The sequence below is a fragment of the Protopterus annectens genome, chromosome 3.part1 (genome assembly GCF_019279795.1).
Source record: "Protopterus annectens isolate FY-2018-M chromosome 3.part1, PAN1.0, whole genome shotgun sequence".
In the NCBI taxonomy this organism is placed as follows: Eukaryota; Metazoa; Chordata; order Ceratodontiformes; family Protopteridae; genus Protopterus; species Protopterus annectens.
This window is the reverse complement of record NC_056732.1, coordinates 1,847,992,687-1,848,228,978: the sequence shown is the minus strand read 5'-3', so window position 1 is coordinate 1,848,228,978 and position 236,292 is coordinate 1,847,992,687. Positions and strand designations below refer to the sequence as shown.

The 236,292-nt window shown below is 40.4% G+C and overlaps 1 protein-coding gene across 1 annotated transcript; it reads right to left on the bottom strand.

The window, feature by feature from the left end:
- Nucleotides 1–94,918: 94,918 nt before the first annotated feature.
- Nucleotides 94,919–219,495, bottom strand: LOC122798756 (zinc finger protein 260-like). Its single transcript, XM_044067860.1, has 4 exons — nt 219,380–219,495; nt 139,694–139,820; nt 117,775–117,897; nt 94,919–97,195 (listed from the first exon to the last, which is right to left on the bottom strand). Exons 1-4 carry the CDS (start codon nt 219,389–219,391, stop codon nt 95,343–95,345), a joined length of 2,115 nt encoding a protein of 704 aa, XP_043923795.1. The 5' UTR covers nt 219,392–219,495; the 3' UTR covers nt 94,919–95,342.
- Between the last annotated feature and the right edge of the window lie 16,797 nt (nt 219,496–236,292).

The following is a 236,292-nucleotide window of genomic DNA, read 5'->3' as shown; positions in this document are numbered from 1 at the left end:
ACACCCCATTCCTCCCAGCAGCAACTAGATTAAAAAACTTCTCCAAAGCAGATTATAACCTCTTACGGAGGGTATAAATAGTTGCACTGCACCTACCCCCTCAGATGGAACTGACAAATATGCCGAGTCCTACACCAATGCTTTATACAAACACCTGTATAATTGCATTGATTCAGCTGTACCTGATATGACCAAAATAAGCTCTTCAAGGACAGGCAAACCTGCCTGATGTACAACTGGACAACAAAGGCTTTACAATAAGAGGAACAAATTGTTGTCTAAGAGTAAGGGGGAGTAAGACTTAAACTGGAAAAAATCCATCCTCAGTTTAAACAAGCAAATAAGATGTCTTCCAAAGCAAACTACGCATCCAAATTAGCTTCCTCAACTAAAGACAACCATAAGGTGTTCTTTAGTTACATCCGTAACCCAAAAGGAAAGGCCGAGATTTGTGTCAAACTGCTAGTTAATGATACCACATATAGTGAGCCTGTGGACATAGCTGACCAGTTAGCTGACAGATTCTGTGAAAACATCACTTCCCTGTTCCTGACACATGTACCCCAAGACATCCCTACCCCCTACCTTGAATCTCTAAAGAGCTAGTCATAAATGCCCTCTCTTAAGGCCAAAAACGCAGCATCTGTGGGACCTGATTACATCACAGGCTGCATCCTATATGGGGTCCAACAAGAATTAGCAACAACATTAAGTCTAAGCACCGGCTTCATTCCAGCTGAATAAAAAACAACCACCATTATCCCCTTACACAAAGGTGGTGCTTTCACTGACTCCAGGAAGTACAGACCTATTAGCCTGACTAGCCTTATCTGCAAATCCATGGAGCAAATCATCATGGACCTTATCAACAAAGATATAGGTGATCTCCGAACACTTAACCCTACTCAGTTTGGATTTGCCAAAAGGAGATCATGCCTGTTAAAACTGGTGGACTTCTTTGAGACAGTCAGAACAGCCCTGGACGAGGGGAAATCTCTGCATAGAGCCTGCCTAGACTTAGCCAAAGCTTTTGACACTATCCCCACTCAAGCATCATTGACACACTCACCCAGCTAGGTATAGTGAGGGAAAGGAAGGGGAGAAATCGAATACAATCATGGAAGTATCAAATAGAGAAAACTATAAAGCAATTAAGATGAGTAGTGTCACTGTTAGAAGAGTATAAAAGAGGGAACAGATCAACAGAAATAGTTAGAAAGATAGACGTGATGAGAGTAATGTACAGTATTACAACAGATCAGGATCTATTGTGCACTTTCACAAATAAACTAAAAATCTCAGCATAATACTAATTTCATGAATTTTAATTGTACTTTGACTTAGGAATGGGGTCCATTCCTGTCATGGTATTAGAAACCCAAATGATTTGGAGAAATTAAACAGAACTAGGTATCAACCCTGATATCATTAGGTGGGTCGCTAAATGGCTTACTGATAGAACCCATATAGTCAAAATAGGGGAATCCACCTCCAACAGCAGACCCATAACCAGTGGTGTTCCACAGGGATCAGTCCTGGGACCTCTAGTGTTTGGAATCTATTTCTCTGAAGTACAAGCAAAAACTAAAGGTCTGTGACTGACAAAGTTTGCTGATGACTGCAAACTGGGAGTGATCCTAGAATCACCAAATTATGTCAACATCCTACAAAACTGTTGCCAAAGTCATAAACTCATTGCAAAAAATGTATTATTATCCCTTTTGGTAAGGGCGATGTTCCTGCTAACTACCACATCAATAGCAACACCGTAAGTATACACTCAGTGGTGCGAGACCTGGGCAAACAGGTTGACAGCAACCTTACCTTTGATCACTATGTATCCACAGTGGTAAGAAGGGCATTCTATATTGCTCATCTCATCAGTAAGGGCACTGCCTCCCAAAAAAAAAAAAAAAAAGCTATAACCTCCCTGTACTTTTTCCTCATCAGGCTACAATGCCCCTTTTGGTATGCACCTTTCCAAGCACCTGCAGCAACTGGAGAGATCACAAAGATTCCTCAATATGAAAATTCAAGGTCTTCAGCATCTGTCCTATGTGGATAATCAGAAATTACTGTCACTTTATTCATTTACAAAAAAAAAAAAAAAAATGTTTTCTCTCATGATTGCCATGTTGCTATGTAAACAGCTGTATTGTCTGAAAAGTGTACTGTATCTGTAGTTGCAACTATCTGTTTTTAAGTGGAGCTTTTCTCCCCGGGCCTCTACAGAAAATGGACATATATCCAGTTAGACTAGCTCAGTCAACAAATGTAAAATAAAATAAATAAATTTCATACAAACTATTCAGAGGCAATCTCTGCCTTGCATGTAAGGCAATCTCTGACCTTACTTTATTGGAAATGCTGTATATCCACAAGTCAAATGGCACACAGGTTACTCATTCTAAAGACCTTAACCTCGTGTTTGACATTAATACAACCTGTTGGATGGACAGATTTGCCTCCCAGAGGTTACCATACCTGTGGAACAGACTCCCACTTCATGTCAAACAGAGCACCTCATTGGCCCTCTTTAAATGCAATCTGGACGATTAGATGGGCAAACGTAAATTCACCCCAAGGGTTCCACCTGTGTCCTTGGAGAGCAGCAATAGGTGCCAATCATGGAAACAAGGTTAGAACCTGGCTAGGCTTATAAGGGCCCTAGGTCATTAGCCTAGTAACTCTCTACGATCCTATGAGTGGAAAACCTGAAAAAAACTGTGAAACTTGAGAGTCTGCAGATAAAATGTCATTAAATGGTCTGCACTGAGTCTTACAAAGGTTCTTCTACTGATCTGTTACACATTTTCTGAAAGAAGCTTGCAAAGTATTAACAAATTATGGAGATAAAAAGCCTTTTTACAATGAGGACTTTTGTAAGTTTCAGTTGCTTTACAAATTACTCCCCCCATCTCCCCTCCTTCAATGGCCAGAGTTTCATATTTACATTTTACAGGGTTTGATTTAGCCTTCTGTGCCACTGAAACTGCTCCCTCATATGGCTCTTTACTCTTGGCTTTTCTGTAGCCCTTTCCCAGGAATTAGCTGTAAAAAACTTCATGTGTCAGTCCAGAGTTTAGGCAAACTAACCAATTCTTAATGTGCACAGTAAAATATACAATGCAAAATGCATTCTGGCAGCTCAGTGGTTATCTTTGTGTAGAAATAAGCCTTGAAATTTGGTTTCTATATTCTGGAGCTGAAATTGCTTCCCTGCCTGTACCGATTATAAAGGTAGTTACTGAGAAGGGTGGTTTAATACATGAGGCTGGCAAATTCTTTTTCAGCTGCTAGTTCTGGGATTACTGCAGATGTTTTCATTAATGCGAGATGTCAGTAACACTAGTTTAGGTGTTCCTTGTGTATACTGAGAGTGTTCATTTGAATTTTGAGTAACTATTTTGTCTTTCCATTTAATAAGTATGCATTAATGTTAAAAGGACCACTATATTCAAAAGATGAAAAACATATTTTTTGTCTTTTCATGAATTACTACACTTCAAGTATGCATTTCTAATTTTATCTTTGTATCCCTGAATGTCCTCATGGGGTCATACAGCGTAATGAGATTTTTTTTCCTTTGGAAAGCTAAACTACACTTCCATTCACTTAGAAGCAACTATCCCACCTGACACCCCCATTCCTCCCAGCAGCAACTAGATTAAAACACTTCTCCAAAGCAGATTATAACCTGTTACGGAAGGTATAAATAGCTGCAATGCACCCCCCCCCCCCTCAGATGGAAGTGACAAATATGCTGAGTTCTACACCAATGCTTCATACAAACACCTGTATAATTGCATTGATTCAGCTGTACCTGATAGGACCAAAATAAGCTCTTCAAGGACAGGCAATCCTGCCTGATGTACAACTGGACAACAAAGGCTTTACAATAAGAGGAACAAATTGTTGTCCAAGAGAAAGGGGAGTAAGCCTTAAACTGGAAACAATCCATCCTCAGTTTAAACAAGCAAATAAGATGTCTTCCAAAGCAAACTATGCATCCAAATTAGCTTCCTCAACTAAAGACAACCATAAGGCATTCTTTAGTTACTTCCGTAACCCAAAAGGAAAGGCCGAGTTTTGTGTCAAACTGCTAGTTAATGATGCCACATATAGTGAGCCTGTGGACATAGCTAACCAGTTAGCTGACAGGTTCTGTGAAAACATCACTTCCCTGTTCCTGACACATGTACCCCAAGACATCCCTACCCCCTACCTTGAATCTCTAAAGAGCTGGTCATAAATGCCCTCTCTTAAGGCCAAAAACGCAGCATCTATGGGACCTGATTACATCACAGGCTGCATCCTATATGGGGTCCAACAAGAATTAGCAACAACATTAAGTCTAAGCACCGGCTTCATTCCAGCTGAATAAAAAACAACCACCATTATCCCCTTACACAAAGGTGGTGCTTCCACTGACTCCAGGAAGTACAGACCTATTAGCCTGACTAGCCTTATCTGCAAATCCATGGAGCAAATCATCATGGACCTTATCAACAAAGATATAGGTGATCTCCGAACACATAACCCTACTCAGTTTGGATTTGTCAAAAGGAGATCATGCCTGTTAAAACTGGTGGACTTCTTTGAGACAGTCAGAACAGCCCTGGACGAGGGGAAATCTGTGCATAGAGCCTATCTAGACTTAGCCAAGGCTTTTGACACTATCCCCACTCAAGCATCATTGACACACTCACCCAGCTAGGTATAGTGAGGGAAAGGAAGGGGAGAAATCGAATACAATCATGGAAGTATCAAATAGAGAAAACTATAAAGCAATTAAGATGAGAAGTGTCACTGTTAGAAGAGTATAAAAGAGGGAACAGATCAACAAAAATAGTTAGAAAGATAGACGTGATAAGAGTAATGCTCAGTATTACAACAGATCAGGATCTATTGTGCACTTTCACAAATAAACTAAAAATCTCAGCACAATACTAATTTCATGAATTTTAATTGTACTTTGACTTAGGAATGGGGTCCATTCCTGTCATGGTATTAGAAACCCAAATGATTTGGAGAAATTAAACAGAACTAGGTATCAACCCTGATATCATTAGGTGGGTCGCTAAATGGCTTACTGATAGAACCCATATAGTCAAAATAGGGGAATCCACTTCCAACAGCAGACCCATAACCAGTGGTGTTCCACAGGGATCAGTCCTGGGACCTCTAGTGTTTGGAATCTATTTCTCTGAAGTACAAGCAAAAACTAAAGGTCTGTGACTGACAAAGTTTGCTGATGACTGCAAACTGGGAGTGATCCTAGAATCTACAAATGATGTCAACATCCTACAAAACAGTGTTAAACAAATGACTGTTGCCAAAGTCATGGCCATAAACACATTGCAAAAAATGTATTATTATCCCTTTTGGTAAGGGCGATGTTCCTGCTAACTACCACATCAGTAGCAACACCGTAAGTATACACTCAGTGGTGAGAGACCTGGGCAAACAGGTTGACAGCAACCTTACCTTTGATCACTATGTATCCACAGTGGTAAGAAGGGCATTCTATATTGCTCATCTCATCAGTAAGGGCACTGCCTCCCAAAAAAAAAAAAAAAGCTATAACCTCCCTGTACTTTTTCCTCATCAGGCTACAATGCCCCTTTTGGTATGCACCTTTCCAAGCACCTGCAGCAACTGCAGAGATCACAAAGATTCCTCACAAGGAAAATTCAAGGTCTTCAGCATCTGTCCTATGTGGATCATCAGAAATCACTGTCACTTTATTCATTTACAAAAAAAAAAAATGTTTTCTCTCATGATTGCCATGTTGCTATGTAAACAGCTGTATTGTCTGAAAAGTGTACTGTATCTGTAGTTGCAGCTATCTGCTTTTAAGTGGAGCTTTTCTCCCCGGGCCTCTACTGAAAATTGACATATATCCAGTTAGACTAGCTCAGTCAACAAATGTAAAATAAAATAAATACATTTCATACAAACTATTCAGAGGCAATCTCTGCCTTGCATGTAAGACAATCTCTGACCTTACTTTATTGGAAATGCTGTATATCCACAAGTCAAACGGCACACAAGTTACTCACTCTAAAGACCTTAACCTCGTGTTTGACATTAATACAACCTGTTGGATGGACAGATTTGCCTCCCAGAGGTTACCATACCTGTGGAACAGACTCCCACTTCATGTCAAACAGAGCACCTCATTGGCCCTCTTTAAATGCAATCTGGACGATTAGATGGGCAATCGTAAGTTCACCTCAAGGGTTCCACCTGTGTCCTTGGAGAGCAGCAATAGGTGCCAATCATGGAAACAAGGTTAGAACCTGGCTAGGCTTATAAGGGACCTAGGCCACTAGCCTAGTAACTCTGTACGATCCTATGAGTGGAAAACCTGAAAAAAAACTGTGAAACCTGAGAGTCTGCAGATAAAATGTCATTAAATGGTCTGCACTGAGTCTTACAAAGGTTCTTCTACTGATATTTTACACATTTTCTGAAAGAAGCTTGCAAAGTATTAACAAATTATGGAGATAAAAAGCCTTTTTACAATGAGGACTTTTGTAAGTTTCAGTTGCTTTCCAAATTACTCCTCCCATCTCCCCTCCTTCAATGGCCAGAGTTTCATATTTACAGCTTTGATTTAGCCTTTTGTGCCACTGAAACTGCTCCCTCATATGGCTCTTTACTCTTGGCTTTTCTGTAGCCCTTTCCCAGGAATTAGCTGTAAAAAAACTCCATGTGTCAGTCCAGAGTTTAGGCAAACTAACCAATTCTTAATGTGCACAGTAAAATATACAATGCAAAATGCATTCTGGCAGCTCAGTTGGTTATCTTTGTGTAGAAATCCTGCTATAGCATGACTCGAGCTATGTTATTTTATGCAGAGCTTTACATAACAACGGAATGGTTCTTTGTGTTTCTTTTTAACAGTGTCCTCTCAACTATCTGATGGGACCCACAACTTTCCGTTATTATTACTTTATGTTGCTCATTTTAATTGCTGTTACTAACACAAATGCCCCGGGCTAGATAGTGCACACACCCACAAGAGGTTCAGACATTCTGGACCTGATACTCACCAATATGGGAGAGTGCGACCTTCCAACATAACAAAAGCTACTCAGGACAAGCTAAAGGTGTTACTGCTCAACACTAGGGCCTCAACAAGAAACTGCACCTCCCGGCAAGCTCTCCTTACCCTGGAAAATGCTGACATTTGTGCAGTTACTAAAAACATGGTTCAAAGCCATAAAAAGCACTCCAGCAGTGCATGGCTATAATGCCTTTCATACATTTTATTTTATTTATTTTTATTTTATTTTATTTTACATTTGTTGACCGGGCTAGTCCAACTGGATGCATGTCCATTTTCAGTGGAGGCCCGGGGAGAAAAGCTCCAAGGTCATAGTTAGATTAACAAAAACATTGTTATTGTTACACAAGATAATATACTGATTAATACATTTACAATAATAAGCCTATGACAAGTGAGTACAAATAAATACACTGATGCTTACATTCTGACCATTTACTGAACATGAAAGAGCTAAAGGTCGCAATGCATCTATCTACATAAAGGATTAGCACACCTCAAGGCTGGTTAAACAATATGACATGCTTGAGCTACTCCACATCCAACTAACCATGAGAAAAATCCATTTCCATATTCTTGGCAGCTACAGGTCCCCCACTATGAACCAGAAAACCCATACATCATACCTGAAGTTACTAGAATCAATCATCATCCAGTCCAATACTGTATTCATGGGTGATTTTAACTACCCCTCCATTAATTGGGAGGCATACACAACCACTAACATGCAAGTCCAAAGATTTCTTGACTTTGTAAATTCAAATGCCCTGGAGTAGCTAGTCTGCACTCTCACTAAGGAAGCAAATAACCTAGATCTGGTACTCAGAAATATGTCAGAGTGCTGCACCCCCACTAGTAAGATCAGATCACAAAGCAGTCTCCCTTGAAATAAAGGTAAACCTAGTCCCCAACTAACCCCTGAAACTTTAAGAACTTCTCAAAGGTAAATTACATTCTATTAAGGGATGGTATAGCTAGTTTCCAAGCTCCACGAAATCCAGAAAACACAGAAACCTATGCAGAGGCAGGCCCTGTATAACCATGTAAACAACTGCATAAAAACAGCAGTACCAGGTTGAAATAAACCTAGATCAAACTGCAAAAACAAGCCACCCTGGTGGACCCCTAATATTAATAGGCTGTACAACAGAAGAAAGAAAATCCTGTCGAGAAGTAAGAAGAAATGTGCACAAAAGAGAAATAAGTACCTCATTAGCCTAAACAAGTGAATCAGGGTACTAGTCACATCTCTGAAACCAGATTTTGAGGTAAAAATAGCCTCCAAAGCTAAGGATAACCATAAGGCATTTTTCAGTTATGTCCACAATCTTAAGGGCAACACCCAACAATGTGCAGAAGTAGTTGTATAAGGCATTACCTATACTCAGCCAGAAGACTTAGCAAATCTGCTTTCTGACAAATTCATCTCAAATTTCACCTCCCCATCACCCCCAGTTCTCCTGCCAAAAAAACCCTCCACCACTCCACTGCAATTATTACCAAAGAACAGGTTGCCACTGTGCTCTCTAAAGCTAAAAACATGGCTTCAATGTGGCCTGACAGTATACCCGGTTGTTCTTAAACAGCTTAAATCAGGACTTATCAGGCCCATTAGGAGTTTAACCATAACCACTGGACTGGCTTTGTCCCGATAGAGTGGAGAACAGCAACAATCATCCCTCTTCATAAAGGGGGGACCAGCTACTGACCTGGGAAATTACTGACCCATAAGTTTGACTAGTCTTACATGTAAGGCCATGGAAAGAATAATCATGGACCTGATAAACAGTGACACAGGAGACCTCCAAACACTAGATTTAACCAAATTCAGCTTTGTCAAGGGCAGGTCATGCCTACTGAATCTGGTGGATTATTTTGAGAAAGTCACTAAGGCCATGGATGAGAGAAAACAGTACATAACACCTACCTCGACATAGCCAAGGCATTTGACACATTTCCTCACTCAGGTATTATAAATAAACTCACAAAACTGGGTATAAATCCCTATCTTACTAGATGGATAGCCAAGTGACGCAGACAGGACACTTGGTTAAAGTGGGTGAATCCAGATTCAGCAAGAGGCCATTTACTAGTGGTTTGCCACAGGGCTCGGTACTGGACCACTCCTCTTCACAATATATTTTTCTGAGGTCAAAAGCAAATGTGAATGGTCTCTGGGTGACAAAGTTTGTCGATGACTGCAAGCTGGGGCAGTCATTGAATCCTGCAATAATGCAGATATCCATCCGGAGAGTCTAGATCAGGCAAATGATTGGTGTCAGAACCATAGCTTAAAACTAAATGCAAAAAAAATATATATACATTATTATACTCTTTGGGAAGTCAAATACCCCAGCAAATGACAACAACAATAGCACACCCCTTTGAGTGAATTCAGATGTGAGAGATCTTGGTACACAAATAGTAGCCTGAACTTTGACACCATGTGTCCAGAATGGTGAGGAAATCCTTTTATTTGGCACAACTTATAAGTAAAGGTATGGTATCCAATTCCAAGGAAATTATGGTCCCACTGTACTCAGCCTTCATTATAACAATAATTAAGTACAGAGTGCAATTTGACACGCACTCGACAAGGCACTTACAGCAGCTGAAGTTACCTCAGAGGTTTCTCACAAAGAAAATACTGGGTGTAAACAACATGAGCTATGTGGATGGACTAAAATCCCCATCCCTTTACTGTGTCTCCTACTGACTATTAAAGGGTGACCTATGTCTGACCTACAAGGCACTAACAAATGCAGCCCTGATGGAGCTGCTACATATCCACAAGTCAAACAGCAAGAGAGTCACCAGATCTAGGGATCTAAACCTAATCATCATCTCAAACAAAACATGCTGGAGACATATGTGCGTCTCAGAGAATGCCCCTTCTTTGGAACAGGTTTCCTATTCACATTAAGCAGAGGCCTTCCCTGGCCCTCTTCAAACACAGTTTGGATCAATGGATGGGGAATCACAAATTTTCATCTGGGGTAGTGCCTATGTCCCTTATGGGCAGGGGCAATCTGTAAGATACTAAATGCACAGGCACAAATCCATGCCATCCTCCCCCATAGGGGGCATATATTGGGTAAAATAAGGTTATATTGCCTAGGCTTGTAAGGTCCCTTAAGTCATTAGCCTAGCAATCTTCTATGAACCTATGAACTGTTCCAAAGCAAACTACATCCTATTAAGTGATAGTTTATCAAAATTCAATGCCTCTCCCAACCCTGAGTTCACAACAACCTATGTAGATTGTTCGCAGAAACCCTGCACAACCATGTAAATGGCTGTATAGAAGTTGATGTACCTACTAGAAGAAATCTGAAAACAAACTCTAAAAAAATGGTGAAATCCTAACTGTAATGGGGTATTTTAGCCAAGAAAAAAAATCATAGCTTAAACTAGGAAGAGCAGCTCCCATAATGATAGGATATATTCCATAATGATTAAACTAAACAAGAAACTAAAACAACTAATTAAGTACAACAAGGGCCAATCATGATGTCTGGATAGCCTCACAGGCTAAAGAAAACCATAAGGCCTTCTACAGCTATGCCCGAAATCTCAAACGCAGCACACATCAGTGTGCCAAACTGCTGGTCAGTGGTGCCACCTTCACTGAGCAGAAGAAAATTTGCTGACTGACAAATTCAGGTCAAACTTCACCCCCCCCCCACCTCCTTTATGAAATACCTACTAGCACAACCCCCAACTATTAACAGGGAGCAGGTCTTGGTGGTGCTCTTTAAGGTAAAAAACACAGCCACAGTGGGCCCTGACAATATCCTGGGATGCTTTCTAAATAGCTGGAAGATTGTCCTATCAGGACCACAAGAGTCATTTTTCAACTATAGCCACAAACAGGCTTTGTAGCATGAGACTGGATGGCTGCAATGGTTATCCCACTTTACAATGGTAGACCATCAACTGACACCAGAAACTACAGACCTATTAGTCTGACTAGTCTAATATGCAAAGCCATGGAACCAAATTGTCATGGAAATGATCAACAAAGACATAAGTAACCTTCAGACACTATACCCAACTTAACTGGATTTGTCAAGGGAATATCATACCTACTAGCCCAGTGGACTTCATTGACAAGGTAATCAAGGCAATGGATGAGGGGAAAATGGTGCATACCACCTACCTGGACCTGGATGAAGTGTTCAATACAATACTCCAGTCAGGTATAGTTGACAAATTCACCAAACTGGGCATAAACCTGTATGTAACTTGCAGGATTGCCAGCTGACTCGTGGACAGGACCCAGGAAGTGAGGACCGGTGATACCACCTTCACTATGAGACTGGTTACTAGTGGTGTAACTCCGTGCTGGGATTGCTCCTATTTGGCATCTACTTCTCAGAGGTAAAGGCTAATGTAAAGGACCTTTGGCTGACCAAGTTTGCAGATAACTGCAAATTGGGAGCTATCATGGTTTCCCCCATGACACTAACATCTCACAAAAGGGTCTAACACAGACAAATGACCAGTGCCAAAGTCAAAGACTAAAACTCAATGCCAAGAAATACATTATATTATCTTTTGGGAAAACTGCCACCCAAGCTAATTACTTTATCAATAAGACACCCACTAAGAGATGACCCATTAGTCTGGGATCTGGGAACATATGTAGACAGTAATCTGGCCTTTGACTAACATGTGGCTGAAGTAGTAAAAAAGTCATTGTATGTCACCCAACTTATAAGTAAGGGTATGGTATCCATGTCCATGGAAGTGATAGCATCACTTTATTTGGTCCTTATTAGACCCATCGCTGAGTATAATGCCCCGTTTGACATGTACCTGACCAAACCTATGCAACAGTTGGAATGTCCACAAAGGTTCCGTACCAGGAGAATGCAGGGTATGAACACATTGTTCTTTACAGATTGTCTTAAAGCCCTGTCTCTATACTCTGCCTCCTACAGGGTACTGACAGGCAATCTATGCCGGGCATAGAAGGCATCCTCAGATCCAGCTCTGGTGGACCTTGAGGCATCCTCAGATCCAGCTCTGCTGGACCTTGTGCACATCCACAAATGAATAACATCAAAACCGCTAGATCCAAGGATTTAAACTTTGCTTGTGACATAAATAATATATGTGGTGAGACAGATACATGTCTCAGAGGATCCCCATACTCTGGAACAGGATCCCCATCCCTATCCCTATTTAAGCGTAACCTTGACCAATGGATGGCAAATCAGAAATTCACCCGGGTCTATTCCCCCTGTTTCTGATAGAAAGATGCAAACAGTAATGCCCACGTTAGCATACCCCCAACCCATATAACCTCTAGAAACTTCCTAACAACCCCCTAACTAATAAACACACATGACACATAAGGACAACTGGATTTGACTGCACAGCTAGGCTTAAAAGGCCCTGGTGGTCATTAGCCTTGTATATGTCTCTGATCCTGTGAACCTACGAGAAAAGTTTCAAATCAAACATTTTTCAAACAGCAATACTACTGATTTCGCAAGCTTAAAATAAGACTATTTTTATTTATTTTATTTTACATTTGTTTACAGGATAAATTCTGAGTGGGCCACTGGCCCATTTTCAGCAGAGGCCAAGGGAGAAAAGCTCCATTACAAAAAGATTTTTTTAACAAAATTATACATTTTATTATACATACTTACAAGCATAGATGAGGTGATACATAATAGTTATTATAGACATAAATGGTTCACATATAAAAGTAATAGTGGGAAACAGAAATATTAATGAAACAACTGATGACATGAACAACTAGTAATAGTGGAAGAACCACCAGAAGAAATAACCTTAGAGTCTTAAAACTAGAGCAGACAAGCAGAGTCAGAGTGTCAAACAGTCACAGCCCTTAAGGCCAAATAAAATGCCAGACACACTTGTCATTGGTGATTCCATAGTCAGACACACTGACATCCCGCTCACCAGACTGAGTAAGGAGAAGGTCACAGTAAGCTGCCTGACGGGCGCTAGAATCCGCCACATAACGCAAGCACTCAGGTCTCTCAACAGCAGGTACAAGTACGACTCAGTCATTGTCCATGCTGGTGTCAACGACCTGAGATGTACCTCCTTGGACTACATGAAAAGGGACATCGAGGAGCTCTCTGATTATGTAGCCCAGGCAGGTATGACCCTGACCTTGAGCAGTATCCTACCTTCACCTAGAATGATGCCACAATACAGAGAAGATGATCAGCTTTAATAATTGGCTTAAATTCTGGTGTCATTCAAAGGGGATCAATGTCTGTCTGCCTGGGATGACATGCTGGACAAGCCACGCTGCTTAAGAGGCGGCTTGCACCTGTCACCCTGGGCTTCCGGATATTGGCAAAGGCTCTTGCCACCCCATAGTGCCTTTTTAGGCAAGGCTCAAATTCTAAACCTACCACCCTAGAACACAAAAAGGAAAAAAACTAAGGGTAATGCTGCTCAATGCCAGAAGTCTCAACCTCAAGATGCACTTTTCGAGGTCCTTCTCAGTATGGAGAACATCGATGTCTGTGCTGTGACAGAAACCTGGTTCAAGCCTCCTGAGAGCACCCCAGCACTATCAGGTTTTACCTCATATCATGCGTTCGGCCCCAAAATCCGGACAACACCAAGAAAGGAGGGGGGGTGTCCATATTCATAAAGGACACCCACACCTCAAGGTTGGTGGCAACGCGATGCATCGGAGACCATCCAGGTGCAATTAACCATAGGCAAGACTGCTCTGCAATTTGTAGCACGTTACAGGCCACCCTCTCAAACTCAGGAACCTCACATGGCCTTCCTGAAAACATTGGAGGGGATAAATGTATCTCCAAACACCATCATACTAGGTGACTTCAACTACCCTAATATAGACTGGGAACACTACTCAAGCCGAACACTCTAACCCAAAGATTCCTGGAGTTCATAAACTCAAATGCCATGGAACAACTAGTCACCATCCCCACAAGAGGAGAAAACATACTTGATCTCATCATCACGAACATGGGATCAAAATGTTCAACACCGGAAGTATACCCCTCACTGGTGAGATCAGATCATAAACTAATCTCGCTGGAGGTCCTCATCCCGCCCCACCTGAAACAAAAAGACCACAGTGAAAAACTTCTCAAAAGCCAATTTCACACTTCTAAAAACTAGTGTGGTCTCCTTTAAGGCCCCTGAGCCAGTGGTAAACATTACTCAAACCGCTGAATCACTTACAAATGCCTATTACCAGCACCTACAGGACTGCATGGATCAGGCAATCCCAAACAAAACTAAGACTCTCTGTACCAAAGGCAAGTGTCCAGTCTGGTGGACCCCAGCCATAAACAAGCTCTACAACAAAAGGAGGAAGCTACTACAAGATAGAGCAAAATCCTTGAAAGGTAAGACACCTTTGATCATTATAAGTAAAAAACTAAGAGCTCTCATAAAATCATCCAAGGCAAATTTTGAGAGAAAAATCGCCAAGGACTCTAAAGACAATCATAAGGCCTTCTTTAGCTATGTTAGAAACCTAGCAGGAAACACCCAGATATGCTCAGAATTAGTTCAAAATTATGTGAAAATTACTGAACCTACACACATTGCCAACATACTGGCTGACAGGTTCAGTGCAAACTTCTCCCCCCCCCCAAAGGAGAGATATCTATTTCAGAGGATTGTAGCCCCACAAACATCTCCAACGCCCAGGTGAGAACTGCCCTTACCAAGGCAAAAAACACAGCATCCATGGGACAGGATGGTGTCCCTGGCTGTGTGCTTCACGAACTCAACGAGAAATTAAACCCACAGTTAGGACAGCTGTTTAATCTTAGCCTCACCTCAGGATACGTACCCATGGAGTGGTGCACGCGACTGTGGTCCCACTTCATAAGGGCGGTGCCTCCACAGACCCTGGAAATTACCGCCCCATTAGCTTGACAAGCCTTATCTGCAAAGCCATGGAGAGGATCATAATGGTACTCATAAATAAAGACATAGGGAACTTGCAGACTTTGGATCCAACCCAGTTTGGCTTTGTCAAAGGCAGATCCTGCCTCTTAAACTTGGTTGACTTTTTCGAGACAGTCACCAAGGCCATTGATGAGGAAAGGCAGTCCATACAGCCTACCTCGACCTGGCAAAGGCCTTGACACAATACCCCACTCAGGTATCATCGAAAAACTCATCAGCTTGAATGTAAACCCATACATCACAAGATGGGTTGCAAACTGGCTAAGTGACAGAACCCACAGGGTCAGAGTTGCTGGAGCCATGTCAGACTCAAAGCCTGTCACAAGTGGTGTCCCACAGGGCTCAGTCCTGGGTCCACTCTTGTTCGGCATCTACTTTTCTGAAGTACAAGCAAACACAGGAGGGTTATGGCTGACAAAGTTTGCAGATGACTGCAAACTGGGCGCCATAGTCGAAAACACATCTGACACAGATATCCTCCAGAAGGGCCTCACAGAAATGGATAACTGGTGCCAGAGCCATGGCCTGAAGTTAAACACCAAAAAATGCATAGTCATACCCTTTGGGAAAAACAAGGTTACCCCTAGCTACCATATAGGTGGCAATCCACTGATCACAGAAAAAGTCATCAGGGATCTGGGGACCCAGGTTGACAGTAGCCTTTCGTTTGACACTCATGTTGCTAAAGTAGTTAGGAAAACCTTCTATATCGCCCACTTGATCATGAAGGGATTCACATCTAGATCAAGGGAGGTCATCGTCCCCCTGTACTCATCACTCATTAGACCTATGATTGAGTACAATGCCCGTTCGAATGTATCTGACCAGACACCTGCTGCAGCTTGAAAGGCCCCAAAAGTTCCTCACCAAAAGGATAAAGGGTCTCAAAAATATGTCTTATGCTGCCCGACTGAAAGAACTCCAGCTCTATTCAGTCTCGTACCTCTTGCTCAGAGGTGACCTGTGCCTGACATATAAGGCCATGTCAAACCCAGATTTGATGAATATGCTTCACCTCAAAAAATCTAGATCCCTCAGAACCACAAGGGCGGGAGACTTAAACCTTGACACGGTTATAAATAGAACGTGCTGGAGGGACAGATTCATCACCCAGAGACTCCCTATGCTGTGGAACAAAATCCCGGTACATGTGAGGCAGAGCACCTCGGTGGCCTTGTTCAAGAGGAATCTTGACCAATGGATGGGAGATCGCAGAGATATACCCCAGGGATTACTTCAGTGTCACTGCTTGACAGAGGCACAGCAAAATAGTTTTTATTCAAACTAAAGGGGTGGCGAAAGCCACATAACTATGGGCTAGGCTTGTGAATGCCCTTGGGCAGATAGCCTAGTATGAACCTATGAACCTATGAACTACTGCAGTTCAGTATGATTAGACTTGACATCTCATTATAAGAGGTTATTTAAGCAAAAACAATGTCTTGTCATAGACTGGTTAAGAAGTCTTGAAGTTAAGGTGAGAATAGGAAGAAGGGGGGGGGGTAGAATGGATATGGTTTGATAGACTTGGAACAAGAAAGAGAGGCATAGTATGGAAGTGTGAGAGGTGAGCAGATGCTTGTTCAGCCAGGTTTAGTATGTGTGCAGAACCAGTTGTTTATCAAGTGTTCCTTTAGTACTAATTGAAATTTGGAAGTGTTGGTGGTTTTGAGTATTGTTTCGGGTATGGAATTCCAGGACTTCAGTATTTGGTTAGATAGCAGGGAATCTCCATAGCTGTTGTTGGATTTGGTTACTTTTAGTAAGACTTTGTTGGTAGATTTTAGGGATCTGCAGCTGGAGTAGGGCTGAACTAGGTCCTTGAGAGAAGGGAAGTTGTTTGGATGGTGATGTTATGAGTGAAAATTAACTGGTTCAAGGCTAGATGATTAGATAGTTCAAGCCATTTTTGTTGGTGCACTGCAGTGCAATGGTGTGATCTATAAGGCAGCTATGCAGAGAATCTAATTATTTTGTAATAACTGAACACAGATTTATTTAAATAAGTTTTTCTGAGATTTGTGAGTATTGGTGAGACATATAATATAATCCAACACCTTTTAAAAAACATTACGGATTGTCGCAAAAGTACGAGCCAAAATGAGGAGCACTTGAGAGGTGTGTTGATGTGCAATCTAACACTCTTACCCTTCTATTCTCCATTATGACTACCCCACATCAAACATACATGTGCATACTTCATGACACAGCACCTGTGGCAGCAAACACAACTGACAACCTGACAATATACTGGCAAACACAGGACAAACTATGTCTCAACCAAGCAGTGATGAAGTTGCTAGGAACCACAGTAAGCATACCTTTACCCTTAATCTCTCCATTTCACCATACATAACATTCACACCACACTTACAAATGCACACTTCTACTCCCCACACATTTCCATACCAGTGAACCTTGAAGTTTTCCCACCTCTTTGGAAAACAAATGGCTATAGCAGACCAACATTATTGATGGATATCAGCTCAGGACACACATGCACACACACACACACACACACACACACACACACACACACACACACACACACACACACACACACACACACACACACACACACACACACACACACATACACACACTGTATTGGATAAATGTGATGCAATGGCCAATTCTTCACAAAACAATGATGCAGGGTTAATGTGGGCAAAGCTGTTTGGTCAATGTCACTAAATTTGTCTGCAAACCAACTCTTACAACATCTGCCACCCATCTGTCAGTCCAAAACTTTAAAACTTGCTATCCATTAATCTTTGACCAATAGAAATATACAGACTGACACACACAAACATAGGCAGTGTGTGTGTGTGTGTGTGTGTGTGTGTGTGTGTGTGTGTGTGTGTGTGTAAGAATGAACAGTGCAGCTTGGCCCTGCCTCTGCAAAACAGTGCTGTATTGACACATGTTAACTCAGGACACTCCATACTTGTTGCAGTAAGCCCACTGTACTGACATCACTATCCACAATTAGAGTGGCAAGGTGTCAGTACAGCTCTGCTCCATAGTTCTGTTACTCCATATATGTGCCATATGTACACACACACACACACACACACACACACACACACACACACACACACACACACACACACACACACACACACACACACACACACACACACACACACACACACACACACCTACAATATGTGGGATGACCATAAGCCAGTTGCCAGTTCTTTACAATACAGTACTGCATGGCTAATATGGCCAGGGCAAGTGATCATTTCCTTATCCATGACTATAAAGCCACTATACTGACATGTCCATCTCTTGCCCAGCCATATGTCAATCCACATTTGCAAAATGGCTGTCAATTGCATTGTGACTAGACCCCTGCACACATACAGAAACATTTGCTGTTGTCTTCAACACTCAGGGCATCACACACATACAAAGTGGCTAACAAAAGTTTGTAGATGACTGCAAACTGGGAGCCATTACTGAATTCCCAAATGATGTGGATACTCTACAAAAGGGCCTTACAGAAACAGACGCTTGGTGCCAGAGCCATGGGCTCAAGCTCAATGCTAAGAAATGTATAGTTATCCCTTTTGGGAAAAAACATGTACCCATGAATTACAACATAGGTGGCAGTACACTAAACACCGAAAGTGTGATAAGAGACTTAGGGACACAGGTGGACATTGGTCTCACCTTCAATAACCACATCGCCACAACAGTCAGGAAATCCTTCTATGTGGTACACCTCATCACTAAGGGCTTTTCATCCAGAAAAAAGGAGGTCATTGTCCCACTGTACTCATCCCTCATTAGACCCATTATAGAATACAATGCCCTATTTGTTATGTACCTCTCAAGACATCTGCAACAACTGGAAAGGCCGCAGAAATACCTCACTAAAAGAATCACAGGCCTAAAGCAGATGCCCTATGCTGACAGCCTTAAAAACTCCAGCTATACTCTGTCGCATATCGTCTACTCTGAGGCGATCTCTGCTTAACATACAAGGCCATGTCAAACCCAGAGCTGTTGGACATGCTACACTTAAAGAAATCCCAATCCCTCAGAGCCACGCACTCCAGGGATCTAAACCTTGTCATCACAATAAACAAAACATGATGGAGGGATAGGCTGCTGACCCAGAGACTCCCCAGACTCTGGAATAGACTGCCCATACATGTCAAGCAGAGCACCTCTTTGGCCCTCTTCAAAAGGAACCTTGATGATTGGATGGGAGAAAGGAAATTCACCCCGGGAATCACGTCAGTCGCCCTGCTAGACAGGGGTCCAGGGAAGTAAATAGTGTGGGAAGAAATAGCCAGGGAATTGTTATGGCTAGGCTTGTATAGGCCCTAGGGTCGATAGCCTAGTACCAACCTATGAACACACACGCACACACACACACACACACACACACACACACACACACACACACACACACACACACACCAGTGGAGCAAGCTGCTTTACCCCCCTCTACACAAAACATTCCTGCAATGACAAGAGGGGATCAAAGCTACTGACACTTAGCTCAGAATACCCCTCTAGCAACTGCAGGAAGCCTGCTGCACTGACACAACTCTTATCACAGCAGGGCAGCAAGGAGCTGTCAAGCCAGCTTTGTTTCACAGATCTCCATTATATCATGTGTGTGCACACCCACACTCACACACACACACACACACACACACACACACACACACACACACACACACACACACACACACACACAAAAGGAAGCACACAAACAAAAAAGCTACTGACAATATCAAATTAGTATTCCCCTTCTACTGCAGGAAGTGAAATGCACAGACATAACTTTTTTTTTTTTGCTCAAGGAGCCATAATCGAAACTCCTAACGATGTGGACATCCTACAAAAGGGCTTCACTGAGACAGATGCCTTGTGTCAAAGCCATGGCCACAAGCTCAATTCCAAAAAGTGCATTGTCATCCCCTTTGGTAAAAACTCTGTACCCATGAACTACAACATAGGCGGTAGTATACTTAACACTGAAAGTGTGATAAGAGACCTTGGGACAAGGTGGACAGTAGTCTCTCCTTTGATAATCACATCGCCACAGTAGTCAGAAAATCCTTCTATGTGGCACACCTCATCACAAAAGGTTTCTCATCCAAAAAAAAGAGGTCATTGTTCCCCTCTACTCATCACTCATTAGACCCATTATAGAGTACAACGCCCCTTTTGGTATGTACCTCACAAGACATCTACAACAACTGGAAAGGCTGCAGAAATACCTCACAAAAAGGATTACTGGCCTCAAACAGATGCCCTACGCAGACCATATAAAAAAACTCCAGCTTTACTCTGTCACATATCGCCTACTCAGAGATGATCTCTGCCTAACATACAAAGCTGTGTCAAACCCAGAGCTGTTGGATATGCTCCACTTAAAGAAATCCCAATCCCTCCGAGCTACACGCTCTAGGGACCTAAACCTTGTCACCACAATAAAGAGAACATGCCGGAGGGATAGATTCCTGTCCCAGAGACTTCCCATACTCTGGAATAAACTACCTATCTATATCAAACAAAGCTCCTCATTAGCACTCTTCAAGAAAAATCCTGATGATTGGATGGGAAATAGGAAATTCACCCCGGAGATCACTTCTGTGGCTCTGCTCGACAGTGGCACAGGAAAATAATTTTCTTGGGTGGCAAAAGCCAGGGTATCTTTTTGGCTGGGCTTGTATAGGCCCTAGGGCCAATAGCCTAGTACCTACCTATGAACCTAAAAGTTTTTATTATTATTTTTTTTTCAAATGTAACAAATATCTTGATATAGATTTCAAGAGAAAATGAGAATATATATATATATATATATATATATATATATATATATATATATATATATATACACATTATTTACATTTGGTCTGAAATTAAAGCACAGACATAACTTTGACCCCAGGAGGTCAGCAAGCAGGTATTCCATCTTTGCACACCAGTTCTCCATTACACCATACATGAATGCACATGTACAAACACACATTCTGTACTGGATGACCACACAATAATAGCCATTTCTCTATAAACCAATGCTGTATGGCTACTGTAGTAAAAGTAACAGCTATTAGGTCAGTAGACCATCAGATACACAAGCACGCACACACACATAGATGCACACACACACACACACACACACACACACACACACACACACACACACACACACACACACACACACACACACACACACTCTGAATACTAGATAAACATGAGTTAATGACTACTTCTCTACTAAAGAATGCTGTATGGCTAATGTGGCCAGAGCAATTGATATCTGGTTATTATGTCCCTAGGCAGAGGCTACAAATAATACGAACCATCTCCTGCCCACCAGTCTTGTGTCAATTTGCAGTTGAAAAGTGATTGCCATACACATTAAATCAGTATTTTTTTCTTAGTACTCTTCCTTATCAGACCTCTTCTACAGTGTTAACAGACTCCACAGCACATACATTCCTTCTAATTCATATAAATTTTCCTCACACTTATCACCTTAAACACCCACACATCTCAAAATCACCTGTATGTCTTCAAACCAAATGCAATCTATTATTCTAAATTTCAAATTCCACTTTTCCTAAATAATCTCTCCCTACTTCCTATCTTAACTATATCCTCATACTCTATCCTTCAAAACCTTCTATTTCTTACTTTTCGGAAACACATTTCTCCTACTATTCCTCACATTAGTACCTCGTCTCCATTTTGCACTTTTGACATCCTCCAACATCCATTACTTTTGCAATCCCCCCAAAAAAGTTCTTATATTGTGTCTCCCAAGCAAAATACTTCTCAACCTCATCTCCCAATCACATCCTTTCTATATCAGCTCTCAGATATCCTCTGTTTAAGTACAATTATCCAAAGCAGCAGTTACTTACTTACAAATTTGGTATCAAATGTAAAATAAAGCAAAAATACCTCTACCTGTACCATCATACCTCCAGAACCTTAAACCTTAGTGGTGACACCCACCCAAACCCAGACCCAACTCAGCATACCCACTGACAAATTATCAACCAATATTTTTCTATTTTTGTTATATATCAGTCTAAACTGATACTCACATAATCTTTCAAAAATAGAAACTGAAGGGTTCACAGGTGGTAAATAAGTACTTTTCGTATGAAGCTCATTAAAAGTATATAACTGACATCATTTCTTTCCGCAAAATGCAATTTCAAATTACAATTCCTGCAAAATAATTTTAGTTGAATTAAAGCCGGCACTATGTCAAATTAAAAGGAATAAAAGAAAATACTTTAAAAAATAGACATATAATCCTTAGACCACTCAATGCTGGATAAGTTGAAAATTTTAAAAGTCTCTGCCTCATTAATGTCCATAAATAGACGACAACCACATTTACATAAAGTCAATGTCTGCCTTATCCTCTGCCCCTCCCTCACCAATTGTAAAAGGATCCTCTGCACTGGGGTTTCGGACAGGCTCATGAACCATGGATGTAACCCTGGGATCAATTGGCCAACCTCTGAGACTGCCTGACTGGTGGGATTCCAAAAAGAAATCTCTTCGTCACCACCTTCATCTATAAAATCACCAGCAGCTGAAAAGTCTCTAACAGAGTCAACATTTTCCTAAAGGAGACATTTCTACTTCCCCTGGTAGAGTGTTTAACAAAATAAGTTTTCCCATGTTCATAGTCATCCCAGTCCCTTTCTAATGTGTGTATTTTAAATTTCTTAGTATCAGAAATATTAGAGTCAATGTTAGAAAATATTCCAAAAAAATGTTGCTTAATGACCGAAAAAGATAAATCATTACAAATAGCTTTATTCGCAGCCATAAGCTCCACATTTAAAATAGTAATTTTATGCTCATTTTCCTTTATCAAAAGCTTTAAAAGGGCAATACCTGTATCATTGTAGAGTTTAACAATCTCAAGGAACAAATCCAAGTCTATGCCCACTCTGTTTAGACACTTCCAGATTCTCAGACCCTTAGGTTCAATATTTTCTTGAATACACTAAACAAAATAAGAGTTCTCTAATTGCAGACCCCGCACCTTTAGAAGCTTCTTTTCAAAATCTTTTAAACAACTCTGTATATCAGAAACAGCTTGATCGGACTGTTCCCAAAAAACTGGGTCAGATGAGTTTAACCACAAATCTAAATCAACTTCTGGGACAGCACAAACCAACTGTGGGTTGATAGGGCAACTGGAGGAATCTAAATCACTATTTGCCAGGGCCTGTACATTAGAACGAACAGTGGTAAAAATAAATACTGGCTTGAAATCCCATCATCAACTGCATTAAATTGTGGGGAAGTGCACATAGAAATATGTTGCATCAGCAAGGTAAGACCTCCAGGCAATGCCATAATGAAAACTCAGCCCAACAGTCCAAGCTGAACCGTGACCAAACCAGTAAACATAATACACATGAAATTACAAACTAAAAATAAAAAGTTGCTAAAGATCACGGACAAAAAGAGTGAAACACTGAATCACTGATTCCTGAACCAAGATGTGCTGAAACATAGGACTAATAAAGAACATATTAATTCCTACACCTCATTACTTTGTTCTTTGCTAGTCCTGTGTTTCAGCACATGTTGGTTTGGGAATCAGTGATTCAGTGTTACCATGGTAGTTAATCTATTGTTTTTATTGATTGGTACATTGTTATAGGCTGTATTTATATATTGCAGTTGTTTATGTTTTCAACACAAGAAGTCTTTATAATAAGATAAAAGCACTTAGGTTATTTTTGGAAATAAAGTCTTTTTGTCTGTGATCTTTGGCAATTTTTTTATTTTTGGTTTGCAATTTCATGTCTTTTATATTTACTGGTTTATAATTCTATGTATGTTTGCAGAGAATTAAGGAAATATATGCTGGCAAATGCTTATACCAAGCCAGCATTTGTGATGTGTCATCTACATAGTCATTTCATTTCTCAAATATGTCAATACCAAGAAGACAAGTTGCATGTAATGCTAAAGAAATGCAGGCATATAAAGAAAAAGAATTGATGCTCCTTTTATGTATAAGTGAAGACAATTTTACAGAACAGAATTCTTTCCCCCAGATTTAATAAAATTTGTGTAGGCATAGTGTGGACCTACATGGAAGGTACAGTGGCCACGTACGTGGTTCGCCCTCAGTAGCGCTCCATGTATATTAATGATGGTGCATTACTGAGGGAGAGCCGTGGGAGCATGGTCAGTGAATCAGTGTAGGAGTGTATTACTAACTGTGTCGCAGATGAGTAACACACTCCCTGCACTGTCAAAGTGCATTATATCAATGTAGTAAACTTTATTATTTTTTGAAGTTTGTGCGGCGCGCAGCAATTGACATGTGCCAGATGTCTAAAAATAGAAACAGGATGCATTTAATTATTAATGCAAAGGTCAAGTTTAAGTGGAGCTGAGTGGGTTTGTGCAGTGCGGTGTAGTGCTCAGCTGTGCTTAAACATAGATGAAAGGTACATCTAAAAGTGTAGCGGCATTTCACACAGCCATGTAGCCAAATGGTTAGAGTGAAAGCCTCATGTGCAGTAGGTACAGGGTTTGAATACACAGAAGGCTTATTAAGCATTTATTTTTCAAATATAAATTATGCCAATTATTTTTATATCTTGAAGTGCTGCACTCAGCTAAGCTCCATTAAGCCTTGCCAAGCCATGCCAAGCTCTGCTTAAACAAGATTAATTTTTAACACTGCTCAGCACTGCTTGGCTCCACGCAACTCTACTGAGCTGGTTTGCAATCTGCTAAGCAATGCAAAGCATTGCTAAGCATTTGCCAGTTTAAGCACTACTCAGCTCAGTTGGCTGGTTTGCACAGTGCCAAGTGATGTGCCACATTTTTAAAACTTGCCCAATGGCATGTAAGGGCAAGAAAACAGGGTATAATAAGCACAATAGGTGGGAATACTGCAGAATCCATTGGAGTTCAACCTGTGTGGATACTATGGCAGGTGTCAGAAAGGATACATGCTTTCAAACACAGAGGCGGGGCATTGAGGAGTCCGGGGCCATGGTCAGACTCATAGTGAAAAACCATGAAGAGTGCCTCATGCAGGGTGGGTAAATTCGCTCAGAGTGCAAAACAGAGGCCTGGTATTGGCTGCCAAGGGACCTCACCAGTGCAACTGGTATCCCCCGCACAGGTGAGCAGTGTCCTCACCACCATGATGACCTGAAAAGGTGAAAGGGGGCTCTCTTGTATACTTGGGTACAAGAATTCTGGGTAGGCAATGTTTCCTATGTTTCACCAATAGTTAACCTTGAATGTCTGCTAAACTGGTATGCATAATGGCATGCTTCTTTCCCAACAGCTGCAGAGGTGCGAGCTTGCAAACATTTAGTTGCATGCAGACCACCTGGCCAGGTTGCACCGTGAGTGTGGTGAGTACAGATCTATCTTCCAATCTATAGTCATATAAGCAAGAAAGAGTAAAGCATTAATGGCCATTAGGCATATACAGTTTTGATTGTATTGCAATGAATGTGGTTGTAGACCTGGACTGCAATAAGTGACTACTGCCAAATGTACTGCAATAAGCAGGAAAGAGTAAAGCATTAACCTTGATAAATTAAATGTAATAAAGGTTCTGCCACAATTACTGTGGAATTATAGCTATATTGCAACACCTGGCATTATAGTAACTGCTTTTCAATAAAAACTTGAAAGTATACTACTAAATGCATGAATGTATCTGTAATAAACTGCTGTGCAATACTTCTGGAATGAGAGCTAATATTTCAACCTAGTAACAATATATTGTGTATACCTGCATTTTGTTTAGTAATGTATAGGCTACCTAGTATCTCTGGCATGATTGCATTTCATACAGGTGTGTTCAACTGTCACTGCAGTGTATTATGACATTATAGTAGTAGTACCAGGTCATATATTGTTCCCAGGTGAGCTCTAGGAAGAAATCAGTCAGTCAGATATCAACAGTGACTCAGTAGCTCAGTTTGTTAAATGCAGTGTATGAAGTATATTTTGCTACACACAGACCAGAGTTAGAATCCAGTGCCATGTACTACTATATCAGATATGTTATGCTGACAGATATTCTTTCCACAGAGACAAAGATAAATGGCTGAGATAGCTCATAGTATGTGTAAATAATTGTTTGTTAAGATGTCACAGACTGTTAAAATCAGTATCACAAATGTGCTATTTATACAAACAATAAAGGAAATAGGTGCAATAATAAGAAAATATTATAAAAATGTGTAATCACAGATATCATTCTCTCCAGAGAGACACCGGTAAATTGGTGTGATAGTTCATATCAGTATTACAAATTCACTATTTATACAAACAATAAAGGAAACAGGTACAATAATAGCAAAATATAATAAAGTAAAATAAATAAAATGTGTAATCAAGGTATAGCTGTATTCCTGGAATGTCTTGTTAAGGTTGATGCACTCATTTACTACATACAATGCACAAGTCTCCTGCAGTCATTGCTATTTGGTACGATCTCCATGCCTGCCAAGCAAGTGATGATAGTTGTGTACTTTCTGTACTGTACACATGCATGTCTCTCAAGTGTCATGCTGTGATGGAATGTAATTACTGTTGCATAATCCCTCTGTCATAGATGTATCATCAGCATGATTATATGTCAATATCAAATTAACAGTGCATTAACCCACAGTACTCCTTGGTAGTCAAATTGGTCCAAATGATGTGCAATTGTTCTTTGCAGTTGTGTATCTGCAGGTATTACTGCTTGGCCCACAGTGTACCATGTGGATAGCTTGAGAGGTATGTATGTGCTACAGCAGCTATAGGGCACATTTCTACATAAAGAATGGACAGACCTGTAGAGTGGATAGCATATAGTCAACTATATATCCCATGATGGTATTTATGGGCTGTATTTCTCTCTTTTCCCACCCCTTATTTTCATATATTTATTATTGTTATACATTGGTTATGGTTTATTATTAACTTATGTTGTTTCATAAACTTTATTTTAGGCATGTGCATGTGTTTTTACTAATGTTATGTATTACTGTGGTTGCGTATTAACATATCTTGTTGAATTACCTATTCTGTTGGTCTTATGCTGTAACTGTTATTTGCATGCCATTAATATACTGACTGTTCTGTTATTTATGGTTGTGTTTCACATAATATGCATTTAACTGTAATGGGGCTATTTACACTGTTTCAGCATGCTATTACTAACAATGGTTTTGTTCAATACTCATCTATGTTTATTGATTTACCTCCATACCCACAGCATGTCTAGGTAGGCCAGTTCCTGGTAATCAGCTAACCCTACCTCAGCTGGCCGTGGCACCAGGTATCAGCTTCTCTTGGACCCAAGCCAGTGGTGCACCCTCTACTGGCCCTGCACCACCTTCGGATGGAACTGCTTCAGGGGATGGGGCAATCCCCCCGGGAGTGGGAGGGTTTGTCACCCAGGATCAACTACCATCCATGGTGCACAGGATTGTTCATAGGAGCTATGAACATCACCTGCATTGGAGTGAGGGCAGACTGGACAACCTGGTGGGGCCTGAGGACCCTGGCTCCCAGCCTCCAGCACAGCCACCTTCAGGACAGTGAAGGAGCACTGTTGACTGCCTATGGGTGGGGATCTCAGTCACACCAATGCCACCTGGAGGCACATGTTCCTCTGATTTCACAACACCCTCCCTATCTAATTTACCCCCCATGTGTTACACACCACCCCTGTATGCTGTCATGTCTGTCTTGTCTTTCTGCAAACGCCACCTCTCCTACCCAACTTACCCCCATACATGTACCTACATCCCTTCCCCAACATTCCACTCCCGCCTTAAAAAAATTGGGCACCTGTCCCACAAAAAAAAAAAAACATCACCCCATACATAGCTCTCCATTTTACACACATGTCCACTGGACACAACAAATTAGATCCGACTGGCTTGACAACACATATCTGTTGTCCTCACCCCTCTCTCTGGAGTTTGAGGGTCCAAATTCATGTACAAAATCTGTAAAAATGTATAGCTGTTGCTGTTCAAGAAATGGAGAGCTATGGTTCTCTCCTACACCCATCCTGCACATCCCTACCTGCCTTTCAGTATATTTTTCCCCCTGATTGCCCCCATTTCATCACTTTCTTATCACCCCATTTTGTTTTCTTTTTTATTTTTAGCAAAGGATTGCATGAAGCTAAGCAGCACGCTACACAAAACCATGCAAACCCACTTAAAACTGCTTAAAAGAGCCTTAATCATCTTTCTGTTTCTGACAGTGATAGGCACATCTGAAAAATAATCACACGTGCCACATCTCAAACCCAGGCCCCTGTCAACTACAACACAATGCATTAGCCCACTAGGCTACTCAGCTCTGAATTAAAACAAGTGTTTCCAGCAACATATACTGATTGCCACTGACACATTGTAAGTACATGAAATGGGAAAAATGACATTGTACTTGGGACTGTCATGCAGGCACTATACCAGTACAGAGTCAAATAAATAATAATGGATGTATGTGAGGTCTGGGATAGCAAGTATAGCTGTCAGCTGTATGGACTGTTGTAGAATGTCCACAGTTTTGCCCCCTAGTTTTGGCCCGATTTTCACAAAAACATATGTGTCTGGCAAAGTAGTGTCAAATCATCAAATATTGAGGTTAGAAATTCATGACAGACATTTGAATGTCATGTATCATACTCTTCAGAAAACACATGCTACTGCAAATCCTGTTATTCTATCAACATTCTACCTTTGTAAGAGCAATATGTTAAGACTGTCCCTAGTTTTGGGTCTGTGTCCACCTTGTATATATGGCTTTGTCCACAGTTTTTGCTTTAACAGATTGAGAGGTATGATAGTAGGGAACTGTCCCTTTCATCAGCAACATCTTTAAACACACCTACTAAGTCACCAATGGCAAAGTACATATTTGTACATCTGGGACCCTGCTGCACAACAACTGCCTTTGAAAGCCATACACATACTGATGGATGCAGAAAATGTGTCACATATATCTTCCAAATACACCTGTTGCAGCACTGACTCAGTAGCTCAGTCTGTTAAATGTCTTCCATGCAGTACTTTTGCCACCCACAATCCTGGGTGTATTGCACTTCAATTTCATTCTTGGGAATACAGCAAATAATGACCGAGTCATGCAATTTTAATCCATGCAGGTTGCTTCTACTGAATTAACTGCTACCCAGGTTTGCAAGTCAAAGGCCTGTAGGTAGGGAAACACTGCCCATATTTGTATAGCCTAACTATATGTCGCCTGCTACTCTATGACTGACACTGTTACATAACAGATGTACCTGAAGCACATGCCTCGAGTAGACTGTAAAGGGTACACTCACTCTGGCTCTGCTGTAATGACAGAGCTGTCACTGCTGCCTCAGTTACACATGCAGTTTCATGTCTTCCAAAGTGTTCACACTCCCCCTGTGTGTCCTAGGCTGCAGCAGTTGCTGCGGCCTCCAACATATGCAACTGTATGTTAAGCTACCTGCTACAGACCTACCAACTGCACAACCCCCTAGAACAAGGGATCCAGACAAAGCCCATACATAAAGGGAGGGTGCAAAGGTTTCACAGTTTGTCCCTACAAACATAGTGAGCTGATAAAATAGCAGCTATTGCAGCAGCATGCATATTCTGATGGGTATGATGTCTGACACCCACATGTCTCTTCCCCCTTACTGATCTCAGCCCACAATGTTTAACACTGAACTGCCAGATAATCAGAATGTCATTTGACAATGTCCAAACATAGCATGTAAAACTGTGGACATACCTCATAAATCTCATCAATGGACAGTATTTGTATCTATCCTTTGTGATGCTGTAGTCTCCACACCTCACTAATGTCCATCTCAAAGAGTAAGAAAGGGGCCAAGGCCTACATGAAGGCTTTAAATATTGCATTGTGGTGCCATGTCATTGGCTAATAAAAGTGCAACCCAGCTGTTTTGGATGCAGACACGGATTGGTGTGCAGGCAATTACCTGTTAAGAAGCATTACCTACAAAAGGCAATCAACTGCCTATGGGGAACAGGTCTGTAAGTTGCTTTACCAAGACAGACTACAATTTACTAAGCTTTTTTCTTGATGATTTGTTCACAAAAGGATCACATCACTCTACCAGGTATGTAATACAAGTCCCATATAATGGAGGATGGAGGTATGGGGATATGAATTACAACAGTAGACCTGTAGTACATCTATGGGAATGACATGTTGGTGATATTCTGGTGTCCAACAGCTACAGGCATGCCTCTCAACTGTGCCTGCTGTGACTGAATTCACAGCTGTGGCCCTTTACCTCCCACCTACAATGGTCAGCTCCTGTACTGGTCAGCTCCTGTATGAACGCTAGTAGATTATGAGTTAGACAAATGGACAGTAAGTGTGGACACAGCTGTAATATCAAATGATGTACTGCCATTCAGCTCCTTTCAGTGACTGAATGTCACACAGGAATAGTTCAGACATTGTAAAGGTGTCCCTGACCGTCCCTGATGTACTCCGGCCAGGTCACTGTTTTGTCAACATTCTTATAGGTTCATAGGTTGGAACTAGGCTATCAGCCCTAGGGCCTATACAAGCCTAGCCATAACAATTCCCTGGCTATTTCTTCCCACATTATTTACTTTCCTGGACCCCTGTCTAGCAGGGCGACTGACGTGATCCCTGGGGTGAATTATCTCATCACTTGAGAGCTATGGCTAACAAGAAAAATCTTGATGATTGGATGGGAAATGGGAAATTCACCCCGGGGATCATCTTTGTGGCCTCTGCTCGAGCAGGGCACAAGGGAAATAATTTTTCTTGGGTGGCGAAAGCCAGGGTATATTTTTTGGCTAGACTTGTATGGGCCCTAGGGCCGATAGCCTAGTACCTACCTATGAACCTATGAACCCTCTACAGCAGGAATTCAGGTCATAGCCATTATTAGTGGGGGGACACAAGCCCATACTCAGTGACAGAGTGTACATATTGGTCATACAAAGTAAGAGTATGAATAGACTAACAGATATTACTGTAGCATGTGTTTTCTGAGGGGTCTGGCATGTGATAGGCAGAGTCTCTATATTCTGACAACAACCATCAATTTTTGGCCAACGGTTTGCCAGACACCCACATGTTTGTGCCAAAAGGACCACATATATCAGGCACACATACACATTACACAATCATCTGTGTACTGGATAGGTGTGACACCTACAGGGAAGATATCCTACAGCAGGTTTGCATTGTTGTCTGTCATTGTGGCACTGCTGTGTGTCATTGTGGCACACTGGCATTGCTGGGCTGTCCCCATATACTTGTAATAACACACAGCTATTTGTCTGACAGTGGCTGTATGACACAGTAATGAGAATTTGCCCATAGGGGACACACCACAGTAGATGGCATTGATGGGTGTGGAGACATACAGCACATTCTGTCACGGCACACAAGGATATAACCGGTATTGCTAATATGTTTGTGATAGCCACATACATACTGTGTTGATAGACTATGGGGTATGACGTGGGCGGTAGCAGAGGACAGTGCATACCATTTAGGTTGTGCAGGATCTGACACATAGTGGATGTCCAAATATCTGGTCCTGTGATGCATTCCCCTCTTGTTGCCTTTCAGGAAGGATGCATTGAAGGAGGCACCCACCATTTTGAGACACTGAAAATAATATTATCCTAGATGGCCTCAGACTGTATCATAACATACTGCTGTCCAGAAGTCGCCAGCATTGTGAACAACGTGCAGCACTGTGGGCTGACCTCATCACAGCAGTCAGCCAAATAGGGCTACAGGACAGAACCTATGAGCAGGTCTGACACTGGGCAACAGATATGGTCAATGCTGCATGGCAAATGGCTGCTGCTGTAGCCAGGGACCATGCTGTCACCAGTGGAGGGCCTGCAGCAGAACAACCATCTCAGCCCCAGAAGAATTCCTGGCAAAACTGGGATTGGCTACCAGCTCCCAAGCATCCATCACCCCATACATCATGGAGGTGGGTGCCACAGCATCCACAGTAGAGGAGCATCCAGGTAAGCTTCCTGTGTTCATCACTGTAATACTGCATCAGTCATAGTGGAAGCCTTTGCATACCAGTACATGGGTGTCATGCCTATCTGCAGTGAGGGGTTTGGTTTTAACCCACAGTTGTGTACACAGTCAGAATGTCAGCAATGTAGACAGTATCACATTAGCCACTGTACATATTGATATACACACATAGAACCTTGTGACAATGCCACATTTGTTATTTCTGACAATACCTCTCCCTTACATTTCCATAGGTTTATCAGGTGTGGCCAGAGTCCAAGGTCCTGTACCTGGTAAGTGTGATACTGTAGTGTTATGGGTCATATATACCCTAAGAATGTTAAGGGCTGCCATTTTGCCCTAGGCACAACTGTTATGCTTAGCCAGAGTACAATACTTGTATGTTCGATTTTGAAGGGTTAACTGAAGTGCACTGAATGGGTAATCACAGTTGTGTATTTGTAGGAGCAGTAACACATTTGCACTTATTTTTGAGAAGGACTATGCAGCCTGCTATACAGGTGTCAATCACTCACATATGCCTGTTCACACACAAAATGGAGTTGGTACATATCTGAGGCAGTGATAGTTTAACTGGCATAGTATGTTCAAGACGGTTGCACTGTGTTGTAGGTGTAGGTCTATCAGATACACTGACATATTGCTTATCTCACAGGTGTAATGGCAACATTAACCAGACGTAGCTGCAGTGCATGTTATAAAGGGTCTGTCTTGTCTGTGTAAGTTGTGGTCTGTTTGTGTGTTGTGCATGGGACAGAAATAAGATGTGGTATGTGTAATGCAGTTGTGGCTCCTCACCTGTATGTGTGTGTGTGTGTGTGTGTGTGTGTGTGTGTGTGGATTACCATACATAATATTGCAGGTAGTAATGTACTCATTTTGTCTTCCTCCTAACAGGTGAATGTAGGGGTTGGAGTCTGTCCCCCTCACATCCTGATGTCAGTGTTTCATTGGACTCTGATGAAGATGGTGGCCATAGTGAGGCACAGGTGGGGTTGTTGGGGGCTGAATCTGTCCCATGGGTTGATATCCCACTTCTTCCCCATTGTCAATGCACATAGTCAGTATGCCCACACAAATCCATTCCCCTGAGGACACAGATATCGGACAGTCAGAGTGTTGCGACTTTGAACAGGGGAGTGTGGCAACTATGGCATCAGTGAGTGTAGATACTGGCCATAGCCACAGAGCTGGTGAGGTCCCACACAGGCAGACTGACAGGGGTGCTTGAAGGAGGATTGCTGCCCACCACCGTCTGTCACAGATGTCACATCATGGGTCACTCAACTCATGTTTTGGTCTGTCATGGAGGTACAGGCATGTTCAGAATGCAACACCAGATGGATGCTCAGGATAATGGATGCAGCACAGTCTGACATCCGTGACTCTCTCCACCATGTTGGTAATGCCATGTATCATTTCATTGATGTAGTGGACAGACGGTGGGGTGAGACATTGTCAGTCTTTGACCACATGTTTATGCTGGAACATCTGGCTGGAGTAGGGCATCGGACACCTAGACATAGGTCAGCAACACCATCTGCTGAGAGTCCACCTGGCCATGTACACTCACGCTCCCATAGTGGTAGTACCTCCAGCACTATAGAAGGGAGTGTGCTGTCCACACCATGACATGACAGGCCACGGACATGTGGTTATGGGTGGTCCTGTGGGAGACAGGGACCCAGCAGACACCAGTCACCATCAGCTACTAGCACTGCATCTGACCCTGGGCATGGTGGTGCCAGTGCCACTGCTGGCAGAGCCAGTTCCTATGTTTGTGGCCAGAGATGGTGAACTGTCCACTCTCCCATGTATGGTCCACAGCTGTCCAACATACACATGTGTAAGGCTAGCACTGGGCTTGACTGTGTATACACACAGACTCAGACATTACTGTCACATGCAGGTCACCAAAAGACACACACAGCACCTCTCCATGGCCCAGCTAACCAGCACCCCTTTCTCACTCAAACACATACTGTCAACTGTTTGGCACAGCCTAGGCCTCTGGCACCCCCACACCACACCCTGTGCATATGATGATACCTGTGCCATATCTCTGCCATCCATACCATCAATGCAGGGACATGCAAATATGTGTCTGATGCACAGGGTGACTAAATTACATTACATATAGTTTTGTAGTGTGGTAGTGTTATGCCATGACAGGTACTGTATGCTGGAATGTGTCATGAGTACACATCACAGTTTGTGTACCTTTGTCATATAATGTTAGATTGGTGGTAGTTGCAGAATGGCATGTGTCTCACAGAATTGTGTATGTTTCTGTTTCAGGGGTCTGAATGAGTAAGCTTTGGAGACTTGGTGGTAATACAGCAACACAGAATGGCATGGCAGCACAGCAGACCTATGACATCAGCAAGGTATGGCTGCATACATGCATGGTTACCTAGGTGCATATGTGTAGAACAGTGTGTCAGGGACAATGGGGGCAGTCAGTGTAATCATGCATGCATACCTTGTGATAAGGTCTGCTACCCTTGATACGTGTCACGTGAGTTTTCTGTACATAAAAAATGTAGGTGGTGGTGGATAACATTTATGCCTAGGTAGATGTGGGCTATTTGTAGCTAACAGCTAGTCACAGGCCAGTAAAACACATGACAATTGCACACCCATATGGCCATATATGTACTGCTGCATGAGAATATATTTGTACACACACACACACACACACACACACACACACACAGTTGCCTTTCTTGAGATTAGAACCCCTACCTGTCTATTAGTATACACTATAACACTACGTACTTTTTAATATTTTTTTTTTGCATAACAGCATGTTTGCACACTGCTGCATGATGCAAAAATGTAATATGGGATTTAAAAAATTATATTAAATTATTTTGAATTACTTTTTGGACACACAGGGCATAGTTTTGCACATATCTGTGCCTACTATGCAATTTCTGACCTTCTAAATGGACTTTTACAGCCTCTGTTCAATTTTTACTTTCTTGTACATGAAAATTTTGTGTGTACACTTTGGACACCAACATGGGGTCTGCAGGACTACCTATCTGCTTGCTGGATCACTCCAGCACCCTCATTTGTCCTGCTTATGAGGTGATTTGCATGCCACAGACACCTCCATGTTCGCATGCTCATGCACACCCATCTGCTCTGTTTACTGGATCACACACTGGTGCTTACTTCCGTGTAAGCTCTGTGCCACTATGCTTACATGGAAAATCACTCCATGTTGGCTTTATTGAATTCCCCCCTTTGTCTATCCCATGAACTTGTACCAGATAAATAATCTGCAGCTTCTTAGTTTCGTTACTAGGGGAATGCATGGTTACACATGGCAAGCAACTGCTGTTTTTGAGGTGCTGTTTTTGGTCAGACTTACTAATCTACTAAAATAGATGTAAATAATGAAGCTGTATAACTGGAAACACTCTATGAAGCAAAGTACTTATGAGATATGTTGATTGAAGAAGTGACTCACAAAGCTGTTCTATAGGAACAGAAAAGATAAGCATCTTATTCCACAGGGAACAAAAACTGGAATGGGATAGAAGCGTATGCATAATTTTCAAAGAAATTTTTGTTGTGGGTTGGATAGTTCCCAATGTTATGTCATGAGCGATGTCACAAAGAGGGATCTCGTTAACCATGTTGGAGGCAATGTTTAAACCTAAGTCCAAGAAATGCATTTTAAAACTCATATAGTGCCCCTTTAAGCTGTTTCCAGCCATCTTTTCCCCTGGTATTTTACGTTACATGAACAGTCAGCTGTTTTTGTCTTCAATTTCCCCTTCCAATGCACTTCTCAACCAGGAATGTACTGTGATTAATATTTGATAGGCTGGTACAGATTTCCTCTCACACAGCGGTACCAGGCTGCTGCAGGAAGACGATTTTAGTTAATGAATTTGCATATCATGTAGAGCAAACCCGGTTCCATATGTTTATGTTTCCCTTTAGCCTCTGAGAAACCTGCTGTGTTTGCCATTCCTAAAGACTGAATACACCACTCTGTGATTTTTAATAGCTCTGCAGTTACTTTTTAGTGGTCTGTCACATGACCTTATTTTACTGGGTAGCCCAAAAATATAAAGGAGATCCAGCTTAACTTATCACAGCCAAGCAACACCTCCAGGCACCTCTACAGTTATGTCCTACTAACATCTCTAGGCATCCAATAATGCTTATGTTTGCATCAATAACTGCAAAAAAGCATGCTACTTGCAAAGTATTAAAAAAAATTAATCTTAAAGTTAACACAATGGCAAACAAAGCTGTATTCATAGTTAACCTTTCTCTAGTGCAGGTAAAGAGATAGCAATTGTTGATATAATATTTACTTATATTGTTATAAATCTCATTTCTTTTGCAAAATTTCAAAATATCTCGCCATCCTCATATGAAAGATCTCAGTTCAGAGAACAAAATGCTGCTACTAGTGTATGTATAACTTCAATGGTTGCTGCCCTGTTTTGAGTTGTTTAAACTATATTGCAAACTCAATAGTTACTGTGTTTACTGTAACTTAAAAAATCCAGTTTAAGACCCAGAACCTAAAGAATACTACCAGTATGCAAATACTCTGTGCTGAAGTATTTGTCATTTCCACTTTATTACTAACCCCTATGGTTCCAGAGATATGAACATTTGTTTGAAATGTGAGGACATAATTTGATTCTATCAAAAAGCTCAGGCTCTGCCCATTGGAAGTTACAGTACAAACATCCAGAGCTTCACTGATGGGAATGAGTTAAAATGTATAATGTGTCCCAAATACTCTGTGCCCAGCTTGAAAAAAGCTAAAATACACTGATCTTTCTAATGGCTGAGGTTCACTCATATAGTAAGCTCCTCTGAGGAATACTATAACAAGTGCTGTACAATTATTTCTTCAGCCAATGCTGACCACAGGAACATTGTTTCTAATGAGAGATAAAGACTGACTGATTGATCTAGTCTGGTCAGTTCTACCTTCTGGGTTAGATGAATGTTCTATTTAATGAATGGCTTGTTTTTGTTCTTTAAACATGTTGAGTGTTTCCATCTCATACTCACCAATGAATGGAGCTGTGAGCAGCAGCACAGACTGTACATGGTGCGCTATTGGGGGAAGTGTTGTACAGACCAACCGCTTTGGGCATCTACGGTGGTGCACAGTATCCTCAAGATAGGAGAACACAGATCACAGACTGCGTGCCGTGGCAGGGATAGCCACTCGATGGTGTAAAATATGGCTCTAGGTGATTTGGTCATGTTGACTAATGTTGCCAGAAATAAGCATGGGTAGTTATCGGTGATAAGTGGGGTGAGGACCTGGCCTACTCTTACCCAAACCAGGGACCCTTGCTAATGGTAGGATGGATATATGTGCCCTACTGGCCAGTGTGTGCCTGCCATAAAGCCCAGCATCCCTGGGTCAATAAGCTACTGGCTGGCCGGTCTCGAGTTGCCCAACCTGGTTTACCAGGGATAGCTCTATTGAGTGAAAGCTGAATATAAAACCAACAAACCTGCCAAACATGAACTGAGAATTGCTATACTTAATATAGGTTCACTGACAGGATGCAGCTTGGAAGTGGAGGACATGATGGTGCAGAGAAGGCTGGACATCCTATGTATCCAAGAGACGAGATGGAAGGCAGTGCAGCAAAGGCACTTGGCTTGGGATCCAGACTCTATTACTCAGGTGAGGGGCAGGCTAGAAATGGTGTAGGAATTGTGGTGAGAGAGAGACGCTTCAAAATACAGTGAGGGATATCATCAGAATTAATGACAGACTCATGGCAATCAGACTCCAGTGTAATGATAGGGCAGTATTCATAATCTCAGACTATGCTCCACAGCAGGGTTGTGATAGTGAGGAAAAGAGTGCATTCAGACAGCAGTTGCAGGACCTACTAGATAAAGCAGGACAACATGAATTGGTGTTAATAATGGGTGATTTGAATGCACATATTGGGACAGACAGAACAGGATATGAGGACTGCCTGGGTCCACAGGGGTGGGGCAATAGAAATAATGAAGGAGAAGCCATTATAGACTTCTGTCTGGCAAATGGCTTGACAGTAGCCAACACATGGTTCAGAAAGTGAGACAATCACAAGATCACATACAAGAGTAGCCAACATGCAACTCTGGTAGACTTCCTCCTAGTAAGGAAAATGCACTGGGGTAGAATCCATGATTGCAAAGTCATCCCCAGTGAAACAGTTGGCCCACAGCATAAACCATTAGTTGGCACAGTCAGCTGCAAGCAGTGGTCAGAGAAGGCTCTAAGGTCAACAGAGACCAGGCTGAAGACCTGGACGTTGACTGGAGAGAAAGTACAATAATTCAAGGAATTACTCAGGGCTCTAGCACCCCAAGAAGAGGAGGAAATAGGTGGAGTTGAAAAAGAATGGCAGCGTTTAAAAACAGCATGTGCTAGGCCTACAGAAAAGATATGTGGCTGAACCAGGTATGGAAATAAGGTACATAAGGAAAGCTGGTGGTGGAATGCAGAAGTCTAGAAAGTCATCAAAAGAAAGAAGGAGTGCAGGAAGAAGTGGGAGACAGAAAAGACTGACCAGGCTACGAAGGACTACTGGTTGGCTAACAAAGAAGCTAAGAAAGAAGTTGCAATAGCAAAGAACAGGGCATTGGAGGCCCTGTACCAACCTTTGGAAAATGACTCAGTAAGGGGCACAAAGAAACTATACCAGGTTGCAAGGCAAAGACAGAAAGATAAAGAAGATAGTCAGACACCCTTCATAAGGGATGCCAGCAACAACCTGCTCACCAGTCCACAGGACATCAAAGGCAGATGGCAGGAGTATTTCCAGCAGTTTCTGAATGAAGAAAACCCCACAGAAGCTGTAGTGCCCCAGAAACAACCTATGATAAGAGAAGAAGAGGAGCCCACCCTAGAAGAAGTAAGAACAGCACTAAGGAAAATGAAGTCAGGGAAAGCAGCAGGTTCAGATGAGGCCACAGCAGATATGACAAAGATGCTGGGTGAGATAGTGGAGAAATGGCTCCTGAGAGTATTAATAGCAGTATGGAGAGAAAGGTGTATCCCAGATGACTGGAGAATAAGCATACTCATGCCAGTGTACAAGAACAAAGAGGACAGCCACAACTGTGGGCAGTATAGAGGCATCAAACTCCTATCACATTGCATGAAAGTTCTGGAGAGGGTGACTGATAAACGGATACCTGGAGTAGTAGAATGTAAGATGGGAGATGAGCAGTTTGGATTCAGATCAGGATGCAGCACAACTGACCCGATGTTTGCACTGAGACAGATACTTGAGAAGAAGCTAGAAATGCGAGACAGTCCAACTGGGCATTACTAGACTTGGAGAAAGCATATGGACAAGGTTCAAAAAAGCTGATCTTGCCAATACTGTGGTGGTTTGAAGTCCCAGAAACACTGGTAGAATTAGTGCAGGCTATGTACAAGGGCCCAATGATTCAAGTACAAACAGTGTTCAGCCTCACAGAGGGGTTCCCATTGGGAGTGGGTATATACCAGGGTTCAGCTCTGACCCCACTGCTGTTCATACTGGTGATGGACTACGTTAGCAAACAGGTTGGAGGGGACAGATAAACAAAGCTCCTGTATGCAGACGATGTGACAGTACAGGCAGACTCTGAGCCAGAACTTCAGCAAAGGATAGGCGAATGGAATGCAACTCATGGCACATGGGATGAAACTAAGCATGGATAAGATAGTGGTAATTGCAGTAAATTGGGGAAATCAGAAGAAGCTGAGAATAGAGATAGAAGGGAAGATAGTGGAACAGGTAAGCAACTTCAAGTATCTGGGAGGGGTAGTTGAGGAGAAGGACAGATTGAATGAAGAGGTCAAAGCTAGAATCAGAGGGGCTGCAGCCAACTGGCATAGAGTATCAGGTGTAGTCTATGACAGAAGAATGCCAAAGAAGCTGAAAAGTAAGTTGTACAAGACAGTGGTGCGAGCAGTACTAATGTATGGTACAGAAACCTGGGCAGTAAAGACAGAACGGTTGAAGAAGCTAGAGGTGATGGAAATGAAGTCCCTGAGTAGGGTGGTAGGATGCACACTGTGGGACAGACAAAGAAATGAGGACATAAGAGCAGAAGCCAAAGTAGCTCCAATTGCAGAAAAGATCAAAGAGAACAGATTACGGTGGTTTGGACACGTGTAGAAAAGCAGAAGACAATCTGGTGAGGAAGATTCGGGACAGACAGGAAGAAGGTAAGAGGAAGTGAGGACATCCAGCAAAGAGGTGGATGTATTGTGTGAAGGAAGATCTGCGACAGTCAGGCATGTGTGTTGAAGAAGGCAGGAGTGTAGCACTGAATTGAGAGAGCTGGTAACATTTAACACGATACCCCGACCCCATGTAGAAAAATGGGAAAAAGGGGGCTGATGAAGATGATGATTATTTTTGTTCTTTTTTACATAGCATAAGGATTGTCTTACCTTTATCCCCTGCATCTTTGAATTCTGCCATTGTTTTTCATGCTGCCACCTGTTTAGGATGGCTGTTCACATCATGCACCATGCTTTATGTAGAAAACATCACAGTATCTTTATTGACATTATCATTTTGTATATCTTTCTTGACATTATCATCTTATAGCTTCAAATCATGTACAACGTTTTACACAAATCACTTTCTTTAGCCAATGTACAGATTTTGAGAAAACAGAGTCGCATGTGGTTCTTAATTATTACTGTTGCAATGCTACTACCCATGACAGATACCACCTCATATTCACTTCAGTACTTTGCTTGACTTCCTTACACTTTCTCAGACTGTTTGCTTAGTATTACATCATGTGATATGAGCACCCCAATTCCTTTCTATCTCTGATACATCAGTTTCCTTTCCGGTTATAAAATCATTTCCAGTCTCACCAGTACCCTTTCCGTTTGTTTTATGCTCTCTCGTATAGCAACGCTGCTGCATATGTTTGTGTCATTAGCAAAAAGCTATACTTTTCCTTGAAGATCTACTTTTGTTGAAAAGAACGATTCCCAGTATGTCACCCCCCTGGTACCCCACTAGTAATCATCCCTTCATCTGAGTGAGATTTGTTTCCTCTTTCCTATGAACCTATGTGACCTTTTGTTTAACAATTTCCCCACCCATGTTACTACTCTATAGGGTGCACCACAATGCTGCCTAATATGTTCACAAACTGTTTTTATGCCAGTGGGCCAAATTTCTGCCTGCGCTCTATGGAGGCCACACTCACAGGATCATAGGAAGTTACTAGGCTAAAGCCCTAGGGCCCTTACAAGCCTAGGCAAGTTCTACCATTATTTCCACAATCAGCACCTATTGCCCCTGTCCAAGAGGGACCCAGGTGGAGCCACGGGAGTCAATTTATAGTTACCCATCCAATCATCCAGATTGCTTTTGAAGGGCCAATGAGGTGCTCTGTTTGAGATGAAGTGGGAGTCTGTTCCAAAGGTGTGATAACCTCTGTGAGACAAATCTGTCCCTCCAGCAGGTTCTATTAATGTCACATACCAGGGTAAGGTCTTTAGAGTGAGTAACCCGTGTACCATTTGATTGTGGATATGGAGCATTTCCCAAAATAGCATGGTCAGAGATTCTCTTTTATGCAAGGCAGAGATGTCCTATGAGTAGTCTGCATGAAACAGAATAAAGTGACAGTGATTTCAGATGAACCTCATAGGACAGATGCTGAAGACTCTGAATTGTCCTCGCGAGGAACCTTTGTGCTCTGTCCAGTTGATGCAGGTGCTTGGAAAGGCACATAACAAAAGGATCATTGTACTCCGTCAGTTATTGCCTTGATGAGGGAAGAATACAGAGTGGTTATTTTCTGGAGGCATGGCTCCTTTCTGTTTTACCTGTCCTGATTCATAACAAAAATACTTGAAGTAGTACTCAAAAGATTAGTCCATAATAGCACAAGGCTGGTACAAGGTAAAAAAAAAATAAAACACATATCAGAACTCTAGCAGTCCTCCAAACATGCAGTTACTCTTGGGAACATCTACAGTAATGGCAAAGGTATGCCGATGAATTCCCCTGACTTCCTTCTATGATTCGCAATCTCTAGAATGTTGTGTAAAGGCCATCTTCTGCTGTGCACATTTACAAACACACAAATTGCAAATTATCCACAGCAAAACTAGAATGTAAAGCCCCTATCATCATGGCAAGCCAATGTGCTGCACAGTATAACATGTCTGAACAATCTCTGCCTGCCAGTACGTCTGTCTGTCCAAACTGTGAGTGATACAGGATATTAAAACACTCGCGTTCTCCAGTGGCACTGTTGTGAAGATAAATATCATCATTAGTCATCATTATCCACCCACTTTTTTCACATTTTCTACATGGGGTCACAATGTCACATCAACTGTCACCATCACACTTGAATCAATGCCTCTGTATTACATTTTATGGACAGACATAAGAGGTCTTGGGCTGCCAGATCCCTAATGGCCTAAAAATCAAGGAGCAAATCATCCCTAAGGAGTCTAAAGAACACTAAATACAGGGACAAAGCCTCCAGCCTCTCCTGCTGGTTCAGGTCTTTTAAGCCCATGATTGTTATTAGGAACCGCCAGGGTATCTCCAACTACCTAATATGTCTAGTAAGATACATCCCAAAGGTATTTTATGACGGGCCTGACCAGTGTGGTATATAGAGGTGTAAGGACTGGATCTAGAGGAGATACCCTTTGCAATCAGCTGCAGCGTAGAAAAGAATTTTCTAACCACAGTTGCAAAATAGGTTCATAGATAGGTTCTAGGCTATTGGCCCTAGGGCCTATATAAGCCTAGTCAAAAAGGTACCTTGGCTTTTGCCTCCCAGGAAAATTATTTTCCTGTGCCCCTGTCGAGCAGAGCCCCAGAGGTGATCCCTCCGATTAATTTCCTATTTCCCATCCAATCATCAAGGTTTTTCTTGAAGAGTGCTAATGAAGAGCTTTGTTTGATGTAGATAGGTAGTTTGTTCCAGAGTATGGGAAGTCTCTGGGACAGGAATCTATCCCTCCAGTATGTTCTGTTTATTGTCGTGACAAGGTTTAGGTCCCTAGAGCATGTAGCTCAGAGGGACTGGGATTTCTTTAAGTGGAGCATGTCCAACAGCTCTGGGTTTGACATAGCTTTGTATGTTAGGCAGAGATAGCCTCTGCGTAGGCGATATGCGATGGAGTAAAGCTGGAGTTTTTTGAGACGGTCTACGTAGGGCATCTGTTTGAGGCCGGTAATCCTCTTTGAGAGGTACTTCTGTGGCCTTTCCAGTTGTTATATATGTCTTGTGAGGTACATACCAAAACAGGCGTTGTACTCTATAATGGATCTAATGAGTGATGAGTAGAGGGGAACAATTACCTCTTTTTTCCTGGATGAGAAACCTTTTGTGATGAGGTGTGCCACGTAGAAGGATTTCCTGACTATTGTGGCAATGTGATTATCAAAGGAGAGACTACTGTCCACCTGTGTCCCAAGGTCTCTTATCACACTTTTGGTGTTAAGTAGACTACCGCCTATGTGGTAGTTCATGGGTACAGAGTTTTTACCAAAGGGGATGAAAATGCAATTTTTGGATTGAGTCTGAGGCCATGGCTTTGACACCAGGCATCTGTCTCAGTGAGGCCCTTTTGTAGGATGTCCACATCGTTAGGAGTTTTGATTATGACTCCTAGCTTGCAGTCATCTGCGAACTTCGTTAGCCAAAGACCTTCTGTGTTAGCCTGTACTTCAGAAAAGTAGATACCAAACAGGAGAGGACCCAGGAATGAACCCTGTGGTACTCCACTTGTCACTGGTCTGAAGTCAGATTTGGAGTCTGCTACTTTTACAATGTGGGTTCTGTCAGTGAGCCAGTTGGCAACTTATCTTGTGACATATGGATTTATACCTAGTTTATTGAGTTTATCTATAATTCCAGAGTGGGGGATGGTGTCAAAAGCCTTAGCAAGATCTAGACAGGCTGTGTGAACCACCTTACCCTCGTCTATGGCTTTGGTGACTGCTTCAAAGAAGTCTATCAGGTTTAGGAGACATGATTTGCCTTTTACAAACCCGAACTGGGTGAGGTCCAGAGTTTGGAGATTACCAATGTCTTTGTTTATAAGTTGCATGATGATATGTTCTATGGCCTTGCAGACCAGGCTCGGTAGGCTAATGGGGTGGTAGTTCCCAGGGTCCATGGTGGCACCCCCTTTTTGGAGTGGGATAACCATCGCTGTGCACCATTCAGTGGGCACAAAGCCTGAGGTGAGGTTATGACTGAACATGGTGCTTAGGTGGGGTGCCAGTTCATTCTGTAGTTCATGTAGAATGCAGCCTGGGATGTTGTCAGGTCCCATGGATGCTGTATTTTTGGCTTTGGGGCATGTGTTTTTTACCTGTGCAGCCATGATTACAGGAACTTTGCATTCTTCCGGTATAGAGATGGGCCCTTTAGGGGGTGAGAGAGGGTAAAGTTAGCACTGAACCTATCTGCCAGGATGTTGGCAATATCAGCTGGTTCTGTATATTTAGTGCCATTGTACCATAACTCAGAGCAGATCTGAGTGTTGCCATTGAGATTCTTGACATAGTTATAGAATGCTTTGTGTTTGCCTTTAGAAGCAGTGGCGATTTTGTTTTCGTAACTAGCTTTGGAGGATTTTATGAGATGGAGTAAAGCTGGAGTTTTTTGAGACGGTCTACGTAGGGCATCTGTTTGAGGCCGGTAATCCTCTTTGAGAGGTACTTCTGTGGCCTTTCCAGTTGTTATACATGTCTTGTGAGGTACATACCAAAACAGGCGTTGTACTCTATAATGGATCTAATGAGTGATGAGTAGAGGGGAACAATTACCTCTTTTTTCCTGGATGAGAAACCTTTTGTGATGAGGTGTGCCACGTAGAAGGATTTCCTGACTATTGTGGCAATGTGATTATCAAAGGAGAGACTACTGTCCACCTGTGTCCCAAGGTCTCTTATCACACTTTTGGTGTTAAGTAGACTACCGCCTATGTGGTAGTTCATGGGTACAGAGTTTTTACCAAAGGGGATGAAAATGCAATTTTTGGATTGAGTCTGAGGCCATGGCTTTGACACCAGGCATCTGTCTCAGTGAGGCCCTTTTGTAGGATGTCCACATCGTTAGGAGTTTTGATTATGACTCCTAGCTTGCAGTCATCTGCGAACTTCGTTAGCCAAAGACCTTCTGTGTTAGCCTGTACTTCAGAAAAGTAGATACCAAACAGGAGAGGACCCAGGAATGAACCCTGTGGTACTCCACTTGTCACTGGTCTGAAGTCAGATTTGGAGTCTGCTACTTTTACAATGTGGGTTCTGTCAGTGAGCCAGTTGGCAACCTATCTTGTGACATATGGATTTATACCTAGTTTATTGAGTTTATCTATAATTCCAGAGTGGGGGATGGTGTCAAAAGCCTTAGCAAGATCTAGACAGGCTGTGTGAACCACCTTACCCTCGTCTATGGCTTTGGTGACTGCTTCAAAGAAGTCTATCAGGTTTAGGAGACATGATTTGCCTTTTACAAACCCGAACTGGGTGAGGTCCAGAGTTTGGAGATTACCAATGTCTTGTTTATACGTGGCATGATGATATGTTCTATGGCCTTGCAGACCAGGCTCGGTAGGCTAATGGGGTGGTAGTTCCCAGGGTCCATGGTGGCACCCCCTTTTTGGAGTGGGATAACCATCGCTGTGCACCATTCAGTGGGCACAAAGCCTGAGGTGAGGTTATGACTGAACATGGTGCTTAGGTGGGGTGCCAGTTCATTCTGTAGTTCATGTAGAATGCAGCCTGGGATGTTGTCAGGTCCCATGGATGCTGTATTTTTGGCTTTGGGGCGTGTGTTTTTTACCTGTGCAGCCATGATTACAGGAACTTTGCATTCTTCCGGTATAGAGATGGGCCCTTTAGGGGGTGAGAGAGGGGTAAAGTTAGCACTGAACCTATCTGCCAGGATGTTGGCAATATCAGCTGGTTCTGTATATTTAGTGCCATTGTACCATAACTCAGAGCAGATCTGAGTGTTGCCATTGAGATTCTTGACATAGTTATAGAATGCTTTGTGTTTGCCTTTAGAAGCAGTGGCGATTTTGTTTTCGTAACTAGCTTTGGAGGATTTTATGAGGGATCTCAGCTTCTTACTGAGGCTGACCAGGGAGTTCCTCCAATCATGGGATTTTACTCTTTTTTGCAACAGTTTCTTTTTTCTGTTTTAGAGTTTGTTGATGGCAGGGGACCACCAGATTGGCTTCCTTTTTTTGGAGGATAGCATCTTGGTTATGTTAGGGATAGCATGATCCATGCACTCATGTAAGTGCTTATAAAGTGCATTTGTGTAGGATTCAGCAGTCATACCTCTATTGTCCGTCTGCATGGGTGTCGTGAAGTTTGCCACTTCTGTTTTAAGAAGTGTGAAGTTGGCTTTGGAGAAATTTTTTACAGTGGTTTCCCTAATGGGGGGTAGGGGCAGGATGTGGATGTCTAGGGTGATTAGCTTGTGGTCAGATCTGACCGAGGAATTGACCACTGGTGTGGAACACCAGTCGCCCGTGTTGGTAATGACCAGGTCTAGGATATTGTTGCCCCTGGTGGGGGTGTAGATAAGTTGATCCAAGGCACTGGAATTTATGAATTCCAGAAAACATTGAGCAAAAGAGTTGGTCCATGAGTAGTTTTCTCAGTTAATGGTGGGGTAGTTCAAATCGCCCATCATGAGGGTGTTGGGGTTGTACCTAATATTTTCCAGTGTATCAAGAAATGAGGAGTGAAAATCCTGGGGCACGGTGGGGGATCTGTAGCAAGTTACAATTTGGATTGTGGTCTTGCCCAGAGTTAGTTGCACTTGGATAATCTCTGATGCATTATGCTGAGCAGCTAGCCTGGAGGTGTGGATATAGGTTCATAGGTTGGTACTGAGCTATCTGCCCGAAGTCATATATTAGCCCAGCCATGTTGTGCAGTATTCACCGCCCCTTTAGTAGTTCCCTAGACCCTTGTACTAGCAGCTAGTACCCTTGGCCCCTATCTAGTAGTGCTGTTGGTGTGATCCCCGGTGTGAACTTTCTGTTACCCATCCACTCATCAAGGTTCCTCTTGAAGAGTGACAGTGAGGGGCTCTGTCTTATGTAGATCGGGACCCTGTTCCATAGTAAGGGAAGTCTCTGCGAATGAAATAAATGAATATGGACATGCCTCTGCCTTTAATGTTTCGGTCCAGATTAGCTGGCTGAAGGGTGTGGTATGAATTATAGCCTGGTAATGCAGGGGTGCTCTCTGGAGCCTTGAACCAGGTCTCTGTCACTGCACAGATGTCGATGTTCTCCATTTTGAGGAGTGCCTTGAGTGAGTGCATTTTGAGGTTTAGACTTCTAGCATTGAGTAGCATTACCCTCAGATTTTGCTTGCTTGTACCTGTTATGGTGGTGACTTTGTCATTTGAACCTTGCCTAAAAAGGCACTATAGGGGTGGCAAGAGCTTTTGCCAGTATCCGGAATCCCAAGGGCGACAGGTGCAGACCATCTCTGGCAAAGCAGCGTGGTCTGTCGATCATGTCATCCTAGGCAGACAGATACTGGATCCCCTTAGAATGACACCAGAAGCTTAGCCAGTTGTTGAAGTCAATCATTTTGTCCTTATACTGAGGTATCATTCTTGGTGATGGCAGGATGCTACTCAGGGTTAGGGTCATGCCTGCCTGGGCTACAAGTTCGGACAGCTCCTTCATGTCTCTTTTCATGTAGTCCAGGGAGGTACATCCCAGGTCATTCACACCAACATGGACAATGACAGAGTCATATTTGTAATTGTTGTGGAGTAACCTGAGTGCATGCATTAGGTGGCGGATCCTGTAACCCAACAGGCACCTGACAGTAACTCTCTCCTTGTTTAGCCTGGTGAGTGGAACATCAGTGTGCCTGACTATAGAATCACCTATGAATAGAGTGTTGGGTACATTGTTATGCCTTATGGACTGTGGTTGAGTGGCACACTGAGTTTGTGGGCTATGTGTCATTTGGGTTGTGTTGGGGGTGGAGGTTGCTTGCTTTTCTGCTTTGGAGGTCTCTGTTGCTTGAGCAGATTTTTATTGAGAACCTCCACGAATGTAGGTGTGTGTTTTGTGTTTCTATGTGTCTGTTTTGGTGGTGTAGGTTTTGAGGGACTATGTGACCATGATGATCAAAAGAGTGAATTTTCTACCAATGTTCCAAGGTCTCTCACTCCATCTTTTTGTGTGGTATGTTGTCTATACTATGTGCTGGGTTGAGGGACTGTTTACCAAATGCAACAGTATTGCAAGTTTTATGCCTTAGTTTTAGTTAATTTTCTGTATGCCACATTAATATGTGTAAGTTCAAGTTGTAGCTTCTGCATGTCAGAAGGGGATTTGAAGATGACACTCAGTAAACAATCATCTACAGACTTGGTTAACCAGAGATCCTGTATTTTCATTTGAACATTAGAGAAGTATATGCTGAATAGTAGGGATCCTTGCACAGATCCACGAGGGACTCCACTGGTTACCTTCATGCTCCCTGAGGATGCACTTGCCACTCTCAATGTGTGGTTTCTGTCCCTCAATTTGCTATCCATCTAACTCAACAGGGATCAATCTGGTGCACATCTAATTTATTATGTCAGCATGTGGTATGGTATCAAATTGACTTGTGCGGTCAAGATATGACATCTGGACAGCATGACCACTGTACAGGGCTTGTTTTATCATCTCAGAGAATTTTGTCAGACTCATTAGACAGCATCTCCCCTTAACAAAGCCAAATGACTGGTGGTCAAGTCTTACAAGATTTGTAAAATTATATTTAGCAGGTCAGTTATGACCAGTGCCATGGCCTTGCAGATGAGGCTCATCAGACTCATGGGTCTGTAGTTTCCTAGGTGTGTGATGAGACAGTCCTTGCGAAGTGGCATCACAGATGATTTGTGGCATACCTCAAGGACAAAACCAGTGGCTGAGTTCATGCTGAATAGCTCAAGGAGCGAGTTCATCGGTGCATGTTTAGTTTTGTTCAACATTCTGTCAGATATGTTATCAAGTTCCACAGAGGATGTATTTATTCATTTTTTTATTATTTTGTTTTGCAAAAGTACCTTTAATAAGTGCTTTTTTGTAATGATAGAGGGTTTAAGATCCTTTGGAATACGTGGGTTTTCTATAGTTGTCTTGGGGTGAAATTTGTACACAATTTGTCAACTAATACATCTGCAATATCTACTAGCTCCAAGTAGGTGGTGCCATTTTGAATAAGTTCAGAGCAATGTTGGCAATTATTTCTTAATTTCTTGATAAAAGTTAAGTAGGATCTGTAATTACCTTTAGCTTCTGATGATAGTATATGTTGATGTGATGCCATCTTGGATAACCTTTTGATGCTGACCACAATTTGGGGGTCTCTAGTTTTTTTTTGCTGTTGTTTTATTCTCTTGTTTATTTGTGTATGTGGACCACCAGCCTGGTTTGTTCCTGAACCTCACATTTTGTATGGTTTTGTAGGGGCTATCAGATTAACACATTTATCTGGGTGAATGCAGAATTTCATTTCACTTTTCACATAATTCACAATTCTTATAATATAGATCATTGGCTACATTTTGACTAAGATTGCAGAGTTAATTACATACTAAAATCTGTAAAAATAAAGGCAGCTGTTTCACAAAACATTATACCATGTGGTGAGGAAGGCAATAGTAGGTCAGTGCTTAAGTGATTTACTATCAGCTTAGTTTTGTCATTCTTGGATATGTGTTAAGCGTTCATTAGTCACTTGAAGATTCTGTTAAAACAAAACTTTACAGTAAAAAATATGACTGAACAGTAGGTATGGAAGAAGGTGAAAACGTTGCCATTCATCTTGATGGAACAATGAGCATGTTACTTCTGTGTCTGAGATTTCTGTATCAGTGCTTTACCCTGAAATAATTTCAATTTCAGTGAATGAGACGGTTTTGTAGGAGTTGAAGCATATTTTCCATAGAACTCTCGGTTCATTTCAGGACTCACAGTCAGTCTGGGGAGTTTGAGAATAATCTGATGCAGTTTCGAGGAATTTCTTTTTTGTATACTTTTTGTAGATAGTGACAAAGTGTTTATAATTTAGTGTACATGGATTTTCTGAAAGGGGGACTTGTGATTTTAAGCCTTTGTCAGGGATGTGCTAGGCATAATGACCATGTTTGGTGCAGGGGTACTGAATATGTTTCTTATGAAGTTACTGGGTAGTTTTTTATTCCACACTTGTGCTGCAGAATCCTTTATAGTGAACATAGTTTGCACTATTTCCGACCGATCTGGAGGATAGGGCTGTTTTCAGTTTCATATTGTTTCCTACTGCCTGCTAAAATTGGGCGAAGTAGCTAATTTTGATGAACCTTGAAAACTGTGTGAGGAAATCTATCTATGCTTGCTGTGTGTGCAAGTGAACATCCACGTCCATTCGTATGTACAACTATACATACATACACACACACACACACCATATATATATATATATATATATACACACACACACACATATATATATATATATATATATATATATATATATATATATATAGGACCATAAAATAAGGTGGAGAGGCAACCAGAGCATATAAACATTAAATGCCTTTAAATAGTCAAATAATCCAAGTTTCAGGCGAAATAAAAGTAACCGGACTTTAATATGTGCACAAAACAGTAAGCGCTTTCACAAAAGCTTCATCAGACCGTTAGATTTCAAACACATCAATTAACTAGGTTTATATAGACTTGACGTAATACCATGTTAAATACATTCAAATTCTTAAAGGAATATATTCACTAAAACTGTTAAAAATGTATCATTGCTATTCAAACTGTTCCACCAGCTCGCTGTATCTATAGTATTAATGTCAATATATATATGTCTAAAACATTGCTTAAATCTTCCCTCTAATAATTATTCATATTAATTATATCAAATCACTCATACTAAAAATACATAGAACTTATAAAATGTTAGAATTCATGTGAATATAGGCTCTAAATACTATATGCGATTTTAATACATTAAAATAAACATTGTCTTTAAATAGACATTATGCAAAATTCATTAATTATTTCATGACTACAGCTAGTATCAAATATTAGATCTTCATATTTAAAAACGTTCAACTAGAAATTTCTAAGTTGTGCTTTTAAATAAATAAACGCATAGCTAACGTTAAAAATCATGTAAACTATGCTGTAGTGTCATTATTAAAAACTTATGTACAAAATAGATAAAAAACTTAACTGCTAACTATATGAACAATACAGATTAATACACAATATATAATTGATACCAATCACTAAATATTAAATTCAAAATGCACGCTATATGCTATTATAAAGATGCTTTTAAACAATTCCAGTCTTCGCTATTTAATGTTGCTCAACTAAATTTCTATGTTACTTACTTCCATAAAAGGTTCCCTATTTAAAAAAGATATTTTAAAAAATATATATTTTTAAGGGACTTTGGTAAATCTATGTTTCATTCACTCATGAGAGTATCTAACCTATACATTCGCTTACACAAATGAACTATTTATACAGCCACTGTTATAAAGGGAGCAAACTAATCATTGCTATGTTTCCTTACATATTACCAATAAATACATTAGGAATAAATAACCAATGCTATTTGCGTATCATAACGCTTAATGATAGATTCGCTGAATTAAAACGCATTATATATTGCAAATATTACTGCTTGTGTCAGGCTTGTAAGGATAAGAACCTGCACGTAATGAACATGCACGCGGAGCAAAGAAGAATAAACAACTAGAATGTATACATTATAAAAACAAATTAATGCAACCGCTATTTATATGTCATAATGCGTGTCTAATGAAGCATTCAACAATGCATATACTCCTATGAGTATTAAAAACCAAACTAATAATGCACCATACAATATATTAGGACTTTCATTGTTATCTAGTCAAGCAGTGCGCTGTATGCATATTGAAACAATGCAATAGGAGGATTTACCAGACATCAACAATATATATTCATACTGAATGTGTATTAATAGGATACAGAAAACGTGCCAACATATATTCATAGAGTGCATGTAGTCTAAAAATAATAACAGTGATAAACAGTCCCATAAAAGGCCCTAATTAGAGAAAATTTTTTTAAAATTAATGTTTTAAAGGGACATTAGTATATCCATGTTTAATTCATTCATGGAGATGTCAAATCAGTACATCCACTTACAAAATAAACTATTCATATAGCCACTGTTATAAGTGAAGCAGACTAATCATTGTTATACTTCCTTACATATTACCAATAAGTACACTAGGAATGGATAACCAATGTTATATGCATATCATAGCAACAATGACAAATTCACAAAATTTAAACGCGTTATGTAGTGCAAGTGTTACTGCTTATATCAGGCTTGTAGAGATAGAGACCACGCTTGATTCATATAGCCACTGTTATAAGTGAAGCAGACTAATCATTGTTATACTTCCTTACATATTACCAATAAGTACACTAGGAATAAATAACCAATGTTAAATGCGATCATAACGCTTAATGGCAAATTAAGCCAAATTTAAACACGTTATGTAGTGCAAATGTTACTGCTTGTGTCAGACTTGTAGAGATAGAGACCACGCTCAATAACCATCCACGCAAGGCAGAGAAGAGTGAACAAATTGAAATGTGTACATTATAGAGACAGGGTAATTCAACTACTGTATTATGTCATAATGCCTATCTAGTCAAGCATCTGACAAAACTTATAAACCTATAAAATTTAAAACTAACCAATAACACACCATACAATATATTAAAACATTCATCATTATCTAGTCAAGCAGTGCGTTATATGCAAATTCAAACAACACGATGGAAGGATTTACCATGCACCAAATATATATGCACAATATGTGTTGATGGGGTGCAAACAATGTACCAACATATATTCATAGAGTGTGTGTATTCTAGGGGTGACAGTGATAAACATTCTAAACATTGAAACACGTCCCTATAAAAATATGTACAATAAAAATAATAATATGATGGTAGGAGAATCAAATCCATCCATAATATACCATCCTATATTCTTAGAGTAGGTATACTCTAAGAATGACAATGAATGCATTCTAATCACTAAATGACATCCCTATTAAATTATATACTATGAAAATAATAATAATATGTTGATAAGAAAAATCAAATCCAACAAAAATTAGGTTCTAACTGTAAACGAGCTCTACTGCAACGATCTGGACAATATAATAAAATTATGATGCAGAGAAAGATTGCATAAAACGATGTATTCAAACCAAACAGTTTTTAATTAATATGTATCCTTCATTATTTAATATATTATGACTATCTTAGTCAATAAATATTACTTAGTTTGTAGCGTCTTGCTCTAAGTGTAGGTTTGATAGAAGCTCTATCATTTAGCCCCTTTCCCTTATCTGCCCGTAGGCGCAATATCCACTTCACCTCTCTACATTCGGTCCTATTACGTATATCTCCTTCACTAATCGTAGGACTGATGTGGTCTATCACCTTAAATTTAAAGGTATGGTGCAAGCCTTCTATGCCTACATGCTTAGCTAATGCATTCATAGTATAGCCAATTTTTATCGCATAAAGGTGTTCCCTAATCCTAGTACGAAGCATTCTGTTGGTCTTGCCAACATAGAATGCAGAAACAATCCTGACATACCGCTAAATATACTATGTTCTCTGTAAAACAAGTAGCTGATACATCAAACGGAAAACTTGTCCGGTATTAGGATGTATAAATATGTTATCAGGAGCTATATGAGCACAATAATTGCATTTCATGCATGGGATAGTACCTGTGTGAATCTGGTCTAACATATTATTATTCTGATAACATAATAGCTTTTTAAATTGGTCGATTTTTAAATTGAAATTTAGGATGTTCCCCCACTATTGTTTTAATTTCATCACTACTGGTAAGGATGTTCCAATATTTATTTATGATGTCCGTAAAAGACTTCCTATCAGTGGTGTAATATAATGGAATTCTCACAACGCCCATCTGACATGGTAAAATGGGGTTGACATGTTTATGAGCAGAGAAGTAGGATAAGCTCTATCTTTTCTAATAGTATCTATATCCATTAAACCTCTCTTGATTTCCTCTGCTGCATATCCACGTTTGATTAACCTATCCTGAAATTGTCCAATTTCTTTCACAAAACCTTGTTCAGAGGCATTAAGTCTAGAGATTCTCATACTCTGACCTTTAATAATATTCTCAAATACATATGGAGGGTGCATGCTAGATCTATGGAGTAAGGAATTTCTATAACAGGTCTTCCTGTACACACCTGTGTTCACTTGGTTACTCATCACTCTTTCAACATACACATCCAAATAATCAATCCTATCATAAGAATATGTATGGGTAAACTTGAGATATGACGTCATATTATTGATAGCAGAAATATATGCCTGCAATTGTTCTAAATGACCATCCCAAAGTAGAAAAACGTCATCGACAAAATGTCGATAAAACGGAACAAATTTGGAATGTAAAGTATGTTTAAAAAGGGTCTCCTCCTCCCATTCAGCGAGAAACATGTTGGCGTAGCTATTGGCACAGGGTGTGCCCATAGCCACGCCGTCTCGCTGAATGTAGATGTCATTATCATAGGTGAATACATTATGCTGTAAGATGGCTTCTGTAAATCTCACTATCAGATCCATTTTCTGTGTAGTATAATTACTATGTTTCATCAAATAACATTGGATAGCCTCTACCCCTATAGTATTAGGGATAACTGTAAATAAAGATTGCACATCTAATGTGACAAATAAAGAGTGGGGTGTAAGTGGATGATTCTCTAGATGTTTATATAAATCTATCAAAAATTGTTTGGTATCTTTCAAAATATGCCCATTGTCATTAATCACCGGTCTCAAACACTGCTCAACAAACACTGAAAATGGTTCAGTACTCCAACCTCCTCCAGAGACTATTGGTCTCATCGGTGGGTTAGTGCCATGTTTGTGTATTTTGGGTATGCCTTGAATACTAGGTACTAGGGGATATTCAACCTTAAGAAAATTGGCTAGTTGAGGATCAATACTATGTGTATATAATAATTCAGAGATCATATTTGTCATTCTCAGTTTGATATCTCTCAATTGTTGGTTAGATATCTTATCGTAAAATTATTATCATAACATACTCAGCATGGTAGTATGATAGTGAATCGCATCCATGATAACCAAAGGTCCCCCTTTATCAGCAGGTCTAAAAACGATGTTACGATCAGCTCTTAATGTATTCAATGCCACCCTCTCATTACGGGTTAAGTTATTATATAAATATTTGCGTGGTTTATCTCTGATAGTATAATGATGGTAAATATCATCCTCCACTAGTTTATAAAACGTCTCTAGTACTGGGTGGTTATGGGGCACATAGTCGCTTTTTTTCTTAACTTGTTGCCCATAAGAACGGCTATCTAGCCCATATTGATATCGCAACATAACATTCCTAACAAACACTTTAACATCAGTAAGTAAATCTGTAAGTTTGCTCCTTTCAGAGGGAATAAATGTAAGTCCTTTATTAAGGACGTTAAATTCAAAATTATCCAAACTTCTGTGAGATATATTCCAAATTAGGTTGTTCTCTTCTGATTCCACATTTTTTTGATAGTCTGATTGGTATATTTCTCTTCGGATAATTTCCTTTTCTGTCGTCCTTGACTGACTGATCGTTCCCTCTTGTCCCCCCTCACCATGGTTATGGGAAGGGGGAAATGTGGAAAAATCATATTCTGATGTGCGTCTGTATTGTTAACAGAAGTTCTATTGTTGGTTATAATCTTGGGTCGTACTACTTGAGAATCATCAATAGTAGTAGGCAGATGATTCATAATGAATTCTGCAGTGTTCATATTAACTGGATGGTTCATAATAGGTTCACCAGTGTTCATATTAGCTGCTTCAGCACTGCTATTGTCTGCTTCAGTATCCAACTGGTGGCCCTTATCAGAAATTATGGGGCCATTTATATTACTATTAGCTCTTTCACTATTCATTTGGCTAATGTGAGAATGCTGCATGGCTGGGGATGTCATGAAACGCTCAGATGAATGCGAAGATACCTGCTGTGCCATGGGCTGCTTTAAAGTAGGTTGTGAATGAATGTCCTCTGGATGGTTATGCAGTGGAGGTTTAGTACCATATTCAGTTCTAGGCCAAGCAAACACTTGAGAGAGCCTAAAATCTCGAATGTCCCTATCAATCTTATTTCTTTTCTGTTGTAATAAACGCCTTTCATATGCACACACCCCATCCAAGATGTTCGATAGGGCATTATTTATAGTAATTTCTGGGTACTTCATATATAATTCTTGTTGTTGTTTAGTAATGGATTCTATAAGTTCTTTTTCTATTGGCACAAAGAAAGTTAATAGAAGTTGTATATATTTATTGCTTAATTCCAGGTTTAATTTCTGCCATTGTGTTAACAGCTCTGGATATTGCTTCAGACTTCAGACAGACTTTCTGAAGCTAAAGCGTTTATCCACCCAACGGCAGCATTTTGAAGTTTGCCTTAAGAAGCATATAATACCGAGAGGTCTTAGAATTCTAAAGATGCCAACCTATGGTGAGCAATATCCAGAGCTGTTAACACAATGGCAGAAATTAAACCTGGAATTAAGCAATAAATATATACAACTTCTATTAACTTTCTTTGTGCCAATAGAAAAAGAACTTATAGAATCCATTACTAAACAACAACAAGAATTATATATGAAGTACCCAGAAATGACTATAAATAATGCCCTATCGAACATCTTGGATGGGGTGTGTGCATATGAAAGGCGTTTATTACAACAGAAAAGAAATAAGATTGATAGGGACATTCGAGATTTTAGGCTCTCTCAAGTGTTTGCTTGGCCTAGAAATGAATATGGTACTAAACCTCCACTGCATAACCATCCAGAGGACATTCATTCACAACCTACTTTAAAGCAGCCCATGGCACAGCAGGTATCTTTGCATTCATCTGAGCGTTTCATGACATCCCCAGCCATGCAGCATTCTCACATTAGCCAAATGAATAGTGAAAGAGCTAATAGTAATATAAATGGCCCCATAATTTCTGATAAGGGCCACCAGTTGGATACTGAAGCAGACAATAGCAGTGCTGAAGCAGCTAATATGAACACTGGTGAACCTATTATGAACCATCCAGTTAATATGAACACTGCAGAATTCATTATGAATCATCTGCCTACTACTATTGATGATTCTCAAGTAGTACGACCCAAGATTATAACCAACAATAGAACTTCTGTTAACAATATAGACGCACATCAGAATATGATTTTTCCACATTTCCCCCTTCCCATAACCATGGTGAGGGGGGACAAGAGGGAACGATCAGTCAGTCGAGGACGACAGAAAAGGAAATTATCCGAAGAGAAATATACCAATCAGACTATCAAAAAAATGTGGAATCAGAAGAGAACAACCTAATTTGGAATATATCTCACAGAAGTTTGGATAATTTTGAATTTAACGTCCTTAATAGAGGACTTACATTTATTCCCTCTGAAAGGAGCAAACTTACAGATTTACTTACTGATGTTAAAGTGTTTGTTAGGAATGTTATGTTGCGATATCAATATGGGCTAGATAGCCGTTCTTATGGGCAACAAGTTAAGAAAAAAAGCGACTATGTGCCCCATAACCACCCAGTACTAGAGACGTTTTATAAACTAGTGGAGGATGATATTTACCATCATTATACTATCAGAGATAAACCACGCAAATATTTATATAATAACTTAACCCGTAATGAGAGGGTGGCATTGAATACATTAAGAGCTGATCGTAACATCGTTTTTAGACCTGCTGATAAAGGGGGACCTTTGGTTATCATGGATGCGATTCACTATCATACTACCATGCTGAGTATGTTAAGTGATAATAATTTTTACGATAAGATATCTAACCAACAATTGGGAGATATCAAACTGAGAATGACAAATATGATCTCTGAATTATTATATACACATAGTATTGATCCTCAACTAGCCAATTTTCTTAAGGTTGAATATCCCCTAGTACCTAGTATTCAAGGCATACCCAAAATACACAAACATGGCACTAACCCACCGATGAGACCAATAGTCTCTGGAGGAGGTTGGAGTACTGAACCATTTTCAGTGTTTGTTGAGCAGTGTTTGAGACCGGTGATTAATGACAATGGGCATATTTTGAAAGATACCAAACAATTTTTGATAGATTTATATAAACATCTAGAGAATCATCCACTTACACCCCACTCTTTATTTGTCACATTAGATGTGCAATCTTTATTTACAGTTATCCCTAATACTATAGGGGTAGAGGCTATCCAAAGTTATTTGATGAAACATAGTAATTATACTACACAGAAAATGGATCTGATAGTGAGATTTACAGAAGCCATCTTACAGCATAATGTATTCACCTATGATAATGACATCTACATTCAGCGAGGCAGGCGTGGCTATGGGCACACCCTGTGCCAATAGCTACGCCAACATGTTTCTCGCTGAATGGGAGGAGGAGACCCTTTTTAAACATACTTTACATTCCAAATTTGTTCCGTTTTATCGACATTTTGTCGATGACGTTTTTCTACTTTGGGATGGTCATTTAGAACAATTGCAGGCATATATTTCTGCTATCAATAATATGACGTCATATCTCAAGTTTACCCATACATATTCTTATGATAGGATTGATTATTTGGATGTGTATGTTGAAAGAGTGATGAGTAACCAAGTGAACACAGGTGTGTACAGGAAGACCTGTTATAGAAATTCCTTACTCCATAGATCTAGCATGCACCCTCCATATGTATTTGAGAATATTATTAAAGGTCAGAGTATGAGAATCTCTAGACTTAATGCCTCTGAACAAGGTTTTGTGAAAGAAATTGGACAATTTCAGGATAGGTTAATCAAACGTGGATATGCAGCAGAGGAAATCAAGAGAGGTTTAATGGATATAGATACTATTAGAAAAGATAGAGCTTATCCCTACTTCTCTGCTCATAAACATGTCAACCCCATTTTACCATGTCAGATGGGCGTTGTGAGAATTCCATTATATTACACCACTGATAGGAAGTCTTTTACGGACATCATAAATAAATATTGGAACATCCTTACCAGTAGTGATGAAATTAAAACAATAGTGGGGGAACATCCTAAATTTCAATTTAAAAATCGACCCAATTTAAAAAAGCTATTATGTTATCAGAATAATAATATGTTAGACCAGATTCACACAGGTACTATCCCATGCATGAAATGCAATTATTGTGCTCATATAGCTCCTGATAACATATTTATACATCCTAATACCGGACAAGTTTTCCGGTTTGATGTATCAGCTACTTGTTTTACAGAGAACATAGTATATTTAGCGGTATGTCAGGATTGCTCTGCATTCTATGTTGGCAAGACCAACAGAATGCTTCGTACTAGGATTAGGGAACACCTTTATGCGATAAAAATTGGCTATACTATGAATGCATTAGCTAAGCATGTAGGCATAGAAGGCTTGCACCATACCTTTAAATTTAAGGTGATAGACCACATCAGTCCTACGATTAGTGAAGGAGATATACGTAATAGGACCGAATGTAGAGAGGTGAAGTGGATATTGCGCCTACGGGCAGATAAGGGAAAGGGGCTAAATGATAGAGCTTCTATCAAACCTACACTTAGAGCAAGACGTTTACAAACTAAGTAATATTTATTGACTAAGATAGTCATAATATATTAAATAATGAAGGATACATATTAATTAAAAAACTGTTTGGTTTGAATACATCGTTTTATGCAATCTTTCTCTGCATCATAATTTTATTATATTGTCCAGATCGTTGCAGTAGAGCTCGTTTACAGTTAGAACCTAATTTTTGTTGGATTTGATTTTTCTTATCAACATATTATTATTATTTTCATAGTATATAATTTAATAGGGATGTCATTTAGTGATTAGAATGCATTCATTGTCATTCTTAGAGTATACCTACTCTAAGAATATAGGATGGTATATTATGGATGGATTTGATTCTCCTACCATCATATTATTATTTTTATTGTACATATTTTTATAGGGACGTGTTTCAATGTTTAGAATGTTTATCACTGTCACCCCTAGAATACACACACTCTATGAATATATGTTGGTACATTGTTTGCACCCCATCAACACATATTGTGCATATATATTTGGTGCATGGTAAATCCTTCCATCGTGTTGTTTGAATTTGCATATAACGTACTGCTTGACTAGATAATGATGAATGTTTTAATATATTGTATGGTGTGTTATTGGTTAGTTTTTAAATTTTATAGGTTTATAAGCTTTGTCAGATGCTTGACTAGATAGGCATTATGACATAATACAGTAGTTGAATTACCCTGTCTCTATAATGTACACATTTCAATTTGTTCACTCTTCTCTGCCTTGCGTGGATGGTTATTGAGCGTAGGTCTCTATCTCTACAAGTCTGACACAAGCAGTAACATTTGCACTACATAACGTGTTTAAATTTGGCGAATTTGCCATTAAGCGTTATGATACGCATTTAACATTGGTTATTTATTCCTAGTGTACTTATTGGTAATATGTAAGGAAGTATAACAATGATTAGTCTGCTTCACTTATAACAGTGGCTATATGAATCAAGCGTAGGTCTCTATCTCTACAAGCCTGATATAAGCAGTAACACTTGCACTACATAACGCGTTTAAATTTTGTGAATTTGTCATTAAGCGTTATGATATGCATATAACATTGGTTATCCATTCCTAGTGTACTTATTGGTAATATGTAAGGAAGTATAACAATGATTAGTCTGCTTCACTTATAACAGTGGCTATATGAATAGTTTATTTTTGTAAGTGGATGTACTGATTTGACATCTCCATGAATGAATTAAACATGGATATACTAATGTCCCTTTAAAACATTAATTTTAAAAAAATTTTCTCTAATTAGGGGCCTTTTTATGGGACTGTTTATCACTGTTATTATTTTTAGACTACATGCACTCTATGAATATATGTTGGCACGTTTTCTGTATCCTATTAATACACATTCAGTATGAATATATATTGTTGATGTCTGGTAAATCCTCCTATTGCATTGTTTCAATATGCATACAGCGCACTGCTTGACTAGATAACAATGAAAGTCCTAATATATTGTATGGTGCATTATTAGTTTGGTTTTTAATACTCATAGGAGTATATGCATTGTTGAATGCTTCATTAGACACGCATTATGACATATAAATAGCGGTTGCATTAATTTGTTTTTATAATGTATACATTCTAGTTGTTTATTCTTCTTTGCTCCGCGTGCATGTTCATTACGTGCAGGTTCTTATCCTTACAAGCCTGACACAAGCAGTAATATTTGCAATATATAATGCGTTTTAATTCAGCTGAATCTATCATTAAGCGTTATGATACGCATAAATAGCATTGGTTATTTATTCCTAATGTATTTATTGGTAATATGTAAGGAAACATAGCAATGATTAGTTTGCTCCTTTATAACAGTGGCTGTATAAATAGTTCATTTGTGTGCGAATGTATAGGTTAGATACTCTCATGAGTGAATGAAACATAGATTTACCAAAGTCCCTTAAAAATATATATTTTTTAAAATATCTTTTAAATAGGAACCTTTTATGGAAGTAAGTAACATAGAAATTTAGTTGAGCAACATTAAATAGCGAAGACTGGAATTGTTTAAAAGCATCTTTATAATAGCATATAGCGTGCATTTTGAATTTAATATTTAGTGATTGGTATCAATTATATATTGTGTATTAATCTGTATTGTTCATATAGTTAGCAGTTAAGTTTTTTATCTATTTTGTACATAAGTTTTTAATAATGACACTACAGCATAGTTTACATGATTTTTAACGTTAGCTATGCGTTTATTTATTTAAAAGCACAACTTAGAAATTTCTAGCTGAACGTTTTTAAATATGAAGATCTAATATTTGATACTAGCTGTAGTCATGAAATAATTAATGAATTTTGCATAATGTCTATTTAAAGACAATTTTTATTTTAATGTATTAAAATCGCATATAGTATTTAGAGCCTATATTCACATGAATTCTAACATTTTATAAGTTCTATGTATTTTTAGTATGAGTGATTTCATATAATTAATATGAATAATTATTAGAGGGAAGATTTAAGCAATGTTTTAGACATATATATATTGACATTAATACTATAGATACAGCGAGCTGGTGGAACAGTTTGAATAGCAATGATACATTTTTAACAGTTTTAGTGAATATATTCCTTTAAGAATTTGAATGTATTTAACATGGTATTATGTCAAGTCTATATAAACCTAGTTAATTGATGTGTTTGAAATCTAACGGTCTGATGAAGCTTTTGTGAAAGCGCTTACTGTTTTGTGCACATATTAAAGTCCGGTTACTTTTATTTCGCTTGAAACTTGGATTATTTGACTATTTAAAGGCATTTAATGTTTATATGCTCTGGTTGCCTCTCCACCTTATTTTATGGTCCTATTTACTTGAATTTGGAGGTTTACGAGAGGTATTTGTATCGTTGGGATTCTGGATATTCTTGTCTATATATATATATATATATATATATATATATATATATATATATATATATATACACACACACACACACACACACACACACATAAATGGTATTTCCTTAAATGATCATTTGCCTGTATCCCATGGGTCTCCACTGCAGGAAGTTCTGTATTTTATAAAGTATGGCCATACAATGCACTTATGCTGATGTGAAGTGCTTAGAAAAATGGTGAAACATAGCATGTATGCAGCTATTGAGTTTGACTTTATTGAGCTGAATGTAGGAGTAATGACTTACAAAAGTCATGAACACTGAGAAGCCATGTAGCAGAAACAATGGCATGTCCTTAAAAGATCATTTGCATATATCCCATGAGCCTCCAGTGCAGGATGTTTAAAATATTACACAGTGAAGACTAACTTGACTAACAATCTACCTTGTAGATTTCACAGATTTTACTAAATGGTTTGTTTGTGTGACTTTCTTTTTGTTGTATATTCACACACAGACACATTTCCATACATATATATATATATATATATATATATATATATATATATATATATATATATATATATATATATATATATAAATATATTATGTATACACATATAAATACACACACACACATATAAATATATTATGTATACACATATAAATACACACACACACATATATATATATATATATATATATATAAATATATATATATATATATATATATATATATATATATATATATATATATATATATATATGAGTCCTTCATTTGTTTGAACTTTCAAATGTACGAAACTCATATGGCCGACACCATATGAGTGAACATTTGAAAGGTCGACAAATGATAGCGGTGATCCCGCTACTGTAATGTGATCTCAGAGTGAGAATATTTAAGTAGCAGGGGGTGTGGGGGGCGCAGGCCCCGCGTGGAGGGTGCAGGGGGGCTTGCCCCCTGCCTAACATAGTTTAATTTGTTTACAGGTAGGTAAATGGTGCTATTTCAGGATGTAAGTTTTTAGGAATGTCTATCATATGGTGTCAGCCATATGAAAGTCGGCATTGTGAATGGTCGATATTCTGAAGTAGACCCATACATATATATATATATATATATATATATATATATATATATATATATATATACATATATATATATATATATATATATATATATATATATATATATATATATATATATATATATATATATGTAGACATAGATACAGATATCTTCTGGTTCCTGGATTCATTCCCATGCAATGCAGCACACTGGGCAGTGAGCACCTTTTAGCACTTGTTGCTTCTATAGTGGTTACAGGTTTTACTGGCCTGGGTTGCTAACCAGAGGGCCAATCCTCTTTATAGGGGGCACCACATACTTGCACGCACACACTCACACCTAGGGCCAATTTAAAGCATCCAGTCCACCTACTGCATTTCTTTCAAATGTGGGAGGAAACAGGGCCACCCAGGTAAAACCCACGCAAATGCTGGGATGACATGAAGACTCCACAAAGAAGGCACTCCAACTGAGAATCGAACAGGAGAACCTCTTGCTGTGAGGAAACTGCTGCAAAATTTGTCATCAAAAATTTTCTCTAAGGATGAAATAGATTTATTAAATAAAGGCATAAAGGCTTGTGTTTTATTCCTTCTTTTTATGCCTCCCAATATTCCACTGTTATGGATTTAAAACAATTTTGTCGGAATTTGAATCTAAAAATTTTTTATACTCAAAAGCAGGATATGGGCAATATTATTAACACCTCATTCAGGTTTGAAAATGCCATCTTTCAACCACTGTATCATCCCGTTGTTAAAGTGTTCAAGCAACATGTGATTCAGGATTTGCATGTAAGTCAAAATATTATTTTTAAAAAATATAACTTATGTAGCAAATAGAAATCGCATTAAATATTCTAAAGAATAATGAAACAGTGTAGTTAAAGCAGGCAAAGGTGGATTATAACAAAGAGATAGGAAGACAGTTGAATGATGTGGTGTCATATTGTAAGTTGGCATATGATCCGGGTTCCGCATTTACATCTAAGGTTGACAGATTCTTAGTTGAGGCTAAAAATGAAGGCTTTGTTTCTGAGACATTGTTGCAACAGCTTTTAGTAGATGATCCCAAGCCACAGTGGTTTTACATTTTGCCCCAAATCCATAAATCAGTGACCAACCCACCTGGTAGACCAATAGTCTCTGGAAGGGGCTCCTTAACAGAACAATTGTCAGTTAATCTTGAAACCCAAATGAAACCTTTTTTGCAGTTTGCAAGAGCACGTATAAAAGATACTAAACAGTTTCTTAAACTCATGAATGATGTGCAAATCCCACTGAATTCTTATTTGTGTACACTTGATTTATGACCCTTGTACACTAGTATTCCGCATGAAAGAGGATTACATGCAGTTAAATATTGGTCGGTGTATTCACAAATGTATTCTGAAACCAAAGTGGAATTCTTGTTGAACTTACTTGGTTTGGTACTTGAACATAATGTATTTCGATATAAGGCTGATTGGTTCTTACAAATAAAGGGTACAGCAATGGGCACTACATTTGCTCCGATATTTGCAGATTTGTTCATGGGGTTTCTAGAGGTTAATCTGATTTATACTGAGGAAAATCCTTTCAAAAAATATCTGAATATGTGGTACCATTTTTTAGATGATTGCTGGTGTGTTTGGAATGGTCTCTTGGACATATGGGGAACATTTGTTGAATATCTTAATTTAAATGAATTTGGATTAGTTTTTGTTGGTAAAATGTATTTATTCATTGTGGATTTTTTGGATGTGAATGTGATGAAACTTACTGATAGGACCATGAGTACGAGTTTGTACTGCAAGCCATTTACTAAACATTCTTTGCTGCATAATTCTAGCTGCCATCCAAACCAAGTAACTGAAAATATATCCACAGCACAATTTTTGATGTTAAGGCATATATATATATATATATATATATATATATATATATATATATATATATATATATATATATATATATATAGCTCTAATGATACGTTTAAATCAGAGGCCTCAAAAATAGAAGCTAGATTTATAAAAAGAGATGGTTGATAAACATTGGCACCTCTTAAAGACAGATCCATTTTTTTGATCAAAGTTTGGATGCATATTTCCATTATGGGTACAAAAGAGGTAAAAAATATAGGCAAATATCTCTCAGGTTTTAACAGAGATATGGATGGATATAAAATCAAAAAGATTAAATTAAGTGTACATTCTGTGGCAATTGTATACATTGTAAGACTGTCTCTACAACTAGATCTTTTACTTTAGTAAATACCTCTAAATAATTTGCCATTAGACACGTAATTACATGTACCACAGAATGGGTAATATATATGGCAGTTTGCCAATGTGGAGCATCCTACATTGGTCAGATGTCAAGACCTTTGAAACAAAGAATAGTGGTACATCTGAGTGATATAAATTGTAAACATCCTAGAAGTACTTTATATATACACCAACGTGAACACATCACAGCACATTTTATCTCTGTAGGTATAGATATGATAAAGGTGATGGTCAATCTAGTGCAATTAAACATAAGATTTTGACCCAGAAAGAAAGATTGTGGATTATCAACTTAGGGCCATTATATAAACCTGGACTTAATGAATATTGTTGTAGTACTAGGTTTATTTGCATAGGAAAGATGGCATCTATGTGTCTACTCTCTTTTAGTATATAATGTGCTGAGATAGTTACTATTAGAACTCCTATGTGGTAAAGTTAGAAAAATACTGAAAAAGTTTAAAGAAAAAGTACTAAGAATATATGATCTGATATTTTATTAGTTATTGTTCATTTCTAGCTGAGTTTTTGTTCCTCTCTAGCTGGATTGTTAATAAAGAATTAGATTTGTACTTCTGTTTAGGTAAAGAATGAAAATGCTGACTGTGTCTTTAAATGGAAATGTTAAATGCTACTATGTTGTTACTTCCTGCTTTACACTGATGAAGTCAGTGGGTGAAACCGGTCTATTTGTTTTGGTCCACAAAAAGTCTGGTGAAATAAATCTTTCAACCTTGCTATTTAAGTGGTTTCTTCTAGAGGTGGTGGATTCGTTTTGTAGCAGCTAATTCACCTGCCGTGCTGTACTGAAAAAAATATATATAATATATAAACAGACACACACACACACACACACACACACACACACACACACACACACACACACACACACACACATACATATATATATGGGTACTGTAGATGTTCATATATACATACAGACAGTCTGAGAAAGTTAAAAGTAGATCCATAACCCATTAAATTAATGCATATGGGGAAGAATGGTTTTAAGTCTGTAACCAGTGCGTTCGTGTGTGTGTGTGTGTAGATATATATATCTAGTTCTATCTAGCTCTCTGTCTGCAACTATATGTATATGTATATATATATATATCTATATATCTATATATATCTCTATATATAGCTCTCTCTCTCTCTCTATATATATATATATATATATATATATATATATATATATATATATATGGATCTACCTGACAACACCGACACACTACAACACCGACAACGAAATCACCGACACCACATAACCGAAAGTTTACAAACACGAAACCTCACATGCCCGACATACCACAATCCCGACAATCAACAAACAAAACAAATCCCTGTCCAAAAGCACACACACAACACAAGCACACCAAAATCCTTACAAACCCACACTAAACCTTACATACACAACTATCTATAACTTTAACCCAAACCCTAACCCTAAGGTCCGTCACTATCGCACACTCACCTAACCCCCGCCCTAACCCTAACTCACTTAACCCGCCCTAACCCTAAAGACTGTCACTATCACACACTCACCTAACCCGCGCCCTAACCCAAACTCACTTAACCCGCCCCTAACCCTAAAGACTGTCACTATCGCACACTCACCTAACCCGCGCCCTAACCCTAACCCTAACTCACTTAACCCGCCCCTAAGCCTAAAGACTGTCACTATCGCACACTAACCCGCACCCTAACCCTAACTCACTTAACCCACCCCTATCCCTAGAGTCCATCAATATCGCACACTTAGCTTACTCGCACCCTAACCCTAACGTCCGTCACTACCGCATACTTACACAGCCTTTTCACATGTCAGTGTTCTCAGCGTCGGGGTTTTCATCCATCGGTCATCTCAGTTTTCGATCTTCTGGTGTCGGTGTTCTCATTATCGGCGTTGTCAGGTAGACCCATATATATATATATATATATATATATATATATATATATATATATATATATATATATATATATATATATATATATATATATATATATATATATATATATACACACACACACATAGATACATCTGTCTCTATTCTCTCTCTCTCTCTCTTATATATATATATATATATATATATATATATATATATATATATGTATATATATATACAGATTTGTTCATGGGGTTTCTAAAGGTTAATCTGATTTATACTGAGGAAAATCCTTTCAAAAAATATCTGAATATGTGGTACCATTTTTTAGATGATTGCTGGAGTGTTTGGAATGGTCTCTTGGACATATGGGGAAAATGTGATGAATATCTTCATTTAAATGAATTTGGACTAGTTTTTGTTGGTAAAATGCATTTATTCATTGTGGATTTTTTGGATTTGAATTTGATGAAACTTACTGATAGGACCATGGCTACGAGTTTGTACTGTAGGCCATTTACTAAAATTCTTTGCTGCATGATTCTAGCTGCCATCCAAACCAAGTAACTGAGAATATATCCACAGTGCAATTTTTGATGTTAAGGCATATATATAGCTCTAATGTTGTGTCTTTCGGCTTTTCCCGGTTAGGGGTCGCCACAGCGGAACTCCGGTCTGCTAATGATTGGCAGTAGATTTTTATGTGCCGAGTTGCCAGCTCTGATGCACAACCTTCAATGAAGGTATGCCCATTCACACGTCTCCACGCAGAAGACGCTATAGCTGAGAATCAAACCGGACATCGTCTTACTGTGAGGCGACAACGCTACCGCAGCACCACCACCGCATATATATAGCTCTAATGATATGTTTAAATCAGAGGCCTCAAAAATAGAAGCTAAATTTATAAAAAGAGGGTATAGGAAAGCATTAGTAAGGCAAGCATATATTTCGGCTGTTAATCAGTCAAGGGGAAAAAGTATTGGACTTTAGCAATAATAGTGTGGAAATGAATAAGGATCTATCTACACCTAGATTGATAACCACTTTCATGACAAATACTTTTAAAATAAAAGAGATGTTCGATAAACACTGGCACCTCTTAAAGACAGATCCATTTTTTGAGCAAAGTTTAGATGCATATTGCCATTATGGGTACCAAAGAGGTAAAAATATAGGCAAATATCTCTCAAGTTTTAAAAAAGATATGGATGGATATAAAATCAAAGAGAGTAAATTAAGTGTACATTCTGTGGTTAGTGTATATATTACAAGTTTGTCTGTACAACTAAATATTTTACTTCAGTAAATACCTCTAAAAAATTTGACATTAGACACTTAATTACATGTACCACAGCATGGGTAATATATATGGCAGTTTGCCAATGTGGAGCATCCTGCATTGGTCAGATGTCAAGAATTTTGAAACAAAGAATAGCGGTACATCTGAGTGATATAAATTGTAAACATCCTAGAAGTACTTTATATATAAACCAACACATCACAAGACGTTTTATCTTTGTAGGTATAGATATGGTAAAAGGTGATGGTCCGTCTAGTCCAATTAAACATAAGATTTTGACCCAGAAAGAAAGATTGTGGTTTATCAACTTAGGGCCTTTATATAAACCTGGACTTAATGAATATTGTTGGAGTACTAGGTTTATTTGGATAGGAAAGAAGCGGTCTATGTGTATATTCTCTTTTAGTACATAATGTGCTGAGATAGTTACTATTAGAACTGCTATGTGGTAAAGTTAGAAAAATATTGGAAAAGTTTAAAGAAAAAGTACTAAGAATATATGATCTGATATTTTATTAGTTATTGTTCATTTCTAGCTGAGTTTCTGTTCCTCTCTAGCTGGATTTTTAATGAAGAATTAGATTTGTACTTCTGTTTAGGTAAAAAATGAAAATGCTAACTGTGTCTTTAAATGGAAATGTTAAATGCTACTGAGTTGCTACTTCCTGTTTTACACTGATGAAGTCAGTGGGCGAAACCGGTCTATTTGTTTTGGTCCATAATAAGCCTGGTGAAATAAATCTTTAAACCTTGATATTAAAGTGGTTTCTTCTAGAAGTGGTGGATTGGTTTTGCAGCTGCTGTTCATTCACCTGCTGTGCTGTACTGAAAAAAATATATAATATCGATGGATAATGTAGATGTTCATATATACATACAGGCAGTCTGAGAAAGTTAAAAGTAGATTCATAACCCATTAAATTAAAGCATATGGGGAAGCATATGGACTTAAGTCTGTAACCAGTGTGTGTTTGTGTGTATAGATATATACATATATCTAGATCTATCTAGCTCTCTGTCTATAACTATATGTATATCTATATATATATATATATATATATATATATATATATATATATCCCTCTCTCTCTCTATATATATATATATATATATATATATATATATATATATATATATATATATATATATATATATCTCACTCCCTCTGTCTCTCTCTTTCTCTGTATATATATATATATATATATATATATATATATATATATATATATATATATATATATAGATACAGCTGTCGCTCTTTCTCTCTTTTATATATATATATATATATATACACACACACACACACAAATAAAACCATCAGGCTGCAAAATGAAGAAAGAACTTTACACTGGCAAAAAACTTCTACGGCTATAGGACAAAACAACAACACCAGAACCAGTAATTGAGCATGCTTTCGTTCTTTTAATATGTAAGAACTTCTTCAGAAATAAGAAGGTACAAAGAAAATCAGTAAACATACACTCCATGTCGTCATATGGCAATAAAGCAGTAAAATAGTAACAGCCAATGAAATAACCCTATCCTTCTTAAAATATGCACATATCATTATAAGTTAATGAAGTGACCTGAAAAACTATGTACAATATAAAGCAAGCTAGTGAAAAGGAAGCTGTCATAAAGAATAAAGGAACATTGTGGGGGCTATCAGAAGTTCTTACTCTTGATATACGCTAGCTAGGCATTCGTTGACTTGTACTAATTTTGAAAATTTTCTGTTTTTAGTATTAGAGCAACGAACTGTTTTTTGGTGACTATGCTACACTTCTGGAGGTTAGGGAACTCAGATGGCAGCTTTTGCTGTGAGCGGATTCAGCTCCTGGTTTGAATAACAATATTAATTTAAGATGTGCTTTGAAATAGTTTACATAAGTTCACATGACAGACTTGCTTTTCACTAGCTTGCTTTACAATGTACATGGTTTTTCAGGTCACTTCATTACCTTATAATGATATATGCATAGTTTATGAAGGATAGGGGTATTTAATTGGCTGTTAATATTTTACTGCTTTATTGCCAAAGGATGACATGGAGTGTATATTTACTGATTTTCTTTGTACCTTCTTATTTCTGAAGAAGTTCTTACATATTAAAAGAAAGAAAGTGTGCTCAATTACTGGTTCTGGTGTTGTTGGTATTTTCCTATAGCTGTAGAAGTTTTTTTGCCAATATATATATATATATATATATATATATATATATATATATATATATATATACACATATCAATTTATGGGTTCACTTCTTAATTTTAAAATTACAAAATCCGAAGTTCAATATATCGAACTTACAATCCTGAGATCTTATCTTGTAATCTTGAAATCAAGAAAAAAAATAAAAAATAAAGAAAAACACATCAAATACATGTTTTTGCAGGGGGACAACCCCTCTGCATCCCCCACAGCCCCTACAACTTAAATATACTAACTTCAAGATTGTTCTACAATGCAGAGAATGGTAATGCAGATCGCTATACAGTGCAGAACAGGAAGATTACCATTCTCTGCACTGTAGAGTGATCTCGGAATTAGTATATTTAAGTTGCGGGCGGGGTGCAGGGTTGCTTGCCTCCCTGCAAAAACTTGTTTTTGATGTGTTTCTACTTTATTTTTTTTTCTTAATTTCGAGATTACAAGATCTCGGGATTGTAAGTTCGATATATTGAACTTCGAGATTTTGTAATTTTGAAATTAAGAAGTGAACCTATATATATATATATATATATATATATATATATATATATATATATATATATATATATATATGTATATGTGTCTGTGTGTGCAAAAGTAATACACCTCTTCACTGTCCAGATTTTTGCAGAATGCCTAGATTTTTGCTGCATATTTTTTATCTGTTCCTATAATTTTTTTTTTGTTTTTCTGGCAAATCTTTAAAGATTGAAGTCAGAAAATTATGGCAGACATTTAACTTTCAGACTTAAGATGCTTTATAAAATTCATGCTCATGTAAAACCTGTTATTCTATCAAATTTTTAAGTTTCTAAGAGCAATATTATAAATTATCCCTACTCTTTGCCCTTTTCCCCCACTATTTATGGCTTTGTCAAGATTTCTTGCATGAAGAGGTTGAGGGGTATTGTGTGTATGTATACACACACACGCACACAGATATATGTGTACATATGCAGTGGATATAAAAAGTGTACACACCCCTGTTAAAGTGCCAGGATTTTGTGATATAAAAAAATGAGAGCACAATAAATCATTTCAAAACTTTTCCCACCTTTAATAGGACCTATAACCTGTACAATTCAACTGAAAAAAAAAAAATCGGTTAGGGGAAAAATATAAAAAGTAAAAAAACATACAATACGCTGGTTGCATAAGTGTGCACACCCTTAAAGAAATTTTATTTATTTATTTATTCCAGTTTGATGACCGGGGAGGTCTACTGGGCTTGGGGAGCCCATTTTCAGTGGAGGCCCAGGAAGAAAAGCTCCAACAATACACATTTACATGAATAATTACTAAGAAACTTTGCATTACTGACAAACAGGTAGCACTCATAAAGAAACAAACAATTACAATTTTGTTTAGGTGTAAGAGACAGGAAAATGGCCTTGAGGCTAGATTTTACAGTATAGTTATTTATACAATACAAATGAGCAAGGTTAGCTAGGTGAGAGGTTAGCCAGGAGTAAAAGTGGAGGAGACCTTGAGAGGTATAGGGTGAAGAGTACAGCTGCATTTCCTGTTTGAGTAAAGGTGACAATGAAGAAGAGTTTTAAAGTTTTCGAGGTTATCGCAGGTCCTAAGAGTGGAGGGAAGAGCATTCCATTTTTTGGATAAGGTGATGGAAAGCAGAAGTTGACCAGCTGGGTGCTTGGGTTTGTGGATGGTGATTAGGTTTTGGTGGGTAGATCTAAGTGTTCTATGGGGAGTATATGGTTGGAGGATACCGGAAAGTGCAGGGCACTTGGTAGGTTGGAATAGTAATCTATAGGCAGTCGTGATTTGGAGAAAGTCAAGTTGGTTATGGAGTTCAAGTCAGTTTAATGAGTGAAGGGAGGAACAGTGATGAGAGGAAGATTTGGCTTTGGTAGCAAATCTGGAGATTTTATTGTAACAAACTTCTAGTTTGGAGGATGGTGAGGAGGATAAATTAGTAAGCAGATGGGCGCCATACAGTAGAGAGGGAAGGAGATAAGTAGTGGTGAGAGTTAGTCTGGTAGCAGGAGAGAGGAAGTGGTTGTTTCTATAAAGTAGGCCGAGTTTTATGTGGGTTTTCTTTATGTTTAGCTGGACGTGAGTATTAAATTTTAGGTGTTCATCAATGGTTACACCAAGAAGTTTGGCGGAGGGAACGACCTCTAAAATGGAGTTGTTATGGCTGGTTATTTGGAATGAGTTTTTATCAATAGGGGAGGACTTAGAAGGAGAGAATAGAAGGATTTTAGTTTTGTTAGCATTTAATGAGAGGTGATTTTGGAGCATCCAGTTTTTGGTCGTTGAGAAGGCTGTTTGTGTCAGTAGTTGGAGATCTGTTAAGTTGGAGGTGCAGCAAATCAAAGTAGAATCGTCAGTATATTGAACAATTTTAGTATTGGGTACGGCCTTGTAAAAGTTGTTAATAAAGCAGTTGAATAGAACTGGGCCAAGTATGGATCATTGGGATACTCCAGTGGGGGTAGCATGGAAGGTGGAGGTGCCCTGGCCCCATTTGACAGCCTGGGACCTGTCAGAAAGATAACTGGAGAACCAGGAGAGAGTTTTGTGGGAGAGATTGAGATTAGACAGATGATTAAGAAGGTGGGTGTGGGAGATAGAATCAAAAGGTTTAGATAAGTCCAGCAGAACTGAGGATACTAAATTACCGGAGTCACGGGCTAAATTGACAGTATGTAAGAAGGAGAGAAGGGTGATGTTGGTACAATGTCCTGGGCGGAAGCCGTTTTGGGTAGGAGAGAGTAGCTGGTGTTTGGTAAGGAATGGAAAGAGCTGAAGGTGGATGCATTTTTCAAGGAGTTTAGAGAGAGGGGAAAGGATGGCTATGGGGCGGAAATTAGATACATTACAGTTTTTGCCACCCTTGTGAAGTGGAAGAATATATGCAGAGTGCCATAGTTTGGGTGCATTGGATTCAAGTAGGGATCTATTGATCAGGATGCTAATAGGGAGAGCAATACCATCGGAGGCTATTTTTAAAAAGGAGGAGGGAATCTTGTCGGGGGCATTGAAGCAAGGCTTTAGTTTAGAGTAGTTTCTTTGAAGCACCTTTTTGATTTAATTACAGCATTCAGTCTTCTTGGGTAGGAGTCTGTCAGCATGGCACATCTTGACTTCACAATATTTGCCCACTCTTCCTTGCTAAAGCACTCCAAATCTGTCAGATTGTGAGGGTATCTCTTGCGCACAGCCCTCTTTAGGCCATTCCACAGATTTTCTATTGGATTTAGATCTGGGCTCTGGCTGGGCCATTCCAAAACTTTAATTTTCTTCTGGTGAAGCCATTCTTTTGTTGATTTGGATGTATACTTGGGGTCACTGTTGTGTTGAAAGGTGAAATTCCTCTTCATCTTCAGCTTTCTAGCAGATGTCTGAAGGTTTTGGGCAAAAAGTAACTGGTATTTGGAACTGTTCATAATTCCCTCCACCTTGACTAAAGCCCCAGTTCCAGCTGAAGAAAAGAACCTCAAAGCATGATACTGCCACCACCATGCTTCACTATGGGGGTGGTGTTCTTTTGGTGATGCGAAGTGTTGTTTTTGAGCCAAACGTACCTTTTGAAATTGTGGCCAAAAAGTTCAACCTTGGTCTCATCAGACCATAACACATTTTCCCACATGCTTTTGGGAGACTTGATGTATTGTTTTGCAAATTTTAGCTGGGCTTGGATGTTTTTTTGTGTAAGAAAAGGCTTCTGTCTTGCAACCCTACCCCATAGTCCAGACATATGGAGACTACGGGAGACTGTTGTCACACCAGTGATTTCTCCTGTCTACCTGATGAATCTGAGCATCTTAGGGCAATGCAGCAATTGCCTCATGTACACAGACAACCCTCTCCTCCTACCACCCAACACTACAACCTGTGAGAGATCCACTTATATAGCCAAACTGGAAGCAAAGCTCTCTTCACCAAAGACACAGTTAAGAGGAGAAGGTAAACACTTGCACCACACCACACTCATCACATAGTCCCTCAAAACCTACACCACCAAAACACATACATAGAAACACAAAACACACACCTACATTCGTGGAGGCTCTCAATAAAAACCTGCCCAAGCATCAGGGACATCCAAAGCATAAACGCAAGCAAATTCCACCCCCCCAACACAACCCAAATGACACATAGCCCACAAACTCAGTGTGCCACTCAACCACAGCCCATAAGGCATAACAACGTACCCAACACTCTAGTCATAGGTGACTCTATAGTCAGGCACACTGATGTTCCACTCACTAGACTAAACAAGGAGAAAGTTACTGTCAGCTGCCTGTCAGGTGCCAGGATCCGCCACATAATGCATGCACTCAGGTCACTCCATAATAAGTACAAATATGACACTGTCATTGTCCATGTTGGTGTGAATGACCTGAGACGTACCTCCTGGACTACATGAAAAGAGACATGGAGGAGCTCTCCGATCTTGTATCCCAGGCAGGTATGACCCTAACCCTGAGTAGCATCCTGCCATCACCCAGAATGATATCACAGTACAAGGACAAAATGATTGACTTCAACAATTGGCTAAGCTTCTGGTGTCATTCTAAGTGGATCCAGTATTTGTCTGCCTGGGACGACATGACTGACAGTCCACGATGCTTTGCCAGAGATGGTCTGCACCTGTCGCCCTTAGGATTCCGGATACTGGCTAAGACTCTTGCAACCCCTATAGTGCCTTTTTTAGGCAAGGTTCAAATGACAAACTCACCACCGTAACAGGTACAAGCAAGCAAAATCTGAGGGTAATGCTACTCAATGCTAGAAGTCTAAACCTCAAAATGCACTCACTCGAGGCACTCCTTAAAATGGAGAACATTGACATCTGTGCAGTGACAGAGACCTGGTTCAAAGCTCCAGAGAGCACCCCTGCATTACCAGGCTATAATTCATACCACACCTTTCGGCCACCTAACCCAGAAAGCACTAAAGGCGGAGGCGTGTCCATATTCATTAAGGATATCCACACCGCCAGGCTAGTTGCACAGCATAATGCATCCGAGATTATCCAAGTGAACTAACTCTGGGCAAGACCACAATCCAAATTGTAGCTTGCTACAGACCCCCCCACCATGCCCCAGGATTCACACTCCTCATTTCTTGATACACTGGAAAGTATTAGGGTACAACCCAACACCCTAATAATGGGCAATTTCAACTACCCCACCATTAACTGGGAAAACTACTCATGTACCAACTCTTTTGCTCAACGTTTTCTAGAATTCATAAATTCCAACGCCTTGGATCAACTTATTCACACCCCACCAGGGCAGCAATATCCTAGACCTGGTCATTACCAACATGGGAAACCGGTGTTCCACACCAGAGGTCAATTCCTCGTTGGTCAGATCAGACCACAAGCTAATCAGCCTAGACATCCACATCCCACCCCAGCCCCAATTAGGGAAACCATCGTAAAAAACTTCTCAAAGCCAACTTCACACTTCTTAAGACAGAAGTGGCAAACTTCATGACACCCATGCAGACGGACAATAGAGGTATGACTGCGAATCCTACACAAATGCACTTTATAAGCACTTACACGAGTGTATGGATCATGCTATCCCTAATAGAACCAAGATGTTATCCTCCAAAAAAAGGAAGCCAATCTGGTGGACCTCTGCCATAAACAAACTCTACAACAGAAGAAAGAAACTGTTGCAAAAAAGAGTAAAATCCCATGACTGGAGGAACTCCCTGGACAACCTCAGTAAGAAGCTGAGATCCCTCATAAAATCCTCCAAAGCTAGTTATGAAAACAAAATTGCCACTGACTCTAAAGACAACCACAAAGCATTCTATAGCTATGTCAAGAATCTAAATGGGAACACTCAGATCTGCTCTGAGTTACAGCATAATGGCACTAAATATACAGAACCAGCTGATATTACCAACATCCTAGCAGATAGGTTCAGTGCTAACTTTACCCCCCTCTCACCCCCTAGAGGGCCCATCACTATACCTGAAGAATGTAAAGTTCCTATAATCATGGCTGCACAGGTTAAAAACACACTCTCCAAAGCCAAGAACACAGCATCCATGGGATCTGACAATATCCCAGGCTGCGTTCTACACGAACTACAGAATGAACTGGCACCCTACCTAAGTACCATGTTCAATCATAGCCTCACCTCAGGCTTTGTACCCACTGAATGGTGCACCGCGACAGTTATCCCACTCCATAAAGGGGGAGCCACGACAGACCCCGGGAACTACCGCCCAATTAGCCTGACGAGCCTGGTCTGCAAGGCCATGGAACGTATCATCATGGAACTCATAAACAAAGACATTGGTAATCTCCAAACTCTGGACCCTACTCAGTTTGGATTTGTAAAAGGCAGATCATGTCTCCTAAACCTGATTGACTTCTTTGAAGCAGTCACCAAAGCCTTAGATGAGGGTAAAATAGTTCACACAGCTTATCTAGATCTCGCCAAGGCTTTCGACACCATCCCCCACTCTAGAATTATATTTAAGCTCACTAAACTAGGTATAAATCCCTATGTCACAAGATGGGTTGCCAACTGGCTCATGGACAGAACCCACACTGTGAAAGTAGCGGATTCCAAATCCGACATCAGACCAGTGACAAGTGGAGTACCACAGGGTTCAGTCCTGGGTCCTCTCCTGTTTGGTATCTACTTCTCTGAAGTGCAGGCCAACACAGAAGGTCTTTGGCTAACAAAGTTTGCAGATGACTGCAAACTAGGAGTCATAATCGAAACTCCTAACGATGTGGACAAACTACAAAAGGGCCTCAATGAGACAGATACCTGGTGTCAAAGCCATGGCCTGAAGCTCAATGCCAAAAGTGTATTGTCATTCCCTTTGGTAAAAACTCTGTACCCATGAACTACCACATAGCTGGTAGTCTACTTAATGCCGAAAATGTGATAAGAGACCTTGGGACACAGGTGGACAGTAGTCTCTCCTTTGATAATCACATCACCACAGTGGTCAGGAAATCCTTCTACGTGGCTCATTTCATCACAAAAGGATTCTCATCCAGAAAAAAAGAGGTCATTGTTCCCCTCTACTCATCACTCATTAGACCCATTATAGAGTACAATGCCCCTTTTGGTATGTACCTCACAAGACATCTACAACAACTGGAAAGACCACAGAAATACCTCACAAAGAGGATTACTGGCCTCAAACATATGCCCTATGTAGACCGTCTCAAAAAACTACAGCTTTACTCCATCGCATATCGCCTACTCAGGGGAGATCTCTGCCTAACATACAAATCTATGTCAAACCCAGAGCTGTTGGACATGCTCCACTTAAAGAAATCCCAATCCCTCCGAGCTACACGCTCTAGGGACCTAATCCTTGTCACCACAATAAACAGAACATGCTGGAGGGATAGATTCCTGTCCCAGAGACTTCCCATACTCTGGAACAGACTACCTATCTATGTCAAACAGAGCTCCTCATTAGCACTCTTCAAGAAAAATCTTGATGATTGGATGGGAAATGGGAAATTCACCCCGGGGATCACTTCTGTGGCTCTGCTCGACAGGGGCACAGGAAAATAATTTTCTTGGGTGGCGAAAGCCAGGGTACATTTTTTGGCTAGGCTTGTATGAGCCCTAGGGCCGATAGCCTAGTACCTACCTATGAACCTATGAACCTATGTAGTACACAACCAGTACTTGCCAGAATTTCCTGCAGCTCCTTCAGTGTTGCTGTAGGTCTCTTGGCAGCCTCCCTGACTAGTTTTCATCTTGTCTTTTCATCAATTTTGGAGGGACGTCCAGTTCTTTGCAACATCACTGTTGTTCCATATTTTCTCCACATTTGATGACCGTCTTCACTGTATTCCATGGTATATCCAGTGCTGTTGAAATTTTTTTGTACCGTTCTCCTGACTGATAATTTTCAACAATGAGATCCCTATGATGCTTTGTAAGCTCTCTGCGAACAATGGCTTTTGCTGTAGCGGGCAATTGAGTAAATGTCAGGAAAATCCTACTAGGACAGGTGAACTTTATTTGGGGTTAATCAGAGTCTCTTTAATTGATGGCAGGTGTGTACCCAAGAAGACTGAATCCTCTAATTAAATCAAAAGATGCTTCAACAAAGTATTAGATTAATGGTGTGCACACATGCAACCAGCTTATTGTACATTTATTATAGGTTCATAGGTTCATACTAGGCTATCTGCCCTAGGGCATTTATAAGCCTAGCCAGAGTGTGTTTGGCTTTCGCCACCCATTTTAAATTAATTTTGCTATGCCTTTTTTTGAGGTTAGTATACTGTGCCTCTATCTAACAGTGACACAGAAGTGATAGCCGGGGTAAACCTACGATCTCCCATCCACTCATCAAGACTCCTCTTGAAGAGAGTCAATGTGGGACTCTGCCTAACCTGGACTGGGATTTTATTCCAGAGTGAAGGGAGCCTCTGGGTTATGAATCTGTCCCTCCAGCATCTCCTATTTATTTCAGTGCTGAGGTTCAAGTCTCTCGAGCGCGTAGCTCGATGGGATTTGGATTTTCTGAGGTGCAGCATGTCCATTAATTCCGGGTTGGACATGGCTTTATACATCAGGCACAGATCGCCTCTGAGCAGGCGGTATGCCACTGAGTAGAGCTGGAGTTTCTTTAACCGGCAGCATATGGCATCTGTTTGAGCCCTTTGATCCTCTTGGTGAGGTACTTTTGGGGTCTTTCCAGTTTCTGCAGGTGTCTGGTAAGGTACATCCCAAAAGGGGCATTGTACTCAATTATGGGCCTGATGAGGGATGAGTAAAGAGGCACGATGACCTCCTCTGATCTAGATGTGAATCCCTTCATGATTAGGTGGGCTATATAAAATGTTTTTCTAACCACTTTGGCCACGTGGTTGTCAAATGAGAGATTGCTATCAACTTGGGTCCCCAGGTCCCTAATGACTTCTTCTGTACTTAATGGATTGCCACCTATGTGGTAATTTGTGGGCACTTTGTTTTTGCCAAAGGGGATGACTATACACTTTTTTGGCATTTAGCTTGAGGCCATGGCTCTGGCACCAGTTGTCTGTTTCTATGAGGCCCTTTTGGAGGATGCTTGTGTCGGCTGGAGAGTCGATTATGGTGCCCAGTTTACAGTCATCTGCAAACTTGGTCAGCCACAGTCCTTCCGTGTTGCCCTGTACCGCCAAGAAATATATACCGAACAAGAGAGGTCCCAGGACTGAGCCTTGTGGGATGCCACTTGTAACTGGCTTGGAGTCTGACATGGCTCCAGCAATTCTAACCATGTGGGTTCTGTCCTTGAGCCAGTTTGCAACCCATCTAGTGACATAGGGGTTTATATTTAAGCTGGTGAGCTTATCTATAATGCCCGAGTGGGGTATTGTATCGAAGGCTTTTGCGAGGTCCAGGTAGGCTGTGTGGACCGCCTTCCCCTCGTCAATGGCCTTGGTGACTGTTTCAAAGAAATCGACCAGGTTTAAGAAGCAGGATCTGCCCTTAACAAAGCCAAACTGGGTAGGATCCAGTGTCTATAGGTCCCCAATATCTTTATTTATGAGGTCCATGATGATCCTTTCCATAGCTTTGCAGACCAACCTAGTCAGGCTTATGGGGCGATAGTTTCCAGGATCCGTTGACTCACCACCTTTGTGGAGAGGGACCACTGTTGCTGTACGCCACTCTTTGGGTACATATCCTGTAGTAAGGCTGAGATTGAACAGTAGTTTTATGTTTGGGTTTAGCTCTTCTTTGAGTTCATGTAGGACGCAGCTCAGGACACCATCTGGTCCCATTGATGCTGTGTTTTTTGATTTGGAGAGGGCGGCTCTTACCTGAGCATATGAGATGTCAGGGGGTCAGCACTCTGTTGGGATAGATATTTGCCCTTTTGGTGGGGAGGGGGGGAGAAGTTTGCACTGAACCTGTCAGCTAGGATGTTGGCAATGTCTGTGGGTTTGGTGTATTTTTGTTATTTTGGACTAATTCTGAGCATATCTGGGAATTCCCACCCAGGTTCCTAACATAACTAAAGAAAGCCTTGTGATTATCCTTAGTGTCCTGTGCAATTTTTCTCTCGAAGCTGGCCTTAGGTGATTTTATGAGTGCCCGTAGTTTTTTGCTAACACTGATCAGAGATGCCTTCCCTTTTTGGGATTTTGCTCTATCATGTAGTAGCTTCCTCCTTCTATTGTATAGTTTGTTTATGGCTGGGGTCCACCAGACAGGACGTCTGCCTTTGGAGGATTGGGTCTTGGTTTTATTTGGGATTGCATGATCCATGCATTCCTGAAGGTGTTCATAGAATGCGTTTATAAAGGATTCTGTGGTCTGGGCCGTATTTTCCACAGGCCTGGGGGCTTTGAAGGATTCCACCTCGGTTTTGAGGCATGTGAAATTTGCTTTAGAGAAGTTTTTCACTGTGGTTTTCTGGGCAGGGTGTGGGGTCAGGATGTGAATATCCAGTGAGATTAGTTTATGGTCTGATCTTACCAATGAGGGATACACTTCTGGTCTGAGCATAGTGTCCCCATGTTGGTGATGATCAGGTCCAGTATGTTTTCCCCTCTTGTGGGAGTGGTAACAAGTTGTTCCATAGCATTTGAGTTTATAAATTCTAGGAACCTTTGAGCTAGGGTGTTGGAGCTAGAGTAATGCTCCCAGTCTATGTTTGAAGGTATGTTAAAACCGCCCAAGATGTTAAAAACAGGTATTCAAACAGCAGCAATGGAGAGACCTTCATAGGTTTTCCAGTATTTTCATGAAGGCCGAGTGGGGTTCCTGTGTTTGGGAGGGTGGTCTGTAGCAGGCTATAAACTAGAAGGCAGTTTTACCCACTGTTAGTTGCACATGGATAGTCTCTGATGCTTCGTGCTGTGCCACCCACCTGGAGGTGTGGGTATCTTTGACGAATATTGATACTCCCCCTCCTTTTGTGGTTCAGTCCAAGTTTTGGGGCCAAAAGCATGGTATGAGGTATAACCTGGTAGTGCTGGGGTGCTCTCGGGAGCCTTGAACCAGGTTTCTGTTACTGCACAGATATCGATGTTCTCCATGCTAAGGAGAGTTTCGAGTGCGTGCATCATGAGGTTTAGACTTCTGGCGTTGAGTAGCATTACTCTTAGTTTCTTATCCCTTGTGATACCTATGGAGGTGGGTTTGTCTTTTGAGCCTTGCCTACAAAAGACACAATGGGCATAGCAAGAGTCTTTGCCAATATCTGAAAGCCCAGGGGAGACAGGTGCAAGCCGTCCCTAGCGAAGCATCGTGGCTTGTCGAGCATGTCATCCCAGGCTGACAGGCATTGGATCCCCTTTGAATGACACCAATACTTAAGCCAGTTGTTGAAATTGATCATCTTGTCTTCATATTGTGGCATCATTCTTGGTGAGGGTAAGATGCTACTCAAGATCAGGGTCATACCGGCCTGGGCTACATGCTCAGAGAGCTCCTCTATGTCTCTTTTCATGTAGTCCAGGGAGGTACGTCTCAGGTCATTCACACCAGCTTTTTACTTTTTAAATTTTTTCCCCTAACAGATTTATTTGTTTTTTCAATTGAATTGTACAGGTTATAGATCACATTAAAGGTGTTAAAAGTTTTGAAATTATTTATTGTGGTCTCATTTTATATATCACAAAAACCTGGCATTTTAAAAGGGGTGTGTATACTTTTTATATCCACTGTAGATATATGTAGAGATAAATAAATATATATGTGTATTTGTAGTCATATATAACTATACACACACACACACACACACACACACACACACACACACACACACACACACACACACACACACACACACCAATTGTTTTCATTACACTGCTCTGTGAGACATAATGTACACTGAAAATATCTAGGACTCATCACCGGTAATGAAGTTCTAATTATTAGCTTGAAACTTATTGTAGTGGGGACATTCAGTGTATGGCATATCCCATATTTAATTAGATGTTTGACAATCTGAACGGACTAGCTTTGACTCAATACTGTCAGGAATAAGTCAGTAGATACAGTGCAACATCAGGAGTGTTTTGTCTATCGGCTTTTCCCGGTAAGGGGTTGCCACAGCGGAACTCCGGTCCGCTAATGATTGGCAGTAGATTTTTACAAAACTCCGAGGTGCCAGTTCGACGCTCAACCTTCAGTGAAGGCACACCCATTTACGCACGCATGTCTTTCGAACGCTACCCAACCACGGGAAGGACATGCAGACTCCACACAGAAGGCACTCCTAAGCCCAGCCGAGAATCGAACTGGAGAACCTCTTGCTGTGAGGTAACAATGCTACCGCCGTACCACCGTGGCTCAAATGTGTGAATTTATAATATCTTCCAAGATGTTACATGTAGACATTTGAACAGCTTAAAAACATGTCTCGTGATGTACCTCATATATGTGATATAAGCATTACAGCAGTGGTAACCCCCTGATACAACAAAGGTCAGGAAAGGTTATGCCCCTGTTTTTGATATTACTGATTTGCAGCTGGATTCACAAATGATCTTGCAGTGGGTACTTTAAATAGCAAGATCAGCATGAGTCATACAAAGAATTTTATGGCTGGCAGCATCCACTTATTGCAAGCAGGGATACAGATTACTGCACTGAACTTTAGTTCAATATGCTGCTCATGTCAGCTGTACACCCAGTGTGACAACCAGGAAGCAGTAGTGGAAATGGGGTTTTAAGTGTCAACCAGTCAATGTACAGTGAACCCTGTAAATTTACAAGGTAACTATTTTTGGAATAACCAGAGGTAAGGAGACACAGCATGGTGGGAGACCATGCACCCTACTGTTGGAAAAGAATGTGGACCATATTATACCCCCTACTCATAGGTAACACAGTCTGGGTATATGAAAGGAACATGTGGTACATGCTATACACCCCACATTGATCAATTACATTACAGTGACCATGAAACAATGGCAAACCACTTTAAAGCTGAACCATGACAAAAGGAAAACTATTATCCCAGCGATAAAAATTCAAAGGGGGATAGTCCATGATGATTCATTGTCATCAGTGCTGTTTTATCTTGCCCTTAACCCACTAAGCTAGTGCTGTTTTATCTATTAACCCACTAAGCTGTTTACTTAACAAATTAGGAAGTGGTTACAATTTGGCTCACAGAAAACAATCTTGCTTAAAGACTTATCTAGTTTTTGTGGATGACTTAAAACTGTATAGCTTAACAGATGAAGAGTTGCAAACACAGTTACTAATGGTTAAAACTTTCTCAGATGATATATGACAGTTGGTCTTGATAAATGTGCAAAAGCAACATTTAAAACATGAAAGCTGAAACACCAAGAAAATATCAACCTAGGACAGGAATGTAATATAAAGGAGCAGATGAAAGATCAATACTAAAGCATGAACCAATATGAATAAGGCTCAGAAAGGAATATTTCAGATGACTAAAACTAATATCAACAACTGCTTTGATATCTAGGAATAAAGTCCAAACTATAAATCAATTTGCTATTCCTGTTGTAACTTACAGTTTTGGGGTGATAAAATGGCCCCCAAAATTGCTTGATTAACTGGACACATAAAGAAACATGTTTCATGCTGATCACGACACATAAAAATCAGTCTATACCAACATTATATATTCCTGGCACTGGAGGAGGTATGGGCCTTCTTGAAATTGGTTGCATGTACAGATGTGCAGTTGTGGGAAAGCGTAGAAAACTGCTGACCTCATAGTGGAATTTTTAAAACATGAGAAAATTAAGTCTAGGACAACATATTTGCTTAGTTTAGTAGAAGCATTTTGGTGTCAAACAGGAAATCAAACCAAGAACATGCCATACCCACTACATCAATCAATTACATTACAACGGCACAGTGCAATGTGCTAAAAACAAAAGAAAGAATATAAGGAGAAAAATGAGATGAGAAGAAAGAAATGTGGAAAGTGTATACAGTGGCAAGTACAACAATCTCCTGGAACGACCACATGTTGGCCAAAATTTGAAGAGGAGGTGGCAAGGATCGATCCTTTTGGTACACCTTTGGAAACTGGTTCTACACAAAATGAACTGGAAAGAGTTGCACCTCTTCTTGTTGGGTGTGATACAATCATGGCAGAGGGCCTGTATACTGAAACACATAATAACATGGCAAGACTGCTGCAGTGGAGATTCTGCAAACACTGCGATATAAAGGCAGCTGAGAAGCACTGGAAACATGAACCACAAAACATTACAGAGAATGTTTTATATCACATGGGATCACAAATTACTAACTGTTCAAAAACTAGATGCAAAAAACAGATAGAGTAGTTCAGGGAAAAAAAGAAAAAAGCAGTATAGATGATTGAAATTCCTACACTAGTGTCTTATGTACAGAGAGAGATACAAAGTCATAGAATACTAGTATCTGCATGCAGAAATGAGAGCAATATGGAAGAAATATACCCAGACAGTTCCAGTAGTACTAGGAGCAACAGGGCTAATAGAAAATAATTTATAGTCTTAATTAGATAAGCTACCAACTTATGTAACCCCATATGAATTACAGAAGGATGCAATTCTGGGCACATTGTTGGTGCTGAGAAGAGCACTTGTGGCCAATATCAAAGACTGAAACAATATGAACACTAATCATACCTTGAGTTATGAATGTGGTCCATTCCAACAATGGTATTGGAAATCGAAACAATTGGAGAAATTAAACCAATAGAAAGGAATGTAGTAATACTATGTCCCTCCTACTTGTTGTTGTGACTTTTGGCTTTTCCCGGTTAGGGGTCGCCACAGCAGAACTCTGGTCCGCTAATGATTGGCAGTTGATTTTTATGTACCGAGTTGCCAGCCCTGATGCACAACCTTCAATGAAGGTACGCCCATTCACGCATGTCTCCACGCAGAAGACGCTCTGAGAGTCGAACTGGACAGCGTCTTACTGTGAGGCGACAACGCTACCGCAGCACCAGTCCCCCCTACTGATGGGTAAAACAGTTTTGGTATAGGGAAAAAAATACAGTATATAATACACACCCTTCTGATGGAATGGAATGGAATGCAATATATACCATGCCCCCTACTGTGATGCCCCTACACTGGCCCAGAAATCAAGGAGCCTCAATCCTCACCACTGGCAACAGTGAGGAGCATACACAATGGGAGGATGAAAAGTACACAGACAGTAAAGCACAATTTCCCTTATGAGCACACAGAGATCACAGTCAATTTGGGGCTGGTTTCTCCCTCTCTCTCCAGATCCCCATGAAGACTCCCCACTTGCACAGCTATAAAGTTGAGCCCTTAGCCAGGGTTCCAAGCCAAGTCCTCCCAACAATCTCTCTGTCCAACCAGTGCTTCGTGTCCCTGCCAAAGTAGCTCACACACACACACACACACACACACACACACACACACACACACACACACACACACACACACTTTTTGAGATCTGATTTATACACAAACACCAACATGGGAAAGGCTGGCACAGGTTTACTAGCTATGTCCCCTTATGCCCAGACTATAAGGTAATTATCACTGCCACCAAAACCCCTTATCAGCTACTTTAAGGCCCTTACCAAAGGGTGACCAATCATACTGTGCAATGTTACTATTATGCAAATGGTAGTCTTTGACCAAGCACCAGGCTATTAGGAGTGGCCTGTATAGTGTCACCTAATACATATGCAAGTACGCTAAGAGCTTAAATATGTCTCACAAATATCAGCCATAAAGATAGGTTTAAATATATTTAGTAACAAATAATAAAAAACAAGACAATACTCAAACAACACAGTTACTACAGAGTTTAGAATCACAGGAAATATTTTAAAACAACATTGTAGGACAGTCTCAAATAAATACAGAAAATATCTAAATTAATCTTTACTATATTCCTATCTATATCTAAGAGAGATACTATGCCCCAAGTCTTACTTCCAGACAACACACAGGCAGAAGTGCTGAATGGAAGTTTCTAGGTCAAAGACAAGATACAAAATGCACACAGTCTCTCACTGAGAGAGTTATTAAATTACTATCAAACATTACTTCTGGGTCAGCTTGGATGACATCCCTCTTTGTCACCTGCCTAACAGTTCCCAGGCTAACAGAAACTTAACATAATTTAACATTTCTGTGTGAAAAATACATATCTCTCAGATGTTTGCTCAGAACTGGAAGTTGTAAAACAATTAAATACTTTTACATTTTAGACCTAGTAATTACTTCTCTCCAAGACAATAGAAAAACCTAGCTCTAGACATCGTGTCCACTTCACTAAAACTGAGAGATCACACAATCGTAAAACACTTTAATTTCAACTTATTTTCTCGAAATTTTATGTTAACTCTATATGTTCCAGCTTGTACTATTAAACCATACATTTGCACAGATATATAGTTTATACACATTTTTGTTCTCTTCCTGCACGGTACACTGTGGACACATCCTTGAAGCTCAGTACTGTCCAAACCCTGTTCAACACACACTTCTGCACCAGTAGTTTTATATACACGTAACATATAGTTCTCTTACATTTGTAAGACAAGCATATGAACCATACTAATATTCCCAAATTAATGTATTTTCCAGTTGGTACTTTACAAGACAGGTAGTTCCCTAAACGTAACACATTGCCACTATGTTGTCTTACAACTGAAAATAAAAATAGTCCACAAAAATAGATATTTGCCTTCTATGTATAAATCTGTCCTAATTTCCTGATTTTTTTTTCAGTGAGACATCCTCAAAGTTGCGTCTCTTGTTTCTAATCATTACCATAACTCAAAAATGCTATCTGTAGGACTACACTGTGTGAAGAGTCCTACCATCACAGATTCAACCTAATATATGTTATGGGGATGTTTTTATCAATTTTCATTGCATAAATCTGTGGTGGAAGTTGAGAAGATATATATGCAGTCAACCACTTGGCTATAATTGTTGGGTATAGGGGCTGTTTGTGGATGAAAATGACTTGTCCTGCTGAAGCAATCAACTTAAACATTCATTATCTGCCTAGACTACTGTGCAGCTGTGTTGCACTACTTACTGTAACCCTTTATCTTTAATCACCATCAGACATTTGAGATGTGCACTGTCAACAAAGTGGTTGCAGCTGATGTGCACAGAGGCCATTTGTGGATTAAAGTAACTTAACTTTACTGCTGTTTGATCACAAATAAATAGTCACTAATTTGGCTTTGAAAGAGCAGCATCACACAGCTCAGTAAAGGTTCAAACTGCATGTCATACAATTCATCTCTTAACCATGAGTGAACTTTTAATGCACATATATGACAGCAACTCTAATCTGCATCATCATCATCTTTTTTTGGCTGTTCCCATTAGGGGTTGCCACAGCGGATCATCTGTTTCCATTTTTTCCTGTCCTCTGCATCATGCTCTTTCACACCAACCGCCTGCATGTCCTCTCTCACCACATCCATAAACCTTATCTTACGCCTTCTTCTTTTCCTCTTACCTGGCAGCTCCATCCTTAGCATCCTTTTCCCAATATACCCAGCATCCCTCCTCAGCGCATGTCCAAACCAACGCAATCTCGCCTCTCTTGCTTTGTCTCCAAACTGTCCAACCTGGGCTCACCCTCTAATATACTGATTCCTAATCCTGTCCATCCTAGTTACAACCCAGTGCAAATCTTAACATCTTTAACTCTGCCACATCCAGCTCTGACTCCTGCCTTGCATACAGTAATGAAAAATACTCGGCATTTAGCACTGCTGACATCACTGTTTCATCAGTAAGCAATGAATAACACTCCATTTTAATCGGTTTATTCAGATCTTGCACATGAAAATAATCATAAATCTTTTGTTTACAGCAATAATCACAGACAGTTCTAAGGTACAGAGTGATAAAGTCCTGAATGTTACACAGACAATCTGGGTTTTATTACTGGCCTTGCCAAATGTGGGACTATAGTGAACAACAGTAGTGAGTTGTCATGTGGGGGGGGGGTCCTGATCTCTGCAGTGCAGTTACAGAATGTGAAGCTTGAAGTTCTTCTAACACCAGTAATGACAGCCTCTGTAGTGAATGTATAACAGTAGTAAACATTGTTTGAAGTGTTGCAAGCCTTCATAATGACACAAGTACACATCAGCTGAAAGTGTTAGAGTGAGGGACTATCAGAAATGTCCCATGGCTCTGCATGATTAATAATGTGGTGAGAGGGGGACATGACTATGTATCTAGTTTTCCACCCTAGGGACAGCTGCAGGTCTTAAATAAGATAAGAAAAGTGGTGGACCCTGATCTGGTGGTCATCCTGACCCTTCACCTTCTAAGAGGGCATGCCTTTCCCCTATGATCAGTTTAGAATGACAGGGACAGATGAGAGCACAAAAATACTACTTGGATAACAGCCTCCTCCCAATGGCTTTAACATCAGCCAGTGAATGGTCCTTGCTAAGTGAGAAATGAATAGGTTCAATACCCACTGTAAGGGAAGATGATGGTCATTAGACAAGATGCAGAAAAACATATAAAAAACAGTAACCATAATCATTTGTCCATTCTGTTAGCTGTAATGTCTTAAGAATGGCTAAGGTTTCCATTTGATTAAAATTCTTGCTTGGTTTTGCTGGTGACAGATACTTTTAAGTTTCTTTGAGGATCAATCACTGATGCAGCATCAGGATTTATTTGTACAATGATCTTCTGGCAAACATCTTAAATATCTTTTTTCATTGTTATGGCTTCTGTCTTTTTAATTTCTCCAAGAGTTTTGGGTTTCTAACACCATGATGGGAATGAACCCCATTTCTAAGTCAAAGTATGATTAAAGTTCATGAAATAAGTATTGTTTCAGTTTTTGAGGTTAGCCAAAAGTGCTCTTCACAGCATCTGCAATGAGCCCAGAACCGAGTCCTTCTTCAATTCATAAGGAGTTACATGCATCAGTAACAGTGCTACTTTTGTCTTCTTTGCCTGGACTACTATTATCAGGTTTACAGGTATCTCTTCTTTGAATTGTTGGTAATGGATGATCCTTTGAAATATAATCATCATTTTCTATATTGCTTTGAGATTTAATCAGTTTATTCAGATCTTGCATATGAAAATAATCATAAATCTTTTTGTTTACAGCAATAATCACAGACAGTTCTATGGTACAGAGTGATAAAGTCCTGAATGTTACACAGACAATCTGGGTTTTATTACAGGTCTTGCCAAATGTGGGAGGGAGGGTGGCGTAATGGTTAAGGTGTTTGCCTAACAAACACAAAGTGCAGGGTTTGAGTCTCACAAGGAATAATTGGCTAGGCTTAAAATGGCTCACAAGGGCAATTAGCCTAGTACTAATCTATGAACCTATTTATGTTTTCAGTGTTTTTTTCTGTAAAGTATTTGATATGTCTCGGTAACTGTGATAGTTGCAGGCTGTACCTGGGAGCACAATTCCTCTGTTTTCATAATGAAATTTTGTTTTATGTCTCCTAGCTTAAAGTAAGCCAGATGACACAAAATAAGCAAGTTAGCTTCTTTGGATGATAAGATGTTTTACTTCTTATCTTTGTATTCACAAGTCAGCAGCATTTGCCCTAGTAGATTTATTTGGTGGCCCAAATGTGTTAAAAGTGTGTGTACAACTTTCCTACACCTTTTAGCCCCAGAGTTTTAAAACTATCTTAAAGCAAAACATTAAAACCAGACTCTGTCTTATGTTCAAAATTTCTTTTGTTATTTATCAACATTTCTTGATAACGATCTGACTTAACTCTTGTCTTAATGCTTCTGATAAGGTTTAGATTCCAAAGCACCAGTTCATTTCAAACCATGCAAATTCTTCTAAACAGATTTGCTTTACCTTTTACACCTTTGAAATAAGATTACATCTGTAGACTAATGCAATATGCATTTGTTTCAACTTCTCTAATTCTTACCATCCGATGATCCCACTTAGCCATTCCTTCATTTTCAGTAATTCTTTGTGGTTTGTGTTAACCATGACTCTCTGCTACCTTTATATTGTAAGGCTTATTCAGTACCCAGTGTAGCAACCTTGACACATTGCTGTGTACTTCGGTATATATAAACCATCACCCATATGCTTATTACAACTGTACTGCAGGGCCTACATTTGTCTGCATTTCCAACATTTGCCACAGACTTTGTGAAACATTGGAGAGCTAATCCACTGTCTTAAGCTGCCATTATTAACCTCTCACCTTCTGGTTCAAATTCAGCTCATCTAGTCCATTTGTAAATTAACTCTTGATTAACATGTGGTTGTTCCAGATATTTTCTGTACTTAACAGTAAAAGTCTGAGATTTACATTTTTTTATCTTGCTTTTTTTTTGTACTCTCTTTTGCTACCTGCATCTTCTGTGTGGAAACATGCATGAATGGGCGTACCTTCGTTGAAGGTTGTGCATCAGGGCCAGCAACTCGGCACTAAAAATCTACTGCCAATCATTAGCGGACTGCAGTACCACTGTGGCGACCTCTAACCGGGAAAAGCTGAAAGACACAGCAACTTTCTTTTGCTACCTAGTTTGTGTCCACTTTGGACTGGATTTTTATGCCTGCTTTCTTCCTAAATGCTTTTGCTAACTTTAGCAAATATGTCATCTTAGACTTGCTTTCTTCATGGTTTAAAACTTTCACTCTGATAATGTTGAGTATGTATGTAACCCCAGATGTGTATTTACCCCCCCTTGTCTCAATTCTTTTAAATCACATTCTTCCCCCAAGTTTAGTATTTTTTGATACTTCAACTTTCCTGCTACAAATGCTGCATTTGCATTCCCATCAATGTTGACTGACATTCTTACATCACTTGAAAATGTTCTTACAAGTTGTATCTGCACTTTGAATTATTGCATGCCTTGTACAGTCTCAGAATGTCCACAAAAAGTAAATGAGATGTCGTTTGACAGGATTGTTTTCCTGAAGTCTAACTTTAGCCAAAGCTTAGACTGTACACGTAAACAATTTAATGGACTGAGGGCAAGTTAAAACAGTATTGATGGCAAAAAAAATCAGACATGAATATTTCATGATAGATTCATAACTATGGAGAGTAATTTGCCCTTTTTTGTGGTTCACCCATAAAGTAGTTTGTCACTTTTTCATGGTAACTGCAATATAATTTATCAATGTGTGGAAAATCATATATCTGTAAGTATTCTATAATGTAGGTGTGTCAAACAGAAAAAATAACCAGTAAAAACTAAAAGAAAAATCTAGCCAAGCTAGACTTTCCACTGTGTGATTCCTTGAAACCTCGTCCATTAGAGACAACATGGGATATATGTAAATGACCATAAAGTGTTTCAGCTATATGGCAGTTCTGAATGTCCATGACGTTTTTCTTTTTAAGTCTGTTATGGATAAAGCCAGGCCAATAAAGCCAAACCCCACTAACTGTGAGCATGCATGTTTCGGCTTTCCTTATGGCCTTTTCAGCACAGCATAAGTGGTATGTTTGGTTAACATTTGGAAACACAGGGGTTTTGTACCTAGCTGATGGCCATGTATTAGAATTTCTTATTTTTCTTTCACATCATATATCCATGTAGCTTTTTTTTGTATTTGACAGAGTCCTCAGAGATATTTCTCCAGGACTCATTAATTTCCTTTATTATTGTTGGTTTCTCAGTTGTTGCTGTTTTCATAGGTTCATAGATTAGTACTAAGCTAACTGCCCTTGTGAGCCATTTTAAGCCTAGCCAATTATCCCTTGAGAGACTCAAACCCTGCACCTTGTGTTTGTAAGGCAAACACCTTAACCATTAGGCCACCCTCCCAACAAATAAACAGTCTTGGTAGGTCTTGAACCCAGGACCCTATACACTATCAACACAGTAATTAACTACTAAGCCATCACAGCAGTAGTTTTCCTTCCCAGCTTCCTATAGAATGTTTTTGGGTCATCTATACATTCTTTCTTATAATTCTCTGTGTATCTCCTGAGTTTTGTGGCTTGTACAGAGATTGTTAATTCATTATTAGACATGGAGCAACTCAAATCTTGATCTGCTTTTATCCTATCATTATTTTAGCAAATACACCTGTTAAGAGTTTTTACAGGCAAATGTCTTTCTTTTTTATAGTTCTCCAATGAAATACTTACATAACTGTTTTACAGTTGCCTCCAATCAGCGCTTAAACTGGTAATGTTCTATTTATTCCTTTGTTTTCCTTTACTACCAAGTGTGCCTTGGTTTAATTTCTCCGACAGCTTAGCTTTTTACACATCTTGATGGGAATGGACCCCTTCCCAAGTCAGGGCATAAATAAAGTTCACAAAATCAGTTTTGTTTCACTTTTTGACATTTGATACAAGTGATCTTCTCAGCACCCGCATTATATCCAGAATTGCCTTTTTTTTGCGGTTTATAAGGGGTTACTGTTATTGGTAGCATATGTAGACATGTTTGAAGAATTTTTTTTGTTATTATTAGCTCAGCTATTCCTACTACAAATGGAACTATGTATCATTAATTCACTTTGATCTAGCTTCTGTCTGCATGTCCTAATATTTTACAAATTTGTGCCTTTCAGTTCGTAAGACACTGTCGTCACTGGGTGTAGCAATTTCAATAATCAAAGCTATATCTGTTTTTTCTCTTTTACTAGAATATCTGGTCTGTTTGCTTCTACTTTGTTTGCTGCTGGTATGGGATGATCCCATGTAATCATTACTTCAACACTGTCAACAATCTTTTGTGGTTCATGTTTCCAATGTCTATCAGCTGCCTCTATGTTGTAATGTTTAGAAAGACTCCAGTGCAGCAGCCTTGCCACATTGCTATGTCTTTCAATATACAATCCTTCAGCCATGAGTGTATCGCACCCTGCAACAAGATCTGTAACTGTTTCTTGTTCTGTACCTCAACACTTACATTTATCTATAGCTCCTGCCTTTGCTGTGAATTTTGCAAACCATCTGATACATAATCCACCATCTTGGGCTGCCAATATTAACCTTTTATCTTTTGGTTTAAATTCACCCCATCTAAGCCATCCACACAACTCTTGGTCCACGTGTGGCATTCCAGTAGAACTCTTGGTCCATGTGTGGTATTCCACCAGTAGATCTCCTTCTTGCTATAATTATGACCTTTCCATTTGACATTTCCTTTTTCCTGATACCAGTCTTTGTTGGCACCTGATTTTTCTAACCATACTTGGTTGAATTTTCATGCCTGCTTTTTTTCGTAAAGCCTTCTGCTAACCTAACAAAGAGGTCATCCTGGACTTATTTTCTTCTTGTTTAGAACTTTTAGTATAGTTAGATCTGATGATGCCAATAAATACTTGGGCAATCCCACAATCGCTGACCTATATGTATAGCCAATTTCTCAGAAGCATGTGCCTCCTTCAAACCAAAGGAGATACACACACACACACACACACACACACACACACACACACACACACACACACACACACACACACACACACACATACACATATATATATATATATATATATATATATATATATATATATATATATATATATATATATATATACATTGGCAAACATTGTTTCTTGCATATCATTTGATGGGCATAGAACAATTTTCTTGTTTTCCAGTCAAGCATATCCAACTCTTTTTTGTGATCAGTCAATCATCCCAAAACAGGAAGTTAAAACAGGAAGTGCAAGTTGATTTATAGCTTGAAGTTTACTTCTAGATGTCAAGGCTGTTTTCAGCATTAATTTGAGTCTTCTAAAACATTCCTTACTGAGCTTTGTTCTCATTTTTCAGCTTTTTTATCCCATGTTTTCTTTAGCACACCCATCTCTTGAAGTTTTTACAGAGCATTCTTTATAGTCCTCCAATAAAATACTTATTTTCTTAAATGTTTTGCAATTGCCTCTAATCAGTGTTTATACAGGTGATATTTTATTTATTCCTTTGTTTTTCCTTTACTACCAATGTGCCCAGTGTGGACACTTTGATGCTTTAACATGTGACTCTTATGTAAATGTCTTGTCACACATGGTGCATTTGTAAGGTCTCTGTCCAGTGTGAATTCGCTCATGAGTTATCATAGTGTATTTGTTTGTAAACCTCTTACCACATGTATCACATTTATATGGTTTCTGGCCAGTGTGGATACTCTGATGAGTTATCCTATTACTGTTATATCTAAAACTCTTATCACATATAGTACATTTGTATGGTTTCTGTCCAGTGTGGATATGCTGATGACATAACACAGCATTTCTGTGTTTAAATGTTTTATCACATATGGTACATTTATATGGTGTCTGCTCAGTGTGGATAGTCTGATGCCTTACCAAGTGAGCTTTCTGTGTAAAAGTCTTGTCACACATGGTGCATTTATAGGGTTTGTGTTCAGAGTGGATATACTGATGTTTTATCATAGTACCTTTTTGTCTAAAACTCTTGCCACACATGGTGCACTGATACGGTTTCTCCCCAGTGTGGATACTCTGATGGAATACCATTTGACTCTTCTCCATGAAACTCTTCTCACACATTGAGCATTTATAAGGTTTACATCCAGCGTGAATCTTTTGATGTTTTACCATACTGCTTTTACAGCTAAAGCTCTTCTCACATAGGATGCACTCATAGGGTCTCTGCCCTGTGTGGATATTCTGATGTCGTATCATAACACTTTCATATATAAAACTCTTGTCACACATGGTGCATTTGTAGGGTTTCTGACCACTGTGGATGTATTCATGTCTTATCATGTGACTCTTTTGTGCAAAACTCTTATCACACATGGAACAATTATATGGTTTCTGCCCAGAGTGGCTATTCTGGTGTTTTACAACACTGCTTTTCTGCCTAAAACTCTTGTCGCACATGGTGCATTTATATGGATTTTGCCCATTGTGGATATATTGATGTGTTACCATATTAATTTTGCATCTAAAACTCTTATCACACATAGTACACTTATAGGGTCGCACCCCAGTGTGGATACTATGATGTTTTACCACACTTCTTTTGTACCTAAAACTCTTGTCACATGTAGTACATCTATATGGCTTTTGCCCAGTGTGGATAATTTGATGTGTTACTACACTGCCTTTGTGTCTAAAACTCTTATGACACATGGTGCATTTATAGGGTTTCTGTCCATTGTGGACACTTTTATGTGTTACCAGGTGACTCCTCCTTTTAAAAATCTTGTCACACATTGTACATTTATAGGATTTTTGACTGGTATGGTTATGTTTATTATTTCTTGTTAAATGTTCATTTGTAAAACTCTTGTCACCTGTTGCATTCTTATACAGTTGCTGGTTAACAATTTTCATTGTTTTACTGTTAGTTACTATTAAATCATGTTGTTCAGTGTGGACTAACTGATGTTTTTCTACACCTGACTGCCTTGAGAAACTTTTGTCACAAATGGTACATTTAAAAAGTTTCAACCCAGTATGAATAACCATATGCACTGACAATCCTTTTTCATCTGCAAAAATCTTGCCGCATGTGGTACATTTGTATGGTTTTACTCTGCTGGTTATTTGCTGATGTTTTTCTAAGGTATTTTTTTGCCTTTTCTCACTATGGATTAACTGACCATTTTTGTTGTTACTGTCAAACCTTGAAATTGTGTTGTATTTACGCACTGTGCAGTGCCTTTCTCCTTCACAATTTGCCAGATGCATTTTAATAACCCCCTTGTTATTTTCCAGATATTTCAGGTGTGCAGTATCCAGCTGAATCAAGTCTTGACTCATGGCTGACATCTTATCTAGGAGAGCTGTGTCATGCTTTGAATCCAGGGGTATCCCAAATGATAATTGCGGACTCTGAAACTGGCTGAAGTCTGCATTCCTGTTGACTTAAGAGAAAAAATAAGAAGTTAAAACATAATAAGCTTCATTGAAAGTTTATTTTCTTACTTCAAAGTAATACAATGCATACATCATCACACAAACTTTTTTTGTATTTCTTATAACAGAAACCACTGAACTGCTGTTTAATAAAATTGCATTAATTAATCTATCATCCAAAAAACTACAGTGCCCTCATATTATTTACTGCTTCTTCTATCCACATTTATAAATGCTAACTATGTTATTTACTTGTTATCTTCATGAAATATTTCCAGCAATACATCTGTTTTACTTGCCATCACTATGGTCCCTGTAAGATGCAAGAATTCCTTATATCCATCTCCAGTTTCATGTTGTTGTGTCTTTCGGCTTTTCCTGGTTAGGGGGTTGCCACAGCGGAACTCTGGTCCGCTAATGATTGGCAGTAGATTTTTACGTGCCGAGTTGCCGGCCCTGATGCACAACCTTCAACGAAGGTACGTCCATTCACGCATGTCTCCACACAGAAGAGGCTCTAGCTGAGAATCGAACAGGACAACATCTTACTGTGAGGCGACAATGCTACCGCAACACCACCACCGCAGTTCATCTCCAGTTTCATGTAACAGCATGAATTGGTGTATTCAAAAAGTAAAGATAAACTCTTCCCACAACAAATAAGTCAGCCAATTCCAATCATAATAAGAGGATACATCATCAGGTGAAATTATAAAAATAATAATACTTAACTCTACTGTTTCTAACACTATGGCATTAAATATTTAACAGTCTCCACCAATTACAGGTAAAACATGCACAGTACAAAGTGTAAGTCAAACTAGCTTGCATATTTTACAATCAGTGAACATGACAAAACCGGAGTGCATGGTTTATTTTAAGTTAAGTAAAATCACTACAGATAAGCACTTCGTTCCTGATGTAATAACAAAGAATGGTTGCTTATTATTACTGCTATTAAGTATAAAAAAGAACTGAAGTAATGATTTTTGTGTTACATAATTATGTTCCGTGACATACTTGCATCTCATTAAAGAAAACTTTGGAATTAAATAAACTGCTAAAAAAAAATCTCACAATTTGCAAACAGACTGAAGGACTCAGAAAACTGCCAATTAAAGTTGAACTGTATCTGCTAAAGCAGGTCTTGATACAAAGTACAAACCACATAAATATGAGATAACTGTGGACTTCAGTTTATTTTTGGAATGTTCTAGACATTTTCAAATAGCTCACAATGTGATACAGTGCAATGTACATCTGTCAGTGCCTGCAACACAATTCATAAATATTCCTGATGATGACACAAATAGACACTCTTACAAAACAATACCATGTACCTCACTTTCTTAGTTCTTCTAACATGGTGCCCCTTGCACAATCTCCCCTGTAGACCACAGCTACCCTTTTATATGAAACTACAATACCTGGTAGTGTGTTAAACCCCTCACACCCATTTCTGTTATTTGAAAAGGTACTCTCTGCTGATATACTTGCCCTATCTCCAATATATTACCCTTATTGTCTCCGTTGTGTGCAACAAGTAATGCATGATGATCTGTTACACATCTCTTGGTCAACCACTGCCTTCATTAGGAAAGACAATTAATCACTGGCAACATCTGCTGACCCTCTCCGCTTATCACCCACTACTCTTAAGGTGTAAAACAAGTAATCACTGGTGATCTACTGTCCACACCCTCTTGATTACCTGCAATGGTTTACCAAGTGAAACAATTCATTTCTGATTATCTTATCTGGTGCTCACCCCCTTCTTATCATCCAGCATCATCACTGTGTAAAACAAGTAATCTCTGGTGATTTTCTAGCCCTCATCTTCTAGTTAACCCATCTACTTCTGTGCATTAAACAAGAAATCAATGATGACCCACTGTCCCCCTTCATATAACCCTGCTGCCTTCATTGTAGAAAGGAGGTAAGTTGTATATTTGCCCCTCCTAAGCATCCACATTGCCTTTGTTGTGTGAAAACAATGAATGCATGGCAATTGACTGCTTCTCTTTTCATGATCCAACCAAACAAATCAGGAACAACACCGTGGCAAAGCAGAGTTCTCATAACAAAGCAAGTATCAAAAAATGCTGTAAAGAATATATAATGACAGCTGCAAAGCTTTCTGATAAAACAATCTTTCTTCAGTCCTAAATTCATGTAAAATATAGGTATCAATTAAATAATGTTTACAAATAACGTAACATACAGCCCACCAATCAGAATATGCAATCAATCAACTTTAAATTTGAATTTCTAATGAAAAGTTTCAAATCTGTAAGGCCATTCACAACAGTATTGCACACAGATGGTATAAATTTATTACCCTTATTCAATAGGGAAATTTCATACGATGGCAACCCTAAATCAGATAAATTAATGACTGAACCACAGTTCAAAGTCGTTGATGTTTCGACTGACTTGTATACATTATTGAACTACATATAATGCACTTACTAAATTTGTAAAGGACATTATTATAAATATCTGGAGAATTTTAAAGGCACTACTGGAATGAAGATTAATTACTGGTGAACAGCCAAGCTTAACCTAGAAGAACTGTCCCAGTTTAAAGAACCATTTATACTATAAAGAAATGAGACTACCCATTCATAACATTAGTAATAGACACGGAACTTTTCCTTGTAATAACTGTTGCTGTGAGTTTATATGTAGACAGAATATTTTAAAACATCTACAGACAGGAAAAGAACTTTTATTTAAGCATTTTGTAACATGTAACACACTCAGTGTTGTCTATCTTGCAACTTGTAAAAAGTGTATAGCATTCTACATAGGTAAATCACGTACAAAACTAAAAGATCATATAACAGAACATAGATCTGATATGCAAAGATTTGTGCAGACTAATGCATTAGCAAAACATTATGTGGAAAATGGGAATTAGCATGCTTTTCTTTTTAGAGTTATAGAAATTATTGCTGGTAAATGTAATTCTAGACGGGGTGATCTTGACAATAAACTTGAAATGTCTGACTATAAGTGGATTGTTATGCTCCAAGCAGATAAGAAACCAGGAATTAGTGAGACCATTAGCCTAAAACCTATATTAAAGCATAGACAAATGTGTTTAAAATAGGGCTAGGTTTTACAATGTATTCTAATGTTACACTGCATGTTTAAAAAAGTTATTTGACTGCAAATTCTGATTTGTTGGCTCCAAGTCTCTTTTCATGATCCCACCGCTGTCTTTATTATAAGAAATAAGTAATACTTGGTGATCACCTTAATTGGTTTGCTGTATGATAATGTTTTGTGACCTACTCAGTACCTTCCTCTTAACATCCTTACTGCTTTTAAACCAAAGAAGGACCAGGAGTAGGCTGTAAATTCCAGTATAAAGGTTATTTATTGTAGAACAGACCACAGAATAAAAAACATAAGCGCTTTTGTAGGTGTGTACCCCACTTCATCAGATGTAAATATGCTGCATCTTAACCTTCATTATATGCTCTGAAAGCACTAGTCACATGCTATTAGATAATCACATGATGCAAATATTTAAAACCATACATACATATATACCTTATATACCTGTAAATAGCAGAAATATATTCAGAATAATTTCATACAAAAATACATATGTAAAACTTCATATAAAGAACACATATATAAAAAATACATATAAAAAAAACTGACTTTTCCAATAAGTGCAAGAAATACACCCATAAAATTAATCTAAAGAGAGGCATTTTCTTTAATATAGGCTTCAGGAGTACATAGTTATTCAGGCCATGTCCACTATCTGCCTTAAGCCTTACAATCCATTTGGCTTCTAAAGCCTCTGTCTTGTTGCAGACATCGCCACCCCTGATACTTTCATACACCCTCTGTATCAGTCTCACTAACATGTTTAGATAGTGCACTTACTCTGTCCTTTCTATTAATGTGGTACACGTTCCCTAATCTGATCTTTAAACATTCTGTCAGTTTTACCAACATAAAATTTCAAACATTTCAAACAATGGGCAAGATACACTACGTTTGGTGTTGCATGAAGCAGAAACATTAAAATTATACTGTCTTTTTTCATCTGGATGCATAAACTTGGTACTAATGTCCAAGTAACTACAAAAATTACAATGCCTACACATAGTCAAACCTCCATTTTCTAAGGCATTAGCTTTACTTCTTGGGAAACATAACTTTCTCTTAAGGGAGAACTTATTCCTGAACAAAAATCGAGGTTGTTGTTCTATAATGTTACTGACACCCTTGTCAGACGTCAGAATTCGCCAGTTTTTCCTAACTATGCCCATGTAGGTCTGTACATCAGCCGAATAATATAAGGGCATCCTGAGCATCCCTTTGTTACTACTGTTACTAGCTTTCCTAGTGACCTGCCTCTTAGAGTGGAACTACACAACAGTTAACTGAATTTATCAAGTATGTGGAGTGGAACTACGCAACAGTTAACTGAATTTATCAAATATGTTAATGAAAGCACTGCATTTGTAAGGTTCACATTTACATACTCTGACAAGGTCATACATTTTTTGGATGTGGCAGTTTTGGTAGATGGTTTTAAATATTTGGGTCATGTGATTAGCCCCTCACAAACACTCCAAGAGAAGCCTTGATGAGTGGATGGGTAACAGAAAATACACCCCTGGGATCACTTCATTGGCTCTGCTTGACAGAGGCTCAGTTAATTAATCAAAGGGGTGGCGAAAGCCGACACACTCTGGCTAGGCTTAAAAATGCCCTCGGGCCTAGTACCTACCTATAAACCTATGAGAGAGAGAGAGAAGAATCTGAGACCCTTACTTAATGAGGTACCACAGGTACTAAGAGATACTGAACATTTTTTAACCGATTTATTTGAACACATACAAGTATTGAGTGATGGGGATCGTTATATCTTGGTCACCATGGACGTAGTATCACTTTTCACCGTAATTCCGAATGATCTGGGCATAGATAGTATAGAGAGGTTTCTTGGGACATACTCTAGTTTTGAAGCCAGACAGATCAAACTCATCAAGGATTTGCTTGAGATAGTGTTATGTTGTAATGTATTTTTATTTGGGGAGGTGTTTTATTGGCAGAAAAATGGCATAGCTATGGGCACTTCGTGTGCCAATAGCTACACCAATGCTGTAATGGTGGTCTGGGAATCTGAATATATGTTAAGAGGTCCTTTCAGTAAATACATTTCTTTTTTCTGAAGGTTTGTAGATGACCTTTTTATTGTGTGGAGTGGAACTATGCAACAGTTAACTGAATTTATCAAGTATGTTAATGAAAACACTGCATTTTTAAGGTTCACATTTACATACTCTGACAAGGTCATACATTTTTTGGATGTGGCAGTTTTGGTAGATGAGAATGATAGACTGTATACGAACAATACAGGAAATCATGTCACGTCAATAGTTTACTATCATATGACAGTATAAACCCCCCATATATTTTTAAGAGTGTGGTAAGGAACCAGGCTTTTAGAGCCTCTAGACTCAATGGGAGGGAGTCTGACTTCTTGAGATGTACTGAGGGTATTACCAGTGAATTGATGGGGAGGGGCTATGATGGGCAGATGGTGAAGAATAATATAGAGGAGGTAACCAGACTCAGAGATTCAGTGGCACAACCATATTTCTCTAAGAGGCAGGTCACTAGGAAAGCTAGTAACAAAGGGATGCTTAGGATGCCCTTAATTATTCGTCTGATGTACAGACCTACATGGGCATAGTTAGGAAAAATTGGGAAATTCTGACATCTGACAAGGGTGTCAGTAACATTATAGAACAACAACCTCGGATTTTTTTCAGGAATGAGCTCTTCCTTAAAAGAAAGTTATGTTTCCCAAGGAGTAAGGCTAATGCATTAGAAAATGGAGGTTTGACTATGTGTAGGCATTGTAATTTTTGTAGTTACTTGGACATTAGTACCAAGTTTATGCATCCAGATGAAAAAAGACAGTATCATTTTAATGTTTCTGCTTCATGCAACACCAAACGTAGTGTATCTTGCCCATTGTTTGAAATGTTTGAAATTTTATGTTGGTAAAACTGACAAGAGTGTTTAAAGATCTGATTAGGGAACGTGTACCATATTAATAGAAAGGACAGAGTAAGTGAACTATCTAAACATGTTAGTGAGACTGACTATGAACATATTTTTAAGTTTCTTGTAATAGGGAGGGTATATGAAAGTATCAGGGGCGCGATGTCTGCAACAATCTGGGTTTGGGTGCATGTCATCTACAAGAATAATTAGTAGGACAGTTTGACACGTCTTAGTTAGATCATAATAGTTGTAGTGATGGAACCTGAGTTTTGGTGCTGGTCTTCTGCAGTAAAATTAGTAAGACAGTGGGACACTGCTTAGGTCATAACAATTCTAGTTATGGAACCTGGGTTTTGGTGCGTGTCTTCTGAAGTATAATTAGTAAGACAGAGGGATACTGCTTAGATAGGTCATAACAGTTGTAGTGATGGAACCTGGGTTTGGGTGGATGTCTTCTGTGTGTAGTTAGTAGGACAGAGGGACACTGCTTAGTTAGGTCATAACAATTGTAGTTAGTAGGACAGTGGGACACTGCTTAATTAGGTCATAACAGTTGTAGTGATGAAACCTGGGTTTTGGTGCAGGTCTTCTGCAGTACAATTAGTAGGACAGTGGGGCAATGCTTAATTAGGTCATAACAGCTGTAGTGATGGAACCTGGGTTGGGGTGCATGTCTTCTGCAGTGTAATTAGTAGGACAGTGGTACACTGCTTAGTTAGGTCATAAAAGTCGTAGTGATGGAACCTTGGTTTGGGTGCACATCTTCTACAAGTAAAATTAGTAGGACAGGGGGACACAGCTTAGGTAGGTCATAACAACTGTTGTGAGGTAACCAGGTTTTGTGTGCATGTCTTTTGCAGTGTAATTAGTAGGACAGCGGGACAATGCTTAGTTAGGTCATAACAGTTCTAGTGATGGAAGCTGGGTTTGGGTGCATGTCATCTGCAGTATAATTAGTAGGACAGTGGGACACTGCTTAGTTAGGACATAACAGTTGTAGTGATGGCACCTGAGTTTGGGTGCATTTCTTCTGCAGTGTAATTAGTAGGACAGAGGGACACTTAGTTTGGTCATAACAGCTGAAGTGATGGAACTTGGGTTTTGGAGCATGTCTTCTACAAGAATAATTAGTAGGACGGTGGGACACTGCTTAGTTAGGTCATAACAATTCTAGTGATGGAACCTGGGTTTAGGTGCAGGTCTTCTGCAGTACAATTAGTAGGACAGAAGGACACTGCTTAGTTATGACATAACAGTTGTAGTGATGGAACCTGGGTTTGGGTGCATGTCTTCTACAAGTATAATTAGAAGGACAGTGGGACACGTCTTAGGTCATAACAGTTCCCGTGATGGAACCTGGGTTTGGGTGGATGTCTTCTGTGTGTAGTTAGTAGGACAGTGGGACACTGCTTAGTTAGGTCATAACAGTTCTAGTGACGAGACCTTGGTTTTGTTGCATTTTTTCTGCAGCATAATTACTAGGACAATGGGACACTGCTTAGGTAAGTCATAACAGTTGTAGTGATGGAACCAGGGTTTGGGTGCACATCTTCTACAAGTATAATTAGTAGGACAGGGGACACTGTTTAGTTAGGTCATAACAGTTGTAGTGATGGGACCAGGGTTTTGGTGCATGTCTTCTGCAGTATAAATTGTAGGACAGTGGGACACAGCTTAGTTAGGTCATAACAGTTGTAGTGATGGAACCTGTGTTTTGGTGCAGGTCTTCTGTAGTACAATTAGTAGGACAGTGGGACAAGGCTTAATTAGGTCATAACAGTTCTAGTGATGGAACCTGGATTTTGGTCCACATCTTCTACAAGTATAATTAGTAGGACAGTGAGACACTGCTTAGTTAGGTCATAACAGTTGTAGTGATGGAACCTGGGTTTGGGTGCATGTCTTCTACATGTATAATTAGTAGGACAGTGGGACACTGCTTAGTTAGGTCATAACAGTTGTAGTGATGGAACCTGGGTTTGGGTGCATGTCTTCTACAAGAATAATTAGTAGGACAGTTAGAGACTTCTTAGTTAGGTCATAACAGTTGCAGTGATGGAACCTTGGTTTTGGTGCAGGTATTCTACAAGTATAATTAGTAGGACAGTGGGGCACTGCTTAGTTAGGTCATAACAGTTGTAGTGATTGAACCTGGGTTGGGGTACAGGTCTTCTGCAGTATAATTACTAGGACAGGGGGACACTACTTAGTTAGGTCATAACAGTTGTAGTGATGGATCCTGGGTTGGGGTGCATGTCTTCTGCAGTATAATTAGTAGGACAGTGGGACACTGCTTAGTTAGGTCATAAAAGTTGTAGTGATGGAAACTGGGTTTAGGTGCACATCTTCTAGAAGTATAATTAGTAGGACAGTGAGACACTGCTTAGTTAGGTCATAACAGTTGTAGTGATGGAACCTGGGTTTTGGTGCAGGTCTTCAGCAGTACAATTAGTGGGACAGTGGAACACTGCTTAGTTAGGACATAACAGTTGTAGTGATGGAACCTGGGTTTGGGTGGATGTCTTCTGGGTTGTAGTTAGTAGGACAGTGCGACACTGCTTAGTTAGGTTATAATAGTTGTAGTGATGGAACCTGGGTTTGCATGGATGTCTTCTGTAGTGTAGTTAGTAGGACAGTGGTACACTGCTTAGTTAGGTTATAACAGTTGTAGTGATGGAATCTGGGTTTGGGCGCATGTCTTCAACAAGTATAATTAGTAGGACAGTGGGACACTGCTTAGTTAGGTCATAGCTGTAGTGATGGAACCTGGATTTGGGTGCATGTCTTCTACAAGAATAATTAGTAGGACAGTGTGACAATGCTTAGTTAGGTCATAACAGTTATAGTGATGGAACCAGGGTTTTGGTGCTGGTCTTCTGCACTACAATTAATAGGACAGCGGGACAATGCTTAGTTAGGTCATAACAGTTCTAGTGATGGAACTTGGGTTTTGGTGCACATCTTCTACAAGTATAATTAGTAGGACAGAGGGATACAGCTTAGTTAGGTCATAACAGTTGTAGTGATGGAACCTGGGTTGTGGTGCATGTCTTCTGCAGTATAATTTGTAGGACAGTGGGACATTGCTTAGTTAGGTCATAACAGTTGTAGTGATGGAAGCTCGGTTTAGGTGCATATCTTCTACAAGTATAATTAGTTGGACAGTGGGACACTGCTTAGTTGGGTCATAACAGTTGTAGTGATGGAACTTGGGTTTTTTTGCATGTCTTCTACAAGAATAATTAGTAGGACAGTTTGATTCTTCTTAGTTAGGTTATAACAGTTGCAGTGATGCAACCTGGGTTTTGGTGCGGGTCTTCTGCAGTACAATTAGTAGGACAGTGGGACACTGCTTAGTTAAGTCATAACAGTTGTAGTGATGGAACCTGGATTTTGGTGCATGACTTCTGCAGTATAATTAGTAGGACAGTGGGACACTGCTTAGTTAGGTCATAACAGTTGTAGTGATGGAACCTGGGTTTGGGTGCCCGTCTTCTACAAGTATAATTAGTAGGACAGTGGGACATGTCTTAGGTCATAACAGTTCTAGTGATGGAACCTAGGTTTGGGTGGATGTCTTCTACAAGTATAATTAGAAGGACAGTGGGACACATCTTAGGTCATAACAGTTCTAGTGATGGAACCTAGGTTTGGGTGGATGTCTTCTGCGTGTAGTTAGTAGGAAAGTGGGACACTGCTTAGTTAGGTCATAACAGTTCTAGTGATGACACCTTGGTTTTGTTGCATTTTTTCTGCAGTATAATTACTAGGACAATGGGACACTGCTTAGGTAAGTCATAACAGTTATAGTGATGGAACCTGGGTTTGGGTGCACATCTTCTACAAGTATAATTACTAGGACAGTGGGACACTGCTAAGTTAGGTCATAACAGTTGTAGTGATGGAACCTGGGTTTTGGTGCATGTCTTCTGCAAGTATAATTAGTAGGACAGGGGGACACTGCTAATTTAGGTCATAACAGTTGCAGTGATGGAACCTGAGTTTGGGTGCATGTCTTCTACAAGTATAATTAGTAGGACAGTGGGACACTGCTTAGTTAGGTCATAACAGTTGCAGTGATGGAACCTGTGTTTTTGGTGCAGGTCTCCTGCAGTACAAATAGTAGGACAGTGGGACACTACTTAGATAGGTCATAACAGTTCTAGTGATGGAACCTGGGATTTGGTCCACATCTTCTACAAGTATAATTAGTAGGACAGAGGGCTACAGCTTAGTTAGGTCATAATATTTGTAGGGATGGAACCTGGGTTTTGGTGCATGTCATCTGTAGTATAATTAGTAGGACAGTGGGACACTGCTTAGTTAGGTCATAACAGTTGTAGTGATGGACCCTGGGTTTGGGTGCATGTCTTCTACAAGTATAATTAGTAGGACAGTGGGACACTGCTTAGTTAGGTCATAACAGTTGTAGTGATGGAACCTGGGTTTTGGTGCATGTCTTCTGAAAGTACAATTAGTAGGCCAGTGGGACACTGCTTAGTTAGGTCATAACAGTTGTAGTGATGGACCCTGGGTTTGGGTGCCCGTCTTCTACAAGTATAATTAGTAGGACAGTGGGACATGTCTTAGGTCATAACAGTTCTAGTGATGGAACCTAGGTTTGGGTGGATGTCTTCTACAAGTATAATTAGAAGGACAGTGGGACACATCTTAGGTCATAACAGTTCTAGTGATGGAACCTAGGTTTGGGTGGATGTCTTCTGCGTGTAGTTAGTAGGAAAGTGGGACACTGCTTAGTTAGGTCATAACAGTTCTAGTGATGACACCTTGGTTTTGTTGCATTTTTTCTGCAGTATAATGACTAGGATAATGGGACACTCCTTAGGTAAGTCATAACAGTTGTAGTGATGGAACCTGGGTTTGGGTGCACATCTTCTACAAGTATAATTACTAGGACAGTGGGACACTGCTAAGTTAGGTCATAACAGTTGTAGTGATGGAACCTGGGTTTTGGTGCATGTCTTCTGCAAGTATAATTAGTAGGACAGGGGGACACTGCTAATTTAGGTCATAACAGTTGCAGTGATGGAACCTGTGTTTTTGGTGCAGGTCTCCTGCAGTACAAATAGTAGGACAGTGGGACACTACTTAGATAGGTCATAACAGTTCTAGTGATGGAACCTGGGATTTGGTCCACATCTTCTACAAGTATAATTAGTAGGACAGAGGGCTACAGCTTAGTTAGGTCATAATAGTTGTAGGGATGGAACCTGGGTTTTGGTGCATGTCATCTGCAGTATAATTAGTAGGACAGTGGGACACTGCTTAGTTAGGTCATAACAGTTGCAGTGATGGAACCTGGGTTTGGGTGCATGTCTTCAACAAGTATAATTAGTAGGACAGTGGGACACTGCTTAGTTAGGTCATAACAGTTGTAGTGATGGAACCAGGGTTTTGGTGCAGGTCTTCTGCAGTACAATTAGTAGGACAGTGGGACATTGCTTAGTTAGGTCATAACAGTTGTAGTGATGGAACCTGGGTTTTGGTGCTGGTCTTCTGCAGTACAGTTAGTAGTTCAGTGGGACACTGCTTAGTTAGGTCAAAACAGTTGTAATTATGGTACCTGGGTTTTGGTGCATGTCTTCTGCAGTATAATTAGTAGGACAGTGGGACACTGCTTAGTTAGGTCCTAGCAATTCTAGTTATGGAACCTGTGTTTTCGTGCACGTCTTCTACAAGTATAATTAATAGGACAGAGGGTTACTGCTTAGATAGGTCATAACGGTTGTAGTGATGGAACCTGTTTTTGGTGCAGGTCTTCTACAAGTATAATTAGTAGGACAGTTGACACTGCTTAGTTAGGTCATAACAGCTGTAGTGATGGGACCTGGGTTTTGTTGTATGTTTTCTGCAGTATAATTACTAGGACAATGGGACACTGCATAGTTAGGTCCTAACAGTTGTAGTGATGGAACCTGGATTTGAATGCATGTCTTCTACAAGTATAATTAGGACAGTGGGACACTTCTCAGTTAGGTTATATCAGATTTAGTGATGGAACCTGGGTTTGGGTGCATGTCTTCTACAAGTATATTTAGTAAGACAATGGGACACTGGTTAGTTAGGACATAACAGTTATAGTGATGGAACCTGGGTTTTTTTGCACATCTTCTACAAGTATAATTAGTAGGACAGTGGGACACTGCTAAGTTAGGTCATAACAGTTGTAGTAATGGAATCTGGGTTTGGGGGCATTTCTTCTGCAGTGGTATTAGTAGGACAGTGGGACACTGCTTAGTTAGGTCGTAACAGTTATAGTGATGGACCCTGGGTTTTGGTGCACGTCTTCTACAAGTATAATTAGTTGGACAGTGGAACACTGCTTAGTTAGGTCCTAACAGTGGTTGTGATGGAACCTGGGTTTTGGTGCAGGTCTTCTGCAGTACAATTAGTAGGACAGTGGGACACTGCTTAGTTAGGTCATAACAGTTGTAGTGATGGAACCTGGGTTTGGGTGCATGTCTTCTGCAATGTAGTTAGTAGGACAGTGGGACACTGCTTTGTTAGGTCATAACAGTTTTAGTGATTGAACCTGGGTTTGGGTGCATGTCTTCTATAAGTATAATTAATAGGACAGGGGGACACATTTTTAGGTGCAGATAAATAAAGAAGTTTGACGTGACAGAGGATGACAGTTTACTACTGATAGAGACATCAGTGTTGCAAAGATCAAACCCCTCAATGGAGGCAGCCATATAAAACCTGAGAAATAAATACATTCTCAAAAGCTTGTGGCACTGTTTGATAAAGATTTGATTGTTTTTCTGATGGTCTGGTTTGAATGGGAAAGCTGGACAGTGGTAGAGCTGGTAGGTCATAACAACTGTAGTGAGGGAACCTGGGTTTGGATGCATGTCTTCTGCAGTATAATTAGTAGGACAGGGGACACTCCTTAGTTAGGTCAAAACAGTTGTAGTTATGGAACCTGGGTTTTGGTGCATGTTTTCTACAAGTGTAATTAGTAGGACAGTCGGACACTTAGTTAGGACACAACAGTTGTAGTGCTGGAATCTGGGTTTGGGTCTATGTCTTCTATAAGAATAATTAGTAGGACAGTTTGACACTTCTTAGTTAAGTCATAACAGTTCTAGTGATGGAACCTGGGTTTTGGTGCATGTCTTCTGCAGTACAATTAGTAGGACAATGGGACACTTCTTAGTTAGGTCGTAAGGACAGTGGGACACTGCTTAGTTAGGTCGTAACAGGTGTAGTGAGGGAACTTGAGTTTTGGTGCATGTCTTCTGCAGTACAATTAGTGGGACAGTGGGACACTGCTTAGTTAGGACATAACAGTTGTAGTGATGGAACCTGGGTTTGGGTGGATGTCTTCTGGGGTGTAGTTAGTAGGACAGTGCGACACTGCTTAATTAGGTTATAACAGTTGTAGTGATGGAACCTGGATTTTCTTGCACATCTTCTACAAGTATAATTAGTAGGACAGTGGGACACTGCTAAGTTAGGTCATAACAGTTGTAGTAATGGAATCTGGGTTTGGGGGCATTTCTTCTGCAGTGGTATTAGTAGGACAGCGGGACACTGCTTAGTTAGGTCGTAACAGCTGTAGTGATGGACCCTGGGTTTTGGTACATGCCTTCTACAGTGTAATTAGTAGGACAGTGGGATACTGCTTAGTTAGTTCATAACAGTTGTAGTGATGGAACCTGGGTTTTGGTGCATGTCTTCTGGGGTGTAGTTAGTAGGACAGTGCGACACTGCTTAATTAGGTTATAACAGTTGTAGTGATGGAACCTGGATTTTTTTGCACATCTTCTACAAGTATAATTAGTAGGACAGTGGGACACTGCTTAGTTAGGTCATAACAGTTGTAGTGATGGAACTTGGGTTTCTTTGCATGTCTTCTACAAGAATAATTAGTAGGACAGTGTGACAATGCTTAGTTAGGTCATAACAGTTATAGTGATGGAACCAGGGTTTTGGTGCTGGTCTTCTGCACTACAATTAATAGGACAGTGGGACAATGCTTACTTAGGTCATAACAGTTCTAGTGATGGAATTTGGGTTTTGGTGCACATCTTCTACAAGTATAATTAGTAGGACAGAGGGATACAGCTTAGTTAGGTCATAACAGTTGTAGTGATGGAACCTGGGTTGTGGTGCATGTCTTCTGCTGTATAATTTGTAGGACAGTGGGACATTGCTTAGTTAGGTCATAACAGTTGTAGTGATGGAAGCTGGGTTTAGGTGCATATCTTCTACAAGTATAATTAGTAGGACAGTGGGACACTGCTTAGTTAGGTCATAACAGTTGTAGTGATGGAACTTGGGTTTTTTTGCATGTCTTCTACAAGAATAATTAGTAGGACAGTTTGATTCTTCTTAGTTAGGTTATAACAGTTGCAGTGATGGAACCTGGGTTTTGGTGCATGTCTTCTGAAAGTACAATTAGTAGGCCAGTGGGACACTGCTTAGTTAAGTCATAACAGTTGTAGTGATGGAACCTGGATTTTGGTGCATGTCTTCTGCAGTATAATTAGTAGGACAGTGGGACACTGCTTAGTTAGGTCATAACAATGCTAGTTATGGAACCTGGGTTTTCGTGCACATCTTCTACAAGTATAATTAGTAGGACAGAGGGATACTGCTTAGACAGGTCACAATGGTTGTAGTGATGGAACCTGGGTTTTGGTGCAGGTCTTCTGCAGTACAATTAGTAGGACAGTGGGACACTGCTTAGTTAGGTCATAACAGTTGTAGTGATGGAACCTGGGTTTGGGTGCCCGTCTTCTACAAGTATAATTAGTAGGACAGTGGGACATGTCTTAGGTCATAACAGTTCTAGTGATGACACCTTGGTTTTGTTGCATTTTTTCTGCAGTATAATTACTAGGACAATGGGACACTGCTTAGGTAAGTCATAACAGTTGTAGTGATGGAACCTGGGTTTGGGTGCACATCTTCTACAAGTATAATTACTAGGACAGTGGGACACTGCTAAGTTAGGTCATAACAATTGTAGTGATGGAACCTCGGTTTTGGTGCATGTCTTCTGCAAGTATAATTAGTAGGACAGGGGGACACTGCTAATTTAGGTCATAACAGTTGCAGTGATGGAACCTGGGTTTGGGTGCATGTCTTCTACAAGTATAATTAGTAGGACAGTGGGACACTGCTTAGTTAGGTCATAACAGTTGCAGTGATGGAACCTGTGTTTTTGGTGCAGGTCTTCTACAGTACAAATAGTAGGACAGTGGGACACTACTTAGATAGGTCATAACAGTTCTAGTGATGGAACCTGGGATTTGGTCCACATCTTCTACAAGTATAATTAGTAGGACAGAGGGCTACAGCTTAGTTAGGTCATAATAGTTGTAGGGCTGGAACCTGGGTTTTGGTGCATGTCATCTGCAGTATAATTAGTAGGACAGTGGGACACTGCTTAGTTAGGTCATAACAGTTGCAGTGATGGAACCTGGGTTTGGGTGCATTTCTTCAACAAGTATAATTAGTAGGACAGTGGGACACTGCTTAGTTAGGTCATAGCTGTAGTGATGGAACCTGGATTTGGGTGCATGTCTTCTACAAGTATAGTTAGTAGGACAATGGGACACTCCTTAGTTAGGACATAACAGTTATAGTGATGGAACCTGGGTTTTGGTGAACTTCTTCTACAAGTATAATTAGTAGGACAGTGGGACACTGCTTAGTTAGGTCATAACAGTTGTAGTGATGGAACCAGGGTTTTGGTGCAGGTCTTCTGCAGTACAATTAGTAGGACAGTGGGACATTGCTTAGTTAGGTCATAACAGTTGTAGTGATGGAACCTGGGTTTTGGTGCTGGTCTTCTGCAGTACAGTTAGTAGTTCAGTGGGACACTGCTTAGTTAGGTCAAAACAGTTGTAATTATGGTACCTGGGTTTTGGTGCATGTCTTCTACAGTATAATTAGTAGGACAGTGGGACACTGCTTAGTTAGGTCCTAGCAATTCTAGTTATGAAACCTGTGTTTTTGTGCACGTCTTCTACAAGTATAATTAATAGGACAGAGGGTTACTGCTTAGATAGGTCATAACAGTTGTAGTGATGGAACCTGTTTTTGGTGCAGGTCTTCTACAAGTATAATTAGTAGGACAGTTGACACTGCTTAGTTAGGTCATAACAGCTGTAGTGATGGGACCTGGGTTTTGTTGTATGTTTCCTGCAGTATAATTACTAGGACAATGGGACACTGCATAGTTAGGTCCTAACAGTTGTAGTGATGGAACCTGGATTTGAATGCATGCCTTCTACAAGTATAGTTAGTAAGACAATGGGACACTGCTTAGTTAGGACATAACAGTTATAGTGATGGAACCTGGGTTTTTTTGCATGTCTTCTACAAGTATAATTAGTAGGACAGTGGGACACTGCTAAGTTAGGTCATAACAGTTGTAGTAATGAAATCTGGGTTTGGGGGCATTTCTTCTGCAGTGGTATTAGTAGGACAGCGGGACACTGCTTAGTTAGGTCGTAACAGTTATAGTGATGGACCCTGGGTTTTGGTGCACGTCTTCTACAAGTATAATTAGTTGGACAGTGGAACACTGCTTAGTTAGGTCCTAACAGTGGTTGTGATGGAACCTGGTTTTTGGTGCAGGTCTTCTGCAGTACAATTAGTAGGACAGTGGGACACTGCTTAGTTAGGTCATAACAGTTGTAGTGATGGAACCTGGGTTTGGGTGCATGTCTTCTGCAATGTAGTTAGTAGGACAGTGGGACACTGCTTTGTTAGGTCATAACAGTTTTAGTGATTGAACCTGGGTTTGGGTGCATGTCTTCTATAAGTATAATTAGTAGGACAGGGGGACACATTTTTAGGTGCAGATAAATAAAGAAGTTTGACGTGACAGAGGATGACAGTTTACTACTGATAGAGACATCAGTGTTGCAAAGATCAAACCCCTCAATGGAGGCCGCCATATAAAACCTGAGAAATAAATACATTCTCAAAAGCTTGTGGCACTGTTTGATAAAGATTTGATTGTTTTTCTGATGATCTGGTTTGAATGGGAAAGCTGGACAGTAGTAGAGCTGGTAGGTCATAACAACTGCAGTGAGGGAACTTGGGTTTGGATGCATGTCTTCTGCAGTATAATTAGTAGGACAGGGGACACTCCTTAGTTAGGTCATAACATTTGTAGTTATGGAACCTGGGTTTTGGTGCATGTTTTCTACAAGTGTAATTAGTAGGACAGTGGGACACTTAGTTCGGACATAACAGTTGTAGTGATGGAATCTGGGTTTGGGTCTATGTCTTCTATAAGAATAATTAGTAGGACAGTTTGACACTTCTTAGTTATGTCATAACAGTTCTAGTGATGGAACCTGGGTTTTGGTGCATGTCTTTTGCAGTACAATTAGTAGGACAATAGGACACTTCTTAGTTAGGTAGTAAGGACAGTGGGACACTGCTTAGTTAGGACATAACAGTTGTAGTGATGGAACCTGGGTTTGGGTGCATGTCTTCTGCAGTACAATTAGTAGGACAGTGCGACACTGCTTAATTAGGTTATAACAGTTGTAGTGATGGAACCTGGGTTTGCGTGGATGTCTTCTGTAGTGTAGTTAGTAGGACAGTGGTACACTGCTTAGTTAGGTTATAAGAGGTGTAGTGATGGAACCTGGGTTTGGGCGCATGTCTTCAACAAGTATAATTAGTAGGACAGTGGGACACTGCTTAGTTAGGTCATAGGTGTAGTGATGGAACCTGGATTTGGGTGCATGTCTTCTACAAGTATAATTAGAAGGACAGGGGACACTTCTCAGTTAGGTTATATCAGATTTAGTGATGGAACCTGGATTTGGGTGCATGTCTTCTACAAGTATAGTTAGTAGGACAATGGGACACTGCTTAGTTAGGACATAACAGTTGTAGTGATGGAACCTGGTTGTGGTGAAAGTCTTCTACATGTATAATTAGTAGGACAGTGGGACACTGCTTAATTAGGTCATAACAGTTGTAGTGATGGACCCTGGGTTTTGGAGCATGTCTTCTACATGTATAATTAGTAGGACAGAGGGATACAGCTTAGTTAGGTCATAACAGTTGTAGTGATGGAACCTGGGTTTTGGTGCAGGTCTTCTGCAGTACAGTTAGTAGGACAGTGGGACACTGCTTAGTTAGGTCCTAGCAATTCTAGTTATGGAACCTGGGTTTTCGTGCACGTCTTCTACAAGTATAATTAATAGGACAGAGGGTTACTGCTTAGATAGGTCATAACGGTTGTAGTGATGGAACCTGGGTTTTGGTGCAGGTCTTCTGCATGTAGTGAGTAGGACAGTGGGACACTGCTTAGTTAAGTCATAACAGTTGTAGTGATGGAACCTGGATTTGGGTGCATGTCTTCTACAAGTACAATTAGTAGCGCAGTGGGACATTGCTTAGTTAGGTCATAACAGTTGTAGTGATGGAACTTGGGTTTGGGTGGATGTCTTCTGTGTGTAGTTAGTAGGACAGTGGGACACTGCTTAGTTAGGTCATAACAGTTGTAGTGACGGAACCTGGATTTTTGTGCAGGTTTTCTGGACCTGGATTTTGTTGCATGTTTTCTGCAGTATAATGACTAGGACAATGGCACACTGCTTAGTTAGGTCATAACAGTTGTAGTGATGGAACCTGGGTTTGGGTGCACGTCTTCTACAAGTATAATTAGTAGGACAGTGGGATGCTGCTTAGTCTTAGCAACTTGCACTGTGTCTGACATACTTGCATCGTGTGTGACATACTCAGACTGTGTCTGACATGCTCGCATCGTCTGTGACATACTGACATCGTGTGTGACATACTCGTAATGTGTCTGACATACTCGCATTATGGGCGATCTCCCCATCTTACCCACTCTACGTGAGTGATGGCAGACTTAAAAAAAAAAAAGCTGGAAAAGGGGTCAAGATTCTATGTACTGAAGTGTACAGCTAGTTGGTGTAAAGATGTAAAAAATCACATTTATTTTACTTATTTAACAATTGTTTACCCGGAAAGTCCAACTTGGAATGAGACAATTTTCAATGGATACTTGTGGAGAAACACTCTAGATACATTTATTTAATTTTTATTTAACATTGTTTACCGGGAAGTCCGACTTGGAATGAAGTCAATTTTCAGCTGAGGCCTGGGGAGAAATGCTCCAGACACATGTCTTTATAATGTGGGAGGAAACCAGAGCATTCAGAGAAAACCCATACAAATGCAAGGAGGATATGCAGACTCCACACCGAATGCACCCCAGCCAAGAATCAAACTGGAGATCCTCTTGCTGTGAGGCAACAATGTTAACCGCTCCACAACTGCATGTTGAGCTCATGTCCTCAGCCTTTATGCTGTGCTTTGTAGCCTTGTATTCTTACTTCATGACAGTTCAGGAACACAGCAGACTAGAGCACTTTCCTCCCCAGGATGGGCAACCAGGCATCAGTCATAGAGTGCAACCCTCCATGGTCAGATTCTCCAGTGTGTGGAACATTAACTGACCCTGATCATTTCAGTCAAGATCATAGCTTTAGACCTCTATACTATGTAGCCAATGAGAAATGTATTTCTTGATCATCCAGCTCATGCAGCCCCCCAGATGACCCACCTTTTTCCTCTATTGTACATGACCCATAACACGCCACATCACTACCAGATGATGCATCTTTCTGTGTTTTGAAGCATGGGAATCTGGAGACAATAAGTCGTTGCACATGGTTTTTATTTTCTTTTGCTGACGACATTCTCTACCTCAGGCAACCAGCAGATATACTGTTGCCTGACATTTTGGGCCCAGAAGTGCCACTTGGAACTCCTCTTCATCCTCACACTTGTTTAGTGTGAGAGCACATTTCTGGCAGGCTGCCTCTGTTTTGCCCATGTAGATCTGGAGGGGGCATTTGTAAAATAGGAGTCTGATCACACCCAGTAAGCCTATGATGGATGAGCTGATATTTGCTTCTAACTTTTATCCTATGCCAACCAGCTCTACCACTGTCCAGCTTTCCCATTCAAACCAGACCATCAGAAAAACAATCAAATCTTTATCAAACAGCGCCAGAAGCTTTTGAGAATGTATTTATTTCTCAGGTTTTATATGGCTGCCTCCATTGAGGGGTTTGATCTTTGCAACACTGATGTCTCTATCAGAAGTAAACTGTCATCCTCTGTCACGTCAAACTTCTTTATTTATCTGCACCTAAAAATGGGAACCCACCAAGCAGTTATTTATCTAAACTTGTACTTACTGCTGTCAAGAAGCTGAGAAGTTAATTATCTGAACTTGTACTTACTGCTGGTACCACTGTCAGGAAGCTGACCAGTTAATTATCTGACCTTGTACTTACTGCTATTGCCGCCAGGAAGCTGACCAATTAATTATCCAAACTTGTACTTACGCTGATACTGCTGTTAGGAACCTGACTAGTTAATTATCTGACCTTGTACTTAATGCTGATATCACTGTCAGGAAGCCGACCAGTTAATTATCTGACCTTGTACTTAATGCTGATATCACTGTCAGGAAGCCGACCAGTTAATTATCTGAACTTGTACTTACTGCAGATATCGCTGCCAGGAAGCTGGCTGTGTTGCATCACCATTTCTCTTTCATGACCATCAAATGGGACTGCCTCATCTATATTAATAAGTAACCACAGATGTTCCACTGGGATGTTGTACCCTGGAAATCAAAATCAGCAGAAACTGTACAGTTAGAAAAAGGATCCTCTCACGAATAGTTGGACTATGTTTAAAACAGGTTTAATCTTTCATTGTTGATTGGTACTGATAATAACTACTGTCCACATCCTTATACTGTTCTATCTTTTCATTCTCTCTTGACAAGAACAGCACTACAATTCTCAACAGAAGCATATGCACATTGTTATTAGCCTGCTTTTTCTATACGTATGGAAGGTATGTAGTCTTGATGCAGAAGTTCAGAAACCTTCAGGATAACCTATATGCATTATTTATTTATTTTGTATTCATTAACCTAGTAAATTATGCAATGTGAGGGACAATTTTCAAATTACAACCCTAGCCAAATTAAATGACAAACAGAACACTAGGAAGACATGACACAAACCATCACAATGTAAAATCTCAACATAGTAACATAATAACAGAACATAGTAACATAATAACAGAACAATGTACATCAGGCTATGTTAAATAAACACATTTATACAAGATATATCTTCAGCCATGTTTAAGCAGTGGTGTAGCTCTTACAATTTAACTGTTTAAACTCAGTCAGTCACTTATCTACAATTATACTTAACACATAAAACTACTTTAGAGCAATATAGGCATTTCTTACACAGCACTGGACTTCATAACATGAACACTCACCTAACCTGGATGGCGCAGCGGTAGCATTGTCAGCTTACAGCAAGAGGTTCTCTGGTTCAATTCTCAGCTGGGATGCCTTCTGTGTGGAGTCTACATGTCCACACTGCATTTGTGTGGGTTTCATCTGGGTGTTTCTTCCCACATTGCAAATACATGCGTCTGGAGTGTTTCTCCCTGGGTCTCCATTGAAAATTGGCTTTGTTCCAAGTCGGATTTTATCGATTAATAAATGTTAAATAAAATTGTGAAGACTGGGTAAAGATAGATGAAGGCTGCCAGCCTAGCCAAATAGAATTATTTGTAAATATGAATGTAAACTACAGGTTTGTTGTCCTAGATGTAAAGAAATACTGTTTCATGCTGTGGGCACTTGCAGATCAGTTTAAGAGGGAGTGGGCCAAATATTTGTCCCATCTGTTGCTTGCTTACAGAGAGGTTCCCCAGGAATCCACAGGTTTCTCACCCTTTGAGTTACTGGATGGGCATAGGGTGAGGGGACCTCTAGATTTAATTTGAGATGAGTGGGAAGGTGAGTGCGAGTCTCACAAGGAGTCTGTTGTGTCATATGTCCTAAACCTTAGGACAAGGCTCAGGGAACTCATGGGCTTGGCCCAGGAGAATCTGGTAGAAGCCCAAAACAGAAAAAGGTGTGGTATGACAGGAATGCTCAAGCTAGAGAGTATGCTGTGGGGCAGCAGGTAATGGTTCTTATTCTTGTCAGACACAACAAGCTCCAAGCAGCTTGGGAGGGACCCTACAAGGTGGTTCATAGGTTCATAGGTTCATACTAGGCTATCTGCCCTGGGGCAATTATAAGCCTAGCCCGATTCTGTATGGCTTACGCCACCCCTTGATTTGAGTTTACTGTGCCCTTTTTTAAGGTTTAGTTTACTGTGCCTCTGTCTAATAGTGACACAGGAGTAATCCCTGGGACAAACCTACGATCCCCCATCCACTTATCGAGATTCTTCTTGAAGAGATTCAGTGAGGTGCTCTGCCTCACATGAACTGGAATTCTATTCCAGAGCGAAGGGAGCCTCTGGGTTATGAACCTGTCCCTCCAGCAAGTTCTATTTATTTTTGTGCTGAGGTTCAAGTCCCTCGAGCGTGTGGCTCTAAGGGATCTAGATTTACTGAGGTGGAGCATGTCCATTAATTCTGGATTTGACATAGCTTTGTATGTCAGGCATAGATCGCCAAGTAGGCGGTATGCAACTGAGTAGAGCTGGAGTTTTTTTAACCGAGCAGTATATGGCATCTGTTTGAGACCCTTGATCCTCTTGGTGAGATACTTTTGGGGTCTTTCTAATTGCTGCAGGTGTCGGGTAAGGTACATCCCAAAAGGGGCATTGTATTCTATGATGGGCCTGATGAGGGATGAATAAAGGGGCACGATTACCTCTCTTGATCTAGATGTGAAACCCTTCGTGATGAGGTGGGCTATGTAGAAGGTCTTTCTAACCACTTTGGCAATGTGGTTTTCAAAGGAGAGATTGCTATCAACTTGGGTCCCCAGATCTCTAATAACTTTCTCTGTACTTAATGGGTTTCCGCCTATGTGGTAATTTGTGGGCAGATTGTTTTTGCCAAAGGGTATGACTATACATTTTTTGGCATTTAGCTTTAAACCATGGCACTGGCACCAGTTATCTGTCTCTGTGAGACCTTTTGAAGGATGTTTGTGTCAGCTGGAGAGTTGATTATGGCCCAGTTTGCAGTCGCTCGAACTTGGTGAGCCATAGTCCTCCCATGTTTGCCTGTACCGGAAAAGTATATACCGAACAAGAGTGGTCCCAGGACAGAACCCTGTGGGACGCCACTTGTGACCGGTTTTGAGTCTGACATGGCTCCAGCAACTCTCACTCTGTGGGTTCTGTCTTTGAGCCAGTTTGCACCCATCTTGTGACATAGGGGTTTATATTTAAGCTGGATAGCTTATCTATGATGCCCGAGTGGGGTATTGTGTCAAATGCCTTTGCAAGGTCCAGATAGGCTGTGTGGACTACCTTTCCTTCATCTATGGCTTTGGTGACTGTTTCAAAGAAGTCAACTAGGTTCAAAAGGCAGGATCTGCCCTTGACAAAGCCGAACTGGGTAGGATCTAGTGTCTGTAGGTCCCCAATGTCTTTGTTTATGAGCTCCATGATGATCCTCTCCATAGCCTTGCAGACTAAGCTAGTCAGGCTTATGGGGCGATAGTTTCCAGGGTCCGTAGATGCTCCACCTTTGTGGAGTGGGACCACTGTTGCTGTACGCCATTCTGTGGGCACATATCCTGTAGTGAGGCTGAGATTGTATAGCTGTTTTATTTGAGGGATTAGTTCCTCTTGTAGTTCATGTAGGACGCAACCTGGGACGCCATCTGGTCCCATGGAAGCAGTGTTTTGCTTTGGAGAGGGCAGCTTTCACCTGAGCATCTGAGATGTTTGGGAGGCAGCCCTCTGCCAGGATAGATATTTGCTCTTTTGGGGGGGAGGGGGTGGAGAAGTTCGCACTGAACCTGTCTGCCAGGATATTGGCGATGTCTGTGGGTTCAGTGTATTTTTTGTCATTTAGAATCAACTCAGAACAAGTCTGGGAGTTGCATCCCAAGTTTCTAACATAACTGAAAAGGCCTTATGATTGTCTTTGGTGTCCTGTGCAATTTTTCTCTCGAAGCTGGCCTTGGAGGGTTTTATGAGGGATTGTAATTTTTTGCTAGGACTGATCAGAGATGCCTTCCCTATTAGGGATTTTGCTCTATCATGTAGTAGCTTCCTCCTTCTGTTGTACAGTTTATTTATGGCTGGGGTCCACCAGACTGGACGCCTGCCTTTGGATGATTGGGTCTTGGTTTTGTTTGGGATAGCATGATCCATGCATTCCTGGAGATGTCTGTAGAATGCATTTATATAGGATTCTGCAGTTTGGGCTGTAGTTTCCACTGGCCCTGTGGCCTTGAAGGATTCCACTTCGGTTTTGAGAAGTGAGAAGTTCGCTTTTGAGAAGTTTTTCACTGTGGTTTTCTGGGCTGGGGATGGAGTCGGGATGTGGACATCCAGTGAAATTAATTTATGGTCTGATCTTACCAATGAGGGATATACTTCTGGTGTGGAGCATAGAGTCCCCATGTTGGTAATGATCAGGTCTAGTATGTTGTCCCCTCTTGTGGGAGTGGTGACTAGTTGTTCCATAGCATTTGAGTTTATAATTTCCAGGAATCTTTGGGCTAAGGTGCTGGGGCTTGAGTAGTGCTTCCAGTCAATGTTTAGGTAGTTGAAGTCGCCCAATATAATGGTGTTCGGAGAGATCTTCATGTTCTCCAATGTTTTCAGGAAAGCCGAATGGGATTCCTGACTTTGAGAGGGTGGTCTGTAGGATGCTATAAACTGAAAAGCAGTCTTGCCCACTGTTAGTTGCACATGGATGGTCTCCGATACTTCATGCAATGCCACTAACCTGGAGGTGTGGATATCCTTGATAAATATGGAAACTCCTCCTTTTGTGGTTCGGTCCGGGTTTTGGGGCGAAAAGCATGATATGAGGTATAGCCTGGTAGTGCTGGGGTGCTCTCTGGAGCCTTGAACCAGGTTTCTGCCACTGCACAGATATCGATGTTCTCCATACTGAGGAGAGCTTTGAGTGCGTGCATCTTGAGGTTAAGACTTCTGGCGTTTAGCAGCATTACCCTTAGTTTCTTGTTCCTTGTGCTCTCTATGGGGGTGGGTTTGACTTTTGAGCCTTGCCTAAAAAGGCACTATGGGGTGGCAAGAGCCTTTGCCAATATCCGAAAGCCCAGTGGTGACAGGTGCAAGCCGCCTCGCTAAGCAACGTGGCTTGTCGAGCATGTCATCCCAGGCTGACAGACACTGGATTCCCTTTGAATGACACCAAAATTTTAGCCAATTGTTAAAATTGATCATTTTGTCTTTGTACTGTGGCATCATTCTAGGTGAGGGTAAGATGCTGCTCAAGGTCAGGGTCATACCAGCCTGGGCTACATGATCAGAGAGCTCCTCATGTCCCTTTCATGTAGTCCAGGGAGGTACCTCAGGTCATTCACACCAGCATGTACAATGACTGAGTCATATTTGTATTTGCTTTGGAGTGACCTGAGTGCTTGCATTATGTGGCGGATCCTAGCGCCCGACAGGCAGCTCACTGTGACCTTCTCTTTATTCAGCCTGGTGAGCGGGACGTCAGTGTGTCTGACAATAGAGTCACCTATAACAAGAGTATCAGGTGTGTTATTCAGCCTTAAGGGCTGTGGCTGCTTGGCACACTGACTTTGTGGGTTATGTGTTGTATGTGTTTTGTTTTGAGGTAGTGTTTGCTTGGATGTCTGCTTTGGAGGTCTCTGTTGCTTAGGTAGATTTTTATTTAGAGCCTCCGAGTATGTTTTTGTGTATTTATGTGTTTGGTTCGCTGATGTGGTGGGACTATGTGATACTGGAATTGTGTTGTGTGAGGTTACCTTCTCCTTCTGACTGGTTACACCAGTTTTGAGATGAGAGAGCTCAGCCTCCAGTTTGGCTAAATAGTTGCATCTCTCACATATATTTGAACCTGTTTGGAAGAGGAGAGGTTGTCCGTGTACATGAGACAGTTGTAACATTGCCTCAAAATTCCCAGATTCACCAGCTGGACTGGAGAGGAAACCATTGACTGACCTTTGGACATGCTAGAGTAATAGGGAAACTGAGAAAGATAAGTGATGTTAATTACATGATGGAAGTGCTAGGCAGAAGGCAGGGGCACACATTGTACCATGTTAACATGATGAAACCTTACCATGATAGGGAGGGCCTCGTGCTGAGCATTTGCAGTGGATTGCAGGATGAGTCTGAGGGAGATCTGAGGAATGGTCTCCTCAGTGAGGCTCAGGCTGACACCTCAGTGGAAGGGGTAGCAAAGTCCCACCAGCTATCTCCTACCCAGGTTCGAGAAATCCAAGCAGTGTTGCAGGAATTTGGGGACATGTTCACTGGGAAACCAGGGTGCACCCACCTAGGGCAACACCAGGTGGATACAGGACCCCAAAGGCCTATTAGGCTGGCCCCTTATAGAGTGCCTGAGAGAGTCAAACAGACTCTGAGGGAGTAGGTACAAGAGATGTTGGAAGTAGGGGTAATTCAAGAGTCCAACAGTCCCTGGGCCTCCCCGGTAGTGCTGGTACCAAAGAAGCATGGCAGCACCAGGTTCTGTGTGGACTACAAGAAATTAAATAGTCACACAGAGTCAGATGCTTATCCCATGCTTAGGACAGATGAGGCCCTAGAGCAGCTGGGTGGGGCTAAGTTACAACCATTGAGCTTACCAAGGGTTACTGGCAGGTGCCCTTGACTCCCAGTGCTAGAGAGAAGTCAGCCTTTGTGACTCGTTTTGGCTTTTATGAGTTCACTAAGATGCCCTTTGGGATGAAGAATGCCCCAGCGACTTTCCAGAGGCTGGTAAATCATATCCTAGTAGGAGCAGGAGGGTTTGCCCTTGTTTATCTAGATGATATTGCAATCTACAGCCATTCCTGGCCAGAGCTCCTTCAGCATGTCAGGGAGGTGCTGGGCAGACTGCAGAGGGCAGGGCTGACCATTAAGCCAAGCAAATGTCAGGTGGGTATGGCAGAGGTCTCCTACCTAGAACATAGAGTGGGGAGTGGTAAGATAATGCCAGAACCTGCCAAAGTGGAAGCCATTCAGGCATGGCCTGCACCTGTTACTAAAAAGCAGGTGAGGGCATTTTTAGGGACAGCCGGGTACTACAGAAAGTTCGTCCCCAGTTATAGTACCATAGCCGCTCCCCTCACAAACCTGACAAGGAAGAACAGGCCAGATAAGGTAGTGTGGACTCCAGCATGTGATCAGGCATTCCAGAAGCATAAAGATGCTTTGGGAGGACCCCCTGTGTTAGCCAGTCCAGATTACAGCAAATAATTTATTGTGCAGGTGGATGCTTCGAACCATGGGGTGGGGGCTGTACTTAGCCAAATTTCTTCAGAGGGAGAAGAGCAACCAGTGGTTTATCTCAGTTGTATGCTCCAACCCAGGGAGGAATGCTATGCAGCTGTAGAAAAGGAATGTCTAGCCATAGTGTGGGCACTGCAGAAACTTCAGCCTTATCTGTATGGAAGGAAATTCACTGTTATGACAGATCACAACCCCCTAATATGGTTAAGCAGAGCCAGCCAGCAAAATGCCAAGCTGCTAAGATTGTGCCTAGGGTTGCAAGTATATGATATGTCAGTGTAACACTGCAGTGGGAGTAGCAATGCCAATGCAGATGGGCTCTCAAGACAGGGAATGGGGTAAGGTACACTCAGACAGACCTAACCCTCTCAAGCAGTGTTTCTCAAGGGTCACTTGAAAAACTAGCTTGAGTTCTCCATGGGGGAGGGGAGATATGTGAAGATTGGATAAAGATAGAAGGCTGCTAGACTAGCCAGATAGAATTTTGTAGATAATTCTGTCATTTTTAAATATGAATGTAAACTACAGGCTTGTCTTAAATGTACAGAAATACTGTTACACGTGGAACTGGAAATAAATGTGACAACAGTGCACTCTACTGACCAAAGTACAGCATGTGGTGACCCTTTGATATAGACAGTGGTGCCGAAAAGTCTAGATGAAGAAATTCTTTCTATTGTTTTAACCAAGAGTTAAATTGCTAGATTTAAACATGCAAATGTATTTTTATTGCTCTGCTCCTAACCAGCTGCAAGATAACAAAAGGGAATGTTAAGAATGTAAATGCATTTTTTGTTAGCCTGCAAACCCAGGGAAGTGTGAAGAATGATGTAATGTGTAGCCTTGGTACCCCAGGAAAGTGTGAAGAATGATGGAATGTAAATCAGAACTGCAATTTCAATTTAAACAGAGAGAACCAGAGGGGATTAAGCATTTTTGTCTTGACCATCCAACTCACAGCACTGTTTTGCTCTATAAGTAAGTTTATCTTAGAATTGTGTTTTCTTTTAGAAATAGCTAGGAACTAGAAAGATTAGACTAAGTGTTTTTTTTGTGATGTCAGAACTGTACTACTGAATTATTTTAAGTATTTCTCTGTGATCCCTGAACTCTTGAATAGCACTGTATGTTATGAAGTATTTTTTGTATTATTTATTATTACATATTTTAAAACCTTTCAACTGTGGCTGTTTTGTGTAGAGATAATTTAAGCTCTAGAGTACATTGCATATTTATAGTGATTACTGTACCATGTCACTCTAATAAGCCTGGACTGTTTAGTTATACTACCAATTGGATAATAATATTGCACAGTAATAACTGGACACCCTTTAAAGGGCCTTTGAATAGCTGATAAATATTAGCTGGGTGGTGTTAGGCGGTACTACCGTATAGTCTGGGTAATAGGGGCAGAGCTGGAGAACCTGTGCCAGCCTTTCCCAGGAGTGTCTGTGTGGTTGTATAAATTCTTATCTCAAAGTGTGTGTGTGTCAGCTACTTGGGCAGGGACACAAAGCACTGGTTGGACAGAGAGGGTGCTGGAGGTATTAGCTTGCCCAACTAGGCTGAGATCTGGACCCTATAGCTGTGCCAGTGGGGAGTTTTATTGGTGACCTGGAGAGCAAGGGAGTGACCAGCCTTGGCCTGACTGTGATCTCTGTGGGCTCTTAAGAGAAACTGCACTTTACTGTGTGTATGTGTTATCCTTTCCTCCTATATGAGACGCCTTCTCTGGTGTTAGTGGTGAGGATTGAGGCTCCTTGATTGCTGGGCCAGGGCATGGGCATCACAAAAATAAATAAATACATTTAGTCAAATATGCATACAATTTGACAATAAATCAAGCAACATGTGCATTAGCCCTGAAATTGTTAGAAACAGCCATCAAAATGCAAATGATGGAGTACAGAAGAAAGTGAGATGGAGACTAGCTTTGGTCTGGGGGAATATTTACAGAATCAAATGTTCCTACAGAATGAAGTGATTCAGTCTCCTTATGATGAACTTTGTGCATAAGTGATGGGCATGTGTTACAAGTGGTAAATCTGTGTCCTAAAGACCACAAGACAGTGTGTATACATAACTCAAGAGGGTGCCTGGCCAACCCTTACTGTATAATATCTAGGGCCTCTTCAGATAGATAAAGAAAAAACACAATAGTTTAGCTCATGAAGACAACAGTCCCAGTAGGTTATCAGTGCATATAATAACGGAGTTTCTTACAAATAAACATACAAATAAATAAATTAAATAAAGTAGCCCATGTTTTATCGGCTTAAAAGAATATACTACCCCTATGACTTTAAAAAGAACTTGTTTATGCTGTGTATGCCTCCACAAGTCAGCAAGCCTTCTCTAAGGATCAATTCAAATGAGATGTGAACTGAAAAACTGAATAAAGTCCTGCTATCAGTGATAGAGCTACTGAGATGAAGTACTGAGCCAGGCATATCCCAGTGATAAAGCTATTGAGGTGTGAAATGTCACAGTGATGTGAACTGAAGCACTGAGCTAAGTTATGTCACCAGTGATACAACTACTGAGATGTGAAATATCACAGGGAAGTGACCTGAGGAACTGAGCAAAGTTATGTCACCAGTGATACAGCTACTGAGGTGTGAAATGTCACAGGGATGTGAACTGATGAACTGAGCTAAGTCATGTCACCAATGATGCAGCTACTAAGGTGTGAAATGTCACAGTGATTTGACCTAAGGAACTGAGCCAAGTCATATCACCAGTGGTACAGCTACTGAGGTGTGAAATATCAGAGGGATGTGACCTGAAGTGCTAAGCTAAGCCATGTCACCAGTGATACAGCTACTGGGCTGAGAAATGTCACAGTGATATGAACTGAAGCACTGAGCTGAGTCATGTCACCAGTGATACAGCTACAGAGGTTTGAAATGTCACAGTAATGTGATCTAATGTGATCTAGGGAACTGTGCCAAGTCATGCCAACAAAGTCACAGTTGCTTGGCTGAGTAACATGTGAAATGTCTTTATCAGAATCAAAGTCAAAGTAAACTTTGTTGTCATTCAGAAAAAAGACAAGTGCAAAAACTGAATGAAATCCCGTGTCTCCGGACTCAATGTGCATACAACATATAGACTATTTTCACAGACATTTACACATATAACACCTAGCTATTACATCATGGACATGCAGGCTGACAGACTAATACTGCACATAATTAATAATAATAATAATAAGAAACACATTTTAACACTTTCCAGAGTAAACACTTACTTGCATGAGACTTTAGTATTGTACAGGTACTTGGTTAAGATATGATCCTTGCACAGAAAGAGACATTTGAGTATTGCACAGTGAACACTTTCCAGAGTAAACACTTACTTGCAAGAGACCTTAGTATTGTACAGGTACTTGGTTAAGATATGATCCTTGCACAGAAAGAGACATTTGAGTATTGCACAGTGAACATTAGAGTACTGCCCTATGGACCTTAGAGTATTGCACTATGGTTAATTTACAAATTTGTAACATGTACTGCACGGAAAGAATAGATATTTTACTGCATTCCTACTGCTCTAGATGGCCTATAAGTTAACAGTCCTGGTGAATACTGCACTAAGTATTAGCTGAGACTGGTAACCAGGTTAATGCACAATATGAGGCAAGCTATTACAGTTTCTGCTGATCCAGATGGCCATCATGGAGCACAGTTGTTACTAGATTTCAGCAGCCTGATGGCATTAGGGAAGAAGCTGCTCCTGAGTCTCGTAGTTCTGCAATGTATGCTTTAGAAGTACTTTCCAGATGACAGATGGAGGAACAGTCTGTAAGCAGGGCGAATGTGGTCTTTAATTATTCCCCTGTCCCTGCCAAGACATCTGGATAAGTACAAGTCATGGACAGATGGTAAGGTGGTCTTGATGATCCTCTCGGCTGTCTTCACCACTTGCACTCAGAGGTAGAGAAGCTTCCATACCATACTACGAGGTTGTTCATCAGGATGCTTTTCATAGTACCTCTGTAGAAAGTAGTAGTGAGAACTGTTACTGGGAGATTACCTCTTCTCATCCTTCTCAAAAAGTGCAGCCTCTGGTGTGCTTTCTTGACTGTGGCATTTGTATTGGTGTTCCAAGACACGTCCTCATCGATGTCACTCCCAGAAACGTTGTGCTTCTCACTCTTTCCACCGTTTCCCCATTTTCCTGTTGTCCACAATTATCTCTTTTGTCTTGTTTATGTTTAGTGCTAAGTTGTTATTTCCACACCAGGAAATTAGTTGTTCTAACATCTCCATACGCTGTTTCATCGTCGTTACTAATGAGGACCACCACTGTTGTGTCATCAGCAAACATGATGTGGTTGGTATTGTACCTGGGTGTACAATTGTATGTTAACAGGGTGAACAGCAAGGGACTTAGTACACATCCTTGTGGGACTCCAGTGTTGAGTGATGTTATCTCAGTAGTTATTTCCTGTGCACACTTTGAGGTCTGTCTGTGAGAAAGTCAAGAATCCAGTTACAAAGTGAAGTGTTGATGCCTACAGTAGCTTCATTACCAGATGAAGAGGGAAGACCATGTTAGAAGTAGAGCTGAAGTCAATCAATAGTATCTTCGTGTAGGTGTTTTTATTCTCAAGGTGTTCCAGGGATAGATGGAGTTCTACAGAGACGGCATCTGCCATAGAGCAGTTTGCTCGGTAAGCAAACTGCAGAGGGTCATGATCAGCAGGCACCCCAAATGTTATGACGACCTTGAATAGCCTTTCAAAGCACTTCATCACTGTGGAGGTGAGGGCTACAGGGTGGTAGTCATTTAGGCAAGATGGTGGAGACTTCTTTGGTAATGGAATGATTGTCGTGACCTTAAAGCATTTTGGAACAATTTGCTGACTCAGAGATTTATTGAAAATATCCGTGAAGACATTTGTTAGTTGGACTGTGCAGTCCCTGAGCACTTGCCCTAGGATGTTGTCAGATCCAGCCACTTTTCTCAGGTTAACTCTGAGCAATGTCCTCTGGACATCAGCTGGGTTGAAGGTGAGCATCTTCTCGTTATGGCCGATGGGCATTTTCTTCACTGTTCTGTTTCCATCTCTGAATCTGCTGAAGTAGACATTCAGCTTATTTAGGAATTCCTTGTTGTCCTCACATTGTGAAGATAGTGGTTTGTCATCAGTTATGGACTGAATACCCTGCCATAGGCGCCTGGGACTTTTTGGTCACAGAAGTAGTAATGGATCTTTCTACCATAGGTGCATTTTGCTTCCCTCACTACCTTCTTCAAATTCACTCTGGCTGTTCTAAGGGCTTCACTGTCTCCAGACCTGAAGGCTTCATTCCTTGCTTTCAGTAGTTTGCACACCTCTCTCGTCAACCAGGGTTTCTGGATGGCTAGTGTGATGATGATTTTGCTGACTGTCACACCATCCACACATTTCGAGATGTAGCCCATCACCTCCTCAGTGCACTCCTCCAGGTTGATGCATTGGTTCTCAGTAGCCACCTTCTTGAATATGCTCCAGTCTGTGCTCTTGAAACAGTCCTAGAGTGCTGAGACTGCACCCTCTGGCCATACTCTTACTTGTTTCACTGTTGGTCACCCTCTAGTTAGTAATGGTTTACATGCTGGTAGTAACAATATGGAGAGGTGGTCAGAGTTTCCCATGTATGCGTGAGGCACTACCTTAAATGTCAGCTTAATATTGCTGTATACCTTGTCCAGTGTGCCCCCCCCCCCCTTGTTGCAAAGTCCACATACTGGAAATAGTGGGGCAGAACAGTTTTCAAGTTGTCCTGATTAAATTCACCTGCCACTATATAAACACAGTCCGGATTCTAGTTTTGCAGTTCCTTTATAGCCTGGTATAATGTAGTCATTGACTCATTTGGATTAGCACTGGGAGGACTACAGACAGCTGTGATGCAGATGCTGTTAAACTCTCTGGGTAGATAAAATGGTCTGCATTTCAGTGACAAAAACTCTAGATTATTTGAGCAGTGCAAGGATACTATCTCACAATTGGTACACCAGTTGTTGTTGATGTATATACAGGCACCTCCCCCTCTGGACTTTCCACTGGGAGAATGTATTCTGTCTGCTCTAAAAAGCGATAGCCCCCTCCACATGGACTGTACTGTCATTAATGTTACAATTTAGCCAAGTCTCAGTAAAAATAAGCACACAGCATTTCCTCACCTTGTTCTGAGTAGATAATTCCAGCCTTATATAGTTCATGTTGCTTTCCAGTGATCTAACATTTGCCAACAGGATGGATGAGAGTGCAGGCCCATAGGGATTTGCTTTTAGCCTTGTAGTGATTCCAGCCCTAGATCCTTTTTTGCGTGTTCTCTCATACCTCTTTTGTTTCCTTCTCTTGCCACGATCCAAAAATATCAGTTCTGTACATACCACGCATTTTCATCCATGCTTGAGTAGGATTCCCAGTGCTTGTAACTCGACAAGTGCTGTAGGCCTCACAGGCCCCACAGACAGCAGCTCATCAAACCTGTTACACAGCTAGCCTGAAGACTGAATTTCCAGAACAGTCTCTCTACTATAAAGTAACTTACTGTTAGCAATCTTCCCTGATTTAGCTTTTTCTCTTAATTTAGACATGGAATAGGACAAACAGTGCACATTTCCTTGCAGATCCAAAGTAGCCGCTGCCACGTAGGGCGCTGCCATTTTTTCTCTTTATGCATGTTAAGTTCAAACTAAATGGCTGCTGAAAAAAGCAACACCTTGTTTTTACAGCTAAACCGAATGTAAATTTACCAAATTTAATATGGAAATTAAAAAGCACCTCCTCCTAAGTATACAATACCCCTTATTTTCCCTCTCCCTTTGCTCTGTTTGCCCCTTGTTTATGCTGGCGACACTCTACCCTCATTATCACTGATCCTCTCTCCAGTTTAGACATGGAATAGGACAAACAGTGCACATTTCCTTGCAGATCCAAAGTAGCCGCTGCCACGTAGGGCGCTGCCATTTTTTCTCTTTATGCATGTTAAGTTCAAACTAAATGGCTGCTGAAAAAAGCAACACCTTGTTTTTACAGCTAAACCGAATGTAAATTTACCAAATTTAATATGGAAATTAAAAAGCACCTCCTCCTAAGTATACAATACCCCTTATTTTCCCTCTCCCTTCACTCTGTTTGCCCCTTGTTTATGCTGGCGACACTCTACCCTCATTATCACTGATCCTCTCTCCAGTTATCCCCCTTTATTCCAATTTTATACCCTAATCCCTCTTCCTCTCACATAACCCTTCTACTCTCTCCCACTCTCTCCTTCTTATTTCACTCTTCCCATATTACCCACCTTTATAAGTCTCACAAACTCTCTCTCAAATTTCCTCTTCACTATTATCCCCCTGTCAGCTCTACATTATACATTACCCTAGCACATCATGTAGCTACTGTACATATCAAAATAATATCATAGTATGCATGGTTTATTCCTAGCCAATGCTTAAAATGAATAATTTATTTCCTGATTACTGCAGATACCAAGGCTGTGTTCCTATGCTCTACTGTTTATTTCTTAAGCCATTATTAAATTGCACTATCTACTCATGTATATTTCACTATAATTATTACTTAGTGTTTGGAACTTTTCTCCCTGGGCCTCCACTGAAAATAAGCAACAACCCAGTCAAACTTTCCCAGTAATCAAATGTGAATTAAATAAAAAAATAATAAAATAAAACAAAAAAGTGCTTAGCAAAAGTATCCAGTTGAGTTCATGGCACATTTCAAAAATACTTTTCAGCAGAGGGGAGGATAGAATTTGACTGCAGATGCATACCTATCGGACATCTACATTTATGGTAGGTACAAAACTGTACTATGTCCTTCAAGGATGCATCTGCAGTCATCACATATGGGGAGAATACCATAGCCAATCTGGGGGTGGTAGGATCTATGTAAAGGATGGTGTGAAGAAATGCCCTGCAGGACTGCCGTAGCAAAGCCTGCTCTGGATCTGGAATATAAAGGTAGATTGTAATGCTTGGAAAATGTATGCATGGAGCTCCATGTAGCAGCTTCTAAAATGTCCTTGGTAGCCACCCCTCTTAAGAAGGCTGTAGAGGTGGCTGTGGCTCTGGTGGAATGAGGTCTAATGTTAGCTGGCACAGTTTTTCCATGAAAGGAGTAACAAAAACGAATGAAATTTCCTATCCATTTTGAAATTGTCTGTTTGGAAATTGCTTTTCCTTGTGCACCAGCAGCATATGCTACAAACAACTGGTCAGTTTTTCTGTAACTTTTAGTTCTGTCCAAGTAGTATTGCAACTGTCTGTAAATATCCAGGGTATGCAGAAGTTTCTCCCCTTTGTTTTGTGGATTTGGAAAGAAGGTAGGCAGGTGAATAGCTTGGTTCAATGAGACCCTGGATACTACCTTTGGCATAAATGAAGGATTGGTTCTCAATGAAACTCTGTCCTGATGAAAAATAAGAAATGGTTGTACTGCCATGAGGGCCTGTAACTCCGATACTCTCCTTGCTGAGGTTATGGCCAGAAGGAAGGCAGTCTTCCAAGACAGGAACTGTAGTTCTGCAGATGCTGCTGGTTCAAAGGGAGGCAGTGTTAGTTTTTCCAACACGAAGTTAAGGTCCCATGTAGGCACTGGTGGTTTCCTTGGAGGATTGATGTTTTTAATTCCTCTTAGAAACTGTCTTAGGAGAGGGTGAGAGAAGACAGGTGGATCAGTATTGTATTCTGCTGAAATTGCTGAAGCATGAATTTTAATGGAAGAGTAAAACAGGCCATTGTGGAGCATTTCTGCCAAGTATTCCAGGATATGTGACATGTTCATCACTGTCGCATCTAGGCCCTTTGTGGAGTTCCAAGTGCAGAATCTTTTCCATTTTGCTGAGTAAGCCTTTCTTGTGGAAGGGCGGCGAGCTTCCATGATGATATCCTTCACTCTCTCGGATAGCTTATCCTGGGAAAGAGTCAAGGTATTCTCCAGGCTGTTAGTTGCAAGGTTTTCAGATTGGAATGCAGAGTTTTGTAATTGTGCTGTGTCAGGAGAAGTGGCCACTGAGGAAGAGGCCACTTGCTTCGCATGACATGCTCTTTAACAGTGGGTACCAGTGCTGTCTTGGCCAGTCCGGAGCTATCAGAATCACTTTTGGCTGCTCTGTCCTGATCTTCAGTAAGACCTTGGTCATTAATGGAAGAGGTGGGAATGCATACACTGTTAGAGTTCTCCAACTGAAAGAGAAGGCATCTACTTTCCATGCTTGTGGGTGGTATGTCCTTGAGCAGAATTTCTTCAGCTGATGGTTGTGGTGGGAGGCAAAAAGATCTATGTCCGGCCTCCCCCATGATTGTGTTATCTGAAGGAAGATGTCGGGGTGCAGCATCCATTCGTGTGCATCCATGATATTTCTGCTTAGGCTGTCTGCCAGTATATTGTCTTTTCCTGGCACAAACTGTGATTGTAGCTCTATATTGAGCTTCAGGGAAAGTTCCCATAGGTTCATTGTCAGTCTGCAAAGAGGGTAGGAATGGGTACCTCCTTGCTTGTTTATGTACCACATAACTGTGGTGTTGTCTGTCCTTATTAGCAGGTGGCCTTGATGCAGAAAGAGTTTGAAGGCCTCGATTGCATGTATCACTGCCAGCATTTCCTTTTGGTTTATGTGCATGTGCAGCTCCTTTTGTGACCATAGTCCTTGAATACATCTGCCCTCCATGTGTGCTCCCCAACCGTGGTCTGAAGCATCCGTTGTAATGGTTTGGCTGGCTATTGGTTTGCTGAAGGGCAGACCCCTGTTTGACTGGCTTGCTTGAGCCCACCACAGAAATTCCTTTTGGAGGCATGGAATGAGTGGGATCAAAGTTTCTAAGCTGTAACTGTGCTGAGTCCATAAACTGCTTAGGTACCATTGTAGTTTCCTCATATGCAGCCTTGCTTGTGGAATCAGAAGAATGCAAGATGCCATGTAACCCAGGGCCTGCAGGATTTTCCTTGCAGTCAGCTGAGTTTGTCTCATCAGATTCTTGAAGTAATCCAGTAGTTGTCTTTGTTTTTCCTCTGTGAGAAAAGCCATTTGGTTGGTTGTGTCTAGATCCGCACCCAGAAAAGTTATTCTTTGGGATGGAACAAGTCTTGATTTGTGAATGTTGACTGTATATCCCAAGGCCTGAAGTAGGCGGATGGCATAATCCAAGTGTTTTAACAAAGTTTGTTGGCTGTCCGCTTGTATAAGGCAGTCGTCCAGATATGGGTATATTTGAATCCCCTGAAGTCTGCAGTGTGCAATTACTGATGCCAGGCATTTCGTGAATACTCTGGGCGCAGTAGATAAGCCAAAGGGCAATGCTGAGAATTGATAATGCTTGAACCTGCAAGAAATCTGAGGTGTCTTCTGCAACTTTGTCTGATAGGGACATGCAGGTATGCCTCCTTGAGGTCTAGAGTTACCAGCCAAGACCCCTTGCCCAGCATGGGAAGGAGTTGCTGTAGAGTCAGCATTTTGAATTTTGGCACAATGAGATAAGTATTCAGTGCGGACAAGTCGAGAATAGGCCTCCATTGTTTTTCTTTTCTTGGAACAAGGAATAGTCTGGAATGAAATCCTTGGCCTTGTTCTGAAAGAGGAACCTTTTATATAGCTTTCATTTGCATTAAGCTGGAGATTTGTTTCAAAGCCTCTGCCTTTTGATTTGGTGGCAGGTCTGGCATGCCTTTTCTTTTTGGCAATGTGTGAAAATGGAACCTATATCCTTTGTCTATTATTTGCAGTGTCCATTTGTCCCTTGTAATAGTGTGCCAATTTTCTGAGAATAAAGAAAGCTTTCTGCCCAAAGGTGCTTCTAATTGAGCCCTGGTTGGCGGGGTCAAAGCAAAGTCATTGATTCTGCCCTTGTGCAGCAGTTGTAGGTCCTGCACTACCTCTCTGGTTGGGAGGCTGCCATTGACGTCCTCTGTAGGAGCCTCTAGCTTGCCCTCTACCTCTGGCACGCCTGTTCTTGCCTCTCTGAAATCTCTCTGTGTCTGGAAAGGACCAATTCTTGGTAGGCCAATTTCTGCTGAATCTTGGTGGTTGGACTTGGAGAAAATCTTTGACTGTTTGTACAGATTTTGCCTTTTCCTCAAATTTCTTTAAGACCTCTTGAGCAGTGGAGCCAAATAACTTTTGCCTTTCCAGTGGAGCATCCAGAAGCTTTGCTTTAACATGGTCTGGCAGAGATTGTTCCTTCAGCCAAGCATGCCTACGTATGACTGCGCCTGTCATAGCTGACCTACATGAAGCTTCCAATGCATCATAACCACACTGTAAGAAATGGTTGCTAACCTGCTGGGAATTATGCACCAGATCCTGAAGTGATTTGCGATCTAGGGGTTCAGGAGAAGACAGTTTCTTATGCAATTTGTCTAACAAGTACTCTTGGTACTGTATCATATGAAATTGACAATTTAAAGCCCTCATAGAAAGAGTAGCAGAAGTATACACTTTTTTACCCCATCTCTCTAAAGCCCTGGACTCCCTTTCAGAGGGAAGTGGATTTTTAGAAGTGGCAGCTGCAACCTCTTTAGGGCCCTGGGAAATAGTTTCTGGATCAGCAGAGTGGGCCTTGTAAAGAAAATGATGAGAGTCCGGGACCCTGTAGTACCTATCGGGTTTTACAGGAGCCGGAGGAAGAGTGTCAGGGGTTATGCTAGACTCAGAGTACACATCCTGAATGACATTCAAAACAGGAGGAATAGCCAAAGGTCTATGCTGAGGTAAATGCAGAAAAGTCCTTAATCTCTTCCTGGAATCAGAGAATTCCTGGCCCTGCCATTTGAAATGCTCTCTCATAGTATGAAGGGTTTCCCCGAAGGAAAGTTCTTCAGGAGGGGAGGCCGAGGGGATAGATTCCTCTGCATCAGAATCCTCATAGGCCGAAAAAGCCTCCTCCTGGTAGTCAGAGAGGGCAGACCCATCAGAGGCCTCATCTGAGGAGTGGGGATCAGAGGGCTCAACCCTGGGGGCCTTTTGTCTAGAGGAGGTTGAGAGCCCCTGTCCAGATGGGGCTGAGAGCCCCTAATTAAGGAAATAAGGTCCTCTGCTAAACTAAGAATCTGTGAACCTGTAGAGGGTCCTGAGGAATAACCCTGGGAGGCATAGTTTTTGTGTGTTTGGCTGATTTAGCCCTGGTGAATGCCTTAATGGACATGGAAGCAGGAGGCCTGGCAGCACCACGTGCTGGTGTAGTTTTGTCTAGAGCAATGGTGTCGGAAGTTTCCAAGACACCAGTTTCTGAAGGAAATTCAATAACCGACTCAGTAGGGGCCTCCGGGGCCGAGGTTGTCGGTTGAGCGGTATCGGTGGTCGGAAGTATCAAGGACTCGGTTTCAGCCGAGACGGAGACACTCGAGGAAGGCCTAGCCGTGGTTTCAGCCAAAACCGCAATCTGCGTGTGTCGGTCCTTGTCCTTCCGTTTCTTAGCTAAATGAGTAGTCGGAGTCTCCAACGGCATGTTATAGGAGAAACTAGCCCCAAAAAATTCCTCTGCAAACTCCGCCCGATGCCTAAGAGTGCGTCGATTGAAGGAAGCACAGGCTGAACAGGCCGAGACGTCGTGGTCTGGGCCTAGGCAGGGGAGGCAGTAAGAATGGAAATCCTTATGAGGTATTTGTTTCCCACAAGTTAAGCAATTATTAACTTTACCTGACATCGGCTGAGGCAAGAAAGAGTCCCCAATGGGGTACTTAGCTTTTGAAGTCTTCGGTTAGCTGAAATACAGGAGCTGACCGACCGGCACTTGCGTACTGCTTCTGCTTCGGGCACCACGCGGCAAGAAAGACTGAGGAAGATGGCGTCGGCTGACGCTTTTATACCCCAGGTGCTCTGACGTCGGGGAAAGGGCGACATCAGTCGACGCCGGACCCAGACTTTGGAATCTGGCCGACCGAAGGGCTGCCTGAGGCAGGACAACCCATATGTGATGACTGCAGATGCATCCTTGAAGGACATCAGTGCACATTTCCTTGCAGATCCAAAGTAGCCGCTGCCACGTAGGGCGCTGCCATTTTTTCTCTTTATGCATGTTAAGTTCAAACTAAATGGCTGCTGAAAAAAGCAACACCTTGTTTTTACAGCTAAACCGAATGTAAATTTACCAAATTTAATATGGAAATTAAAAAGCATCTCCTCCTAAGTATACGATACCCCTTATTTTCCCTCTCCCTTCGCTCTGTTTGCCCCTTGTTTATGCTGGCGACACTCTACCCTCATTATCACTGATCCTCTCTCCAGTTATCCCCCTTTATTCCAATTTTATACCCTAATCCCTCTTCCTCTCACATACCCCTTCTACTCATTCCTTCTTATTTCGCTCTTCCCATATTACCCAGCTTTATAAGTCTCACAAACTCTCTCTCAAATTTCCTCTTCACTATTATCCCCCTGTCAGCTCTACATTATACATTATCCTAGCACATCATGCAGCTACTGTACATATCAAAATAATATCATAGTATGCATGGTTTATTCCTAGCCAATGCTTAAAATGAATAATTTATTTCCTGATTACTGCAGATACCAAGGCTGTGTTCCTATGCTCTACTGTTTATTTCTTAAGCCATTATTAAATTGCACTATCTACTCATGTATATTTCACTATAATTATTACTTAGTGTTTGGAACTTTTCTCCCTGTGCCTCCACTGAAAACAAACAACAACCCAGTCAAACTTTCCCAGTAATCAAATGTGAATTAAATAAAAGAATAATAAAATAAAACAAAGAAGTGCTTAGCAAAAGTATCCAGTTGAGTTCATGGCACATTTCAAAAATACTTTTCAGCAGCTGAGTCACTCATGGCACCATACTGAGAATAGCCTCAGTTGTTGTTGCCTTTTGGCTTTTCCCGGTTAGGGGTCGCCACAGTGAAACACCGGTCCACTAATGATTGGCAGTAGATTTTCACGAACGCCGAGGTGCCAGCTCGATGTTCAACCTTCAACGAAGGCCCACCCATTTACTCAGGTCTTTCAAACACCCACCCAACCGTGGGGAGGACATGTAGACTCCACACAGAAGGCACTCCCCATACTCCAGCCGAGAATCAAACGGGAGAACCTCTTGCTGTGAGGCAACAACGCTACCGCTGCACCACCGCGGAATAGCCTCAGTACTGAATGCATTAATGGGTTAAAGATCAGGACCATCTGAAGCTTAACACAATTAAGGAAAGTAATATCCCCTGTAAAAAGAACAAGAGTATGCCTTAGTGAGGTGCCAACAAATATGTCTTTGACATTAGAACAGCTGACTCATGGGTAACACACACCACACCATGCACAGACTTCACCAAAGTCCTCGGTGAATGTCTGAAGTTCATGTCTCAATATCCTCAACAAGCATATGTTCAGATTTAGAAGAAAAGCCTGAACATGGAAGCAAGAGGACATGCATACAGAACTATATATTTTGGGTTCTCAAGATCGGTACAAATCTAAACAACTGTCATGAGTTTGAAAATGTTTTTTACCTCACGATGTGCACAAACTTAAACAGCAACTTTCATTTATTTGAAAATGTATTCTACCACTCATTTGGGACTTGGGCTTTCCTTTTTTGTTGTGGTTGTTAGAAGTGAAAAAGAGAGCCACACACTGGGCTCCTAATTTGATTGACAGCCTACACCCATACTGATTACATCAGCCTCTTACATCATCTAACCCCACCCCGGGCCTGATCTCACCACCCCCATTCTCAGGAAATTGGTTAACTGCCCTTCCACCTGATCCATTCCAGTTTCCATCCATTTAACTAGCCAGGCAGAGAGCTACCTAGCCCTCTTTTGCACTGACTTCACCATTTAGAACCCAAAGAGAGGAAGAATCTGAACAGAAGAGCCCTCACTGCTCGACTCAGGAAGAAGCTTGACAGCGAAGACCCTAGAAAGGAGCACCACAGAACCATGTTCTGAGACCAAGACCCCCCCCCACTGCAGTTACCCCACAGCAACCAGGTACATGTACTTTAGCCACTTAGCCTGCATTTAACACAATTTCTATAATCTGCAGTGCAATGAAGATTGTTGTTCCAGGGTACCACTCCACACTGCTATATTCTCTACACCAGAGGCACAGTTTGTCTGTGCTCAAAGATCTGAGATTCTTACAGAGTATACAATGCATTACTTTTGCAGTTTAAGTGCATAAATAAAGATGGCAGACCTGACATCTACTTACCTACAGAAACCATGCTTTCATAGGTCTGTATCATGACTTCTCTGTGCAGCTCCTTCTGCTGTTCACTTAGCATCTCCCACTCCTCTCTTGAAAACTGGACAGCAACATCTTCAAAGCTTTCTGGTACCTGAAAGCAGACAGGATTTGGTTGCTTCTTATTGACTCCATTGTAGATAACAGGTGAATTTGAAAAGTTTCAATATGAATGTATGACAGGTGCACAGGATGTTAATTTCTTAGAATTAATAATTTTTCCATCCTCATTTTCATTTATTTATTAAACTTTCTTAATCAGATGGTCCAAGCACCTTTTTCAGTTCCAGTCTGAACCATTAGGTGTAGACAACAGTAGATACAGTTGGCATTTATAACACAAAGTAATGATGCACAAATGCTTTACTATTTTCACACAAATTCAAAAAAAAAAAAGTACAACATATTATACCTTGTCAAAGAAAATTATTAAAGTAAAAGAAGGGAAATTAATAAACTTACATAAGATAATACAGCCATTTAAACACCATGCTTTACAACTGCCTTACAGTAAATGTTACTGAATCAATATTGCTGCTTTATATTTTTTTCAAGAGGAAATTAATAGCCCAAGTCTTATAAACAATTGCACTTATATTCCTTTTTCCGATTATTTAACAAACTTTTTACAATAATGCAAACTATTTCAGATTTTAGGTTACTAGGAAGGGAGCTGCATGAAGATTAACTGATCTTGGTAAAAGACATTTGACCTAAAGACTTTTTAAGGGAGGGAATGCTAGTTGGGGTACACTATCTGAAATGGATTTGAGGGATTAAGTAGTGACTTTGTACTGTGGTTGAGACACTCATGGTAGACAGTAGTAGTTAAAGATAAGTTTAAACATTATCCCCTGGTAAGTTATTAATAAATGCAGGACAGAGTGATAGTAACAGCATTGCATTCCAAAGACATGCATCTACAGCATTTTTCCCCGAGCCTCCACTGAAAATGGGCTCTCTCCCAGTTGGACTTTCTTGGTAAACAAATGTTAGAGAAGTCAGATCATAAGCAGTAGCCCAAGTCATGAGAATGGCCCCTCTGGTGATGGGGGAACTAGCAAATTCAGAAATTCTCACTTACCCCTCGTCGAGGGTTAGGCCTAATAGAGGATGAGGACCACTTTGGGCAGTCGTATGTTAGAGGTCTTGTGAACAGAGTCCCATGACAGCTCCGGTGCATCAGGCTTTCACTGGCCCCTCTGCTTTGTTGTACCTGTGGGAGCAAGGTTTGTTAATTTAGTCTATTTTTTTTATTTTCCTTTATTAAATTTATAAAAAGAGAGAGAGCAGGTAGTTCCTTAAGAGTATGGGACCAGCTGTCCAGCTATGCCAGTTGTTCATTTGATGTCTTCATTGGTGGAAAGATCTATTGCTGAAGCCTCATTCAGAGTGGCTTTTTGTTTTACCTGGAGTTTCTCATTTGTGAAAAAATTCTTAAGAACGTTTCTACGATGGAATCTAACCAGCAAAAATATGCTGAAGTAGAGCTTTAAGATCCTTTATTGGTTTTCTAGAAGAAGACATTCAAGTGCTGCTCCATATGTTTTATCTATCGGAGAGTGAGCTTATATATTGTAAAAGATGGGGGCATCTCCAGAGTTATAGCCAATCAGGATGCATGGGAGTGTGTTGTGACGTTTGCCTTTATTGAAAAATTTGTGTCGTCACTCTTGGTTGTTAACCCTGGGAGCTTCCCATTTAGTTATTGCAAAGGTTAAACCATGCTTTATAGACAATTTTCTAAAAGCCATATTACATGAGAAATTTGAAACAGAACGTTGGTCAGATTGTAATAAGCAAACCTCTATTCAAAAACTCTTGTAGACTGAACGGACTCTGCTGCGCTTTTGTATTCTTCTTCAGGAATGCTTCCTTCTCAGTTTATCATTGTGATTAAGTAGGGAAAACATTAAATACAAATAAAATGAAATTTAACTAAAATTAGAGTTAAACAGAAGTAAAGTGAGCTTTGTCAGGAACAACAGTACCACCTGTATTCCAGAAAGGGAATATGTTACGAGATAAGCTTTGTGAGTCAGAACAAGATCAGACTATTAGAAAATGTATATAAAATGAAATAAAATGAAACTAAATACAGTTAAGCTAAAAGTAAACTAAATGTAGTGTAAAAATGAAATGCAAATAAAATGCAATTTAAATCAAATTAAACTAAAGTTAAAAAAAAAAAAATATATATATATATATATATATATATATATAGACAAGTAAAAGTATAAGGAATCTGGAGTCCTGATATCAAGAAGTCTCCCATTGAGTGTGGCTCTGTCTTTGTTCCTGGTAGGCCTATGGGATCCCCAGACTCCAATAAATTGTAAAAGCGACTATAACCAATTAAGGTGTCTGCTGGCGCCAAACTGGCCGTCATCCAACTAAATTTCTTGTGGTCCAAAGTCCTCAAAGTTAGAACAGGGATTGGTGTGGTGGAGGTACTGAATGTCATGCAGGTGTCTGGCAATCCTAGTCTTGAGTTGGTTGATGGTTTTCCCAACATAGAAGGCTCTGCATTGAGTGCACTCAGCTCTGTAAACAACCCCTTCTGAGTTGCAATCTCCTCGGAAAATAGACCTGTAGCTCTTATGGTTGTTGGGGCAGTAGAAGCTGTCCTTTCCCTCATGTATTTTCAGTAGTGGCAGGGGGCTGTGCAGCATGGAAATATCCCTCCATTAGTGGCAGGGGGTGGTGCTGTATTTTCCAAAATGTCCCTGACACTTTTCTCTCTCCTTGGCATGAACCTGGGCATATTCAGGAATGTGTCCAAAGGATCTGTTGCCAGAGAGGATTGACCAGTTGTTCATAGGTTCATACTAGGCTATCTGCCCAAGGGCATTTATAAGCCTAGCCCAGAGTTTTTTGTGGCTTTCGCCACCCCTTTAGTTGAAGAGAAAAACTGCCCATTATTTTGCTGTGCCTCTGTCAAGCAGAGACAATGAGGTAATCCCTGGGGTATATCTGCGATCTCCCATCCATTGGTCAAGATTTCTCTTGAACATGGCCAGCAAGGTGCTCTGCCTCACATGTACCGGGATTTTGTTCCACAGCATAGGGAGTCTTTGGGTGATGAATCTGTCCTCCAGCACGCCCTATTAATAACCGTGTCAAGGTTTAAGTCTCCGCCCTTGTAGTTCTGAGGGATCTAGATTTTTGAGGGGATGCATGTTCATCAATTTTGGGTTTGACATGTCCTTGTATGTCAGGCACAGGTGACCACTGAGCAAGCGGTGGCGACTGAATAGAGGTGAAGTTCTTTCAGTCGGGCAGCATAAGACATATTTTTGAGACACTTTATTCTTTTGGTGAGGAACTTTTGGGGCCTTACCAGCTGCTGCAGGTGTCGGGTCAGATACATTGGGGCATTGTACTCAATCATTGGTCTGATGAGTGATGAGTACAGGGGACGATGACCTCCCTTGATCTAGATGTGAATCCTTCATGATCAGGTGGGCAATGAAGAAGGTCTTCCTAACTACTTTAGCAACGTGAGTGTCAAGGTTAAAAAGGTTACTGTCAGTCCCAGATCCCTCCCCCGATCCTCTCTTCTTCTCAGTGGTGTGCCACCATATGGTAGCTGTATGGGTAACTTGTTTTCCCAAAGGGTATGACTATTCATTTCTTGGCGCTTAACTTTAGGCCATGGCTCTGGCACCAGTTATCCATTTCTGTGAGACCCTTCTGAAGGATATCTGTGTCAGATGTGTTGACTATGGCGCCCAGTTTGCAGTCATCTGCAAACTTTGTCAGCCATAACCCTCCTGTGTTTGCTTGTACGTCAGAAAAGTAGATGCCGAACAAGAATGGGCCCAGGACTGAGCCCTGTGGGACTGACCAGCTTTGAGTCTGACATGGCGCTTTGCCAAACTCTGACCCTGTGGGTTCTGTCACTTAGCCAGTTTGCAACCCATCTTATGATGTATGGGTTTACATTTAAGCTAATGAGTTTTTCAATGATACCCGAGTGGGGTATTGTGTCGAAAGCCTTTGCCAGGTCGAGGTAGGCTGTATGGACTGCCTTTCCCTCAGCAATGGCCTTGGTGACTGTTTCAAAAAAGTCAACCAAGTTTAAAAGGCATGATCTGCCTTTGACAAAGCCAAACTGGGTTGGATCCAAAGTCTGCAAGTTCCCTATGTCTTTATTTATGAGTTCCATTATGATCCTCTCCATGGCGTTGCAGATCAGGCTTGTCAAGCTGATGGGACGGTAATTTCCAGGGTCGGTGGAGACTGAAGTGGGACCACAGTTGCCGCCACTCCTCCTGGGTACGTATCCTGAGGTGAGGCTAAGATTAAACAGCTGTCCTAACTGCGGGTTTAATTCCTCGCTGAGTTCGTGGGAGCACACAGCCGGGACACCATCCGTCCCATGGATGCTGTGTTTTCGCCTTAGAGAGAGCAGTTCTCACCTGGGCGTTAGAGATGTTTAGGGGCTACAATCCTCTGGTATAGATGTCTCTCCTTTTGGGGGGGGGGAGAAGTTTGCACTGAACCTGTCAGCCAGTATATTGGCAATGTCTGTAGGTTCAGTAATTTTCACATAATTTTGAACTAATTCTGAGCATATCTGGGAGTTTCCTCCCAGGTTTCTAACATAGCTAAAGAAGGCCTTATGATTGTCTTTTGAGTCCTTAGCGATTTTTCTCTCAAAATTTGCCTTGGATGATTTTATGAGAGCTCTTAGTTTTTTACTTATGATGATCAAAGGTGTCTTACCTTTTAAGGATTTTGCTCTATCTTTTGTTCTTAATTACTTTGATAATCTCTATGTAGTCAAGGAAGTAATCCAAGACAATATTAAAACCGTATTCTTTGTTGTTGCTACGTTGTGGGAGTCTAAGTCTGGTGCTGAGTCTTAGCGCCCCTTGGGTTTTCAGTTTAATGATGGGGTCTAGGATGTTAAATAAAATGAGTGAGTTAAGATGAAGCCTAGTCCTAACAATGAGTGTCAGTAATTAACTTTCTGTAATGATGCCCCCTAGTGTTAGATAGTGATAAAACATTTTGTTGGAGGATGTTTGCAATTTGAAAATGGTATGAGTGCAGTTAAGATAAGTCATCACTAAAAATACTCAAATTTGCTTATAGTCATACTTAACACTATAGCTTTTCTTTCTTCAAAGGACAACAAATGTGAAAACTTGAAGGCAAACCTTTGCTGAGATTCCACAACAATCAGGGAGACTAGGGTACATACAATTTTACGGAAGGAATACTGTGAAAAACTGAGTCAAAAAGTAATGGCAGAGGATTTCTGACTGTTGATAACTAGAGTGTGGTCAATCAGTAATCAGCTCCAGAGGAGAAGAGACTAGACTATAACTTTTGTTGTACGACAATAACAGAAAGGTTAGAGTAAAGGACTGACAAGTTGTGTGCACACAATGTGTAATTCATACTGTTAAAATCCCATGGTAGGTTATTAATAAATGCAGGGAGGAGTGATGGTAACAGCATTGACCCTTACGGGCTAAAAAAAGATTTAATACCATTTAGAATAAAAATCCTTCCAAGTAACCGAGGGTATACTGAGCTCTATCTCAGTGAAATTAAATGGAGTGATGGCAATGTTGAAGATTTGTAAACAGTCTTATGAAGGTGGCTGACAATAAAAAGGCTTAATATAAATATATAAAGTTTCAAAAAGATCTCCATCAACTAATGGACCTCTAAAAGTTAATAACAACTTAATTACAGATAGTAAAAGATGGGTTGATATGCACAACACACATTTTACTGACATCAATATTTTGTCATGTAATGACAGTTCTCTGTTGTCAAAGATCATAATCAATGTAGGTAGAAGATATCCAAATTTAGGAGTACAAGATAGTCAAATCAGTTGAAAACCAGTCAAGTGTGCTACCAACAGACATCGAAACTCCCTCACTGGTTTGTTTTTAAAACTAATAAAGGAATCAATAGTTACTTCTCTGCACTGTACATTTAATAGTCTATTAAAATCTGATCAAGTTTCACCAATATGAAAAATCTCTACCAGTGTCCCTATTTATAAATAAGGTGATAAATGCTTAGTAGATCATTATAGTGCCATGTCTTCCATCTTGGGCAAATGTTTTGCAAAAAGTATCCTAAGGAAATTAACAAAACTAACTGAGTTCTGTAGAAATATAGACACTTCTCAACATGGATTTTCAAAGTGATATTCAACTTTAAAAAATGTAGTAGAGTTCTAGGACACTGTCATTAACACAAACAGCAGCAGTCTAATGGCAACAATCATTGATTTGGAATTAGCTGAGGAATTTGACACCTCACTGCATTCATTTCATCTACACGGGCACCTTTAGGAATTAATAAGTATATTGTTAAATGGATATATCGTTGGCTAATTGACAGTAGACATATCTGCTCTGAGAATATGATCATGGCAAAGACTTATTATATCAAGAATCCCTCAGCGGTCACTACGTGGTCCTAAATTGTTTAAAATGGCATTCTGTGCACTCCACAGATCTTTATTTTCAAGCTTTCAAAGTATGCAGATGACAAGATATGGACAATTATCACATTTGAATTAGACATGCAAAAATTAAATGAAGATGTTAGTAAAAGTGGTGGGATTGGTATAATGGTTAAGGTCTTTACCTCACAGATACAAAATACAGAGTTTGATTCCGACCTGTGATTAATGTCTAGGCTTGAAATAGTCTGCAGACTGATAGCCTATTACCGGTGAACCTATGTAGTCTAGTGCTTTTCAAAAGAAAATAGGGATTATATTTAATATCTAAACTTAAATATATGATGTTAGGGATTAAGACACATCAGCATCAACGGTTGTGTAAGCTCATGTGATGCAGCTGTACAACAATTTAGAAATATAAAGAACTTGGGTGTTATAATAGACAACATCATGTATTTTAAGGATCATGTTAACCAAATTAGATCCCAAACAAGGAGACAGGTGAGAGTTTGTTTTAAAACAAGGAATACCAAGGACCCTGCTCTGCTTGTAGGATTATACAGTTTACCGACATAATGTTGAATGTCATAATGTCTAATAGTCATTTTGTTGAAAAATAACATCTCAACCCAAAACATTGAATTATCAAAATGTCTACAATCATTTAATTGAAAAAGCAATGAAATCAATTCTACTATTTTGCACGTCCCCTCTACTTAAATATATCAACTCTGAGATCATACTACAGTGCAGAAATGGGCAAATTCGATAATTTCAGCTCTGTGTTTAGATTAATTTTATTTCAACATTTTGATCATTCAATATAGTGTGTTCAACCAATTCAGTTTCAACTATTTAGCATTCAGCATTATGTCTGTAAACCGGATTATATAAAATATTCATTAGACTTGTATTGAATTTAATTCATCCTTTTGTAATTATTTTTGGCACAAGTTATATTACTGGAATAAGTTCAAACAAGATTTATTTTTATTTATTTATTTATCATTTGTTGACCGGGAAAGTCAGACTAGGTTCCACAGAGCCTGTTTTCAGTGGAGGCCCAGGGAGAAATGCTCCAGATGTATGTCTTTGGAATGTGGGAGGAAACCGGAGTACCCAGAGGAAACCCACGCGAACACAGGGAGAACATGCAAACTCTACACAGAAGGCACCCCAGCCAAGAATCGAAATGGAGAAGCTCTTGCTGTGAGGTGACAATGTTAACCACTGCACCACTGCACCGCACAGCATCCCATTTACTAGTATGATTCCTCATTATCTACAAACCATACAAAGGAAGATTAAAAGAATCTGACAATTCCTTGTAATAGCAGAGTTTCTCAAAGACTGTGTACAAAAAGACTCTTTGTACGGTAGTAATGAGCTCATCTTCCATGTGAGCAGCAGCATTACAAGGACACCAATATAAATACAAAATAAATGGTAACACCATAAAAAGTGACATCATGATTAAAGATCAAGGAACAACAGGCATTTAAATTTTGACCAGTACGTAACTATCAAACTCATACAAGTATATTCTGTGGTTGATTTAAGTTGAACGGACATGTCTAATCACTTCAGAAAGATCATTGTGCCACTTTATACTTCATTAACCCAACTCATTTTGAACAAGCTATCTACAAGAACTTGAAAAGTAACAGTGATTTCTTATTTAAAAAAAACGGATTAAAGGCCTGGAAAATTCAGACTATTCAGTTATATTTCAGGAACTGCCATTTTATTCTATTTCTTACAGGTTACAATAAGTAATTTCTGCCTGACCTATAAGGAAATTTTTGACCCAGTTCATTTATAAGTCCATGCCTAATGACTTCCAATGTGATTGCTGGACTGTAGGAAACATTTTCGCTGCATTGATTTTAGATGAGTTTTTGTGAACTAAACCTTCATTTAGCTATATTTTTGCATTCTCTGCAATAGCCATGCTTTGTTTTATAGTTGCCTTCTCTGCCTTTCCTCATCTGAAATCATTATTTAATACTGAATGCTGAAGTGCTAATCCTTACCAACAATCAAGTTTTTTTTTGTCTTGGATGTGGATATCAAAAATACTGAAAAAATGAAAAAAAGGTAATCCTCCAGAGAAAAGGAATAGCACTGAAGAAAAACTGGAAAGTAAACTACTGTCCCAACAAAAATTCCAGTCTGATATCAAACTTCCTTTAAATTATTTAAGGTAAGCTTTCTCTCCACTCCAGAAAACTACCAGAAAAAAATGCATGGACTACTACAAATAAAAAAGATGTAATGTGACTGAAAACAAAATTCGGACTGCGAAGCATGAAATTCTTCCAAGCTGTAATGCTAAGAAAAAGAAATTTAACAACTGAATCAAAAAGGACCAGATCCTGCAGGTCCTTGCTGAAAGAGTTCATCATACCTTGTGAATTTTTGTTGCTAGTAACCCTCGGAGAATAATTTGCATCAACGTTTTAATTATCAGGATGTGGTCAAAATCTTCATCAGCTTACATACAGAACATGTACAAATTAAATTTCTGCAAAAATCTGCCATTATGATTCAAACTTTCAAGAATAAAGTTGCCTCCTCATTTTCAGTTTTTGTTTAAGAAAGCTGTACAATTTCAGCTTTTTCCAGCAAAATTCAGTACAACACTGAATAACTGTAAATGCAAGTTTACACACATACCTACAAAAATTTCAAGCATGGGTATTAATGCCCTTCTACCTTGCCAATATAGCAAACACTTCTTGCCATAATGTGTCCAGGCTGTCCATAAAATTATCTAAACTAGTACTTGTCTGTTCAATGCATCAGCTCTTCTCTCAGAAAACAAATTAGTACACTTCTCATTCCTATGGAATCTTCTGCATAGATGGTCGGTGATTCTCTACTACTTTCTGGTTAACTTCAAACATTCCCAGAGATAGTTGTCTTTAAATGCCTTATATATCTGAATAAATCTCCTCTTAGATATCTATAAGAGACATTATACAAGCTCAGATATTTTAGTCTTTCATAATAACTTAAAATTTCACATCCATGGATGCCCTTGGTATATTTCTGTTATACTCCTTCCAGTTTACTCATGCTTTGCTTATAAGGTTCCCATATTGTTATTCCATACTCAAGTTTGGGTTTAATGTAACTAACACACAATGAATTCAATTAAAAACAATGAATGAATGAAACAATGAATGAACAAAGACAGTGCAGTCGTGCAGAGGTAGCATTGTCATCTCACAGCAACAGGTTCTCTGGTTCGATTCTTGGCTGGGGTGCCTTCTGTGCAGACTCTGCATGTCCTCCCTGTGTTCATGTGGGTTTCCTCCAGGTGCTCCAGTTTCCTCCCATGTTTCAAAGACATGCATCTGGAGCATTTCTCTCTGAGCCTCTGCTGAAAATTGACTTCATTCCAAGTCGGACTTTCCCAGTAAACAAATGTTAAATAAATAAATTCATCATTTCTGATTTTCTAGACTTTATAAATCTTTTTGCACAACCTATAGTTCTATAACTATCATTAACCAACTGGCTGATATTATGAGAAAAACTCAGAGCTGGATCTACCCATATACCCAGACCATTTAATGACTCTACAGTTTCAATCATTGTGTACTGTATTAAATATTCACGTTTCAAATTATGTCTCCCAAATCTTATATGCTTAGTTTTTAAGTATTTCTCAGCATATTATTCTCCTGTATCTAAATGGTCAATTTAGTCAAATTATTTTGCAGACATACCTTAGCTGTAGCACTTGTAATCAGTTTATCAATTTCAGGTCATCTGCATATAGACTGTAGAACACCTCAGATGAAAAGGTTAGGTCTGAAAGATACAATCTAAACAAGTAAGGGCCTAGGACAGATCCCTATGGGACGCCCTAATAGTAACCAAGAATTTCACCTGTCACATTGCTGTATGATACTTGCCATGTCCTATTTGTAAGCTATGCAACTATCCAACTTATCAAGAGTGCATTGATACCTAGTTTTTCTAATTTATTGATCAGTGTTTTGTGTATGACCCTGTCAAATGCTGAAGTTAAATCTATACAAATTATATCACAGCACAATTATATCATTACAGATCATGTTACAGGTGGTAAAAGATCTGTTTTCATCACATGCATGTTGATATATGGTTTCAAGTCCCAACCTACCCAGTTCTGACAATAACGTATCCAATATTACCTTCTCCATTATTTTTCCACAACATGAAAGTAGACTTAAGGGTCTATATGAGTCTGGGCTTGTCCTACTCCCCTTTCTCTTAAAGACAGGTTTAATAAGCACATATCTCCAATCTTGAGGAATTTCCCATATTTACATGACCTAGTGAATAATAGATATAATGGTACCGTAGGTTCTTGCTGAAGTGTTAGTCATTGTTACTAACTCCATCTCCTCCCTCTGCTTTGCTTGGATCCAATTTGCACAGTTCATTTCAATATAATCTAATTGGATTCCAGTATCTGAGGTTACCTGGATGTTATTAGGGCATCTTATTACTCCCCTTGTGGAGCCAAACTGTTTTGCAGAAGATTTTGTAAATATAGCTATGTATAATTTGTTGTGTCTGAGAATAAATTTTAAAATCTGCACAGTTTATCAATTTGTATGTCTTTAATCCTTCCACATCTTATGCATCTATGAAAAGGTTTCCTATTATGCTTAATATCTAAATTTCTTGTCTTTTTCTTGATCTTTTTCTTGACTTTTTCTTGATCTTGTCTCACACTATGCTTAATTTGTTTGTCCAGCTTGTTTATTTCAGTTTTCAAAGTTATAGCTGGACCTCTCTTCCCTTTCTTATTTTTTGTCTCTCACCTTTATCAGATATCTTGTTATGGAAATATATCCCACTGATGTTGTATGCCCAGATCCTGATATTAAACAATAATTGTTTTGACTTTTTGCACTCAAACAATTTTCTTTCAAAACTTTCTACATTCCATCTGCAATTTTTCCACTGAACACCTCACTCCAGTTAGTTTTGCATATTGACTGTTTTGCTTCCATATAATCTATAATCAACCTTCTGTGCATTGGTTTAGACTTCAGTTTGGCAGAATTATGTAGCAACAAATTAACATTAACCTTCTGTGCATTAGTTTAGACTTCAGTTTGGCAGAATTATGTAGCAACAAATTAACCTTATAACCCCATGTTCACTGCACATCAATGGTAGTAAAACTTGGCCTGCAGGAACAGTAATTTCTTTAGGAAAACAAACAATGTCTAGTATGTTTCGTTCCCTGGAAGTTTTTTATACAATCTGAAGCAACTGTTGTCCCTGAACATATGTTGTGAATAATTTTCTTACTAATGTGATTAAATTAATATTACTCCAGTCTGTTTGCTGTGTTTCATGCAAGAAATGTATGAATTCCTCTAGGTCATCTGCACTTGACTTTGGTGGTTTATACACTCCAGCAATTGTTATATGTTTCAGGATTATCTTTATTGTCACAGTTACACAGTCTATAGTATTGGTGTTATCACTGAACATGTAATAATCACAGGTCTCATAACTATCTTTAATCCCTATCATAACACCTCAACCTGATTTTTGTTAAAATGTGTGTTACAGTAAAACATTTATACTTTGACAAAACTGGTTTCCATTCATTGTTTAACAATGTTTCACAACAATAATATAATCAACATTGTGGAAAAGTAGCACATTTTCCAATAAAAAACAGAAAAACTAGTAGTCTTAAAACTTCATTGATGAGCTCAGTCACAATAATTTCCAAAAATCATGAAAACCAGGTAGTAAAGCAACAAGCCTTTATTTGTTGCAGGCAAGTGATCCTTTACTATTAATGCTCTTAGCATTAACAACCATCAGAGATGCATGAAATGTTGCTATCCGGGAACTGTTACATTTTTGACCTGGCAAAAATCCTGCCTAGTGTTTGTCAAATATTGCAAAACATATACTACACATATTCTCATCCCTGATCTTGACAAATGGACACCATCCTGTCTGAATACGTGTGTGCCTAAAGTTAGGCTTGGGTGCTCTACACATTTCCATTTTTTTAAATGGGACATTTTCCCATGTAGGTATTTACCCAAAACATCTTTTCATTCATGGTGACTTGACCACCCTTTCTATATGTGATTTGTGAAAAATACGTCCTAACACCAGTACAAGCTATACTATCTTAGAGGGCTGCAAGTTCCCCACTAAGAGTTCTTGCAGATGCGATAATTTGTACAGACATAGGTTCATAGGTTCATAGATTAGTACTAGGTTAACTGCCCTTGTGGGCCATTTTAGGCCTAGCCAATTACCCCATGTGAGAATCAAAGCCTGCACCTTGTGTCTGCAAGGTAAGCACCTTAACCATTATGCCATCCTCCCACCCCATGAATAAAAACAGCTCCGTACTTCCTTACATTAAGGTGTTCCACGGCTTGTCTCACATCTTCTATTTTTGCTCCTGACAAGCATAACACTATTCAATGTTCATTATCTTCTCTGTAAATGCAAGTATCAGTTCCTCTAATAACTGAATCTCCAATTACAAGAATATCTTTTCTGACCAGCTCTGAAGAATCTTCAACTTCTTATACAGTAATATCTGCTCAGTCAATTGTTACAAAGAAACCTTCATCACCATTAGTCTTATTAATCCCACATTTTTCACCGTGTATTACATTTTCAGATATACAATTCTCATCCAGCTGGCTTTGTATACCCACAGCTCGAGCCATGTAGTCAACATCTGTCTTTCTCTTCTTTTTTCTTACAGTTATGGTCTTCCATCCTTCCACATTCAATTTTGATTTCTTCTTTTTCGCCTGCCCCTTGCCACTTTTTTCTACTGTCTCTTTTGGAGAAATTATGCCATTTTCTGTAGACTGAAGGTTTTCTGATCATTTTTCTATGTGTTACATAACAAAGCAGTGTCCTTTTTAGTATGTACTTTACAGACAATCAGTTTCTGTTTTTCGTTGTTATTTGTTATGAACTTCTTCCTGTCTTTCTTTTTTGTTTCCTTGTAAACACTCTGAATCCTCAGATTGCTGAATACTTGTATCCAGAATTCCAAAGTTATCAGGGGCATCGTCTTGTTTCATACGGGTTGAACGATCTTTACAATCAGCTTTCCTAAATATGTTCTATTTGCTCTTTGCCTAACATTATTTATCTCAACAGTCCAGCCATTAATATAGCTAACAACAGTTCTCCAAACCATGCCAATTGTACAAGTATAATCGTCATCAGTAAGTCTAGACTTACTGTTAATAATGGTAAGCAAATCATCCAACTTTTGACATGATGCACATAGATCACCAGTGTTATCTTTAAATATGCATAGCATTCATTACACTGTACAAGATATTTGCGCTTTAGCAAATCATTAATTACATACTCATTTAAGGAATCCATACTCAGCTTCCAAGGAATCAAACATTATAAAACAATAATCATAATCAGTAAGCACAGAATTCAAACAGAATTTAAATCAAATTCAATGAGAAAAGTCTCACAACCAACACACAACTAAATACTAAAGTAAGCACAGTATAGTTGCTGTTCTAACCTTACAAGTTCTGAAAGTCAGACAAAAGCTGGAATTCCTTTACATCACTTGCAGTAGCTTCTGATTACCATTGCTTGTAGTCGCACTTCCTTTTATCGGTAAAGATCAATACATCACAAACCAAGATATGATTGTTTATATAAGTTCTGTATTGTCCTCTGTGCAGTCTGTGTGAATGTAGCTGACTAGGCCTCTTGGGATGGCTACAGCTTGCCTGTCTAAAACCTATTCCTTTCTAACAACCAACAGTGAAAATTAAAGGTAAACCAACAAAATATAAAGCATAGTAAATCTTCTTGTCTGCAAGCTATCCACTTCCTTCCTACAAACAGTAAAAAAACTGTGGTAAAAAATAAAATATAAACTCAAATAACAATTCTCTTACCCGTCAACTCCACAGTGATATAAATAATGTTAAAGTATTATTTGAAAAGTTGTTCTACTCAGACCTTACTGAATTGAATGCAGTTATGTACATCTTTATTCATATGCTGGTTTATCCTTCACAATTTTTCTGTAGAAGCAACCCTGTATTGCTGAATTTTCCCCTTAAAAGGTATCTCGCTATATTATATATAGGTTCATAGGTAAGTACTAGGCTATCTGCCCGAGGGCATCTATAAGCCTAGCCAGAATGTGTTGGCTTTTGCTGCCCCCTTAGATTCGTTCCCTGTGCCTCGGTCCAGCAGAGCCGTTCCTTGTGCCTCTGTCCAGCAGAGCCACTGCAGTGATCCCCGGGGTAAATTTTCTGTTTCCAATCCACTCATCAAGGTTTCTCTTGAAGAGTGTTAGTGAGGGGCTCTGCCTAATGTAGATTGGAATCCTGTTCCAAAGCATGGGGAGTCTCTGGGACAGGAATCTATCCATCCAGCAAGTCCTATTTATCGTTGTGGTGAGGTTTAGATCCCTAGAGCATGTGGCTCTTGGAGATTTTTTTTTTTTTTTTAGGTGGAGCATGTCCATCAATTCTGGGATAGACATGGCCTTGTATGTCAGGCAGAGATCACCTCTGAGTAAGCAGTATACAACAGAGTACAGCTGGAGTTTCTTCAGTCGGGCTGCATACGGAATATGTTTGAGGCCAGTAATCCTCTTGGTGAGGTACTTCTGTGGTCTTTCCAGCTGTTGCAGGTGTCTTGTAAGGTACATCCCAAATGGAGTGTTGTACTCTATGATGGGTCTGATGAATGATGAGTAGAGAGGCACAATAACCTCTTTTGTTCTAGATGCGAACCCTTTTGTGATAAGGTGGGCCACATAGAAGGATTTTCTAACCACCTTGGCAATATGATTATCAAAGGAGAGATTACTATCTACTTGGGTCCCCAGATCCCTTATTACATTTTTCTGCATTTAGGGGACTAGCACGTATGTGGTAGTTCATGGGTACTTTGTTTTTTCCAAAGGGGATGACTATGCACTTTTTGGCATTTAGCTTGAGGCCATGATTTTGACACCAGGTATCCATTTCAGTGAGACCCTTCTGGAGGATGTCTGTATCAGCTGGAGAGTCAATTATGGCCCCCAGTTTGCAGTCGTCTGCAAACTTAGTCAGCCATAGTCCTCCTGTGCTTGCCTGTACCTCTGAGAAGTATATACTGAACAAGAGGAGTCCCTGGACTGAGCCCTGGGGGGTGCCACTTGTAACTGGTTTAGAGTCTGACCTAGAGCCTGCAACTCTCACCGTGTGGGTTCTCTCCGTGAGACAACTGGCAACCCATCTCGTGACATAGGGGTTTATGTTCAGGCTGGTGAGCTTGTCTATAATACCAGAATGGGGAATGGGGTTGAAAGCCTTTGTGAGGTCTAGATAGGCTGTCCGGACCTCCTTTCCCTCATCTAAAGTCTTGGTAACTGTCTCAAAGAAGTCCACAAGGTTTAGGAGGCATGATCTGCTCTTAACAAAGCCAAACTGGAAAGGAGCCAATGTTTGAAGGTTCCCAATGTCTCTGTTAATGAATTCCATGATGATGAGCTCCATAGCCTTGCAGACCAGGCTAGTCAGGCTTATATGGTGATAGTTCCCGGGGTCCATTGTGGAGTGGGATAACTGTTGCTGTGTGCCACTCTATGGGTACGTAGCCTGTAGAGAGGCGGAGTTTGAACAGTGTGTTTAGGTGAGGGGTTAGTTCATTTTGGAACTCATGAAAGACACAGCCTCAGCACCGTCTGGTCCCACTGAAGCTGTATTTTTGGCTTTGGATAGGGCTGTTTTAACCTGTGTGTCAGTGATTGCTGGGGCACTACATTCTTCTGGTATGGTTATGGGCCCTTTAGGGGGTGAGAGGGGGGGTGAAGTTTGCACTAAACCTGTCTGCCAGAATGTTGGCATATCAGTCGGTTCAGTGTATTTTGTGCCATTCTGCACTAACTCAGGGCAGATCTGAGAGTTTCCACTTAGGTTCTTGACATAGCTAAAGTACGCTTTGTGGTTATCTTTGGAGTCCTTGGCAATTTTTCTTTTGAAGCTAGCCTTGGATGATTTTATGAGGGATCGTAGTTTCTTGCTGATACTGATCAGGGATGTCTTTCCTTCTTGGGATTTTACTCTTTTCTGCACTAGTTTCCTCCTTCTATTGTATAGCTTGTTTATGGCAGGGATCCACCAGACTGGTTTTCTTTTCTTGGAGGAGTGAGTCTTGGTTTTTGCTTGGGATAGCACGATCCATGCATTCTTGCAGGTGCTCATAGAGTGTCTTTGTAAGGGATTCAGCAGCTTGGACAGCGTTGTCCTTTAGCATGGGGGCTGTGAACCTTTCCACCTCGGTCTTAAGTAATGTAAAGTTTGCTTTTGAAAGGTTTTTCACCCCCTTGATTGGGGGTGGGGGTGGAATGTGGATATTTAGAGTGATTAGTCTATGGTCTGATCTAACCAGCAAGGGTTTGACATCAGGTGTAGAACACCGGTCGCCCATGTTGTGATGACCAGGTCGAATATGTTGTCACCTCTGGTGGGGGTGTTGACTAGTTGATCCAGGGTGTTCGATTTTATAAATTCTAGGAAGTGTTGGGCAAGGGAGTTAGTACTTTAGTAGTTCTCCCAGTTAATGTTTCGGTAACTGAAATCACCCAATACTAGGGCGTTTGGTAGGACCTTCATATTTTCCAGTGTCTCCAGAAATGTGGAATGGAGGTCCTGGGTCATAGTGGGTGATCTGCAGCAAGCTACAATTTGAATTGCAGTTTTGCACATTGTTAGTTGCACATGTATGATCTCTGAAGCATTGTGCTCTGCCACTAACCTGGAGGTGTGGGTATCCTTGATGAATATGGATACACCCCCATCTTTTGTGTTTCAGTCCGGGTTCTGTGACCGAAAAGTATGGTATGAGTTATAGCCTGGTAGTGCTGGGGTGCTCTCTGGAGCCTTAAACCAGGTTTCTGTTACTGCACAGATATCGATGTTCTCCATACTGAGGAGTGCCTCGAGTGCATGCATTTTGAGGTTTAGACTTCTGGCGTTGAGTAGCATTACCCTCAGATTTTGGTTACTTGTGCTATTTATGGTGGTGGGTTTGTCTTTTTAGCCTTGCCTAAAAAAGGCACTATGGGGGCGGCAAAAGCCTTGGCCAGTATTCAAAAGCCTAAGGGTGACAGGTGCAAGCCATCTCGTGCAAAGCAATGTGGCTTATCAAGCATGTCATCCCAGGTGGACAGATACTGGATCCCCTTTGAATGACACCAGAAACTTAGTCAATTGTTGAAATTGATCATTTTTTCTTTATACTGTGGCATCATTCTTGGTGAGGGCAGGATGCTACTCAGGGTCATACTGGCCTGGGCTATGTTATCAGAGAGCTCTTCAATGTCTTTTTTCATGTAGTCCATGGAGGTACGTCTCAGGTCATTCACACCAACATGGACAATGACAGAGTCGTATTTGTACTTATTCTGGAGTGACCCGAGTGCTTGTGTTATGTGGCAGATCCTGGCACCTGACAGGCAGTTAACTGTAACCTTCTCCTTGTCCAGCCTAGTTAGAGGGACATCAGTGTGCCTGACTATAGAGTCGCCTATTACTAGTATGTTGGGTATGTTATTTTGCCTTAAGGGCTGTGATTGCGTGGCACACTGATTATGTGAAGTATGTGTTTCATGGTTTGTGATGGGGTGTGGAGGTTGCTTGGGTGTCTGCTTTGGAGGTCTCTGTTGCTTTTGCAGATTTTTATTTAGAGCCTCTGAGTATGTTTTCATGTATTTATGTGTGTTATTTGCCGGTGTTGGTTTAGCAGGTCTATGTGAGACTGGTGGTGTGTTGCAAGTATTTTCCTTCTCCTCTTGACTGTCAGTTCCAGTCTTGGGTTGAGAGAGCTTTGCCTCCAGATTGGCTGTATAATTGCATCTCTCGCATATATTAGTGTTTGGTGGTAGGAGGAGAGGGTTGTCTGTGTACATGAGGCAGTTGTAACATTGCCTCAAAATGCCCAGATTCACCAGCTGGACTGGAGAGTACACCTGAAACTGCCCTTTGGACATGCTTGAATAGATAAAGTGAGCTGTTTTACTGAATAGCTGGTAGGGATGAATAGAGAGCCTTGTCCTTCTGGACAGTATAGGGGATCTAGTGCTAGGGTTAATTAGTATTTGCTATGAGTTTTGAGCAAGTGCTGGGCTGTGAAATGAATGGTTTGAGTGCTTAATTTGAAAGTTTGTCTAGTTCCAAGGGAAAAATTGAAGAGCAGACTTTGTGGAGCCGGGAATAGTTTAACCCTAGCTAACCAGCACTGCCTGGCACGCAAATGCGGTTTTTATAGCAGGGAAATGAAAGAGAGAGAAATTAGCCCAAAATGGCCAATAAACTACTAACTTCTGGGATACAGCAAACAAGGTGCACAAATTTCAGAAAGAAAAAGATCAAATAAGCAGGCACAATATTTATATGGAGAATTTGGATATCTGGCGCAGATTTCTTGACGACTGCTGGTTGGTGTGGCAGGGTGAGATGGAAGAGCTATCCAGTTTTGTGGCATATCTCAATAACAATCCCTATGATATACATTTTACAGTCAACACTGGTTATCAGGAAATGGTGTTTTTGGATGTAGTGGTGCAAAGATTACCTGATCACACTTTGGCTACATCCATTCATAGGAAATTTCCTCAATACAACACTTTATTGCATGCGACTAGCTCTCATCCCCACCACATTATCAGAAACATTCCAAAATCACAATTTTGGCGTCTTAAAAGGATTTGTTCTTCAGAAAGGGAATATTCTATACACACAGAGGATTTGAAATCAAGATTTAGAGCCAGGGGATATAATATGCAACATCTTAACAGGACTGTTGAACTAGCGGGACAGAAAACCAGAACTGAATTATTGCAATATAACCAACCATTGGCAATTGACCACAACAAGGATCAACAACCAATCAGATTGGTGACCACCTATGGGAGTAATACATCTCATTTCAGGGACATTATAAACACACACTGGGATATTTTAAAATCCAATCCCATTTTAGATAGGGTTCTTCCAGACAAATGTGCCTTTTCTTATCGGAGGGGGAGGTCTATTCAATCTCAGTTAACACACTATAAGAGATTTAATCCACCCTCAGTTATACAGACAACACTTTCTGGAGAGCCTCTTGTGGGATGTTATCCTTGTGGACATTGTGGGGCTTGTCAACACATTAACAAAACTAAAGAATTCAGTAGTAAAAACACCCCTAAGGTTTATGATATTAATATCTTCGGCAATTGTAGTTCTGATTGGGTTATTTACTTAGCTTTTTGTCATTGTTCGGCATTTTATGTTGGACAGACCTCTCAACCCATTAGAATTAGAATTAGTGAACATCTAAGTGCCATTAGGAATAGACGGGTCACCAGTGCCTTATACAAACATAGCAAACATAAGGAAGCATGCTTTAAGTTTGTCATTATTGATAAAATTCAATCACCAAGGAAATTCAAAATGGGATGGCACACAAGATTGAATAATATGGAAAGCAAATGGATTACCAAACTGGGGGCATTTTTTAAACCTGGGTTAAATGAATATGAGGTTCACGATGACACTTTTGGTCCATAGTTCTATAATGGTGTGTAAATAAATATACACACTATAGATATTATGCATATATCCAATAATAGGTTTGAGGTATAAGTTTTATAAAACTAGATTAGCATATGGATTGACATGTATTGACAGTTTATTGTAAGTATACTTTTAAGTAATTAATATTTGTTTTTTTTTATTTGTTTTTTGTGTGAATTCTTGGTGACATATGATCAGTCCATATGTGTTTTTTATTTATGTTGGATTGTGCCTTTAAAATTTAAATCAGGTTTGAGGGACTAATGGTTGTTAACCAATGGCTGGACAATACCAATTTAGAAATAGGTATATAAATGGTCTCAAAATGATGAGTTGGTTGAAATCATTCATATAAAGTAAAGCAGTATTTACATTGATAAAGGCTTTCTATGCCGAAACCGGTCTGTATGTTACTGTTTGTACGGGTAGTTTTTTGGCTACCTAATAAAATGGTTATTTGAAAGCAATATTTCCTGCCTTGAGTGCTGGTTCATTTGGTTTAATCTACGGTGTTGTCAGGACCGTGCACCATAGTCTTCCATGCGTGCTTTGGTTACAAGAAGCCTTTAACCAGAAATTCCCAGCTCAGAAGGGCAGAATCTAGCCTCTCCTCCCACAAGAGTACAGACTACAAACTTTCTTAATGTAAAATAACCGGCCTGAAGTCCAAGTGTTTAAACCAGAACTAATGCACTGACACTGAGCCTTCAATTAGCAATTCCCAACTTAGAAGGATGTAAGCTACCTGTCCTGCCACAACAATGCAGTCCACAAACCTTCTTAATGTAAAACAACTGGTTTGAAGCCCAAGTGCTTAAACCAAAATTCTTAGAATAACAGTTACAATTTAATCAAGCTACTACCAAGCAGTAATAACTGCAGCAGAATAAACACAATTGAGTACTTTTAAGAAGAAGCACAAGCAAAATAAGGTAATAAAATGGGAAGAAACACAATTACAGTAAAAGCAGATGAATAAAGTGCAATTTTTTTTATATATATAACAATAGAAAACGAGGAGCAAACTTAAACAAATTACCCAATTAACCAGTAAAAAACCTAAAAACTGAGCCTTATTCCAGCAGTCTTAATCTGACAAGTTCTAGCCGCACACTCCTGTCACTAGGGTGCAGGGGAACCTTCTCCAAAAAAAGATGGTGTGGATTAGTGCTCAAGTTAAACAAACAAAGCTAGATTCAGCAGGCCTGAATCTAGTCTATGCTACAGTAGACAAGGTACACCAATATCAGAAAACAAACAGTTCAAATAAGCAGGCACAGTAAGCCTTATTCCCAGCTCAGAAGGGTAGAATCTAACCTCTCCTCCCACAAGAGTGCAGACCACAAACCTTTTTAATGTAAAATAACTGGCCTGAAGCCCAAGTTCTTCACCCAAATCTAATACACTTTTAGAATAACAGACACTGAGCCTTCAATCAGCAGTTCCCAACTTAGAAGGATGTACGCTACCTGTCCTACCACAACGGTGCAGACCACAAACCTTCTTAATGTAAAACTGGTTTGAAGCCCAAGTGCTTAAACCAAGGGCCTTAGAATAACAGTTACAATTGAATCAGGCTACTAACAAGCAGTAATAAATGCAGCAGAATAAACACAATTGAGTACTTTTAAGAAGAAGCACAAAAGCAAAATAAGGTAATAAAGTAGGAAGAAACACAAATACAATAAGGCAGATGAAGTGCAATTTTTTGTATATAACAATAGAAAACAAGCAAACAGATTTGAACAAATTACCCAATTAATTGATAAAAAACCTCAGAACTGAACCCTGTTCCAGCAGTCTTCAATCAGACAAGTTCAGGGCCTAAGTGGGTATGCCTACTCAGATGCTCTCTCTGTATTAGGCAGGATGATCTAATGAGACTAGAGTAGGATAGGGCCGGGATAGGGCTGAACAGATGGGAATGGTAGGAGTGTCTGAAATCAAAGTACGATCTCACTGTAACCAGTTGAGTGAGCAAATGAGATGGGCCCAGGAGGAGTGTTCAAACACAAATTTACAGGAGGGGCGGGCAATTCCAAAGCCACTAACTAACTGCAGACAGGGAGAGAACAGAGAGAGAGAGCTCACAATTTTCAGTAAACAAATAAGCAGATAAATGCAGTACTATTTTTAACACAATATTCAATGAAACAACAAACAGAAAAAATGAAATTCAGTACTATCTTATAACACTGCAAGTTTGTACTTAGCTTATAATAAAGTTGATGTAGGGTATGCAAAAGCTAACCAAACAGTTCCAGTATGCAACTCTTCAGCAGAAAATATATTCTTTGGTAAAAATCATTCTATAATATTTCATTATAAGTATTTTACTACATTACCTTGTTACGTCTATGCCTGTGTTAGGTGACTGACAGTTACAATTTACATTAAATGTTTAGAATTTACTTTATGCCCTTTTTAACACTTCATTTGGGATGTTGCAAACTTTTACTTGCAATAATGAATAGTTTTCTGCTTTTTTAATCTGCTAAACCCTACTTTACTTTGTGCATATACCGTTTTCTGTCCTTGTATTACCAGTGGCTTTTATAAAACAGCATGAACCAGGAAATATACACTGTAATATGTACAGTAGCTGGTGCCTGGGATTCAGACATATTGCTACTTTTGTCATAAATTAACCATATTGTCTGCTGAACTGTACTATGGTAATACAACACTATATGTACTTGCACACTTTTTATTTTCAGTATATGTTGTAGCTTGGATGACAATGACATGCTGATATGAAGGAGGCTGGACATCCTATGTATCCAAGAGAAACGATGGAAGGGCAGTGCAGCAAAGCCACTTGGCTTCGGATCCAGACTCTACTACTCAGGAGGGGGACAGTCTAGAAATGATGTAGGAATTGTAGTGAGAGAGAGGCTTCAGGAGGCAGTGAGGAATATCTTCAGAATTAATGACAGATGCATGGCAATCAGACTCCATTGTAATGATAGGGCCGTATTCATAATCTCAGCCTGCGCCCCAAAGCAGGGTTGTGATAGTGATGAAAAGAGTGCATTCAGACAGCAGTTGCAGGACCTACTAGATCAGGGGTGTCCAACCTTTTCAGTTGTAAGGGTCGCATTGAGTCAACAGAAATGGTCTGGGGGCCGCATGTAAAATATATTATTGTAGACGGCAAGTCGGCAAGTGAGGACCAAAAAAAAAAAAAAAAAAGGTCTCACGTATACTGAAGAGCAAAAAAAAAAAAAAGCTTTCATACAGAAGCATTGCAGTTCCGCATTCAACAGAAGTAGCTCCGTATTTAGTTGTTTTTGATTGGCCCGTATGCCAGGTATACGGGCTAATCAAAAAAAAAACTAAGCGGAGGCTGCCCCTGGCTGTATTCAATCAATAAATTAATAAATGCATAATATTTGCCCTAAAATTCAATATCTCATTCTAATTATTAAAAAAACAGTTAAATCTAACATCTGTTTAACTACAACAAAGTTTATTTGTTAAAAAATAAAAAATTTACAGGTAACATCAAAGTTTATTTCTAAAAAAAAATTTACAGGTACGAACCCTTCAATTTCTATGAGATCACACCTGTGATTTTGCTGGTTTCCTAAAGATGTCCATGTCTTCCATCATGTCCTTAATGCCCATATGTTGTCCAAAGCACTCATGTATTCTTCTGTTTCTAGCTTTGGAATCTGTCCCTGTAATATGGCACTGGCAATACCAGGAATGATGAGACTTTTACTTCTTAAAAAATGAACAATTTGTATTTTTACATTTGTTTCACTGTCACTAACAGATGGTAGAACACGTTTAACTTTGGTTCACCCACTTACTGTGGAGACACAAAGAACATGGTAGTATGCAACACCACACTCCAGTTTCACAAGGTAAACTCACACATGCTGTTTTGCAGTTGCCTCTCCATTCTGCATGAGTGCACATTTCAGCTGACAACTTGCTCCGATCCATTCAATGAGGCATAGCATCATCAGATAACACCTTTTTGTATTTCTTCCTTAGATTACTATAAATCTCCAACTTGGGGTTTTTCCAAGTGTTTGCTGAAAATTTGGAAGGGGTCTTCCAGTATTTCTTACATTTCTCAAATTTAAACAAATAATTGACTTTATTAGTAGTGGCAATGTTTATTTGTGAAACCAATTCACAAGGGTGCAGCCAGGCACAGACCTTCGTAGAATTCAAACTTATTGGTCCTAGTTCTTGTTATACTTAAGTGTTCATATCAGGAGGTTCAGGCTGTCAAGTCAGGATTGTTCTTTAGTGTAGTAAAGTAGACAAACATTATGAGCATAACCTTTTTAATGTGAACACTGAGCTTGTTTTTTTGATACCAGTGCGTCTATATCGGGTTTGATAGATGTAGTGGCGATGCGAAGAGTATTTTCAAGATGCTTATCTGAAATTTTTGTTCTGATTTTATTTTTGTATGCTTCATACGAGAAAAAAATTGCTCGCAAATGTACGTACTCCCCAACAGAGATGTCATGAACAGGGCATGCTCGTGAAGTGATGGATATTTTTCTTTGGGTAGGTATAACTTATAAAAGTCAAATAAAGATGCTTGCAGAAATTTTTCTTTAAGTTGCATATCTGACTGCAATTCTATGCATTCCAGTTGCAGGTTTGCAGGCAACATGTCGATGTCAACTGAGAATGGAGTAGCAAATATACTGAACTGTTGTTGGTGTTTTCTAAAATCTTGAAATCTACTCTCAAACTCCTGTGATAAACTATTAAGTAATGCTGCATATTTTTCAGTATTTGCATGGCTTTGCTCAGACAGTGTTGCAAAGTGAATGAAGCTATTGTTCTTAATCTGACTGTGCCATAATTTTAGTTTCATTTCAAATGCCGTCACTGTTTGAAACATGTCATTTATTAATAGATTTTCCCCTTGGAGGCACAGGTTCAGGTCATTTAAATGAGCAGTGATGTCTACTAAGAAGGCTAAATCAGCCATCCAGCTTGCATTTTCAAATTCGGGTACAGGCTTTCCTTTTAACTCCATAAAGGACTTTATTTCATCTCGTAAGTCATAGAAGCGTTTCAGCATTTTTCCACGACTTAACCACCTCACTGCAGTAAAGTACAAGATGTCTCCATAGGTAGATTCCAAAGTAGTCAGAAACTCCTGAAACTGGCGGTGATTTAATCCTCTGGATCTTATAAAATTTATTGTTTTAACAACAACATTCATAACATGTTCCATTTTTAAAGTCTGTGCAGACAAATTTTCTTGATGTATAATGCAGTGGTACTTCATGAAACGCACATTACTGATCTGTTTTGCATCTTCTTCCATCAGTGTTGTTAGTCCTTCCCTCTTTCCAACCATAGCTGGAGCACCGTCAGTTACTATGCCAGACAGGTTTCTGATGGTCAAGGAAAATCTTGCCAGTGTTTCTTTTACTGCCTTGTACAGATCAGCAGACTTCGTTGTGTCTTTCAGTGGAACCAGTCAGGCCATTTCTTCAGTAATACTGAAATCATTGTCAACACCACGAATAAATATGGCAAGTTGTGCCGTATCTGTAATATCAGTGCTGTCATCCAAAGCTATGGAGTAAAACTTGAAAGTTGCACACCGAGATTCCAACGTATTTTCAATAGATTTGGCTATATCTTCCACACGCCTTGCGATTGTCTGGTGTGATAAACTGATTTTAGAAAATTCTGATTTTTTTTCAGGGCAAATTATGTCTGCTACACTTTCAAGGCATTCTTTAACAAATTCACCATCGGCAAATGGCTTGGATTTTTTCGCAATTAAATTTGCTACAACATAACTTGCCTTCAGTAAAGAATCCGGCTGAGTAGCTGATTTTCGAAACAGCTGTTGTTGAAATGTAAGATTTTTTTTAATTCTGATATTTTCTGTTTACGGGACACTCCTTGCAATTCACTTAATTTGGGGTGCGTTTGAATATAATGCCTTTTCAAATTGTAGTTCTTGAAAAAGTACAGTTTTGTACCTACCATAAATGTAAATGTTCGAGGATCCACATTGCTGCAGTCATAACCTGTGGGTAGTCAGCTGTCCTTGGTCGGCCCGAATACCAAAGTGTTAGGCTGGCGTCGGTCATGGTCGCTCAGAGCTGACGTCAGTACGCAGTAGTACTTAAGCACATGACCGACGCCATATCCTCAGTCTTTCTTGCCCCAGATGTCAGAAGGCCTAAAAAGGAAAGGCCATAGCCAAAATAGAAAATACCCAACAACCAACATAGAGAAAATAATAATTATCCCAAAAGAAACACAGCAACCCCAAACTATAGAGGGAAGGAGGGAGGAAATTGGACTGCAGCAATGTGGATCCTCGAACATCTACATTTATGGTAGGTACAAAACTGTACTATGTTCTTCGCCTCACATTGCTGCAGTCATAACCTGTGGGTAGAATCCCAAAGCAAAGGTAAAGGGAGGCTGGCAAACTAAAAGCATTAGGAGCTGCTAACATGCCCTGTAAAACTGCAGTGGCAAACCCAGCCCTAGACTTGGAATAAAGAGGAGATGGTAATGTTTAGTAAAAGTGTGCACTGAACTCCAAGTAGCTGCCTCCAAAATATCCTTAGTAGCTACCCCTTAAAAGGCAGTAGATGTGGCAGTAGCCCTAGTGGAATGAGGTCTGATCCCAGCAGGAACATCCTTTCCATGATGAGAATAACAAAGGCAATACAATGGCCAATCCACTTAGAAATAGTTTGCTTTGAAACAGCTTTCCCTTGTGAACCCAAAGCAAAAGAAATAAATAACTGTTGAGTCTGCCTGAACTCTTTAGTTCTGCTCAAATAATAGCGTAACTGCCTGTGAATATCCAAAGAATGCAAGACTTTTTCCCCTTTATTTTGGGGATCAGCATAAAAAGTAGGTAAATGAATAGACTGGTTTAAGGCCACATTAGAAATAACTTTAGGCATAAAAGTAGGGTTAGTACGCAAGGACACCCTATCCTTATGGAATATCAGGAAGGGTTCAACTGCCATGAGAGCCTGTAATAGTAAAGTAAGCTTTTCCAACACAAAATTGAGATCCCAGGAAGGAGTAGGAGCTCTACGTGGGGGGTCTTATGTTTTTTGCCCCTCTAAGAAATTGTTTAAACAAAGGGTGAGAAAATAAAGGAGGGTCACAATCATAGTGAGCAGAAATGGCTGCAGCATGAACTTTCACGGAGGAAAAAGACAAACCCTTGTCTAGTAATTCAGTAAGGTACTGTAGTGTAAAACTCAAATTAGGCACTGAGACATCAAAGCTCTTTGCTGTGCTCCAAAGAAAAAATCTCCTCCATTTATCAGCATAAACTTTCTAGTACTGGCCGTCTGGCCTCCAAAATGACATTCAAAACCTGTTGAGGAAGCTGAGACCCCCCAGGGTCTAAAACAGAATACGCCAGGCTGTTAGATGCAGGGACTGTACCCTGACATTGAGAAAATGATTGCTTGACTGGGACAACAAGTGAGGAATCGGTGGCAAAGGCCAAGGAGGCTCCTGAACTAAACTCCTCAGCAGAGGATACCAGTGCTGGCGTGGCCAATCTGGTGCTATTAGAATCATGCAAGGCTTGTCCGCCTGACTTTCAAGAGTACCTTGGGAAGGAGAGGCAGAGGAGGAAAGCATAGACGTGAAGGTTGTTCCAACTGAAAGATAGAGCATCCACTTTCCAAGCTTTTGGGTGAAACATCTTTGTGCAAAATTTTGGCAGTTGGAAATTTAGTGGAGAAGCGAACAGATCTATGTCTGGAGTTCCCCAAGCCACTGTCAACTGTTGGAATACGTGAGGATCCAATTTCCACTCGTGGGGATCCACAATTTGTCTGCTCAACACGTCTGCTAAGGAGTTCTGTGCTCCTGGGGAAACCGTGCTTGAAGAGTGATGTGCAAACTCAGAGCAGTCTCCCACAATATCATAGCTTGTCTGCAAAGAGGGTAAGAATGGGTACCCCCCTGCTTGTTGATGTACCACATGACTGTTGTGTTGTCTGTTTGAATCAACACCTGTACTGGTTGAAGTAGATCCTTGAAGACCATCAGGGCAAATTGGACTGCTAACATCTCCTTCATGTTGATATGCAAATGCTGTAGTCTGGGAGGCCACGTGTCTTGAATCCATTTCCCATTGAAGTGTGCTCCCCAAGCCAGGTCTGAGGCATCTGTCGTTAAGATCTGACTCGCCTCTGGTCGGGTCACAGAGAGTCCCTTGTTTAGGTGACATTCCTGAGCCCACCACAAGAATTCCTTCTGGATGCAAGGTATTATCTGAATGACAGTGTCCAAATCGTGGCAGTGTTGAGTCCATACACTTTTGAGATACCATTGTAGCTTCCTCATATGCAGTTTGGCATTGGGAAGTACCAAATGCAAGATGCCATGAACCCCAAGGCTTGAAGGACTGTCCTTGCAGTCAGCCTGGACAGTACTGATAATTGCTGGAAGTATAGGTGAAGATTTCTTTGTTTGTCCGGGGTCAAAAGGCCATCTGAGAGGCTGTATTCAGTCTCACACCCAGAAAGCACATGTCCTGAGAGGGTACTAGACTGGACTTTGTTTCGTTCACAGAATACCCTAGGCACATTAAAACTGCCATTACATACTGTAGATGTTGAAGTAACTTGTCTTTGTCTTGAGCAAGAATCAGGCAATCGTCCAGATAAGGATAAATTTGTATTCCCCTCAGTCTTAAGAAAGCTATTACAGGAGCCAGAACCTTTGTGAACACCCTGGGCGCAGTAGATAAGCCAAAGGGCAATGCAAAGAACTGATAATGAGAAGTACCAGCCCGAAAACGCAGGAATCTCCTGCAGCTGGGCCTGATAGGAATGTGAAGATAAGCCTCTTTGAGATCCAGAGTTACCATCCAGTGATCTTTGCCTAGCAGAGGCAGAAGTTGCTGTAATGTTAACATCTTGAACTTTGGAATGTCTAGGTATGTATTGAGAATGGACAAATCCAGAATTGGCCTCCAAGTGTTTCCTTTCTTTGGCACAAGGAATAGGCAAGAATAAAACCCTAGGCCTTCTTCTGACGGAGGTACCACCTGGATTGCCCCCATCTGCAAAAGCAAAGAAATTTGTTTGTGAGCCTCCAGCCTTTGCTGAGGAGGTACATCTGGCATGCCTTTGAAAGGAGGAAAAGTGTGAAAATAAAACTTGTAGCCTTGATTTATTATGTCCAACACCCATTTGTCCTGGGTGACCAAATGCCAATTTTGTTTGAAAAGTGCCAACTTTCCTCCTAGAGGAGCTGCCAGACAGGAAGAATCTGGCAGCTGGAGATACAGGTCATTGGGTCTGTTTACGAAAGGCTGACCCCTGCCCTCACCAGAAGATTGTGCAGGAGAACTCCAAGTCCTAGGTCTGAAAGAACCCTGAGCGTGAGCCCTGCCCCTACCACGTTTAGACCTGCCCTTAGACTGAAAATCCGAAGAAGGGTAAGACCATCCTCTTGCAGGCCAATTCCTGCTAAACTTAGGGGGCTGCACTTGCAAAATTCCTTAACCGTCTGCATAGACTTAGCTTTGTCTTCCATCTTTTTCAAAACTGACTCCACAGGAGAACCAAAAAGAACTTCAGATTGAAGAGGAGCATCCAAAATTCGAGCTTTAACATGCTCTGACAAATTTTGATCCTTAAGCCAGGCATGTCTACGAATAACTGAACCAGTAGCAGCCACCCTGGAAGAAGCCTGAAGAGCATCAAAGCCACACTGCAAGGAATGCTTACCAACTTGATCTGAAGCATGAACTAAGTCCTGCAATTCCTTACACTCTATACCCTCAGATAAAGCATCTACCTTAGATTTCAACTGACCTAACAGAAAGTTCTGATATTTCAGCATATGAAACTGGCAATTTAAAGCCCTCATAGCCAACGTGGAGGAGGTATACACTTTTTTACCCCACCTATCCAAAGCTCTAGAATCTTTATCCAGAGGAACTGGATTCTTAACTACAGAAGCCCTGACACCCTTAGGCCCTTGAATAATAGTTTCAGGGTCAGCTCTAGGACTCTTATACAAATATTTATGTGCCTCTGGAACTCTGTAATACCTGTCTGGCTTGACAGGGGCAGGGGTAAAGAATCAGGATTAAGGGAAGCTTCAGAAAAAACATCCTGAACAACATCTAAAACAGGGGGAATAGCCAAAGGTCTATGTTGTGGCAAAAAAAAATTCCCTAAGCCTCTTACAAGAATCTGAAAAATCCTGACCTTCCCACTTGAAATGCTCCCTCATGGAGTGCAAGGTTTCAGAAAAGGAAAAATCCTCTGGAGGAGAAGCAGAAGGACAGGAATCCTCTGCATCCGAATCAGAATAGGGAGGAAAATCCTGGATATCCTCAGCTGAGGACTCAGAGTAATCTGAGGAATGCTCCAATCCCTATAAATCTGTCTCCACCCTAGGCCTCTTCTCTGGAGGGGGCATAGAACCCCTGATCAAAGTAATCAAATCCTCTGCCATTTTCAACATATGTTTTTAGGAACAGAGCCCAAGAACTAGGGCTGTGGCCTGTACCAGAAAGACCAGGTCTAGCCTTAGCAGGGCCTTTAGTGACAGAAGTAGAAGGCCTAACAACCTTTGTAAGGATGGAACCACAGAAACCTGAGAAGCCCCTCGGCCTGACCTAACTCCTGAGAGGCCAACTCCTGTAATAGTAAAGGTTCCCCTGGGATTCAGCCGAGACCTCGGCTGGATCCACAGATTCAACCGTATTCCATAGAACTGGAGTCCGCAACGGACGACTCATCCGGTTTAGACTTTAAAGATTTATCTTTTCGCTTTTTGGGAAGCGTCCGAGGCGGAGGATCCGGCGGCATGTTGTAGTTACACCGCTTACGAAAACAAGCCTAGCACAGTCTAATCTGTGTTTTATGGTGCGCTTATTAAATCTAGCAAAGCGACACTTTCGACTACGCCGTGCTCAGGCCCCAAGCAAGGAATACAGAGAGTGATAGTCCCTATGAGGTATCTGTTTCCCACAAGAAATACAATTATTAACTTTTTCTGACATCCGGATTAACTAAGGCAAGAAAAGACAAAAATATTCCCCAACGGGGTACTTAGCCCAACTTGGTCTTCGGTCTGAAACTCGAAATTGAAAATTTCAGAACGCCGAACGGCACTTGCAAACGCTGCTTCTGCTTTGGACCACGCGGCAAGAAAGACTGAGGATATGGCGTCGGTCATGCGCTTAAGTACTACTGCGTACTGACGTCAGCTCTGAGCGACCATGACCGACGCCAGCCTAACACTTTGGTATTCGGGCCGACCGAGGACAGCGGACTACCCACAGGTTATGACTGCAGCAATGTGAGACGAAGAACATCGGATACCACTTCTCTGCATACTAAGCAAAGTGCTTTATTGTTAGATTCAACAAAGAAGTACTCATCAGTCCATTTTTCCTGAAAGACTCTCCTTTCATCCGCTATCTTGCGTTTCACGGTTTTGGATGGACAGGATGCAGAAGCCATGCTGAAAGGTAAAAAAGGAGTAACTAACTACTTTATTCCTAGTTATATAATTTTTAAAACAATGGCTAACAATTTACATTAAAAAATAAGGAAATAAAAATTAAAACTATCCATAGTTGTAGTATATGTTAATGGTGTTGGAGGGATCATTTCACATCTGCAACATAACACAAAAATATCCCTGGGGTGAATTTACAGTTACCCATCCAGTTGGCCAGATTACATATGAGGAGGGCCAGTGAGGCACTTTGTTTCATTTGTAGTACTAATGCCATTAGTCTTCAAAACAGCCATTACGCATAAAGCACATCACATTTACTGTGACTGTTGGTCTGTACTCTGTGCCAGTAATACTGGGCATTTTGAAAAGTTCTTCATAATTCATGAAATTCAGATGGACTGCGATAGAGCTATGAACATGTATGGTTAGCATGTAATCAATAGTTTCTTACTGCTACAAGAATGGCAGCTTTCAATGACATAATCAGAGCTGTACCATCAAGTTAAATACGGTGTACTTTGCATGCTACCCAAGAAAAGTCATTCACTTGCAATGAAAAAAACTGGCACACACTGACACTGTCATTAATTCACTACTACTGTACTACCAATTCATACTGCGAAAACCACTCCAGCCGTCCCAAGTAGGTAAAATGTCAACATTAGCAGCCCTACAGTATTACAATCTACAAAATTAAGCCAACAAATTTGCAATAAAGTAAAGAATTCACATCACTGACTTAATAAAACAATTCTGAATAAGAGGGTCTCACCCAAACAAATGACTGGTGCCATACACATGACCGCAGTTTTAATGCCAACAAATGCATCATCATCCCTTTTGGCCCAAAGTTTTGGGGAAAGCGGCTGTGAGGCTGCCAGCCCAGCTAGATGTTATTTTGTATGTACATAATTCTATGTGTCATTTTTGAATATTAATATGCTTCCTATGCTTGTCTTATAAATGTAAAAAAACTATACGTATGTGTATATTAAACTATTGGTGCAGAAGTGTGTGTTGAACTGTATGTTCTGTACTGAGCTTCAATAATGTAACCAGTGTACCCTGCTGGAAAAAAGCAGAAATGTGTGTATAATAACTATATATATACCTATGCAGATGTGTGCTGTAATGGTAGAAGTTGGAACATACAGAGTTAATTTGCAAACACTAAGTCAAGAAAAGAAGTGAATTGTTTTACAACTGTCTGTAATGGTAGAAGTTGGAACATACAGAGTTAATTTGCAAATGTTAGCTAAGAAAAGAAGTGAATTGTTTTACGACTGTGTTTATCTCATCAAGAAGACAAGATGTCTACACTGCAGCCAGACGTTCTTTTGTGTGGAAACAGACAAAATGACAGGTTTCAAATGTAAAACTGTTTACTACTGTTTTATGACTTCCAGTTCCAGGGCTTAGGGGCCTTAGGCACATTTCTGAGAGATAAGTAACCTCTCTTAGGGACAGATTGCAATATAGCAAGATTAGTAGATGTTTTCTGTATTTGAGACTGTCCTGCAATGTTGTTTAACATATTTCCTGCAATTCTGAACTGTGTCACTTTATTCATTGAGTTATTGAATATTGTCTTATTCTTATTGTTTATTATTAAATATATTTAAAAACCTTTTAATTGTGGCTGGTTTGTTTATTTAAAAATATTTTTGTCATAATGCCTTGTTTTGTATGTAATTTGCACTCATGAGTAACACATGCTTACTTCAGTAATTGCAACAGGCAATTGTGAAATTCAGGAATGCTTCACACTTCAAGCACGAATGCATTGAGATGTTCACAGACTAGCTTACATAATTAGTTAACAGACAGACATGCAGACAGATAGACAGATACCTACTGGAAAAGGCCACAATCAATAACATATTGACCTCTAAATCTGTAGTCTAGTGAACGTCCATCAAACTAATATGAAACAAACACCCCTTTCTTTTGAGTCATTTTGCCTAGTATAGACAGCACTGAGGAATAACCAATGGAATAGTATTAATATCATAGCTCTCAACTGTCCAGATTTTCACAGAATGTCCATATTTTCACCTTATATATCTTTTGGTGTATTCCTTATCAAATTTGTGGTTTTCTGCCATATCACTTGCATGATCTCAGGAGTGCTGTCACACAATAATTACAGGCTATTAAAAAAGCACCAGTACCTTGTTTTTTTAGAAGTAAACATTACCTGACAGCATTAGAAAAAAACCTTGCATCAACCTGTTTACTACCATTTCTCTTGTATGCCTCCCCCATCATGACTAACCTACATAGCAACCCCCCCCCCATGAAACTGGACAGCTGTAATTGCTAGATTTCCCAGCAGTTTACATACAGAAAGTCAACACTGCAAAGCCGGCTTAAAACAACTGTACTGGCTCGAGCCTCACAATCTCCTACCTACTCACAACTACGTATTGCCCATAACCTAATAGTAGACATTTTAATGTCATTATTCCTCAGTCTATCTCTAAAACACTGCAACCACAGCAGCTGCATTCTAAGAAAAGTGATAAATAAATTACTTAGTAAGGATTAATTAGTTAGTTAATTAATTAGTAATAAATAAACTAATAAATAAAAATAAGAAAAGTGACTAAGAAATATGTTTTTCTCTGAAAGCTTTTTCTTTAGCAAATGTAACAGACCGATATGTTCATGCTCTGGTTGCAAGTTCGTACTCTGGGAATTATATTTTCTACATCAGTTCTTTTATTAGTAGAACTGCTAATAAGAATATGCACAGTACATATAAAATGCTTCCATTATAAAATCACTAAAACTATTTGCATATTTCTAACTATACTAATACTTCTTACCAATCCTATGACCCTCGGTCAGTGTACAGGCAGGCTTTATTTATGACACTTATGACAATTTCATGGTAGAATTTATACAACCTTCTTTCAGTCAGTGGCTAGGATCAGAAAAAAAATTAGCCCCATATTCAACTTAATAGCCCCCAGAGAAGCACTCTCCCCAAATCTCATGTTTAAACACACACACACACACACACACACACACACACACACACACACACACACACACACACACACACACACACACACACACACACACACACACAGTCCATGGTATAATAATCTTTCATTCTAATAATGGTTTTATGTGTGAGCATGCTTTACTTAACTGTCTTTCTGAGTAAAACAGATGTTCCTGCAGTCATAAAACAGCAATAACCTGAGGTAAGAGCATAGCAAAATAAATTTAAAATGGGTGGCGAAAGCCAAACACATTCTGGCTAGGCTTATAAATGCCCTAGGGCAGATAGCCTAGTTTTGAACCTATGAACCTATGACTATACCAGTTGTACAAGGTACACAGAGTTTTTTAGCTCCATTCACTGGACATATGAGCACCACAACATGCATTCCATCTCTTCATGAATATTTCAAAAGAATAGAAATAAATTGTCTTTCATTCTTTAAGTTTACTTTACTCAGTACTGATTTACTTCAAAGATAATGCCTCAGATTCAAAGCTTTGACAAAGGAAGAAGCATTTTTACACTGATTTTCCCCCTCACAGTAAACATCAATTTAAAATCCTGTACATTACAATGAATAGGTACATTCCAGTGTTGTTAAATATGCAGTAATAAAATGATATAAGTACAACATATTCCTCCTTTTCATAATGGCATGCATATGTGCCTCTGAAAACAGCTAGTAGTAGAGTGATTCCCCCTGTACACTACTTGAAAACTAATTGGCTGCCACAGTTAGCAGCCATCAGAACTACAAATACAGCAAGAATGAACATTTTTCAATTGTTATATTAGCGGACCGGAGTTCCGCTGTGGCGACCCCTAACCGGGATAAGCCTAAAAAAGACACAACAACATATTCAGCACCTATTGCCAGCTGCCATTCATTAACTTGCATAACTCAAGCCTCAAATGTTGCTTAGTGGAGTAACACAAAGCAGTTCTTATATACACATTACTCCTATAAAGGACTTATTCCTACTTCTGTTCTGCCATTCATTCCTCAGTCATGTAACAAAAGAGTATATACTGGCTGACTGATGCGACAAAAATTCATGGAGAGGTACAGTTAATAATTATCCTTGCAATCCGCTTTGACAGTCACTTGACAGCTTTTAGCAAAGATGCAAATTTAAGAGTTATAAGCAAAAAAGATAAAAGATAATAGATCTGAACCTTAATGTAAAATTCATTAACACAATTGGTTACATTACAATAAGTCTGTTCATTTTTTTTTTCAAAAAACTACAACTGTTTCACTTTAAGTTGGATGATTTGAAGTAAATACTGTACCAGTTTGGAATGCAGTGCAGTACAGTACAGCTATCTTTGACATCATGTGCTCATTGCAAGTGGATAGTGCCAGCATTCTGTCATTACATCCCCCCAGTTATATTATAATTATAACAGTTTGCTTTCCTCAGTTCTGATTCTAATCTAACGACTTACCTGTTACTGCAGGAGATGTGTAGTCAGTGTATGTAAAATTGTAAAATAAATATTACAATCCCCCTCGCTCTCAATTCTTTCGCGATCACAATCCTCTTCCTTCAAGCTGTACTTTATCACGAATGTATCTAGCGACGTAAAAAAACGGCAGGACGGTGCTTTGGCGCATGCGCACACCAGCTGAAAGACGCTGGCATAAAAAAAAAGGGAAACAAGTAATTTGGCGCATGCGCAAATAAGCTAAAGGATGCGAGCATGAAAACACATGGAAAAAAAGTTTAATTTCTACTTAACGGGTACTTAACGGGTCGCGGGCCGCATGGAAGAGCTCTGAGGGCCGCATGCGGCCCGCGGGCCGTGGGTTGGACACAACTGTACTAGATAAAGCAGGACAACATGAATTGGTGTTGATAATGGGTGACTTAATGCGCATATCAGGACAGACAGAGCAGGATATGAGGACTGCCTGGGTCCACATAGGTAAGGCAACAGGAATAAAGAAGGAGAAGCCATTCACATGGTTCAGAAAGAGGGACAGTCACAAGATCACATACAACAATAAGCAACATGGAACTCAGGTAAACTTCCTCCTAGCAAGGAAAAGGCACTGGGGTAGAATCCATGACTGCAGAGTCATCCCCAGTGTTACCATCAGCCCACAGCATAAACCACTAGTTGCCACAATCAGCTGCAAGCAGTGTTCAGAGAAGGCTGTAAGGTCAACAGTGGCCAGGCTGAAGACCTGGAAGTTGACTGGAGAGGAAGTAGAACAGTTCAAGGAATTACTCAGGGCTCTAGCACCCCAAGAAGAAAAGGAAATAGGTGGAGTTCAACAAGAATGGCAGCACCTTAAATATGGCGGCGCCTTGTGTGGCAGTGGTCTCTCTGGCTCTCGATGTACATTTTTGGGTTTTGATGTTGTTCTAGTGGATCGTAGCTTGCTAGTTAGTCCATTTGGTGTCATGTTGCATCTCCTTGCTGTATGCTATGTTGTTGTTAAACTAAGCTGACTAAGGAAATTTGGGCCTTCAGTGGTGATGGGCGAGTGTAGAGTGTGGAAGGTGGAATGGCAGTGACCAGACCTGACTGCAGGGCTGGATTTGGTAGGACAAGATCTGAATTGTTGGTTAGAGGATCCGGTTTTGATTGAGAAGTTGATGATGGTGTCAGCAAAGGAATGGTGACTGTGACGGTGTGCTGGTTTTGAATGTTGGAGGATCATTGAGCTGGATGTGGCCATTCAGGCCTTCAGGTAGCAGCAGTTGTTCATATACAGTAGTGATTGCCTGATTTCTTGTCTGCCAGGTTTTGTTTTGCATTGGAAGTGGTCTGTGGTGTCAGAGGGGATGATCTGGACTTATGATATGCTACTGTTGCAGAGCGAGATGGCAGTGATGAGGACAGACTGGATTGAGGAGATTGGGGTTGTTAGAGCTTTGTGCCTTATGTGTTTTTCTGTGTGTATCTGTCGTCACTTATGTGATGAGATGTCAGCAATAACATGCTCAACAGTCCACAGGACATCAAAGGCAGATGTAAGGAGTATTTCCAGCTTCTGCATAAAGAAAACCCCACAGAAGCTGTACTGCCCCAGAAACAGCCTACAATGAGAGAAGAGGAGGAGCTCACCCTAGAATAAGTAAGAACAGCACTAAGGAAAATGAAGTCAGGGAAAGCAGCAAGCTCAGATGAGGTCACAGCAGATATGATAAAGATGCTGGGTGAGCTAGGGGAGAAATGGCTCCTGAGGGTACTAATAGCAGTGTGGAGAGAAAGGTGTATCCCAGATGACTGGAGAATAAGCAAGCTCATGCCAGTGTAAAAGAACAAAGGGGGCATCTACAACTGTGGGCAGTACAGAGGCACCAAACCTCTATCACATTGCATAACAGTTCTGGAGAGAGTGATCAATAAATGTATACACAGAGTAGTAGAATGTAAGATGGGAGATGAGCAGTTCAGAGTCAGATCAGGATGCAGCACAATTAAGCCAATGTTTGCAGTGAGACAGACACTTGAGAAGAAGCTAGAAATGAAGAGAGAGTCCAACTGGGCATTCCTAAATTTAGAGAAAGTATATGACAAGGTCCCAAGAAAGATAATCTTGGCAGTACTGCGGTGGTTTGAAGTCCTAGAAACATTGGTAGAATTAGTGCAGGCTATATACAAGGACCCAATGACTCAAGTGCGAACAGTGTTTGGCCTCACAGAGGGGTTCCCAGTGGGAGTGGGTGTACACCACGGTTCAGCTCTGAGCTGGACTACATTAGCAAACAGGTCAGTGGGGACAAATCAACAAAATTGCTGTATGCAGGTGATGTGGCATTACAGGCAGATTCTGAGCAAGAGCTTCAGCAAAGGATAGGAGAATGGAATGCAAATGAAGGCACATGGGATGAAACTAAACACACATAAGATGGTGGTAATGGCAGCAAACTGGGGAAATCAGAAGAAGCTGAGAATAGAGATAGAAGGGAAGATAGTGGAACAGGTAAACAGCTTTAGCAGGGGTGGTTGAGAAGGGAAGTCTGAATGAAGAGGTCAAAACTAGAATCAGAGGGGCTGCAGCCAACTGGCATCAAGTGGCAGGTGTAGTCTATGACAGAAGAATGCCAAAGAAGCTGAAAAGTAAGATGTACAAAATAGTGGTATGACCAATACTACTGTACAGAAACCTGGGCAGTAAAGGTAGAACAGTAGAAGAAGCTAGAGGTGATGGAAATGAAGTGCCTGAAAAGGGTGATAGAAGGCACACTGTGGGACAGATGAAGAAATGAGGACATAAGAGGAGAAGCCAAAGTAGCTCCAATTGCAGAAAAGATCAAAGATAACAGATTACGGTGGTTTAGACATACGTGGTGAGAAAGATTTGGGATAGACAGGAAGAAAGTAGGAGGATGTCCAGCAAAGAGATGGATGTATTGTGTGAAAGAAGATCTATGACAGTCAGCCATGAGTGTTGAAGAAGACGTGCAGCATTGAATTGAGAGAGTTGGCAGCAGTTAACATGATACCCTAACCCCATATAGAAAAAATGGGAAAAGGGGGGCTGATGATGATGATATGCTGGAGCATATGTCCACATTACTAACCTATCTGGGGTACATTAGCAGCACAACAATGTTATTGCAAAATCTCAAGGCTGCTTAAATAGAGTTTATTGTGACCACTTTAACCATTTCAGACACATTGACATTATTCCCAAGTCCCTTATGGCTTGGAAACATCACTTATTTGTTGCACTGTTTATCACACTTGGTGCACATGTATTATAATAGCCGTCACCTATTTGTTGCACTGTTTGTCACACTTGGTGCACATGTATTATAATAGCAGTCACCTATTTGTTGCACTGTTTGTCACACTTGGTGCACATGTATTATAATAGCCGTCACCTATTTGTTGCACTGTTTATCACACTTGGTGCACATGTATTATAATAGCCGTCACCTATTTGTTGCACTGTTTATCACACTTGGTGCACATGTATTATAATAGCCGTCACCTATTTGTTGCACTGTTTGTCACACTGGTGCACATGTATTATAATAGCCGTCACCTATTTGTTGCACTGTTTGTCACACTTGGTGCACATGTATTATAATAGCCATCACCTATTTGTTGCACTGTTTATCACACTTGGTGCACATGTATTATAATAGCAAAAAAAACAACAGCATGAACAGAACGCCTTAAATGTCTGCTGCTACATTATCTAAGCATTTTAATCATTTGGATTTTCTCTAAACATTTTTGTGCACCCCAAATCAGCCTTTGTTTCTTTATCACCAGCACTTTTAATCAATGTTCCTTGTTTTCCTTTTATTATATGTAAATAAACCTGACCCTAACAGTGCAAGAACAGATGCATAGGCTCACCCTCTTTATTTTGAATGAATATGCAAACCATTTTCTACTCAATTACGATAAATAGGGATTATGCCTCCTATTTTATTACTGGTTTTCCTGATGACTGGCAGTCTGGTACTGGTGCAAATCTTTAGAAGCCCTTACTGCAAGCCATGCCTGTAGCTTTCTTTATATGTTTATATGTTTGTACTAGTTTCAGGTAACGTCATCTAGGTCAAGTACTTGCAAAATGCAGTTAATGTTTATCGCATCTTATGTTTATGGTGAGTTTGTCCTGTGACACCTCTGTTTGCATTTTGGACTATAATATTCAATGTCTCACTTGACACTGCTTGCTTTCTAATTAATCTATAGAATAATATACCTGTTAAAACCAAGAAAAAGTCATTTCTACAATGCAGTACAGGTGGTGTATCACCTGGAGCCCTTTACTTACTGTCATGCAAATTAATATCTGTAACCTCAGAATGTTTGATTAGGAATATGAAACTTTGTATCTTTTAGCCAACCAGGGGTAGATGTGTGTGCTCCAAAACACTGCTTTGCCTTCTTCAGTTTTTAATCTGCATGTGTTACTGTTTCATTTTATTTTATACTGTTGCGCCTGTATCATGTTGAACAAACATAGTTATACAATGACGGGTCATTGTTATTCAAAAATGTGCATGCTGATTGGACAGACCAGCGTGCCCATTATAAATCAAGCATTTACCAGTAGAAAAAGGTTTAGCCACTAAAGTAGTGCCAGACTTTTATATTATATGCTGCAGAGGGCAGACCAAATACAAGAAAAATCAGGCATGTTCGACAGAATTAAAGAAATAGAAACATACCTAAATTTCCTTGTATTTAAGCACTGTCTCAGCAGTCTGTCATACCTCTGAACCATTCCGACTTTCAGAGAATGTCTGCATTTTTGCTTAAGACTGTAAAGAAAAAAAAAAAAGCAAGGGAGATTATTTTTTCTCCATTGCTTCTGTTGAACAGCACTGATGTACTGTGCAAGCTTGGGGACACAAGTGGCACACACATGCACAGTACCAGTACAGAAAACGTGGAAGAATGGGAAACACACTACAACACAATTATACAAAGGCATTATTTAAGAAAAGTATGCAATTTCTTTCTTAAATAATGTCATTGTATAATAGCAGTAACCCACTCATGGGTGTGGGTATATGAGGATTTACCCACGGTTGGCTTGATTTGCCTGAATGTTTAAACAAACCCAACTATGGGTAAATCCTCATGTACTTTTTGTACATATAAAGATGTGTTCAATAAAAAACAAATTGACATGCACATATATGCATGCACATTGGCATGCACATATATGTATTCACATTGACATGCACATATATGTATGCACTGTTAAGACAAACTGACATGCACGTATATGTATGCACATTGACATGCACATATATGTATGCACTGTTAAGACAAACTGACATGCACGTATATGTATGCACATTGACATGCACATATATGTATGCACATTGACATGCACATATATGTATGCACATTGACATGCACATATATGCATGCACATTGGCATGCACACTGACATGCACATATATGTATGCACATTGACATGCACATATATGCATGCACATTGGCATGCACACTGACATGCACATATATGTATGCACATTGACATGCACATATATGCATGCACATATATGTATGCACATTGACATGCACATATATGCATGCACATTGACATGCACATATATGCATGCACATTGACATGCACATATATGCATGCACATTGGCATGCACACTGACATGCACATATATGTATGCACATTGACATGCACATATATGTATGCACTGTTAAGACAAACTGACATGCACGTATATGTATGCACATTGACATGCACATATATGTATGCACTGTTAAGACAAACTGACATGCACGTATATGTATGCACATTGACATGCACATATATGTATGCACTGTTATGGAAGCTAAATACCAGACAGGAAACCTGGCACAAGTAATAAGAATAAAAAACACAAATAAAAGAAAAAACATACAAGAGCTGTATTACATAACACCATCAACTAATATTAAATGAATGTCCCCTTAAAATCAGCAAGTCATTAACCTCCTTTTAAAATACTCTTAACATGCACGTGGGAAGTAGAACACATCAACATGTGGCTATATTAATCAGAGTTTTTGAAGAACAGTAGGTTATATGCTTCTATAGACATACAAACATTCTACCATCAGCACTGTTTAAGATTCTCTTTCTCCCACATCATCATCACCAGTGGTGTCTATATTACCCGATCGAACGAACGTTTAGGTTACCGAATACCTAAACATCGAACTGGTAATATCAAAAAAGTAAAACAGCGAACAGACGATTTAACATAGAGAATGAATTCCCTCGGTCACAAAAAATATTTAACCAAAATGAAGTGGGGGGTTTCGCTCCCCACACCCCACCTGTACCCTTAAGTACATCACCACTAACTGAGCAGACCCACAAACATACCTCACTACCACCCGTGTCCTGAAGCACATCACCACTAACTGTGCAGATCCTTAAACATCCTTCACTACCACCAGTACCCTGAAGTAAATCACAACTAGCTATGCAGACCCCGCAACATCCTTTACTATTACCTACATCCTGAAGTTTATCACCACTAACTGTGCAGACCCTCAAACATACTTCACTATCACCTGTACCCTACAGTACATCACCACTAACTGTGCAGACCTCCCAGAAAACATACCTTAATATCGCCTGCACCCTGAAGTACACCACCACTAAGTGTGCAGACCCCCAAACATACCTCACTACCACTTGTACCTTGAAATACATTAACTGTGTGATCCCCAAACATATCTCACTACCATGTGTACCCTGAAGTACATCACCACTATCTGTGCAGACCTACAAACATAGCTCACTACCACCTGTACCCTGATGTACATCAGTGCTAACTGTGCAGACCCCCAAACAACATCCCTCACTACCACCTGTACCCTGAAGCACATCACTAACTGAGCAGACCCACAAACATACCTCACTACCACCTGTACCATGAAGTACATCACCACTAACTGTGCAGACCCCCAAACATACCTTACTACCACCTGTAACCTGAAGTACATCACAACTAACTATGGAGATCCTTAAACATACCTCACTATTACCTGTACCCTGAAATACATCACCACCAACTGTGTAGAACCCCAAATATAACTCACTGTTAACTGTACCTTGACTTACATCACCACTAACTGCATAGTCCCCCAAACATCCCTCACTATCAAGTGTACCCTGAAGTACATCACCACTAACTGTGTAGACCCTCAAACATCTCTCGCTATCACCTGTATGCTGAAGTACATCACCGCTAACTGTGCAGATCTGTAAACAACATACCTCATTGCTACTTGTACCCTGAAGATCACCATTAATTGTGCAGATCCCCAAACATAACTCACTATCACTTGTACCCAGAAGTACATCGCCACTAACTGTGCAGATCCCCAAACAAACCTCACTACCATCTGTACGTTGAAGCTATACAGTTAAACAGGTCCCCTCCCACTTCAACACAGAGCTGTACTGTTGCATTTGTTTTTTTTACCACACTTACTCATTTCCTGTACAGTGAACAGTAAGATTGGAAAATTGCCTTCCACTTGTATCAAGAACCTCTGGTGCTAAACAGGATGCCTTACTGCAATATTTCTTTACTACATATACTACCAAATATGTACTGATACTAAGGTATCCTCATCCCAACAGCTTCTCAGCAGCTCTATCAAAAACATATTTCATTAGGTGGAACACCTCAACATACCAGTGCCTGACCACCTGTGCAATCAACCTGCACTTTTAAATATAATGCCTACCTACCACCCATACTATGAGCCTGTACTGGATACCTACCAGTGATTACTTCCCAATCACTTGTTCCATCAACCTGTACTGTTACTTTGCATTCCGTACTCCACACCACATCAAAAGCTGTGACATGAACCTGTACTGTTACATACAGAACACTTACCTCACACTACCTCATAATCACTTGTGCGATGAACCTGTATAGTTACAGACAGGACACCTAACTCACACTTCCTCACTAGTAGCTATACCATGAACATGTACTTTTACAATGCATTCCTTACTCCACACTACCTCATAATCACCTGTGACATGAACCTGTACTGTTAAATATAGGACATCTGACTCACACTACCTCACTATCACCTGTACAGTGAACCTTCACTGTTTCATAGGATAGAGTACCTCCCTATCACCTATCTCATAAATATGTACTGTTACACAGGACCTATCTGTCCCAACAACAGTACCGTTACACAGAATGCCTACCGTCATGCACTACCCCTTTATTACAAGTACCACAAACAGTACAGTTATGCAGAACACCTACCCTAACACAGTACCTCTCTATTAAAGTACCACAAACAGTACAATTAAGCAGAAAGCCAACCTTCACATACCACCTTTTTATTACATGCCCCACAAATAGTACAGATACACAGAATGCCTACCCTCATATACTACTGCAATATTACAAGTACCACAAACAGTACAGTTACACAGAACACCTACCCTACATACCTACCTCTCTATTGCATTCACCACAAACAGTACAGTTACACAGAGCACAAACTCTCACATACTACCTCCATATTACATGTACCACACACAGTACAGTTACACAGAATGCCTACATTCATATACTTCCGCAATATTACATGTACCACCAATAGTATAGTTACACAGAATACCTACCCTCACAAATTTCTTCCCTATTACATGTATCACAATCTACAGTTACACAGAATGCAGCCCTCACATACTACCTCCCTACTACATGTACCACAAACAGTACAGTTACACAGAATGCTTACCCTCACATACTACCTCCTTATTACATATGCCACAAACAGTACAGTTACACAGAATGTCCACCCTCACATACTACCTGTATATTACATGTACCATAAACAGACAATTACATAGAATGCATACACTCACATATAATTTTACTACATGTGTTAGAAACAGTACAGTTACACAGAACACCCACTGCTTTACTATATGTATCACAAACAGTAAACTTACTATCAACATATTACATGTACCAAAACAGTACAGTTAAACAGAATGCCTGCCCTCACACACTACCTTCATATTACACGTACCACAAGCAGTACAGTTACACAGAATGCCTACCCACACATACTACCTCCCCATTACAGGTACCACAAACAGTAGAGTTACACAGAATGCCTACCTTCACAGACTACCTCCCTATTAGATGTACCACAAAATGTACAGTTGCACAGAATGCCTACCATCACAGATTACCTCCCAATTACATGTACCACAAACAGTACACTTACTCAGAACATCTACTCTCATATACTACCTCCCTATTAAATGTACCACAAACAGTACAGCTAGCAGAACGTCTACCCTCACATACTACCTCCCTATTATATATACCACAAACAGTACAGTTACACAGAATGCCTACTCTCACGTACTATTTCCCCATTACATATACCACAAACAGTACAGTTACATGGAACACATTCCGTCACATACCACCTACCTATTACATTTACCACAAACAGTACAGTTAAACAGAACATCTACCCCCACATACTACCTCCCTATTACATATCCCACAACACTACAGTTGCAGAGAACGCCTACCCTCATATACTACCTCCCTATTACATGTACTACAAACACTGCAGTTACACAGAACATCTACCCTCACATACTACCTCCCTATTACATGTACCACAAACAGTACAGTTACACAGAATGCCTACCCTCACATACTACCTCCCTATTACATGTACCACAAACAGTACAATTACACAGAATGCCTACCCACACATACTACCTCCTCATTACAGGTACCACAAACAGTACGGTTGTACAGAATGCCTACTCTCACACACAACCTCCCAATTACATATACCACAAACAGTACAGTTACACAGAACACCTACCTTCACATAGTACCACCCTATTACATGTACCACAAATAGTACAGTTACACAGAATGCCTACCTTCACAGACTACCTCCCTATTAGATGTACCACAAACACCTCCATATTAGATGTACCACAAACAGTAGAGTTGTACAGAACGCCTACCCTCATATATTACCTCCTGATTACATGTACCACAAACAGTACAGTTATACCGAATACCTACCCTCACAGACTACCTCCCTACATCTAATAGGGTGACTAACAAAGTTTGCAGATGACTGCAAACTGGGAGCCATTACTGAATCCCCAAATGATGTGGATATTCTACAAAAAGGGCCTTACAGAAACAGATGCTTGGTACCAGAGCCATGGGTTCAAGCTCAATGCCAAGCAATGTATAGTTATCCCCTTTGGGAAAAAAACATGTACCCATGAATTACCACATAGATGGCAGTACATTAAACACCAAAAGTGTGATAAGAGACTTAGGGACACAGTTGGATAGTGGTCTCACCTTCGATAACCACACTGCCACAACAGTCAGGAAATCCTTCTATGTGGCACACCTCATCGCTAAGGGCTTTTCATCCAGAAAAAAGGAGATCATGGTCCCACTATACTCATCCCTCATTAGACCCATAATAGAATACAATGCCCCGTTTGGTATGTACCTCTCAAGACATCTGCAACAACTGGAAAGGCCGCAGAAATACCTCACTAAAAAAATCACAGGCCTAAAGCAGATGCCTACACTGACCATCTAAAAAATCTCCACCTATACTCTGTCGCAGATCATCTACTCAGAGGCGATCTCTGCTTAACATACAAGGCCATGTCAAACCCAGAGCTGTTGGACATGCTACACTTAAAGAAATCCCAATCCCTCAGAGACGCACGCTCAAGGGATCTAAACCTGGTCATCACAATGAACAAAACATGCTGGAGGGATAGGTTCTTGACTCAGAGACTCTGGAATAGACTGCCCATGCACGTAAAGCAGAGCGCCTCTTTGGCCCTCTTCAAAAGGAACCTTGATGATTGGATGGGAGATAGGAAATTGACCCTGGGGATCACGTCACTAGCCCTGCTAGACAGGGGTCCAGGGAAGTAAATACAGTGGGAAGAAATAGCCAGGGAATTGTTATAGCTAGGCTTGTATAGGCCCTAGGGCCGATAGCCTAGTACCAACCTATGAACCTATTACATGTACCACAAACAGTACAGTTACACAGAATGCCTACCCTCACATACTACATCCATATTGCATGTACCACAAACAGTACAATTACACAGAACGTCTACCCTCACATACTACCTCCCCATTACATGAACCACAAACAGTTTAGCTGCGCAGAACACGTTCCCTCACATACTACCTTCCTATTACATTTACCACAAACAGTACAATTACACAGAAAGCCTACCCTCACATACTACCTCCCTATTACACATACCACAAACAATACAGTTACACAGAAAGCCTACCCTCACATATCACCTCTCGATTACATGTACCACAAACACTACAGGTACAGAGAATGCCTACCCTCATATACTACCTCCCTATTACATGTACCACAAAATGTGCAGTTACACAGAACGTCTACCCTCACATACTACCTCTCTATTACATTTACCACAAGCAGTACAGTTACACAGAATTCCTACCCTCACATACCACCTTCCTATTACATGTACCACAAATAGTAGAGTTACACAGACCACTTACCCTCACAGACTAATTCTTTATTTTTCAGTAAGTACTGCTTGATTTTTTCCTAACTTCAGAATACCTGCCTAAATACTTCATCCTTAAATTTTCAGGGTCTATGTATTAGTTGCCCCTGAAGTGTTTGGCAGTGCTCTATACAGACTCAGACACCCTGAGTGACATTTTTCCTGTAAAAGGAATAAATAAGGAAACAGCTCCAGTACTTAGTAATAATGACCATCCCTCCTGGCATGTCTAAAGGTCAATTCCCTGTGCTTTCGCCTATTACCTGGTGAACTTGGGCATTCTGTGCCAGTGAAGCAACTGCCTCATGTACACAGACAACCCTCTCCTCTTACCTCCCAAAACTCAGACTTGTGAGACATGCACTTATATATCTGAATTGGAAGCCATGCACTCTCAAACCAAGACTGGAATACCTGGTTAAGAGGAGAAGGTCAACCCCTGCACCACACCACATGCAACACATAGCCCTCCAGAACACCCACCATCACAGCTCTCACATAAAAACACAAACCAAGCACCCACCTTCACGGAGACTCTCAACAGAAATCTACTCGAACAGCAGAGACCTCCAAGGCAGAAACACACTGGAACACCACAACACAGCACAAACTACAAGACGCCTAGCTCATCTACACAGAGTGCTCCTCAACCTAAGTCCCTAAGGCAAAACATCTTGCCCGATACACTAATCATAAGTGACTCGATAGTGAGCCACACTAATGTCCTACTCACTAGGTTGAATAAGGAGAAGGTAACAGTCAGCTGTCTATCAGGTGCCAGAATCTGACACATAACACATGCACTCAAGTCACTCCACAACAAGTACAAGTATGAGTCTGTCACTGTCCATGTGGGTGTAAATGATCTGAGATGTACCTACCTGGATTACATGAAAAGCAACATGGAGGAGCTCTTGGATTATGTGACCCAGCCAGGTATGACCCTAGCCCTGAGCAGCATCCTACCATCACAATGAATGATGCCGCAGTACAAGTAGAAAATGACTGACTTCAACAATTGGCTAAGTTTCCGGTGTCATTTTAAGGGGGATCCAGTATCTGCCTGGGATGACATGATTGACAGACCTCGATGCTTTGCCAGAGATGGCCTGCATCTGTCACCCCTGGGTTTCCGGATACTGGCTAAGACTCTTGCCACCCCATTAGTGCCCTTTTTAGGTGATGTTCCAAAGACCAAATTACCACCTTGTTGTTGTTCTTCTTTCGGCTTTTCCCGGTTAGGAGTTGCCACAGTGGAACTCCGGTCCGCTAATGATTGGCAGTAGATTTTTCTACGGGTGCTGAGGTGCCAGCTCGACGCCCAACCTTCAATGAAGGCACGCCCATTCTACACATGTCTTTCAAATGCCACTCGACCGCAGGGAGGACATGCAGACTCCACACAGAAGACGCTCCAACCGAGAATCGAACGGGAGAACCTCTTGCTGTGAGGCAACAATGCTACCACTGCACCACCGTGGCTTTAACAGCTATAAATAAATGCAATCCAAGGGTCATGCTGCTCAATGCTATAAGTCTAAATCTCAAGATGCACTTGCTCGATGCAGTCCTCAAAATGGAGAACATTGACATTTGTGCTGTAATGGAGACCTGGTTTAAAGCAGCAGAAAGCACCCCTGCGCTACTAGACTATAACTCAATCCACACCTTTCTGCCCCAGAACATGGACCAAAGCTCCAAAGGCAGTGGTGTCTCCATATTCATAAAGGATATGCACACCTCCAGTCTAGTAGCCCAGCATAACGCATCTGAGATACTTCAGGTACAACTAACATTGGGTAACACGGCAAGTCAGGTCATAGCCTGCTATAGGTCTCCAACCATGTCCCAAGACTCTCACTCCATGTTCCTAAGCACCCTGGAAACTATTATGGTCCAACCCAACACTCTCACACTAGGTGACTTCAACTACCACTCCATCAACTGAGAAAACTACTCATGCATCAGTACACTGGCCCAGCTCTTCCAAGAATTCATCAATTCCAATGCCTTGGACCAGCTCATTCTTACCCCCATTAGAGGAAGCAACATCTTTGACCCAGTTATTACTAACGTAGGCAACTGTTGCTCTATACCAATAGTCAATTTCTCTCTGGTTAGATCTGGCTATAAACTAATCACAATGGAAATCCACATATCACCCACACCCCCCTGCAAAGGTAACCATCATGAAAAACTTCTCCAAAGCTGACTCTGGGCTCCTAAAAACAGAGGTGGCTAACTTCACGGCACCCATGTCAATGGAAAATAGATGCATGACTGCCGAATCATACACCAATGCACTGTACGAACACGTACATAAATGCATGAAACTAGCCATAACCAACAGAACCAAGATGCTCTCCTCCAAAAAAAGGAAGCTGATCTGTTGGTCCCCTGCCATTAATAAACTCTACAACAGAAGGCAGAAACTGTTGCAGAAAAAGGTGAAGTCCCAAGACTTGGAAAACTCCCTTATTAGCCTCAACATAAAGATGAGATCCCTCATCAAAACCTTTAAAGCCAGCTATGAAGACAGAATTGTGGCAAACACTAAAAACAACCACAAAGCCTTCTATAGTTATATCAAGAATCTCCATGGTAATACCCAAGTTTGCTCTGAGTTACTGCACAATGGTACCTCCTATACTGAGCCAACAGATATTGCCAACATACTGACCAACAGATTCAGTGTCAACTTTACTCCTTTCTCCCCCACAAAGGACCAATCACAATACCAGAGGAATGCCAGGCACCCAGCATTACTGCAGCACAGGTTAAAGTTGCATTGTCTAAGGCCAAGAATACAGCTTCCATGGGATACGACAATATCCTTGGATGTGTTCTGTATGAACTACAAAGGGAAGTAGCACCACATCTGTGTGCTTTGTTCACTCACAGCCTCACCTCAGGCTTTGGCCCTACCGAATGGCGCACTGCTGCAGTCATCCTTCTCCATAAACAGGAAGCGACCAGAGACCCTGGGAATTATCGCCCCATTAGCCTTACGAGTCTGATCTGTAAGGCTATGGAGTGCATCATCATGGACCTAATTAACAAGGATATAGGGAATCTCAAAACTCTAGATCTCACGCAGTTTGTTTTTTTGAAAGGTAGATCATGCCTGCTCAACCTGGTTGACTTCTTTGAGTCAGTCACCAGAGCTGTGGATGAGGGCAAGGCAGTTCATACAGCTTACCTCAATCTGTCATAGGCCTTTGATACCATTCCCCACTCAGGAATTATTGATAGACTCACCACACTAGGCATCATCCCCTATATCATTAGGTGGGTTGCAAATTGTCTTCCATATAAAACCCACAATGTGAAAGTAGCAGACTCCAAGTCAGACTGGTGACCAGTCACAAGTGGAGTCCCACAGGGATCGGTCCTGGGTCCTCTCCTGTTTGGCATCTACTTCTCAGATGTCCAGGCCAACACAGAGGGACTCTGGCTGTCCAGGTTTGCAGACGACTGCAAGCTGGGAGCCATTATTAACTCCCCAAATGATGTAGACATCCTACAGAAAGATCTCACTGAGACCAATGACTGGTGTTGAAACCATGGCCTTAAGCTTAGGGCGATACTGTAGTTGAGGGGCTCACCAGATGCGCAGTAGCAAGCCCTGCCTAAAACCTACCCATTCATGAATATGCATTCCCTCCGAATGTACAACCTAAGAAAAAGTGAACTGACATATTAATACGACAGTATATATATATATATATATATATATATAAAACAGTAAACTGTTACCAACATCTGTAATTAACAAGTTTTATTGCACTATAATCTGTAGTTAACAAGTTTTATATTATAATTACTATTCTACTATAATCAGCAAACCAGAGTTCTGCTGTGGCGACCCCTAACCGGGAAAAGCCGAAAGACACAAACAAATCACAAAGAAACTAAACTGTGAAAACAAATGTCATCAGGATTTTTACTATGTTAGCATTATAGTTCTCTTTATCAGAGTCGGAATGCGATGATGGTTCAGTGTCCCAACTAGTGTCCAAACTGACTCTTTTTGGTGCTGGTGTCACAACTGACTCTTCCTCAGTGTCATTGGCAGGAGCTTTACTAAGAACAGCTTCTTGGAATTTGTGTATGTGATTCAGCAAGTTAACAAATAAAGTATCAAAGTCATTGCCATATCTGCTCCTCCACATAAACCTGTCCAGGTAAGCTAGGTACCATGTGCGGACGGGTGTGCCATTCATGCCCTTAAAGTTTCGCTTATGTTTGTATACATTTAATATTTTACGTGTTATGTATGCACGAGCAAATTAAATTTGCAGACCGGGTTGTCACTCAATTTGTGACACACCCACTTCTGCATGAAAGAAACTGGTGAGGCCCTCAACTACAGTATCACCAAGCTTAGTGCCAAAAAATGTGTCATCATCCCCTTTCGGAAAAACGCAGTTTGCACTAATTACCACATCGATAGGAACCCACTGAACACAGAAGGCGTTATAAGAGATCTGGGAACACAGGTTGACAGCAACCTCTCCTTCAACCACCACATTGACACTGTGGTCAGAAAGTCCTTCTATGTGGCACATCTCACTACCAAGGGTTTTGCATCCAGGAAGAAAGAAGTCATCATCTCTCTCTACTCTTTGATCATTAGGCCAATCATCGAGTATAATGCCCCATTTGGCATGTACCTCACTAGATACATGCAACAGCTGGACAGGCCACAAAAGTACCACATGAAGAGAATCCTAGGCATTAAACACATGTCCTACATGGACAGACTCTAAAATCTCCAGCTATTCTCTGCCTCATATCATCTACTAAAAAGCGATCTCTGCTTGACTTACAAAGCCATGTCTGACTCAACTCTGTTAGAAATGTTACATCTAAAGAAATCCAAATCCATCCACACCACATGCTCCAGAGACCTCAATCTCATTACGACAATCAACAGAACATACTGGAGGGACAGGTTCATAACACAGAGACTGTCCATGCTCTGGAATAGACTTCCTATACATGTCAATCTCACTGGCCCTCTTCAAGAGAAATCTTGATGAGTGGATGGGAAATAGAAGGTTCACCCCGGGGATCACTGCAGTGGCTCTACTTGATAGAGGCACTGGGAACTAACATCTGGTGGCACGATGCCAGGGCACTTCTATGGGCTAGGCTTGTAAAGGCTCCAGGGTCATTAGCCTAGTACAAACCTATGAACCTCCCTATTAGATGTACCATACATAGTACAGTTGCACAGAACACCTACCCTCACTTACTACCTTCCTATTAGATGCACTACAAACTGCACAGTTACACAGAAAGCCTACACTCATGCACTTACTACCTCTTTATCACATGTACCAGAAACACTACAGTTGCACAGAATGGCTATCCTCATGTACTACCTCTTTATTTCATGTACTACAAACAGTACAATTACACATAACGCCTACTCTCACATACTACCTCCTTATTAGATGTACAACAAACAGTACAGTTACACAGAATGCCTACCCTCACATACCACCACCGCATTACATGCACCACAAACAGTACAGTTGCACAGAACACCTACCCACACGCTACCTCCCCATTACATGTACCACAAACAGTACAGTTACACAGAATGCCTACCCTCACATACTACAACCCTATTACATGTACTAAAAACAGTACCATTACACAGAACCATTACCCTCACATACTGCTCCCTATTACATGTAGAAACAGTACAGTTACACAGAATGCCTCCCCTCACATACTGCCTCCATATTACATTTACCTCAAACACTACAGTTACACAGAATGACTACCCTCACATACTACCTCTTTATTACATGTAGCACAACTGGTACAGTTACACAGAATGCTTACTACATGTACTACCTCCTTATTACATGTACCACAAACAGTACAGTTACACAGAATGCCTACCCTCACATACTACCTACCCATTACATGTACCCAAACAGTACAGTTACACAGAATGGCTACCCTCACATACTGCCTACCCATTACATGTACCCAAACAGTACAGTTACACAGAATGCCTACCCTCACATACTACCTACCCATTACATGTACCCAAACAGTACAGTTACACAGAATGGCTACCCTTACATAATTAAATGTACCACAAACAGTACTGTTACACATAAGACCTACCCTCACTTACTATGTTTTTATTACATGTAACTTAAACAGTACAGTTACATAGAAGCCTACCCTCATGTACTGCCTCTCAGTTAAATGTTCCACAACTATCTGAGTTAAGTACAAACTTGCAGTATTAAAGATTGTACTGCATTTTATTTTTCTGTCTATTTAATTGTTTCATTGAATATTGTGGTCTCTCTCTATCTCTGCAGTTAATGGGGGCTATTGTGTTTCACTTCATCGATATTCAGTCTTAAACTCTTAGCCTAGAGGGTTTCTCTGTATTTAAAAGTGAGTCACATCTTTGAATTTATTACTGTTCAATACCTGAGTTGTTTGGCTTCTGCTACATACCTACAATAAACTGCATTACTAGCTGAGTTAAGTACAAACTTGCAGTGTTAAAGATTATACATTTCATTTTTCTGTCTGTTTGTTTCATTGAATATTGTGTCTGTGTCTCTCTGTAGTTATTTATTTTTCTATTTAATTGTTTCATAGAATACTGTGGTCTCTCTCTGTCTCTGCAGTTACCTGCCCTCCCTGTTCTTGTTTTGGTATTAATCTTGGTGGCTTTGGAATTGCCCGCCCTTCCTGTAAATTGGTGTTTGAACACTCCTCCTGGGGCTATCTCATTTGCTCACTCAACCGAGTACACTGAGATCATATTTTGACTTCAGACACTCCTACCAGTCCCATCTGTTCAGCTCTATCCCAGCTCTATTCCAGTCTAGTGTCACTAGCTCATTCTACCTAATACAGAGAGAACATTTGTGAAGGGCAACCCACTTAGGTCCTTAATTTTGAATTAACTTCTGTTTCTCCTTTCTCCCTTCCACTTTCCAAAAAAAAATTCTAAGCTTGTTTCCTGCCTTTCCTGTAACTAATCTAGTCCAGATACAGATTTGCTGTAATCAGGACTGTTTGTAAGCTTCCGAGCCTCCAAAGCCTTTCTGTGTTGGAGGGAAGCCTTCTAGCTTATCAGTGGGAGTGGTAAGCACTAGGTAGCCTATCTACCACAAGAGTGGTTTCTGGCCCAGAAATTGTAATTTATTGGCCATTTGGGCAGTTTTTCTATCTCTTTCAACTTTCTAGTTTAAAAGCCTGCATTTGAGCTTGTTTCCCACCTTTCCTGTAACTAGTCTCATCCAGATACAGATTTGCTGTATCCAGGACTGTTTGTAAGCTTCTGAGCCCCCCCAAGCCTTTCTGTGTTGGAGGGAGGCATTCTAGCTTATCAGTGGTGGTGATAAGCACTAGGTAGCCTATCAACTACAAGATACAGGTACAGATTCTTAGTTTTAGCACTTGAATTTGCATATTGGTACTCAGCACTTGTTCAGAACTTGTTAGCACTAAATATGCTACAAATTACTACAGCATCAACCTTCCTCTTTACATAGAGTAAAACAGTTTTTGTACTTACTTTCCTTACTTGGTTAGAAAAAAAAACAGCTCTTATACTCACTTTCCTCACTTGTCTAGAGGAAAATAGTTTTTTATTCAGGCATATCCAGGGGTCATCTCCCAGTGTTCTCTCCTGTCTATCTGATGAATCTGGGCATCTTGGGGCAATGTACCAATTGCCTCATGTACACAGACAGCCCTCTCCTCCTACCACCCAACACCACAACCTGTGACAGATGCACTTATCTAGCCAAACTGAGGCAAAGCTCCCTCCAACCAAGACTGAACTTGACAGTCAAGAGAAGGTAAACACTTGCACCACACCACACTCATCACATAGTCCCACTAAACCTACACCACCAAAATCCACACATAGAAATGCAAAAACATTCATGGAGGCTCTCAATAATAATCTGCTCAAGCAACTGAGACCTCCAAAGCAGAGACGCAAGCAACCACCACCCCCCAACACAACCCAAATGACACATAGCTCACAGACTCAGTCTACCACTCAACCACAGCCCATAAGGCAAAACAACGTACCCAACACACTAGTCATAGGTGACTCTACAGTCAGGCACACTGATGTCCCACTTACCAGGCTAAACAAGGAGAAGGTTACTGTCAGCTGCCTGTCAGGTGCCAGGATCCGCCACATAACCCACACACTCAGGTCACTCCACAACAAGTACAAATATGACTCGTCATTGTCCATGTTGGTGTGAATGACCTGAGAGGTGCCTCCCTGGACTACATGAAAAAAGACATGGAGGAGCTCTCCGATCTTGTAGCCCAGGCAGGTATTAGCCTAGCCCTGAGTAGCATCCTGCCATCGCCCAGAATGATACCGCAGTACAAGGACAAAATGATTGACTTCAACAACTGGCTAATCTTCTGGTGTCATTCTAAGGGGATCCAGTATCTGCCTGGGATGACATGGTCGACAGACCATGATGCTTTGCCATACATGGCCTGCACCTGTCACCCCTGGGATTCCAGATACTGGCTAAGGCTCTTGCTGCCCCTATAGTGCCTTTTTTAGGCAAGGTTCAAATAACAAATTTACCACCATAACAGGAACGGGCAAGCAATAACTGAGGGTAAAGCTACTCAATGCTAGAAGTCTAAATCTCAAAATGCACTCCCTCAAGGCACTCTTAAAATGGAGAACATCAATATCTGTGCAGTGACTGAGATCTGGTTCACGGCTCCAGACAGCACCCCTGCATTACCAGGCTATAACTCATACCACACTTTTCAGCCACCTAACCTGGACTGGAACACCAAAGGTGGAGGTTTGTTCATATTCATTAAGGATATCCACACCTCCAGGCTAGTTGCTTAACATAATGCATCTGAGGTTATCCAACTGCAACTAACTCTTGGCAAAACTGCAATCCAAATTGTAGCTTGCTACAGATCCCCCACCATGCCTCAGGATTCCCACTCTTCTTTTCTTGATATACTGGAAAATATTAGGGTTCAACCAAACACCCTAATAATGGGTGATTTCAACTACCCCCACCATTAACTGGGAAAACTACTCATGTACCAACTCCTTCACTCAACGCTTTCTGAAATTCATAAATTCCAATGCCCTGGATCAACTTATCCACACCCCCACCAGGGGCAACAATATCCTAGACCTAGTCATTACCAACATGAGTGACCGGTGTTCCACACCTGAAGTCAACTCCTCGTTGGTCCGATCCGACCATAAGCTAATCACCCTTGATATCCACATCCCGTCCCCACCCCCCCATTAAGGAAACCACAGTAAAAAGTTTCTCCAAAGCCAACTTCATGCTTAAGATAGAAGTGGTGAACTTCATGACACCCATGCAGATGGACAATACAGTTACAACTGTTGAATCCTACACCAATGCACTCTATAAGCACTTACACGAGTGCATGGATCGTGCTATCCCAAACAGAACCAAGACGCTATCCTCCAAAAAAAGGAAGCCAATCTGGTGGTCCCCTGCCATAAACAAACTCTACAAGAAAAGGAAGAAACTGTTGCAAAAGAGAGTAAAATCCCATCCGTGGAGGAGTTCCCTGGTCAGCCTCAGTAAGAAGTTGAGATCCCTTATAAGATCCACCAAAGCTAGCTACGAAAACAAAATTGCCACTGATTCTAGGGACAACCATAACCCATTCTATAGCTATGTCAAGAATCTCAATGGCAACACCCAGATCTGCTCTGAGTTATAGCACAACGGCATGAAAATTACAGAACCAGCTGATATTGCCAATGTTCTGGAAGATAGGTTTAGTGCTAAGTTTACTCCCTCTTACCCCCTAAAGGGCCCATAGCTATACAGGAAGAGTGCAGAGTCCCTGTAATTACAACTACGCAGGTAAAAGCTGCACTCTCTAAAGCCAAAAACACAGCATCCATGGGACAGGACAACATCCCAGGCTGCATTTTACATGAACATCAGAATGAACTGGCTCCCCACCTAAGCACCATGTTCAATCATAGTCTCACATCAGGCTTTGTGCCCACTGAATGGCGCACAGCAACAGTTGCCCCACTCCACAAAGGGGGAGCCACCACTGATCCCAGGAACTATCTCCCTATTAGCCTGATGAGCCTGGTCTGCAAGGCCATGGAATGTATCATCATGGAACTCATAAACAAAGACATTGGTAACCTCCAAACTCTGGAACCCACCCAGTTCGGGTTTGTGAAAGGCAGATCATGCCTCCTGAACCTGATCGACTTCTTTGAGGCAGTCACCAATGCTCTAGATGAGGGTGGTTCACAAAGCCTATCTTGACCTTGCCATGGCTTTCACCACCATCCCCCATTCTGGAATTATAAATAAACTCACTAAACTAGGTATAAATCCCTATATCACAAGATGGGTTGCCAATTGGCTCACTGACAGAACCCACACTGTAAAAGTTGCAGACTCCAAATCTGACTTCAATCCAGTGACAAGTGGAGTACCACAAGGTTCAGTCCTGGGACCTCTCCTGTTTGGTATCTACTTCTCTGAAGTACAGGCTAACACAGAAGGCCTTTGGCTAACGAAGTTCACAGATGACTGCAAACTAGGAGCCATAGTTGAGTCCCCAAATGATGTGGACATCCTACAGAAGGGCCTCACTGTGACAGATGCCTGGTGTCAGAGCCATGGCCTCAAGCTCAATGCCAAAAAGTGCATTGTCATCCCCTTTGGTAAAAACTCTGTACCCATGAACTACCACATAGGCGGCAGTCTACATAATGCCAAATGTGTGTGATAAGAAACCTGGGGATCCAGGTGGACAGTAGTCTCTCCTTTGATAATCACATCGCCACAGTAGTCAGGAAATCCTTCTACATGGCACACCTCATAACAAAAGGGTTCTCATCATGGAAAAAAGAGGTCATTGTTCCCCTCACTCGACACTCATTACACCCATTACAGAGTACAACACCCCTTTTGGAATGTACCTCACAAGACATCTGTAGCAGCTGGAAAGGCCACAGAAGTACCACACAAAGAGGATTACTGGTCTCAAACAGATGTCCTACACTGACCATCTCAAAAAACTCCATCTTTACTCCGTAGCATATTGCCTACTCCGAGGTGATCTCTGCCTAATATATAAAGCTATGTCAAACCCAGAGCTGTTGGACATACTATACCTAAAAAAATCCCAATCCCTCCGAGCTACATGCTCTAGGTACCTAAACCTTGTCACTACAATAAACAGGACATGCTGGAGGGATAGATTCCTGTCCCAGAGATTTCCCATACCCTGGAACAAGCTACTCATCTATGTCAAGCAAAGTTCCTCATTAGCACTCTTTCAGAAAAATCTTGATAAGTGGATGGGAAATAAGAAATTCACCCCAGGGATCACTTCTGTGGCACTGCTCGACAGGGGCACAGGAAAATAACTTTCTTGGGTGGCATAAGCCAGGGAACCTTGTTGGCTAGGCTTACTTAGGCCCTTGGTTCGATAGCCTAGTACCTACCTATGAACAGTACAATTACACAGAAAGCCTACACTCACTTACTACCTTTTTCCTACATGTACTACAAAATAGTACAGTTACTTCCTCCCTACTACATGTACCACATACAGTACAGTTACAGAGAACACCTACCCTCACATACTACCTCTGTATTACATGTACCACAAACAGTACAATTAGAAAGGATGCCTGTCTTCACATAATACATCCCTATTACATGTACCACAAACTATACAGTTACACAGGACACCTACCCCACACTACCTCCTTATTACATGTACCGTGAACAGTACAGTCAGAGAATACTTACCCTTACATACTATTTCTTTATTACCTACAATATGATACCACCATTTTCCAAATGGGGCCTGCAGTGAGCAGCTCTAGCCACCCCCCAGGATGAATCAGCAAGTCATCATTAGCCACCACCCCAACATAACCCTTTAATTGACATCCTTAAATCATTCGGAATTTCATACCAACAAAGAGCCCACATGCTCTTTCCATATAGTTAGTTATCCTGGGTATAGCTCACAAATCATGTGCAGCACAGAATCATTGGGCTGCAAAACAATGACAATCTTATAGCCTTATAGGACCATAGGAAATTCCTAGGCTATTACAAGCCTAGCCAAGAATTTAGCCCATGTTCTGAAAAGTCAGCACCTGATGACCCTGTCCACCAGGGACACAGGTAGAATCCCAGGGTGTATTTTCTGTTCCACATCCAGTTATCCAGGTTGCACTTAAAAAGGGTTAATGAGGTACTCTGCTCGAAGTGGAGAGGGAGTCTATTCCACAAAAGGGGGAGTCTCTGGGACACAAATCTATCCCACCAACAAGTCCTATTGATGTCACACACCAGGTTGAGGTTGTGCATGTGGGTTACTTGTGTGGAGTTTGACTTGTGGATATGCAGCAGTCCCATCAAGGAGGGGTCCAAGATTGCTTTGTATGCCAGACAGAGGTCACCTCTGAGGAGTCTGCATGAGGCTGAGTAGAGGGACAGAGCCTTTAGCCTATCTGTGGGTAGATATCTGAGGCCATGGATTCTCCTGGTGAGGAACCTCTGTGGTCTCTCCAGCTGCTGCATTTGCTTTGTGAGGTACATGCTGAAAGGGACACTGTACTCAATAATGGGTCTTATAAGGGAAGAATACAGGGATGTTATGACCACCTTGTCCCTGGATGAGATACTATTACTAATGATGTGGACCACGTAGAAAGCTTTCTGTACAACAGAGGCAATATGGAGTTCAAAAGTCAGTTTGCTATCAACTTGGGTGCTCAAGTCCCTCAGGACTGATTGCATGCTTAGAACCTTGTTATTAATGTGATAATTTGATGTCACTCTCCCCAAAGGGGATGATGCATTTTTTGGCATTCAGTTTGAGGCCATGTTTCTAGCACCAGTCATTTGCTTGGGTGAAACCCTCTTGGAAGATATCCACATTACTAGTGGAATTGATGACAGCACCCAGCTTGCAGTCATTTGCAAACGTGGTCAGCCTATGAATATTTAACCTTTGCACATATGGCATATCATCACAGAAAGTATATACTAATATCTATATGTGCAGGCTTATCCAGCTATCCATAACAGCATCTCTTAAGACTTGCACTTCTCTGTGACATCTTGTATTGATTTACTTATCTGTATTTGTTAGCTATGGTAGAGCACAGACTTACACAGACCTTTTTCAAATGCAATCTAGGATTACAGTCAGGTTAAGTGATATGCTCAAAGTCACATAGTAGGTAAATGAAGGGTGAGGGAATGAAATCCTGCAGTTAAAACAAAAGCCTCCGATACCATCCCTCATGATGGAATTGTAAATAAGGTTAAAGGCCTAAATGTATACATTTATCTAGTAAGATGGGCAGTAAACTAGTTGAAAGATCTCATATGCCCGAATGCTCAGAATGTCAAGTGCAACTTCGAATTCGAAATTCCCAATCGCACAACCGCTGCAACAAGCGCTACCATGGGTTGAGAGGGGGGAATAGTAACCTGGCTGGCGTTCGGTGTTCTCGGATTCGACATCCGCAGATTCAACATTCCACGATCCTGGGGTTCTGCTGTCGACACGTTCGCCCATCGGTCGGTCACGCAAATGCATGTATACCTCATAGGTTGGTTCTAGGCTATCGGCCCTAGGGCCTATACAAGCCTAGCCATAACAATTCCCTGGATATTTCTTCCCACAGTATTTACTTCCCTGGACCCCTATATTTACTTAATTGTTTTCTTGTATATTTTCATGTATCCATATGTTGTGACGGGAGATACTGCCAGCACAGCTATCTGGAATTTTGTAGATAAATATATGTCATTTGTGAATATCAACATGATTTATACAAGATGCTTGTGTTACAAATGTATTAGAACTGTACGTCATGTGTATATCAAACTAGGTTTGTACAGACATTTGTGTTGAGAAAATATTTTATAAAGTGCTTGTGCTAAAAATGTAGCCACAATGTGTCCTGCTGGAGGAAAACAGAAATGTACATGCACTATTGTAACTGTTTAAATGTATATATTTTAATAGTGGAAACTGGAATACAGGAGGTTAATTTTAGAAAAATTGATGAAATTAAATTACTTTATGACAGCTGCAGACACAATGTCTGTGCTGAGAAGCTTTCTGTATTGTCTTTGGAGTGAACTAACTACTACAATTGTTTTATGACTTCCAGCATCTGTCAAAGATCTGAGGTCTATGTATTTTCACATGTAGATGCTAAATACTGCTAGCTTCCAGCAGCAGGGGGTTCCCTGGGACAGAGTCAGATGACAAGAAATTACATCATTCTGCAAGCTATCCCAGCATCATCATCATCAGCCCCCTTTTTCCCATTTTTTTCTACATGGGGTCTAGGTATCGTGTTAACTGTCGCCATCTCTCTTGATTCAGTGCCACATCCTGCCTTCTTCAACACTCATGCTTGACTGTCACAGATCTTCTTTCACACAATCCATCCATCTCTTTGCTGGACGTCCTCACTTCCTCTTTCCTTCTTTCTGTCTGTCCCAAATCTTCCTCACCAGATTGTCTTATGCTTTTCTACATGTGTCCAAACCACCGTAATCTGTTCTCTTTGATCTTTTCTGCAATTGGAGCTACTTTGGCTTCTGCTCTTATGTCCTCATTTCTTCTTCTGTCCCACAGTGTGCATCCTATCACCTTTCTCAGGCACTTCATTTCAATCACCTTTAGCTTCTTCAACTGTTCTTCCTTTACTGCCCAGGTTTCTGTACCATACAGTAGTACTGGTCACACCACTGTCTTGTACACCTTACTTTTCAGCTTCTTTGGCATTCTTCTGTCACAGACCACACCTGATACTCTATGCCAGTTGGCTGCAGCCCCTCTAATTCTAGCTTTGACCTCTTCATTCAAACTACCCTTCTCCTAAATTACTCCTCCCAGATACTTGAAGCTGTTTACCTGTTCCACTATCTCCCCTTTTATCTCTATTCTCAGCTTCTTTTGATTTACCCAATTTGCTGCCATTACTGACAGCTTATCTGTGCTTAGTTTCACCCCATGTACCTTCAGATTTTCATTCTATTCTTCTATCCTTTGCTGAAGTTTTATCTCAGAGCCTGCCTGTACTGCCACATTGTTGATCCGTCCCCTCCAACCTGTTTGCTAATGTAGTGCATCACCAGTATGAACAGCAGTGGGCTCAGAGCTGAACCCTGATGTACACTCACACCCACTGGGAATCCCTCTGTGAGGCCGAACACTGTTCGTACCTGAGTCATTGGGTCCTTGTACATAGCCTGCACTAATTCTACCAATGTTTCTCGGACTTCAAACCACCACAGTACTGCCCAGATCAGCTTTCTTGGGACCTTGTCATATGCTTTCTCCAAGTTGAACTCTCTCCTCATCTCTAGCTTCATCTCAAGTATCTGTCTCAGTGCAAACATCAGGTCAATTGTACTGCATCCTGATCTAAATCAAACTGCTCTTCTACCATGTTATATTCTACTACTCTGCGTATCCATTTATCAATCACCCTCTCCAGAAATTTCATGCAATCTGATAGGAGTTTGATGCCTCTGTGATGCCCACAGTTGTGGATGTCCCCTTTGTTCTTGTACACTGGCATGAGTATGCTCATTCTCCAGTCATCTGGGATACACTTTTCTCTCCACACTTCTATTAGTACCCTCAGAAGCCATTTCTTCCCTAGCTCATCCATCAACTTTATCATATCTGCTGTGACCTCATCTGAGCCTGCTGCTTTCCCTGACTTAATTTTCCTTAGTGCTATTCTTACTTCTTCTAGGGTGAGCTCCACTTCTTCTCTCGTCATAGGCTATTTCTGGAGCAGTACAGCTTCTCTGGGGTTTTCTTCATTCAGAAGCTTTTGGAAATACTCCTTCCATCTGCCTTCAATGTCCTGTGGACTGGTGAGCAGGTTGTTGCTGGCATCCCTTATGAAGGGTGTCTATCTGCTTTATCTTTCTGTCTTTGCCTTGCAAGCTGATATGGTTTCTTTGTGCCCCTTACTGAGTCACTTTCCAGAAGTTGGTACACCGCCTCCGATGCCCTATTCTTTGCTACTGCAACTTCTTTCTTAGCTTCTTTGTTAGCCAATCAGTAGTCTTTCCTAGCCTGGTCAGTATTTTCTGTCTCCCACTTCTTCCTGCACTCCTTTTTTCTTTTGATAACTTCCTGGACTTCTGCATTCCACCACCAACTTTCCTTGTGTACATTATTTCCATACCTGGCTCAGCCACATACCTTTTCTGTAGCCCTAGCACATGCTGTTTTAGGTGCTGCCATTCTTCTTCAACTCCACCTATTTCCTCTTGTTCTTCGGGCGTTAGAGCCCTGAGTAACTCCTTGAATGGTTGTACTTTCTCTCCAGTCAACTTCCAGGTCATCAGCCTGGTCTCTGTTGACCTTAGACCCTTCTCTGACCACTGCTTGCAGATGATTGTGGCAACTAGTGGTTTATGCTGTGTGCTGATTGTTTCACTGGGGATGACTTTGCAGTCATGGATTCTGCCCCAGTGCCTTTTCCTTACTAGGAGGAAGTCTACCTGAGCTGCATGGCGACTACTCTTGTATGTGATCTTGTGACTGTCTCTCTTTCTGAACCATGTGTTGGCTGCTATCAAGCCATTTGCCAGACAGAAGTCTAGAATGGCTTCTTCTTCTTTATTCCTGTTGCCCCCCCATGTGGACCCAGGCAGTCCTCATATCCTGTTTTGTCTGTCCCAATATGTGCATTCAAGTCACCCATTATCAACACCAATTCATGTTGTCCTGCTTTATCTAGTAGGTCCTGCAACTGCTGTCTGAATGCACTCTTTTCCTCACTATCACAGCCCTGCTGTGGGGCATAGGCTGAGATTATGAATACTGCCCTATCATTACACTGGAGTCTGATTGCCATGAGTCTGTCATTAATTCTGATGATATCCCTTACTGCCTTCTGAATCCTCTCTCTCACCACAATTCCTACACCATTTCTAGCCTGCCCTCCACCTGAATAGTAGACTCTGGATCCCAAGCCAAGTGTCTTTGCTGCACTGCCCTTCCCTCTCATCTCCAGGATACACAGGATGTCCAGCCTTCTGCGTATCATCATGTCATCCACTTCCAAGCTGTGTCCTGTCAGCGAACCAACATTAAGCATAGCAATTCTCAGTTCATGTTTGGCAGGTTGGTTGGTTTTACGTCCAGATTTCGCTCAACAGAGCTATCCCAGGTAAATCAGGCTAGACAACTAGACAACAACCAGACAGTAGCTTATTGACCCAGGGCTGCTGGGCTTTATGGTGGGTACACACTGGTCAATAGGGGGTCATATACCCCTCTCACCATTAGCACAGGTCCTTGGAGTGGGTCAGAGTAGGCCAGGTCCTCAACCCACTTATCACCGGTAACTACACATGCCCATTTTTGGCGACATTATTAAACATGACCGAATCACCAAGAGCCAGCAGTAATATTTGAGATATTATTTTAAGAAGTCTCTTAGAGAGACACAACATTCTATAGTCTGTCTTTGACCTAACAACAGCTAGAAGATCCATTCATCACATCTGCCTTGCTCTTAAGTAAGTTAACTAGTGTATAGCAATTCTCTTAGATCCAATCAGGAATATAGTGAATCTTAGTTTAGATATTTTTCTTTATTTATCTGAGACTGTCCTGCATGTATATATATATATATATATATGTATATATATATATATATATATATATATATATATATATATATATATATATATATATGTGTATATATGGGTCTACTTTACATGGTCGACTTTCATATGGCCGAGACCATATGATCGACTTTCAGAATGCCGACTATGTAAAGCAAACATAAACAAACAACAAACGCTTGCCTTAAACTCTGCCCCCCACACCCCAATAACATAAATATACCAACTCTGAGATCGCACTGCAGTGTGGAAGTGGGAGATGTTTCCATTCCGCACTGTGCGGAGATAGCGGTTTCCCATGGTCGGCTTTTCAAAAGTCGATCATATGGTCTCAGCCATATAAAAGTTGACTTTATGAAAAGTCGACCATGTGAAGGGGACCCATGTATATATATATATATATATATATATATATATATATATATATATATATATATATATATATATATATATATATATATATATATATATATATATATATATATATATATATATATATTATTAAATATATTTAAACCTTTCATAGTGGCTGATCTGTCTAGAGATATTTAAGTTTTGAGAGTACTTAGATATGTGTTTGGTGACACTGTATGGGCCACTCCTAATAGCCTTGCTCTTGGTCAAACTACCATTTGTATTAATAGTAACATTACACAGTAAGATTGGACACCCTTTGTTAAGGGCCTTAAAGTAGCTGATATGGAGTTGGCGGGTGGCAGTGATAACTACCTTTTAGTCTGAGGAAAAGGGGGCATAGCTAGTAAACCTGTGCCAGCCTTTCCCAGGTGTGTGTGTGTGTGTGTGTGTGTGTGTGTGTGTGTGTGTGTGTGTCAGCTACCTGGGCAGGGACACAAAGCACTGGTTGGACAGAGAGGGTTGTGGAGGTCTTGGTTTGGCCTCTCTGATGAGATCTCAACTCTATAACTGTGCCAGTGGGGAGTCTTACTGCAGATCTGGAGAAAGAGGGAGAAACCAGCCCCGGACTGACTGTGGTCTCTGTGTGCTCTTAAGGGAAATTGTACTTAATGCAGAAAGCTGCATCTGGCAATACTGTGTGTGTACCGTCATCTTCCCAGTGTACACCCCCTACTGGTGCCAGTGGTAAGGATTGAGGCTCCTTGATTACTGGTCCAGTGGTGGGTCATCACACCATATATTATATTTATAGTGTGATGAAAATCTTTGTACTCAATATAAATTTGTATTTTTTTAATTGTGCTTCTGGGGCTTTTCACCTTGAGCCTCTGCTGAAAATGGGTACATACCTAGTCAGACATTCCTGATAAACAAATGTCAAATAAATAAATAAACAAACAAACCCATGGTGTAATAGAAAATGACAAATTAAATGCAAAGAGGTGCAGCAGAGGAACATAGGAATGTTTAGCAAATGATCACAGGGACTGCAGGAGGTCTAGCCATGTACAACTTTAACACCATTTAGGAGTACTTAAAATTGCCAACTTCCAAATCAAGCAGGGCCATACATAGGTTCATAAATTAGTACTAAGCTAACTGCCCTTGCGAGCCATGTTAAGCCTAGCCAGTTATCCCTTGTGAGACTCAAACCTTGGTGCAAATTTATGATGATCCATCCGATCATTCAGGCTATCCTTAAAGGCAGACAAAACATTCTTTGCTTGACCTGAAGTAGTAACGTATTTCAGTAAATGTGTCCACTGATATATTGGCTATATCTCCCAGATTGATAGATGTGATATTAGTATAGAACAGCCCAGTTTATTTTTGAACATTATAATTTCTTGACGTAACTGAAGAAATATTTGTAGTTCATGGGTTCAGAGGAACTTACTAGTCTATTGATCAGTTAGGATCTTAAGAAGTCTAGCTTTACATTACCATGATAGTTTACTGCCCTTATGTTCTGTGAATGAGTAACCCAGAAGCAGGCAGAACAAGGACATGTTCCAGAACCTGACCTTGCCATGAACCTACCTAGTCTTACTTCCCTTTATGTACCCTCAAAAGGACCATACTTAGTACCACATTACACCTCTCTCTCCAATGTGTCTACTATGCATTTGCAAAAAAATGTTTATTGTTGACCCATTGAACTATATCAATGTAAAATTGTTACTTAGCTTCTTTTTAATGCAACTTTAACTTTATGCATGTAACCCAACATATGTGAATCATTTTGCTATAACTGATATTATATCAATATTGCTTAAAATTGTAGTTGTTTTAAAATGTACTACTGGAGCTTTTCTCCTCGGGTCTCCACTGAAAATGGGCCACAAGCCCAGTTGGACAAACCCGGTTAACAAATGTCAATAAATAAATAAATAAATGTTGGGACATTTACTTGTTACTCTTATCCAAGGGGGACACGTGTGCTTCAGTATTTGCAGACCAATAGAGTCTCATATGACTGACTGTTTTGAAAAGAAGTTTTCTATATTGAAATGTAATGGTGCACATATGAGTAAGTGTGGAACATGTCACTTTTGCAAATATATAAAAGAGGGATATATGTATGAAATTAATAATACAGTAAAATTAAGAGGTAGATATAATTGTAATACTGAGAGGGTTATCTATTGTGCTAGGTGTGAACAATGTAAGTGTTTCTATATCGGCAAAACCGATAGAAAATTGAAGAATCGTATTTACGAACATCTTTACGAGATTAGAAAGCAGAAAGAGACCAATGCATTATACAAACATTTGTTTGAGAATGAAACACATTCATTCAATTTTTTTGTAATAGACCATATTTCAGTAGAATTAAGAGGGGGTGCTTGGTCCATTTTACTGGAGAAAAGGGAGTTGTATTGGCAGCTGCTGTTAGATGCTGCCAATTGGCCAGGGCTTAATGAGAATACTTCCATTAGTTCATTATTGAGGTTGAAAGCTTTATTGAGGTGATTTTTAATATGTATTTATTTGTTTATTTAGTTTATACATTTTACATGCATTATCTATTCAGTTTTAAATCTATTTATTCATATACATTTATTACTGTTAGGATATGTTATATTACTATATTGTTTAGTTATCCGTATTTTTAACTTTAAGGGGCTGTAGCTTTAAATGTTTTTTTACATGTGACCATTTGAATCTTGTTTAAATACTGATTGTTTTAAATGTTTCATGTCTGATGAAGTTCTGTACTGGTGGGACGAAAGCGCTTACCATTTGGCTTTATTATTTGTGTGCTTATTAAACCGTTCAGCAACATTTGGACTCAGTGTTTTTTTCAGCTATTTCTCCAGCTACTTGTATCATTTAGATCCTGTGCTGTTTTACTTACACCACCTGGTGTTTTTGGACATCCTACTTCCTCGACTGTATTTGGTTTGCTCACTGATTTAATAGGGTCTACTTTAGAACGACGAAAATGCAAAATGTCGAGAAATCAGGAATTCGAGATTGATTTTTTGGGATCGCAGTACAGTGAAGACCAGAATATTTGCCCTTTCCACACTGTAGTGCGATCTCAGAGGAGGAATATATATTTAGCGGGGGGTATGGGGGGGTGCAGCCCCCCACAATAGCAATTTCGAGTTCCTGATTATTTGCTCATGTGAGCGTTCGATAGTTTGATTTTTCGTTGTTCTGACATAGACCCATTTAATACATATTTTGAAACTATGTCAAGAACATGTTGTAAATAATGTCAGTACAAATTATCTAGCTCTTGGCTATAAATAAAATTTAAAAAAGCGTTTTTCGTCACCTTAAAAAATGGGAATTTCAGAAATTACCCTTATTCCTCTGAACAGCTTGCTGTTTTAGTAGAGCATCTGTTATTAACTAAAATTGCACACTCAAAGTCAAATTTGCATGCACCAAGGGCCAATAAAAACATGCTTTCTTTTTTATTTGTATGTTTATTAACTTCACTAATTAATGACTGTTTGTTGACCAGGATATTTTGGACTGAGCTCTAAATGCCCCCTTACAATGGGGGTCTTGGGAGAAATCTTTTTTATAAAGCACAATTAGAATGTATGGCAACATTCAATAAAATTCAACTAGTAAATACAAAATGCAGAAAAATAAACATTAAAAGCCATAATTCCAAATATTTAAATACAACATTCACGTACATATTTATATTCAACTAGTAATCGTAACAGGCAGAAAAATAAGAAATGAAATTAACATCATAATTACAAATACAAGATACATATACACAATTATATTAAACAAGTAAACATAGGCAGAAAAATAAGAAATTAAAGTCATAATTACAAATACAGCAAACATGCACACATTTATATATGCATTTACATTACAGTTTCCTTAGTAAAAGAAGGAGAGTTTGGATGTGGAAGCAAATAACTGTTAAGGGAATAGAGATTTAGTTAGCAGTAGTAGCTGATGAAGCATTATGAGGAAATTTAAGGAGAACAGTATTTCAAGTTTTAATAAATTAAAGATTATAGCAGATCAGTAATAAAAGAGTTGAGGGAAATGTTGGTGGTTAGTCCTGTTGGTTAATTAGGGTCAGATACACTATTTACACCAGAATGCTTGCAAACAAGAAACAACTGTTGTTTCTGAGCTGGTTTAAATGTTCTAGGGAAAAGGCACATGGCAATACTCTACCTGCAGAAACAGTTAATACCAGTCAACGTGCTATATCTGAGAGCATGTGTTGGAAAATGAGAATGCTGAACTTTCTAACTAGTAGATATGTCTAGAAATGTATAGTCTGCTTTTTGCCACTGTTCTGTTATTAAACTTGTTAAATGTACTACTGTAGTGAAAAGGAGAGATACAGTGGTTGCTCGACTCAGGAAGCATGGCTATATCAGTTAGATCACAATACGATTACAACCATAAAATAATAAACAGGAACTCAATGTAAGCTATGTATATGGAGACAAAATAGGTCACCATATAATACAGGGAGAAATACAAATCCTTTTAGGGAAATTGCTACATCTAGTAGCTGTACTGAACAACATGTGATATGATAATTGGTCAGTGTTTTCACCAATTCAGAGTTACAGAAGGAGTTCAACCAGACAGCTTGCCAGAAATACATATATTCAGTAAAGAAAGGAACCGACACTGGGATCTGAGTGGGTGGGTTAAAACGAATCTGATCAAATCTCTTGCCAAAAGTCTCCACTAGTGAAAGCAATACGAGAGGTCGGTATGATGAATGACAGGGAAGGGCCCACAGTTAAGAATAAACTAAAAGAAGTAGGTGGAGAAACTCAGGAAAAGATAGATGTATCTCATTCTAAGGGAAATGGGGAACTTTAAAAGATTCTTAAGCTTCAAATTGCTGTACCAAAGTAGAGGACCAGTTAGAAACAGTAGGGCTCTAAACGGGAAAACAGTAAGATAACTACTAAAGTACAGAAAGGGAAGCAACCAGTACTCCTGGATTAAGAAAATTATTTTTGGGAGTTACCTTTATAGAGGATATAGTAGATGAAGACAAGAAGGCTGCATCTGTATACTATAAGAGGCCTCGGCCTCCGCTTCACATCCGAGTGCTGATGAAAACAATGCCAACCTAGCTTATCTAAAGATAAGTCATTTAATTTCAAGAAGGCTCAGTGGGTAGGCAATACGCTAAGTAGAACTAGACAGAATATAGCAAGAGAGAGAAAGAAAACAAAGAAACAGAACAGCCTCACTCCACGTCTAAACTCTGAATCAAGAAGAAAACAATCTATACATCAACCAAACACAAACCTGAGAGAGTTATTAATGCCAAAGACTCCTAAAAACCTTTAATAACATTAGCAATTAGACATATTTTGGGTGGTCACTTAGGAATGGCATAAGACAAAAGCTAGGATTTTATCTAGATTTTACTGTCTAATGTTACTGCAGGGATAGCAAATTTCCATGCAACTTGCCCAAATTGCAAGTGACAGCACCCAACCAAAGGTTTAAGAATACAGTTGTGTAAAATCTTACCATCACTGTAGATGTCCTTGCCTTCACTGCTGCAGTATTCTTCATAGTATGGGATTTCCTGGTGCAGAAGCCTGACATCTGTCCAAATAAACTTTAAGCTGTCTAAGCATGTCCAAAGTATGTAGCACCCTTTCATTATCAGTTTGCGGAGAGGAGAAAAAAAGTAGGCAGATTAATAGACTGATTAAATGATAGCTCATTAACCACCTTCAACATAAACGAAGGGCTAGTGAGCAAGGACACTTTGTCCTCATGAAAATCAAAAAAAAGGAGGACAAGCCATAAGGGCCTACAACTCAGACACCCATGTGGCAGAAGTAAGCACTAATAAAAGAACAGTCTTCCAGGAGCAATGTTGCAAGTAAGCTGAAACAGCAGGCTCAAAAGGAGCCTGAGTCAACTTCTCCAAGACAAAATTAAGATCCCAGGGAGGAAGAACAGGCTTCCTGAAAGGTTTAATATTAAGGATGCCTTTAAAAAATTGTTTCACCTCAAATCTAGAAGATAAAGGAGGAGAAAAAGTCAGAAAAGCAGAGACAGCTGATAAGTGGGCCTTAATGGAAGAACAGGCCAAACCAGAATTGAGCAACTCACACAAATAAAAGAGAACCAAAGGAGCATCCACAGTAAGTGGGTCCAGGTTATGACAGAGACACTAAATAAAAACCTCTTCCATTTGGATAAGTAGGATTTCCTAGTACTAGGTATCCTGGACTCCTGCAGGACTTGTAGCATGTCCTCAGAAAAAAAGGTGTTTATGAAGAATCAAAACCCTATCACCCACAGTGTTTCTTGAAGCATGGAGAGGAGGACATGGATGAGAGATCTCTTGTCTTCTGTGATTAGATCCACCCTGTGAGGTAACCTGTGATGATTGCCCATGGCTAGATGCAGAAGTAGAGAGAACCAGCCCTGTTGCAGCCAAAAGGTAGTCACCAACAAGATTTTGGGAGCATCTTGTTGAATCTTGAACAGGACTTTTGGAATGAGAGGAAGGGGAGGGAATGCATAGAGGAACATTCCCTGCCAAAAAAATGAGAGGATGTACACCTTCCACACCAGAGGACCTGGAACTCTGGCACAACATAGAGGAAGTTGTCTGTTCAGAAGGGATGCAAAAAGATCCATTTGAGGAGTACCCCAATGGTGGATAATGCCCAGAAACACATCCCTGTGAATATCCATTCATGGGACTGAGTTAAGGACCTGCTCAGAGTGTTTGTCAAAATGTTCTGACCTGAAGGGATATAAACTGCTTGCAGAGTCACTTGATACTTGACAGCAAGATCTCATACCAGAAGTGCCAACTGGAAAAGAAGATAAGATCTCGTTCCTTCCTGTTTGTTGATATAACACATCACTGTGGTATTGTCCGTGAATACCTTCAGAGGCCCCAGAGAGAAATGAGGATGAAAGGTCTGAAGAGCCAGCAGAAGAGCTCTTATTTCTTTGAAATAGATGTGCTCCTTCTGCTGATGAGGTGACCACACCCCCCCTATACATTTAGGGAGCCAAAGGTCACTCCCCACCCCATGTCTGAAACATCTGTTAACAATTCCTGAGAGGGAAGATGGGAATGAAAAGGGATCCTTGGATTCAGAGACAACTGCTGACTCTACAAGTGAAGTTTCTGTCCGAGACAAGGAAGAAGAGGAACTACAAAGTCTAGAGGATGAGCATGTTGAATCCGCACTAACTTCAGAAACCATTGAAACTTTTTTGTGTAAAGTTTGGTCATAGGGGGCCATCAGAATGGTGGATGCCATGAAACTCAGAGCTTTCAGAAACTCCCTGGTAGTAATGAAAGCCAAAGGAAGGAGAGTGTGAAAGAAAGAAATGACAATTAAGGCCTTTGGAAGAGGCAGGGATGCAAGCACACTCACCGTCTGAAACCTGCAACCAAGAAAAACATGATCCTGAGGAGTCACAGAAGACATTTTGAAATTTATTGTGAGCCCCAGGCTCTGAAGAAGTTAAATGGCAAAATGAAGATTTTGCAGAAGGATCCCTGGAGATCATGCCTCAATCAACAGGTCATCTAAGTAAGGAAATATCTGTATCCCATGAAGCATGCAAAAAGCAATCACATGAGCTAGGCATTTGGTGAACACCCTTGTGGTAGTAGAAAGACCAAAGGGCAAAGCAGATACCTGACAATGCCAGGAAGTAACAGAGAAATGCAAGAACTTCCTGAGAAAAAGATGGATCAGAATATGGAGATAAGCATCCTTGAGATCCAGAGGCAGCATAGAAGGTCTGGGGGACCAAGAGCGGAAACAGAGTCTGAAAGGACAACATTCAAAAGGAAGGTACCTTCCGAAAAGTGTTTAGATGAGAAAGGTCTGGAATAGGTCTCCTGTTCTCCTCTTTTCTTGGCACTAGAAACAGTCTGAAATAGAACCCTTCCCCCCTTTGGGACACAGGCACCTCTTTAATTGTACCCTGAGTCAAGAGATCTTGAAGAACCTGTGGGAAAAAGGGAAGTTATTCTCGAGGAGGCTGAGGAATGTCCATAAAAGGAGGATGGGATTTCCACACCATGAAGTACTCCTTGACAAATGATAGGCAGAACCCAAGAATCCTAAGTGAGAAAGAGAAAGGCGAAGAGAAAAAGGAATGTGGCTGAGAAGAAATGGATAGTCATACAGCATCTGGTTTGTCAGGAAAGTAAGGCTTTTGAGTCCCTATGTCTGAGTGGCCTTAGCAGGCAGAGCCCATTTTACCACTCTTTTAAGGGCAAGATTGACTATGAACAAAGGCTATCTTAGTAGGGCAGTTTCTCTGAATTTTAGGCACAGGAGAGAGACAAACACATGTGTAAGCTCCTGTAATGGTTTCCTTTTATTGAAGGGACTTAAACAAACCAGCAGCTGCTTTCCCAAAAAAAAGTTTAGTATCCAGAGGAGCATCCATTAACTTAGCCTTAATATCATCAGCTGAAGGTTGAAGCCTAAGCCAAGAATACCTCCTCACATCTGAACCAAAAGCAGCAGCCCTAGAAGAGGCATCTGCCACATCATAATTGCATTTGATTTTATGTCGAATGACTTGAGAGGAAGTCCCTAGCAAGTAAAGAACAGAAATTTTATCCTCAGAGTCTGAAAAAACAGTAATAAGTTGACAGGCCTGAGAAAGAAGAGCCACCACATACCTAGACATATGGGTTTGATAATTAATAGCCCTAAAAGCCTTGTAGCAGAAGTGTAAACCTTCTTACACAGCCTTTCCATAGTTCTTCTGTCCTTGTCAGAAGGCAATAACCTGGGTGAAGGAAGCAACTGAGGTGGCTTATGAGAGGCTACTGACAGCACAGAGTGGTCAGCAGCAGGACATTGATACAAAAAGGAACAAAGCAACTGAGGTGGCTTATGAGAGGCTACTGACAGCACAGAGGGGTCAGCAGCAGGACATTGATACAAAAAGGAACAATCCAGAGGCACCCTAAAAAACCTATCAGGCATCCTGGGACCAGAGGTCGGAGACTAAGGCAAATTAGAAGCATTGGAAAAGGCATCCAACAATAGGAGGAACAGCCACAGGTGTAGGAGATTCCAACTGCAGCAACTCCTAGTACCTCTTATGGAAAGCAGAGACCTGAGCACAATCCCACTTAAAAAATTCCAACATCCTAGAAATTGCATCACCAAAGGAAATTTACTCAGAAGGAACACCTGGACTATTAGATTCCTCCTCTTCTGACCCACAGTCCAAGGAGAAGGAATTTCAGTAGAATAATAGCCAAATTTGCCACCAAGGCCAAATTCTCATCCCACCACTGTGACTCACTAAAACAATTAGGCTAGTTGGAACTCCCCCCCACCATCTCTCATTCACACAGCTAATTACAGCACACAAAATAATCTACAGACCCACAGACTGTCCTGCTCTCTCAACTCTACTTGCCAAATACCAACCCAGCAGGCAAATAAGATCTGAAAATTGTGTACTTCTAAAAGTAGAAAAGCCCACCTTACCAGCTGGTCAACTGCTCTACTCCTTCACCATCACCAGACTATAGAACCTGCTTCCTCCTTCTATAAGAAACATGGGCAGCACCACCACCTTCAAACAAATATTGAAAAATCATCTAAACCCTTCCTGTCTATGTCCCTGCTCTAGAACAACCCTTCCTGGCTATGTACCTGCTCTATAACAACCCTTCCTGGCTCTGTTCCTGCTCTATAACAACCCTTCCTGGCTCTGTACCTGCTCTATAACAACCCTTCCTGGCTATGTACCTGCTCTATAACAACCCTTCCTGGCTCTGTACCTGCTCTATAACAACCCTTCCTGGCTGTGTACCTGCTCTATAACAACCCTTCCTGGCTATGTACCTGCTCTATAACAACCCTTCCTGGCTCTGTACCTGCTCTATAACAACCCTTCCTGGCTCTGTACATGCTCTATAACAACCCTTCCTGGCTCTGTACCTGCTCTATAACAACCCTTCCTGGCTATGTACCTGCTCTATAACAACCCTTCCTGGCTCTGTTCCTGCTCTATAACAACCCTTCCTGGCTCTGTACCTGCTCTATAACAACCCTTCCTGGCTATGTACCTGCTCTATAACAACCCTTCCTGGCTCTGTACCTGCTCTATAACAACCCTTCCTGGCTCTGTACATGCTCTATAACAACCCTTCCTGGCTCTGTACCTGCTCTATAACCTAACCTCTTCCTTCTCCTTATATGATAACTAAATTCCTATGCTTTTTACTACCATTGACTGATGATACTTTCTCCATATTTATTTTTTTTTCTTTCATCACTTATTGATACTGGTACAATAATGCTGATTAATTTATCTCCATTTTTACCACTCTGAATTAATCTGTCAACCAACTAAATTCCTGCTTTTATGTATATATTCTGTATATATTACTGTAACCACAGTGTGTAACACTGTTTCTACTTCTGCAACCACTGTGTGTAACACTGTTTCTACTTCTGTAACCACTGTGTGTAACACTGTTTCTACTTCTGTAACCACTGTGTGTAACACTGTTTCTACTTCTGTAACCACTGTGTGTAACACTGTTTCTACTTCTGTAACCACTGTGTGTAACACTGTTTCTACTTCTGTAACCATTATGTGTAACACTGTTTCTACTTCTGTAACCATTATGTGTAACACTGTTTCTACTTCTGTACCAATTAATGTTTAATTTTTTTTCTGCATCTATGTTCTTGTCAGGGCTTTTCTTTTCCTTACAAACCTCCAACCTGGTTACAGGAGAGGAATCCGACACACAGTCGGGAAAGCCTCTGGGTTCGTAACAACCTCGGGAGAAAAACCTGGTAGAAGCTGGACAGTGGAAGATTCCATTTGTAACTTTTTCACATTCTTCTTCCCTAATGACTGACCCTCAGAGTGGGAGATTCCATCCATTGTATCTTTAGTGAAAAGCTTATGACGCTGGTTTTCAAGATACAAGGATAGGGGAAAAAGCCTACTATGAAGGGTTTTTGGGACAAAGGCCTGACAAACTGAGCAAGACATATGGTCATGAGACATTCCTAGGCAGAAAAGGCACCTATCGTGGCAGTCCTTAGGGGGAATCTGTCTCCCACAATGGCATTACTCTTTCTGGATGATGTGAACCCCAAAGAACACACCATAAAAAAAAACAAGAAAAACAAAACCCCAACGGGGCATGTATCTGCAACTGCTAGGAGTCAGCAAACAGTATAGGTAATCACTGGCGAATGAAATTGCATTCAACTGGTGAAAAACGGTTGTATACAAACAGACCGATGGTGAAAAGATACATTCAGACTGGAGGCAAAGTTCTGATTATGGTATGGCTGAATGTCACCATTATACCCTGTGCTACACAAGACACATTTGGGTGATGGTCAGTGTACCTTAAAGTGACAGTAGGCTTTTGTACACTGGCCAGAAGTCAGGCTTCCACAGCAAGGAATCCTATCAGTTAAGAATACTGCAACAGTGAATACAAAGACATCATTAGTGTCAGTAGGGGATTCGATGACTGTTCCTAATTTGCAACTCTCTGCAAATTTGGTCAAGTAGAGGCCCTTGATGTTGGTCTTCTCAGTCTGTATGCGCCATTGCTGCAATTTTCTACAATAATGCCCCTACCAATACTCCCCCCTTTGAATGTGAACTTCATGACCACAGGTTTTTACAGTAACTTTAAAGTCACATCCCTTTAAGTCCGTGAATGACATTGCTCTTAGTTTGCCCAAGAAAGGCCTACACATGCACCTGCTTAATCTATACATTTTACTGGCCAGGTTTCTACAACAATGCAGCATCACTGATTCAAAGTAACACACTCAACTTTGATACCGAGATTACAGTAGAGCCGTGTGAGAAGCAGGCCTTAGATCACAGTCACCATTTCTGATTCTTCACTAAAAACATATGTGTACAAGGCCAGAAAAGTGCTACAAGTTTGATAGACACCTTCAGCGCTCTCTCTCAACAATGAATACTACACCACGCCACCCTGCCAGACACTAATTCGCTAGCTGGGATGCATTCACCTGCTAGGAGTTGTGCCTGACCTACAAGTAACAAGAGAGAGTTTCAAATAAACTTTTCATACACAAGGCCCAGCTAACAATGTAATATTATTGTAAGCATGCAAAAATGACATTTGACTTTCCCAGCCATCTGGCCACAATAACAGTATACAGAAATGAGTCAGTCTGGAATTACTGCCAGTGCAGGAACCACACAGATTGGATGCTTCATTTGTAAAATTAACTAAACAGCATCAGGAGAAGTACCACGTTACAATGAACTGCAGCTGCACTGACCATAATCTGTAGTACCACTAAAGCCACAATCCATGATGGCAGGCACCACACCCTTTAGTCCTCAGTGTACAAAGACCTGAGCTTACTGTTACAGCCTTCTACTGTGTTTAGCCTTAGGTATATGGAGAAGCTGATGCATCTATCTGATCATTTAGTGCCACAAAACAAAAACAAGGTACTATCCACCAAAACATAAACCCAAACTGTAACAAGATGAGAACAGAGGTAAGAGGTGACTATACATGAAATAAGTCTAATACCTACTGTGCTAAGCAGTTCCTAACATAAATGACTTCAAAGAATTACATGCCTTCTGTCCATTCATTTCTAACACATGAACAAAATATGCACCAAAGCCATGGAGTGAGACTCCAACCAAAGCTCCATGTGACTATTACAGCAAAATCTTTTCCAGCCCTAAAATGATGGGTCCAATCTGTAATTTTTTGAAGTAGTAAATGGGTGAAAAGGCCACTGCTCCACAGATGGAGGGCAATTGGCTCAGAGGATTAAGAAGCTGTTAACGAGCTGCTTCCTTTGGTCCAGTGGTGCAAGGTTAGATTCCCTCAGCTTCCATTGCATAACTGTGTGACTGAGTAAGTCACTTAACCAGACACCACTTCCTGGATGAGTCTGAAAATGGCCCATGGAGATCAGTGCTCTACGATGGATTCAAATATAAATAGATTCCACTATCAGACAGAGCTAATGAAGGTAGGAGTGAAATCTCTGCCTGTTTAACCATCTACATTTGGACAGATCCTCCAAAAGCGTGATACCAGAATCACAGCAAAACCCAACACTGCATGCAAGACAACTGGAAATGGACTGTTTATCCAAAGGGTCCACTAACTTAGAAGAGTCAAATAAAAGAAAAAGCTAATCACAATCAGATTTGTTAATGTCTCCACTTTGAAACATTCTATAGTCAAATGCCGATTTCCACAACTTAAAACAGACTTTGTTACTCCTCCATTATGGTAATATCCAACGCAAAATGTCATACATGCACAGCATAAGCTGTCAGTACAAACTAGACAATTTGTGTAGTTTGTTTATTTCTTTCTTTTTGTCATTCCTAGCTCCCCATAATAAACTTTTCAGTGAAAACATTCACTAGACCCATCAAAACAAGTGCCATTACTTAGTAACACTTTGTAATACTAAATGACCAGTGCTATATGGTCGAACATATAACATTAACAAATGCAGGTTTTTCTGTTACTCTGAAGTGCTTTTAAATCAGACAGATCACCTAATTACAGGTTCACAGCTAGTCAATAGGCATACAATCCAAGACATCATCAGGGAGCTTACCCAAATTCCCATCTGCCCCAAACCATTGTCTGTCTAAACATCTTACTCATGGTCACACAGTAGGTAAATATAGGTTGGAGGAACCAACCCTGCCACAGGATGTATCTTATTAACAGCTCATAGCCTTAATACACTGAAATAACTAGCAAACAAAATTCTACCACTGGACCACAAATGCACTAACACAACACGAGTTCCCACTACAACCACTGTGTGCTTTGCATTTCAAATCTCCAGTTTCACAAACCGGACTGTGTCTCTGCCAGCATAAACTACTAAGTTCAGAAATATAGCAACAAAAGGCATCAGTCATAAAAAAAAGCATGATTCCTAATCAGCTCAGAAACGCTTACCTCCAACTTCATGTTTCTCCAATTAGGTATTAAGTTCCACAAATTATAACATTCAAAAATTCAAGTTAAAGAAAACATTATGTTTTTGCTCAGAAACTGAAATTCCCTTGAACAACTTTTAGTGATTTAACTCACTTACTTCCTGTGCAGCAGAAAAATATGCCCCTCACCATGCCTGTAACCTGATTAATATTCATAAGGTAAAGTTACTAGGGAGTTGAAGGAGGGTGGGGTTTGTTTAAATATTTCATGAGATGGGCTGGGCAAATGTCTTTTCCCTCAGCACTGCTAGGTTACTAGGGAAGGGAGTGTCACTGCAGGAATGTGTGCTGCATTCAATGCAGAGCACTCCAGGTCTCAGATGCATACACTTATGGTTTAGGTCAGTCTCCCCTCTGTGTTTATTACTGCAGAGTGTTAAACATTTGCTTGAGATTTTTGTTAGGTCTACACTCACTTTTCAGGTGCTTTACCATTTAAGGTAAAAGTATGACTGGATATAAGGTAGTTCCTCATATTAAAGGACCAGTATATTCAAAAGATGAAAAACATATTTTTTGTCTTTTCATGAATTACTACACTTCAAGTATTCATTTCTAATTTTATTTATTTATTTTTATCCCTGAATGCCCTCATGGGAGCAGACATCCTGATGAGATTTTGTTTCTTTAGAAAGCTAAATGTGTCCCAAAATGAATGATGAAGCACTGTAATAAATATAAACAACTGCATAAAAACAACAGTACCAGACCAAAATAAACCCAGGTCAAACTGCAAAAACAGGCCACCCTGGTGGACCCCTAGCATTAATAGGTATTACAACAGAACAAACAAAATCTGTTGTAATACTTATTAATATTAGGTATTACAACAGAGCAAACAAAAGCTGTTGTAGTTGTAGATGGCATCATCTATCCTCAGCCGGAAGACATAGGAAATCTGCTGGCTGACAAAATCAGCTCAAATTTCAACTCCCCATCTCCCCAAAAAATGCCCTCCATCACTCCACTGCCAGTTATCTTCAACATGTTTCCACTGCGCTCTTTAAAGCTAAAAATGCAGATTCTTTGGGGTCTGACAATATACTAGGTTGCCGCTTAAACAGCTTAAAGTAAGACTTATCAGGCACATTAGGATCTCTACTTAACCACAGCCTCTGGACTGGCTTTGTCCTGATAGAGTGGAGGACAGCAACAGCCATCCCTCTGCATAAAGGGGGACCATCTACTAACCTGGAAAATTACAGACCCATAAATTTGACTAGTCTTATATATAAGGCCATGGAAAGAATAATCATGGACCTGATAAATAGTGACATAGGAGACCTCCAAACAATGGGCCCGACCCAATTCAGCTTTATCAAGGGCAGGTCATGTCTACTGAATTTGGTGGATTTCTTTGAGAAATACACTAGGACCATGGATGAGAGTAAAACATTACACAGCACCTACCTTGACCTGGCCAAGGCATTTGGCACAATTCCCCACTCAGTTATTATAAATAAACTCACAAAACTGGCATAAATCCCTATGTCACCAGATGGATAGCCAATTGGCTCATAGGCAGGACACACGTGGTTAAACTGGGTGGGTCCAGATCCAACAAGAGGCCAATTACTAGTGGTGCGCCACAGGGCTCAGTGCTGGGACCAGTTACTAGTGGTGTGCCACAGGGCTCAGTACTGGGACCACTCCTATTCATAATATATTTCTCTGAAGTTAAGGCAAATATGGAAGGCCTTTGGATTGCAAAGTTTGCAGACAACTGTAAGCTGGGGGCAATCATTAAATTCCCCAGTGATGTAGATATCCTTCAGGAGGGTCTAAATCAGACAAACAATTGATGCCAGAACCATGGTCTAAAACTAAATGCAAAAAATGCATTATCATACCCTTTGGAAAGTCAAATATCCCTGCAAAATACAACATCAATAGCACTCCCCTTAGAGTAGACTCAGAGGTGAGATATCTCATTACATAGATAGACAGTAACCTGAAGTTTGACCACTATGTGTCCACAGTGGTGAGGAAATCCTTTCATGTAGCACAACTTGTAAGTAAAGGTATGGCATCCAGATCAAGGAAATTATAGCCCCACTGTACTCAGCCCTCATTAGACCAATAATCGAGTATGGTGCACCATTTGGCATGTACTTGACTAGGCACTTACAGCAGATGGAGTGACTTCAGAGGTTCCTCACAAAGAAAATACAGGGTGTAAGCAACATAAACTATGTGTACAGACTAAAAGCCCTATCCCTTTACTGTGTGTCCTACTGAAGTGACAATGCCTGACCTCCAAGGCACTCACAAATCCTGCCGCGATGCGACACATCCACAAGTCAAATAGCACGAGGGTCACCAGATCTAGGGATCTGAACTTTATCAGTGACTTAAATAAAACATACTGGAGAGACAGATATGTGTCTCCAAGATTACCCCTTCTTTGGAACAGGTTTCCTATTCACATTAAGCACAGTCCTTCCTTGGCCCTCTTCAAACACAGTTTGAATCAATGGATGGGGAATCACAAATTCAGACCTGGGTTAGTGCCTGTGTCCCTTATGGACAAGGGAAATCTGTAAGAAACTCAATGTATAGGTACAAATCCATGCCATCCTCTTGCCCCTAGGGGGTCATATATTGGGTAAAAATCAGGATTTATTGGTTAGGATTATAATGGCCCTTAAACCATTAGCCTACTAACTGCCTATGAATCTATGAATTATTCCAAAGTAAACTATACCCTATTAAGTGATCGTTTATAAAAATTCAGTGCCCCTCTTGTGTGGATTTGTTCACAGAAAACCTGTACAAGTATGTAAATGGCTGTATAAAGGCTACTATACCTACTAGAAGAAAGCTGAAAACACTCTAAAATGGTGAAATTATAACTGTAGTGGGATATTTTAGCCAAGGAAAATGTCATAGCTAAAATTAGGAAGAGCAACTCCCATAATGATAGGATATATTCCATAATGATTAAGCTAAACAAGAAATTAAGACAACTTGAGGGAGCATGGGCATGATGGTGAGCAGTTAACAGCACTCATCTTTTGCTCTGCTTCTTTTTAACATTTCTGACAGGACTTTTTCATCAATTTTCAAAACATTTTATACTATTGTTGATGGATATATAAGCTGATACCTTTTTAACAAGTATATCTAAGAAAAATCTTTTTTTGTCAATTTTTATCACTTTTCTGTCAGAGAAATATTAAGAGCTTTGTTTTTTCCAGAATGAGTTACTCAAAATCCACTTCTCAGGACACTGCTATGAAAAAAGATTTGCAATCTGTTCTCAGTAACATTCATGATTTATCTCTAAAATGGACAGAGTGGATAACAAAGTAGATGATATAAAAGGAAAATGTAAAAAAAAACAAATAGATTTGCTGAGTGACACTGTAAAACAAAAGTCTCTTCAAATCTCTATTATAGAACAAGCAGTTAATGACTGAGAATGAAAATCCTATAGAACTTGTCCTTAAACAAAACACAGTGTTTTTGGAGAAAATAGATTTGGAAAGTAGATCCAGGAAAACAACATCAGAATTTATGGTATTCCAGAAAAGGAAAAAGGAGATAATAAGAGCCAGTTTCTAAATAATTAGCTGACAAAGACTTTGAACTTACCTGAAGGCTTTTCTTTTGGTATTGAGAGACCTCACCGATCCCATTCTAACTCTTCCTTGAAGAAAAATCCTCCATCTCCAAGGTCAGTAATAGTAAGATTTTTTATCAAGTCAGGATAAAGACTTACCCTGAGATTCAGCAAGATCTGCATGGTGTGCAGGAATAGTGCAAGAGCTGCTGGAGGCAATATGGCTTCCGAGAGATCCAGGAACAAGCTCCCGGGAAGTGCACGAGCACTCCTGCACTATTCCTGCATGGACACAGCTCATGTATGCTAATTACCTCATTTGCAGATGAAAACTATGCAAATGAGGTGAATTAGCCATCCAGGAAGCAGGCAGCCATCCGTGCAGGATTAGTGTAACCTGCAGAAATGTATTTGGCTAGTAACCGAGTACATTTCTGCAAACTACAAAACGGAGCCATGACAACTCCAGATAAAGGGTGTATATAATGTGGGAGGCATGCCATTGGTCAAATATATGGCCATTGGCATGGAAAATCGTTTCAAAATAACAAAAAATTACTTTTATTTTGTTTTGGCTGATTTTGGCTGTTTAAGCGTAGGGCAGCGGCACGCAAATGGGATCAGCCCGAAAATAAAAATAAAACCTTGAACAAAGCTTTTTAGGCAAAATCACAATTTTGACATTATAATCAATGGCAGGCAGAAGACAACAAGGCCACTGAATAGTGCTTGCTAAGGGGAAGACTTGTGACTAGGCATTAGCAGTCAGTTCTATGCAAATGAGGGGAATGATACTGAATCACAGATTTCCCCTCATTGCTAGCCAGCACCCAACCGTGTAGGTGCAGGGAAAACCATGGTGCAAGCCTAAGAGTTAGCTGACATCACAGAGGGGTGTGTCAGGCATACTGTAAGCTTATCGGAGCTCTGTGGATTGGGTTTGCCCTTAGCTTAGCAGAGCTAAGGAAGGGGGTTTGTCTGAAACTACCTAGCAGTATTTACATTGCCTAAACGGGTGTGCGCGCTGCGCACCGGGTTTTAAACAAAAAAAAAAAATTAAACCAGGAAATAGCAGCTCCGTTCACATCTGAGCACTGGGTTTGCACAGCATGCCTCAGGGCTTAAACAGGAAGGCAATGGGAAGGGAAAACAGCAGTAGGAAGGTAACCAAGGAGAACTAGCATAGCTGGCAGGTGAAACGTATCAGGATCAGCCAATTACACAGGCGGCAGCCCAGTACACTACTATAAACTATGCAAACACCTTTCACTCTGGTTTTTACCACAAACTCTATACCACCGGTGTACACAGATGGAGAAATTTTACCAAACAAAACTAACAAAATGATAGGGGCTGCTGTCGCTCTCATATATCAACATGTGGAAGAGGCTGAGGGTGGTGAGGATGACAATGATGATGACCAACCCACAGTGAGGAGAAGGAGAAGAGTGTACAGACCCAGAGTAACCTACCAGGGGCTACATGAGCTGGAGATAGTGGAGCACTATAGGGTGGACAGGGACCTTCTACAGCAAATTGTTGAGCTGTGCTGGCCACGCCTCAGACACAGAACCAACAGAGAGGAACCCATCCCAGTGGATACCAAGGTATGTGTAGACTTAAGAATACTAGCCACAGGTACCTTCCAAAGGCCAACTGGGGATATCATGGGGATCTCACAGGCATCAACATCCAGGGTACTCCACCAGTTCCTGGATGCCATGTCAGCACATGCCAGTGAGCACATATATTTCCTCAATACCCGTGAGGCGTTGACCAGCAATATGCATCTCTTCCACCAAATAGCAGAATACCCTGAGGTAGTGTGTGCTATAGACTGCATGCACATACACATCAAAGCACCACCTGGTGAGTGGGGTAGAGTCTACATAAACTACAAGGGCTTCCCCTCCATCAACTGGCAGGTCATGTGCAATGCCCAGGGCATTATAATGAATGCGTGTGTTGGCAGCCCTGGAAGCTAGCACAACTACCACAACTGGCATGTGACGCAGTTGTACCAGAGATTTGCTAATGAGGACATCCCATATGGCCACCTAGTGGAAGATGTTGGTTATGCACTGGAGCCTTGGCTGATGACACCCATTAGAAATGCACACACCCAAACAAGAACTCCATAATGAGGTACACTCACAGACCAGAATCATAATAGAGTGTGTGTTTGGGATGCTCACATCATGGTTCCAGTGCCTGGACATATCTGGTGGAACCTTGCACTACTCACCAGCTACATGTACCCAAATTGTCATTGGAGTGGGAGGTTGGCGTAATGGTTAAGGTGTTTGCCTTACAAACCCAAGGTGCAGGGTTTGACTCTCACATGGAGTAAATGACTAGGCTTAAAATGGCCCACAAAGGCAGTTAGCCTAGTACTAATCTATGAACCTATGTATGTGCCATGCTACACAATATGATCCTGCGGAAACAGCTGCAGCAGGAACAGCATGGGGCAGGGCCACACAGCCCCCAGCCATTGCCAAGGCCAGCACAGGCACAGAGTGACTCAGAGGAGGAACAACCTGAGCCTGCCCCTGTAGGCAGAAGGAGGTGTGCCCAGTATGCCCAGGCCTTGGCAAAGAGGCAATGCATAGCACATACACTTACATGGTAGGAACCCAGGGAATGACACCTTTCTCTGACTCACACATACAGTAAAATGGATGCCAAACATGACACTACCTGTGCTTAACTATGTATAGGGAGTGTGCTATGTGTATCCAACATAGTCAGCCCTCCAGCACCATCCTCAGTACTGGCACAGCCACAAGGTAAGTCACTCTCACTATCAATTGTTAAATGGAGTAGTATGTTCTGCTACCTGTATCTATGGTATGGATATGAGCATGTAAGGGAATTGGGTGGCTGAATGGGATGGCAGCAGATAGTAGACACCTATATCGGTAGCATGAACTCCATAACAAATACTGGTGTCAACACAGTAGGCAGTACTAGACAAGGTGACAAAACCCACTGCAGGACATGTGGTGGGCCAAATGTGTGTCCATAGGACACACACTTGCATGTCAGTGAAGCTCACGTACCCGACAATAGTCTCAGCCAGCAGGACAGGTGTAGACAAACACAAAGAAAGGCTGTGCTAAGGCCTCTGATTGATGGCTATGGAGAACAACCCCCTCCAGACCTACACAGACAGACTACAACAGGTCAGGCAGTGGGATGTTAGTTCTGAAGGGTAAGAAGTCTGAAACTGAAATGTGCTTGTGCTCAACGTTTTCTGGAATTCATAAATTCCAATGCCTTGGATCAACTTATCCACACCCCCACCAGGGGCAGCAATATCCTAGACCTGGTAATTACTAACATGAGCAACCGGTGTTCCACATCAGAGGTCAATTCCTTGTTGGTTACATCCGACCACAAGCTAATCACCCTAGACATCCACATTCCACCCCCACCCCCCCATTAGGGAAACCACCATAAAAAATTTCACCAAAGTAAACGTCATGACACCCATGCTGACGGACAATAGAGTTACGACTGCTGAACCCTATACAAGTGCACTTTATAAGCACTTACATGAGTGTATGGATCGTGCAATCCCTAACAGAACCAAGATGCTATCCTCCAAAAAAAGGAAGCCAATCTGGTGGCCCCCTGCCATAAACAAACTCTACAGCAGAAGAAAGAAACTGTGGCAAAAAAGAGTAAAATCCCATGATTGGAGGAACTCTGTGGTCAGTCTCAGTAAGAAGCTGAGATCCCTCATAAACTCCTCCAAAGCTACTTATGAAAACAAAATCACCACTGATTCTAAAGACAACCACAAAGTATTCTATAGCTATGTCAAGAATCTCAATGGCAACACTCAGATCTGCTCTGAATTACAGCACAGTGGCACTAAATATACAGAACCAACTGATATTGCCAACATCCTGGCAGATAGGTTCATTGCTAACTTTACCCCTCTCTCACCCCCTAAAGGGCCCATCTCTATACTGGAAAAATGCAAAGTTCCTGTAATCACGGCTGCACAGGTAAAAAACACACTCTCCAAAGCCAAGAACACAGCATCTATGGGATCTGACAACATCCCAGGATGCGTTCTACATGAACTACAGAATGAACTGGCATCCCACCTAAGTACCATGTTCAATCATAGCCTCATCTCAGGTTTTGTGCCCACTGAATGGTGCACAGCAACGGTTATCCCACTCCACAAAGGGAGAGCCACCATGGATCCTGGGAAATACCGCCCCATTAGCCTGACAAGCCTGGTCTGCAAGGCTATGGAACATATCATCATGGAATTTATAAACAATGACATTGGTAATCTCCAAACTCTGGACCCTACCCAGTTTGGGTTTGTAAAAGGCAGATCATGTCTCCTAAACCTGATAGACTTCTTTGAAGTGGTCACCAAAGACGTAGTTGAGGATAAGGTGGTCCACACAGCCTATTTAGATCTCGCCAAGGCTTTTGACACCATCCCCCACTCTAGAATTATAGACAAACTCACTAAACTAGGTATAAATCCCTATGTCACAAGATGAAATCCCTATGTCACAAGATGGGTTGCCAACTGACTTACTGACAGAACCCACACTGTGAAAGTAGCAGACTCTAAATCCAACTTCAAACCAGTGACAAGTGGAGTACCACAGGGTTCAGTCCTAGGTCCTCTCCTGTTTGGCATGTACTTCTCTGAAGTACAGGCTAACACAGAAGGTCTTTGGCTAACAAAGTTCACAGATGACTGCAAAGTAGGAGCCATAAGCAAAACTCCTAATGATGTGGACATCCTGCAAAAGGGCCTCACTGAGACATATGCCTGGTGTCAAAGCCATGGCCTCAAGCTCAATGCCAAAAAGTGCATTGTCATCCCTTTTGGTAAAAACTCTGTACCCATGAACTGCCACATAGGCGGTAGTCTACTTAACACCGAAAGTGTGATAAGAGACCTTGGGATACAGGTGGACAGTAGTCTCCTTTGATAATCACATCACCACAGTAGTCAGGAAATCCTTCTACGTGACACATCTCATCACAAAAGGTTTCTCATCCAGGAAAAAGAGGTAATTGTTCCCCTCTACTCATCACTCATTAGACCCATTATAGAGTACAATGCCCCTTTTGGTATGTACCTCACAAGACATCTACAACAATGGGAAAGGCCACAGAAATACCTCACAAAGAGGATTACCAGCCTCAAACAGATACCCTACGCAGACCGTCTCAAAAAACTCCAGCTTTACTCTGTCGCATACCACCTACTCAGAGGCGATCTCTGCCTAACACACAAAGCTATGTCAAACCCGGAGCTTTTGGACCTAAACCTTGTCACCACAATAAACAGAACATGCTGGAGGGATAGATTCCTGTCCCAGAGACTTTCCATACTCTGGAACAAACTACCTATCTATATCAAACAAAGCTTCTCATTAGCACTCTTCAAGAAAAAGTTTGATGACTGGATGGGAGATAGGAAATTCACCCCGGGGATCACTTCTGTGGTCTGCTCGACAGTGGCACAGGAAAATAAAATTCTTGGGTGGCGAAAGCCAGGGTACATTTGGCTAGGCTTATATAGGCCCTAGGATCAATAGCCTAGTACCTACCTATGAACCTATGAACAGGACTCATTAAGGGGTGGGTTTTGCAAATTTCTTATATTAAGGACCTACTATATATCACAATGTCCACCTTACAAGGGCAACAAATGTCAAACAGCAGAGAGGCTGGTGTAGACAGTCCATACCCCTACATGTGACATGGATTGGTGAACAATATAGGCAACCCTTGTATTATCCGAAGAACACTCGCCACCCATGTCTCTTACACAAACACACTTGGCTAGGCAACAAGCACTATATTGGCAGTTCCCTGCATATTGCCCACAGATAGTAACCACAGTGTGATTGCAGTAGACTACAGAGGACATGACACCCTCTTCCATCTCTACAATAGGCAAATAATTGCTTACAGTGGTCCTTTGCTATGTTCCCCACTGGACGCCTGCAACAACTGTAGAGTCAGCAAATGTAACCACAAAGGAAATACCATGCCTTATACACATGCCCTGTATGCACAGATGCCACTAACACCAGTGAATACCTGTATCATGCTGTCAGTGTAGGTGCAGGCACAATCTCAGTTCCATAGCCAGTTCTCACCACAAGAGGTCAGGAATGCCACATCAGATGATAACAATCTGTCTGCACAACATGCCCCAGACACCCTAGGTACACTTCCACATGTCACAGAACATGCATGTGGGACATGTGCACAACACAGACACCATCCATGTTATGGAATATAGAACACATACATGGAAAGCATTGCACAGCACTGGCCAACCACAATAGTAACCCAGATAAGTGGATGGTGAATACAGCCAATCCAGGGACTACACCCCTGAGCCACACTGCAGACCATTGTAATGTGGCCTGATGCCAAGGTATACCCTTTGCCTCGCCTTGTACAGCCTTCTGGCACAGTCAACTACTACACACCTGTGAAGCAATGAACCCATGCATGTCAGTCGTGGCAAATCTGTGTCTGTGTGTGTGTGGAGATTAATGATTTGGAAGCCATTCACAGTCACTACACCTCCTATTACCCTACTCTAGCATGTCTTCTGATGTCAGTCACCTTGACATAACCTTTGCCCGTATATCAGTCTGATAACCTCTGTGGTGCATGTGATACTTGCGTAATACTGTAGTGTAGCAAACTAGTTATTTAGGAATTCTAATCCTGACCCTGCCAACTGTGATAATGTGTGTGAGTCCCTGAGAGAGTGTGGTTGTATCTTCCTTAACACCTGCTTTTGTGGACAGGCACATGTACTACACTTACCTTATCCATCCTTTATCACTGTTGCTGATGTCACTCACCTTCAAAGATACCTTTGGACAACTCTCTAACATATAAGCTCTGTGGCACATGCAATAACTGCATAAAAATGTAATAGCAATACATAGTCAGGCAGGGGTTTGAAACCCCGTACTGGTAAGTGTGTGACACAAACATGCTTAGCTCTTACTCTCCTACCCCCTTCCTTTCTTACTTTGTCTCTGTCTGTCTCTCTCACTCCCTCTCTGGTGGATGTGTAGAAGTACACCTGCTTTGCTTTAGGCAGCAGCTTGTGCTTTGTAAGTGATGCTCATGATCAGCTGATGGCCTGTGCACAAATTGTAGTTCTCCCACTAGCTGATTGCATGTGGAACAGCTGTGGTATCACTCCCATAGCCAATTGCATGGAAACACACTCCTATAACTAAGAACATCATGTGGCTGTTGGCCCTTTTCATTCACTGTGAGCAGGACTTCATGTCGGTGTTTGACAAACAGCATCACAGAGGGTAGTGGGATATACCTCTTACAACATACACTGTGGAGACAGGCCAACAAACAGGAGTGGGATGTTCCAGACATGAGGACAGGATGTAAGTCTTGCTCTTCTACGTTTGAAGTAATGTTGGTTTAACAAAGATTGTATGGATATGGCTGGTCTCCATGATTTAGTACCTTTCATGACAGTGTTATGTGGTTGAGGAAACTCTCACCAGTAGGGCTATCTGCAGACTGGCTAGTGTTTCGAGTCTTACATGTCTTGTGTTACTCATAGATATCCTATCTTTAGAAATGCAGTAGCATACTCTGAGGATTGCAGTCAGTACATGGTGGCAGCCATGTGAGTTACTGACTTCATATCCCTCAGAAGACATATGTCACAACAAACCCTGTTAGACCAGTAAATGTATGAGTTTATCACAGCAACATGTCAATACTGGCTCTGTTTTTGTGCCTCCAGCCACAACCCTGACAACCTTTGTACATATTACAAAAACAACAAAACAACTGCAACCAAAGAAAACTGGCAACCTTTGCTGTGAGCTACAATCCTTCATTCCATAAAGCACTTTTAATTCAAAGATTGTATTTGAACGAAAAGCGCTTTATGGAATAAAGGATTGTAGCTCACAGCAAAGGTTGCCAGTTTTCTTTGGTAACCTTTGTACATATGTCATGCAGTAAGAGGTGCATATGTTCAGTACATCATTATTTACTGACATCATACCTGATAACAAGCCAGTGAAATATCAGACTGCTAGACATATTATGTACACTAAGCCTTATATTTGAGGACATAACCTGGACATTCTGTTGTAGTGTGTACAGTAGTGAGGTCTGTGTACTTATGGTGATTGTTGACAGAGTGTGTTTTGTGAATATGTACCTTGGCCTGTCTACAGACTGTGGTAGATGTCATTGTTCTTGGTCCTGTTCTATCTGATGTTGCATACTGCTCCAGTGTATGGCACCCTATTGGCATACATGAAGAAAGTAGTTGGTAACACAAAAGCATACGAGATGGCCTCCTGCGAAAAATGTCCACAAGTTTGTTGAAAAAACAGTATCCTTCTTAAAGACAGTCCACGTATTGAACAAACAGTTGTTTATTAAAAAACAATCGCGTAAAACACTGCCAAGCATTTTTCGTTCGGAACAGTGTCCGAACTTCATCAGACACTCACTAACACTCTTGAAAACTCTGTGTTAAAAAAGGTATTAATTATGACATCATTCATAATTAATCAATTAAAAACATTTAGTGTTTGAATCAAATTAGTTAGATTTAACAAGTTAAACCAATCTGACTACTCAAAAGAACAGTCTAACCCACTCAGAGGCACAACACAACAAGTCCAAAAGGAATGTAATAATGAAACAAGCAACAGCTATATTTTAAAAATGTATATGTAAAAAACAAATCCTTTCTCTTCTGTAGACCAGACATTAAATCATCCATGGGAGAAGATCAATGGAACAGTAACTAACACATGTTTTAAAGTAAAATTAAATTAAACAAATATACTTTAAATAAACTCCACGTACTTAATAAGTTGGTCAAAAGTAGTTAAAGATGAAGGACCTTTCGTCTTATCTACCCATTAAGTACGAAATTCCTTTTCTAAAACTGAGTCCACCCCAAAGTGGGGTCATTCTCCCATATTGGGAACATTACTTCAACTATTTAAAATCTGTAACAAAAGTAAAACATGTATATTCAACAAATGGACTATGTTGCTATCAAAAAGTAAAAAACTATATTTGACTGTGTCATCATTCATTTATAATTATTCATAATTCATGTTTCCTATTGGAAAATAATAAAGTTTATAATAAATTTAATTAAGTTTACTTAATGTATTAGTATTATGTAAACGTTTAGGTAACTTCATAGAAGTCTTGTCTTTAATCCCTAAAGTGTTATCTTAATAAACTTCTGAGTTTTAATATACATGTGATTGAGCATACTTCGTTGAGCCCTGGATCTCTACAGGTCATTAACCGAAGTTGCCAACCTAGTTCTTTCTTTTCTAGTTGAAGTCTCAACAAATTTTCGTTTACTAGGTCGGTACCGTTCATCGTCACTTGGTCAATGGCCATAAAATTGAATGAATGTCCTATATTTTGTGTACAATGTCTTGCAAGGGCATTCTCATCTTTGTGTTTAGTTGCTCATACACCCTGTCTTTCAGACGTCTGTCTGTCTTCCCTACGTAGAATGAAGGGCACTGGTTGCACTGGGCTAAATAAACTACTCTTTTGCTGTTGCAATTAAAACTGTCCCCAACAAAGAAAGTCTCCTTCCTAATAGTGAAAGAATCAGTTGGCTCTATATGTGCACAGTACCTACATGTTCCACATTTGTTTGTACCTCCCTTCCCTTTAGTCATTCTTAATTTCCTTTCAAGTAACTGTTTCATATTGGTACCTCTCCTAAATGTAATAATGGGACCATAGTTAAAAATTTCCATCAAATCTTTGTCTAATGATAGACAAAACCAGTACTTTTTGACTGTTTTACAAATGTCAGTTGCTTCTGGACAAAAGGTAAATGTGAAAGCTGCTGTAAAGTGCTTGTTTCTCATTGTCGTATCATCGATAGAAACATCAAGATTACTAGCAGTCTCTACATTTCCTGCATTTGTTCCATTGTGAAACACCTGGTTGGTGTAATTAATACCTTTTTTAACACAGAGTTTTCAAGAGTGTTAGTGTGTGTCTGATGAAGTTCGGACACTGTTCCGAACGTAAAACGCTTGGTAGTGTTTTACGCGATTGTTTTTAAATAAACAACTGTTTGTTTAAACATGGACTGTCTTTAAGAAGGATACTGTTTTTTCAACAAACTTGTGGACATTTTTCGCAGGAGGCCATCTCGTATGCTTTTGTGTTACCAACTACTTTCTTCATTAGTGTGTTGTGTTGCATTTTACCGTCTGGCTATTGGCATACATGTTTGTAGGGCCAGACCGACACATGTCCCATACCACAGTCAGGCATCAGAATACACTGTGTATTGGCCCAGTATATGTAGGGTTAGTGTGTCAGTGGCACATATGTGGATGGTGTTAACTACACAGTCCATATACTGTAATATTAAATATGCTTACCATATGTGACTGTGTTCAAATTGGTTGTGGGTATGCGCTTTCACACAGGTGTCTGTTACTCCATACTGTTACATGCCTGTAGAGCCTGCTATATTTGCATGTACATGTGTATTCCCCCATAGAAAATGTAGGCTAGTGTTGTGGCAGTCTGCCTGTAGATTGCACAATGCTTTGTGACATGCCTAGCAGCTCAGTGTAGTTACCTAGTGTGATGTTATGTCCATATATTTGTCAGATGTACTGTTGCCGGGCCACCATATCTGTTGTGTATTTCTGACAAAGCAGTGGGATGCTGTACAGATGTATGTCACTAACTAGTGGGTAGTATGTGGGCTTGTGACCTCTGCTCCTCTGGTTATTATGTGTCAGCACAGACAGGACTGTGTGAATGCATAAACTGTGTGAGCTTATCTATTCCAGTATTTTCTTGATATCCCCATTTACATGGCTGTAAACATCCACTTTGTCAGGCTTGGTCCACACGTCTTGCACTAAGGGGTTCTGTGTATACCTCTGGACTGACCAGAGTGTGTTAGACTGTCCACATTTATTGGTCATATCTCTGCTGCATTCCACAGGATCATTACTGTGATTTGTGTGGTACTGCACTATGATAATCTTATGATGTCTGTCAGTAACTGATGGTGTACATGTCAATATCAGATGTGACTTCCCACACAACATTTCTGTTAAGACAACCCCTGTTACAGTAGCAGCAGTCTACATTTATACCTGCAATACTTACATGACATCCCCTTGCACTAAGAGGTTGTGACTATTGGTGCTGAGGTATGACTCCACTACATGTTATGGACATATGTTATACATATATGTATTACATGGATTCACTTTATAACTTCGAAATACTGAAATCCCGAATTTCAGTATTTCGAAACCATAAAGTCGAACGGCCTAAATCCTGAAACTACACAATCACAAAACACAAAATCACGAACAAAAACACACCATACACCAAACAACACATACATCGTCCAATCCAAACCACAACAAAACACAAACAAACACAAAAACACAAACAAATAAACCTACACTACATATAAGCAGGGGGCAAGCCCCCCTGCACCCCCTACTTATATATACCAACTCCGAGATCGCACAAACACACAAAGAAAGGAAATTCACACCCACACATTCTACAATCCCTCGCACCCACACAAACATCACACATATACAAACACCAAGACTTGCACACCCATACTTTCACCTGCCTACCCTAACCCACACATACAACTAACAAACACATTCACACACACTCAAACTCCGACACAAAACCCTAACAAAACACTTACTTACCTTAAATTACACCTAAATCCATACACAACATGAAACACCATCCAGTCACAACACCGCACGCAATGCACCGTAAAGCCATAACTGCGAATTTGAGATATTCGGATTTGCGATTATGCACTTTCGCGATTTTCAACGTTTGACTTTATAAGTTCAAGATACTGAAATTCAGGATTTCAGTATTTCAAAATTATAAAGTGAGCCTATATATATATATATATATATATATATATATATATATATATATATATATATATATTATATACACATATATGTATATATATATATATATATATATATATATATATGGTTTACTATTAAAAAGGTCGGCACTCCTTGAACGTCAGAGTAGTCGACAACGGAAGGCTGAAACTGCTAATCGCGAACTCGGTAAAACAATCTAGGAATGGGTTTCAACATGGGTCGAGGTAGGGGAGATGTTTGTAGTTAAGAATAATACGAACACCTACCTCAACCCATGTTAACACCGTTCCTAGATTGATTTTCCGACTTCGACATTCGACATTTATGACCTTCCGGTGTCGACTATACGACATTCGAAGGAGTGCCGTTCGACCCTTTAATAGTAAACCATATATATATATATATATATATATATATATATATATATATATATATATATATATATATATATATGTTTATATATATACATATATATATATATATATATATATATATATATATATATATATATAAAGTAAACAATTACAAATAAAACGAACACTTAAACGGCAGAAAAATGAAAGAAAAAGAACACTGTGACACATTTCCAACGGAACTGATTTTATTTTAGTGCTTTCATCCTTAATATCCAAGGACTTCTTCAGAAATATAAAATTAAGGGGGCGTGGCCAAGGATGAACACAGGATAGCAGCAGATTTCTTCAGCTCCACCAATTTCATTACATTGACAGGAATTAATTACTTAAAAAAATAATTTTTGAAGTAATTTTCTTTCTAAATATGTTTGTTTTATATAGTTCTTGAACTATATCTAAAAAAGAAAGGAAATCTTAATAATATTCCTGTCAGAAATTACTTTGGAAATTTTCCTGTCAGTTTATCAGTCTGAAATGAGTTCCAGTAAGACAAATTCTCAAGACTCCAGCATCAAGAAAGAACGTCAGTCTCTGATAATTATAGTCCAGCAACTTACTGCTAAGATGGATAAAATGTATACTAAAATAGACACTTTCATAGAAAAAAACTACAAAACAAATAGACTTGTTACATATGGACCTGCAACAACAGAAGATCCAGATGACAGGCATAGAAGAAGCTGTGAATGACATGGAAAATAGAATACAAGAAGAGGAAATCAACATTGAGTTTCTGCTGAAACAAAATACACATTTACAAACAAAGCTGGATGACCTGGAAAATAGATCTAGGCGCAATAACATTAGGATTTTTGGACTGCCAGAAAATATTGAAGGTAACAATATTACTTCTTTTTAACAACATGGCTCCCTAAAACTTTAGATTTACCAGAAGCACTCTCTTTTGGTATCGAAAGAGCACATAGATCTATAG

Coding starts and splice junctions, on each gene's coding strand:
- LOC122798756 (XM_044067860.1), bottom strand. Junction 117,898..139,693: donor TGAAAGCATGGTTTCTGTAG/GTAAGTAGATGT, acceptor TTTGATTTCCAG/GGTACAACATCCCAGTGGAA. Junction 97,196..117,774: donor TCCTGGCAGCGATATCTGCA/GTAAGTACAAGT, acceptor TTTTCTCTTAAG/TCAACAGGAATGCAGACTTC.